Source organism: Puntigrus tetrazona, chromosome 18 (genome assembly GCF_018831695.1).
Source record: "Puntigrus tetrazona isolate hp1 chromosome 18, ASM1883169v1, whole genome shotgun sequence".
Lineage (NCBI taxonomy): Eukaryota > Metazoa > Chordata > Actinopteri > Cypriniformes > Cyprinidae > Puntigrus > Puntigrus tetrazona.
Genome location: NC_056716.1, coordinates 3,724,877 through 4,013,234, shown reverse-complemented (window position 1 = coordinate 4,013,234; position 288,358 = coordinate 3,724,877). Strand labels below are relative to the sequence as shown.

At 36.9% G+C, this 288,358-nt stretch overlaps 16 protein-coding genes and 1 long non-coding RNA gene across 23 annotated transcripts in view; 5 read left to right on the top strand and 12 right to left on the bottom strand.

The window, feature by feature from the left end:
- Positions 1-5,760, bottom strand: part of anpepa (alanyl (membrane) aminopeptidase a) — a 7,067-nt gene extending 1,307 nt beyond the window's left edge. Inside the window, exons 1-19 of the mRNA XM_043216712.1 lie at positions 5,131-5,760; positions 5,066-5,092; positions 4,379-4,518; positions 4,100-4,239; positions 3,884-4,004; positions 3,324-3,478; positions 2,900-3,007; positions 2,599-2,742; positions 2,399-2,464; positions 2,186-2,251; positions 1,973-2,106; positions 1,736-1,818; positions 1,510-1,643; positions 1,139-1,194; positions 903-1,050; positions 736-824; positions 511-615; positions 245-412; positions 16-156 (exon numbers count right to left, since the gene is read on the bottom strand). Coding sequence (XP_043072647.1) covers positions 16-156; positions 245-412; positions 511-615; positions 736-824; positions 903-1,050; positions 1,139-1,194; positions 1,510-1,643; positions 1,736-1,818; positions 1,973-2,106; positions 2,186-2,251; positions 2,399-2,464; positions 2,599-2,742; positions 2,900-3,007; positions 3,324-3,478; positions 3,884-4,004; positions 4,100-4,239; positions 4,379-4,518; positions 5,066-5,092; positions 5,131-5,699 — 2,594 coding nt within the window. The 5' untranslated portion in view covers positions 5,700-5,760. The remainder of the gene's footprint in view (positions 1-15; positions 157-244; positions 413-510; positions 616-735; positions 825-902; positions 1,051-1,138; positions 1,195-1,509; positions 1,644-1,735; positions 1,819-1,972; positions 2,107-2,185; positions 2,252-2,398; positions 2,465-2,598; positions 2,743-2,899; positions 3,008-3,323; positions 3,479-3,883; positions 4,005-4,099; positions 4,240-4,378; positions 4,519-5,065; positions 5,093-5,130) is intronic.
- Positions 5,761-7,665: 1,905 nt separating this feature from the next.
- si:dkey-12e7.1 (uncharacterized protein LOC557553 homolog) lies at positions 7,666-10,279 on the bottom strand. The gene is made up of 2 exons (XM_043216751.1): positions 9,574-10,279; positions 7,666-9,033 (listed from the first exon to the last, which is right to left on the bottom strand). Exon 2 carries the CDS (start codon positions 8,957-8,959, stop codon positions 7,835-7,837), a length of 1,125 nt encoding a protein of 374 aa, XP_043072686.1. The 5' UTR covers positions 8,960-9,033; positions 9,574-10,279; the 3' UTR covers positions 7,666-7,834.
- Positions 10,280-12,114: 1,835 nt separating this feature from the next.
- Positions 12,115-19,852, top strand: kmt5b (lysine methyltransferase 5B). Its single transcript, XM_043264837.1, is given in 10 exon segments — positions 12,115-12,487; positions 13,364-13,699; positions 13,839-13,986; positions 14,068-14,233; positions 15,894-16,003; positions 16,087-16,253; positions 16,358-16,377; positions 16,466-16,602; positions 17,064-17,263; positions 17,359-19,852. Coding segments are annotated over 9 exon segments (2,499 nt in total). The 5' UTR covers positions 12,115-12,487; positions 13,364-13,479; the 3' UTR covers positions 18,690-19,852.
- A 1,676-nt stretch (positions 19,853-21,528) lies between these two features.
- On the top strand, positions 21,529-34,726 carry chka (choline kinase alpha). Its single transcript, XM_043264255.1, has 12 exons — positions 21,529-21,943; positions 22,483-22,591; positions 24,667-24,720; positions 28,433-28,546; positions 28,824-28,957; positions 29,854-29,958; positions 30,213-30,271; positions 30,383-30,470; positions 31,824-31,932; positions 32,021-32,127; positions 32,377-32,458; positions 32,945-34,726. The coding sequence occupies exons 1-12, from the start codon at positions 21,708-21,710 to the stop codon at positions 33,002-33,004; spliced, it is 1,257 nt and encodes a 418-aa protein (XP_043120190.1). The 5' UTR covers positions 21,529-21,707; the 3' UTR covers positions 33,005-34,726.
- Positions 34,727-42,133: 7,407 nt separating this feature from the next.
- Positions 42,134-46,863, bottom strand: syt19 (synaptotagmin XIX). The gene is made up of 7 exons (XM_043264149.1): positions 46,588-46,863; positions 46,128-46,323; positions 45,439-45,497; positions 44,829-45,236; positions 44,642-44,761; positions 44,453-44,564; positions 42,134-43,414 (listed from the first exon to the last, which is right to left on the bottom strand). Exons 2-7 carry the CDS (start codon positions 46,300-46,302, stop codon positions 43,107-43,109), a joined length of 1,182 nt encoding a protein of 393 aa, XP_043120084.1. The 5' UTR covers positions 46,303-46,323; positions 46,588-46,863; the 3' UTR covers positions 42,134-43,106.
- A 302-nt stretch (positions 46,864-47,165) lies between these two features.
- On the bottom strand, positions 47,166-49,969 carry si:dkey-12e7.4 (uncharacterized protein LOC558132 homolog). Its single transcript, XM_043264719.1, has 6 exons — positions 49,694-49,969; positions 49,344-49,395; positions 48,793-48,980; positions 48,529-48,693; positions 47,802-47,912; positions 47,166-47,691 (listed from the first exon to the last, which is right to left on the bottom strand). Exons 1-6 carry the CDS (start codon positions 49,838-49,840, stop codon positions 47,578-47,580), a joined length of 777 nt encoding a protein of 258 aa, XP_043120654.1. The 5' UTR covers positions 49,841-49,969; the 3' UTR covers positions 47,166-47,577.
- Positions 49,970-50,080: 111 nt separating this feature from the next.
- Positions 50,081-56,150, bottom strand: got2a (glutamic-oxaloacetic transaminase 2a, mitochondrial). The gene is made up of 10 exons (XM_043264716.1): positions 55,976-56,150; positions 54,028-54,184; positions 53,485-53,613; positions 53,331-53,390; positions 52,983-53,144; positions 52,714-52,818; positions 52,358-52,508; positions 51,606-51,771; positions 51,373-51,523; positions 50,081-51,259 (listed from the first exon to the last, which is right to left on the bottom strand). The coding sequence occupies exons 1-10, from the start codon at positions 56,056-56,058 to the stop codon at positions 51,137-51,139; spliced, it is 1,287 nt and encodes a 428-aa protein (XP_043120651.1). The 5' UTR covers positions 56,059-56,150; the 3' UTR covers positions 50,081-51,136.
- Positions 56,151-58,774: 2,624 nt separating this feature from the next.
- Positions 58,775-67,372, bottom strand: calb2a (calbindin 2a). The gene is made up of 11 exons (XM_043264718.1): positions 67,053-67,372; positions 64,121-64,197; positions 63,211-63,300; positions 62,947-63,027; positions 62,247-62,303; positions 61,746-61,823; positions 61,261-61,316; positions 61,140-61,179; positions 61,003-61,056; positions 59,487-59,558; positions 58,775-59,396 (listed from the first exon to the last, which is right to left on the bottom strand). The coding sequence occupies exons 1-11, from the start codon at positions 67,144-67,146 to the stop codon at positions 59,280-59,282; spliced, it is 816 nt and encodes a 271-aa protein (XP_043120653.1). The 5' UTR covers positions 67,147-67,372; the 3' UTR covers positions 58,775-59,279.
- Positions 59,504-59,780, top strand: LOC122362935. The gene is made up of 2 exons (XR_006253176.1): positions 59,504-59,586; positions 59,679-59,780. It is a non-coding gene; the product is annotated as an uncharacterized LOC122362935 (long non-coding RNA).
- A 6,918-nt stretch (positions 67,373-74,290) lies between the features above and the next one.
- pnp6 (purine nucleoside phosphorylase 6) lies at positions 74,291-79,692 on the bottom strand. Of its 2 annotated transcripts, XM_043263949.1 has the most exons (6): positions 79,444-79,689; positions 77,587-77,756; positions 77,286-77,389; positions 76,268-76,443; positions 75,857-76,047; positions 74,291-75,255 (listed from the first exon to the last, which is right to left on the bottom strand). In XM_043263949.1, exons 1-6 carry the CDS (start codon positions 79,464-79,466, stop codon positions 75,059-75,061), a joined length of 861 nt encoding a protein of 286 aa, XP_043119884.1. In that variant the 5' UTR covers positions 79,467-79,689; the 3' UTR covers positions 74,291-75,058. The 2 variants fall into 2 exon arrangements, with proteins under 2 accessions (XP_043119884.1, XP_043119885.1); XM_043263950.1 differs by lacking the exon at positions 77,286-77,389 and having other exon boundaries at positions 79,444-79,692.
- Positions 79,693-81,590: 1,898 nt separating this feature from the next.
- hydin (HYDIN axonemal central pair apparatus protein) lies at positions 81,591-142,320 on the top strand. Its single transcript, XM_043264030.1, has 81 exons — positions 81,591-82,047; positions 83,678-83,803; positions 84,317-84,436; positions 84,955-85,089; positions 86,230-86,429; positions 86,554-86,678; positions 94,499-94,700; positions 94,958-95,138; positions 96,772-96,871; positions 97,178-97,296; positions 98,088-98,311; positions 99,448-99,515; positions 99,625-99,860; positions 101,573-101,673; positions 101,746-101,881; positions 101,998-102,162; positions 103,981-104,133; positions 108,314-108,552; positions 108,643-108,901; positions 109,391-109,534; positions 111,320-111,463; positions 111,695-112,008; positions 113,772-113,894; positions 114,944-115,109; positions 115,624-115,833; positions 115,931-116,071; positions 116,170-116,344; positions 117,902-118,035; positions 118,228-118,361; positions 118,437-118,573; positions 118,826-118,947; positions 119,730-119,921; positions 120,337-120,486; positions 121,216-121,455; positions 121,761-121,890; positions 122,040-122,117; positions 122,201-122,368; positions 122,443-122,807; positions 123,043-123,162; positions 123,275-123,432; positions 123,938-124,091; positions 124,357-124,773; positions 124,878-125,075; positions 125,159-125,238; positions 125,333-125,515; positions 125,604-125,723; positions 125,867-126,026; positions 126,439-126,611; positions 126,736-126,934; positions 127,103-127,205; positions 127,425-127,524; positions 127,659-127,827; positions 127,936-128,171; positions 128,338-128,440; positions 128,535-128,739; positions 129,136-129,365; positions 129,526-129,677; positions 129,760-129,955; positions 130,042-130,147; positions 130,656-130,883; positions 131,024-131,379; positions 132,006-132,166; positions 132,245-132,339; positions 132,456-132,669; positions 132,748-132,951; positions 134,093-134,219; positions 134,313-134,478; positions 134,849-134,996; positions 135,116-135,323; positions 135,421-135,642; positions 135,740-135,909; positions 135,999-136,197; positions 136,280-136,435; positions 136,825-137,105; positions 137,226-137,445; positions 137,627-137,836; positions 138,011-138,174; positions 138,630-138,780; positions 138,884-139,114; positions 140,066-140,290; positions 140,528-142,320. Exons 1-81 carry the CDS (start codon positions 81,919-81,921, stop codon positions 141,035-141,037), a joined length of 14,493 nt encoding a protein of 4,830 aa, XP_043119965.1. The 5' UTR covers positions 81,591-81,918; the 3' UTR covers positions 141,038-142,320.
- An 889-nt stretch (positions 142,321-143,209) lies between these two features.
- Positions 143,210-213,627, top strand: necab2 (N-terminal EF-hand calcium binding protein 2). Of its 2 annotated transcripts, XM_043264020.1 has the most exons (13): positions 143,211-143,565; positions 148,057-148,081; positions 173,097-173,205; positions 176,485-176,510; positions 176,638-176,735; positions 192,794-192,930; positions 193,271-193,395; positions 198,333-198,412; positions 204,013-204,069; positions 208,333-208,445; positions 210,356-210,433; positions 211,173-211,264; positions 212,120-213,627. In XM_043264020.1, the coding sequence occupies exons 1-13, from the start codon at positions 143,248-143,250 to the stop codon at positions 212,146-212,148; spliced, it is 1,287 nt and encodes a 428-aa protein (XP_043119955.1). In that variant the 5' UTR covers positions 143,211-143,247; the 3' UTR covers positions 212,149-213,627. The 2 variants fall into 2 exon arrangements, with proteins under 2 accessions (XP_043119956.1, XP_043119955.1); XM_043264021.1 differs by lacking the exon at positions 204,013-204,069 and having other exon boundaries at positions 143,210-143,565.
- A 658-nt stretch (positions 213,628-214,285) lies between these two features.
- On the bottom strand, positions 214,286-219,450 carry slc38a8a (solute carrier family 38 member 8a). The gene is given in 11 exon segments (XM_043265029.1): positions 214,286-214,718; positions 214,842-214,893; positions 215,193-215,392; positions 215,476-215,623; positions 216,919-217,033; positions 217,496-217,553; positions 217,766-217,870; positions 218,548-218,704; positions 218,818-219,016; positions 219,209-219,312; positions 219,315-219,450. Coding segments are annotated over 11 exon segments (1,323 nt in total). The 5' UTR covers positions 219,397-219,450; the 3' UTR covers positions 214,286-214,615.
- A 1,550-nt stretch (positions 219,451-221,000) lies between these two features.
- Positions 221,001-235,327, bottom strand: mbtps1 (membrane-bound transcription factor peptidase, site 1). Its single transcript, XM_043265028.1, has 23 exons — positions 235,180-235,327; positions 232,699-233,213; positions 231,011-231,268; positions 228,780-228,998; positions 228,571-228,681; positions 228,299-228,408; positions 227,910-228,026; positions 227,657-227,724; positions 227,471-227,573; positions 226,833-226,984; positions 225,707-225,868; positions 225,300-225,444; positions 224,996-225,184; positions 224,596-224,768; positions 224,324-224,439; positions 224,069-224,225; positions 223,217-223,341; positions 223,036-223,113; positions 222,773-222,913; positions 222,491-222,622; positions 222,093-222,219; positions 221,837-221,967; positions 221,001-221,702 (listed from the first exon to the last, which is right to left on the bottom strand). The coding sequence occupies exons 2-23, from the start codon at positions 232,916-232,918 to the stop codon at positions 221,491-221,493; spliced, it is 3,246 nt and encodes a 1,081-aa protein (XP_043120963.1). The 5' UTR covers positions 232,919-233,213; positions 235,180-235,327; the 3' UTR covers positions 221,001-221,490.
- A 1,416-nt stretch (positions 235,328-236,743) lies between these two features.
- Positions 236,744-243,748, bottom strand: fan1 (FANCD2 and FANCI associated nuclease 1). 4 transcript variants are annotated; one of them, XM_043216923.1, is made up of 15 exons: positions 243,609-243,747; positions 243,424-243,483; positions 242,000-243,299; positions 241,386-241,526; positions 241,087-241,285; positions 240,336-240,569; positions 239,850-239,981; positions 239,665-239,773; positions 239,427-239,546; positions 239,172-239,336; positions 238,658-238,826; positions 238,265-238,368; positions 237,953-237,961; positions 237,376-237,504; positions 236,744-237,225 (listed from the first exon to the last, which is right to left on the bottom strand). In XM_043216923.1, the coding sequence occupies exons 3-15, from the start codon at positions 243,192-243,194 to the stop codon at positions 237,088-237,090; spliced, it is 2,844 nt and encodes a 947-aa protein (XP_043072858.1). In that variant the 5' UTR covers positions 243,195-243,299; positions 243,424-243,483; positions 243,609-243,747; the 3' UTR covers positions 236,744-237,087. The 4 variants fall into 4 exon arrangements, with proteins under 4 accessions (XP_043072858.1, XP_043072856.1, XP_043072857.1 ...); XM_043216921.1 differs by having other exon boundaries at positions 236,745-237,225; positions 237,953-238,147; positions 243,609-243,746; XM_043216922.1 differs by having other exon boundaries at positions 236,745-237,225; positions 237,953-238,147; positions 242,000-243,483; positions 243,609-243,746.
- A 697-nt stretch (positions 243,749-244,445) lies between these two features.
- pskh1 (protein serine kinase H1) lies at positions 244,446-260,964 on the bottom strand. Its single transcript, XM_043265072.1, has 3 exons — positions 260,585-260,964; positions 258,383-259,521; positions 244,446-247,084 (listed from the first exon to the last, which is right to left on the bottom strand). The coding sequence occupies exons 2-3, from the start codon at positions 259,331-259,333 to the stop codon at positions 246,767-246,769; spliced, it is 1,269 nt and encodes a 422-aa protein (XP_043121007.1). The 5' UTR covers positions 259,334-259,521; positions 260,585-260,964; the 3' UTR covers positions 244,446-246,766.
- Positions 260,965-269,478: 8,514 nt separating this feature from the next.
- Positions 269,479-288,358, bottom strand: part of nrn1la (neuritin 1-like a) — a 23,869-nt gene continuing 4,989 nt past the window's right edge. Inside the window, exons 2-4 of one of the 2 annotated variants that reach the window (XR_006253139.1) lie at positions 275,697-275,847; positions 271,505-272,178; positions 269,479-269,981 (exon numbers count right to left, since the gene is read on the bottom strand). Coding sequence is in view for 1 of the 2 variants with exons in the window: in XM_043264180.1 (XP_043120115.1) it covers positions 271,899-272,178; positions 275,697-275,847 (431 nt within the window). In the remaining variant the exon portion in view is untranslated. Of the gene's footprint in view, positions 269,982-270,124; positions 272,179-275,696; positions 275,848-288,358 lie in introns of those variants that run through there. The other variant, XM_043264180.1, reaches the window with a different exon arrangement.

Genomic DNA, 288,358 nt, shown 5'->3' with positions numbered 1-288,358 from the left:
AAAATCCTGACTTACTCTTGGGTCATGTAGGACCAGTGCCCACGGACAAAATCCCAAGCGAGGGGCTGGCCGGCGACATTTTTGGCGATGTAGTTTATAGTAGGGACCATATCCATCTTTCTTATCTTTGAAGGGTCAAGAGTGTACTGAAGATATCTGTGGTATTGCAAACGTCAATAGTGAGTATTAAGTAAACGAAATGGGCCACTGAGATAGCATATAAAGCTTATATCTCTGTACCGACCTGTTCAGCAGCCAGATTTCTTTGGTGCATGATAAAGCGTATCTTAGTTTGTCTTTCTCGGCAGGGACCGTGGCTCTTTGGTATTCCTTCCAAGCAAATTCCCAATCATACTCATCACCGGTAGCTATTGCACTGCAGTAGATTGCTTTCCTCAAATTCGGATGAATGCTAAATGTAAAAAGATCATTCAAGTCGATATAATTTATGTGCATCTTGTAGAACTGTAATCGATGGTAATATCATTTAAACCTGAATGCGCAACTCACTTATTTGTGCCATTTTTATAATCTTCGAATAGACTTCTAGCCATTTTTGTGCACTTAGTAAGGCCATTGCTGCAGGCTACTGAAATAGCATTTACCTGGTTATACCTGAACGGTAATAAAAACAATGACGATTGATAGATGTCCAACAAAATACATATATATATATATATATATATATATATATATATATATATATATATAAAGTAAGACAAAAATGCTGCTTACTGCTCAGTGTGTTTTTCAGGAATGGTCCCATTTATTGTGTACTCCTCAAAGTGGTCATATAGTGGTGTGATTAGATTGCGTATGTATTTCTAGACATAAAATTGTACAGTTAATGCTGAGTATGGTTATTTTCACTGTTATGTATATATTTGAGGAACTATGCTCACCGTTATTGGACCGTAGACCTCAGAGCGATCAAACATAAGGACTAAATGATCCAGGTTTTTCAGTGTTGACTCCCATGGAATATATTCAGTATCATTTACCAGGTACTTTGTTAGACTTAGTGCAATAGTGACGTTGAGGCGGTGAGCCCTATACGGAAACGATCAGTTAATATGCAGCAACGAATCACGGCAAGTCAAAAAATTCTTTAAAACTTGGTCAACTGAAAAAATCTAACCTTGCAATATTGAAAGCGTCATCAATTAACTGCCCTCGATTGATGACTGGAATGACCTAAAAACAGATTATTAAGATTTTAACTTATTTTAGCCGTTTTGATTGCCTCATTATTAATTACAAAACCTTCACTTAAGTATGTGAACACAGACAACAAGAGCAACCCAGAGCTTTCTGACCCTGCATAGACAGCAATGCAACTACCACTTTCAAGGTCCAGAAAGGTAATAAAAACGTCAGTGTGACATAAAAATGATAACTTTGTCCAACAATTTGACTGACATGGAAGAGAAGAAATAGTTAAACGAAGCAATTACGTCACATACAATATTTGATTCAAAAGGATACTAATATTTCTTTAAAGATACTTACGTGATGATTTCCTTCAAGTTGTATAAGAAGTTTATTCCAGTTTTTTTCATCGTAGTTGACGCGGAAAAAGCCAGTGCAGTTGACGTTTGCGAGAAGCCAGTCATTGTCTTGAAGTTGAAAGTGTGGCCTCCGGACTGTACAGAGGGATGCAGGAATGAACAGGAGGGTTAATCACAGCTGATTTTTATCATTTGACATTACGCTTTAATGGTTATTTGTTACATACCTGGACCTTTTACTTTCAGTATATCATTTTTCACTGTCAAATCTCTGGCCTTAATGTATCTGATGTGAACTTGCCATGCAATACTGTAAGGGAGAAAATGAACAATTGAATTAACCAATGAAAAACAGTTTGGCTGAGGAAGCTACTTAAGAGCTTTTTTTAATTGTAACTTGAATCCAGAGCCATGTTAAATAATTCAACAATATTATAAACAGCGATTTGACTCTTGAAACTCACTTATGGCCCTGTGTTTGCTTTAATAAAAAGTGTTCTTGAGTGGTCTCCCCCGTCTGGGTAATAATGGTGATTACTGGATACCCCACTTGCTCAATCCATGTGCTCATGAAGCCTTCCACGTCTTCTTTTGTCTCCTGATTATTGTGGAAAATATTTGTCAATATCTTACCATATCGTTTCAACTTAAAAATATAATATAGGTCTTTAATTTACCTCTTGCAAGCATTTCAAAAGATCTTTGTACACAGTGTTGTTGTTCTGAAACTTGGCAAGATACATCTAAAATGCATACAATTAGTAATAAGACTGTCAGTCCGGACCATACCTTAAAATCTTAAAACATATTCCTATACATATAACCATTTATTATGCTATGTAATAAATATGAATTATTATATATATTCATTTTCCCTTATTTTGGCTTACCTGGATTCCTTTCATAAATGCTTCCTCGGTCATGAATGTGGCCAGCATTCTCAACACCGCAGCACCCTAAAAAATGTTACAGATCTTGAAAATGTCTTATAATCCTAAATTATTGTTTTGTGAATTGTAACGTTGTGCAAAATTGTAACGTTTTTGCAAATTAGGTTAAGTATCAACATCGGAAATGTACTGGTGCCAACCTTGCTGTAGGTGATGTCATCAAAAAGCTCTGTGATCTGAGAGAAAGTCTGAACATCGTAATCCTGCAAGCTGAGAGGATGGGAAGAGTTTAAGGCATCCATTTGAAAGGCCGTCTGGGTTTCTCTGAGAACAATCAGATCTCTCTGAAAACACAAATGAATCATATCATCCGAGGAGGTCGGAGGATGCAGGTTTTACTCTAATTTATTTATGGTCATTGCAGAAGCAAGCAAATGGGAAAAAAAAAAGAATTCGCCAGGGTGTGTTGTTAAAATCCTTCTTAAATACACAAAAACATACTAAGTTCCAGCCTTCAGCTTCCACCCCAATGTATGACATGTATGTCGCAAATCCTTCATTCAGCCATAGCTCATTCCACCAGCGCATAGTAACAAGGTTTCCAAACCACTGAAATCAAACACAGGACATTTAAAGATGATTATGTTAAAGATTTATGGATTCCTAATTGCTAATGGGTGATCTAAAAAAAAATGTAAAAGGTAATGTTAATGGGAATGTTTATTTAGTCAAACTTCAATTTGTTAAACGGCAAATGTACTACTAATCAACACTATGGTAAGATCCAGGCAATGTACATACATTTATTAAGGTTCCAAATACTGAACAATGAGATTAATAATGACATTCACTAGAATATCTATCTTAATGTAAACTGTAGTCAGTGATGGATAATATATTCTCATGAATAAATGACTATGTTTACCTGATGTGCTAATTCATGAGCGATCAGAGCGGCCACTCGTTCTCGGTCAAACGTCGATGCTGTATATTTATCATATAGCAGACCTGACTCCTGATATGAAATGAAACCCCAGTTTTCCACTGCTCCTACACTGACGTCTGGCAAAGCGATCTGGTCTGTAATAAAAAAAAAAATTCTGCATGTGATCTTGTGAAACTTGAGTTTGAATGCTCTCGTTTTAGATTTAAAAAGATTTACTGACACTTTGTATTGTTCCAAACCTGCAATGCTTTTTTTTTTTCATTTGTGAAGCACAAAAGAAAATATTTTGAACAATGCATGTGTCCTTAAAATAAATAAGAGAGGGCTCCAATCCAAAACTTACAGTATATGGATGCAAAAAAAACAGATTCCCTTAAAAAAAAAAAAAGTCATACCAGTTCGGAACATTATGAGAACAAATTATTAATCTTTTTGGCTATAACTTTAATAAGTGTTAAACTTCATCCACATGTATTAATGCATGCAATTAAAATCATTCACACTGAAATAGTGAGTAAGGTTCTTTTCCACTGACTCACCTATTTTTTTTAGTAGGTATTTCGATCCAAATACCTTCTCATACAGACTCAGGATATTCCCTGTTGCTTCAAGTGCGTAGTCAACATAGCCAGCATTAATAGCATCACGCCGAGCATATGTCTAGGAAACAGATATTTATCATTTAAAGTGTTAAAAATAAATACATAAATAAGCAAGCACTTAAGTGGCTCAAATTAAAAAATAAAGAAACATACATTTATTTTTGTACCAGAAGATCTCGTTTTAAATTCAAAATCAGATACAGCAAAAGCCAAAGAATAAGTTGACATGACGGGGGTCTTTTCAAATGTAGTCACAATCCATTCTTCTCCATCTATTTCTGTCTGATGTGCATCTAATATTAAACCAAAAAAATAGAAGTTATGTACCGTAAACTGCTGCTCTGATTTGTATCGTTAGACAGGAGGACAAAATATTTATATGAAATCATGTTTAGTTATTATTAGAAGAGCGAGAAGTCTCTGGATCCTAACCTCCTATTTCATTGGACAGGGCAACAGTGTCAGGTTTGTGGATAATAGTAATATGAAACACAGCCTTCAGCGCTGGCTCGTCAAAGCACGGAAACACTTTCCTGGCGTTTGTGGGTTGCAGCAGACTGGTGGCGAGGAATCTGTTCATAAAGACATTTTTATGCAAAACATAAGTAAAAAAACGAGCAACAGTAATTCAATTCAAATGTTCCTGGATTTATGTTATCTGTCATAAAAACTAGTGAAGTGAGGATTTTATCGTTTTAGAGAAGAAATGAGCAGGACAAATCTCAAGAGGAAACCGTTTGTGGAGACATTTTTACGCAGAACAGTAGTAATTAAATTCGAGTGTTCTGGATTCGTGTTATATGTCATAACACATGAGATATCCATTTGTAAAAACAACAACGAAGTGATGAAGTGAGCAAAACAAATCTCTGAAGGGTTCTTACAAGTTTCTTGGACAAGATCCATGTTGAATATACAAAGAAAAACTTAATAAAATAAAATAAAAAATTAGTTTTGAAACCAAATACATGCAAATACATGAGATTTTGTCAGTCAAGTTCCTATGAATGTTTTTAAAAGCAACATTTGAAAGACATGTAAATAATAAAATATATATACTAGTTAATAAATATGTTCTTATTAAAAGCAACTAGGTTTCCTAATATTATGAGTCTTTACCTCTCCTGATCCTCATCTTCTCCTCCTCCTTCTCCTCCTTCTCCTCCTCTTCTTTGACTTTTAACTTCTCTGTGTACCGGCTCACATAAAACCCATCCAAGCCGTCAAAAAGTTCTCCTTCGAATTTGGTGAATATATCATAGGTTTCATTTCCAGACATTTTATCCTCGAGTTGGATCTCGAGGAAGTTGCTTTCATTGTGATGAATTTTATATCCATTCACTGACAATTTCTCGTTTGAATCCGATTTTCTCACTTCCAAGGTCGTCACATTTATGTCCTGAGCGTGAAGAAATATGCTCTTGGTGATTTCAGTGCACTTCACTCTTACAGTAGAGTTTCCAGTGAAAGCGAAGGATTGGTTTGTATAGTTGTTAGTGATCGCTGCGTAAAGGTACGGTTGAATGAAGACTTTGTAGCTCTCTGGAATCAAATTATCCGGAAGCCTGAGAGTCGGTGGAAGTCCTGTTGGAATAACTGTAGGTCTAGTTGGAGGCGGTGGGCTCACCGGAGGAAATGTATCTATTTGAATCTTGTAAATCACAGCCATCATCACTAAACCACAAACAGAAGAAACTGTGAGGATCCCGATGCTCACAACCAAGGCCTTGGACATGCAAGATCCTTTGGCCATTTCTGATCCTTCTGAGAAACCTCCGAGAACGAACCGAGCTAGGTGAACCTGCTCTGCTTTTTTAGACTCTGTACCCTCTCGCAGATCTTCACAGTATATATATTGCTGAAGGTGTCAAGCACCTATACCACGCCTAGAAGAGTGCATTTTGAGATTACACATTAACTAGCATAAGATGAGCCAGAAACAAACAAATACGATGGTATTTCACATGTACTGTGTCCTCTCGCACTTTGCCCCACATCTGGAATCACTTATAAAAAAGAAGAAGAACAACAATAAAAGAGAGCTTTGATGCTGAGAAAAGACACACATCAGATGTTAAAGTACATTTTTCTTAATCACCAGTCCTAAGTAGAGCAGCCCCAAGTCCTTGAGTCCCTAATGTTCTGCCAGAGACCTTCAGACCTCGGTGATGAGACATCCAGCTGTTTGGGACCTTCTCGCTGCCCAGAATCCTTTCCAGAATTCATTCACATTCAACATTCATTCACTGTTTTCTGAGACTTTTGTACTTCTATGTTAGTATTTCTTAGATAAGCACACACTTGTAGTGTTTTCTTTCTCAGTTTTCAAACTTTTTTAAAAGAAAAAAGTACTGTTTGGTCTTGGATTAAAATGTAATCAATGTTCTGTGGTATCTCATTTTTATATAAATAGACAGACTTTTAAATTGTTCACACTTTAAATTTAGGATTTAAAAAGACTTCTGTCCTTCTGTCCTTTAAAATCCAAATGACAACTGAGAATTATCTTATTATAGCATTATATGTTAACACCGATGGGAAGGAACCAAAAGTAACATCAGACCATTTTGTAGCACGAAGATTTGAATTAAAAAATGCATTTAATTTTACATTTAATTAAATGTAAAAATGTAATAAAATACGGCACACATATTATTTTGTAAAATCATATCAATTTATTGTAGCTGTTACAATTCCAGCCTGTACACACAATTCACTTATCACTGCACCACTGTGGCAAGACAAAAACACAACAAAAAGAAAGACAAGGGTGCCATCCTGTGGATGAGCTTGAGATATTGCATTCAAATCATATTTTCATCCTTTGGGATGTTTACTAGGAAATGCAGCATCAAAGAAAAAAAACGTATGTGCATGTGAAATAAATTAGACAACTGGTCTATTGGTTTGAGGCTAAAGGCAATATTTTCATTTCATAAAATCAAAGAACTCCACGAGTCACAAACATCATTGAAGGCACACTATGTCTTTAAGGTTTAAGTTAATGCTTAGCACAAATGCTGAGCATCTGATCTCAGTCAGTCTATGCTTCATTGGTCAGTTGATACCTCATAATGTCAAGAATGTCTTAGCTGTTCAAGTTTTACTCTCATTACTAAACTTAATCATCATTTTAATTATATTAACACATTTGCCACAAATACAAATAAACATGAAGATGCAGCACAATGCATATTTTCACTCGTGAAAATGCTTAAAGAAAAAAGAACAATCCTAGGCTTGATAAAAAATAAAATCTGTATACCAGAGTTTCCAGTTCATAAAAGAAAGATTAAAATTAAATTGCCATCAGAATTGTCTCAAATATAGATTATCAGGAATGTTACAACGTTTGGTCACAGAGAGCTCAAAACACTGAAATAAAAACTAGTTCAAGACAAAAATACACACAAAATAAAGGCAAAAAAACCCTCTTTTTTGACAGTTTCTACTGAAACACACAAGGACTGAAATGTTATAAGGAATTAAAGTTGTCAATGTTATCCACGCTCTATTGCAGCAATCCGCTTTATCCTCCTCTTTGCACAATAGAACAATTTTCCTGAATTCACCTAAGCCCCTAAAAAATGCACACACTTCAGTCTGAAACATAAACCCTCGTAGCACAACACTAGTCAAGACTCCTTTTAAGCATAATTGTATAATTAAGAATCTGGACATTATTTTGAACTTAATCCAATTATTTGCTGGCATGGGGGCTGACGTATGATTAAATTACAACTTGAAATATTTTTAATTACAGCGAATCAGCAGAAGTGCATTGTCCCATTATATTTTGGTCCTTCTAATTTTCCTACATTTTCTTCAGGATGTGGCTGTGTCCCTTTAGGCTCTTATGTGCGGCCTGTAATTGTTTAAGTCTCGACTTCACCAGAGCCAGCTGTCTAAATGCTGAAGACAGTAGCATGACTGCTGGAGGATTGACGTCAGCTCTCTGTAACTTTGCTCTTTCCAGTTGGGAAGGAGTCTTTCATTGTTAAGGGCCTGAAGTTTGGGCGTCCCTTCACGTAAGACCTGATACAAGCACGGCCATCGGCTCTGTATCCGTAGTCGAGTCCGGCGGTCCAGAGTAATGCCCCGAACGATCTTTTTCGCCCGCAGCTCTCGTAGCGCTGGGAGGTTGAGGCAGGAGAAGACCAGACCTCGACTCGGCGACACATCTAGGAACTCGAGCGAAAGAGATTCAAGGGTGTACGAGATTCCTAGATTTCGCAGCGGAACGAGAACGTGAAGCGTGAGGGATTTTAGATTAGGCAGCGATTTGGTCAGCGTCTGTAAAGTGTTCGGACTGACGCCTTTGAATACCCAGAAGTACTTCAATTCTAAGATGCGGAGGTGTTGAAACTGAGTGATCAGCGCAACTGATGTTTCGGACCAGTCGAAGTGCAGGCGCATTTTGGTAACCCTGGGACAGCTGTGGACGAGTCTGGCCAGGAGAATTTGAAAGTTATTAACCTGGTCCATCTTGGTGATATTGTCTTGGTGAGAACTAGAACTGGTGTGGACGCGAAGGTCAAGAGGTTCCAGCAGGGTAAACGTCCAGTTCAAGTCCAAATGACTGAGGTCCCGACAATGCACGTTCTCTAAAAGGTGCGACAGGAGCTCTCCCCATTTATTGCACTGGTCCCCTAAATCAAAACTGGCCTTCAGAGTGAGCAAACTAGCCCCACGGGATATAAGATGGTGAGTGTAATGGTGAACCCAAGACTTCCAGCGCTCAAACTCTCTGTTGGAAACGAGCAGACCCTCCTGGCCCAGATGAAATACCCCACGCCGGGAATAGTCTGCAACTCTCCAGAGTTTCCCAGAGCGCACCAAGCAGCTCCAGCTCGCACACACAAGGGCAGAGTTGCATTTGTCCACCTCACTGAGGAATGAGAGCACATGGAGCTGACATTCCACCGGCAGGGAGTTGAAAGGGAAGTAATCTTCATCAGCTTTAACCCTTCTCCTCGTATTAACAGGAACAAGGGCTCTCTTCCGTTGAGGCATGTTGTCAGTGCTGGATTAAATCTTTAAGATCATCCTTTTGTCTTGCTCTCTCAATGAGAAACTTTTGACTGCACCTTATGGAAAAACAGAATATAATTTAATACATGCAACTCAACAATACACATCATCTACAAGTTATGCGATTTATGCCGGAAAATTGCACTCTGACCGAATCAGATGACTCGAGAACCACTGTAATGGATACAATTAGATTAGTGAAGGAAATCTTGTTTTTAAAACCGGTTTTAAAACAAAATGTGTTTGTAATGTGCAACAAGACATATCTTCTCAACAGAAACAGTATAAAACAAATGCAGTATTTAAACATGTGTGCAAGTTCTTCAGCCTGCGATTTATATTCACAAGATCCGCTCTGAACGAATACCTCTACAGCTGTAACTGATTCAATTCGAGAAAGGATTCGTTCACACCGGGTTTGTGAACCGAATTAAGCATTTCCCCCCAATATTAAATGCAAATGTAATGTGTAACAGTACAAAGCATCTTATGCATAAAACTTATTCAGTAATAATACGTCTAGGTTAATCTGTGTGCAATTAATACATTTCTAACTTAGATTAATAAACCATATGGAAACACTTATGAGAACTTACCTTTAACATACTAGCAGATTTCTGAGATGTCAAGTGACTATTACAGGCAAATACACTGTAGCACTTTTGCTCGGAGAAATTAGTGGAAGAAATAAGGCGCGTTATGTTTTTCAAAACCAAAACACACAAACTTGCTAAGACAGTGCGTTAAGTTAGTAGCGCGTCGTTAGCTTGTCACCGCGGCCTGGCATCTTTTAGCGATAGCCGTGAAACATCTTCCGTTCTAAAGTTCGCTCAGTGAAATAATTTGACTCAAACAATCGTGATGGTCTGACCGAGCCCTTAATTCAAAAGCGCGTTTTAATTAGAGCGAATTAGTCAGCACTTTACAGCAAACTAAGCGGCTAAGCTGTGCTGAGAATCCCTGTGAGAGGCTGTTGTTGTTCTCGGCGAATGACATCATCAATGTGCGTGCTACGGCCCCCGGGTGTTTACGGCTGATCCGGGAACGGCTCTGCGGACGTAGTCCTGCTGCTAGTTTGAACGGGATTTAGTTTGAAAGAACTGATTCAAGGACAGCCTCAACGTGCTGTTTGATTTCTGCTGTCAGTAGTTCCGCGTCTAGCGGTAGAGGTATTATCGCATTTCTCCATTACTGCTAATGTATTAACATGATGTCTCACGCTGATCGATGGAAAAAATAAGGAAAAATCATTTCCAAAACGTTTTTTTACGGCGTGTAACGTCATGAGACGTCTGCACAGGCGCGGGTGATGGGAATTCCGAATCAATCCGGCGAATCGGTTCCTTCGAACATTTTCGATTCAGTCAACTGGTTTAAAGCGCCGTTTCAAACGTTTTTACGTCATCCCCTTTCCCCCAGCGTGTTATGAACTTTGCAGTAAAGTCACATGTTTGGCAAAGGCCTGTTTAATACGTGTGTAATGTCCCCACGTTCATTTCGGTGTAGCTATCACAACTCAAATGTCGCAAAAAGTCCCTTTCCTGTTTCTGGCTATTCTAAATTAATTTTAGTTGTTTAAAGCCACATCTATTTCGTAAGACTCTAATACAGTCTATACAATCAAATTACCAGTTGATATTTCTGATTTAACTTTTTAACAGTGACGGCAAATTACTCAAAAATGTAATGTATTACTCATTAGTTACTCCTTTCAAAAGTAATATTTTAGGCTAGTTTCTATCAACACTACTGGTTGCATTATTCTTCTTTCACGTTCCAGATAAGTTGCATATCTTCCCCATACATTATTTTTAAAATGTTACTTACAATATATTTCTGCCTCATCATTTGACTAAAATCCAGATTGTATCGCAGTCAGACGTTATTACAAACACTCAGTGGTGATTATTAGTAATGTTTAAGTAAAGATGTTGTATTAATCTCATTAACTGTCATGTATAGCTTGAAGTTGCTATTATTCTCTGTTATTCCCATACAATTATTCTATGATGTATTTTATCTAAAGAAATCGTGAGAAATGATGAAATCACTAAAAGTTCGTAAGAAAATGTTTTATTCTCCTTAATGCCACAACTCACACACTGGTGTCCAGATAATTTTTTTTTCCTCTTGACAAAAACAAAGTAATGGCAATATTTGCATCTGTTAAATGTAAGCTTTTTATATTCCATATACCTGCTTGCACTGCAGACTTCTTGTGCCTGTGCAAATTGTGAAAATTAAGAAAATCTAGGACTTATTGAATCATTTGACTTCAAAATAGTAGTGGCTGAGGTATCAAAAGTAAGGTAACTATATGATGGTAACTAATATTACTGCAAAAAGTAATATTATAAGTTACTGCTAAAAGTAATATTATTACTGTGACTAGTTACTGCCCAACAATGCTTTTCAATTGATTTGTGATATGAATTCGTATAAAGATCAAAATAAATAATGTATATAGAGCAACAACACTTATAACAAACTCATAACAAACACAGTATCAAAATATAGAGATTATAGCCTATTTTTTTTAAATACATACTTTTCTTCTTTTTTAAACAAATATTTGAAACCTATTTTTTAAATGGAAAGATCACACTTCAATCCACTTCATCTTGTGGATTACAGGAGTTATAATTATAATAATTTAAAATAATTATACATCTTATAATAACATATTATTTATGAATCTGTTCCAAATAACTAGGCTATTTTCTTTGTAACCTTAACACCTTAAATCAATCTTCTGATGCATGTAGGGCATGCATAAGCTTTTTTTCACGCATTTTTGTGTAAACTTCTTTTGTTATTTTGTCACTACTAAAAAGTTAGTGAGTATCTGCATAAAACAGATAGTTGGTGGAAAAGAAATACTTACATATTTCGGAAAAGTTTTCGATGCAAAACTATAATGAGAGATGTTTTACCAACACGTTTATAATAGCTTATTGATTAGGGTACCATTGCTCTATATGTGCGCACGACTTCCAAAAATAATTTGTTTTTCACCGTTTCGTATACCTGCGCACGTTATTGGATTTAGAAGTTGCTAGAAGAAAAGTTGAAACAGAAAAGTGTAAATTTGTGAGATGCGATTGTGCGGTGGGATGCTGTTGCTGCTCCACGGAAACACAAGCGCACTGAGCCGCAAGTGCACATTTAAAGGGGTACAACAACAACGCTGTCTTTGTATACATCTGAGTTTGTCGAGACGTTTATAGCGCTTGATCAGCATCCAGCCACCTTTTCGTTGTGCGACGGTATCATATGGACAGTTTGGGGAATAGAAAGAAGGAGCGCGCGTCAAATTATCACCGATAATTCAAACATTTTGGGTCTATTTCTTTCTGAGGCGGCTCGGTTGTCCTGTCGTCTCTGTTGATCTGGAAACGGCCGCCATCTTGAATTTTAATGTAATATTTTCGGACAATTTTTGGCAATATGACATTTTTGGATTGCATTGGACCCTTGTGATGGACAACGGTCAACGCAGGAGAAAATAAAGTGAGTATTTAGAGTGCTGCGTGAATATGCTAACCGAGATCCCTCCTGCTCACGGCTTTTCCGGGTGTCGCCTAGCAATCTCGCAGCTAGCTGCACGTTAGGCCCAGTGTGATACTCATTTTATTATCGGTTAATGCCAGTATCTTTACTAATATCCCCCAGAAATAATATTTACTGGGTGTAATCATGTTCTTGTACGTATTACTCCGTTGCTGGAATATCCGCCGGGAGCTCTGTTTTACATATCTTTGCTCTGCCGGTTCGGCAAGTCTCATTGTTTTGTTAGCTTGATGCTAAGCTAGTTAGCGTTCATCGAATGTTTACTTTAACTGCTAATTTAGGCTGTTAGCTCCACGCCAAGCGCCCTAACTCGTTGCACTAGCACTTTAGAGTACTTATATCACCTAAAAATCGCGTTTAGTGTGAGCAAAACAATAATTTGGGTCATAGATTAAAATCGGCGTGTTAATGTGGTTTGTGTAGGGATTTAAATACACCGTTGCTTACATGGGAGCGTTTTAGCTGCCGTAGAGAAGTATGCTAACGGAAGTTATCAAGCACATTTTATGCATGAATTAGTTTTATGAAATATTGGTCGATGTGGCATTATTTGCAAGACAATCTCGATTGTGAATTCAGGGTTTGTAGTTTAATTGAAGGCAGCTTTTGTTGCTTCCGATTGCATCCAGGGAGTGGCGCTCTACACTCAAGAATATTTGAAAAGTAATAATCTTACGCTTAATTCACTGCATGCTGATCGTGAATTCAACCACTACCATGGAAGTTGAAATGTAGACCATGTTCAAATTACGAATATTGAGAAAATGAATTGTATATGTTGATAAGCAGAATATAATATTGATTCATAATTTTTAGGTGAAGTAACACTTGAAGAAAAAAAGTGCCAAGGAGCAAGTTTGATTCAGAGTTTCCTGGCAGATTAGGCGACAGATCAGGCTTCAACCCAGTGGTTTCTGCTGTCTCCTTGTTGAATGGTTTCTCAGAAGCACACAGAAGCTCAATGCGCCTTCTCCAGACCGCCAGCTGGTATGAAGTAGATGGGAGAATCCAAGAACATGGTGCTGAATGGCAGGAGACATGGCAGCAAGTTCTCCAGTAATCAGCCCGTAAGCAAATCCAGGCTGCAAAACACACAGAGAGCCCATCTTCGTCAAAGCAAGGGCTCCCCGAGTGCCAGAAGATGCAGTCGACGTAAGTTCCATGCAAAGCCATCACAGAGTGATTTGATTTTTTTAAAATTTGATTTATTTTTTCCCCCCCAACTCCTTTAACTACAAAAGCAGAATCTTAGTTCTGTTCTCAGTGGTATTCATGCTGAATCCTCTAACAGGTTGTGGTGGGGCGCCCCCGGAGGCAGAAAGGCGCCATGTCCCCTCATCGGGAATGACTGCCAAGGAGTTGTGTGAATATGATGATCTGAGCACCAGTTTGATCCTGGATCCTTACCTTGGCTTCCAGACCCACAAGATGAACACCAGGTTTGTGCTTCTCCATTGGTGAAATCAAAACCTCAGTGTCAAGAAGCTTGTCAGTCATGTTAACGTGACGCTCCTTTTTAGGTTTCGACCAATTAAAGGTCGGCAAGGGGAGCTGAGGGAAGTGATCGAGCTTTTTAAGAAGCATGACAACCTGGAAAAAGCTTTTCAGGCCTTGACTTCTGGTGACTGGACGAGACATCACTTTCTCAACAAGACCAAGTCTCAAGAAAAGCTCTTCAAAGCGCATGTAAATTATACATTTTGAAAGATCTCAATTCATGATGACCCATATATATATTTTTTTCTTTCATGACCTGGAAGGATTATGTTAGTGTGCAAACTATTTTAATTGGTAAATATAATGTGTTTAGTATTAAATAAAAATATAAAAAAGCTTGTTTATTTATTAAAAATTTACATTAACAGTACAATTTGTAAGTTTACTTCAAATATTCAGTATTTCTAGATTTTTTTTATTTAATATTTAATAAAAATAACAATTCTAAATAATATTTGTATGTACATATTTTTAAATACACAAATAATAATATAATTTTAATACTATATATTAAGGACAAAAGGGAGAAAAAATGTAATGTTAATGTCTATGATCCCATAAATAATAATCAAACGGCAACAATGCTGAGGAAAAAAACAACTAGCCTATTTTGTCTGTAAACTGTATTTTAAATAAGGTATTGTTTTAAAAAGTAGTCTCCTTTTTATAATAAATTTGTAAATATACAAATACGTTTTTTATTTATTTTTTAAATTTAGATGAAAATGTGCAGTAGGCTAATATTGAAAACTGAGAATGTGACGCATTGTGATATTGAGTTGATAATGAGAATCGGGTAACACCATAAGATTCATTAGCTAACATTGATTAACAACATTTTTTGAACATCAGCTGAGCATGTATAATGCATCTATAGCATTTATTAATTTCAATTAATGTTAATTTCAGCATTTACTAATGCTTTATTAAAATCACAAGTTGTTTTTAATATTATTTAATGCACTGTGAACTAACATGAATAAACTGTGTTTTCATTAACAAAGATAATAGTGTAATAAATGAATTGTTCATCATTTGTTCATGCTAGTTAATACATTATCTAATGTTAACATATAATACCTTATTGTGAAGTGTTACCAATAATTGTAATTGAATTAAATCATGAAATCAAGATTCATCCCTCTACTTTTAAGATTGCAGTAGCCTACCGAGACACAGATATTCCAACTATAAACAAAAAGCATAGAAACTCCAGATTTGGTTAAGATGTAAACTTGTAAAGATGTGTTTGCACAGCAGAAGAATTAATTTGGGAAACAAATGTATTTTTGGGATTGGATCATGCCTCCCAGAATTGGATTCTGATGAGATTGTGAAGTGCCTGTTGAGTTGATAGTTAAAGAAAGCATATCCAGACTCTTTATTTTATTTTATTTTATTAATGGAACTAGTCTGATGAGCAGCTTATTTCATAAACAATTTTTCTAATGAAATTTTTGTGGCTTTTACGCTTACTGAAAACTGAAATAAAACCAGAAAAAAATCTGCTAAGATGTTTTTTTGTTTTGTTTTTATTTTGACAGCCTGCATATTAAGTGTAGAATTCAACTTTTCCTCCATGCTCTTACTAGATATATATAAAATACAATATTTTTTTCTTATATATAATTTTTTGTTTGTTGAATATTTAATTGTAAACCTGCAACTAATTTTTTTAAACAGTAAATGCATTTAATTGAATTACACATTTAATGTTAATGTTTATTTGCCAAAATATTAAATGTAATATTTAATGTTTTACTGTTTGAGTAAGCACATCTGCTTATTTATGCAATATAATATTTACATTCTGTATTTTTTTTTAATTTGCCCTCTCGTGTCCTGGTAGGTGTTTGTTTACCTACGCATGTTTGCTTCAGACAGCGGCTTTGAGATCCTTCCTTGCAATCGCTACTCCTCTGAGCAAAACGGAGCCAAAATTGTAGCAACAAAGGATTGGTGAGTTAACGTCTTTATGTAATCAAATAAACCCAATTTTCTTCTAGTTTTCATCATATATTTGCTTATTGTGCACATTGCAGGAAGAGGAATGATAAAATTGAACATCTTGTGGGCTGCATTGCTGAGCTGTCTCCCAGTGAAGAGAGGATGTTGCTTCGACACGGAGAGAATGATTTCAGTGTCATGTATTCTACACGCAAAAACTGCGCACAACTCTGGCTTGGACCGGCGGCTTTTATTAACCACGGTATTTTTGTTTGAGATTTTACAGGCACACCTGATCAATAAATTATGCAATAATAGTGACATGTTTTTTTTGTAGTAAATCTAAGGTGTTAATTGTTTTTACAGATTGCAGGCCAAATTGCAAGGTAAGTATTTCTATAAAATTAAGACTAACTTAAAGATTAACCGAGAAACAGGAAATGACATTTTGCTGATGTGTGGTGTTTGTTGCAGTTTGTGTCAACAGGCCGAGACACCGCCTGTGTGAAGGTTTTGCGGGACATTGAACCAGGCGAAGAGATCTCCTGCTACTATGGAGATGGATTCTTTGGAGAAAATAATGAATTCTGTGAATGCTATACTTGTGAAAGGTATCATGTGCTGCATGACTAGTTTCTCATGCTTCCTTTAATTCAGCACTTAGGAATGAATGAATATAACAACATTTGGTATTGGAAGGTCATTTTATAAACCTTTATAAACTATACATTTTATAAACTGTTGAACTGTAGAATGCTTAAATAGTAGTTTGCATAATATTTAAGTATAAAACTAATGTTTCACTATTTATGCACATTCTCTACAAATATTTAGATTTTAAGTATTACCTTTTTATTTGGAATTCTGTAAAAAAAAAAAAATGTAACTTGAATAATAAAAGATTCATATTCATATTTATTTTCTTTAAATATTGATTTTTAAATGTAATAGTTAAAAATAAATTATATTTTAGTGCTAAAATTAAACTTAAGATTTTATGTTGTTTTTACAGATTTGTTAAAAATATGTTCATTAAATGTAATGTTTAATTTTGTGTGTGTGTTTTTGTCAGACGTGGAACTGGAGCTTTCAAGTCGAAAGCAGGGTTGCCTGTGGAGACTCCGGTGATCAACAGCAAGTACGGCCTCAGAGAGACAGACAAGCGTCTGAACAGACTGAAGAAGCTGGGGGAAAGTTGCAGGAACTCTGACAGCCAGTCTGTCAGCTCCAATGCAGAGGCAGACTCTCAGGAACCAACCACTGTACAAACATGTGAGACCTGTAATACTAGACGTTTGATATTAATAATGCTTTCACAGCTCAAGCTCATCATTTCGCTTCTCGTCCTTTCCTTTTTTTTCCCCCAGCATTACGTAAGAGGACTTCACAGTCCTGTGTCAAAAAGCACGGAGAAGCTAAAGCTATAACAAGGCAAACTCTGTCAAGCACTCCTTCTTCTACCTCATCCTCTAAACGAAGTCAAACTAATATTTCAAGTTTACCAAAGAGACTTAAGTCAAAGCCCACACAGCCTTTGCCTAAAGGAAGACGACGGTGTCGAGGCGTATGGACAAAATCTTCTAGCCGAGTGAGTGCTAGCGGGAATCTCACGGAGCCCTCCAGACGAGACACAGAAAGACGCAGCTCCGGAGGCAAAGGCAGTGTAGCGCTCCCATCAGAAAACAATCAGAGCTCTTCGAAGGGTGCTTCCCCGTGCAAGGACAGCATACTTTGCCCTTACAGAACTCGTAGGTCCACGAGGACCTCTCTCGGTGCTCAGGGGGCTGACGGCACGCAGGCATCAAGTCAGCCGTCTAGCCCGGGTGTAGTCCTCAAGACAGAGCCCGGAGAGCTCATCCCCGTGACACCAGGGCACCAAATGAACACCCCTAGTTTGGAGACCAGCTGCCCTAAGAAAGGGACGTGTCCCAGACGCAGGAGAACGATAAAACAGGAAGAGTCCGGCTCCTATGGCGAGTCCTTCCTCCAGGAGGGCGTGCCCGACCTGCGACACGCGGTTCGGGCCGCAGATGTAGCAGACTGTGGGAAGGTGGTACTCGGCCTGCCGGACCGCCACCAGCACTACAACGGCTCGGCTAAAAGCAGCAAGGCCCTGCGCCGAGGCAAGGGCAAGAAGAAGCGGCAGATCACACGATACGACGCTCAGCTGATTCTGCAGAACAACTCAGGCATCCCCAAGATAACACTACGCCGGCGTCGAGACAGCAGCAGCAGTAAGAACGAGGCCAGAGAGGCCAACTCCTCCAGCTCCTCCAAAATCAGCATCAAGTTCAGCAAAGAGCATGAGAAGGACCGGAGCAGCTCGTACGTGGCCAAGCTGAACAACGGCTTCAGCCACGGCCCCCACAGCAGCTCCACCAAGCTCAAGATCCAGCTGAAGCGGGAGGAAGACAGCGCGGGCTTGCATCGCACTTACCCAGAGGACGTCACCTTAGGCATCGTGAAGCGAGAAGCGGGGGATGCTCTGGATCACACGGCGGCCGCTCAGGTAGGTCAGAGCATGGAAATGGAATCGCTGTCCTCGGATGACGAAGAAGAGGACTACTTTGATAACGAGGATGATTTCATCCCGCTCCCACCAGCAAAACGCCTGCGTCTCATCGTGGGCAAAGATTCCATAGACATTGACATTTCCTCTAGACGACGAGAAGATCAGTCCCTCAGACTCAACGCATAAGCTGTGTAAATATCCATCGTTTCAATCATGTTCATTTTGAACATATGTAATTTAAATAGAAAATGCAAATGTACAATTAAATCATGGCAAAATATCTTTCTTTACCTTTTAGTGATGGCACTTCTTTATTGTTTCCTCACTATGACTATAAATATTGTAGAAAGTGTACAGGTTATGTCTGAATTCTATCCAAGTCTGATAACGTGCAGATGTTTGTTAGCATTCTGTCCAGCTTAGCCGTTTTATTCCATAAACCTCTTGGCTTTGTTTGCAAGACGTTAATCCACTTGGGAAACACATGCATGGTTTCACCTCAAAAGGTTGACACTTCATATTTCGACAACAGTGTTCCCATGCACAAGAATCACATGCGTCTCTCTCTCCTCTGCTTGATCTGGTTAAAGGGAATCGTTGAGCAAGCAGTGTGCAGAGGAGTTCAAATTTATACAGATCTCGCCACATCTTTTGTATCAAAATACTTTTTATCATGTGTCAGATTTTTTGGCCATGGAAGGCCGTGGTGCTCATTGTGGTGGCCTGGTGCTGGTCCATTAAGATATTGGACGATTGAATAATTATTCTGTGAACGTCAGACCCTTTTTGTGTGACCTTGGAAGTCCATAGAGAAGCGTGCCTACGGATAAAAGTCCTCAAGAGATAAGTTGTACTGAAACATCATCAATCAAGAATCTGTTTTCCTGAATCATGGTAATTGTGGTATTCAGTACATCTAATTGACTTTGTGGCTTTGTGTGCATTTTGTGCTCTGCCTAAAAATGATAAAAATGGAGAAAAAAATTGCTAAGGTATTCAAAGCTGTTGTTTGTGTTTCCATTGTTGATCCTATAAGTAGGCAGCTGCCATATTAGGCTATTTTTATTTGTACCTTTTTCTATCTTTTCTTTCATTATATACTTTACATTCTGTAGTGTCAGAGGTCTGCCATCTGTGGGCTTTTAAGAAGTTATCAGCTTCTTATCCTAACGATCACAAAACTCCTATGGTCTCAAGCTTACCAACTGACTCTTAAGAGCATCATGACAGTAACAATGTAGGATGTATACATAATCTGGGGGCATACTGTTCACTCTGTATATTCTGGGACTTGTTTTTATTTAACTGTTTTAAGTACTTGAAAACTATAAAAACTCATTTTCAAGATACTTGCTTGTCTGGTGTCATTATTAGATGTATTTGTAGTTTATCTGCAGTTGCAGGTTACCATACTCAGCTGTTACTATTTTCTAACCAAAAATTCCTGTTGGTATCTATCTTATTTTATTTTTTTTACAGCCAGTTTTTAAACATTGTGAACTCTTTATAACAAAGAAACAAAATGTGCAAAGGGTGGGGAATGTTTAGAGCTTTGGGCTTGTTTTCACATACAGTCATTTGTAAATATGGGCAGTTGCTGTATGTTCTGGGCTTATTTATAGCAGCTTTTCAGGTTTGCTGGTGTTTTGCCCCTATAGTACAATAAAGTACGACCAGCCACTGATCATATTAAATGTCCACATCTGCTAGAGCATTATTTAGGTCACTGACTGATTCTTGTAGTCTGGAACTAATCTTTAATTGATGGATCCTCTCTCCCTCAGGTCCACTAAGTTGGTTATTCCAGTGGTTTTCGTCCCATGTCCTGGGGACCCTCATCTTTATATGTTTTGTATTCATCATCTTCTTTACATAACACCTCATTCAGGCTCCAGGATCAGTGTGAAAGCCTTACAGAGACATAGGGGCCTTCATCGCAGGGTTGTGAGAAACACTACTATTTTTTTTTTATCGGGTGTGTTTTTCTTTAAATTAGATGGTTTAGTTAAACATATAACTTGTTTTTATGCTGAAAATGCAATTTTGGTGAGGTTTCGATTTTATTAGAAATATTTTTGGTCGTAAATTACTTTTCGTTTTCCTTTGACTGATTCAAACAGTTTCTGGGGGTCTTGCATAATAAAATCTCACGGCCAACCAAATACGCATCACAAAACCACAATTAAGTCGTTGTAACCATAATTAATTAGGTTTTCGCTGCCCTTTTATATACAACCAAATGGTGGGTGGGACAGTGTTGTGCACGCTCGGTATTTATGACTAATATGTTCTCGTCAGGATCATGTGACTACAGAGGAACACTGTCAGACCCAGAAGGGATCGCACCGCACGTGGTTTACTATTAGACCTGAAACGTGTGGAAAGACACGTCTAAACAGTAAGCCCCCCGCTCACCCCTCAAACCTAAAAAAAAAATCCAGAAAGCGAGTACTCTTCTGCCCTAAGGCAAGGCAAGAAGACGAAGCATCAACCTACCGCTTTGCGTAAAGAAATGATTACGCGACGATAAGAAAATATAGCAAGCAAGCAGATAGATAGTCGAACCGTTTGGGATATTTTAATGTGCACATTTTATCACACTAAAAAGCTGCAATTTTTGTCATGGTGTATAAAAAGGAGTTCCTGATTTGAGGAATGAGCTGATGCGAAATACGTATTTTAGACGACATTTCTTTTAATATTAAGAAATATGAAAAATTATTTTTTTAAACAATGAAAGAATCAACCTGTTTTACAGTGCATGCATTCATATTGCACATTGTATTTCGGTAACAATTAAGCATTTTTAAAGCAACATGATCAAAATGTAAATGACCCATATTTCACGAATACAAAGGCATGAAAGCTGCGATACTAGTCTGTATTTCTAAGGCATTGTTTACTGATGTCGTAGCTCGAGTTTGGAATGAAGGGGACGTGACTCCGTGGTCCAATCAGAGAACAGAATGGGTGTGGTCGGGTGACGTGAGGTCAAACCCACCCGACTTCAACATATTGCGCACGAATAAACGTTTCCGAAGCAGTGTGTTCTTCATTACAGCAGTGCGTACTGTTACACGGTGTCAGCTGGTCTCATTACATCTGCGTTTAAAATATCTTACAGTTATAAAGCTGCATAGGGAGTCTGCGGCATTGTCTACATATTTTGATTATTTGCGTTTATACCAGTAGCCAACAGCAAAGATGAAGACTAAATTCATAAATGGCGTGTCTTCCTCGCCTTCTATGTCTCTGGGTTTATTGGTAAATGAGAATGTCCTCGAAGTCCAGCCAGACAGTGGGAACGACTGCAAAGACATTGTTAGACCGGATGAGCCCGACCACCAGACGAAGCGTAAGGCGTATCTATGGTGTAAAGAATTCCTTCACGGAGCCTGGAAGTCCATAGATGAGGATCATTTCCAAATCTCTATTATCAGGTATTGTTGCTACGCGACTAGATATGTAAATAACCAAAACTGAACTGTTTTACTTGTGTCAGAGAGACGCCACCTCAAAAGAAACGTTTTTCGGAAACAGGCGACACGTTCGCTGGAAACGCGTAATGGTGTTTCCTTTCTTTAGATGATTTAGTGCTGTACGTTTACCTTCACTGGTCAAGCGACGATAAAGGATTGCTCAATGCTACATTCATAACCACGGCTGTGCCTCAAAATCGAGCGAGCTGCCCACACAGAACGCACATTCAGGCATTACAGGACTAATTGAGTATAAATAAAAATGCAAGGCACCGTGTCTCAGAAGCGTTTTTGAAGATAGAAAGCAAAGGTGGTGTCTCAAAATGTAGTGAGCTGCCTAATGAAACAGCATTTTGTGTAACACGGATTTGTGCAGCATTTCTAGGCATCGAATTTGGCAGCGTATTTCTTGGCATTTTCCAGACGTAAATAACCATATCTCCCGATTCGCTGCGGGAATGCAGTTGTTTTCTTTCCTAACACATATATTTTGCTTCTAGGGGAGGTCTCAGCAACAAACTGTTCCTCTGCGCTTTGCCAGAGAAGCAACCAAGCATTGGAGACGAGCCACGAAATGTGCTCCTTCGTCTGTATGGAGAAATTCTGCAGGTGTTTTGATATTACTATTATTATTTATTTATTTTTTTTTTAACTTGGCGAAATGTATGAATTGAGTGCCATATTGCATAGTAAGGTCTAATTAGACGCAAAGCAATAGGCCTAGTATGTTTTAGTGTCCTTGATTTATAATTTTAGTATTTTAAAAAATATTAGAGAATCCACACCTGTGCTTTACACATTTCAAACATTATTTAAATGTTTAAGATGTATAGGACAAGTGTTATTTTCTTGTAGTAAGCTGGGGAGGATACATACATGCCTGCAAATGCATTCGTACAGTACAAGATTGCCATTTAGTCTGAAACTAGGTATTGCGTATCTGGGATGGTTTGGATGGCAGTAATTTCTGTTTTATACTGTTTTATAAATAAGCAGTTCGTTATGCATTAAACCAACCAAAAATAACTTTGTAATTACGATTTTATAAAAGCAGAGAATGTTGTGAGATATTCATACCTAATTTCATTCGGCAGATGGCAACCCCTGGATCAGAAATCTCTTTTAAGAATGGGTATTAAATCGTTCCCCAACCAGAGATGATGTTTTTGTGTGTGTACCCTCTAAATTTAAAGAGGCAGTTTTTATTGGATGATGTACCTCCATGGCTGTACTTGCGTGTCTTCTTTGCCGTAGGCTTGCCAAAGGAGCGTGCCTTGAGCACTCTTGTTTCCAGGTGATCCCAGCATACCACTCACGGTACAGTATGCGATCCCTGAAGCAACAGCATTGCCTTCAAGTTTATGCGCATCTCAGTCTTTAAAACCTTTGAGAACTACGCTCATGATGTGCCCTGTCTAAAGTATTTTCTGCCTCTGTCTGCTTTTTTTCAACTCTTTATTACTCCGTTGAAAAATATGTAGGAGCTGGTGACATTGCTACGTTAACAGACAAGTTATGGCAGTGACGCATGAAGGATTTCGGTGGCATTCCACTTTTTTAATAGAGCGACACTTATCCGAAATTGAGTGTAAGATAGGAGTATTCCCTTAATAAACTCCTAATTTGCTATTTATTGATAGTAAGGTAGTTGTTGTAGCAGTTAAGAGATCTAGATTATGGCCATGCATTAATATGTGCATTATAAGTACTAATAAACAGCAAATACGATAATAATCTGAAGTGCTACCTTTGATAGTTTATTAATTATGTTATTGCAGTAGCAATATGATAACAGCAACATTAGTTGCAAAGGGTGCGCCTTCATCATATTTCCCTAAATATAAGTTGGATAAAAGACACCCATTATTAAGAAGTGACTAAATGCTCCCTTTAGGCTTTGGCTTTTGATTTTTGCAATGATGAGTTGCTTTTTTATCTCTGGATGATTTCCCATAAGTTATTTAGAGACACAGCAGTCACGAAGCTTATGATGTCATACCTGATGAGGTGTCAGTAGGTCCACAGTCCAATCCTCTGAAGTCAGGTGTTTAAACGTGGAAAAGCATTAGGTGAAGCCATATTACAAATTCCAGAGTGTGTGGACTTTGCTACACAGTGATTCACAAATAAATCTTCGAGTTCATTAAGGCATTTTATTTGAGTTCATTTTAAAACTGTGCACCAATAGTAACCCGCGCTGACCGTTATTTAACTAGACACTCTTTATTGCTGTCTCATGTGAGATTTACATAGTGTTTATTACCATGGACACCAAACCCTTTAGATGTTTTTTTATTCTAACGGAGAGTAGCGTTGTGTACTAAATAGTTGTGCTAGGTCTCAATGGAACATGGTTTTGATAATTGCTGTTATAAAAGATTTGACTGTTTGATCCTTTCCCCACCCATCTGTGGTCGTGAAACAAGTTCAACAGGCCGTGGATTTCTAGCTCTCAAACCTCTTTAACCCTCTCTTCTTGTTTTTTAATCACAAAGTTAATGCGTTTGTTTAATGCCACTTTCTTACTGCGCTGCCAAAGACACGGTCTCAATAGTTCATAGTAGGTTCTGGAAAATAGCTTTGTCACTTAATGTTGCTACTTTATGGGGATGTTCAAACTGATCTGTCACATAAACAACACTTTGTTCTTATGGATAGTCTTTTGCTTTTTCTCTTATTGCTAGATGTCCTGTAATAAAGGGGATTCCAGGCAATCAAACACAGAAAATCACTTTCAAGTAAGTAACATTACAAAGGTTTTTCTATTCTTTTTAAGAGTGCAGAATGTGACCTTATACACTTGTGTCTCTATAAAAGCGTTTTGTCTTTATTCTGCCGCATCTTACATGTTTTATAGCAAATATTAGACCAACAAGAGGACAAATTACTAAAAGCATTATAGCTAGTTAAACTGTTGTTACTGTATTTTTACCTCCTATCCCATCATCTTCCAAAGCCAAGGGGCATGCTATTTGGGTCATCAGATATGTTTTGTTTGGACATGTCTGAGTTGTGATTATAAACTTTTAGGTCAGAATTTTCCATGAGCTCTCGGGTTTGTTATTGTTAAATTCTCATATTTTACTAGTGTTTGGGGGAAATTTTGGTCACTTGGGACCCTCTCTTATTAATGCATCGCAAAAAAAAAATTGTTTAGTAATTTTGTCTTGTTTCTAGTAAACATATAAAATAATTCTTAAAACTGCATGTTTACATATAAACATTAAAAAGCATCATTACAGATAATAAGACATTTTCAACTGAGTTTTTCTTACCTCAACTTTTTTGATTAATGCCTAAAAAATTCCAAATGGTGTAAATAAACCAAATATAAATATTGTGTAACGATTTTTAGTTTTTTTTAAATGTGCAATTCTGCTTCTAATAATGTCTAACAATATCTAAATATTTTTTACTCAAAGTGAGACAAAACTACAACATAAATAAAAAATATATATATATTATAATTATATAAGTAATATATTAATGATTATTTATTAGTGTTCATATTCATAGCTACCAAGAGAGATCACCCAGAACTGATAAAACGCATCCCCTGACACACTTAAAATTTATTTCCCTGAGAGTCACATAGCAATGCATCCTATTAGAAGCTTATCCCAGCATTAACCTCTCTGTCTCAGTTCAGCATCAGCTGTCTGGCCTCGGCAAACTTTGCTCCTATCTGTCTTGCGTGCATAATTTTTTGTGCATTTATCTAGGTGTATTCCACGAACTAACGCACAGGGCTGTCAGTGGTGATGCTGTTGAGATGGACTTCCCCTCCTCACTGGACATTGATACCACCTGCATGTAGATACTGCCCTTGTGCTGATGTGAACTGATCTGCTTCAGTAATCCTGTGATTATGCCTTGTGTATTAACTGGCACTGGAAAAACCCAAGCTGCTGTTGCTAAGCAGTCACATGGCCATTGCTTAGTCAGATAACAGGGTAGGGAGGGAGAGCGAGAGATACTGCGTTTGAAACCTGAAAAATGCTGGCTTTGCAGACAGTATATTGAGGTAGGAAGGCATGAATTTAGGTGTGTGGTGAAAAGAATAAAAGTGACGTCTAATGGAATGATTAAAATACATTTTGTCCTATTTCGAGAAATAAGCCTTGTAGTTGTCTAAATGTTTGGTTATGTTTGAAGCTCTTTTGATTTGTTCTAGGTCAAATGTGCCCATTCCAGTTCCTAAAGATCAACATTCCTCTAGAGGTCAGGGTCAGACACGCCTTTCTGTAATTATCAGGTGTTCCTAAAGGTCTGAACTATTGTTTGTTGAGGTGTATGCGACTAGGATCTTAACTTTGCAGGAAGGTAGACCTCCAGTAACAGGCATGGGCACCCCTGGAGTCATTAGACACGACCACAGGTGTAATCAGATATAACTGCTTATAATTGTCACGTAATCCTTAAGACCATCATTGATCTGATCTGTTTGATTAGGGTTGGAACTGTGTTCTGTAGAACAGTGGCCCTTAGGGCTAAAGTCACACTAAATCGTAGTTCCTAGGAAACCTGTTTGAACCAGTTTCTGTAGACATAGTTGGTATTTTCGTAGAAGGGTGTACTCTTCATAGAATCAGAATTGTAGAATCGGATTCGTAGAATCTGTTGAATGACTCATTGGGTGGTAGACCAAACCTTCATTAATTCAGAACAAATGCTAATGAAGAGAATAAATTGTTGTCTTAGTATGTGAGAAATATTTGGAATAAACTTGCTGGCAAGCCAGTGATGATGTTTCCGAACGTTTCCTGTGTTAAGGAAGTTTAATTTCCTTCCAGGTTTTTCCGTCAGAGTCCTCCAATGAGAATGTCATAGTGTCCTGTTGAATTTTTGAGAGAACCGGATGTTTTTTTTTACACTGCAGGTTAGCTGATATTCCCTCAGCAGTTTTGTTACGCAATTGTGTGCCATTCTTGCGTAATGTCAAACATTGAGATGAAATGAGCTTAGTGCTCAGTTTTACCTGACCTTCTTTAATCGAGCTGTCGTGAGATAAAAGACTCAAGGCCAATGTTTGACTTAGATGGTAGTTTGAACTGAATTTCAATGAGTGCTGTCCCTGCCAACAGTATAGAATCAATGCCGCGATAATTTTAAGAGATTTTCCTTTGGGGTATATTTTAAGCAAGAGGCTGTGGTGGTTTAATGTCTTTATTATCCATTTCGCTTATTTAAGTTTTTGGTCATCTTGATTATAAGTAAAGATTTTCTGTTGTTTTGTGGGACACTAAATGCAGGTGCAGTGCTACCTTTAACAACACCTGGGAAACTCGTTCCTCTGGGTCAGACATTCGTAATTAGGACGTCCTGCAATTATGTTGGAAATGGAACATGAAAGTAGTCTTAGCGAAACAAAAGAAATACACCAAACCATAACTCTAAGTGCAAATAGCCCGCCTTGTTGGCAGAGGCTATTTACACTACCTCCGTCCACCAGCATCTAATTGAGTTAGTCAACATTACACAAGACAGTTGACTGTGGCACACATGATAAAATGTGTTTTGGCTAACTTTTTTCTTCCTTTGCAAATATTAAATCAAAAAAGCATTTATTTTCAATAAAAATGAAGGAACACAGTTCTCTTTCATTTAAATTATTTTGAAAAGAGGTGCCAGGATACTCACCAGGGAATAAAGAAGTTTTCAAACTTTCTGTTTGCCTTATCTGTTACCATATTGGTGTGTCAGTTTGTGGTCAAAACTTTTGCGCAACATTGTCACGAGACATCAGTGGTTCAAGTTAATGTTAAAGGAATGCTATAACATTTGAATCATTCGTGCAATTTGAAACATTTGCTCTACCAGGTTTAGATTCCTAAGGCATTAGTTCAAAGTGCAGCACTTAATGACAGATAATTGGTAAATATGTAACCTCTTGGCCATCTATTTTTAGATGATCTCCAATGGGAGGGAATGAGTAAAAGCAGAACTGTAGAATGTTTTTTAAAAAAGGATACCTTAGACAAGTACTTCCCCCACATAGGAAGAGAGCTCTTTCGGTTTTGTGTATTAACACTTGGCACAGCCTTGTCCAAAAACAGGCTTAATGTCATTGCTAGTTAAGCAGCCACAATTAATGACTGGGATGTTTGGCAAGTTCTGCCTCACTCAGCACAATTGCCTCTCTTGTTTTTTCTCATTTAACTCACTTTGCTCCAGCACTGCCATTGATTTTGCTTCTGCCCATCACCACTGTTACAAAATGACTGGCTCTCAGATGGAGTTGGTTTCAGTGCAGAATTTATTGTCCTTTAAAGCATCACAGTTTTGAATGAATTCCTTTAACTTAAGCTGAACTCCTCTTTAAAGGGATTGAAGGTCCATTTAGGTTATGCAGGTTTTCATGGCAGTGGTTTGATAGATCTATGATAGATTTTGGCAGCTGATTTAACTTGTTGAGTGTCCAACTGTATCTGTATGTTGTTGTGTTTGCAGGGAGCTGATGCCATGGTACTGGAGAGTGTGATGTTTGCTATCCTGGCCGAGAGGGAGCTTGGGCCCAAACTCTATGGCATTTTTCCACAGGGGAGACTGGAACAGTTTGTCCCTGTGAGTCTTCAAGTTTGCTGCCATGATGATCGATAGGACAGTCTAGATGTGAAATTATGCTTATGAATCCCTTTCTTGCAAATTGCAAGAACAAACTAATTACATTTGAGGCAAATTTCCCTTTGTCACTTTTTCCATTGCTCTGAATTATGTTCCATGATTTTAAATATACATAAGCCTACAAATTAAGTGCACATTTTTGCATTTTAGTTATAGGAATGTTTCTGTTTTAGTTCACAAAATAAACACACACTAAAAGTTCAATGTTTGCCTGCAGAGTCGAAAATTGTCCACAGATGAGCTGAGTGTCCCTGGTATATTTGCTGAGATTGCTGAAAAGATTGCCAGATTTCATGGAATGAGAATGCCCTTCAACAAGGAGCCAAAGTGGCTGTTTGGCACCATGGAAAAGTGCGTGATCATAAAATATCTGTCAAATTACTTAACAAACTTATCCTTTACTTAATTTGACTGTTACGGCCTTTTAAAAATTGCTTGCATACAATGTTATATAATCACCAAATTATGCATTCAACTTCTTTTGTATGTTTTTTTGGTTATTACTTATTGTATGATTCTGATCTGAGCTAATTTAACCATTTAACCATTTTTTTGACTGTTGATTGTTTACCACAATAAATGTTACAAGGTGAGGAATAAAGCATGGTAACAGTATATTTTAAGGTGTCCTTGCTACATGTTACATGTACTTACTAACAAAAAAGTAACCCTAAGCCAAACTCTAATCCTAACCTTAACCATATAGTAAGTACATATCGTTAATTAATATTACTCAGTACGCAAATGTATAATCAAGGACACCTTAAAATGAAGTGTAACCAAAAGCACAAATATTATTCTTTTTTGGGAAGCTGTTATACAATGTGGAAGTTAAGTTTTCGTCAAAATAGCTAGAACACAATATGAGGGTTAAAAAAAGCCCGTCTTGTTTAAATTCTCAGAAATAGTGGGTGGGGAACTGCATCCCTGTCAGGATGTTGACAGGATTGAGCTTTATTCTGGTAAAAGTCAGTCTACGTGCCAATATTATAAAAATAAAAATATGATTTATGTAAACCTAGTTCACTGGAAGAAAATCTGTACTACTATTTTAATGTTTTCTGGAAAACCCCATAGCCTTTAGTATCTCCACTAGGACCTAAATATAGATTACCAGCATTTATCATCTCATGAATTTTCACTCAAGCTTACTTTATTGTTACTGTGAGTATTTGTCTGCAAATATAGTGAGAGTTATTGTTGATGACCAACACTGCAATCTTCTTGTACTCTCATCTACTTCACAGGTACATGGATCAAGTGCTTCAGCTCACCTTCACCAGGGAGCACCATCTACGAAACTTCTCCCGCCTTTTGAGCTACAACTTGCCTCAAGAGATAGACGGTCTCAAGTAAGCTCTTTATTATCTGGATTATTCATCTGATTTCACTTCTGTTATAGAGGAATTATCTTCTCGTCATACGTTTCCAGCATGGTTTCATTGACATGCTTTATCAGATCCTCTGGAAACTGTTCACACTTCAAGAGATTCGAGAGTGACTGATAGCAAGATAATGTATTGACAAAAAAAAAAAAAGGTGTTTGCCGGCTGCTCATAATTGACGTATTTTGTGTGCTTACTTAAATGGCTGTTTGTGTACACAGGTGTCTACTTGAATCTACTCCCTCTCCTGTTGTTTTCTGCCACAATGACTTGCAAGAAGGTTAGACATGAGTTTAGTGCAATGATTGTCTGCATTTTATTATTGTTTCTAACAAAGGCCCATTTCAATGTTTAATCAAATATTTTAAAAGTGCCGCCATGTTTTAAACAGGAAACATCTTGCTCCTGAGCGGCCGTGAGAACACTGACAGACAGAGGCTCATGTTAATCGACTTTGAGTACAGCAGCTACAACTACAGGTCTGTAATATTCATAGTCACATCCATTTAGAAGAAGCACAGTTCTGTGAAAACAGCCTGTTTTTTGTAACAGCCAGATGTTTGATGGGAATTAAGTTTTGATCTTTTACCTCCCACATCTGTGGAGCTCCATAAAAGAACTGTATGATTCTCTTACTCGGTTGTTTCTGATTAGTTCGGAACACTTGAGGTGCCCCATTTCTCAGAAAGGACTTCTAGTCATTGAAGGCTCTGGCAACGATCCCACCTTGTTGCTAGGGTACTCACATTCTTGCACGTGCTCAAACACAGGTCTCAAAGAGGATTCTAGGGGAAATAAGCTCCAAACTGTAAAGTTCTTTTAAGAGCCTGGTTTTGTTACAAAGGGGTCATATATCGGCAAGATCACTGTTCCAGTGGTGGACGACAAGGGTCAAGGCATGCTTTGTTTGTTTTCCCATCCTGCCCTCCGCTGTAGTCTCCTAGGGCGTAAGTGACCCATGTTTAGGTCCATTGACAGTGCTTGTGCAGCAAAGCAGTAGGAAATGAAGCCGGGCTTCCCAGCCACGGAGATGTGTGCTTTGTTCAGTTTCCACAGCAGCTGTGAGGCTCTTCACAAAGAGTCTTTTTTTTTTTTTTTTTTTCAGTTAGCACAAAGTAAGAGTCATGTTTTCTGTTTTTTGTGGTATGCCTCTAAACTGGTATTTACTTGCCACATGCTGTCATTTCAATCATGGCAATTCTTGGAAGTAGTTTTAGCATTTTAATGAATATGACAATGTTAATATATTTTGGCAGAGGCATACTGCTACTAGAGAGTAGATGCCAGTAGATATACAGACACACTGCATGATTAGGCATATATAAATCCTGCAGCAAATTTAGACAGGTGGAGCTGGGGGAGGTCGAAGGTTTGTGAGGAAGTTTGATTGCACACTGCAGGAACAATTTAGAGCTTGCGCCATGTAATACACTACTAATCTAGATATACTAGAAATTTAATATACTAAAATATCATCTTCTCAAACCGAAAAAAGACTGTTAATTCTGCCCAATATTTGTAACCAGGAATTTAAAAAATGGGATCTGGGCTGAGCTGTCAATATAAAAAGTGTTGAATTTTTGATTAGCATTTGATCGTGCATTCATTAAATAAAGCAATGCTAATCGGCCCTACATATTATTTGATGCCCATCAGAACTGATTTATTTATTATTTACTGATGCCAATCAGAACAGTTTCCAAATGTGATAATATTCTCATAAATGTGGGAGACAAAACAAAAACCTCCTACACAATTACCAATCATTTCATGCATTATGCGATATTATCACACTAACGAATGTAACAAAGGTTCCGGTCTTTCTCCCACAGAGGATTTGACATTGGAAATTTCTTCTGTGAGTGGACTTATGACTACACCTATGACAAGTTTCCATTTTTCATCACCAACACCAAAAATTACCCCACCAAAGAAAAGCAGGTTTGTAACATAACTCTTTTGGGGGTTACTTTTATTTCTTTATCTTTGAACCTTACACATTACATTACATTTCATTTTGTTTCCTCAGATGCATTTCTTTCAGAGTTATCTCTTGGAATCTCATGCTGGGTTTGAAAACTTAAGTGAGGAGGACCAGCTGAAACTCAAAGAGGATATGCTGGTGGAGGTTAACAGGTGATATACTTAATTCAGGTCTATCTAGAGACACATTCTTGCCATAAATTTGTAATTTTGAAAAGAGGCCCATATAATCAAAAGGAAGTTAAAAATAATGAGACTGTCCCTCTTGGGTCTCATACTGTACTACTATAATGGATATTGTAAAAAGGCATTTGGATAAAGTCCAGCAGTGATTCACGTTTCCAGAGACTTCCCAAACGTTCTTCCATCTGTACTTTGTGAACTCAATGTCCTCTCATTTAGGTTTGCTCTGGCCTCCCATTTCTTCTGGGGATTGTGGTCCATGATCCAGGCCAAAATATCAACTATTGAGTTTGGGTACATGGTGAGTTATTGCAAGAAAGTCTTTGTGTGGGCAGTTATTTCTCATGTTGAGTTATTCCATTGTAGGCGGTGCAGCTCTTAGGTAAGACAATAATTTTATCAACTAAGATCAGATACATTAAGGTACAGCCTTCGCAATATTTGCGCTGCCTGACAACTCTTTGGACGTTACACAAATACTTGTGAGGTCAGGGTAACATGACTGTAAACCTTCTGGATGTGTGCCACAGTAATGTTTTTGACATAAAAGCATGTTTAATTTGCGTATAATGAATAAAAAACAATTATATGAAAACGAAATAATCTGCAACGAATGTCTTAAAATTATTAGAAAAAAATATGAAAAATGAACCAAAAAAACAAAAGGACAATGATGGCCCATATACTGTTCCTATATTTTGTAGAACTGATCTGCTATTATTATATATCATTTAAAAATGCTAATCATTTATTAATTTTCGAATCATTTTTTAAAAATTCTTTACAGGAATACGCCATGGCCAGATTTGACGCATACTTTGAGCTGAAAAAGAAGCTCAGGGTTTAAAAGAAATTCCCAGAGGACAGAAGGAAGATGGAACAACTGCTCATAAGTTGTCAAGCAAAGAGCAGAGCAAATTTTGAATGTGCTTAAAAGAGTATGCTCTGCGTCTGTAGTGATTCAACCGTGCTGCATGGACCAAAATCAATGCAACATACATATTCAAAAAAAGGCCCTGTGCTGCATTGAGTATCCTCGTATGCTGCTTCTCACTGTTTACAAGTTTAAGCTTCTCACATTTAACACCAGCCTGAGCTTCTGGACAGTTGGAGAGTAATAGAAGAGAATAACAAGGTCACATGGCATTAAAAAAAATATAAAGTTTGTAGGTCAGAGTTTAGTTGGAGGAGAAAATCTTTTATGCAGCTGAAAATGGTGCGGTCTTTATACTAACTTAAGCCTTGCGGTGTTTCTTATCACCTAGTCATCTGCTGTAGTATTATCTATACAACCGGTGATAGAAGATGTGTCGTGCAAGAGCAAGGTTCAAAAACTGGACCTCTTACCAGAAGAGGGTACAACAGACCAAACCATGTTGACACTGTGCTTCTGATGATTCAGTATTGTGTTTCCATGTTCTGTTTCCATTGTATGCCGCCATTTTTGGGTGTCCTTTTTACTGGATGATTTACCTCTTTTCTACTTCTATTGGATCATGTCTTGTTTGATTTCTATTTCTAGTATATCCGCATGATGTGAAGTGAAAAAGCTGTTCGACCGCACCGTCTGCGTGCTCCTTAAGAGAGAAATGATATGAAATATCTGTCTTAACGGTGGAGAACTTTATGGTTTTGACCATAGTGATGTCATTCACCTCTTGTTAGAGGTGCTTGTTTATTTTATAAGAATTTGATAAGTATGAGATTACCCGCCTGTATCTGGTTTGATACCGAATTGATAACTGTTAGCTATTAATATAAACTTTATAATAGTCTGTTCGTAAAATTACAGTCTTTTGTTTCGTATAACAGTCGGTCAGATTACAATTTTACGGTGAACGTGTTTATCCTCCTTTTCTTTTTAAAAATGCTATAAAATTGTTTTACAACTGAACAATATTTACTTTTGCTTTTTTTCTTTGTATAACCTTAAATTGTGGTAAAAGTATTGTTTGGTTTTTTTTCATATGTTTGAAATATAGGTATAGTGATACAACATTATTAAGGCAGTTTTGCTTATTTGCTAACGTAATGTGAAAGGCACTTTCTGAAGCGGTTCTGTGAAAAAGTTTTATTACTTGCAAATGTAACTTTTCTATTATTTTTCTGCAACGGAAGATGTATTTTTCTTAATAAGAAAGTGTTCTGTGTCCTTGTTCTCTTGGTCCTTTTTAACTGTAGTATACTGGTGATCAATTGATTTCTGTTTTCACATACCACACATATTTTGAAGCATAAAATACATACATGTTTCAATATAACTGGCCTCTATTAATCAACATTTTTGGAATATCAGTAAACAGAAAGGTAAAATGAAAGTTGATGTTAAAAAAATAATAATTCCTTTTTTTTATCTAGACCAGTTTTACTAACTTATCCATCTGTTAACAACAAAACAAAGCCTCTGTTGCTTAAATAAGTATCTATTAAATGTATAAATATAAAAAAACAGGAATAGAAAAAAATGTGATTTACATTTCTTCTTACAAAAGAAGTGAAACCATTCAACAGGTTGTAATGTACTAATTCATGCTATGAATATGACTGTGAATAAAGAGTTGTCAAATTATTTTGTCCTTATTTTGTGTCTTCCCTTAATGTCACAAAGGATTGTTTCATCTTAAGAATCAAATATTATGAGGTTATAAGTTAACTTATATTATTTAAAGTTAACGATCTTGTTCCAAATCTTAATTCAGTGATGATAATTACAGTGGTGTGGAAATGCGTTGGCCCCCTTCCTGATTTATTACATTTTTGGTTTGTCACACTTTAATGTTTCAGATCATCAAACAAATGTAAAAATGAATCGCAGCATGCAGTTTTTAAATAAGACCTGCCTGACAAAGTGAAGTAGAAAGCTACACATCATGTTGAGATCCAAAGAAATTCAGGAACAAATAAGAAATTAGATCTATCAGTCTGATAAAGGTTATAAAGCCATTTCTATAGCTTTGGGACTCCAGTGAACCACAGTGAGAGCCATTATCCACGAATGGCAAAAACATGGAACAGTGGTGAACCTTCCCAGGAGTGGATGTCCATCCAAAATGACCCCAAGACAACGACTCATTCAAGCGATGACTCATCTAAGAGGTCACAAAAGACCCCACAACAACATCCAAAGAACAGGCCTCACTTGCCTCAGTCAAGGCAAAAATGGCCTGCATGGCAGAGTTCCAAGATGAAAACCGCTGCTAAGCAAAAATAACATAAAAAGGTTCATCTCAGTTTTGCCAGAAAACATCTTGATGATCCCCAAGATTTTTGGGAAAATACTCTGTGGACTGACGAGATAAAAGTAGAACTTTTTAGAAGGTGTGTGTACCATTACATCTGGCGTAAAAGTAACACAGCATTTCAGAAAGAGTGGTGGTAGTGTGATGATCTGGGTATGTTTTACTGCTTGAGGACCTGGAAGACGTGCTGCGATAAATGGATCCATGAATTCTGCTGTCTACCAAAAGGACAATGTCCCGGCCATCTGTTTGTGACCTCAAACTGAAGGGTTCTGAATTTTAGTCCACTCATGTGCATAGATGAGCGGGCCAAAATTCCTCCACAGTGCTGTAACCGATTCATTGCAAGTTATTACAAACGCTTGATTGCACTTATTACTGCTAAGGGTGGCCCAACCAGTTATTATTAGCTTTAGGGGAAAATAACTTTTTCACACAGTGCCATGTGGGTTTGGATTTAGTTTTCCCTTCATAATAAATAACTTCTTTTAAAAACTGCATGTTTTGCTTACTTGCGTTATCTTTGATTAATATTTAAATTTGTCCGATGATCAGAAAAATTTAAGTGTGACAAATATGCAAAAAAAAACAGGACCTTCTTGAGCCATCAATGCGGCGATACTTGTTTTTAATTCATTATAAAGAATTCCAAAGCACCGCAGAACTGCTCGTCCCCACAGCCATGTGAGGAAAAATGGCTTGTTCCACTGGAGTTGTGTTACTGGTGTTACAGTTTAACAAAAATAATTTATTTAAAAACCAAAAAATCAGCCATTACTCCTCAGTTATCAGAAATGTTCTCATTTATTTCATTATTTCATGTGAAGCTTTTAGTCTAAACGTGGTTTGATACCTTGAAGCAGCCATGAAAACAGTCACTGTTGTTACTGTCACTGGTGTCACCCTCCTTACGGATAACACCAGTGAAGATCAGTTTATCAGGTCTTGTGTACGTCACCGGTGATTCACTGTCACATGGTGCAACCATACTTTTTTCCCTGTCGCAATGAAGCATTTCCTTTTTGTCATTAGACAAATCTGTGTCCCTGTAAACCACTAAAATCGTTACACACAGACAAGATGAACCACAGGAACGGAATTACATTTTAGTTAAGCGATTGTAAACCTCCAAACCCATAAATTAATGAGCAATGCATTTATGCAATGATGCGTTTTGTCCTTTGTGACGATGACAACTCTTTACTCGTCAAAAGTTCATTGTAATAGTACAAAGTATGAATGAATGCTAGGTATTTAAAGCATGGCTTTTACCCCATTTGAATGTATGCGTGCCAACGCACATAAGAAATGGTGACACGAAACAAAGGGCACTGTGAAGTGTTGGAAATGTTTTGTTTTCAAAGCTGCAGGGAGCACCGTGTACAGTTGGAACAAAAGGAAAGTTGAAACACCCTAAAAAACTTGCTCATCGCTCCTTTTGCTTAATTTTTGCCTCACACAAGGGTTTCCGCATCAACTCCTATGAAACTTCAAGGATGTATGATTCTCAAATCCAAAAATATAATGCAACGTCAATTTTCCTATTTCCATTCCATTTTATAACGACTGTACACTGACAAAGAGATTTCTCATGGTTGTCGTGTAATTTAGAGGAATGTGTGAGGTTGTGAGCCTGATACAGTTAAAACACACTGTATTATATCTCTAGAACCGCTTTAGACGCTGCCATTTCCCAGCGTCTAAGAATGGAAACAACAAATGTTTTCAGAGACCGATTTAGAACAATTTACAAAAAAAAGGATATTCATAATTTTTTAACACAACTTATTTCGTAGCATTTTCAGAATAGTGTTTAATGGGCAGAGTGGTTAAACGGTTAAAGGCATCAGCATATTCAGAAGCTCTGCAGTTTATTTAGAGCGAAATTATGAAAAAAAGGTCATGAACAGCAAGCTCAACTTAATTTGAGGTTGTTTATGCCTAGATGAAAGTGTACTAATGCGTACGAATCTCAGGGGAGAAGAATGGTTGAGTAAATTATGTTCTTTTTGTTTTCTTTGAACAAAATAAAGTATTCTCCTGGCTTGAGCCGCTGATTTCACATGGACTGTTTTACAGATGCCGTCTATGGAGGGTCACATGGCTCTCTGATTTCATCAAAAAATAGCTTAATTTGTGTTCTGAAAATGAGCGAAGGTCTTACAGGTTTGAAACAACATGAGGGTGAGTAATTAATGACAGAATTGTCATTCAGTTTTTCATTATTTATTTTTTGCAGATATTCAGTTAATGAACTAGGCCGGTATCACGTCGTACTTTTTGCACATGTTGTATTGTGGCAGGGGTTTACAGTCAATGAGGTGTCCTTGAGCTGCTATTTATTTATTTATTCTTCCTAATTTGATGTGTGGGAGGAGGGAAATTTTTTGGCTCTTGTCTTTATCTCTCTAACAGATGCCAAAGTGAAAGGTCTGGCTGTCGTTCAGCAGGGTAAAGATAAAGGAGAGCTCAGGATGAGAAGGCAAACACACTGAGATTTTTCCCCCCTGCTTGTTGCATTTATTTAGTTAAACTTGTGTAATTCTGCACAGTTTGAAAACGTTTGAAGTTTCCAATTCCCATTATACTTTAGAGTAATTTAAAACATTTAAATCAAAGCTAGATTACAACTAATGCATTTTTTTTTCTTTTCAGCCTATAGCAAGCAATTGTGTTTTTAAATGTTTTTAAAAAACTCTGCATCATGTTAAAACTTTAACTGTTTGTTGTTTTGCTGAACAAAACTTTCGCTGAAGACTGAAGCAGGTTGAGGATAGGCAAGTGTTACTATCTAATTTACGTGTTATTAAAATACTATTTCTTCTTTCACTTACGCATGGCAGTGTATTTTATGTTGCATGTCAAAAAATATTTTGTAAACATGTTAAATCTCTCCAGTAGTGCTAATTATATACATCTGTCACATGGCTGATTCATATGACCTCATTTCCAGACGTTTTGCGTCGGCCAATTACATTAGTGCTTGCCAGTTTAAGAAAGTACTTTCCAGTTCGTGTGCAATATACATTGATGTCAGTAGGATTGGCTGTTATTCACTGAAGGATATTTCAGATCTTTTCTAATTTTATGAGTTTACACAGTTACGTTTCCACTTCACAGCTTTTTGGGATTGTGTAGAATGTTGTGGAACAAAGAATGGAATCTGACAGGCTGAAAAACAGAATTCCTGTTCCTGCTTTGTTTGGATTTCCTGCAGTCTGAAGCCTGATGGTCTTTAAAGAATGTTTCTTGATGTCTGAATGCCTCAGATCAACTGAGATCTCTTTAATCTGCCCAGTAAAATTCTGCCACAATTGTTTATGGCTCATATTGCTTCATTTATTTAAGCCACAGAGGGAATCTCTTTAAGAATAAATCAAAATAAATAGTTAAATAAAATGCATGTACAGTCTCTGTGTTTCTCCGGTTTTAGGTCATGACATCCTCATTTAGTTGCTGTCCAAAGGTCTGTTTATATTTGAAGTAATTGATTGCGGAGCACTGCTTGCTGGAAGGGCCTTGGCTTATGCAATAAAAAAATTTAAAAAATTTGAATTACTTTTGTAAAATTACTTTTGACATAAAAGTCAAAAGTGAAAAAGGTATTAAATACTTTTGACATAAAAGCCTGTTTCATTCGTTTCAATTTGTCTTGCAACAAAATGACATTAAACACAGAACAGGAACATACAACGAGCAATATTCAGTTTATTTGTACACATTATTGTACACAATGTACAAATGCATTGGTGGTACACCCAATGGCACAATATACTGTAATGAAATACAAAAAGAAAAAAAAAATGATGTCAATGTTGTTATGTTGCAATATGTTGTATATATTTGTAGACACACCCAATGCACATAGCAACAAAATCAAATACTGTAACAACAAAAAAACAATGATAACAACAATAATTATCTTCTCAAGGGTGCAACAGCATCCATTATGCCCTGGACTGATTCATTAGTGTTGCGTAAGAAGTGTGTGATCCAACTCTACATATCATGTGTTACTGCAGTAACGCCGGAGGTCTGGAACAGCTATGCCATGAGACAACTGAAAATGTCTTTCAAATACACACATACCAGGTCATATTCTATATTTTGAACCCATATGTAGCAATAAACATAATGAATATGTATATATTTTAAAGTACCTCAGAACATGTGGGTGACATTACCTGTGCTTTGATCCTTTGACCAGTTACTCATGCTATCCACGTGTGTCTCTTTCAACCTGCAATAAATCTGTAGTTTGGATAGTAACCAGTGTCAAATTATTCAGTTTTATGAGCGCAATTAAAAGTAATTTAATTATTAATTATAATTAGTCATTACAATTTAGACTTTTACAGTAAAAACAACATACTTCGCAGCTCATTGTGACCGAAAAGACAGTCTGGGATTAAATATATTATGCTTTAGAGCCAGCATCAACTTTGTAATTTGTAAAAGAAAAGGAAAAATGAGGGAAATCCTTTAACAGTAATGCACTTACAATGAAAACCTATAGAGCAGAGTTAATCAGAGAATTTCAAATAAATATTAATATATGTGTTCATTATTTGACCTGTTGACTAAATAATCTTTCTTACGTTGAGCTACTTTTCTAGGTGAAGCAATTCTACTTATGTGGCTCCTGCTGCTGGAGCTCATCATAAATCATAAGTGCTTTATAAATAGTTACATCCTATCCGTCCTGTCAGAAACAATACATATGATATATAATAATTATATTATTTTACTATAAATATATATAAATAATAAAATAATATAATAATATATATATTAGAATAAAATAAAATTTCTTCTATTTTAGTATCTTATAATGTAATTTATTCATCTGATTGAAAATCTAAGATATCAGAAGCCATTATTCCAGTCTTTATTGTGACATAATCCTTTAGAAATTGTAATATGCTGAATCTGAGCTGAAGAAACATTTCTTATAATTATCAATGTTAAAAAAAGCTGTTGTACTTAACATATTTGTGGAAACCAGGATTATTTTTCAGGATTCTTGAATAAATATGAAGTTTAAAATGGCATTTATTTTAAGGAATCTTGCTGACCCTACACATTTGAATGGATAAGGCTTAACCTAAAAGTGAAATAATAAATGCTAATAATTTATTTAAATTCAAACACTCTGCTCTGATAATGATACAGACAACGGATAATAAAGCCTATTTCTGTTTGGACTATTCTAAAATAGACTATTTTGCAATATAGTGAAGACTGACTAGGAACTATAATTGTAGAATGAATGGTATGCACAACACAATACTAAACAAAATAACATCAAGCCTTTAAAGGGATGTGTTCAGGCTGGTAAAAGATACCTAGTACAAACACTAACACAAACAGAAATCAAGTTTTTCAACAACAAAAATCGTATTGACCTTAAACTTCTCACCAGTTAACCTAAAAGTTAAATAATAATTAATTTTTGGTTAATGATGGACTTTGCTAACCTCTTATAATGATAGAAACCGAAGTAAAACGTGACTTTTGCTGAAGGAAAAATGTCCTTGACATTTATAACCCCTGCTGGGTTCTTAAAAGAAAAGTAATATTGTGGTTTTACACAAAAGTGAGAAAAGAAGAATGCATTCCTCCCTTCCAAGGCCCCAGATTTCTCATGCGCACCCTTTTCCCCCCAAATCCCATCGTGACTTTCATTAACAGACTGTGGGAGGAACAGTTTTCCAAACAGTCTTGAAGAGAGAGATGTAATGCCTGGGAATGGCCTTGAGCAGCGGAGGTACCGTAACATCTGTTCAGCCCCGCTCATTATGAGTCAAAGTCCTGATGTTCACCTAAATTCACTATCTGTTGTCTTTAAAAAGTCTGGACCAGTGGCTCAGAAGTAACTATCTGGAGGCAGGCCAAAGCTAAGTAATGTGCCACTGAGACGCTCATCTGTTTAAATGGTAGTGTGGGTCTGTTCTCCTTCCAAACGCTGTTATCCTAGCATCACGCTAATGATGTAGCCTCCTCAAGTGCTGAGTCTGGCTTTGCAATTTTAGCAGTGAGCCAGTGCTTCAGTGGTCTGGAACTGATGGGTGATGTGTGCAACTTTTGCAGCACAAATCCATCTGTGAGACATCCTTCATTACAGACACATTCAGTGTAGAGATAAATGAGGGGAAGGAAATGTTATCCCATTGCTTCTTCTCTTCAACCCAAAATGGGGGCAGGTTACTGACAGTTAAATGTTTGAATATGCATTGCAGGCTTGCTGAGTCACATTTTGATTCGCTAAACTTCTGTCTGTATTTCAGTTCGTCAAAGCTCCGTTAGAATTGTGGCGGGGCATGTGAGGATATTATTGGATTAGCCTATATATGAACTCTATTTATGTATTCTAAAACAACAACATGACTTCATTTGAGCTATTTAAATGTTCGTTAAGAAGTCTGACGTGCTGAAAAAAAGCTTAATTGGTCTCGTAGTGTTAGGGAGCCATCTTGTGGATGCAGTTGGGTACGAAAACAACGGCGATATACAGCTGATTTAAATTAGCTTGGTAAACAAGTCAATGGGGATTCATACATGACGAGGATTTCCAAATACAAAATTTCCAAATGACATTTTGACCACAGTGAACAATAGTAAAGTTCGTACTTGTAGTCTTTTAAACAAAAACAGCAGTGTCAGTGAAAGGCACGCTCGAGATGAAGAGACATGCTGTGGTGGGAAAATGAGGAAGAAAATCGAGGTAAATATCACCTTTGAATTAAATATTTTATTGTACATCATTACCAAACATCTCTAATTTAAGTAAATAATGTAAATACAGCTCGTTTGCTTTTAGAATATAGTAAAAGGCACAGTCATTAAACACAGTTTGAGATTGTTTGAGATGACACAGTGGCATAAAGTTTCCTTTGCTGATGTTTGTACACAATGACAAACTTTATAAATTAATCACTGTTGTATACAGGTTGTAAATAAATACTAGTAGTCTAAGAGTGTGAAAGTTTTAAGCCTACTGGGCCAGAAGTGTCCATACCATAGTTAAAGAAACACACACACACACACACACACACACACACACACACACACACACACACACACACACACACACAAACAAACAAACGAATAAACCTATATTGCCTTTCCCCGCTGAAAAAAAAAAACAAACTCAAAAACAGCCTAAACTGGTCGCCCAGCCTGGTTAGGTTGGTTAAGATGGTTTTAGCAGGTTGTTCCAGCTGGTTTACCAGCCTGACCAGCTAAAGAATTGGCCAAAACCCTTTCTAAAAGCAGCCTGATGATCAGCTATCTCTGTTGAAAAAACCCCCAGCATATTCTAGTTAGGTATGTTTTGAAGCTGGGATGCTGGTTTGAGCTTGTTTAAGATGGTCCTTTGCTGGTTTATGCAGGTCCTGTGCTGGTGCTAAGGATGGTCTGACTGGCTTAAAACCCAACAAAGGACCAGCAAAAACCAGCATCCCAGCTTTAAAATATACCTAACCACATTTGCTGTTTTTCAGCATAGATGACAAGCTAAGACCAGCCTGGTTGACCAGCTAAAATCAGTCAATCAGTTTAACCTAGTTTTAGCCTTTTTTCCAGCAGGGTTGTACATGTTTTTAAACCCAGTGAGCAACCAAATGTAACATTTTATTTTCTTCTAACCTTGAACAGACACAAAAGTCGAAAGCATCTAGAAATGGAAGCGTCAATAAACTTAAGATGTATTCAGATGAAGATTAAATGCCACTTAGCGATTGGCTGTCGTAGTGATTGCATCATCAGTTTCCAGTGCTCATTTTCGAAGGTTTTGACTTTTTTGATGTGGATGTTACCAATCAAACGTTTGGAAGACTTCTTTGTAGGCTGAATTTCGTAAACGGACACTATAATGATGCACTCTCTAATCTGTTGATCTGGCAACACAAAGGTCAGGACCTCATTAAACACAGTCACCTCCCAACGCTTCTTCTGTTTTGTCCTCTGATGTCGAAGTTTGCAGTGGTTGCAGGTAACACTGGTTTTGGCATAGAGAGCTGCGAGCACAATCAAACAGTTTAAAGATAATTTAAAAGTTATTTTTACAAGATTCATGAAGGTTAATAAGTTAATGTTAAATGTAAATTAACACATTTTTTATTGTTAGTTCATAATTTATAAATTAGTACATTAAATTCTCAATTCTTACAAGGCTATCAGTAAGGGAAGATTCATCAATGTGCCAGTAGGTGGCCTAATTGAAATGGTGACTGAATTTTTCTCTCACAATTCAGAATATTTTTTCTCAGAATTGTGAAATAAGTCCAGTTCTGAGGAGGGGGAAAAAGACTATGTTTTTAGAATTGTTTATATCAGAAGAGTTTATATCTCACAACAGACTTCTTAACTAGCAATTGTAAGTTTATGACACGCAATTTTGAGAAAAAAGATCAAAAAATCAAAATCCTATTTTTGATTATACACCTTTTTGATGGGCTTTAAGCATTATTACACAAATTGTACCACTTCTCTCAGATAAACTCCATATCATTGTTGCAGTAGCAGTTTTATGTTAACTAAAACTATTATAATGTTTTCAGTAGATTAAATTTAAGTAAATTATGTATACTGAACTAAAGAAAACAAACTAAATGATGCCTAATAAAACTAATAAAAAAATCACACACACACACATATATATATATATATATATGCACATATATACACATGTTTCCATCACTCCAGAGTCAAATGGTGGCATGCTTTACACCAGTCAACACTGGCATTGCACTTAGTGATGTGAGGCTGCTCCCAGCTTCTGCTGCAGTTTTTGTGCTGATTTTAACTTCCACTTTCCATAATGACCCATTCTGTGTTTGCAAACGCAGACTGAACGTTTAGATGCTTGATTTTATACACCTGTGGCATCGGGACTGATTATAACACTTGAATTCAACAACTAAGGTGTGTCCCAAATGCTTTGTCCATATATAAACAAGCGTTCTAAAATAAAAATGTATCGGGTTGCAGCAGAGTTAACAGTGCAGTTTATTTCGATTTTATTCATGTATAAGTATATAGTCATTGTTCCTCACCTCTCTCAGTCTTATTGGGATGACATACTGTGCGGATCTTCAACACTCCCACCTCCAGCCTCTGAGATGTAGGCATGTATTTCAGAGAGAGCAGTGCCTCACCAACCATATCCTACGCAGAAAATGTACCAAATTTTTTTTACACCTAATAATAATAATTTTTATTTGTTAAACAGGGATAAAACTTGCTTTCTTGGGTATTTTCAGATCCTCTCTTAACTCCAGGGGATATGAGAGCTTCAGACTGTTCAGGGGAGCACGGGCCTCTCCTAGAATTCCATGTCTTGAGTATTTATCGAAATCCCGAACCTACAAGATACAGTCAAAAGTGAATTGATGCGTAATGATAAAATAAGAAGCTAGGCCTGTTACGTACCTCAAATCTAACAGTGACTCTTGGTACTTCCTCCTCAGCCAGAGTGCAAGAAAACTGATCTCCAAACACAGGACTGCAGCTCTTCTTCACTAGACGTGTCTGCCATTCTTCCAGAACACACTGCTTTGAACTCTGCTCCTCATCCTCTCTCTCTGCCCACAGCAACCGCACCCAAACAAACGGGTCCACGCTGTGACTGAAGTCTCGCACGGCTAGACCCTGGGCATCCAGTACCGTCACCACCAGTTTGGACTGCAGCTGATCGTAGAACAGTGAAAAGCGCAGAGATCCCTGGATGTTCTCCTCTTCCACATCTGCCATGTTAGCTAGATCTAAACTACTCCCCAGGTTCGTGCAAGAGGTGCCAGGGGACAGTCGGTGGCTGAGTTCCTCATAATGAACCTCCATCTGATGGAAAGAGTGTGTTAAATTTTCTTTTTGGATATTTTAGAAATGCACACTTGTGGTTGCCGAACAAGGGAAACATCCGTGAAACATGTTTTTCATCTATTTTGTTTGATCTAGGTCAGAGCAAGCAAAAACAAAGCAAGCAAACACAGTACAAAAGCAGGTTATGAAGATTGTGATGGTTTATGCAAATGAATCTTACCTTAGCGTCACTTGTTTGTGTAGCATACTGAAAACCTCCGCTCCGAGCCGACAGGCCATCTATTAACAAAATATTTACTGGAATCGAATAGATGTTGATATATATTCTGCATAAACCTTATTAGTCTTTTTGCTATCATTTTTCCCTTAATACACAAAGGTTTTGGGTTAGTAATATTTTTAATGTTTTTGAAAGAAGTCTCTTATGCTAACCAAGGTTGCATTTTATGTGCTCAGAAATACAATTAAAACAATAATATTCCAGTCTTTAGTGTCACATGATCCTTCATAATATGCTCATTCTAAAAAGCTGATCTGTTTTATAAATATTTTTGTGGAAACCACAATACTTTTTTATTTATGTGATGAACAGAAAGTTCAAAAGAACGATGGAACATATTTGATATAATTTTTTTTGTAACATTATAAATGTCTTTACTGTCCCATCTGATCAGCTATTCAATAAAAAGTATTAATTTTAACTATTCAGCAACAACAAAAATATCTTACTGACCCCAAACTTTTAAACGGTACTGTAGATAAATAATAAATAATATCATATCTCTTATACAATACTGTGCATCTAAGCCAAAAGAACTAGATGCTTATCTAAAACTATACCTGTTCAGATGTACTAATAATATTAGGTCAAATATAAAAATCTATCAACTCATTTGCATGAGAATTTACCAGGTCTTTGTGAAACAGGGAGCCGTGTGCAGTAGCGGTAAATCTGCCATATCAAAAGGGATAGGGCTATGAGGAAAAGGACAAAAGATATTCCCAAAATACTATATTCCAATTCCTCTGAGAACGACAGTTGAATTTCTCTGAAGGACAGACCCAAAACGGCAAAGAAAATCATGTCTTTCTGCCATGCAAAGACCTGGAAATGAAGGACATAGTTATTTTGTTGGTGTTATTGATATTGCTTGATATTCATATTTAACCAGACAAAAAATGATTTATATAATACTTCATATACTGTGAGTAATATAGTATTGTACATAGACATATAAAAATACTTTTTTACATAGTCTATTTTGAGATACTGTTAAGGAAAAGATAAGTGTGGATTCTTGCAGGTTTCTGTCTACTAAATACATATATTAAAAAGCACTAATAAAAGAACCAAAGGCAGAAATCCTACCTTTTTAAGCTTTAAGTTCCCTCTATTAATTCCATTTTGAGAGATAAACTACGACCGGAGCGGATCCATATTGAGACGTAGTTGACAGCGATCACCTGACAGATGATCAGCAAACACAAGGGCAAACCTGTTTGATCACTTGTTCTTTCAGGTCTTATTAAACAAGCTTCATCTGTGTCATCTAACGTCTTGAATGTACAGCTGAAACATAAGATGGATGCGATGCGTTTCATGTAGAACTGCTCTCTTTCTTTACTACTTTACTTTTACACTGTGCAAATTCAATGGCCAGTTTATCACTGCCTGTATCCAAATAGTGACAGCCACGCAAGATTAGATAACTGCTTATGGAAAAGAGTGTCCGTTTTGTAAATGGGAGAACCTCCATTTGCCTCTTAGAACAAAATAATATGTATATGGAAAAATAAAATGCATAACTGTTCAATGAGATATAGCTAAACAAGAAGATATGGACTAAGCTGAACTGTTTATTTATTAAGTTTATGTGCATGTTTTCAGTTTTGTCTTGAAATTGAAATAACATACTATTCTGCCACCAGATAAGAATAATCAGAATGTAACAGAATACAGTTTTATTCATACATATACATACAGTTTTGATTTAACAATATTAGCAAACTCATTTAATGTCAGTACAGTACACCCACAACATTTTAATGCAATACAAAGCTGTTAATAAATAATAAATATGCTAAAAGGTAGTTTCCGATATTTTTAGAAAATCTTTTCTGATACCCTGATGTACTTTATGAAGATAACTGAAATTCTGAATGTTATTCACAATTTGCTGGTTTGGTGCAGTTAAACAAGAATAAATGATGAAAAGATTGTTCATTATTTACCAGACAATATGTTACCATTAATTCAATGCTTTTAATGCCAATAATGTAAATATACATACAGTACATACATGTAAAGCAGAACAAAAATAAAGCCTCTATTTCTTGCATCTGAAAAACACCTGCAGCATCACCAGGGTAGTTGTTCACCAGTATAGTGAAGAAATGACCCATGATCCTTTTCAGTTAAACCACCAATCACAGACAACACACTGGAAATGCTTTCTTCAGAGCTCAATGGTGCCTGTATACAAAATAATCAACAAGCCACAATAGTCCATCACATCACATATTCTGCAACAATTTGCTAAGCGGATGGTTGTAATAAAGAGTGGCTAGAAGAAACACACTCACTTCAGGTCCACCCATATCAGTGCGTACCCAGCCTGGATGCAGAGCCATACACAGGATCCCATCTGCCTCCAAGTCCACTGCCAAGCATCTGGTGACCATGTTCAGTGCACTCTGGTACAAAGCAAATGCAACGCAGTATCTCAAATGTTATTTGCAGACATGCTATTATATTCTTCAATGCAGAAAACTATGAAAGGCCCAGAAAGGTAGTTGGACATTGTTAAAATAGTCCATATGACAACAGTGTTTCATCCATTAAGCTATGGGAATACGTTTTTTCCACAATAAGAAAACAGAAATTACTTTACTGAACAATTTCTTTTATTCTGGTCAGTATCCACCACCACTCACAAGAACCACAACACAATCCAAAAATATTCTCGTCGCTTAATAATATGAAAGTTAAACTACTGATGATAAATGAACTATTTCATCGGCGCCCTAACTACGTTTCTGGACCTTGAATATGATAGTTGCATTGCTGTTTCTCAGATTTCATTACAAATATTTTAATTTGTGTTCTAAAGATCACTGAAGGTTTTGTGGGTTTAGAGCGACATGGGAGTGAGTAATTAATGACAGAATTTAGTTTTTGGGTAAACGATCCCTATAAATGTTCATGAATATCCAAATCGACTTTGTGTTAACGCTTACATTACTTTGTCCCTTCCCTGCGAATTTAAACTTTTGTTTTGACATTGAGTTCCAGGAAGACAATGTCACGAACCTTTGATGTTCTGTATGGATACCATTTGAAAGTGCCGGCACGATCACCCCAGTACAGCTCAATCGAACCCAGTAGAGATGTCATATTGATGACTGCTGCTCTGTGGATGCCCATTCCCATCCCTGTGCCCTTTGTAGCCGCTCGCTTCAGCAGTGGGAGCATGGCCTGCATGACAAATTCAGTAAGTCACAACATTTTCAGACATCTGTGCTGAGACCAGATATATGCGCACTTTGTGTCTAGATCGAATTTGAGAAAGGAAACCTTGGTGATCATCAACGGGGCAACAGAGTTGGTGTGAAAGTTTTCCAACATCTTGTCGGCAGTCACCGTCTCAAGGTTGGCAACTACATTAATTCCAGCATTGTTGATGAGACAGTTAAGACCCTCCTCGTGAACGAGCTGTTCCACCTCAGTTGCGGCTCTCTCTATACTCTCCTGACATGTAACATCTAGCGACAGAGATCCGCAATTAGAGTCAGATAAATTAACTCTTCATTTCAAATCCTGCTGCTTCTAGTGGTTCATATCTGGTGTGTCACAAGCCAAAAATGTGTTATTTTTTTCTGCAGAGGGGATAAAACTGCGCCATTATGCACTAAATCATTAAAAAAATGCAAAAATCTCACATTTCCCAGTTTACATTAGGTTTAAGGCAGACACATTTGTCAATTCCATGGTAGTTAATGGCAATATTACTCTACTTTATCCCTTAAATGTGTATGCTGTGTTAGCTCGCCACCTAATGTCCAATAAAAAAATTAGGTCATGGAACAAAACCACTGATCTAGACTAGACGGTGCTTTAGTACTTACCCAGTTTAATAACGTACACGTTTTCATGTTCTTCTGCCAACGTTTGCAAATCCTACATAACAAACAGGCCTTTAAAACTATTGTAAATTTGTATCATTTTTACACGTGTGGCCTTTCGGTCCGCGCAATAATTAAATACATGGAATTGATTTACATCACATTCTTTTATCAATGCATCAATAAAAACTAAAGTAAATAATATGTGGCTTAAAAGTTAATGTCATTCTCAATTCGTAATTCTCAACTACGCATGTGCACGTTTACAGATGACTGTAAATGATCCGGGGCTGGAATCTAAAGTTTACAAGCCTAACGCAAATACTACTGTTTGCTCACAGTATTACCAATACCTTTGCTCCTTCTGGATTGCGAGCAGTAGCGATAATCTTCCCGGGAGAGAAGCCTCCCGTTACCAGACTCTCAACTATCTGCAGCCCGAGGCCTCGACTGGCTCCGGTGACCATCAAGTTTGAACAGTTTTTAAACGCATGAGTCATTTTGTCTCTTTAATCGAGAACGCGAGTTTAATTTCCTATCCTGAAAGCCACGACAAGTTGACAGCTTAGGACAGCGCCGTCACGTGATCCGGGAATCAGGTGTCTCCATTGCGTCACGCCAGGCGACAATTCCCCTGTAGCTCTGCTGCACAACTTCTAGTAGCTTCATTACAAAAATACAATCACGTGACACACAAAATGATGCGTGCACACGCTTTCGCTGAAAGAAAACACTCGAGCAACCGTTGAGCTCACCTTTATTCTTTTTGTTCATTGTTTAAAGTCACACAGTATCACGTGACACTTTGACGTCTGTTCCGGAGAACTTTGGGAGAAATTTCATAAATTGGAGCACAATAATTAGTTATACAAATTATACATATATCTGAGCAGTTTTTTAAAAAACTGAATAATCCAAACATGGCATCTTCAACATTATCAACATCCACACTAAACTAGTAAAGCTTTTCTTAAAGCATCAATAAACCACTGAAATATCAGTTATACTTTCAGCTTTCATTCCAAAATGAATCTTAATTCGAATTTGCCCACGAGTGCAGTGACGATTTCTTTTTTCTTTAATGCTTAATGTTTAACATATGAGTTTAATGGGCAGGACAACACACAAAGTCATTCACACAATGCCTAATTTATGAAATTATTTGTGTGCAACACTTGAAAACGCTAGACAAAAGTGCAAGATAAAAGTATATTAAATCCCACCAGAACACGTGTTGTGCAGGCATTATGGTCAATCTATCATTACTAGTAATGAGCTTGTGCCGCAGTATAGAATAAAGTGCCTTAAAGCCATAAACGTGTGTTACGGCTCAAGAAGACCTTTGAGGCCGAATCATCAGTTTGATAAGTATAATTGTTTATGCTCCTCTAGGTGATATGACCATAGTAAACTTGTTACAGCCCTTCAAAGATTTTGCAATTAATGTCTAAGAATGAAATCTGGTTTACTTCTTCCAATGACTTCTCTAACTTAAAGCATGAGTGTCCTTAACTGTTCTATCAGAAAATTTTGTATCATGTAAAAGACAAAACCAAAACCCATTCTTATCAGAAATCATAAAATTTTTTTTAAAGCTTGTTTGAAAGAAAGAATCCTGCCTTAATTCATTGAGGGGCTAACATTTAGAGTCATGAATTAACATTAATAATACCAAATCAAGTGAACTGGAAGTCTACATTAGTCTGGTCCTAAAAGACATGCAGCAGAAGAGTTAAATCACCTAAATTGCTTTTATTGCTCTTATTCTGCTGCAACTACAGTGTCTAGCGCCAGCTTCACTTGGTAACGGCGTGGATGGCGTGTGCTAGATATCCCACGTTTGCAGACGTCACACCAGCCACAGAGATCCGGCCGTCTTTTGTCATGTATATAGAGAATTCGTTAATCAGACGCTCCACCTGACAAAGCAATAAAAAAAGATAAGCAAAGAAAAGCCAGTTTAGAAATTGCTGATAGTGAAAAAGCTGAGGGCTTATCAGAGATTCCCAGAATGCACTTCCACTAGACTTGCCTGCTCCGGTTTGAGTCCCGTAAAGCAGAACATTCCGATCTGGTCAGTGACATGCTGCCAGTTGTGAGTGGAGCCCTCCTTCTTCAGGTTCGACACAAGCATCTCCCTCATCTTAATGATGCGGTCGGCCATGCCTTTCACCTCTACGAGCCTAACAGAAAAACAAAGCGACAGTCTGTAGAGCTCAGTTCTCACTGGCTGAGTTTGTGATGGGACTTCATCTCAGGACGCACCATTCTTTGTAGAGTTCAGGCGTGCTGAGAATGGTGGAGGCGATACGAGCTCCATTCATTGGGGGGTTGGAGTAGATGGGCCGTATGAGAATTTTCAGCTGGGATTCTACACGCTTAGCCTCTTCAGCATCCTTACAGACCACTGTGAAGCCCCCTACGCGCTCACCTGAAGACATCAAGGTACTTTTGCCATTCAATGGTTCAGGGTCAAAAAGATATATATTTTAAAAGAACTGAATACTTCATTCAGCAAGGATGAAGTAAGTTTATCTAAAGTTACAATGTAAAGACATGAATGAATTACGGTTCAAATAAACACTGTTCTTCTGAACCTTCTAATAATCAAAAGAATACTTGAACAAAAAGCAACTTTCTGCTAAAATAAGCAGCACAATTTTTTTTTAATAAAATGTTTCTTAAGCACCAAATCGGCATGTTCTAGTGGTTTTTAAAAGGACCATGTGACATTAAAGGCTGGAGTCACTGCTGAAAATTTTGCTTTGCTACATTTATTTGCTTAATTAGATAATATTTACAATATTACTGCTTTTACTGTATTTTTTAGCTAATAAATGCAGCCTTAAGAGTATAAGCATAAGAGACGTCTTTTAAAAGTATTTTTACTTACCCTAAAACTCTTAAAATGATCATATATTAGTGTTGCTTTAAGTAAACATATCTAGTATGTACGCGTTTAATTTGTATATAAATGTGAATTAAGAATCAGTTTGAATAATTTATTTGATGCTCACCATACAGGCCCATGTTCTTAGCAAAAGACTGGGACAGAAGAACGTTGTGCCCCTGCTCAATGAAATAACGCACAGCCCAAGCGTCACGATCAATGTCACCACTGGCAAATCCCTGGTAGGCCATGTCAAAGAACACCAGGAGATTTCTTTTCTGTTGAAATGAGAGCGAAGAAACTTATCACTGAAATAGCCATTTATTTGAGACTGAGGACAGTCATTCTTTTATCAGTCCAACAAAGATAAGACAAGGACAAGACAATACATAAGGCTTTCTGACTATATCTCTACTGTGTGGGTTTTCTGAGACCTATTGCCAGCTGGATGTTGGACTTTAATTTAATACCAGGACTAGTTACCTTGATCAGAGCGGCCATCTCCTTCCACTGCTCGGGCTTTGGGTCTACTCCGGTGGGATTATGAGCACAAGCGTGCAGAACAATCACACTCTTCTCAGGGATTTTCTGAAAGGGAATATTATGAAATAAATCTCATTTTCCCCCAAACTACATTAATATTTAACCATGCAAGGAAAAGTGGGATGAAAAAAAAAAAATCAGAGAGCTAAAATGCAAATGTACAATGTTTATCTGCAATAAAGTACGAGATATAAAAACATTTTTCTTACTGAAATATCATCCAAGGCTCCTTTAAAGTCAAAGCCACAGGTTTTGGGGTCATAGTAGGAGTAGGCCTTTAGCTGCATGCCTGCATCTCTGAAGATGGGGGTGTGGTTTCCCCAGGAGGGTTTAGGCAGGTAAACGTCCCGAGACGCATTGTGGAATCGTGACTAGCCGAGAAAATGGTGGTGAGATACATTTCTTAAGTTTTAACCAGCTTACTATCAAGAATAGCAGCTTCTTTAGTAGCTTTGGTTCTAACACAGTATTTCAAATTGTTATAAAAAAAAAAACCCTCGGAACAATCACGCCTAACAGCACCAAAAGCTCAAAAAAATTAAATGAATATAACATACCACAAAGTTAGCACCAACGCCTAGAGATCCAGTTCCTGAGATAGTCTGGACGGTGATGCTCTGTCAGCAAAGAGAACTGGCAATTAACTATCACATCTATTAATTTAATAAGCAAAAGACTTCCTTTCAAAATGTTTTGCTTTAAACTACTTACTCTTCCGCTCTTTAACACATCATTATCAGGTCCAAGAGCCAGCTGAGCGCAGGCCTTTGAAAATTCTGCCAACCCTCCAATAGGAAGGTACTCTTTATCCAACTTCTTAGCAGCAATCTGGGCCTCAGCCTGACAATACCAAAATCTGTCATTTGTTTTGTGCAGGGATTAGAATATTAAAACTTTATTTGGCTGTTTAGAAATAGATAGGATTATGGACAATTGCTGTTTTAAATGTAGGCCAACTACAAAACAAAAACAAGTACTATAAAAGGTAAAATAGCATAAACAGGGTGAAATCTAACAAGACAATATCATAAAGTACACTAATTGATACATTATTGTTCACTAAAAGAAAAAAAAATGTCTTCATTTGTTTAACTCTACACTCTATTTTTCTATGGAAATCAATGGCTACAATCAACATTTTGGTTACCAACAATCTTCAAACTATTACCTTTTATGTTTAACAGCTGAAAAAAATTTATTGTGGGTAAATGCAACAGAATCCCTAGAAAGTGTGTAAGATATGTAAGATGGCACCTTTCGAACACAGTTCAGAACAAACGGCTTGCCCTGATCGTCTCTATAAGCCCCTACTCCGAGGTTCATCTTCTTGGTGTTGGTGTCACGCTTGAAAGCCTCTGTGACGCCCAAGATGGGATCAGGGGGTCCCATCTGCACCTCAGTCCACCATGAGCTAGGAAAAAAAAAAAAAAAAAAAAGATACTTATACTTGCATACTGTCAAAGGAAACTGATATTTAGGTTGAATCCTACTTTATGATATAAAAAACTCTAATTGATATTTAAAAGTTACATTTTATGTTCAGTCTTGCATATGCTTTTGGAAGTAACTGAGGTCGAACACTCGTTTAGCTGTGAACTCCAAAGAATGTGGAGCAGTGCCGAAGACCGAAGTTGAAACATCTCTAATATTTAAAAATAGACCACCTTGTCTTTACACCGTCTGACTCTAAAACCAATTTGGTACACATTAGGAGAAATATCTACCCATTCTGTGAACATCTTACTAAAATCTCTCCAAGTTACATAAGTTTATTACAAGGCGATAAGTATATTACAATTATCACTACAGTTCTTTAAACTGAAAGTAAAGTCATTAAAAGCTTACACTGCATTGCTAAACTCCTCTAGCACCATTAATCAGACTTACAGTCATGTCTGAACTCAAACCTGGAGTTTTAAAAATCCCTTTACTGTTAAGCACGTCGCATGTCTGTGTTTGTTCTGATGGATGCTTGGCACACAGTTTCAGAAGTGGCCATGTCCTAAATAAAGAATCTCTTAGCCTGTACAGACAAACAGTAGGTCAACTCTGTAATTAACGGTGTAAAATGGGAGTATAATTCCAATGTAAACCCCACCCACATAAAGTAGTGGAAATACTCCAATGAAAAGAGGTGAACAGCACCCCACCCTCTGCATCCGAACCAATCATGTGTCACGCTCACACACTTCCCCATTTCAACCCTGCTCTAAATGTCAATCACCATGTATCAATCAGCAACCAGAAGTACAATAAAAACCATACTATATGCACAGTTGCTCTCTCTTTTTTTTTTTTGCATTTGAGAGACACTGCTACTTTTTTAATCCTCAACAACAGGCAAAACAAATAAGCAGCAATAACGTAACGTTTAAGGAGCGTATGGGGTTTTAAGTAGACATGCATATTTTTGATTGAGAACTTTATTGATTGGCCGCTTTTGAAAAAGAAGATTTTTTTTTTTCTTGCTCAAGTCATAAATAATTTTCAAATTAAGAACACTCAAAGCTGACCAAAAAAATACACTTAAAAAAATCTAAACTGTTAAAGAAAATATAAAAACTAGTAAAAAAATAAAAAAAAGCATGAGGAATAAATTATTTATGAATTAATGTTTTTGCATAAAAAAATACAAAAAACAAAAAGTTAAGAAAACATTTAAAAAGTACATAAATATTAGCAGACAAATTAAATTAATGAATTTACAACGTGCCCCTGGCAACAGTAACATAGTTTAATACTTAAGTAACTACCAACAACAGTAAAGGGGAAAAAATAAAATGGGCATAAAAATATATGAGCAACCGTGAATAAAACGATAGCCAGGTGGGCCTCGTTAAACCTGATATCACTAATGTCATTAATAACATTTAACATAAAAAAATATCTTGTCACTCTGCTGATCTCCTGAAATCCGCTCGCTTATCAAAGCCCTGATATCTGATAACTTCTGACATTGACCGTCGACATATGCTATTGAACTGTCTGATAAAATATAACACTTTTTAAAAGCTAAAGCCGTTGATTCATTATGAACTATCAATTATAAGCACAAGGTTAATGTGTGCTGCGTTACAGCAGAGTGTCATACTGTAACTTTCAGTGTTTCTGCGCTGCTCTAGTGCTCAGTCCGCTAACTCGCTAGCTCAAGCTAACTTGGCAACACAGTGTTTACCACAAGAAAAATGAAGCCTCGGGTTACCTTGCACGGAGCTGTAGGACTGCTAAAACAGGGGCCTGAGCCCCGACACTAGTCAAAATCTTGGTGGATTTCAGCAGGGCCATTGCTGGAAGAGCAGATGACTTGGTGGAAGACAAACGCACACTGGCTGGCGACTTGAACTTGTCTGCTGCTTGTGTTGTTTATAGCGCCTCCAAGGACATTGCGTTGCATAGCGGCTGGAGACGAGAGGTAGTACAGCAAATGAGACGGGGATTGGAGTAAATGGGATTCAGATAGCAACTAGGAGCAACTGGTTTGATGAGATTAATACTAGATATAAAAAGCTGGTTTTAGTCTTTCAGCACGGCTACACCTGGTTTAGCAGGTTGACTTCTTTAAACTTGGTCAGGCTGGAAGACCAGCTGACCAACCAGCTAAAACCAACCAAACACCAGCTTAGCCAGGCTGGGAGATCAGCTTGACTGGCTTAAACCAACTAATAACACCAGCAAGGTAAAACCGGCCGTTTCAATTTGTCACTCTACAGTTGAAGTATTGACCTGCCCTAAATGCTGTTTAATGGTATCCTCCTGTTTTAAAAGTAACAATGTATTAAATGTCGCACGTAACATTGATATGTTTTATCTTAAAAGGCCTAATTATTGTCTGTGTAGCACTACAGAAAACGTGCATAGCGTTTCCTTAGTCTAAACACTCTTTATTCTCCACAAACTTAAAACAGCGATTGAACTGGTGATCTGGCCGAGATCCAACACTGAAGCGACGTGCACGTTCACGAGCTCGTGTAATTATAATAAGTGGCCGCTTGGAGTCAATGTTGCGCCACATATCGCAGAAATGTCGTCATATTTGAACCCTTGCCATTTAAAGAAGTGTTAATATAAAGCTCGCCTCTTACAAGCTTGTCTTGGGATGCAGTAACGTCTATATACTGCAGCTTTAATATCATAGATCCTCTTCCTTACTGTTGTTGCACCTCGCAGTTTAATTTTTATATGCAGTAAATACTGCCATAATACAATAGTGAAATTTCAAATTAGCTTTACACTTACTGCCAAAAAATTAATTAATCGGTGTGCCTCAACTCTTACGTATTTAACAGAAGTGACCATTTAACATCCACTCTCTCGAGTCTTCTTAGCCACCACCACCACCCTCATTTTCTATTTTATGCTTTCAATTTTCTGTGAGACTTATGAGGCTCGCAATGAGCCTCAAGGACATTAAAGGCCTGTATAATTATATTATCGTGCACTGAGTGGCAGAGAGCATTGTTGGTAACATCCTCGCTCGCCTCGCAGGAGATCCAGGGAAGATTACATCTTTAAATCTCAAATCTTTGTCTTAGAAGTTCGGTGTTTGTAGTTGCAGTAAGCTTCATCTTCACCTTCAAAGCTTCATCGGCTTTGAGGCATAGCTTAGAAAGTGGATTCTAAGTCCGTGTATGGCGTGCTCCGACTTGTTTTGGTGCTGTTAATGTGATTTGTTTACGTTAATGAAAATGACTTTGGTACAAAACAAACGATGGTGAAACAGTTTTCACTCAAAAATAGCTAGTAAAGACAATGAATCGGCACAAATAATTAATCATGAAATGTGATAAAGAATAGTATTTTCCTGTAAAAAAAAAATGCTCCAGTAATACTGGTTTTATTTACAAGTGTCTGTTAAAAATATACATTTCGATCGAAAGGGATATATTTGTTTAAACAAAACTGATGGGGAAAGTTGCAGTAGCTTTAGGAACCACAATTCTATTGCAAATATTAATTCAATCTAATGCTGTTTTGAACTGTTGAAGCACCGTTAGATGTTTTATTATACCCCGATCAGCTTCATTAGGTCTTAAAAAATTCTTAGACGCAAAAGGTAATCCAAATTATAATTAAGCATAACGTATAATTATAATTCAATTTGCATCCATTACCTTTAGGAAACATCATGTCCTTTTTGAAGAACAGCCTCATTCTCGTTTTGTGTATCGTGTAGAAATGCTATGGAGGAGAATTGAGCCATCCGCTCTCAGTTCCTCATTAAATTCACAGTAGCTATATTTAAACATCATCAATAAAAGAACAGAATTCTCTTCATTTATTAATTCATTGCTCTGGCAATTACAATATAGACATTATACCAGCCTGAATGCTTTCTTGCAATTGCATTCAATAGTTACAAAAGGAAAGGGCAAAGCTTTTAATATTTTTTAAAAGTAAAATCTTTTAATGTTTTAAAAGTAAAAACACACTGGTACTTGAGTGCACGCTAGAAAATTACATTATTATTATTCTTTGCATGCAAAGTATGCAGTAATGTTTTTATTAGAACTAATATCTAGAATTAATTCATTAGAACACATGAATTAGAATTTGTCAGATTAGATGTTTTTTAAAAAAACGGTGAACGTGTTTTGTTCACTGCGTGCATCGGAGCAATGGTAACAGTGTAGAGAATTCCCATTTATAAAACCAAAACTGCATTTGTATGAATAATTCATTTTCTGATGATTAATTGATAGGAATTTCTACAAACTCTTGCTATGTAAGAGGAAAGTCTAGCAGATGAATTATTTAACGTGGTTTAAATGCATCTGGACACAATTAGAAAAGATTTTTACTCGAAATGTGATGTCTCCGTCGAACATGTCACAGAGGATCTGACTGCTTGGGTAAGACGTTACATACAATAGAGGTCATTTTTTAAAAATGAAGGATGTTCTGTTCCATCAACGAAATATTCCCGCTGTCGTATTTTTAAAATTTAAACGATCAAACGAAAAACTGCGTCCCTAGAATTACCAAAACGGATGAAACGGGAAAATTATATCACATAACTTTTATTAATGCTCTTAGTTACATCCTTAAACAGTATCAGCCAAAAAACACCACAAACCCAAACATAATTGGGCAGGAATGAAATGAAATGAGGTCAAAAACAAACCGAAGAGGAAACCAAACGTAAAGGGAAGAAACCAGAAGTATTTGAAGCCAAGCACTCCAAATGAATATATCACACATCTAACCGTATTATACCGTAAGTCTGCTACTCTTTCAGAAAGACTCTTCTTTAAATATATAGTTTAAAAATTGAGCAGAGGGCATCATAGTAGCTGCGGTTTGTAGGCAAAGGAAAGCAGTGGCGATCGGGGTGTGGGAAAGGGAAGGAAAGAAGGGGAGAAGAGAGACTTTGTGCTTTTCTGTGCACACTCATCCAGAACTCATTTGGAGAGGGGGATGGGAGGGGAACGGGGTGCCCGGCACATGCACACGGTTACAGTATTCAGGCAGCTGGAACAGAGCTGAGATGGAGGTCAGGAAGCCTCGGTTCACAGCATGGGCTCCCGGCAAAGGACAATCTCCAGCTCGGTGCGGTACAGTTTTCCCCCGTCTGACAGCGCCATGATGCTTTGCTTATAACCATTCAGGCTCTTAGAGTCCACCTCCTGAGGTTAAACACAATCACAATTTGAGGGATTGCTTCACTTATCTGTCATTGTCCGATGCTAGAATTATTCGGAGCCTTCTTTTCTCACCTTATTGTTTTTCTCATAGAGGTCCTTCAGGAGAGCATCCAGCTCCTGCTCGTCGATATAGCCGTTTCCATCCTTGAAGGCGGAAAACAACACCCATTGAGTAATTCTGTCTATTGCATTTTTGCATCATTGCAAGGTTCTGAATGTTTTTCTATGTGACTAATAAGGAGGATGCTGATTTCTCTTTTCTAGGCTTTAAAATCCACCGGAGGCATATTATACACAATGAAACAACTGTTGCAACCAAATCATTCAGTCCAATTTATGAATGAATCATTCAGTAAATCATTTCTAGAAGTGGGTCAACTCATTTATTCATCTCAAACACTCAAGATCTTGTTAAAAAACTACTTTTGTGTTCCTGTGAAGAAAAGACGAGAACCAGCTATTAGTTAAGTAAAACTAAAAAAACATATTCTTCATTACAATAAAAAAAACCTTAATTGAAATAAATAATTAAAAGTAATAAATAAATGTAATAAAATTAAATTACATTTAAAAATTATTAAATTAATGTTAGAAATTAATATAAAATGTATATATACTAAAACAACAACAAAAAATTTACAAAACTATATACATTAAAAAATAACAGAAACTCAATTCATGAAACAGAAACTAAATTCATAAATCCTAAAAAATTAAATAAAAGCTTAAACAAGAACTATAATAGCATGATGTATAGTATCTGTATAAACAGATACCACATTGACTTGTATCGACAAGTGTTAAATGTTTACTGAATGTTAAGTGACTGAAACCCTGTCAGAAATGTTTTTTTTTTCATTCAGGCCTGTCTGTTTAAATTCTTACATTATGACTATAAGCCGTAATAATGCTCAATTGACTTGCCAAATATTACACTCTCTATTTTTCAGAACAGCAGTAAGGCATTATGACTTTTAAACACAAAACAAAATGACAACAAACTAATCACAGCTCTGACAGAATCTTCTGTTAACTTAGCTGTACTCATGTGGACTACCTTTCATAACTGAATGCTGCAAGCCTCTAGTTCAGTTGAGTGGGTGCTGTTTCCTAATGGTCTCAATTTGCTCATAGACACCGCATTTAATTTGAGACCGTTTGATTATATAGAACAAGTTTTAGGTAATATTGCCTTCCTAAAGGGCATACGCCTGGTCTGTGCAAGGAAACTGGAGAAGGACTAATTATGAACTTGTGGTAGCTCCGCATTAAATAGCAATTTTCATCTTGCAGCTATTTTCACTGGGATTTCTATAATTACTGGAGGTTGGCACTTAAACTGTTGTAAATGTGCTTCTGATTTTGCATTTTAAATCATTTTCCAAATGATGATGCCACCACGCTGGAAGATGTGGGCAGAAAAACAGATGCAGGTGCTTCTGCTAATTTACCTGCGCAGGTGAACAGGGACTCTGTTTTGCATTCAGAAGGCGCTCACAAAGAAGATCAGATTTCCAGCAACATTGCAGCAGTGCATACAAATCTACACCATACCTTAAAGCCCTGTTCTTGCTGGATTATACATTACCTTATCGTAGTATGCAAAGATGGCATTGAACTGCTCAGCAGTCAGCCTGACGCCCTGTTGGGCAAAAAAAAACGTTTCAGTGTCAAAAATATTTGACCCCAAGGAGCTCACGAAGGGCTAAAAACATGCGGTCTCACCTGAAACTTCAACAAGAAATTCTCCTGAACCGGCAGAAGCCTTAAAACAAAACAAAAAAGATGGTTGTGGTTGACACGTCTTACGAATTTATTTTTTAAACATTGTCAGTACATTTCTGACCTTGCCATTTCGGACAGACCCAGTTTCCCATCGCCATTCAGATCAAACATCTTAAGCTAGAAAAGGAGACAACGGCTCAAGTTTAAATGTTGACACATTAAGAAATCCTGCATCAGATTAGTGTTTCCTATTGCTGCAGATCATATCTTCGCTTATTTTGCTCTTCACGATAGGTAGAGGATAACCAAGACTGTTCAGCTGGCTTGTCTTGGAATAATTCAAGATTGTCTCTGGCCTTAAGGAGCGGACATATGTTAGCACAGCTGGAGCGTAGACACAAGCCGTGGGGTCAGTACGAGCACGGTGGCAAACGACTCGAGGACTTTAAGGTGAAAAAAAGCTTTAAAGTTGTATATGCGTGTTAAAAATTAAATCACAGTTATTATGTAAAAGCTTTTTGTCGTTAAAAATAAATTACATTAATAAAGATAAGGCACTGGGAGGTATAAAACACTGAATAATGCAACACAAAGACAACGACTTACTATTGTTTGTGTGTACTCCTGCAATTTTTGGTCATCATAGTGTCTGTTTGCCTTTTTAAGCAGGTCAGAGAGGAAGCCCTGTAGGAATATAAGGTTTAAATAAATTAAACAATTAATTTTAAATACTTGATTCAAAGTGTTTTAAATATAAAAACCCAAATACATGTACATGTTTATTTGTTCCGTCTAATTTCCAATTTCTATCGTTATCTTACGAACCCTCTGCTGTTTTGGTTTGCGAACCCCCCTTAGGCATTTAAGAAGAACATTATTTGTTAATGGCATCTGCTTTACTTTCTTTGAGGTCATCGTCTCCTCAGTGAGCATTGCTTCATTTGATTTGTTTACGAATGTAGTGATTTGAATACTCTCTTCGGATGCCGGCCACCGAATCCAGAGAGATTTGCATAGTTTCCATCTGCCTCATCACATTAGTGGCTTTCGAAACTCTTTTCAGCATTGTTTCGAAGGCCACCGCGAGGAAAGTAATAGAACTTTTACCTTAAGTTCATTAGCCTCAATGAAGCCGCTGCGGTCTGTGTCATATTTCCGCCAGGCCTACAGATACAGACAAACATATAAAGATATTGTAACCGTATCACCGGTACAGCGTGCGACTATACGTGCAGTACATCTCAGGTTGGACAAATGAGAAGAATAGAAATGCGGAGGTGAAGAAATAATTGGCAAATTATTCTTACATTAATTACGCTGGCTTTTTCATTATACCCTCTGTATTTTCTATTCAAAGCAGCTGTGCATTGTGAGAACAAGGAGCAAGAAATGCCATTTAATGAATGTTTTAATCTAGCAGCTGGCCTTGTTTCCATCACAGCCTCTTATCAAAGATAGATGCCTCCCTCTACAGGTCTACAGAGAATTACAGCAGCACATCTATAATACATGAGTCTGAAAATAGAAGTTTGTACTTACTCATTCTAGGCCTTTAAAAGGCTTGCCTACCACACTGGATGATTAAAAAGCTTCCCTTTCTCTTTAACTTGACATAATGCATCATTGAGGAAGTCGATTTCTGATGATTAGACTTTCCGAAAAGTTGTATTTGGCTTAAGTTTAGATTGTGATGAACGAGTGAAGGGAAAGATATTTGTATGGCGCCCCAGGAGGCGTTTTGCGTTATAAACGCATATCTGAATGACCGCGGGTATATATAAAATGAACAAGTCGCATCGTCACTTACAGCCATGAATTCGGTGCTGGATCCCACAAACTGTCTGAAGCAGAGGAGGAAGTTCTCTTCTGTGGGCAAGATCTGAGCCAGCTGATGGAAAGTAAATATATATATATATATATGACCAAATTTGTTAAGACCACAGCTTTTTCTATTGATAAGTTACAGCTTTGATCAAAGTGATGAGTGAGTTTAGAGATTTCCTTTTCTGGGATTAAGAGATAATTGGGGTCCATCAGTGTCAGTGACGTGTTAAGTGACGTGTTCACCTACCTCAGACATCTCAATTCTCCCGTCTTTGTTCTTGTCGAATTTCTGCATGAACTCTGTCATCTTCTCTTTAAAGGCTGCGTTTGATGGGTCCTGTGTGAAGAAAACATGACAAGATGAATCTTCTTCTCGTTCCTTGCTTATTGGAAAAATCTTTATTCAGTTTGTGCTTCTCAGGTTAGGAAAAAGCTATCACTTTATAAGCGATGTACACTGTGCATTGCCTTGTGCCATATTCATTGCCACTTGTGTGGCAGATAATAGCATTACTAACTTTATGAGACCATTTGTGAGGCTCCCTCCGTTTTATTGCCGAACATACAGGGATGAAGATAAAATCTCCTTTTCTATCTTTCCTGCAAGCCATCTGCCTAGTCATCTGGGGTCTTTATATATTTAATTTGCACATGGTTCACTCTAAGAAAGATAGGACTCAAAGTATTGTTTTAAAATGAAGAAATGTTCCATATTGACGTTTTTCTCACATTTTTTGAATTATGCATTGTGTTGTGTATTAAAAAATAACGGACTATTTCTGGACGGTACCTTTTCCATTTTGAACTATTTTTTAAATGTAGGGTTAGGGATATTAGATCAAGTTCTTCCAATTAGGTAGTCCCGCCCCCAAATCACACCATTGGTTGAACCAGTGTTAGTGAATACACAGCAGCTTTAATTTCCATCAATGCAAAAAGTGATAGTTCACCCAAAAATGGGAATTCTGCCATCGTTTACTCACCTCATCCAAACCTGTGTGACTTTAGAAGATATTCTGAAAAATGTTTCCATATATCTTTCGGTTTGAGCGCAATGAAGTCTACTGAATGCTTAGAGTATTCTGCAGTATAGTTTGAAAAATACAGTTTTTCCTAATGAAAGTATTTCTGTTAAATACGCTTGTCTGTGTACTCACCACACCAGCCCCTCTCCGCGCAATCTCCAGCTGACTGAAGAAGTTTTCAAGCTCTTTACCTTCAATGTAGCCATTTCCTGCAATAAAAGCAAGCACGGTTCAGTACTTACTGAGATGTCTTAATCCAGAACGATGTTTGTCATTATATGACTAGATAACTACCGTCTCTCAATTGAAATGCTAAGTAATGAGATTGACTAGATGTCTGCTTTGAAGCTGGTTAACTCTAGATTGGTTTGTTGGCTTGCAACCAAATCCATGTAACACAGTTCTTAATTAAAAACTTTTGATGGCTAGTCTCCCAGTTAAGCTTTGAAGGCTCTCGCTTTTCCATTTTTCCTCTAATTGGAGGCCTTACAGTATGAGCCTTTTAAAGCCATTTATTTGAAAAGACGAAAAAGAAATTCTTCTTGATGCTACTGCTGAAATTTTAAATCTCCTCCACAAATAAATGTAATATTACCATCTGGGGGTAATTTCCCATGCCAGGAAATGGGCCCTTCATGCAAAGGAAATTTGAGTATGTGTGTTTGAAATGGGATTTTGTGTGTATGGCCTAATACGTCACAACAATGATTATAACTTATGTGAAGTGAGAACTACAATGAGTTCATATTGCTCTATTATCTGTGTTACTCCCAAGGGCGTCATGTTTGAAAAGTCTTAGTCTTAACTACTGCGATTGTTGATTAATTTGCCTGTGGATTAGAGTGGCATTTGTAGACATCTGGACACACGACTCATGGTTAATCTCTCTTTCTGTAATTCATTATTCAAAAATGATGTGAAATAACATCACTGCATGGCTGAGAAAATACTGTATCTAAGAATACTGGCAATATTATAAATCTGGTTGCAATCCATTTGACTATTGGGTTGAGAGAATGAACACTACATACATTGATTTTTGCCAGAGATCTATACAGAACAATTAATCTACTAATTTGTTGAGTGCTATACATAATAATTATGGTTTACACAGGCATTAATCCTGCTGAGTATGTTGGAAATGACTATGTTGCCATCTGGTGTTGATATGATTGCTCTGACATTTTGAGAGATAATATGAACATTGATTCTTTCTCAAATTAATTACATTTTCCATACGCTTTGAACTCCTGGTCTTTGAAAATGTCATTTGCAAAGATTGTTGATTCCAATGTACTTATAGGCAATATGGCCAATACATCAGTTAAACTACACATTGACCATTTTTTTTTACCATTTTGAATTCTATGCCTGTTGGCTCTGCCTATGCTGCTATAATCATTCTTCTAGCACACCTACATTGTTTGCAGGATGGTCAGCCATCTTGGAAATAGAACCGATATGTTGGAGAAGCCATTTTGGACTGACACAACAACATGTATCACTTACTGAAGTTGCAGTAACCGGTACTCTATGAATGTATAAATCCAAACTCATCATAACAAAAATTACCATTTTTATCAACCCACATGAAACCCACATAAATCACCTTTAATTGAAATTTATTAGAGATGCTCCTCAGATATCTTCTAGAAGATATTCTGTAGTGACATGGGCTGAGACCTCAAACATAACTTCAATTTCTCAATTTCTTAAAACCATTTTTGAGGAAGTTATTAATTGGTTACTTAACATAGGCAATCATAATTCTTTTTTTTAAATTATAACCTTTTTAGGGATAGGCTATTTGTCAATAAACGAAAGTGTTTCGTGAGATACGGCTAATTGTGACAGAAGTAGCCTACTCGATAAACTCAGAAATGATTGTTTGTTTCATAAATGTACCGTCGTGTCAATTTTTTTTAAAGGAATGGATACTTTAAGAACCGACCCAACCGTTTTTTTTGTTTCCTTTGTGGTTGGTGGGTTTTATTTTCCCCTTTGCTGTAAGTTTATAGCTGAGATATTTTAGGTGTTTTTAAGTGTGCTATTTATCGAAGTGCTTTTTTTATGCATTGCACTAATATGCATTCGGCGAGATACGAACAGGACAGAAACCGGAACCAAGTTGCTAATAACGATAACATCTACCCCACGGATACGATTATGTTCCTAATACATAAATAATTAGCCAATTGAGATATTTTCAGCTTCAGATATTGCAGGATATGTAAGACAACTGCTAACTCTCCAGGAATAATATCCGTCGATCTTCCTGTGAGTGATCTTCAGTAGATGTTCTGGGTGATGAGGACCTTGACACATACCCGTCTGACAGACCCCCAGGATGCGTAAAGACGCAGGGGAATAAACGGCGTATAGGTGAAAGTAGACTTTCTCGAACCCAATCATTCAGCCCATGATGCACAAAGATGTCGACGCGGGCAGTTCACAAAATATTTTGAAATAGCCTCGGTCATGAACATTTATTTTTTCTACGAGAGAGTACTTGAGTAAAAGTAATCTCACCAACGGGACACTATGGAGCCCCATCTGGAGTTAGCTACTGGACACGCGATACGGTTACTCACTAATAACTGTATCAGTCAAAGCATTTTGAGCCGTATCGCACGCCAATTGTTTATAATATGATAGCGATGGTGAGCAATGTCTGCTCTTGATTTGTGCCAAGAAGGGTAGGCTACTAAAATTCTGAATGAATAAATGACGTGATTCATAACCTCATATAAAGGGAAATACACACACAAATCTATATTTCTGTATTTTATCATATCAGGTTACAATATTATATCTGCAATCTAATGCATCGGTAGGGGTTGATATATCATAAATGCTAGATTGTTGTTTAAAACTTTTTGATCTATTTTTTATTTCGCGCGTAAAATCTGTCAGATTCTTAATTCTTTAGCCCCACGCGTGTTTCTTTGGAAATCGTCAGGGTCAAACTTTTTTTCTGATATTTTAACGATAACATTTAATTTAGGACTTAATTGTTCTCGCACAGAATCATAATCCGTGGAATAAACGGCGCATCTGTACTCACCGTCTGCATCAAAATGTTTCCAGATATCCAGAAACTGGGATGCGGTCAGCTCTGCCAAGTGAAGGTAGGGAGGCTGCTGTCCTTTGTTTGCCATGTTTTCGCGTATCTGTCCTACTGTCCACAAGAAAATCCCGGGCGAACTTTTACTCAGTCAGAGTCAAATTCGCACTGTAAGTCCTCCAGTGCTTTGCAGGGGGTTTTAAATGCGCTGAGTGCTTGCAATCCTTTGGCGCTCATGCGGGTGGCGCAGTAGTTCCAGCATCACCGTTTCATGGCTCAGCACTCGCGCACTTGCTGGGAAAGCTGCTGGAGGAGATGCTCAGCTCCACAGATGCTTCCACAGAAACGTATAGATGGACCGGACTCACTGAATGTGAGCAGTTCAACGTCCTGCTCCGCTATATCAACGATATTGTGTCCGATACACATCTAAATTATGAAATGACTACAGAGGAGCCAGGAACGTCCCACTTTTAAAATGTAATTTTCATGTGTGTAAATAAAAAATGTTTCAGTGCAGCTTTTATTTTTATCCGTCCAGTGCATTTCTGCACAACTGTCACTGGGACAGTATACTTTAAAGTGTGTGGTTTTTTTAAATAGAATATAGATTATTTTAAATTATTACTGACATGTGTCCTCCTAATCTTTACTCAACCCCCCATACTTCATCTCTTGTCTTATATGACATTTGAACACATTTATTATACAAAACATTCCACCAATTGGAGGGTAGCGGCCAAAATAGAGCTTTAGCTCCGCCCATTCTCATGAAGAACTGCATATGACATAATCATATGTGTGTGAATATTTTTTAATAAAATATGTGGTTTCTATAGAAACAAACAACAACTTTAAATAAACAGTTTAAAAAATATATAAATGTGGTTAATGTAATTCGCAATGCTTCATGCTTCATATATATATATATAATTTTTTCTTTTTTTTTGCTTTAAATAAATGGTTGTAATGTTGTGATTCTTTCATTTCATTGGCTTGTTTACATTAACTTTATATTCATTGAGTGCTTTTGCAGCTTCATTGTAGTTTTCCATTGTGTTCTGTATTGTCTCCTTTCTTTATTATGTCTCTTTTTAATACTATTCATGTCTCATGGCATTTTTTACGTTTTCCTTTACTAGCAGAAATCCCGTTTTGTGGGTCACCGATCTGCATATATGAGAGAAGCAGGATGACAGAGACTTCCTCTTCCTCTTCATGTTGCGACTCCTACACTTCAGCTCCCTGCTGACTCATGAGAGAAACCCCTCTACGAGCTAACGTGAAGTCAGAGAAAATGCACACCATCATATTCCGGTCAGTACAGTGATAAAACCTGTAAAACGTTCTAATGCTGTTTCATCAAATTATAATCATATGCTGCTTGAAAGTATAATATGAACTAGTACAGAGCAGTTGTAGGCTATATAGCAATGGAAGTCCAGTTACATCATTTCTGCACCATTGAACATTCAAATATGTCAGAAGAACTAATATTTTTCTTCATCAACATATTCAAATCTTTCACACTGTTTGTGAATATAGTTTTTTTCAGTCCTCTTAGAGGTGCTTGCAATCAGAGAGAGTGATAAAAGACATCTGTCCCCGTGGAGCCCGCAGCATCAAGGGCTAATTATCCCACCGCAGTCATGCATGCATACTGCTGCCTGCTCCATAGGAACCGGGAACGGAGCATTGGGAAAAGTAATGCTCACTTACCGCAGGGATCCCAAGATCTCAGCAATAATTACTGCGCCCTTGCTGCCAAATATGTGTAAGCACCTAGCCCAAGCGACACGCCAAACGCTTTAATGCCAATTACAATTGTTTGACGGAAATGGCTCAACTAGGGCTAGATTAATTAAAAATCCACACGCTTAATCATATTTCACGCGTCCCGTAGAGAGCAAGTGGCTACCGAGGACTGTCTTTCGCGGTCAGGGCATCTGAACACTAATCTTGATTATTTGAATAAACAGACGCTTAAGTTAATTCCGTATTGAGTCAGGTCAAAGGTGATGACTGATATGTCTGACTGAGAGCTTCCTGACCTTGCCCAACAAAACTAGTAGACTTAGTAAGAGCTTTACAGAGCAAGTCTGGATCAACAAACAACTGGTGTTTGCAATTGCATTTATTGACTATAGAATATGCTCTTTAGATGGGTTTAGCTGTTTGCAAAGAAATCCAGTTAAGTAGATTGTAATTGATTTTAAATTGCAAAAGTATACAGAATTTTAATTTAAATGCAGGAAAGTATAATATAGTATAGTAATTTAAATAAATGTAACTGTATGTTTGACCTTTGAATATCAAAGACTTCTCAAAAGTTTATATATATGTATAGCCCTTGTGATATAGATAGACAGATAGATATACATACAATGTGTTCTGAAATAATTCTCATAAAGCATTTTATTAAAGATAAATGCATTTAAAAAGCCATTATACTGTACCTACATGATAAAAATGGCATGCTTTTGATCTTATTAATTATGACATGACATGGATAATTTGCAAAATTATGACTTCTAGCAGTCAGCTCATTTTACTACTACCTTCACAAAAAGCAAAAGAGCATTCACTCACTTTCAAGGTTGCTGTGCTTCAGACATACTATCGTTTCTCTCCTTCGAATGCTTAGTTGTTTATGTGGAGTGAAATATGAGAGCCTACTTCCACTAAGGGCAATGTCTCATGCTGGATTGTCATTCTGTGTGGTTCATTTGAGAAAGAGAGAGACAAATGTGACTTCTGTTGTGTACTGCACAACTTTACATGTCTAACCTTGAACTCCCAATTTCCTACTTATTAATAGCAATGTAGTTGTTCAGTTGATTTAGTGGGTAAGATTGGGGATGCAGAATATGGGCTTTATAAGAACTAACAAACATCCACTATAAGCAACTGACTGTGAGAGAATTGGTCTCGGTGTTAAAGTGTTACCATATAAATAAATAAATAATTGAAAGTTTTTTATTGAAATGGTAGACAATATTTTCATTTGTGGGTATACTATCCCTTAAAAAGTTGGTAACACTTTATTTTAAGGTTTATTTACTTACTATTATAGCTAATAACAATGAACTGAATGGAGTGTAAAATGCAAAATTATATGCAAGTAACCCTAATCCTAGCCCTACTTAGTTAATTATTATTACACAGTAACATGGACACCTTAAAATAAAGTGTAACCCAAGAGTTCTATGGAAGACCTATCAGCCATAATAGTGTTCGCAATCAAAATCCAAATCATAAGAAGAAAAACCTTCTACTAACATTTCTGACAACAAAAAAAGTAGACAGACCCGTTTCAATACTGCTCGCAAACTTTTTCTGAGTTTGAGGGGTTTGTAGCGATCGGAGAGGTTATTAATCTATACCTGTGCGTTCTGTCTAGACAGCGCTGCCACGAGGCAGAGTGTTTCGGTGTGATCCTGAGGAATAAACATTTCCATTTGTCATTGACGAGAGGAAGCACGTAAATCACAAGCTTCCATCAGAGAAGCCTGATCCAGCAACATCTACGTTCCCGCTGAATATTTGCAACAGTGATTTTTGTACAGGTTGCATTTATTACGTGTTCCAGGTGGCATTTTGCAGTACACGGGTACAAAATCCAAGGTCAAGGGCCTAACATCTGCAAGAGTCAGATTAAAATACTTACCTGTAGTGCTTTTATTGCTGAGAAATGAAACTGAAAATTAAAACGTAGGCTGATAGAGAGCACCGGATTTTATGACGCCAGTCGTGTACACTAGTCAGAAGCCGTTGTCCTCTTATCAGACAACCTTTCATAGAGGTTATAGAAGGACTGGGGGATCTAATATGATCTACAGGGCAAAAACGTCAATCAATATGCTGTGAAAGTGACAGTGAACTAATATGATCATCGAGAAATAGTCAGTCAATACCATCTGCTTGCCTTGTCACACAGTTCTTGGCTGTACTCCAGTGATCTGCCTGCTGACGGGTGCTTTTAGGAGTGTGGAAAGTCTTTATTCAGCAGAGATGTCTCAGTTTGTTTCCTCTGTATCTCCACCTTTAATTTGCCATTGATCAAATCCCACCAAAAAACAGTGGGGCCCAAATGTCCGAGACCATTAAAAAAAATGCTTCTATTTACGTGGGGTATATTTAAGTCTACTTTATATTTAATAGCTAATGCATGCACGTTATATTTGAATGAATTAATGATTATAAAGTGATGAATACTTTATAAATGAAAATGAAAATGTCAATTGTAAATGAAAATGTAGATTTAAAAGTAAAATGAACATCACAAGTTTGTGTAAAAAAAACCTGATAAGTACAGAATATTTATTTAACTTTTTTCATGAAGTTCTATTTATGTTTTGGATTTAAATGTGTTTTTAAATCTTAGAATTTGAATGTGAAGTAAATCTATTTGAACATTAAAATAAATAAGTTATATTATATTTCATTAAATAAGTACATTTTAAATAATTTTTACTATATACATTACCATTTAAGAGTTTAGTATTATTAAGACGTTTTAATATTTTTGCAGTCTTTTAAGGTCCTTGCACACTGAGTCTGAGTTTTCTCAGATGCAGTTTTTCAGTTTTTTTTTTTCATATTCATCATCCTTTCCTATCAAAATGCTCGCTTTGGATTCAAAACTGCAGAAAATCAGACCTTATCCGAACATTTTTATGATGGACAAAAGTTTTGGAGGCCGTGTGTAACTGTGGTTGACACAGCGTGAGGTTCTATTTATTTTTTAACATGCAAAAAAATTCATAATCAGTGTGCAATTGTTTGATAAAAAAAAACAATATTGTATAATAATAATTTTTTATCAAAATAATATTTTTGGATATAGAATTTTGTAGACATCATGATACATAGTGATACATGAAAATGATGTCTAACTTTCAAGTTAAAGTATTTGAAAATACTAACTTAAAATATATTCTTAAAATTACGTTATTTCAGTTTGCATTTGTTTTATGTTATTTTATTTCAAGCAACACTTTTATTATGGTTTTAGTTTTAGTTCAATATAATAATTTTGTCTTTCACCATTTTGCCTTCCACTGTATATTAATGAGACAGATGATTATTATTTTAGCAAGAGAGATGTCATGAATGTAAGGAAGGCCCTGACCTTTGAACAACGCTCAGAATGAAATCCCTACTGTCTCTCACACTCAACTGCGGCCTTTTTATGGATAAATGAGATCTCTCTGTCCAATAAGGTCCCTCTTCCTCAGCGGCTTCCCTGTTCAAAGAATGGGTATAGATGGTTAATGCCAGCACGTCCCCTGGGTTTTCTCTCACTCTTCCTGTGTCCCTTGCTGCAAACATGATTTAAGAGAGATGGTGAGATATAAAGTGTAGTTCTCCATCAAGCACACGATCACAGCAGGCTGATTGAAGTGAAATGAAAAAGAAAAATCATGGGAGCGATTGTAGCGTGGAGGGATGCGTTGGGAGGACAGAGAGTGAAATATCAAGCTTCTGATTTAAGGTCTGTTATGCCCAAGATATTAGAGATTTGTTCGGAAGGATACAGGATGTGAACATACAGATATACAGCTATAGTTTGGGACATGGTTTTGGGAATTAAAATACATAGGTATTGTTTTGAACAGATTGGAAGAAATCCACCACTGAACCATAATATTAATGATTGTTTTTCCTCGAAACTTATATAAACTTTATAAATATATTATATTATATTATATTATATTATATTATATTATATTATATTATATTATATTATATTATATTATTAATAATAAAATGTCACAATGATTAAAATATAAATATACAATATTAATTGCATTTTTATTTTTCTTATTTTTAACAATATTTTACAGTATAAGTACTGTGATTCACATTAATTACATTCAAATATGTATCTATGCATATGTATTGCCTCGTAAAATTTTCACAATACCATTCACACTTTTGGTATTAGTAATCCTTTTTAATAGGCAGCATGTGTTTAATAAAAACAGTAATATCGTATTAGAATAGTGCTTACTTAGTATTTAAAACAGCTGTTGCATACTATTACTATACAAATACTATTTGTAGAAATAGTTATACATTATTTTTCATGTTTCTTTGTCGAATAACATTAATTCAGAACAGGTTTTTGTAACATTATATGTCTTAATTGTCACTTTTGATCTACTTAATATATAGGCTTATAAAATGATGCGTATTAAATCTTACCGACCTGAAGCTCTTAACCTACTAAGATATTTCTTTCATAAAAATTTCTAACACTACGCAGTGTAGTGCTGTCTGAAGCACTCGAAGACCCGAAATGAAGAATGCTGAGCTGAAAGTTGCATTTCAGAGGAAAACAGCTACAGAGAAAAATGAGATAATATGTCAAAGAGAGAGAGAGAGAGAGAGAGAGAGAGAGAGAGAGAGAGAGAGAGAGATGTGTAAGATCAAAACAGTTCATTAAATTTTCTGACTTCCTCTGTTCCTCTAGAAAAGCACTGAGCAGAAGGAGAGTCACTGCTGTGCACATCATGGGCATCAAGCCCTGAATATTTCAGCAAATGGCCCGTCGCTAATTGCATATGAGTTACCTCTTCGCTAATGGCTCACAGGGACTGTGATGTTTCAGGGCAGAGTCAGCACAACTGGCTTTCCATAAATATTTTGTGAAAGTCTGAATAACAGACTGATCTGAAGCTCTGTTATCACCGGCAAGGGCAGAGGCATCGTCTAACAGATTAACCTGCTTCCTCCAAAAATCTGATGTGTGCAGTGTTTTCTAGCACAGACGTCTCACACCCCACCCATATGAATTACAAAATGAAATCAATGTTCATGGACAGGTCGCGCTGCTTTTCACTGAAAAATATACAGTCGAAATGATTTTCACTTGGAAATTGCTATAAATTTCACAAATATTTAAAAAGGAACAGCAGGTAAAACATGAACTTTAAAGTAGAAAACTGATATATTGCATTATGTTTTACTTTAAGGTTTCTGCCTGGTGACAGACTGGCTGCAAGCTCGATGTTGTTAATGTTTTATTTAATCACTACTTCAGAAGTGGGTTGGCGTGCTTTATTAATAATGTAGCGACATGAGGGGGTTAAGTGGGATGCCTATTCATTCACTTATATGTGTTTTGCAGGGTGTAATGTATACAAACTACCTCTGATCTTGCTTGTGTATATATATATATATATATATATATATATATGCATTACAGGAAATTATTCATATCAGTCGCTGTGAGGTCTTCGCATGGTAAAATCTTTTATTTAGTCTTTTATTTATATTTAGTATGTCATGGCAATATACATTTCTTCTCCGATTCTCACAGTTTTGACATATTGTGAATAAAATCTCAGACTTGGAAAACGGAAGGACAGAACAAAAACGATTACACCACCACACGGCGACATATCAGTTTATTTTTTATATTTTAATATTTGAGTGAAAATAAAGTTAAAATGCATTTACATGTATATTTATATTTTTTCCTTTGTATAAATTTGTATTATTGTCATAAGCAGAAAACATTTTTAAACATCTGTAGCATTTCTAGACGAGAAAAACAAACTAAAATATGTAAATTATGTCATTTATGACTTGATTATTTAGCACCTAATTGCACTGTAACTCCTCGTACAGCTGAGAAAATCCCATTATTGTATTGAAGTGTAAGTTTGTCCCTTTTCATGCAAGTTTGTTCTTTAACTCAAGAAAACAACAGGAATACTAATACTTATGTAATGGTTCTAATTTCAGCACATGCATTTCAGAAAGGATTTGAATGTGTGATTTTCAAGTACTCCAGTGTTTGCTGCAGTATGGATAATATCAAAAGTAATAAAACTAAGCTAAATTTCTAAATTTTGAATCTTGAGGCACTGGAAAGTTCATAAAGTTACTTGAATAAGATAAATGAGAAGCATTAAGGAGCATACACTGTATGCTATTCTATATTATTAGCTGTCTAGGTGCAAATCTATGCAAGAGATTTTTGTACTAAATGTGGTACGCTACATTTTTGCAACAAAACTGCTGACTAGCTTCTGCAGGACTTCGGTTCGCATTCGGGTGGTTTCCAGCACCTCCTCATGATTAGCCTTTTCTGTGCTGTTGTAGTCGGTCACTACTTTGTTGGTAATAAGAGAGAGTCCAAACACACGCATCCTGCAGTGACGAGCGACCACCACCTCCGGAACGGTACTCATACCTAATCACAGAGAAACTGCATTTATTTGATGAACAACACCAGCAAAAACAGTAATATTGTGAAATATTAGTACAGTTTTTAATTGAAATCGTTTATTCCTGTTATGGCAAACCCCAATTTTCAGCAGCCCCGTTATTCTAATCTTCAGTGTCACGTGATCCTTCAGAAATACTTTTAATATGCTGATTTGGTGCTCAAGAAACATTTCTCATTCCAGTTCGTTAACACTTTATTTTACAGTTGCACCTATAAGTTGCTGATATATTAGTGCTAATTAAGCACGTATTAATGCCTCATTCTACTTGGTCTTATTCTAAACACATACCTTACTAACAATTAATAAAAAGCAAATTTAAAAAAATACGAAAGGTCGTAGCTAACAAGTGTTACCTGTTCTAAAATGCTACCTAAAGTTCATAAGAACAGCATTTATTGAAATAGAAATCTTAAGTAGCATTAAGAAATGCCGCTTTTTAACCAGTTCGATGCATCCTTGCGGGATAAATTACAAATAAAAATCAAATAATGTTTTGCATATGCATTTATACAAGCTATAATACATGCCTCACTCACTCGCGACATTTTTAACGTTTTTACATACCCACAGCATCCGCCCCAAGCATCTGTAGAACCCTGCATTCTGCAATTGTCTCATAGGACGGTCCCGCCAGCATGCAGTAAACGCCCTCCTGGAGGAAAGAGTCGCAGCCTAGTTCTTGGGCCGTCTCCCTGGCTATCCGTGCAAAGTCTCTATCATAAGCGTCAGACATGCAGGGAAAGCGCACTCCAAATCTACAGGGACAGAACACAAATGTCAGCGAACATCGGACTGGTTGCAGAAATCATTAGAGAAATGCTTGCGAGATTATGTACCAGAGCGAATAGCACAATGAACACTGAACTACTAAATACAAAGTCAAACATTAAAGAGCTTTTCTTCAAATTCTGGTGTCGTTAATTGTAACTTATATGACTTGGTTTTAATAACATCTTATACTGTATAGCAACTGACTTTTCGTCGTTGCGTCCACACAGGGGATGTTGTCCTGCAAAGCCGGGCATATTGATGTGGTCTTTGATCAACATGATATCTCCCACTTTAAATTTCGGATTGAGTCCTCCAGCGGCATTGGTCACAATGAGAGTCTCAATCCCGAGAAGGAAAAACACTCTTACTGGATATGTGACCTAAAACAGAACAGTAGCAAAACATACAGAGCTGGTTTGACAAACTGTTCTCATCTTTATGAAACAGGAAATTAAAGATTGAATACGATCTTATCAAAACCATATAGCACCATATAACAATCATATCTCCAATTGAGAATTGTTCTTTTTTTTAAGATTTGAAAAGTCTTAAACACATTTTCTGTGATTAAATACATTTTAATTGAAAATAGTTTTTCCCTCATGTGCGCTGAATTAAGAAATCGAGAAACAAATATATGACTGCTTTTTTTTTTTACAGCGCAGGCAAGAATATGGACAGTGATTTCAATGGCTCGTAAAAACCATGCCATAAATCATAATGACATGTTTCGCTTGCAAGCACTGTCTGTGTGTTTCTGAACATTATTTAACTTGATCACAAACAACAAATGTTGGACTGTTGTAAAAGTTTATAGGAGAAGACAGGGTGATTTGCCAAAGGTTAACTGTGAGCACCTCTGTTATGCTTAAAATTGCTGATTGCTCTGCTTATACGAACACTGAGAAGTCAATGGTTAAATACAGAATAACCTCTCTGTTAGTGTTCTGGTATATGATTGCAAAAAGGAACGGAAACACTGAGATGATTCTTGATTTGATTTGTTATTGTAAAGTGTTATTTTAAGATATTTTAATCATCAACCCAGATTTTCTATTCAATCCCTTATGCTTTTACATGTTCTGGTTTTGTTCTTTGCACATCTTTTTTTGTTCTTTGCACACCTTTTTTTATCTACAGGTGGGAGATTGACTCGTACAATAGCATGCCTTATCCATTAAGAATTAAATATTCCCTTTGAGATTTTAAGCACGATACTTACTGTGGCAGTGTTATAGCCCTCATAGAAGTGGAAGCGACCTTGCATGCAAACACAATGCTTTCCATTCAGCTCTCCAAACACCAGCTGACCTTTATGTCCTTGCACTAAAGTGGCATGAGGTAGTTTATTAAATGTTTGTTAATGCAAACAATAGCTGAATAATGGCATTGAAATGATAAAGGGCGCTTTTTTTTTACATTGTGTAATCAGTGGATAAATGAAATTAATTTCTTTTAATGGGCTGTAAATGACTGAGACAAAAAAAACAACAAAAAAAAACAAAAACAAAGACATCTTTTACCAGTGCTGTGAGGAAAGCGAGGGATTTTGTTGTAAGGAAACACTTTCTTGTTGTCCAGCAGGTCAGCCAATCCGCCAAGTCCTGAACCACAGATAATCGCCACTTTGGGACTGATATCTGTGTTAGCAAGCAGCCAGTCTGCAGTTTCTCTGTATTCCTCATAGCTGTAGCTGGATAGAAAAATAGATTTGCTTAATATTTTTCTTAGTGGAGGTTGTGTTGGTCATGCATCAAAAAACACCCATGTCATAATAAAGCGGCAAACTACTGGATAATGTCTGACCAATTTTCTACTTGGTTATGAAAAAATAAGGTGTCAGAATTATCTGTATTACACACACACACATGCTAATGCCGAATATACCTGTTAAGTACAGTGATCAATCATATATATATATATATATATATATATATATATATATATATATATATATATATATATATATACACAAACATATGTATACACACACACATATATATATATATATATATATATATATATATATATATATATATATATATATATATATATATATATATACACACACTGTAGTAAATGATTTCCAGTATCTGTCTGAGTGTATGCGCTACTGTATAACTGCTGGTCATGTTACCATACAAGACTAATGGACGACCAATGGACTATAGATCCATTTCTGAGCTGTAACTATATAAAATAACTATATTATTGGTCTGTGCTCAAGGCTGGATTTTGCTTGGGTTAGGGTTGGGTTTTTAAAGTTTTTCAGCTCAGCGAAAAGTCATGTTAAAAACAACTGTACAATGTACAGCCTACTTTTCATTCCCGTCAAAAACTAAATATGACTAAGGTCCATCGCAATCGTTTTCTAGGTAGTATAAAATGCACTTATAGTCTTTAGGCGGTTAGTCATTATGACATTATGATGTCTGCTTGTCCAAAAGTGTCTGTCATTATTTAACTAACATGCTCTCACTTAAAACTGAAACCAATGTGATAGCAGACCCATTCTTCCTGAATTGCTCACATACTTGCACTGCACATTTATAATCAGAAAGCCTTTCATAACTGAGAAAATATCCGGTAGGAAGAGCTCAGTGGCCGAGCTGCAGGCATGCGCTGTCCGTGGTGCTGCAGGGCGTTGCGGGATCAGCACTTTCCATTCAAAGCGCTTCAAACACTACGTGACTCCATAACGCTCAATGAGAATGCACAATAGGCCTCTTATTTTACAATCACAGCGCTGCCCCCTCTTTTTTTTTTTTTTTTTTGAAAAGGTCTGCCAACAGCCCAATGTCCTCATTTGGGACGGTTCTCATAGCTGTGTTTTTTTAACAGCTTTTATAGTGAAGCCTGTCACTTTAAGAGCTGCGTAATATTCTGGGCGCATCCACAAAGCTGAATAGCGCGCGTCTGTTACGTAACCGTAATTACGAGTAGATGATTTTACAGCGATTTTATAGATAATATGTAATTAAAATGCTGAGTTTTATTCGAGCTTTTAATCGGCAACGAATGATATTTTTTTTTACGGTGGAACTGGAAGGCACATACTTGTGGAAATTTATAATGAAGAATAAACCATCGCCATCCAAGCACTATAAGGGAACTAAGAATACTCTTGAGGATAGAGACTGCGTTGTTAATCCTACAGATTTTGTTCTCGCTCTTAAGTCTGGTTGATCTATGAAATAAAGCCCTGTCTGATGACGAGGCATGTAAATAAAAAGCGACAGTTGTCATGGCGATTACGAGCGAGCGTTTTTCACAGTAAGATATCGTTCAGACAGTCGGATATGATGTAGGATATTGATTTGGCAGGTCTGCTATATTGTAAAGCTGCGACTCGGGCGCATTATTTTCGTTTTTCACCTTACCTGCATTCGCTGGATGCCGACATGTCCGCAGCGGCTGCTCGGTCGGAATACTGTTGGCAGGAGGAATAAAACAAAGCCGCCTAAGCGAAGGGGTCAAACGCTCGCAGGTCTCGTGGGAAGGGTGGCGTGACGGAGGAGGAGTCCGTCTTAAAACTGGTTTCTTAAACAGCGCTCGTTGTTCTAATCCAATTTTCTGTCAGAATGGGCCGCTCACTGACCCGCGGTTAAAGAGCCTTGAGAACTGTCATCCTGCCAGGACCGACAGAGACGTGCATTAACTTGCATCACAGCAGGGGAAAATAACGTGTTTCTGTGGAGTTTAACCGAAGTGTCCAGGGTAACGGTTAAAGTGTCATTTATCACTTGCAGAGGTTATGGATTTTCTCATTTATTAATTTTTTTATAATACCAACATGACACAATTTCGTCTACCCTAACTAAACATTCAGCGGTTTTACCACCTTAACTCTTAAAACTAAACTCAATAATAAATGAAGTTTTTCGGTAGATCTTTGAAGTCGCTTCAAGAGTTCAACAGTTGACCCTCCTCTTATAGACCTACCAAACTAATTCTCTGCTGTAATGGGTTTTTGAGTTGGTTATGGTTCTTTGGGGATTAGAAAAAGCTCTTGATGTTTTATTATACATTCTTCAGATCAGTGCGCTGGTTTCTTTTTAAAGCGGGGCTGTGAGCACCATGGATATTAAGGGGCATCGATTGGTCAGGTTAGTGATTGACCAGTTTGGGTTTTTAAGTGGTCGATCGCTAAAGAATTAAATTCTTCATGTCATCAGAATGCAAAATATTTTTATTTGCTTGTGAGATTGTATGTGGACTATTGGTAAAAGCCAATAGTCTAAATGAAAGTGTAAAATAATGTACATTTAAAAAATTGGAAAGGTAATACACTTTCCCATGTGAAAATTGCATAATGTGCACTTGCTGTGCTTACAGATAATATAGTAATGAAATAAAAGGCCTCTAAGGGTACTTACAGAAAATAGGCTTTCATGCCTTTTTTTTTTACATAACTAATTACACTTTTAAAAATGCAGTTTGTGATAATCATAGTCAAAGTTTTACTGCAGATTGCATTTTAAGTTATGTTTTAATAATCTTACAATTATATATTACAAATATGTAATTACCAATATATTTCAACAAATGACATTTTATTATTTTAAAACAAAAACGTGAAATTTAAGCCGATCATTAATGCTTTCTGGTAAATTCTGTTGTACATCATATCAAGTTACAATTATTAATTATGAAGTTACATGAACATGAACAATTAGGTATGTCAAAAGTACAGTTTTAAATTGACCTAATTGCATTTATCATAAATGTAATTTTTTTTTTCATTGTAAATTAATCACATCAACCTGCAATCTGGTTATTTGGAGTAGATAATAAATAACTAATGATTAACAGTAAAACACAAAACATTATATAATACTAAAAATAAATAATAATAAATATATTTATCTGTTTTTGCTAATAAACTCTTCATATGCTGTTGGTGCAGAATCTGCAAACTGCATTTGCATGCATGCTCAGTACAGTTACTTTTGGAACAACCGGTTATGTGAGAAAATGAAAAAGAGAAAAGGAAATAACCTCAATAAAGTCACAATGAATGTGAAATGGCTCAGTAAAAACATCAGTTTTCACTATAAATATTTCTTCATGTAAAATTCTAAATATCACCTATTTTGCTATTACACACATAAATACATATGACAATAACATGTAAATTTTTTTCCCAAATAATATTACATATTTGGCTCAATAATGAATTTATTATTTTGTTACACTAAATAGCAAAAATAAATAAATAAACTATATTTCATAAATCTACTCCTGAGAACCATAATGTGAATATAAAGTCAAATAAACTGTTTATCAAATGTGTTTATTCTGCCATTGTTTCCTGACATAAGATTACAGTGTCTCATATTTACTTTATCAAGGAAAAGGTACAGTTTGTTTGTGGTTTTTAAGTTGCTATGTTACAGATGTCCTCACCTACAGACGTTTCAGCGAATCAAAGGGCGTCTTTGTACACATGAACCAATCAGTGAGCTGTTTACTGAGAACGTTCAGTACCGCGGGGCCATGGCGACCGCTGTCATGGTAACCACCAAGCTCAAAGTTGAGAAATGTGCGCTTGAGGAAGAGACATAACAAGAAAAGGGCTGGAATTTAAATTGCTTTATTAATTTTATCGTTTTGACACTTGGTTTATAATGTAGGCGTGTGAATATTTCATAAACATCAATTTTGTGTTTTGGATAAACACAACATTACCAATGAAGTGTCCTCGCGTGCGAATGGCGTCTAGCCACCTGCTTCTCGGTTAATTTTTTTTTTTTCGCTTGTCATCGTCAGTCCAGCGGAAAAAGACAGACTGCAATTTCTGTAATTAGCACCAGATTTCATTTTTACACAAAAAACGTGAGTCAGTTTGTTTCAAAATGCCAGCCTCGAATGTCCAAGCTTCTCACTCAAACCTCCGAAGCTCACGCGAGAAGATGCCAGCGGGATTCAAAGTGGTGGCACCCCGACATCCTAAACTGGTAAAACGAGAGGCAAATTCTGCAAAGGTGAGCATTTTAATGTAGCCTCCAAACTATCTTTTTCAAAGCAGCAGGTTATCTTTATCATTAACTCAACTTCCTGCCTCCAAAAGAAGCGCTAACTGCTTTTCTGTCTGACCATGAGGAATAAGTGCATTTATATGTTCCTTTTTGATTGGCAGGTGGTTTGCTTATTCCAGTTTCATTTACTGTAACATCTCTCTTTTATTTTTTCCCTTAGACCGTATCTGTGTATGTGTCAAGAACAGGGCCTTGCTGAAACTGAACCCCCCCATTTTTAAATGACAAATTAAATAACACACAACAATAGTCTCAAAAACATTACATTTACTTCCTATTAATAACAATCTTAATAATAATACAGTAGATATAAAGAGCTTCTTTAAAACTTAATTACAACAGCTATCTTCTATGAGCCACATAAAGTATGTAAACACACAAAAAAATATTAACACACAAAAAATATTTTTGAATAATGTTTTTGACTATTCACTATTCTGTTTGGTTTTTATAAACTAATTTTATAAACTAGCAAAAAGTAGATTGTGTGGAGAACCAGAAATGTTGGTCTTTTGAAGGTCTCTTATTCAAACTTTACGCTACAGTCTCCTCCTAATCCTATCTGCATTTTAAAATATTTAAGATTTCACAGTGATCAGATTCTGTAATGTTTTATTTTTCTTTTTTAGTTACTACAACATTACTTTAGTGAAAATTATTTATTTAAACAACAGGATATGTTTACTGTTGCAAGACTGTTCAGCTGCGGTTCTGGGTTGCCGGGTTTTCGCAGCAAAACTCGCCAATTGATATTCAAAACTAGCCCAAACATTTTTCGAGGGGTCCCCCATTAAAAGTCGAGTTACAGGGGGGTGGGTAAAATAGATGTTGCTTTGGTAAATTTGCTTTCCAAAGGCCAAATATTACATAACATCTCTCAACTCGCGGACATGAAAAACATCCCACGGAGTTGGCAACACCTTCTTCTGTGGCACTTCAGTTTATTGTTTTGAGATAAAGGGGGTGGAGTTTACTGACAGTTTGAGCGTATTCAACAAGATTTTAGCATTCGTTGGCTAAATGTTTGAAGACCGATACAAAGGGTGATTAATAGCATTGATTTATTGCAGGACAAAAACCCCACCACCACCACCACCACCTCAAGGGCACTTGTAACTGTGTAAGGGGAAAAAGGGCATGTGCTCTGCACAGGTTGAGCCCTACCTGTGCACGTGCCTTCCTGATGTCTTCCGTCATGTCACTATTACGCACTCTAGTTCAGGGGTCTCCAACCTTTCTCCTGGAGAGCTACCAACCTGCGGACTTCAGTTTCAACCGTGCTGCAACACCTCCGCATGTAATTATCCAGTAATCCCAAACACCTTGATTAACTGTGTTGACTTGGGTTGGAGCTGAAATCTGCAGAACAGTAGCTCTCCAGAAGCAGGGTTTGAGACCCCTGCTTAAAGTTAAAAGACATGCAAAATTTATCAGCTCGCTTGAGTTTAATTTATTTATATAGTGCTTTTCACAATATGCATTGTTCCAAGAATAATATATGCGATACAGATTTTAGCAGGAAAATATTTTATATAGTGGATAAATGCACATAACAGTCTTGTATATGTCTTCGCAGTTGATTCCATCCGTATATGCTCGAGAAATGTGCTGGACCACAGAAGAACGATTATCAAACACTTACGAGATGCATCCGCCCCGTATTCTGGAGCTCTTAGATATGAGTGAGACCACACATCACAAGGTAAAATATCAGCATTTTACAATGCTCAGCACAAGAACTTAATTATTTAGCTTGTTCTTCTACATCACTGGTTCCAAGCATCTTAGCAACAACATTTTCAAAGTTAATTAAGGTCATCACCACAGTTTCTCTCTGGAGAGATGCTAATGCCTTGTAATAGGCATAGTATAGTAACTGTAACTGTTTACAGTACATTTATACTGCAGAGTTCTGTTAAACATTACTATACTGACCAAATAAAATGTGAGTCAGGCTTGATGTAATGGATGTAATTATATGTGAAAATCTTTTCAATGATGAATGCTGTATGTTCTGCCTCAACACAACCATGGGTGTGCTGCATTTGAGTTTTCTCACACAATTCACAGATGTTTTATGTTTTTTTTCCTTAATAAAGTGGACATTTAAATGCAAAAGTCATTTGTTGAGCTATTTTCCATATTTTACATTTCGACATTTGATTAGACATTATCTAAAAGTTTGTCTTTGGCTTTAACTTTTTTTTATATACAGTTTTCCTCTTTAGATTTGGACCAGCCTGTGTTTCAGCCATATCCGTCTGAGATTGTGTTTCAAAACTACTTACCATTTAAGACATACAAGGTGCCCTTAGAGCTGCGGAACAGTGACAAGGTAACTTTTATCCTTCCGAGGAAATTATACAGTCAGTTTATTGCACAAATGTATTTAAAAAAACAAAGAATATTTAATACATTTACTACATATGCTTTATTATGAACTCCCAGGTGATAGGATAGATATGAATTGAAAATAGATTTATTTGCCTGATTGTTAGCACAAGCGAATTGCATCCCACGCAAATCAAGTCCTGGACATTTTCCAATTACCAGGATTTATGAAAACCTTTATATACATAAAACCATTCACCTGTTCACCAAATAGAGATGCAATTGGTTTAAGTTTAATTGTATCTGCAAATCTTCTTTTTTCACCTCTGTCTGTATTTTGATATAATCTGACATAGAGGATAAAATATAGAAATTTTTTACATATAATATATTGGTTGCTTGTAGTCTGTGCTATTCTGATTCACACCATTCAACACTATTCCTATAAGACAGACCTTATTTAGTTCGTTTTCATGTATAGCGTACAGTGGCTTGACAAACATATGTTTATAACCATTGCAGGTCCCTCGACTGGTAAAGGTGATTGAAGATGACTCATTTTATTTCAAAGTGGTCAGTCCAATAGATGCTAGTAAGAAAGTGGCCCCAGGCATGGCATCTACATTCACCGTTCTGTTCACTCCACAAGAGAACAAGGTAAAGTTTCTACTTTCAATATGGAACAACTGCAGTTGACAGCTACTATGTCATTGGTTATACGTTATATTATTATTGTCAGTGTGCTTCTGAGCCAACTGCATGCATTTCAATTAATTTTCAGAAAATGTTATGCAAAATATAAAAAACTTCTACACAATTATGTCTGTAATTCTGTCTCTGCAATGCAATGTTGCAAAAAACCTCAAACTCAAGTCTCATTTTAATGGTTACCATATCTATAAAAAATCTAAGAGACTACCTTGGTAACCAGAGGACACAAGAGATTTAGTGTTTCCACCACAGCCACTCATTTGCCCATTAGATACTCTTTGAGAGTCTGTGAAGTGGCCCTGCTGAACTATTTTGGTTTGGCAAAACATTAATGGTGATTTCTTCATGCATTAATTTAAATATTGTCAGTTCAGCTAGACCTATGGTGTCCAGTCTGAGACAGTATTATTTTCTCTCTTGCTTGTATTCTCTGTCAGGTTTTCCATCTGTTTTAGGATTATGGATTAATTCCTCAATACAGTAATTCCCAAGTTGTGGGGTTTAATTAAATTAGGATTGATTAGGTGATTAAGCATACCATATGTACAGGGCATACAGTGCCATATTATTTTTGATGAAGTCCAAGAGCTTTCTGACCCTGCATAGACAGCAACAAAACTGACAAGTTCAAGGTCCAGAAAGGTAGTAAGGACTATGTTAAAATAACCCATGTGAAAGCATTGATTCAACTATAATATTGTGAAGCTCTGAAAATACTTTCTGTGACACGGAAGAGAAGAAACTGTGAAATAAAGTCATTATTTTTGTTTTCTTCATACACAAAAAGTATTCTTGTAGCTTTATGGTCATATAATTATGGTCGAACCACTGATGTCCCATGGACTATTTTAATGATGTCTTTACTGCCTTTCATGTCTTTAGTAGATTTTTGTCGGTTTCATTGCTGTCTATGCAGGGTCAGGAAGCTCTCGGACATTTAAAAAATATGTTAGTTTGTGTTCCAAAGATGAACAAAGGTCCATAACAACATGAGGGAAAGTACCTAATTTTTGGGTGAACTATACCTTTAAGGCCTTATTATTCCTCTGTATATCACTACTGAGATTCTGATGCTTGTAATTGTAGGATTACATCCACAAACTCATATGTGTAACTGAACGTGAGAAGTTTGAAGTTCCTATTCGTGCTATTGGGCCCCGTGCCATCTTGGACTTCCCAGATAGTCTGCATTTTCAAGTTTGTCCGGTCAAGTGCTTGTCCCAGAGAACTCTGCTCGTGCGGAACATAGGAACTTGTGAGGCTAAATTCCAGCTCAGCACGTGCAGGTAAGAGAGGCATGTCAGTGCAGATTTTGGAAACTTTGATTTACAGATAATTTCACGTTTTGATCTGTGACTGACACTTTCTTTTTATGATTGCATTCATAAATGGTGTATATGTTCCCCACAGCCCATTTTCTGTAGAGCCATCTATAGGAACTCTCGATGCTGGTCAAAGCATGCAAGTTACTGTTGAGTTCTTGCCTAAAACCACAGGGGATCACAGCCAGGTTTTGTTGCTGCACTACCATTCAGGTATTTACTGCTAATTACCATCTTTCTACGAATTCCTCCTCTGCCACACTGCTGTATGTCACTGTACTGATTGCCACATTCACCTGCCAGCAAGTGTAAATGATCTTATTAATAACCTTCTCTGTTATTGTCAATTCATCTATATATATTTTAATTATAATATAACATTCTCTTCACTTTTCACTACCCACACATATCACCCAAACATCACACTGACACATCACATAATCCAAATTGCATTGTGCTGTTTGAGGCATAATATCTGTACATGACTTCCCTCAAGGTTTTGTGTAATTGAATTTGTTATTCTTTAGGTGTTTTTAAAGTATTTCATATAGGAGTTAGAATGCTACATTTTGCTCTGTCAAAGGGTAGTCCTTTAGGAGAAGGGTTCTATTAATAAATCCTGTTAATAGATTAATAGATTGTGACACTGAAGACTGGAGCATTTGCTGCTGAAAATATCTGTTGAGTTTTGCCATAACAGAAATAAATTACAGTTTTGAAATATATTACAATAAAATAAAGAATTTTGTGTAAAAAACAATACAGTAGCTTGAAATTATATGAGTTGCATGTTTATAAACACCCATATCATTTTTATTTCACATGTATGCTAGTCAGCTAGATAATTTTAAAGGAACAGTTCACCCAAAAATAAAAATTACACCATAAACTACTCACCCCCAAGCCATCCTAGTTGTATATAACTTTCTTCATTCAGAACACTGAACACTGAGAAAATTTATCCTGGCTCTTCCATGCTTGGTATTTTGAAGCTTCATAAATTGGATATATCAGCAAGAACTGTGGATTTTAGAGGGGTTATCACAAATCCTCAGAAGCAGATCGATAGGTTTTTGTAATAAAAATATTTCTAGTTATACATAAGTAACGTATAACATAAACTGACATCCGGGTTAACTGATTTCGGCTCCTTGGCAGACCTATGACTTGACATATGATGCAACTTATGTTTGAGTCAGCCAAGAAGCTGGAACTCAGCGCTCAGTCAGTCAGTCAGTAGGTCAGTCAGTTATTTACATAATAATTTTAAGACGATAAATATTTTTGTTACAAAAGCCCATTGATCTGATTTAAACTACATAGGTTAATTAGGTTAGTTTTAAGTCACAGTACTAGCTTTAAAATAATGGCCACTGACCAACAACATTACCAAGCTTGGAAGAGCCAGTACAAATTTTTTGCAAATAAGTAAGTAGTTTATGCTGTTATTTTAATTTTTGGGTGAACTACTCCTTTAACTTTGTTAATGATAATTAAATCATAATTAAACATTTTCATATAGAAAACTATGTTGTGAATGTTAAAAAAGTTTAAAATGCATAAAAATATGAATGCTGGATGTGATAATTAAGTAGAAATGGTTCTATGGGGCAGTTGTCTGCTTCGCCATCTGCCCTGAAACTCTTTCACACTGGTCCTGGGCCAACATGCCATCCTTATTGTTGCACCTTGTTTTATTTTTGAACAGGCAAATTTGTGAAATGACTTAAATTTCACTTGACTGCTGTGCTTTGAACTCTCAATCTCCCAGAGACTCTTTTTAAAAATGTTTTTGAAAATTATATTTCACATAACACAATAGTTGATTTTTTGATAGAATAATTTAAGTACATCTTAATCTTAATGCTGAATCACTGTTTTATCTGAATCATTTGTAGGCGGATAGGCATTATTCATAGGCAAGATGGTGCAAAGAAATGTTTAAATGAAGATCATGTACATGTGTAAGAGGGTACGTTTAAACTGACTTGCCAGTGTGTGCATGAATTATTGTCTGTGTCAATGTGCCTGTGTATTGCGACATATAATTGAGCATGTGGTTTTTGGTACGTGTGTGTGTGTGGTTTTTGCAGGTGCACTGCCTGTCTCACTGAATAAACACACAGGTCTGCTGAAGGCCATTGGCATTAACATTTTAATATGCGCTCTGCTCTAAAAATACTACTTTGCGCCCATCAGGGGAGTATCATTTTTAATTTAGCGCCTTTTCCTGTCTCCTCCTCATTTATGTTTAACACAAAGCTGCTTTGGAGCATGTCTTCATTGGTTTCGTTCTGGGGTTGGCAGAAACATCTCCCTGCAGTCCCAGTTGCCTCTCTGAGAAGCACACAGACCTGTCTTAAGTCTCTAAAGGTGCTGTCTGTGCACTGTATAGGGAAAACACTAACCCTGCACTATTCTCCACTGAATGTGGGATGCTTATGTGGAAAAGTTTGCCCTAAAAATGAACATTTCCTAAAAATGTATTCACCCCCTCAGGTTGTAAGACTTTAAGAAATTTAGAATTGCATCACTTGCTCATCAATGGGTCCTCTGGAGTGAACGGGTGCCGTCATCTATCTATCTATGTCTTTTTAACAACAGGCATTCAATAAATGACTAGTAGTATTAGTCAGTATATTAATATTGTGACCCTGGACCACAAAACCAGTCATAAGGGTAAATGTTTTCATTAATGTATAGTTTGTTATGATAGAACAATATCTGGCAGAGATGCAAAAAAATGTTATATCTGGAAGCTGAGGGTTTATCCAAATTAAGTTCTTATATTAGTAATCAAAAATTAAGTTATATTAAGTTAAATATATTTACAGTAGAATGTTTTTTATGGAACATGATCTTTACTTTAAATCCTAATTCTTAAAATCCAATTTTTTTGGCATAAAAGCAAGATTGATCATTTATACTCATAAAATGTATTTTATATTGTATATCTCTACAAATATACCACAGCGACTTAAGACTGGTTCTCCAGGGTCACATATGATGTAGTTTGTTACTTCATTCAATTATTATAGATGAGCTAATATAAATGCAGTGAGAGATTAAAAATCTAAAATCTAAAATTGAGATAAACTGCATAAACAACAAAACAAAATACAAAAAATCTAAAGGTTAATGTCAGTGTTACTTACAACCAGACGGGTTTTATATAAACAGCTATGGTGCAATCAATTTTGACTGTCCATGAATAATGGACAGCAAAGCTAAAGAGCTGCTGAAGCCCATATAGTCCCACTGAAACCATAATGTGTTTAATTACCAATAGCTGGAAGTGAGTAGAGACACCATCTTTTCTAAGCAACACAGGCAAGGATGAGTTGCTTAATCTGTCCTACATTTTCAAATGCCTCCCAGCTGTTTTGCTTCGTATCATCTGCCTTATCCAGGCTGCAGAGTTTGCCCATTGACTCTAAAATATGCATAAAGAGCCAAAAAGCCCCGGGTAACAGCTGCAGCAGTCGGGCAGAGGGGATCCTACATGCTAGTACGTACTCAGTGTGACTCTTTCTTATACAGTGAACGCTATTTCCTTTTAAGGGACGCTTGGGATTCTTCAAAGGATATCCCTCCCATCAGACATTTCTGGCTGTAAATAGGAAATGCATGCATGGAACTTCAGTATGAGAAGAAGTTTGTTTCGTACGTGGTACACCATGTATCTCATTTCTTATATTTCTGTTACAAATTGCAGTGCAACACATTACCCGTGGCTTGTTTGCTATTAACGGCATTCATATAGAAACAAAATCTCATTACCGTGGCATTCAGAGACAACAGATGCAGAGGGAGCTGTAAGCATCAAGGTCTGTTTAAATGGCAACACTGAGGTGAGGAGAGCTAATGAAAAAAACAGCATTATATTCGCGAATGAAAACATGGTGCACCAAAGCAAAACAAACACATCAGCTTCGTTGCACGGGTCACGGGTCGCCTTTTCCATTCTGTCTACAGTATATCAATCTCTCTCCTTTCCTCCCTTGTTCAATAGTCTGTCGTCTGCTCAGATAGCATAACACAATGCATACAAAACATGTCACGAAATATATAAGATAATTACTACTGTACGCTGAACGAATCACTAAAATGCATTGTGCTATTGTAACAGTGCATGTTAACAGCTTCTTCAGAGAGGTTAAAGAATCAGATGCTGTTGTCAGGATAATTATTTTTCATTTATTTATGCATATTTTGTTCTAGATTAATAGATGTTAATTGCACAGGTTATGCATGTTGTTACTCAAGATGTCCAAAAGGAATTAGCTGTTTCCTATTGTATGTTTTGGTCATCTCAGATTTGCTTTTCCTTCATCTGAAGGGCCAAATGTGTATCCTATAGTCTACTTGATGATATAAGTATATTGCTTTCCTCCTCAAGAAGGAGAATTCCCTTATCTCCACAGGCTTTTTAGAGTGCACTTAAGAGTGAGCTGATGAAGACATCACACATACACACACACACTGCAGCACTATGAAAGCTTTTCTCATTTCCCATTCTTCTCCCCTCCCCTCTCTTCTGCACTGCTCCCACAATCCTTCAGCCCGCTGGCAGATGCAGTGTCCCATCAAAGACACAATTTCCTTCCTTTTTTTTTTCCTTCTTAAGGCTTCATGCATAGAGACAGAGGTTAAATGTCTCTGGCTCATTTGTGAAAAGTGATATCTATGGCGAATTAATCAGTGGGGAGAGGATGAAAGGGTGATACTGGGATGAAGCTGAGAAAAGAAAGAAACCACAGGACACAACCTATACCTTCTACCCGTATCATCTTCACAATCTTATTGATAATTATGGTGGTTTCATTTCTTCTCCCAGCGTTTTTTTTTCTCTTTCTTTCTGCCTGTCTGTTTTCTCACCATCTCTGTCTGCCTTTTTTATTTCATAAAGCTTTTTTTCGCTCATACAGCTTCTTTTCTCTCGTTCCAAACTTAAGCATGAATGCAAATATGTCTGCTCCTGGTACTTCATATGTGCAGCTGCAGTATAAAATGTGCATGAAGTAACAGCAGTACGTCTACTAGGGCACATGCTTGCATAAGTGAAGCAGCCGCTATATAGAGAAAATGCTCCAGGCATAAAGGAATAGTTCACCAAACAATTTAAATTCTGTCAGCATTTACTCTTGAGTAGTTCTAAATCTGTATGAATTTCTTTGTTCTGTCAAACACAAAGGAAGATATTTGAAGAAAGTTTGTTACCAGGCTGTTTTGGTTCACCATTGACTTCCATAGTATTTTTGTTCCTACCATGGAAGTCAAAATATCTTCCTTTGTGTAAATGATGACAGAATTTTATTTTTGGTTTCTTCTTTCTCAGGTTCCCATCAGTTTTTACTAAACAGCACAGGAAAACAATTGGTCAAAGAACAGTATTACATATTGTTTACGTTTTGTAGGAAGCTGTTGTTATTTTCTGTGGTTAACCTTAAGAACATCACTTTTTGCTGTTTGTATTTTACCAGTGTTAATAAATTATTTATGTTTTTAAAGATTAAATGAGAATGTGCTGATGGCAAATGTAATCTAAATGTAAAAATACACAATCAGCTAAACCACCTTGTCGTATTTGGCACTGAGACATTAAAAGCTTCTTCAAGTCTTGCAAATTGAGGCTTCCATAAATTGGATTTGTTGGTTCTGCACATCTATTAAATACTTTGTCAGATTGAGATCTGGGGCATTTAGAGGCCATGGCAACACTTTGAACTTCCATTGTATGGTCCACTGCATGTTCATGTGCCCATTGTAGGTGCTTTTGGCAGTGGACAGGGGCCATCGTGGACACTCTGACCAGTCTGTGGCTAAGCATTGTTGTTCAGTCATTAGTGTTTTTAACAGAAAGATGTGGGTTAAATACTTGCAAATGTAATCTGAATGTAAAAATGGGAGAAATACAAATAGGTGTTGCTTTTAAATAGTTTCAGCATACAATACTGATAAAACACCCAATACTGGTAAAACAAATATTGTCCAATAACCAATGTGATATTGATAAATCTTTAAATCGCTTTACTTTTGCATACATTATTGTCTTTCTGACTTTCATAGCAGCTTTATTAGGCAGTGTGCTGGATCAGTGATCACTGAAGACAGTCAGTGTATTTTGAAGACCTTAATGTGCGAAAAAGACAAACTGGTTAGGGGTTAATTATGTGTAGCACACCTGATACCATGAAAGTCTCGAAGGGATGTGGTGAAGGAGTGTTAGTAATGTCTTAACCATCTGAAATGCCTCTGGTGACCTATCTGTTTGTGTCCAAGAGCTATGGCCCCTGCAGAATAAAGTCTTCAGAGATAGATCCATGCTGAGAAAAATAAGAGTATTCTCTCTAGAATGTGTGCAAGAGTTGCAAATGGTATACATATACGCACACACAAAAACATATGTGAACACATATGCTTGCACATGGATGCATGTAAGTTAAAAGTGCATGCACTTGTGATGTTTGGGCATTGAAGCGTGCTAAGACATCCAATAAATGTATCAGCTGAAATTTGCTTCTTCACAATATCCATCACTTTGGCTTTGTTTACTTGAGGAATTGTCTAATATATTTGTAACCCTCCTCCCCAGCTTTGTGTTTGTCAGTCAGCACAATCATATTACATGTTCCAAATGCTATATATATATCCAGAGCAGAAGACTTATTGTACAAGATTAATGTTTACCTGGTATTTATCATTTCATAGTGAAAATGATTGCTGTTTATATTTTATTTGAATGTTTTGTGTGGGTGCATGAGTAAGTGCACTGACATCATGCACAAGGCAGGGTTGTGAAAGTCCACTAAGCATGAAGCTCCTGCTTTGAATGTAGCCAAACTAGTAAAACAAATAAAAATGCAGGTAAATGTATGTAAGTCAGCTGCACTTTTGATTTGAGCTCTTGTTTTGAATTTGACTTGTGTTTGCTGCTGATTGGTTTTTGGTGAAGTCATGTGATTGCTTTTCACTGGGGAGCTCTTATCCAGATGGACCTTCAGGTTTACCGTCATTGCAGCACAACAGCAGCACCATGGTAACAAAAAACACACTCTTCTATTTGTTTACATATAGCTCCACCACTATGGTGACTGAAACAATCACAGCTTCAGTTGTTTAATTGGCTAATTGTAAAACTTTACACTTACTGGAGAGTTAATGAGGAAATTTCTACTATTGACTCTTACATACCTTCTCCAATGGTTATTCTCAGAAAACAGTTCCATTGGTTCCCCATTTGTGTCCCCATGTTTTACTACTTATTCTATATAATAAAACTGAATACTGAACTAAGATGCATTATTTTGTACATTTATCTCTGTTTAGTCTATAATGCAAAGAAGGTTATTTTATAAATTATACATTTTAACCAAAATGTTATGCTTTCAATGTCTATACAGACATGCAAATACATCATTTGACCTTCATTGGCCTTATTAAAATATTATTTTTGTTTTAAATAATGTGGTGTAATGAAATATTTGCTAGTAAAAATTTTTTGTTGTATTTATGTTTTCAATGTTAGAACAGTCAACCCTATAACATTTTATTGGCCAGATTCATGTTCGTTGCAGTGGATTTTATTGCCTATGCATTTGTAGGAGTTTCCCTTTCAGAAGCTAAATTTATAGGTTGAGAGTATTTAAATAAATTGTGTAACGTGATTTACTAGCATTTGCTGTAGTCAATTTAAAAGTGTTTGCATCATTATTTAACACCCCAATAAAGCACATCTTAACACATTTTTTGCACTTGACATGGCTGCAATAGTTGCTCATATGCGGTGCTCTTGATAGATTGCATATGGTGCCTTTATGGGATTGTGGTCTCATGCCAGTTTGCCCTGTTTTGTACATATGTAACAGGGTTGGCACAAAATATGTTTTAAAAGATGCAAATGACCATCAATGCACAAGAGCTATATATTCTTTGGTTGATGTTTTGTCTATTGTTCTTGTGTTAACAGTATACTGTCTTCATATACAAACCTTTTACTTTGATATATCTGTAAACCTTATGACTCTTTGTAGGAGAAGACATCCAAATCAGCCTCTATGGAGAGTCTGCAGATATAAATGTAGGATTGGACAAGAACAATGTGATGGTGGAGAAAACCTACATGTCCTTGGCTAGCTATGAGAAAGTAACAATAATCAACAAGAGTGATTCTATTGTACATTATCAGTGGAAAACATTTGCCACTGAGGATGAAGAGGAACAAGATAAATTAAGGTTTGACTAGTTGACCTCTCTCAGCTTTAAGTCCAAGTACACTTTTGAAAATATGAAATCTTTGGAAATTTGTGGTGCATTTTTTTAAACTGAGAGAAAAGTGAAAATAAATAATTTTCTATGGTAATGAATCATGACAGAATTATTATTATTTTTTTAAATTAACTATTCTTTTAATATTATAAATGTGTAGGCATGTGTCTTTGCCTCTGTCAACTTTTCTCTTTCTCACTGTTGTTTCCTTTCCCGTTTTTTAGACTTTCTTCAGAGCTGCATCAAGAAGAGGATGATGAAATGGAGCAGTTTCTGACGGAAAACACTGATCCTTCTTTGCGAGCTCGTCTTTCAGTGCTTTCCCATACCCTCCAGGAGGGACTCATGCAAACTCAGCAGCAGCTTTTGTCACTGAATGACCAGGACATCATCATGAGGCCCCTGGTGTGTTGCTCACAACTAGACACATGACACACATTAGTATTATAGATTACAGTTTCCCCAATGCAATATTACATAACCAGCAATTAAATTTGAAACTTAGGATGTCCTCGTACCGTATAACCATATGCCTAAACATATGGTGGAAACCAAACTTAGACATCACTTCACTCAGCCAAGCAATTTAAAAGATACTGAGCTTGTTTTTAATTAGCCAGAAGGGTTTGTTATGTGGGTGAGAGTTAAATATGATGCATTTAACTAAATGGTAGTTCTGATTCTGAATGAGTTTTTGAGTTTTACTAATAACACTTTTAACATATTGCATCTGATTTCTTTTCTTTGTACTGCATTCCTCATTGGTTATGCATCTAGTTATTGGTCATCTCCTTGATTTTGTGTCTTTGTGTTGCGCGTCTGCAGTGGCTGCATAATGACGCCAGCTGATTATGTCAGATCTGCTTCAAGAAAGTCCAACTCAGCACTTTTTTTTCCAAATGGCCAATCACATAACCTTCAAAAGACGTATCCAGCAAAAGTGTTCTGTGTTAATTCTTCACCTCATTGTGACTTTTAGCCTCTTAAAGGCATATACAGACATACTGTTGATCCTGTTTCCTCTGTGCTCCACAATATGCTTTATTCTTATGTGCATTTTATTATACAAAAAAGCTATAAGGGTGGATACAATAGAATTAGTAATTAATTGAATTAATTAATTAATTAATTAATTAATTTATTTATTTATTATTATTAATTCCTCCTCTGCTCTTTTTTAAAAATTTGTAATCCACTCTCACCTTGTCTGCTCATGCAAATGCAGTTTTTTTAAACCAGCACTATGCAGACTTAGGCAAGAAAAGAGACAATGCAAAACAAAACAGATCGGTATCCCCTCCGCTTGGATGTGAGCATCTGTTTACATGAAGTAGAGCTTGATCGCACCTGCTCCGTCAACTCCCTGTCAAGCACTGCCTGGTGACACAACATGCTGTTTGTTCACTAGTGATTTAGCAAAGACTTTTATCCAATGTAATTGGACTACCAACCCCACTGGAGCACCTTAATTGTAAGTGACTTGCTCAAGAGTGCAGTGGTGATAGGAGACCTCAATATCTCCCAAGTTTATTAATGCATCACCTGCTGGAATCATATCTGTGAAGTTTGTGTTCACAAGTCTGGCTGTTAAGTTTTCACCACTATGTATGTGTTTGATGTTTCAGGGAGTAATGGGGAGGTTTTTGGTTACTTTTTCACATCATTTCTCCCATAATGATACACTACAGTAAAACTAAAATTATTAAACCTTTTTTTTTTATAAAAGTGAAATTAACTAAAATATTATTTTAAAATGTAATACAATATGAATCAGTTATTTTAATTTGTAAAAAAATATTTTTTACAATATTACTCATTGCTGATTTTTTGATTGGATTAATGCAGCCCTGTTGAGCATAAGAGATTTCTTTTGAAGGCATAAAAATATATTTTAAAATTATTTTTAAACGTTGCAACACAAAGACAGTAACACAACCTTACATTGCAGTGACATATTTTTTAATTAATCATAATCAATTTGTTGTGACTGAGGCACAATTATGTGTTCTCTCTGCTGATTTGATTGATTTGTTTACAGAAGGGAGAAATCTGGCCCAACAGCACTGCAGAGGTGAACATCATCTTCAAACCACAGGAAGCCAGGATCTACCAGCAGACTATTTACTGTGAAATCACTGGTACTTACAGTAGCATCATGATAACAGATGCCATGTTAGAATAAATAGCTTTTTTCTGTCACAACTATGCTTGTATTGTTTTCTAACAATGCATTTGTATATTTGCATGTGGCGCTTAAGCCCATCTGCAGGTTTGCATTTATTTGCTTGTTTGACTAAGGTCTAACAATATTCAGGTTGCTTGGATTAGTATTGACCTAGAAAGTCAGACTGTTGATATTGTAGCCAGTGAAATTTCACAGCCTGTTTCATTATGCTAACCTGTTCTTTTTTGTTTTCTCATTTGAATGCTCTGTACTTACACAGGTCGTGAATCTCGGTTGCCACTCTGCATACAGGGAGAGGGTGTAGGCCCAAAACTGCAGTTCAGCTTTGGCTTTCTAGACATGGGAAACATTGTCATTGGCTCAAAACAAAGCTATAAGGTAGAAGAAAACCATGTTGCTAAAAATAAAAAAATTGGATTAAATTACGTTGCATCCCATTAAATCCTGTATTTAATAATTTTATTAAAAAATTGAGCAGCTGCATGACACTAAAGGTGCAAAATGGGTCCATTCCTACATTAAATTTAACTAATTAAATGTTTTATATTGGAGTAAGTGCTACAGCTGAATACAGTTTGTTAGTGTTATTGTCCCCTTTTTAACCTTCAGCACAGTCTAAAAGGCAAAACCACTTAGCGTTACCTCTTCCAAATCATTACACGGACTGAAGCATGCAGCCGTGGTGGGAAAAAAAATATTGATGTAACAGAAGAACCCTTCAAAAAATTGATTTGCTGTGAAGCCATAGCAAGCAGGATCTCACATCAAATTTAATCAGGATGTTGCTGACAATCTGCCAAGTGTAGCATGGACTCAACGGCAGTTTTAATTGAATTATAAAAGCTCCTTATTATTACTGATTCTTGAAATAGACCAGTGTTTGGCTCAGTTCGAATGCACTCAATTATGTAAACATTGTGGCTTTCCAATTTCTTTTGTTATTTGAGCTTCTGCATGATCCCAATAATATAATTGTCCTGAAAGTTTTGGATGGTTTGTTTGAATCTGATTTGTCTCTGTGGGCCTCATTTTGAGGTAGTATCCAAGTGTATGATTAAACAACATAAACTGATCCCACTGGTGAAAGAATGAAACAATTGGAAGTCTGTGCAGGCAAATACAGAGCTCTTTCTTTTGTGTTGTCTCTATCTGTTTTCTCTTCATTTTAGCTGCTTCTGACTAACAAGGGACTGATAAAAGGTGCATATAAACTAGTGAAGCCCTGTACAGTGTTGGGTCTTTGCTTTTCCTTCAATCCTTCTGAAGGCGTGATCCCACCTGGAGCCTGCCAAACTCTGGAGGTCCACTTCTCTTCTGACAAACTGGGTGTCTTCTCTGAGGAGTTACACTTCAGTGTGGTGGGAAACCCTGAGCCTGTTATTGTCACTTTCAGGTAAACCTTGTGAATTAATCCTTTAATTTTAGGCATTTTAATCATTATCTTATCAGAAGAGACACTTGTTTTTCTTCATGCTAGCTACTGTTTATCACTTTTCTGTCGTGAATTAATTATTATCTAAACATTTGAGAAAGTCAAATGTCTTGCTTGGTATCTGTTAAATGAACCTCTTTTGTCTGAAATTGTTAATTTTCCACAACACTAGAACATTTCCTACCAGTCCCCATTGCTTTCCATCGTTATGTACTAATGGCAGTTTTAAAACATTAACCCGACCGTGACATATGATAGATTGCCTGTCGCTTTCATACACAATCCACCCTAGTAGGCAACATACTAATAAAAAATCACAGTGAAACCTTTTTGTGTTACATCTATATGATATGATAGTGTGTAGTGTGAATGTAATCTGATTTTTTTCGTCATTGTCTTTGTCATGTGACAGTTGGGTTGCTTCATTACCATACAAATACTCGTGAAATAGTTAAGTGTCCATTAGATGGACATTTCAGAATTTAGCCTTAAGTTCTCAGTCCTCCGTATACTGTTTTATGAATAATATGTTTCCAGACATACTACTATTTTTACATACTTTTTGTGCTGGAAGGTCAAAAGCAGCCCAAGTACTGCTCAAGCTTTGAAAGAATTGTTTTTGTTTAGTTTTTTTTGCAAAAAATATATCCTCTGCCTGATGCAAGACTGACCCATATTTTACATCTCTTCCTTTAATGACCTGCCTCTTATGACCATTAGCAAAAACCACCAATGTTTCTCCTTCACTCTTCGTTGTTTTAATCATTAGCTTATGGCTGATTAAATGAATCTGTACAGGCTGAAGCTTAATTAAATGAACGAAGCAGAGCTGCTAAAATCTTTCAAACAAACTAGCACAAGCCATTTCCCTCTTGATTAAGATGGATTACCACTGGAAGTGCTGAATGTAGACACTGCAAAACTACCACTCCGCCTTGTCATTAAAAAAAACAATGGCACTCATTCCTCGTTCCACTGGACTTCACCTCAGCAGCCTATTAGTTTTGTAAAATTACTTGTAGTGCTGCATTTTCAGTGGTCTTCATTGTTGGCAAGTAGGTTTTTAGAAAGTTTCTGCATCCCTTCATCTCTTGCAGGGGGTGTTTAATTGGGCCTACATTCCACTTCAGCGTCCCAGAGCTCAACTTTGGGGAGGTGTCCTTTGGTAAATGAACTTGCACTCTCCACTTCATCAGTCAGGATCAATGTTAGCGATTAATGCTTGTTTTGCATATTAGTTGTATAATCAAGAAGTCTTCTCTCACTAACTCAAGGATTTCCACAAACGCTGACATGTCGCCTCAGCAACACTTCAGTGGTGCCCATGAGCTTTGGACTTCGTATCCCCGGAGATGGTATGGGACAGGCAAGCATCACCAGCACCGACCAGGTCGCTCAGCTGAATAGAAGTGAATGGAAAGCGGGAGACAAAACCGAAAGGAGACAGAAAGAATTTATCTTATCACCCAGCTCAGGCACAGTTCGTGCTATGGCTGAGATTGACATCCAGGTATGTTTGGTCTTTCTGATGCTAAGCCAAGCTGTCAACATATTATCTCACTGAATACCTCAAAGCGATTTGAATCAATTTTCCTATGCAAAAGCTGAAGTGACCCCATCGAGACGATCCCTATGACCTGTCCGTGCCACAAACATCAACATTCTCTCAAGAGACTGAAACTTTGGTCTTTTAAACTAAGTGCAGTTTTTAACGTCCATTCAAAGAAGACCTTTAATCCCTATTAAACCACAGACAGCTTGGACTTTTGAAAAAGGGCCTCTGTATTCCATTAATAGAAAAATGGGAGGTGGAATATATTGGAAAAAGTGATAAATGAGAATAGTAGCTTGTTCATCTCTCTCTCTCTAGGGCTGTGATTATCTTGCCCATACTCCTTTCACTGGTTGCCAGGTACCTTGCGTACCTGTCATGTGGTGGTCTTTTCCCATCAATGGGAGCTGTCAGCACTTTGGAGGGCTAATCTGTTGGATGTGTCCGCCTGTCTTTGTGCTTCCAGTGGATGTGGGTGTCTCCTGTCAGTGTGCAAATGTGCCTCTCCCACTCTGTGACACGAGTGTGGCTCACCCTGCTCTAATGAGGCCTCAGCACAAGAATACATATTAGGGGCTTGTGGTTAGTCATATTAGTGGAATGGGAGGATATTCCCAGATGCATCATGCAGCTGGCCCGCAGCCTCCCAGACTTGTTAGCATAATAAAAGAATAGCTCCTGGAGAGCACTTTGCCGGTCTTCTCGGTTACATTTCTCAGTGACAGTTGTCTGTGATCCCAGATGTGTGGTTTCAGAGCACTTAAAGCACTGCAGGGAGAGGAATATTGCTATCTGAACTGTTTAGAATAACACACTGATTTGCGAAGCACTACATTTAGACAAGCAGCTGTTAAATCTGTCCACCTTAAATTGTGATTTAAACAATTATAGTTACGTTTTTTTGTTTTATGATAGGATGACTGAGATATAAAATCTAAAGAAGAATATTAACTAGGCCCCACCTTTTAAAGGTTTGGGGTCAGTAAGACTAAATGAAGATAGAAAAGAAATGAATGCTTTTATTCAGAATCAATGCTTTAAATTGGTCAAAAGTGGCAGTAAATGCTTTTGTTACAAATTCAAATACATTTCTAATCATCAAAGAATCCTAACAATACTATAATTTCCACAAAGATATTAAGCAGCGCTAATACAGAGTTCTGGCATTAAACTCTAGATGGTGCAGTCTGATAGGTCTAACTCAATCTGACCTAATGATGTCATTATCATATGGCACAGTTGATAGTTTTTTTCCTTTATCGATAGCAGTTTGTCGCATGCTTAAGAAACCCTCCACCTTCCCCAGCTCCACCTGTATAAATCTGCTATGAGGTGATTAATTTATGCCATATGGGGGTTATTTGATGTATGTTATATTTGCAGCAGCAGTATTTCTTACATGCTCATTGTAGCATGTTGTGGCAGTATTGACAGTAGCTATTCCCAGTATTTGCGACTGCCCCCTTTGTGCTATGTGCCCTCGATATGGACTTCCGCGGACCCTGCACAGGGTCAAGCTCAACAACGAACTTTGACCCAACAGTCAAAATGGTATCATTACATGAAAGTGTGGACTCAGTGGAAGACCACAAGGTTTTAGGGTGTCATTTGGGACAGGGCCTAAGAGACCAGTTTTAAAAAAAACGTACTAATCTTTGATTGTTTTGCAGTTAACCTTTTGCTCCAACACGGTGCAAGACTACGATATGGCTTTAGTGCTGGATGTTCAAAGTGTTGGAGAGGACGTTTTGGCTCTGCCAATCAAAGCTAGGTATTATATGCTATTTTCTAGAGAAATAAAGTGGTTTCCATTTACAAAAATTATATCTGAGTGTCCCTGTAGATGTGTTGTGCCAGATGTGGCCATCAAGAACCCAGTTCTTCAGTTCCAGAACTGTTTCCTGGGTCTACCCTACGAGCAGTCAGTTGAGCTCATCAATGATACTGATCTTCCTGCTTGCTATGGACTTCTGCCTCAGGTAATTTCTATAAAAGTCCATTTATGTAGCAGGCCTTTAAAAAGTTCTTTAATAGAAAGTACAGATTTTGTTTTTTGATGTTCATGCAAATGACAAATTTCTGTTCCTCTGTGCAGCCATATGAGGAGAACCCCGCTCTTCTTTATTCAAGTCCTCATCCACGAGGGGTCATCCAGCCATACAGCAAAGAACAGATTCCATTAGTTCTTCAGGCCAAGACAGTGGGCAGCCTGCAGGAAACAGCTCAAATTGCTATACTAGGTCGCCAAGACCCACCTTTGGTGAGTGTATGCGCACATTATATTAGTGTTTACTTTACTGTTCAAATGAAAAGTTTGTGGTCAATAATTTTTTTTTATTTTTATGCTCACTAAGGCTGCATTTATTTAAAAACACTGCAAAACAAAAATATTGAGAATATTATTACAAATCAACCGGCTGTTCTCTAATTCAGCATATTTTTAAATGTAATATATTTCAAAGTTTAATTCTAAATTTATGTATAGAAATGTCTAATTTTTATCATTAAATGTCTGTTGTGACAACACTATTAGAAGTAGTCACGATACACATTGGGCGTTTATTTTGTCTTTTTGACATTTTAGTAATATAATAATGTTAAGAAAAAAACATTTTTTGGAAGAGTGGAAGGCTCTTTAAGAGCAGAAGCCTTGCCACATTTTCACATGAGACACGGTTCTTCTCCTCAGCTATTACATGAGATGCTGCTTTAAACAGCCTCCCTCTGTCTGTTCCAGTGCTGTCATCAATCATCAGCCGCTGTTTACATTAAAATGATTAAAATGGATCATTTCATGCGTACACAGCCTTTTCTCTTTGTCAGACTTTATGTTCACTGTTAATAGATCTGGTGTCATAGCAGTTTCCTACGCAGTGTTTGGTGTATGATGTTTTTTTATCATCTGTATCAATGGAACATCACAAGTGGATTTTATGAAATTTTTGGCAAAAGAATTTCAGTGCTCTGCTAGATATACAGTTCGTAAGTTTACATATCCCTTGCAGAATGTGCAAAATGTTAATAATTTAAATAAAAGGTATCATGAAAATTGCATGTAATTTTTTATTTAGTATTGTCCTGAATAAGCTATTTTACATAACAGGTGTTTCCACAAGACAAAGTAATAACAGAATTTATAAAAATGAATCCATTTAAAAGTTTGCATACCATCTTAATAAGATGTCAGGTAATCCTCCACAACTGTTTTTATATTTTTTTATATTTTATGTGACAGTTGCTCATGAGTCCCTTGCTTGTCCTGAGCAGCTCCTGCACAGATTTAGTTTTTTCAGCATCTTCTGCATATTTGAACCCTTTCTAACAGTGGCTGTATGATTTTGAAATCCATCTTTTAACACTTTTTAAGGACAATTGACGGACTCCTCCATAACTTTTACAAAAAGTGAAAATATGTACCAATGCTCAACAAGGCAACACAATGCATTAAGAAATGATGAGATGGGATAATCAGGGTAAACTGTACTTATTTGTCTTTTGGGAAATATGTATTTCTGTGACTTCTGAAGTACAGTACTAAATTAAAAATGTTTTATCAAAATGAGAAGAATTTACACATCATCATCCTATTCAAATGTTGACATTCCCCGGCTCTTAATGCACCGTGTTGCCTTCTTGAATGCCTCAGTTGTCCTCAAAAACATACAGTCCCTTTTGGAAAAGTTTAAATATGCAAAAGATGCTGGAAATTTAAAGAATGTGCAGGAGCTGGAGGATTTTTCTGAAGAACGGCAAGCAGTTGAACTGCTCAGAACAAAAAATGTATCATATATTTATCACAAAATATAAAGACAGTGGATCATGCAGAAAATGACACAAAGTATTAGGATTTAAGGCTATGTAAACTTTTGAATGGGGTGAAGTTCAGTTATTATTTTGTCTTGTGGTATATAGGTAAACGTATTACGTGAAATAACTTTTTCAGGACAGTACTAAATAAAAAACAACATGCGATTTTCATAATCGCTCTTATTTAGTTTCAATTATTAACATTTTGCACATTCAGCAAAAGGAATTTAAACATCTGAACACAACTCTATGTATTTCTTTTTTTCTATAGGAGCTCTTGCTCTCCTGTGCTGGCCAGGGACCTTCTGTCTCTGTCACGACTGCCAAGCTGAACTTTGGCTGCGTTCCCGTGCTGACTGATGTCACAAGGACTTTGCAGCTGTCAAACGACTCCCCAATCCCAGCCAGATTCTTTGCTCAAATGGTGGGTTCTATTGCGAACAGAAGAGACGAATTGCTTCAGTACTGTTTCTCTAGAGGCCGATGTCCATTCTGCTTTTTTGTTACTATAAGTCCAGTATCATGATCTTCTCTCTATGTATAGTAAATGATTTTAGATTAGATAGAACTTCTATCACGACATGCCTTTTATAGATCCTAATTTCTCTTTATCACCATTTTTCCTTTTATTAAATAAGCTTCTTTGATTCTCAGCACTGATAAATTTAGCATTAGGCTTTGTTTAATTAATCCCTGGAAGGATTGCATGCAAACACGTTCACAAAGAGACTTGGAAACATATATAGAAAAACCCATTCAGATATTCAGGGCATCCTAGATTATGGGCCGATACTCATTGGGAAACTGATCCTGTCTTCTACTCCAAGGCTGAAGACTTTCATAAGCCCATAGTTTTTACTAAACATTTTCCAGCTTTAGTCGATCCTGAATTTCATTACAGACGCTCAATAGCATGGCTGAGTGCCAGGCAGATGCTGACAAGAGTGCCGTGTGAATTGAAAATACTCAAAACGCAGTCTTTCGCTGTTATGCGTCCATCTGTTCATGTAGCTTCTGATAAACTATTATTGTGAGTTTTTCGGAAAGATATGCCTCTCCTGAGACTGGCTTTTGGTTCCATTGTAAAGCTCTACAGCACGATGAAGTTTAAAGCAATCAATGGTGTTAAACCGTCTAATGCAGGTCTGATCTTATTATTGAAATTTCAGCTGGCGTGTTCTTCACTTGATTCCTCTCTCAAGGGGAAATCGCCCCAACCTCGATCTAGCTCCCTATCGACCGACTCGTCTATCTCTCTTCCCCTCTTCTAACTCTCTCCCACTTGCTTTGCCACTTCTCTTTCAAATGAAGACTTACGGAGTGATCTATGTCTCCCTGCTGACCTCCTTTAGTCCGGCGCAGTTCAAATGATAGGGCCCTCTCTCTTCCCTCTACCTGCTCAAAGGCGTTTCCTCCTTGCTGAATACTGAATTTGCAGTTTCCCTCTTCCAAGGGCAGCCTACTGCTGGTCATGACTGTGTTTTCATTGGCTTGTCCTGAGACTAATCAGCAGAGAGCAGCTTTTTTGTGTGTAAATTTAAACAAATGCTATGAAATGAGGTACACTATATTAGTGTATAAGCTTAAACATAATCAGAAATATTTTGCAATACATCCACGTACAGAAATATGACTACATTATATTGTGGGTTAAGAGTTTGGCTAGTTAGCATTGCCACATTACCTTCTGGTTCCAAAATATGTACTGTATTAATTAATTAAATAATTTTAATGTTAAATATATTCTGCTTTTAAAAATAGACATTTAGCTTGGACATGCTGAATAAATGCTAAAATATATTAAAATTAGTGCTGTCAAAATCCCTGCATTGCAGGTGATTAGTTTTTTCAGCAGCGGAGCATAGGGTGGGCCACTCCACTCATAACTGCTATTTCTGTCTGTTTTTTTTTTTTCTTGTCAAGAAGTGCATTTATTCTGTCGCAGAAAGTACATTCACATCAAACCGGAGACGTTTCAGTTTCAGAAACTACCGTGTTTGCAGTGCCAGCTCTCTCTGTATCCTGTATCATTTCATATCAAATCGCGAAAGAAACTACATGCACGTAATGTTGTGAACAACCTAATAATGTTTATCAAGAATACAAGAAAAGAGAGGAAATCAATAACTTTTATATAGCTGTAAGTATTTACCCGCAGGTAGCCTAGCTAAATATAAAATTTATTATAATGGGCTTATGTGAAGATTGTTCAAGTTCACTTGAATTAGAAGTTATTTCTGAAGCCTGATAAATGATAGATCTTAAAAATGTAATGTTTAATGGCTTTATTCAATAGTTAAATATCAGAGGAAATTAATTTATAGGGAAATCGGTATTACTTCGTATCAGAGATACTGGCCCTAATTAATTTCGGAAAAATGTGCGATGAATTAGTTATTGTTTTTAAATCGATTGACAGCACTAATGTTGTAAGTATGTTTTATATATATGTTTTATTAAATAAATGTTGCTTGAATATATTCAATATAAATTCAGTATATTCATGTTTATGCAATACTGTGCTTATTTTCGAAATGAATATATACAGTATGTACAGAAACTGTTTTTATGAAAGCTGTTTTATGTAAATAACTAGAATAATAACAAAATACAGTAAACTGTAAAAGTATTTGCACTACAAACAAATTAGTATGTTTTTATTATCATAAATGGAAATAATATGTAAGCAAATACCTGTTTGCAGTATCAAGCAGCATAACGGACTGTTTTTTAAAGCTAAAATATCTGGACGCAGATGCCCCTAGTAGTCTTGCACATTCAGGATACAAATGGCTGTGCCTGCTCTTACATTAAAAAAGGTTGATACTTTTAAATATATTTCAAAAGGCTTCTCATATAAAGTGCTGCTAAAACCCTTTACTATCTCTGATGGTCAGTATATTTCTCCAGAATTATTCATGGGGCTCTGCACAGTTGAGTGAATGTGAGATATGAGTAAGGCTTCTCCTGATCGGTCTCTAACACTCTGTCTGCCTCACAAACACACTTTGCCACACACAAATATATAGGTCCTGCATGCTTCAGAATCCATATCAGTTTGAGGAGTCAGATAAAAAAAGTTAGCTGCCAATTCATCTACATGAGATGTTTACACGTTTCTAGAAGGCTTGATTCTGATTGGAAAGTTACATTCTGTGGTCAAAATGTTCATTTCTGCTAAATGAACTATCGTCATTTCATCTCGGCTCAATGTTTCATGTGTTTTTATTTATGTGACGGCATAATGTAGTCAGATACGTATTAATTTATTAGATTGTGCTCTCTGAAACAGGAAATACTTTACCTTCAATTTCCTCTCTACTGGCTGCTCACTTCTGCTTTTTTCCTATGAGGACTGTAAAAGGAGAGAGTAATGGGAATGATGATAAATGTGCCAAAAGCCATACTCAGCCATCAGGATGAGCCACTCTCTTAAGATAAATAAAACGCTATTAATCAGAATCCCTTAACACACCAACTTCCAGGTTCTCTTTGCTCAGTCAGAAAATCCCAATTAAAAGTTAATGTGCAGGACATCAATCATTTGGCCGCATTATGAAAATTGATTTGAATCCTCCGCCAACAGTTATGAAAAGCAGTGGTACAAATTAAGCAGCTGGTGAGGTGCACTTTTGCATGCAAAGACAAGCTTGCACTTTTTTCTCATTGATGTGGTTCTTGTTATGAGAAAATGAAAGGAAATAATGAAACTAGGGAGAAAAAGTAGGCCAGAGAGGAGACGCTTCACATCTGGGATTTGAATAAGGAAAAAACTATGCATATCTTCCATGTCAATATCCCAGTACAGAGCAGATGTCAGGCACTTGGTTGAGCTGAAGCACAAACAGGCGTCCATCCATTAGCCATTCAGTACTCATTATAAAACTGATACATGATCATAATTCCTTTATACTATCGCCAGTTTTTCCTGCTCCCTTCAGATAAAGAGAATCCTGTGGGCAGGACCTATAGATGTCCATATGTGCGCATTATCTCTACATGGTTGCTCATTTAAATCTCTGTTCAATTACAAGACTGAGATAAGATTTTGCTGAGCGGTTTGCATTTGACTGGCATTTACTTGTGTTTGAGCCAACCGGGAGAGAATGATCATTAATATTTCTCATTCCCCACTAGAAAACTCGTCCACTGTGGGATCAGTTCCCCTGAACATTACATAAAACACAGAGGAATCAGTCCACACACATAAGGGAGTTTACCAGTGTTTTGTGTTTTTTTTTGTGTGCCTTGTGTTGGACTACAAATTATATGAAGTAATAGATGCTTTAGTGTCTCATTGCTGTTTATTAATTCGAAATTATTCCTATAGCTAGGTGTTTTTTATTTTAATAGTAAGATTTTACAGTTGAACTTTTTACTTTTAATATTTTGCTGTATTTTTCTTTCATTTGGCAAGGAAGCATCATTTATTTTTTTATTATTTTCACTGTATTTTTGCAACCATGATCAGTTAGTGTATGTGTTTATTCACTATTCCTGCTGAATTAATAGAATGTTTCAATCCTCAATAATTTTTTGCTCTCATATGTTCAAAACTTGAACGTGAATTTGTGATTTTGAGCCATGCATATGTATCTTGATAGGTGAAGAACAGGTCTCACTGGTGTGTGGATCCCACTGAAGGGGAAATTCCTCCAGAGCAGAGTTTGGAATTGAAGTTGATAGTCCACCTAAATGACACCTTGCCCTTCCAGGATGAGCTTTTACTAGAAATCCAGGATGGACAGATCTTTAACATTCCTGTGTGGGCCAAAGGAAAGGGCACCACCATAGTCACTGATCGGCCATTTGCTCCAAACCTGGATTTGGGAACTCACTTCAGGTAAAACAACTAATAACATGCATATCTCTTTGAGTTTAACCATAAATAATCCTCTGTTACCAAAATGTAATAGTTGTTCTGATCTTCCAGTTCCGGCCCATGTCAGTACACTTTCAGAATAACTAACCGAGGACGTCGCACTCACCAACTGTTATGGACCACAGAGGGGTTTCCACAGTTTCCTAATAGAGATCTTCTGTCACCTAATAAGTCTAGAAACAAGAAAATCAAGAGTCTACAAACTTCAGTTCAAGAAGGCCCAGTCTTCAGCTTATCCCCTGCACGTTTATCACTTGCTCCTGGCCATTCAGCTGATATGCTGCTTGAGGGCTCCTCTGACGTTCCCAAGGTATCTGTATCTAGGACTTCATTCTTCGCAACAGTTTAAACAAGTTGGCCAACAGGAGTTCCGACACAATTGGCTGAAGTTTGAATACTACAGTGATGAAGGTCCTAAAAGCCACACTTAATCCTCTTTTAGTGGAGATGCACAGAGCTGTGCATTGACTTTCTCTCTAGAGCCTTACAGAGTTGCATGCCTCCTTGAGTCCTTATTGATTTAATGGTAAATTAGAGATGAGAAGGTGAGAAGTGAATATAGGCCTGCTCTGCTGCATCCCACGCCGGGATGCTGCATTGCATAGCCATCAGTCGGTCGGCTGTCAGTGTGCCGGCACTCAGGCATCATAGAGAAGGCCTCTGTTTTAGTGCATTTCTGACAAGGCTGAGCAAGCTTTTTAAAAATGATTATTTAAAAGACTATTCACATCCATTCATAAATATATCATATATATATATACGATGTGTTTTTAAATGTGTGTGGTCATTAAATTTTTAGGTGGTTACAGAGAAACTGGTATGCTTTGCTGTTGTCGGCCGTCAGTATGTAAGAGAATGCATCATGACTGCAGACGTCACATGCCAGTTTGTCTCACCAGCAGTTGACATCTCCTCCCAACAAATCAACTTCTATGTGGAAAAGGTTCGCAAAAACCTCTCTCTACTCTCAAGTGTTAATTTAGTTATATATATTTTAAATGTAGATTTTTTTCTGTTGTTTTTATTTTTTTACTTTCCTCCATAATGTTCTAGTTTATTTTTCAGTTTATTTTATAGTATATATAGTTTTTTAAAGTTAATCTGCTAACTAGTTTCATACTGTAAATGTCTTTATTTAATTGCATTTTCCTGTTTATTGCAGGTGAGTTTTTAACTTTTGTATTGAATTATTTGTGTCTATTTTTATTTTATTTTTATATAATTTAATTAATTTTATATATCAAAGGGATAGTTCACCCAAAATGTATTATTCACACTCTTGTTTTTCCAATGCCTGTATGACTTCCGTTCTTTTTTAGAAAGAAGATATTCTAAGAAATGTCAGTGGCCACCAAAAACATTCTTCAAAATACAGAAGAAAGAAAGTCATACAAATTTGGAATGACAAAAGAGTTGATAAACGATGACAGATTTTTCATTTTTGGGCGAAGTGTCCCTTTAATTACTCATTTTGTCAATACGGTATTGCGTGTGTATGTTAAATGTCAGGTCCATTATCTGTGCCGCAGCTCAGTGGTTGTACATGTAACCTTTTATCAAATGTCCTTTCACTTTTTAAGAAGTACAAGATGCTGGAATCCTTACTGCTGGAAATATAGTTTGCAGTGTGCGGTTAGATAGAGGCAATTAACTGCTCCCTTGTACAGGAATTAAGCCTAATTTATGAATGGTATAGAAGAGATATCTATCGTCTGTTCATTTAGTCAATCAATTTCGATTAATTTGTAAGTCTACATAAAGGCAATATTGATGCATAGGCTAATGTCATGGTCCATTGGAATTGAAAATAGATGACTGCCCCTAATATTGACAGTAAAGACCGTGCACTTGTTATGTGGACTCATTCAAATGAGCCGTCCAAATTTACTTCTCATTGGCAAAATGATTGTAAGTGAGCTGAGGTGGCAAATTCATTTTAACCCCAGCCCACAGCTCAGCACTGGCATCTCAGGTCTTCTTCTGTTTTTTAAAAAAGCTGTAGAATAAGCACAGTGAGCTCAGGGGGAACCATCATTATAATGAAAATGATTTTCTGTCTGCCTTATTTCATTTTTATTATCTCTCTTTCAACACACACACACACACATTTTCACACACAACACCATCCCCCTTGTCAGATTCCTGTTCTCTCCATTTTTTGCTGCAGCCATACATATTTTCATACACTCCTTATATCTTCTGACAGCTGCTTTCAGGAGCCTTGCAAGTCTGCATCTTAGAACTAAAAATGCAAATTTATTTCAGTGGCATTCTTTTTATCTGATTCTGTCCCATTCGTCCGTGTTTTGACAGCCCGTGCTGCTAGATTTACTGAATGCTCCCTTAGTAGAGCTTGGAGGAATAAAGCAATTAAAGAGAGCGAGAAGGGAATGGAAAGAGAGAGAGAGATGAGAGAAGTAAGGGAAGAGGGAAACCAAGAGAGTACGGGAGAGTGAAATTTGCCTTTTAAGTATAGACAGTAAAATTGCACAAATAACTAATATTTGAGCTTGAAAATGATATTGTGTCTAAAAGCATTGATAATAGCTGCTCTTAATATTATGTCCTCCATACCTACCGCTGTAGTTTCAGAAATACTGAACCAAAACTAATTATACAGTACTTTATAAGGTCACAGTATATTTTGTGTACACACACAAGCTAATCCTGTAGTATATTGTGGTTTTTTTTAATATATATATAATGTACAAGTTTGTCTTACTCACAGGCTCCAGATGTGTCTCTGGTTCCATTGTATCAGAGGCTAGTTCTGAAAAGCGTGTCCTTCTTGAACCTCTCCATGGAACTGACCCTGCGTGAGCCTTTTGGATTATGTGATTATGACGGGGATGAACTGTATACAACCTCAAAGGTAAACAGTATGAGTTTTTATACCAGTAATGGCAATGTAATTAATGGGAGCTATTACGTTTTTTTTTCCAAAAAGCAAAGTATAAATCTTAAAATGCAATTTATTTTAAGTTTATTCTATTGTTGCACATCTTTGAATTCGAGTGTGCAGGTATGATTTCAGTGCTTTCCATTACCTTGACCTGTGCATTTGAATTTTTGGTCTTTGAGTCTAGTTCTTTTCTTTCTTTAGACTGTGGTGCTGGCTGTCGGAGCTCAGAAGGAGCTATGGGTGCGTTTCAACCCCCTGAATCGACAGGACAGAGTCACCCGCGTGGTTGAGGATGTGCTGGAGTTTTGCTACCACGGCCACCCTCAGCAGGACAGGGTAGTGCTGAGGGGTGAGGTCCACTTCCCTAATCTCAAGTTCTCAAGCACCACATTGGATTTTGGCTGCATTCTCAACAACACAAAATCCCGCCGCAAGCTCACCATGACCAACTGCAGCCCACTTTGCATTTCCTACCGTTGGGCCTTCCTTGTAGATCGACAGCGTTGCCATATTGGGTAGGGTTTGAAGTTCAAATTATAAACCTTAAAGAGATAGTTCAACCAGAAATTAAAGTATGTGACAATATACAAACCTTCCTCACTTATTTTCTTCTAAGGAACATAAAACAAGATATTTTGAAGATTTTTTTTCAGTACCATCATACTTTCATTGTATGGACATGAAATCTAATTTGTAGTCCTTTAAGCATAAACTAAAATGGTTAGAAGCACGGTTGCACCTCTCTGCAGAGTACATTTGGCTGTGCTGTGCTTTAATTCCAAGCTAGTGCATTTGTAATGTAGCCTGTCGCATGAAAGGGGACAGACCATATAGACTTGCGCTGATATTTAGCAATTCAAAGGCTGCATAAGTGACTTCTAGAAAGAAATGTTCAAGAAGTATTGGTTTTCTGTTGACAAACGACAACACCACAAAATAAATAAATAAATTGTGGGGAATTAAACGACTCCCAAAAAAAGCCCCAAAAGATTAGCAAATCAATGCTTTAATTCAGCAGTCAGCTGTTAAAGACAGACAGATGTCCAGCCAAGCCGTCCAAGCCCTGTGAGGAAATGCAGTAACTTACTATAACTGAATAAACGGGTGATGATGTATGATAGCTCTTGCTTTGCTGATGGAAGTGAGTAGTGGTGAAGCATCTGATTAAATAATGGATCATCAGCATTTACAGTCTCTGTGGTGTTCAAATGCAGCACCTTACAATAACAGTCAAACATTTGATCTCTGTGTCCTCAAATAGAGCATTCAGTGCCATGTAGTGGAGCAATTAATTAGAAACTGAGTAAATGTTTAGATTACAACCAGTGTTCACTTTAAATAACATTTTTATATTTAGCAATAAAAATTTAACTAATTTAATACATATATTTTACTGCATTTATGTAATCAGATTTTTTTTTTGACAATGATTACATTTAGTTACTTTTTCATGTCATTTAAAATCATTTTAGCTCATTTTACTCTAAAATTGTATCTAATTTTAGTCAGTTAATTAATTCATCTTACTGGTGTTCACTTCCTCTTCAGATTCATCTCACACTGTTCAAGCGGGACAATACTTGACACTTCGTATTCCGACTGCATTATTTGAAATAATTATTTCAAATAATGCAGTCGGAAACAACGTCGAGACATTGTTAGCGAATTGTTTAAATCTTGCTGTTTAAATTTTTTCCCATTGTATCTTTGTTATATTTGACAGGGTATTTTAATTAAATTATTGCAGTCATGTGCATTTTTCATCTTATCTCACTGACAAATACATCCAGCACCCTCTGAGCTTTACACACACATGCTTATGGTTTCCTGTTCAAAAGATAAAAATTGCTTGCACAAAGCTGTATTTAAAATCCCGGCTGTCGATAACTTTGGGTTGAGTTTTTATAGTTTTAAATTGTTGTTTAGTGGCTGCCATGTCCTGCGTCGGATTAATCGATAAGCCTCCGTGGGGCTACAGTGCAAGGCAGTGAAGATTAATCACTTTCTGCACTGCTGTTCGCTTCCCACCTCCTGCATGATCCAATAAGACTATGACCTTTCCTATCAATATCACAGAGGTTTCAGCATGCATTGTCCAGCCTGCTAATTAAAAGCCTATCAGTAATTAAAACCAAGAGCGAAGCGGTATTATTGCACCACTTCGTTGATCCATTTGGGCTCCTGACACATAGCGGATTTCTTGCTGATGGACAGTTTTTTTTTTCATGGTGTCTGTGGCTGATATGAGACTGATTACTTTTTTCTTCTTTTCTGGTAGGTTTTTTGATGAGCCGAGTCGAGGGACTGACGGAGACGCTGGGGGGAAAAGAAAGGAGAGCGGGGAGGCGCAATGGGAGCTGTTAGAGCAGAAAGAAGCTGACGGCAAGACGGACACAAACAGGTCTGAGAACAGCTTCTGTGTGAGACTGGAGGCTGACAACTCCCTGAAGCCTCTCTGATAATAAGCAGGAATTATGAGGATACATACAAAGTGGGATGTTTACCCGAATCTCATCATGTTAGCAGACCTTTGAGTATTACCTCACCTCCTCGCTGGTTCTCCAAGTTGATAATGAGAGTACGGAGCGTAGCCTCCTACAGAAGCATTAGATTACTCAAGAGCACCCGTCACGTATGCACTCATATCAAGGAGGGCAGGTAAAGAGACGTTATCTCTGCGTTTGTTGAGCGTAGCGAGTGTGTCTGGCAGCACATGTCTCTTGGGGAGACTTTAAGAACACCTGCACCAGACTTTCCTAGCATTTCAAGCACTCACTACACTGTCGTTTATTCAGCACTCTCAGTCTGGTTCACAGAGATGTTGGTTTGAGCTACTTGTTCACACACATTTTCGAACAAACAGCATTCAAGCACAAAAGCTGTACATTTTCAGATGGATTTTAGAAGAATACAATTTTTAATAGATATGGCTGGTGTTTTCAATTTTCAGGGGTCCTGTGGAGCTTATTCATTATCTGTACTAAGTAATCACCTCCTGGCTTGTAGAGGAAAAAAAGAAAGAAAAGAAAGATAGATTTTTTGATTAACACTGCCCCCTGCTGACTCCATTTATAATAACACCAATTGTTACAACCTGCCCACCTTCAATACAACTTTCCGTCTGAATAGTTTTTACAAGATATTTGATTTGCTTTTTTTGCCAAAAGCGAAATATTATGACACTGATTCCATCAAAGCTTATTCTGAGTGAGCGTGGCTCTTATTATATTCTTTTCCTTTTCTTTAAAGCCAGAGACTTCCCATGTGAACCTTTCTGCTGATAAATTACATCCATTCAATTATTTAATGCTTTCTGTAATTAATGGCCATCTTGACAGACCCAATTTGGTTTCCGTCTGACCCTTTAGGCGGAACGAAAATATGAAGTAAGAGAGATGGAGATTATTGTCGAAAACCTCTAACAATGTATCATTGTTTATGTTTTTGCAGGGAGGCTGACATAATCATACCTCATTTGGAAGAGGATGAATTGCATCACGAAAACTCCAACGGACAGGAGCAGAATAGGAACTACTCAACACAAAGGCCATTTAGCTCAGAGCTGGGAAGCAAATCTCTCATAGCCAGTGGGCATCCGAGTGTGGGTGTGAAAGAGGTTGGTATAACCTTGCGTCTGTCCCATTATGTTGACACAGGCTGTTTCCGAAAGCTTAGGCATGTCTTTGCAGGCAGTGTTTGCTCACAAGACATCTCCTCCAAAACTGATTTAGGACAGACTTCTGAGGCAGCATAATAGTTTAACACAAAATAGAGACAAAATATGTGAATGTTTTATAACTACAAATACAAATTTCTAGCTAGTAACATCAAAAATGGAAAAAGTAAGTAAAAAACATACATCTACACATAAAGTGATCACTAACATGCCCAGAATATAATGGGATATCACAGGATATGACTATGCTGCCTTCAAAAATTGGTCAGAAGAAGGTACCTCAGTAGAGAGGATGTGGCATAGTGACTGGATTCAGATATGCCTTGTTGCCTTCTTTGAGACTTTGAGACTTTCTAGCTTTCGCATGGAGCAATACTCTCTTAACTTATGATGTGTTGTACAGTTTTGATTGCCTCTCTTTTATGCAATATTGTTATACTCATCTATTTTTTAGGTGTTTGATATCTCCTCACTGTATGGGGAACTACAGCCTGGTGACAGCAAGCTGGTGACCTTCTCATTTCTTGGCCACGCTGACATCAGCACACACGTGTTGGCACTATGTGAGGTAGAAGGTGGGCCAACCTATGAGATCACACTCAAGGGTCAGGCTTCCTTTGTTTCTTATACCCTGGACACAAATGACATTGACTTTGGTTTACAGGTAACCGCACTCTTTCACCATAATAGCAGTAAGATCATTTTAGCAGTGATATGTATAAATTCAGAATTCTGTTCTGTTTTGTTTTCTGTAATCACAGTTGTTTGACCATGTGGCGGAAGCAGAGATCACTCTGAAAAACACAGGAAAAGTTGGCTTTGATTTCTCTACTCTAACTGGAGAACAAGAACTTTTTGCGGAACAACCGTTGCCTGGCCAGCCTCTCATCATCCCTAGCAAGGTGAGATGTTCTTCATGCTTTAATACACTGATGACTTTTCCACCATTCCACGTATCAGATTTGTGGCATGAAGTGTCATGGTTGTGTTTCTTTTGAAGGGTCACCTGGAGCCGTATTCAGAAATGAGGCTCAGTGTATATTACCTCCCAGGGATACCAGAAGTCTTTCACAAGACCTTTCAGTTGCAAGTGGCCTTTTATGAGGCTGAAAACATTAGTGTAAGAGGAGAGGGTGTTTTCCCTCGATTATGTCTGGACCTGCCCAGAGACCTGAGTAAGTTACTGTCCACAGTTTCCACAAGCAGAACAAATTATTTTAACATGTTTTAATGATGAGAAGTTATTATTGAACAGTAAATCTGCATATTAGAATGATTTCTGAAGTATCACATGACTCTGAAGACTGAAGTAATGGTTTCTAAAAAATCAACAGGAAATAATGACATTTTAAAAATATCAAAATAGAAAATAGTGATTTATTATATTCAACAGGAATAATATGTCACAATATTACTGTCTCACTGAAAACTTTGTACCAATTCCAAACTTTTGGTAGTGTATGTAGAGATCTAAAGAATCAAGAATTAAACTTTGTGCTATAAACATAATTATACTTAAAATTGCATAGCTTGTTGAGGACAGGTGTGCTCATGGGGAATGTTCACATTTTTGCGCTGCACTGCTTTTTAATTACTTTCTGGTGTAAAAATTTTCTAGACAGGCATCTTTGCACCTTGTCTCACAGCTTTTTTAGTGTCTTGCACCTGAGCATCTCTGTACTGTATTAAAATCTGTTTTTAAGAAGTTTAAATTTGACATGCGGCACAGCTAATCATTTTCTATTTCCAAAGCATTTGGACTAACCAGAAGAAACTAGGCATGACAAATATTATAAGCCAGTGTTTACAGTAGCAACTGAATATAATTATTAAAAAGTAACTCTCAATGATTTCTAAAACATTCTGATATCTGTTTGGATTTATGATTTTCACTGGGTTGATCAAATTCAATATCAAAAGGAATTTTAAGTAAGAGTTTAGTCTTACAAAAAAGTATAGCCATTAAGTGATTGGACATGTCAGACACCATATACATCTTCATATGATCTAATTAATCAAACCTTATAAAGGAATTAGCCATTCTGAGGCCAACAGCTCTTCACAAATTGTTGAACGCATTGAGAATTTCAGACAGGATGTTTTAAATTCCTGAATATGATCCAAGTTTCACTCTCATCAAATACACTTGAAAGGAGTCCAGTCCTTCGTCCTCGCTCACCTAACCTTTAATCAAACACAGTTGCACCGTGCCAGATTGCAGACAGACGTAATAGTCTTGACCTTGAACTAGCTCACACTCTGTGCTAGAACTGTTCAAATCCATTTTCCTTTCTGATCTGCAGCCAGCCTAAAAGAGTGCTATTTATCTCAGAAACAAGCAGTTTCGCTCTCGAACTGTTCGAACTGAGGTCTTGTCATTATAGAGCAAATAGTGCAACTATTACTAAGGAGAGGAATACTGTGTTGCTCTCTGATTACCTATTGATCGGATTCTTTGCTTTACTAACACAGGCAGTCTATAGTAAAGAGTGAAGAAATTGCAGGCTTTGTTGCTCAAGAGATATTTTTACATTATAAGGTCAATACTTGGACTACAAGGTCTATAAAAAGAGTCAGTAATAGCAAGCAGTGAGTAGACTCAGATTAAATAAAAAAATCACGATTTGAGCTAAACTGCATGGCTACTGAACTCAAATCTTGAATGAAATCTTATCTGAATAAGGCTTATCAGAAGAGGATTTGATAGTAGGTGTTTTCTGTTTCCTGGCTAGATGAGGAGATATATGGTTCTTTGCTAAAGGAGGCAAAAGACTTGGTGGAAAATGAAAGATCAAGGGAGGGGGTGTTGAGCAGGCTTGTCACAGAAAAGGAGGAGATGCCACCTGAAGACGACTACATTCCTACTGTGAGTCTGTGATAATTGCATGTTATGTCTTCCTCTTCCTAGCTTGATTTAATCCAGACTCCAATGAGAATAGCCATTAGTGCACACACACACACACACACACACACACACACATATATATATATATATATATATATATATATATATTTTTTTTTTTTTTTTTGTGTACTATAATATATATGTATGCTGTAGAATGATGCCCTGCTGCAGATGGAGTTAGAACGACTCCTTGTAAAGGAAAATGCCATGGCTGTACAGAAACAACACCAGCTCACAGATCAAAGAGGATCTGGGTCCACTAACAACTGGCTCAAGAAGCTGTGCAAGTAAGTCCATTCATGTAGAAACCCCCTCATTTTTACAAGTAATCAAAGCGCGTCTCTGATGGACCTTCTCTTTAGGTTAAGCTTGCCTGAGTACACACTAGACTTTGGCTATGTCATCAACGGCAGCATCGTGACACACATTGTCAAAATAACCAACACTTGTCCAGTTGCTGTATCCTTCAGAGCTGACAGGAGCTCACTGTCAGACACAGGTTGGTCCTTTCCACAGAATGGTCAGTGGATTTAAAACAGCCAGAGATTATTGTTCTAGACAGCATTGATTTCAGCAGCAAATCTTGTTAAAATAGGTGCCAATCTCTGTGATGTGTTTAGATTGTTTACAAAGCTTGTGGTTTGATGTTAAGTTGACCTTCTTTTCTTAGTGTTTTTATTCCTGTATGAATAATAATGAAATTTCATTCCGCTTTATTCACTTCATTAATATTCATTTTTATTCTGCTCAGGGTTTTGTACAGAATTGGACAGGGTGCAGAATTTGCCCTTCTGCGAGACAGAGACGTTTGAGGTGAAGTTTGATGCCCGTGGGGCCAGTCTGGGAATGATCAATGCAGTTATGCCCATACAGGTTTGGTGAAAACGACATTAAATATCTGAGACAAGCAAATAAAAGCTGGATGAAGATGAAATATTGACTTTTTGTGCCTTTTCAGACGGCAAACATCCATCATCATAAACATTCACACATTCACAAATCTCATAAAGACTTAAAGGGATAGTGCACCTAAAAAATTCAAGTTCTGTCATTAATTACTTCTCCTTATGTTGTTCCAAACCCATAAGAACTGCATTCATCTTCAAAACACAAATTAAAACATTTTAAATGCATTCTGTGAGCTCTCTGACCCTCAATAGACAACAAGGATGCTTACATGATCAAGGCTCAGAAATGTAACAAGGAGATTAAAATTAAAATAATCGTAAAGTAAAGATTTGGAATGCATCTAAAATATCCCAGTTTGTGCTTCAAAGATGAACAGAGGTCTTACGGGTTTGGAATGACATGAGGGTGAGTAATTAATAACATTTTTTTTTGGGTGAACTATCCCTTTAATAAGATGCTGCCCAATTTCTAGGTATTTTAACAGAATGTAAGCAAACTGTGACATCTTAAAATTCATCTTAAATTCAATTCCTAATGTTGATTATATAATTTTGAACAAAAAAATTCTAAATCATAACATTTTGTCAATGAACTATTACAGAATTAATAATACTTAGTATGCACTTTTTATACATTATATATATCGTTTGGAAGGCACCCACTGCTATTTGTACTCTTCATTATAGCTTATTGCAACTTGATTTATGAATGTGTCATTAAGTCATTCACTCCTGTGTGATTGGCAGGTGACTAAGGGGCCCCAAGTGCAGGTGCGTTTATGTGCGGAGGTCACAATGCCATCTCTCACAGTGTCAACAGACACACTGCAGTTCGACACCATCCAGTGCGGCCTGTGTCAGGTGATCACAGTCCAGCTGCACAATGATGGGCCAGTGCCCTGTGAGTGGAGCATCAGACAGGAGGAACGACCAAAGAAGGTACAAGCCTTGTACAGAACATACAAACTTATTATTTTAGTTTTTGGAATAACTGATGAACTGATGAATCATTCGCTGTAAGATTATGATCATGTATTAAGAAAGTAAATGGAGTTCATTTTGACTTCATGTTGACTTTGAGACTCATTTCCATCATTAATTAGCTTATTTAGTTTAGTAATGAATTATATATCTGCTTGATATTAATGGGTGTTAGTTGCAGTGTAGAGATTAATTCGTCTTTGTGGCATGTTTGTTGTTGCTAATCAGTTTTAGATCAGACTGTGGTACGAGGTTTACTTCAGCGCTCTTACCATATGTTGTGGTTTTTCCTCTGATAACATATCTAGTTTTGTTGTGATTGAATTGAATGGGATTCATCCCAGATGTTGTTTCTCTTTGGCTGTGTGATCAGATTGACAAGCACATCCCACTGTACCTCAGACGACAGGCTCAGCTGAAACAGCGTCCTCCTCCAGTTGTCTTTGAGTTATTGCCCTCAGATGGCACACTCTATCCTGGTGACAGAACCAATGTGCAGGTTAAATTCAGCCCAGCAGAGGGGGTAAAGAAACACACACTATCTGCGGTTACACAATTACTAGTTTTACATAACACTACAAATCAAATCTTTTTTCAAATAATTTATTCAGCAAGAATTGATTAATGTTAGTGAAGACATTTAGAATGTTACCAAACAAATATTTTTCTTTAGAAATTTTCTTTTTACAAAAAATCCTGAAAAAGGTATTATATTAAGCAGCTCAACTGTTTTTTATATCGATAATAATCAGAAATGTTTATTCAGCATCAAATCAGCATATTGGCTAATGGCTATTGGCTGCTATCACAGGAATAAATTGCATACAGTACAAATGTACAAATTAGCACAGTTACTTAACAAATATATCAGTATTTTAGTATTTATTAGTATTATTTTTGATTAAATAAATTAATACTTGGTGAGAAAACCATTTCCGAACTTTTGAATGGTAGTGTAATAATTATGAATATAATTCTTTATGATGTCTAAGTTCAAGATTAAATCTAGCAATATTTTAGTCAACATACACTTCAGATTTTCTTTACATAAATTACACAAATCAGTTGACCATGTCGAATTTTATTCATTAAAGTAGGATGAAGACAGTCTGCAGTTGTATTAAGAGTCAAAGTAAAATGATTAAGTTATGAATAATTCCACTAGATCGCTTTGCCTGCAGTCGATCTGCAGCCAGCTGTATCTCTTTATTCAATGTCCTGGTTGTTTTTACATCTGACATTTGTTCTTCAGAAGGCGTACATTCAGAGACTAGTGATAACAGTGTCTCAGAGCACTCAGAAAATCCTGCTGCTGGCCCAAGGTCATGGAGAAGAGCCTCGACTGGAGTTTTCCTCTTCAGAATTAGATTTTGGGTCCATCTTGCCCTACTTGGAAGGGCAGGTGTCTAAGGTGGTTGTCCGCAACCCTTGCCCCTTCCCTATAGAGTTTTACTCTCTAGACTTCGACAAGCAATACCTAGAAGAGGAAGAGGTGAGCTTAATAGATTAAAAAAAAGATAGATTTCTTTCATTTAGATATCTTTCCTTTCCATTTTATTTTTTCTTAGATGTGATGATTCTCTTAGATAATGAGATCACATAAATAGACCAAATTATCTGAGCTTTATCTTTAGCATTTTCCTCATTTAATATGTACTGAATATATTTTCAGTTCTCCCAGTGAATTATATCTCTCAGTAATGAACTTCAGATATATGTTTATTTCAGTGTTGTGATGGACACTGTCATTCCTATTGTAAATTCATCATCTTGCAATATATCTTTGTGTTGTCTCAGATCTTGCGAATGTTAAAAGGATATGATGCCCAAAATGTTTTACTTCTACCTCCCCGTGCTCCTGGCGAGACTCTGCCGCCAGAACTGTTGGACTTCTACCAAGAGCAGAGCTCAGAGGAAACCAAGCAGGGTACCGTATACAGCAACAGAGATGGTTTTAATTATGATTAATGCAGAATTGTACTGTAAGAATAAAACACACCTGACTTGGTACAGAACACAGGTTTTGCTTTTTGGCAGAATTTTAAGTGAATCTTAAAGTTCTAACCTATTTTTAAGATTCCAATGAGGGTCTTGAAGATGAAGACAAGGGGGAGACAACTGCACCATCTGAGGGTGAAACACTCAGTGGTAAAGGTATGGTCCGGCTTTGGGCAACAGTAATTTAAATGTATTCTTTATGAAATTGGTATTACAGTTCAGTCTATGACTTCTCACAGGCCAGACTAAAGACAACATCAGCACTGGCTCTGCAGTAGGGGATCTGGAATACGACCCTGTGGCTAGGGTTGTTGCACGTCACATGGGCATTGATCTTTCACCAGAAGGCAAAGCTGCCCTTAATCGCCGGGGCATTGCCATTGTTGTTCATGGTGCCCCTTTGTCAGGTACTATTTTATCAATCTGCTATTTGTCCTGTTGGAAAGTTCGATTTGATGCAAATGTAAGCATCTATGTGCAGGTAAAACAAGGACAGCAGTTACTCTGGCTAAGCACTATGGGGCAGCGTGTCTCAGTGTGGATGAGGTGGTGCAGGAGGCTGTGGCATCGGGGAACAGCTCTGCAGCCCTGAGGGCAAGGGAACAATGTGCCAAGGTTGCTGTAGTGCATTCCCAGAAGGAAGTGGATGAGGCAGCGGCAGATATGGTGACCACTGCTGGTCAGGGTGCTGGTGTTCTAAGTGTTGAGGCAGTTGCCAAGCACACGGCTGAAGGCAGCCTGACCACTGATCCTAAAGTCCCCCCTTCATCTGCTTCGACCCGAAATAAAACAAACATCACAGGGCATTCACAGAAGAATAACAGCTCTGGTCACACTGCTTCGCTGGTAACATAAATCTCTTTCCAGTATATGTATGTATGTATAAAAGAAAAATGCTAATGGTAAAAATTAAAAAAAATGTGTTTCCTACATCAGTATAGAAAATACAGTAAGATACTGTAGTAAAACAAAACATATGGTATAACATATGGATCTGTACTGTATTGTACTATGTCTTGTTTGTAAGTATCATGTATGAATGGATATATATATAAATATTTATAATGTGTGTGTGTTGCAGACAGATGGTCAGGTACACAGGCGTCTGAGTGTGAGTGCCAGTCAAAATGAAGAGTTGGGGCTGATTAACTGCCTACTGCCTGATGATGTGTTGGTAGAGATTCTGTCAGAGAGGCTGCAAGTGTGTACATTTTTTGTATACCCTATACATAACCTATATATGTGATAATTTATGTCATTCACAGAATATGCAGACATACAGTAATTTTGTTTTGCTTGCCCCTATGCCGTAGCTTAGCGACTGTCACCGTGGTGTTGTGATTGATGGATTGGAGACACTGTACTGCCACTCACCAAGTAAAACGCTGCAGATCATCCTGAAAGCTTTCGACCACCGTCGCCATATTTATTTGATCAACCTGTTTAACAGCTACAGTGCCTTTAAGCTAAGGTGCTCTAAACTGTTCTGATCCAAATTCAAAATTCTGAATTTTAAACACTGAAAAAATATTTATTTATTATAATATCACATTCTTATGATCCAGATACATTAACTTAAGACCATTTAAAAAAGGTAATCAGGTATTTTTATTGAGACTTGAATTTATCTAATGTTTAAGTTTAGATTTTAGATTTATGTTAGATATATCTTTAAAACAAGAAAAAAGTAACTTACCAACAGGATAAGACAAATATATTTATTTCAGGATGTATTCTCTTAAAACAAGTGATAATATCTTCATTTTATTTTGTTCTAAGGTTGTTTGAAAATTGTATTAAATTAAAAAAAGATTTATTGCAGTGTATCCTGTAACTGAGTATGCAGGTTTTCGTAGATTTTAGTCATGATATAAAAAAAAATATTCAGCATGTTCTTCACACTCAATTTTACTTAAAGAAAAAAAAAAAACGCAGGTAAGATGAGTTAGTGAAATAGAATTTGTGGATTACTTTAGAGAACAGGACAAGTTTGACCAAGAACAAGAAGAGAGAATTCAACAGGAGCTTCAGAATTTAAGAGAAGAGGAGATGACGCCTAGTGAGGACTTGGATACAAAACCAAAACATGAAGACCCCCTGCCACTTTCTGAGGACCTACAGCAAGAAATAGTAGGTTTGAAAGTGCAATTCACAGAAGACTTACAATCATAAGACTATTCTTATGATATTTTCTTATTTAAAATTTTAATATTTACAATTTAGTAACTTAATTACATTAAGTATTTGACTTCAATCAATCAAGTGTATAATTTATTTACCACAAACATCACCAACTGTAATTATTAAAAAAAAAAAAAGATTGTCTGGATGGTTAGCATTGTCCAGTTATGTTTGAAATCTGTTTTGGAGACTAGATTTTGTTTTCCTTCTCTAGCAGTCCACTGAGAGTGACAGACAGCTTCTGGCCCGATTCCAGCTGTACGAACAGAGTCAGCCAGAACTCCAACACATTGTCCAATTTTGGGACCGAACACTGAGTCTCTTGTTGCAGCCCATGACCTCTGAAGCCCAGGAGACTGTAGACATAACAAACTGTCCTCCTCCCTCTGCCAAGAAGAGCAAGAAAGAGCGAGAGAAGGAGAAAGCTGAGAAGGAAAAGCTGAAAGTGGAGGCTGCAGATATGAAGTCACCAGCTCCCAGTCAGACCCAAGTGTTAACTGACGGTGCAGAAGGCTCAGAAAAGATAGTGGTTCCACAGCCTATCCCTTACATCTGGCTGTCTATAAAAGAAAAGGAACAACTAAGCGCATTCGATATCATCAGTAGCATGAAACTACCCTGCTATGAGGAGGTATAGCACTGTGGTTTTTCTTTAGAACTTTGGAACAGTTTTTCGTCACTCAGAGTTTGCATCCTTAGAATTTCATGAAATTTTCTTAAATGTTTTTCTCCCAGGTTTTGGACGAGTTAGGGTTAGGACCTAAAGGTCCACCCATTCCACCTCCTATAATATTCTCCTTAGTCCCATACCCTAAGATGAGATCAGTGCCTAACACACAGCTCTCCAACAGCTGTTTTACTTTTTTGATGCCCATGTCTTGTGAGGATCTGCCAGAGAAGAAAGAAGCAGATCTGAGACCAGAAATTGTTAAGGTACTAAAGTCTTAAAGAAATAGAATTTAGTTTAAATGTGGAAGAGAACATATTAAAAAGCTGCCTACTTTGTCTTCCTACAGGAGGGCATGGCAATTACTAACACATCCAATTCTGGCCAGGGTGTACCTTCTGAGGAGCCAAACCCAGAATACAACCAGAGGTAAGGAGGTCCTTCACACACTTAAACCTTGTGTACAATTACAAATAAACAGAACCATTTCACTGAATCCTTAAAATCTGCTGTTCTTTTAAAGACTCACTAGTTTCCGCTGGATTGTACCATCAAATGGAGCCATCACGCTAAGGATCAGGTTTTACTCTTCTGTTCTTGGAAATTTTGATCAGACTTTCAGCTTTGAGGTGATGGGGAGTAAGCGATTTTATCAGCTACACTGCAAAGGAATTTGTGCTTACCCAACTGTAAGCAGAGACCCCAAGTGAGTAATATTTCGGTAGGGAAATATACAGTAGGCATCATTGTCCTTGGACAATGTACTACATAGCGTCTGTGTGTTTATTTAATAGGATTGTGTTTGCACACTGCAAAAAGAGCTTGCGGCCTGAGAGTGGACATCAAAAGACTTACATTATCCAGTCAGATTTGTATGAGTTTGGGCCTCTGCTGTGTGGAAAGACCAGGGACAGGTGCTGGCATGTTGTTTTCTGTGCTAAATGTGCTATTTTGTCATAATTTAGTGTCTTAACAGTACTTTTCTATTGGTTATTCTATAATAAATTTGTTTGTACAATAGGTCTTCAATCATATTAATGATGTTATCCTGACCTAGGTATAAAGAAGTGAAATATCCTGAGAACATGGATAAGTTTGTAATTCACAATACTTCTAAAATGGAGGCAGAGATTCATTTTTGCTTTCAACATGACACCAAGGCAACCACTTTCCTTCTTGACCCTCCAAATATGACACTGGAACCCAATGGGCGAAAAGTATGCAAATTTTTATTTTTTAATTTTTTTTTCAGAATGTAATTTCAGGATTGATTGAGCTGGAAGCCATTTTTATATGTAAGATGTGATTTGAAGCACATTTTTTGGTTTAAAAATCTTTAATCAGCTGTATTGACTCCAGACTATCTCGTCATTTCTTAAATATGTTAACCACCTTTGTGGTTCACTATGATGTACCCTATGAAGACCAGCTGGTTGCATTTTTTTTTTTTTTTTTTTTGGAGCTTTAATTTTAGCATCTGTGTAGACAAATTCCTTTTTTGTACACATTGAAACCTTTCTAGCCCCCTTTGCACCATCTTCAGCCTCAGTCTCATTAAACTCAGTTTAACATCAAAAAAGGCATTTACTCAAACTCTCGTGTCATTAATGTTTGATTTACTCCTGGCAGCAACTGATAGTGTGGGCATACCCAAATACCCCCAAACATATTGAGGACAGCTTGGTGTGCTGCATCAAGGGGAACCCAGAGCCTGTTGTCTTCCACCTTTCCTGTATAGGAGTCAGGCCTGAACTCGAGCTGGACCGCAAGCTGCTTCAGTTTGACAAAACTCCACCATACAGGTCTACTACATTTACTTTAACATATACTGATTAAACATACACTGTGTTGTTAATAGCTATAATTCATCAGATATATTACTGGTGAAAAAACCTTTTTCATACATTTTTCGTATTTTGTCTGCAGAAAAGAAACCCAGAGTTTATGCCTGCGCAATAACACACTTATGCCAGCTGCTTGGAGGCTGAGGGGCCTCGAGATTCTTGGGGATGAATTCAGTGTGTCTCAGAACAAAGGGATTATAATGCCTCATTCTGACTTTAGGCTGCACATGTATTTTATAGCGAAGAACCCTGTCAAACTGAAGAAAGCCATTTGTTTAGAGGTACCGCAGAATGAAAAACAAACTTTTTGTAATTAAATAATTAGCAGTGCTTACAAATGTGAAGATTTTTAATGCAGATGAAGAGTAAATGTAATCATAATTTGTTTGTATGTACTGGTATGCATTAGTTTGCCTGCATGAGTCTGATTAGACATGCATCTTTACCAGGTGTCAGATGTGGAGAACATTCTTGGCATCGTTCAACATTCAGAGAACATTCAGATTATTGCTGAGGCCTATGATATTGCAGTGGACATAACCATTCCAGAAGGTACTTACCTCAAAACGGCACATTGGCTCAACATACCATTAAATAATTGTCCATCTAAAATAATTTGTTGAATAGACAGTTCAACCTAAAATTAAAATTATGTTATCATTTATTCACCCTCATTTTGTTCTAAACCTGTATTGCTTTCTTTCTTCTGTGTAACATAGTGACTAATACAAATTCCCTTTATTTATTTGATGCTACTTGCATTTGTGTTAGATTCCGATGGTTCAGTTGACTTTGGAACAATCAAAGTGTCAGAAGAGGTCAAGCGGTCTATTAAGTTGGAAAACAAAGGCAAATATGACATTGCCTTTAAGTAAGTTACTATATAGATATTTACAGTATGTAGATATCATAGATCTCATCTATCTTCTATTTTAATGAAAAGAAAAACATCAAAGATGTCTAACATTTCTTCACACTCCTTTTGTTAATCGTTTTCACTTACAGGTTTACTGTAGTTGCTACAGAGCCGGGGATGCCAGATCTGAACTCTGTGTTTTCCATCACTCCTCAAAAAGGCTCATTACGCCCCAACAATAAGCCCAGTACTATCCAGATTATTTATCACCACAACCAGGAGTTGTCCATCAGAGATAGCCCAATCCTTTGCTGTCAGGTCTTTTAATTTTCCCACTTAATAGATTCTTTATCATACAGTGTTTTTTATTTTAGTTCTGCTGTCATTAGAGATGAAAAATAATGAGTTGTGTTGTATTTTCCCCAGGTTATTGAGCCCAGTTTGGATGGTGGTGAGACCATTAACACTATACCAATCAAAGTGTCGGTCCAGGCTCTTTTCTCCAAATACAATGTCAACCCCTCTAATGATATCAACTTTGGCCCACTGGTGTATGGCTCTCGCAAGAAACAGACTCTCATTGTGGAGAACAGAGGCAGCTTTGAGATGCGTTTCACCATTAGGATGTGTAAAAACGCCCCAGTTCCTGCACAGAGGAGAGGGTATGGCTATTGTAAAAATATAATTATATATTGTAAAAACAATATATAAATAAATAAATAAATTATGAAAAGAATAATAAAACACAATGTTATGACAATTTTGATTAACTTTTTTCCACTTCAAATGTTGACCACTATATATAAAATGAAATGACTTTTTTTCAAGCTTGGGAAGTAAGAAGCCATCAAAAGACAATTATACAACAAAACCACCCAGTGCTAGTGAAATACGACACACTGTGCAGAACGAGCCTGGCATATCAACACAGGTAGGCAAAGTATTTATTTATTTACAGTTCTTGATAGAGTGTACAGTATCTAACATGTAGTATATTATAAATAATTTGGATATGTTTTTTACAGATACATTTGACATGTGGTATTTTTTCATTGTCTCCGTGCTTTGGGGTTCTGGCACCTGGAGCCCAACAAGTGATTACTGTGGATTGCAAGGCAGAGCATGTAGGTAGTTGGGAGGAATGTCTAGCTATAGACATCACTGACCGAGACCCCTCTGACAACCCTGACGGGATTCCATACAAGCTAATAGCAGACGTTTGTATTCCAGGTTTGTGAATATGAATAATTCTATATAATGTTCTATATAAAGTATCTTCTCTTATGAAATTCTTTGTTCATTCTTTGATGGTTCATAGAGTATTCTGGTAACTGCTTAATGTCATAAAGTCCTTTTCATTGAAGAGAGGCACCAGTTTTATGTAACTTTAATTTATACAATATATCCTCATTGTAAGGATTGTTGTAATGGTATTGATATGCTACAATAATTTTTTATATTCTTATTTTATGTTAGCCATTCATTATTTTTATAACATTGATCTCTATTTTTGTAACTCTGCCTCTGGGCTCATGATGTGTTTAATGAATTACTTGCTTAAAAATATGTTTTACTAGTATGAATTATAGTGTCAAATTGATCACTCTATCACTGTATTGTTTACAGGAATAGCAAGTACAGACATTACTTCTATCTTCGAGGAGCACCGTATCTGTAAGAACAGTAGCATGCTACAGTGTGAGCAATACCGGGACAGTATGGGCATCTATGTACAGGATGAGAACAAGTTTGTTTTCAACAATGTACTGGTGGGTCAGTCAGCGAAAGCCCATTTCCGGCTAACTAATCCAGGAAAAGTGTCCTGTGAACTCACCTTGGTGATCAAAACAGTCAAGGTGTGTTTGAGAGAAGTGGTTCTACACCTATCCATATGTTTCTGATGAATATGCAATAATTTTATAGCGATTTTATATTTTTTTAAATATTGTAATTGCTAGTTGTTGCTTAACTGTCTCTTTGCTTAACATTTCTGTTAACTTGTTTTTGTAATTTAAGACTCCAACACACAGTGCAGACGTTTTTGAGGTGACCCCTACAAAGTTGTGTATCCCCAGCCACTCACATGCTTTTGCCACCATCACCTTTTCTCCTTTGACTATGCACACATATCATGCAATGTTTGAGGCACTTCTGAAAGGGACCACAAGGTAACGGCTTCTTGTATAGCTTTGAACGGTTTAAGTGTTTGTTAGTTTGTTGAGGCTTTACTTGTTCTGTTTTGTAACACAGTCAAGCTTCTGCCACCAAACCCAAAGCTCTGGTGTTTGATCTAATGGGTGAAGGCAATTTGCCCAGCATCACAGTTCTGAGACCTATTCAGAGGACTAATCGAGGTCAGCCAGTGCTGCAGTTTAAGCGCTTATTAGTGGGACGAAGCCAAACTCTTCCATTAATGATCAAGAACAATGGCAATGTGCCTGCACAAGTAAGATCAAATAATTGTCAGCTAAATTTATATTTCTTCGACTTTAATTTTTATTGTAATAATACATTTTTTCCTTGTTTGTGCAGGTTAGCATTGTACTACAGTGTCACCTGGAAGTTTTCACTTTAAAAGCTGCTCCTGGCACTGGTTGCAGACTGGCCTCATCGCAGATAGAAAGCAATCCAAGAGAAGGCAAGCCATAATTGCAAACGATAGTCTGCATAGACATTTATTTCTGCAAAATGCTGTTATCGTCTGCTATTTAAATGAGCTTTGAAACCAAAAACACAAACAGCAGCAGATTTCGAACCTTATTCGGTTTTTATTCGGGTGTCATTGTTTATAATCAATTAGAGCTGGTTTTAGCACAAAATGCAATGATCAGTTTCCTGGTATCAAGTGGGCATGTTTGACCGAAGAATGCAGCTACTCACCAATCAGAATCATATATTCTATAATAAACTTTATGCATATTTTAAAATTTAATAAAGTAATTTCAAGCTTTGTGATTATTACTTTTTACAGAGTGCTATAGCGTAGGAGAAGGAACAAAGTGTTATTTCTTTTATGAAACATTTAGCTTGAGGCAGGCGGCCATAAGCAGTAAATTGAAATGAAGAGAAAAGTAGTGTGAGATATGCAACAGAAACATATTAAAATCTAATTTGTGAGACATAACAGTTTTTTGTTTTGTTTTTAGAGACACAACTAGTACACTTGGCCTCTCTGATCCTCATGGCTGGACAACAGGCAGAATTCCAGGTTGGGTTTCATCCAAAGGTGGCTCAGAAGTTTGAGGCCTGCTTGAAGTTAATGGTAAAAGATAACCAGTATGATCAGACAGTGATGCAGCTTGTGGGTGAAGGTTACCATGACATCATCATCCTGGACAACATTGGCAGCAAAGTTCAGCAGGACAGCATTGAAAGTAAGTAATATATTTCTACTTGATGCTTAATGTGATTTTTGCTCCATTCTAATTATTTATTCTAATTATTTAGATATTTTTTATTTTGATACCCATTGTTGCTACTTATGGCAAATTTCCATTCTGAATGCTTCTCTCAGGTCTGTCTGACCTTATGGATTTTGGAGACTGTCACGTGGGTCGCACTTACCAAGAAACTTTCACCATGACAAACCCAAGCAGCTCTAAGGTGCTGCGCTTTGAATGGCTTCCCAGTGGCCCACAGCTGAGCTTTTCTCCACAAGTTGGTCACCTGCATGCAGATTGCTCCAAAGTTGTAACAGTGAACTTCTGCTCGGAGGAGCCCATTGTACTAAGCTCACAAACAATAAAATGTAAACTCAGCAGTATTACCTTTCAGCAGCCTGTAGACCAGGTCCCAGACTGGGATGACTGTCATAGAACTGTTAAATGGATGGATGTAGACAAGTCTTCACAACAACCAACCAAACGGAAGGTGAGTTTCATACATTCAGTAATAGAGATGACAATAACACTAACTAGAATAATGCAAATTCTGTGGTGCATCTTTTATAAAATATAGATTATACATTTGATCTGTTTACTGCGTGTACTTCATTAACTTTTTTTATAATATAAATATAAATATAAAGTCACATTGTGAGATGAAAAGTCACAGGAACATAAGCCATAATTGTTTAATATGAAGAAAAATAAACTGACAATTGTTATATGAATTATGAAGTCACAACTGAGATATATACTTTTACACTTTTACTAACGATTTTTCTGGTCGACTAGTAGTTGTTCATTTGAAGCGTTAGTCAACTAATCACATCATAATCATAAATATTAGCCTTTAACTGCCTACATAGCCTAATAAGTGCACAGGCACATATAAGCTTGCCCCAGCACACCAGCAGAAATAATAATTATGAATGTGTCAGGAAAAAACAGGATGCATTAAAATATAGTCTCAGTTACTAGAAAAGTTCAAATTAACCTGTTTTTTAGATTGAGGTGGAAACAGATTAAGATATTAAAGGTGTCAAATTAAAGCTTTAATCTTGTTTGTCTTATGTTATTATAAGATTATTCTTATAATCTTGTCGCTGTGATTAGGTAGTAGCGACAGACCCGGAGCCTCCTCACTCTGTGGTGGAGAACTCCTCAAGAGAGATGGAGCTGATTGTTAGTGCCACATGTGATCATGCCAAATACCAATGTGATACTGGACCCATCCGTTTCAAAGACACAATGCTGTACCAGACCAGAGTCGTTCAGTAAGTTTAAAAGCACATAGAAATTGATTTTGCACATTGAAATTTTGGATTTTCATACACGATGTTATGTTTTTTTAGCCTCCAGATGGAGAATAAAGGCAATGTAAAGCTGGAATATTCCTGGCAGGTTCTGATGGAAACATATGGAAAGACTGCATGCTTTGAACATGGAGGTAAACCTTCAGTCTTAAAATGTTTGTGGTATGATGTATTACAGAAGTATGTTTTTATACTGATTTTCATTAGATGCAAAACTGGATTAATGTAATCAATATATCTAATGGATCAGGTAGGACTTCCCGCTCAGCTCAAGGGAGTAGGACACCAGAAAGACCAATGAGCTCTCTGCAGAGTGTGTCCTCTCTACTGCTAGGAGACCCAGAGCTTCCTCCCTTCAGCGTTGAGCCTGACGTAGGGCTTATCAGCCCAGGAGCGAGTCAAACTTTCCACATCCGGTTCTCCCCTCTGGAAGTGGCTGAGTTTAAGGCTAGTTTGATCTGCAGGTCAGATTCGGAGGAGTGAATTTATTTGCTGGTTAAGACTGTTGGCTCAATTCTAAACTTTTTACTTGTGACTTGTAGCATCGCTAATCTGAAGGATCAGAAAAATCCAGTGATCACTGTAAGTGGTCGCAGTTTGCTGCCTTACTGTCATTTCCACCTAAAGGATTCAGACTACCTCACTGGAAACAGACGGAACCCTGAGCCCCACAGTCCTCTTACTGTGGACCCCAGTACCAGGGTTATAGAGTTCACATCAGTGGGTATTGGCACATCTGTACGCAGGTAAAACATTTCATTGGATAGTTTACACATACTTATAAATATATTATGGATATACTGTAGTGTGCATGGATTTGATCATACAGTACTTACAATAATACTGTAATATTGTAAAATGCTATTCAAAATAACCTTTTTGTGTTTTATTATATTTTGAAATGTCATTCATTCCTGTAGTGACAAAGATGAAATTTCAGCAGTCAGTCTACAGTCACATTATATTAACAGTGTATTTTCTGTGTGTTTTGCACTGCATTCCAAATTTTTATTCAAGTTGAAGTTCTGGTCATATTTTTTTCTCAAAAACATTTTACAAATCTCAAACCACATCAATCTTAATAATTACTATTTATTTTGTATTTAATCATATATAAGTGATATATAGTTGTCCAGAAAGGCTGAAAGTCAACAAGAAAGAGATGAACTGAAAGTTCAAAAATGATTAAAAGCCCATGAGAAGAATGCAATATTAATGCAATAACAGAATTAGCAAAGTTAAGGGATGACCATTGGGCAATGAAATGCTCATTGCATCAGCAGAGTCAGAAAAAACAGGTGGAGAAGAAAAGATATTTTATTTGCAAAAGAATTAAGAATTAATGTCAAATGTTAGAAACCATGAGGAACCATTTAGTCTACAGCAGCATTATTTCCCAGAACTGCAACCTTCCTGGAGTTTCCATAAGTATGACATTTCAGATTCTCTGAGACTTTGTTTGGGTACAAAATCCTAAAAAAATGACCCTCACTTAATATGAATAACATGCTAAAGTGTTGTGAAATTCATCAAGACGATTTTTCATATGCTTTATGGATAGATAAGTTGTGAGTGACTTTTAAAGGAACAGCATCACATTGTTTTGAACTACTATTTCAAGAATTTATGTTCCAGAATCTCCTATCCTGAAATGTCTGTCTTGCAAAAATTGACTAATACGAACTCTTAAAACTTACTGTCAGATTCAGGAAAATAAATTCTTCAAACAGTAGTTAAAAACGACATTATTCTGTTCTTTCAAGAGTCTTATCTGTAATTTGGAACACAAAATGTATATAAACAGGATACTGACAGACTTGTTCCAGAAAAAATGGGTTTTATTATTGCATAGCACAAATAATGATTTTTTTTTTTATTTTCTCTCAGGGAATTTGGTGTTATTAATCCCACAAACAAACCATACTCTTTCATCTGGAGATGTGAGGACTTGGGCAAATCTTCTTTCAGCTGCCTTACAGCAAACAAGTTCATTCAGCCGGGCAAAGAAGTGAAGGTGTTTTGTTTGAGATTTTAACATTAAGCTGCAAATATTCTGCTTTTTAGTCATGAAACGATATTACATATTAGTCTCAATTTCAATTTTCAGGTATCATTTGAGTACCAGGTTCTCAACTTAGATTTAGTGGAATCCTTCTGGACCTTCTTAATCCCTGAGCACAACTTGTCTTTGCCCTTTCTGCTGGTGGGCACTGCTAATGAACCTGTTGTCTATATTGATCGAGCCCACCTCAATCTGGGCAGCTTGCTATTAGGTGAGGTTTAAAAAAAAATGCTCAATTCTGCAATGTTATTGGAACAGTTCACCCAAAAATAAACTTCTGTCATCATTTACTCACCCTCATGCTGTTCCAAACCATGTACTGGTTTCATTCTTTTGTGAAGCACAACAGTAGTAATTTTAATGAGCGTCTGTTGTTTTTGTCCATACAATGTACAACATAGAATCCTATTGACTTTCAATGTATTGACAATGTATTGGCACTGAGAATTATAACAGATTTGACTGAAACCTGAAGAACTAGTTTAGATTAAAAAAAATTTACAATTATAATTTTATTATGTTGTGATTGGTAACCTATGCCAGCCTTTTCAGCAGGACTGTCCATGTGCTGTTGTGTGCAGGTTTTGAAGCTCATCAGACTGTGTTTGTGGTGAACAGAGAAGATCAACCATTCCATTTTATGGTCCAAGAGTCTTCGTGCCACTCTGAGGGTTACCAGGACAGCTTGACACTAGAGCCTATGGAGGGAACTGTTCCACCTAAAAATAAGTAAAAATGTTATTTCACTCATATTAAGTCTAAAACACAATTATATCCTCTTTGAGTATATCATTGTCTTTTATTTGAACACTGATCTTGTCACACTTCTTAACAACTGCTTCTGACAGGATCCCGTTGATTATACGGATCACTCCCACCCGGGAGGGAGATGTGGCTTTTAATCTAGTAGTGACAGTTCGGAGGAAGCTCCAGCCACTGACCATGAACGTGAAGGGAGAGTGTTACAGCATGAATGCTCATGTGCGATATGAGAGCCCAGAGGGATCCATCACAGAGCTCTCATCAAACCAGATTCATCCTGTGGACTTCAAACAGGTTAAATTTATGTCAAGCTTTGCCAATATGTCTAGAGTTCCAAAGTTTCAGCACAAAACATTTAGATCAAGCTTTCTTTTATCTGTTCCATAAATAGGTGGAGCTAAACAATAAATCCACATGTACATTTGTGGTCTCTAATCCTGGGAAATTCAGTTTAGATGTTGAATATGACCTGTCCGGGCCGGCAGCGCTGCAGCCCCATCTGCAGGTTGAACCTAAATTGGACACAGTGGCTGTAGGTGGACAGAGTTCCTGCATCCTGACCTTTTTCCCTCAGCGGAAATGTGTGCTCAAAGATCTGACTTTTTCTATCAAGGTAGACTCTGTCTATTACTTATGTCCTTGTTAAACAAAATATTATTTACATTTACATTTTTATTTTTCTGCATTCAATTGCATTCCACTGTTTTTAGGTAAAGAATGGGCCGATATTCTGTTGTGCTCTAAAGGGCTCAGCTGTGGCTCCAGATCTGGAATTTTCTTTCCTAAAGCACAACTTTGGAAAGCATTTTATATATTGTGTTGGTATGGTACCGGTTACACACACACTGGTGATTAGAAACAGAAGCAGCAGAGGAATCAGGTATAAAAAAAAATGATTACATTTGCATTTTGAAGTGCGCAAAGCAAAGTTTCATGGTTTGTTTTTGTAATACGATGGTATTCATTCAGTCTAGACTGCTTGTTCTCCAACACACCTGTTTTGGAGGTTAGCTTCACCCCTCAAGTCCTTTCTCCTGGTGGCTCAGTGGAGGTTGTCTTCTCATTCTACCCACGTAAACAAATTCGTTATAATGAGAAGGTGGTTTTTGAGATGAACAAGTGTGCCAAACAAGTGCTGGAGATCCTGGGACAGGGCGTTGATATGAAGGTGACAAAATTAAGAGTTGTGAATAATGTTATATATTTACAACCTGATGTAATAGATATTCATCCCCCTGTTCTTGTCTTAGATTCATCTGGAGGACTCAGCTCATAAGGTGGTCAATTTTGGAGCTCTACAGACTGGCCAGCAAAGTCGGAAATTGATCCCTCTGGTGAACAACAGCCATGCTTCCCTGACTTTTAGTCTTCGCAGACACTCTGATAACCTTCTTCAGGACTCTATGGTACACTTATACAAGTAATTTTTAAAATTAACAAAGAAGTCTCTTCTGCTCACCAAGGCTGTATTTATTTGATGAAAAATAAAATAAAAACAGTAATGTTTTAATATATTTTTACAATTTTAAAAGGCTGGGAAAATGCTGAATTTACAGCACTGTTACTCCAGTCTCCAGCCTTCATAAAATCCTTCAGAAATCATACTTATGTGCTGATTTGGTGTTCAAGATATATTTATATCAGTGCTACATTTTTTTCATGATTCTTTGGGCAATACAAAGTTCAAAAGAATAGCGTTTGTTTGAAATTGAAATTTGGACCTGAATGTACTTGAACTACATATATTCCACTGCATTGCGTCCCTTGCATAAAAAAAATCATTGTACTTTTACAGATCTTATCAGTGCGTCCGGAGGGGGAGGTGACACTAAAAGAGGGGGGTGGCCGCTGTGTGGTGGAGCTTCTCTTTTCTCCTGAACAGCGCATGCCTCCTTTCATGGAGGAGCTGCAGCTGGAGTGTTTAGGTGCTGTTCGCCCCCTGCTGGTCATGAAGGGATGTTGTCAGGGAGTGGAGGTCAGACTGGACACAGACTACCTGCAGTTTGGAGCTGTGGTCCAGCGCTGCCAAGCCACTCGCCGCATTATAATGCAGAACACAGGAGACATTGGTGCAAGGTACACATTCGCAAAACCTTAAAAATTGTCACTAGTCGCATCTAAAATGTGTGGCTGGTTCAGTAAATGAACGAATCTGAGTAACAATACCATTACATGGTTTTCCCTTGTTCTCCTAAGATTTAAATGGGATGTAAAGAGTTTTGCTCCAGATTTCATAATTTTCCCTGCCGAGGGCTACATCACTCCAGGAATGGAAGTATCCCTTGAAGTGACCTTTGCCCCTACTGAGCTGAATCAAGATCTGCGCTATGATGATCTCTGCTGTACTATAGAGGGGGGCAAACCATTAAAGCTCACCCTCACCGGCTCCTGCATTGTCCCTCCGATTGCAACAGAGGTAAGATGTTGCAGAGACAGAAGAAAACACAAGTCTGAATGTTGCAGCGTGGCAGAATTTCCTTTAGTGGTTACTGAAACCTTGCATGTTTGATAATATTAGCTGTGCCAAATTTAAAAAGCAAGGCTAATTTATTGTATCACTGTCGTTTTCTTCCTTGCCTTCTCTTTCGTGTGAGCAGGTGGTGAATTTCATGTGTCAGGTGCGCAGTCAGTGTACTCAGTCTCTAGCTCTTCCCAACCGCATTAACCAGCGCTGGACACTGAAATGTGTCATAGAGGGAGAGCACTGGAGCGGGCCGCCCACTCTCCTCATCGAGCCCCTGCAGCAGAACACCTATGAGATCACATACAAGCCAGTGGTTATGACTGCGGACGGGGAAAGGCATGAGGTATGACACTCTCTCCACAGGAGGAAGACTATTTCCAGTAATTATTTTTGAAACAATTGCTCAGTCAAAATAAAACAAGTGTGTAAACAGCCAATTTATGAAAAACAATTAAAGAAAAAACAAGCTATGAGCTATTTTCCACTGTTAACGACACGTCCCTTTGATGTGGTGCAGGGCTCCGTTTTCTTCTCTTTCCCTGATGGTAGTGGAATACTGTACGTATTGCATGGCACATCTGAGCCACCGAAGGCTGAAGGCACAATAACCGAAGAGGTCAAATGCAAAAGCCACCACACACAGACAGTTTCTGTCCACAACTGGCTGCCCAGACCTCAAAGGTACCTACAAGAAAAATATACACATGTAATAATCACAATACGATATTGCACAGTAATGAAGTAGGCCATTTGTCTGATGAGCAGTTTGTTTAAAAATTAAGGTCAATTAAGATGTATTGCATAGACTTCAAAATCAACAGATAATGATGCTACAGTTCACTAAAAGAAATTATATTTTTGACGCATTATGCAAAATGTACTTTTATCCTGTTTAATACTTTTTTTTTGTCATAATCTTGAGTCATTTCTCATTAACATATGGTTATTGCGCATGCATAAACATTGTTAATCATCAAAATGCCCATAAAAAAGCCACACAATACAGTGCCTCTTGGGATATGTTTTGTAACAGTCGTAAAATCTTTCATTGACATAAAGCCTCAGTTGCAAATTATATTCTGATTTTTAGTATAATTTATGTTTTATCATTCTGTGTTTTATATCCTGCTGTGTAGGTTCCATGCTGTGATGGAGCTCATCAAACCAGATCGTTCAGATGGCATTGTTTCCCTGAAGGGCCTGGAATACATTGACGTGCCCGCTCTGGAAGCAAAGAATTATGCACTCTCCTTCTTTACTTATAAAGAGGGCCAGTACAATACTAAAGCAAGTGCCATCATGTACCCATAAAATGTGTTCATACGGACTACTTTGCTTATGAAACTAATTTATGGCCCATATAACATCATCATATTTCTTCTTTACACAGCTGACTTTCAAAAACGAGACAACAGGCGAGTACCTCTTCTATAATCTCAGCTTCAAAGCAACGGCTCCAGGAGTGATCAGCACTATAGAAATGGTGACCCGGGTGAGGCAGATGACGTCAGGGTCCGTGGAGGTGGAGAACCCACTTCTTGCGGATGTGTCGTTCTCTGCAGAGTGCCAGAATGCAGATATCTGTCTTCCTCCACAGTTCCTAGTGCCTGCTCAGTCTAAGGTACATGAACTTTCAAAAACACCAGAGCTGTTGATATATATTAGTTTGGGATCCCATAAAGGCATGGAGTGGAGTGTAAAGTTCTCAGGGGGATATATTGACAGGAAATAACTCATGTGCAAAATGGGTTAAAACATGCTATATTTTGGGGATTAAATAATGGTGCACATACCAGTAAAGTGACTACAGTACGGCTAACTTTGGTAATTCACGTTGCATGATATGTTTAAATACTTCCATAAGTTTTGTGTATGAAAGAAAAACAAATGCATGAGCAATAAGATAATCCACAGAATAACTTTCTTTATGCCTTTACATTTTCATTGTTTGCCTTGTACCTTATTTTTTTAAGATAATGATATTTTTTTATAATAATAGTAATTATTTTTTATGCTGAAAAAGGGTTTGCTCTGATACAAACTGTTAATAAATTCATCTAGTAGTTGGTTATGGTTTACACAAAAGCTCGAAGCTCAAGATTTTTTCTTCTTGTCTTGTGTTTTTCTCATGTGCTTCATAGTATTTTAAGGGTTAATCCAACCCAAAAATAACTTCAGTCATTATTTACTTACACTCATGTTCTTCTGAACGTTTTTCTGTAGCTGAACACAAAAGAAGGTATTTTGAAAATGTTGATAACCAAACAGTTTTGATTCAAATTTATTTTTTGTCCATACAATGGAAGTGAATGGAAACTGCTTAGTTACAAACATTCTTCAGATGTACCTTTTTTTGTGCTCAGCAGAAGAAATAAAGTCATACAGATTTGGAATGACATGAGGTTGAGTAAATGTAATGGTGGACTATCCCTTTAAAATATAATATCCATTTAAAATTGTTTAAAAATCAAAAGGAAATAGATTGTCTATCAATGCCAATGAAGAAAAAAATACGGTTTTCTGTGTTGACCCTGGTATTTAATTACTCTTTTTTTTTTTTTTTAATGCTTAGGTTACACTGACATTTGAATATCAGCCTTTGTGTGAGGGAGAGTCCACAGCCCGCCTGGTTTTGTACGCTGCTGAACTCGGACACTTCTTTTATGAGCTTCAACTGAAGGCCCTGTCTGCACCCTTCGAGAAACCGCTGTATTTCAGAGCACCTCTTGGCAGCAAACACAGTGTCATGGCTAAGTTCACCAACTTTTCTCGTGTCAAGACCGAATACATCTGCAAGGTAGAAGCCCTAATTTCCTATTATTATTATCTAGCCGAGTTCGTCTTTGGTATAAAAGACATGAACATCTAAATTGTTTTTGTCTAAAACAGCATTGAACCCTATCAATTTCACTGTATTTTTCTGCTTTTTATTCTTTAAACAAAGTAAGAAAGTAATGGCTTGGAATGACATTAGCAGCTTAAATTCTAATGTCTTTTGTATAAACATTCTATTCAAATCTTGTTACTAATTCAGACGGACAACCCAAACTTCACTGTGGAAAAGAATGTTAAAGCAGCAGCGGGGAACCAAACTGGCACGGATATCAGCGTGACTGTCCATTTTGAACCTTGCCAGGTTGGAGACATCCAGAGCCTGCTCACCATCTATTCGGAGCTTGGAGGGGAGTACGTCTTCCCTCTTTATGGCACCTGCACCCCGCCTAAAGCTCAGGGTCCCCTTACCATCAGCTCAGGATCCAGTGTTTCCATTTCTTTTAAAAATGTCTTTCAACAGGCCACCACTTTCTCCTTCCAGGTAGACAACCCTGCCTTCACTGTCAAGGGTGCGGAGACTATTTTACCTCAGAAAACACAGCACATACAAGTTATATTTGACGGCCCACCTACAGGCTCCAGAGGCCCATGTCACGGAAAGCTGACTATTTCTTGCCCACGTATGGAGGGCAGTGGACAGGGCATCTACTGGGTTTACTACTTGAAAGGTTGCTGTCCAGAGCTTCCTTCAGAGAAAAGAACATCGTGAACAATGAACCATGCTGTTCTTTGGAAAAAATAATTCACGGTAGTGGTTGAAAACAGCTAAAATATTTCATTGAAATTTTTTGAAATACAATAATATTCTTGGGCAGTGAAGTACTTAATAAAAAAAAAATCATTTTCGCTTTCAAGAAATATGCTATTTTTCACAAAATACAAATTTATTGCACCTGAGTTTCAAGTTAACTGCTGTTGCTGCTGGGTGCTCTTTTTTAGTCCACCAGGAGGTGCACTTGTTGCTCCTACATCACCTTTAACTTGTCCCATCTACTTAGGCATGATGAGAGGTACATATATTCCCTCTAGGTTTATGACTCAGATGCAGATATTTGATTGTGTGTGTGTGTATATGTGTTGCCAGCAGTGTCTGTTTCATACTCATTTGCAGTACGAATGTGTGTGAAATCTCTTGTATTTATCTCTCATCTTCCCTGCCAAGCCTTCCTGCTTTTTTTTTTTTTTTTTTTCATTTTCCAGCCATATTCAGATCTCAAATAGACAAAGTGGGTGGATGAATGAATTCAGAGAGACAGTTTGGTATTAGATGTTACTCTTGTTGGTATTCTTAACTGAATTTACTGAAAACAAAATGTGTTAATTGAATTAAAACTCATACATTTTTATTCTACCTACTTTATATACAGTTTAGTAAAAAATAAATATATATATATATATGTGTGTGTGTGTGTGTTAGCTTATAGAGTGACAGTCTGTCTGTTTATCCAAGCTCAGATGCACAGGAATAGCCGTTCAGTAGTTTCATTTTACCCCCTGCTCCTTCCATGATATACCACTGAGTTTGTTTACGTGCTGAAAAGAGAGGCCTGTCACTGCTACGCACAAACTGGCTGCAAGGGGAGTTGATCTGAGCATGTCCAAAGACAAGGGATTACTGCTTGTTGTAATTATCTGAGCACCCTCTGTGGTGAAGAAGGAGTAACAGGTTGCTGAGAGTTGCCCTACATTAAAGAGATGCAACCAATGACTTTTTTTCTGTTTGCCTAAATGCCTCACTATAGGAACGCAAACTGTAGGGGGGTTGTACTTGGTGCCAATTAAATAAAGGCCCTTTTAGTTGGGATGACTTAATCACCCCTCGTAAAGGGCAGGACCGGGGAGCCTTTCAGCAGTCTTTCAACTCACAAAGGTCATTTCAGACCGTTATAGAGACAGTAAGGTAATGAGGGATTTTCTAAGCGAATGAGTACCCTCCCCAAAAATTGTCAAGCTGCTGTTTTTTTCTGACGTGATACAAATTCTGGATGTTGATCAAACAGCAGACAATAGAGTGTTAGATGCTTCTTTAACATGAGTAAGAAATATAAAAAAATAAAAATTACATTTTTAGTTTTAAAAGTAGTGTTATTTTTTTTTGTTTTGCCAAATAGAAGCAAGCAGAAATTGTTGTTTCTTTGTGGTCTCTCAAAAGAAAGAGTCTACTCTGAAATGTAGAAACGAGTCGTTTCTGGCGTCAAAATTAAAAATTGTTGTCTATTATGTCTTATTATGTCTATGCATAATAATTAACCTATAGTAACATTTATTAGCAGCTGATTCATCTATATAGACCTATAGATATTTTTGTGGGATACTTGAATAAATGGATACCATTGGCTATTATTGTCCAGTTACAGTTAAGGACTGTGCAGATTATACGAAAATTTGAAGTTTTATAGAAAAAAAAAATTCTATATTAAAAAAACGTAATATAGTTCAATCTGGTAACCACAAATTAACCACAGTTTTGCTGCATTATCCCACCAAAGTAGGCTATTTGTACAATACGGTTATGTAATCTTCCAAAAAACATGGATAAGATTTTACTATAATAAAACAATGGTTCATTTTCGAAAGGGATGTTCACTAATGGTAGATCTGAATAACTACTACTGAGAGTTACTGTAGAAAACCAAAAATAGACCTAAACAACATTAGAATAGTTTATTCAAAAGTTACTGTCTGGGATCAATGGGCATTAACATCGATTCCTACTTTATTATACTCTCTCTCTCTAAAGTGCAAAAACTGCTTTTCTAGTTCATTTTTCCGCATCCGAGCTAAATGGATGCTACTTATTGAACTGCTTCAATTAGGTGTGACAGGAGGGGAGAGTTTTTGGGATCTGCCGCCGCTGATGTCATGGAGGAGGAGGGATCGCCCCCATAGCGCGCAGCATGAACGCTCCGCGGCAAAAGGATGTGTGAACAAGCAGCGCGCTACTGCAGGGACGGCGTCCACAAACTGCTCAACAAAGAACAAGCCAAACTCCGGGCACAGGACAGCAAAGACCAGCCCAAACCCGGGGCTCAGGACAGCGAGACAGCGACGGCTGCACAGTCCGGAAACAGCGGCACTCAGCCCGGTGGAATAGACGGGCTCGTCCGCTGGATAGTCACCAAGATGAGCGACAATAAAAGCATCTCTACTCGGGAATATGTGAAAGAGGAGGCGGCCGTGGCTCAGGAGCAGTTCTTCGCGCCGGAGCCCCGAAAGGGCATCTCTGTCATTTTGGATGTAGGTGTTTGATATTTTATCAATGCATGTATAAAGAAATATGAAATGCATTCACTCGTTTGCAAACTTTATTTAATTGTCTTAATTCATTACTTAATTTGACAAATCGCAGAAGAGTGCTGAGTTACAGCACAATTAGACAAAGAATATCACATGGACAACTTGCCAACCTCTGATACTCGATGAATTACAGCAATTATGTATTTTGACATCGACCTACTTAACTTTTTATCCGGTCCAACCATTTTGCATAATTTTACACTTAACCGTCATCCCCGCGCAATATAGGGATGCAGGCAATATAGTCTACATTATTACACGGTTCTCTGGAGTTAATTCTGAACGGCTGATCGCGAGCAATCAATTTTTGTATAATAACCGAAACTGTAGAATATATTTCGCCGTTGCCGTTGGCAACAAACCGGCGTTTCTCTCGCGCATCATTCCGCGCGCCGGCTCCATTCTTGGCGCCACCGTGCGACCCGAAAGGCTCGCTACTTTTGTCGCGTGTAATAAAATTGCCCTGTATTAATTTTAGCGTAGGCCTACATTGTGAGCATAACATCTTTTATGGATAACTAGAAGCTCAGAGATTCCCCAATTCAAAAAAAAAAAAAAAAAAAAAAATCTAGACTTGAGAGAGAGCTAAAACTGTATCATAAAAACATAATTTTAGTATAGTATATTATTGCTGTGTTATAACGTACCTACATTTTTTTTCTTAGCGGAAGCTTTAAGATGATCTACAACTAACAATGCAGCCTAAACTCAAATCAATATTTAATGCGCAAGTATTGATAATAAGTGGGATAATGCACAGCCAGATGGAGATTATTGCAAAATAACCCTGTTTAGGTTGTGACAATACGCTTACCGCCGTAATAAAACGCATACGTTCACAGTCATATCGAAACACTGTTGAGCTTTTATGTTATGTGCATTGAAAATCTAAACATACTCTAGATTCTCAGGTATGAAACGGCAATGAAACATCCGAGCTGAACCTTTCAGCATCTTAAGATTATACAACAGTTCTTTTGCTCTGATTTTAGGGCTGTATCTCCGAGATGCGTACTTCAATCTAAATAATTTATTGTGCTTTTCCTGTGAGCCCGGCAGTTATGCTTTGTGGTTGGCTGCTGTGGTGAGGTCTCAGCAGTATTGATTTAGTAGGTCAAAGTATTGCCTCAGTATTGTTCATTGGTGCTGGATAATTACGTGTATCTGATCATACCTCTTGAGATTTCCGCGTTGCTTTTAGGGGGAGAAGTTAAAACATTTAAGAGAGTGATAAGTAGTTCAGTCCTAGACCCAGATACAGTCTCAGGTAACCAGACTATAAAGTAGAAAGGGACAAAAACTAATTAAAAACCTCAGAAAAAGACCAGAGGCACCCTAGTATAAATACAACAGCGAATGTGGAGAAAATGAATAAGGGAGGGGTTAAGCAGATAATGAGGTGCTGTAGATAATTTGTGTTTTATGGATAGTGAGCATGTGTACATGATTTCTCCCCGAGACTTCGGTGTGGAGCGCAGGTGCTTGTAGTGGAATTGATTTCCCCCAATGCTTTGTGAGAGAATTCCATTACTTAACTCAATCTATTTCTACCAGATGACACGTCTGCTGCCACGTCTGTTCCAGGTTCAGCCATCAGCCCCGACCCAGCTTTAACACAGCATTGGTAAAACAACCGAGCCACAAAGCGCCGTCCTGCATTGTAAAGACCCCGGTTTTTCAGTTCAGAAAGCTTTCGATTCTCCGGCTAGGCTGGTTATGGATTCAGGGTGTGTTGAATTCTCTCAGCACGGCTTCCCCAAACCTGACAGTGAAAAGTGGAGCACTAACAAGCTGTCGTGAAGAAGGCTAAGTGTGTTTCGCAGTTCACAATATTTCGTTCTTACATCATCACGTCTCTGGTCCCAGACCTCATCTGGCTTAAGGGAGTAATTAAGTGAATTTAATGTTTTTTGAACGGTTCTTTTCCACTGGGGTTGAACGCTGTGCACTAAATTACAGTAGCGCTCTAGTTCACACTTTAATAGCGAGGGTGCTGCACGTGTGAGCATAGATAGATGATCAAATGGTCGCCGCGCTTGACATTTACTAAAGACTTTATTGCACTATTGACTTGAACTTCAGGATACAAATATATTTGCCATTTATTCAGTGAACTGGATTTGAGCCGAAGCATTGAGAATCAATCCGATTGACTTAGCAAGTCTAAATGTGAGTCCACATATTAATTCCTATTAAACAATCCATCCGTTGAGTCACATTCTCTCCATTCTTTATAAATCTTCATCTCCCTTTGCCTAATACCTCATTCTCTCTTTCTTTGCTCCATCTTCTTTTGTCAACACAAAGGCTGTGTTATTAAAACAGAGCCTTATTTTTCCCGCGTTGTCTGGATTTGTTCCAGTTGCAATATTTGATTGGATTGTTGTTCTAGATAGATAATAATTTGGTTCAATTGCTGTAGATGTTCTTCTTTTTGTAGCTGGTTTCTCCGCAATGTTTTTTCCGATGCATTTTTTTTGTATTCATAGACATATTAAACTTTAATATGAATATGTATTATAACTGTAGCAATTATTTAATTTCCCTATCATTTCCCTATCTCTTTTTTCAACTTTGTAGTTCACATTAGCGCTTTAGATCTTTTGGTGGCTGTCCCCTTTTCCTGTCATACAGAGATATATCTTCTGAGGTGCAAACAAACTGGGTCACCTACATTAAGTGACTTCATATTGTCAGACCATACAAATGGTGTTTAACACCCTCATACCTTTTGTGTATCTGCTTTATTCTCCAATACTTCAAGAAGACAGTCACAACGAAAAAAGAGTGATGAACTCTTTGGTGGTTTTGTTTTTTACCAAATGTTATTCAACGTGATCAACTTCTCTTTTTACTTTTAGACCATTTTAGACCATTTAGACCAGTGTAATAAAAAAAATAATAATATAAAAATCGTGATTAATAACTGAAAACAGGTTTTCACATTTTGTCAAATATTGCTATAGCTATATAATATTCCAGTACTATTAATATGAGCCCCATTGACCAAGCAGAACATTTTTACTGTATTTTTGATCAAGCCTCAATTAACATAAAAGACTTTTTCAAAAACATAAACAATGCCATTTCATATTCTGGGCAGCCAATTGTCGATCCCGCTTTATTACCCTTGTCGCAGGTAAACCCCAAACCCTAACCCTAACAATAATGACCCACCAGTTGAGAACCGCTACTGCTGATTAATGCTGCAGACGCTTTTGCTTTAAGATATAAAATGGCCAGGAAGATTAAATACCAATAGTGCTTCTCAAGCGCTTTGTAAAATACATTACGGTATTGATTGAACAAGGCTAATGTCACTGTTCCCACATTCACTCTCCTCTTTAAATGGTTGAGAAATATGCGCCTAGCTGAAACGAATGAAAAACCCCATTGTTGTTTGGCTGCAGATGTTTCAGCGGTTGTCCCGAGGTCCGTTTATCCCTCCTGCGTGGCTTTTGCGTTTGTTCTGTGATGGTGAAGTATCCTGACAGGTGGAATGCTGTTAGCTGTCAGGATTGAATGAAGCAGCTGGCTCATCCAATTGGGAAGTGATTTAGACGGTCAACAGAAGGTGATCACTCCATTGAAGCAGATCAAATTGTGCGCTGTCAATACAGGTTTCAATTATCGGATGTTCGGCACATGCTTCCCCTTCGAGACACAGACATCCATGTCCAGTAATAAACATGCACCTCTGTTCTTGTTTGCGCAGCGTGGACATTCAGAAGCGATCATGACAATTCACGCTTCGCTGTATTTATTTATTTAGAAAATGAGAAAGGCTGAATGGATCGACTGCTGTAAAATTAGCCTGTAGCGAGTAACGCTTCCCAGCACATTCTATTGACTGTGATTTTCCTCTTTACCAGAGAGTCTTAAGTGGTCCATTTCACATCTGACTGGACCGTGTGATCAGGTTGCTCTTGCAGACTTAAGCACCTCACTCAATCTCTCACAAGTTCAACCAATATACAAACTTGCTTAGTCTTGATTAAAAAAGGAACTTAAAGGTTGTAATGTCATTTGCACTGGTGGTGTTCTGAATGCAGTGTAAGGATTAATCACTGCAACATGATGTTAAGGGCAGAGATTTCATGCAATTGCAATGCAATCAGCCTATCTATAGAACCGGCGTCTCCTTTAATAGCTTTTCTGAGTAGGCTGACTGACACTGAACTCTACAGAGAAGCACTTTTTAATTACTTCTATGCATCTTTTCTAGCATGCACTTTGGTTTTCTGCAACCAGTGTCTAAAGATAATTGTTGTTTGTACGTTTAAGATAAGACAGGTGTTTAAAGTCAGTTCAGTACCGTACTGAAATCAACAAATTTAACTTTAGACCATCCTAAAGACTTATTATTTGCAATTCTAATGATGAATGAATACTAATTTTATATTGTATTTCTGTATGTGTGTATCATTTCAGATCTTCCGGAGAGCTGATAAGGATGGTGAGTGTAATTTAATTTATACCATGTCATGCTAAATCTTTAATGAGAATGTGTTTGTTAGACTTTGTTCTTAACATAAAATCATGTTCGTGTTTTGAAATGGGTGTTTTAGTCATCTCGTCTACACTAGAGCTCAAAGGTTTGAGGCTGATAAGATCTTTTTGATGCTTTTGAAAGACGTTTCTTATGCCAGCCAGCCAAGGCTGTATTTATTTAATAAAAATACAGTAATATTGTGAAACATTTTTGCAATTTAAAATAACTGTTTTCTGTTTTAATATATTTTAAAATGTAATTTATTTGCGTGATTCAAAGCTGCATTTATGTCACATGATCAAATTGGTGCGTAAATGCATTCAAGCCACCTCTGAGCAGCATTAAACAGCGTGTGAAGATGCCAAAATGCCACTTTAGAAGCACTTCTGTGCCACCTGTGAAGTGTAATATGATGCTCAAGAAATATTTCTTATCATAATGTTGAATAAAGTACAAAATTTAACCTTTTGCAACAATATAAACGCCTGTGCTTATAAACGTCTGTCAAATTGATCAAATTAGTGTCTTTGCTGAATAAGAGTAATATTTTCTATCAAAATATTTTTTTTTGACTCAACTGTATGCCATTTCAAAAAATAAACACAGCTATTATAGCTTTACATAACACTTAAGATCATCTGTCTTCATGTGGTTCTGACAGCTGAAAAGACAGAACATGAAGACAAATTCCAGGAAAGACAATAGAAATGTGCTTCTTTGCATATAATCTTTTAAATAATTCCCATTTACGGGGCTTATTAAATTTTTTTTTCTCAGATGCCGGACCAGTATGATTACTGCATGGTATTAAATTAGCGAAATATCATCCGCTAAGCAAATCAATGCATAATGCACCACATTTGCATTAGCGGTATGATCTAAAATATTTTTTTCTACATTGTAATGCAAATTCAATTGCATCAAAAATCGAAAATGTATTTGCTAATTGACTTTAGATTAGTCTCATTATGCAAATTAGCCTCTTTACCCATATTCATACCCTGTGTCAGAGGAACAATTATGATTATGAAGAAATCACATATCATCTGTCACATATTTTGCAGCGCTCAAATGTATGTGAAGATGCACGTTTCTCTACAGTGCATTTCATCCAAATGTATTGTAATGTAATTTTTGATATGATTTCCGGTTAGCCGTGAGCTCCTGTCCATGGTCATCGGCACAGACCTGGTCTCATCTAGAATAAATGTTTAAATTGAGATGAAATATCCACATATAAAACGTTTTCTTTCTTTATTTTAGCTTTGTGCTGAAGCTAGTTCTTGTACCTGGGTTTATAAGTGAGTCGATACAAATAGCAGAGAGAGAAAACCTGCAACAAACCTTGTTAAAATGAATAGCGGCTATTTGATGTGTGGTGGTAGCGCAATTTGTGTTATTTTTAAACTACTCCCAGGGGAGCAGCTTGGTGACGGTTTTAATGAGAGAGAGAGAAAGTGAGAGGGTGGGGGAGAAAGAAAAAACAGGAGTCGGGACCACAGGAGATGGGTGCCATGTTTTGAAACTCTTTGGTTTTCAATCACAAAACTGTCTAACAAGAAACAGAGCACAGCAGGCTAATTTGCCTCCAGCGTTTAGAGCTAAACTCCTAAAAGTGAAGCATTATCATCCTCTTTCTTTTCGAACCAGGCTGCATGCATAAAAGAGACACATAAAGAGTTCTTTCCAAAAAGAATATTTTGTCATCAAACTTAAAAAAAAAAAAAAAAAAAAAAAAAAACACACACACACACACACATATATATATATAAATGTTCTAATTTCTGACTGTTTAATGTGACCACAACTGTTAAAATTTTTTTTTTTTTGCATTTATTTGATTAAAAAAATATGATTACAATTTATAATATTTACTATTTATTATAATATTTATTTATAATATACAGTATTTACCATCATATCTTCAAGAAATCATTTTAACATGCAGTTTCTTTAATTGCAATTTAAAAATACTTTTATTTTTGTAGAAAACGTATGAAGATTTAGAAAAAAGAGAAGAACAAAATTGACAGTAAAGATATTTCTAATTTTACAAATGATTTTTATGTTAAATAAACTGATTTCAACATTGATAACAGTTAGAACTATAATTCATATTTAATTAATTACCAGTAATAATAATTGAGCACTAATTCTGCATATTTCTTTGCAAATCTGCATCATGTGATGCTGAAGACTGGATTAACTGCTGCAAAAAAATCGGATTTTAAAAAATTACATTTGAATTACATTAGAATATACAGAGGTATTGCAATATTATCAAAATATAAAAAACTAAAAACTAAATAATTTTTTCACTAAAATGAATAAAAGCACTTCAAATGACTGATAAACATTTCAAACAGTGTAAATAATGACAATTTAAATGGACTTCCTTTAAAGTCGTGGCTTATGGATCAATTTATCTTTCAGAGTAAACCATTATATTGAGCACAAACAAAACACCGAGTGTCATGCCACCCTGCCGCATGTCTCTTACTGCAGAAGTGATTGGTTACATCATGCGTGTGGAGCAGGCAGAGAGAATCATTAGTGTCTGTTGTATAGAGGAAATGACATGCTCTTTTGGCCTAAGAGCTTTTATGCAAGCATGGTCTGGCAGGCTCAGCCTCCTCTTTTTGATTACCTGGTCTGTGACCATAAATCTGCTATGGCTGTTGACATGAGAGCAGACTGGTAGAGACCTGCATGACCCATCGCCATTCTGCATCTGCAGTTCGCCCTCCTAAATATATCGCTCAGTTAAGGGGGAGAAAGAGCGGTGCGGGTACATGTAATGGAAATTTAATTGCTTCTTTCAGCTGTTTTAAATTCTGTGCTGTTTCTCTGTGCAGCATTTTTTACATCAAAAAGATCTCGCGGGGGCAGAGGAGAGCAAAAGGGCTGCAGAAAAATAGGCAGTCACTGGCTACTAAAATGAAACATTTAGGGGCCAAATGGCTTTTTTTTGTTGACAAATTACAGAACCGCTCCGTGCAGTAATGAATGGAAAGTTTATATATAGTACCTTGGAAAAATGTAGTATAGAAACGCAAATGGCTTGTAAATTTCACAGTCAATACAACCTTACAAGCAGGCCTAAGTATGCTAAACAAATACATTTTGAAAATATTATATATATATATAATATTTGAGATATGTTTCTGTCAGCTGAACCCCTTTATATAAAATAAAGAAACCCCAGCGATTTTTTAATTTTAATAATTTATTGGCCAGAGTTTCTGGTGTTGGTTAATCGTGACATGTAGGTAAACAAATTCATACTTTTCATGTGTAATTTCAGTTTTCTTACATTTTTATGATTTGTAATTTTTAAGATATAAGACGCATACTGCAGCTTAGCTTTAGACTCTGTTCCCATTCATTCAGAAGACATCAAACGTGTTTTTTGAGTCAATTTTAGAACAAACGTTGATTTCATTTGTCACGTATCTTCAAGCAGCAAAGCAGATGTTCGAGTTTGTTGCCTTGAAAACAACTTGAAAGTCCAATAGTGAATGATCCTCAGTTGTTCAGTGTTCGAGACCCAGCATTTCTGTAACCATTTACAAAGTCAGAAATGATATGATGCCTAGCGTTTTACAACCTATTTAGATTTTAAAAGTTGTCCAGTGTATTCCAGCTTTGTTTCAGACTGACTACTGAGAGAGTGGTCTTAAGGTTGCAAAAACTGATTCATTAAAAAGAATTTGTTTCATAAGAGCCATTTGTTTCAAATCAGACATTCCTCCAGTGTTTGATAAGGAAGCAGAAAGAAGGAGAGAGAGTTTGTGTACAGTAACCAATTATCACGCTTAGATTTCACTGAAACCGCTAATTCGGGGGGTTGAATGTATAAATACGAGCTCCTCGCCTCTCTGCTCTAGATTTGTGGCTTTTCACTGGCAGTAAATGAGTGTTTATGTGTGTGTTCACTGAAAATAAACATGCTGACAGCAGCCTCCCGCAAAGCATGCAAGTATCGCTGCGTCCCATCTCTAGATCTTATTAATCGTTAAAGTTTTGTCATTAAAGGCCGTGATGGGTAAATAACGTTTCAGGTTAGTTTTCAGTCATGAATATTCCTGGTATTAATCTTGTAGTTGTTCCACTATGTTTACTGGAAAGTGTTGTTTACGGCTAAGTATTAAAATCTTGAAGGATTTGCTGATGATAATGGGGTTTGGTTTTACTTTAGTTTAATGCTTAGTGCAGTCCTCCATAACCTCATTAATATTGGAGCTTTTGGACACCACATGTCTGTATACTCCAGGGGCCGAGTCTGAAGCTATCGCCACAAAGAACAGCAACACATGTTGTCTCCTCTTTGGATCAATAGATGCATATTGCATGGTGCTCTTTGATATTTCATCATGCTTTACTTGTTTGTGTGGATGAGGATCTTTGTATCTGTATGTGGAAACAAGAAGAATGCATGAGCCATTTAGTCAAATTAAACTTTAGTTAATTCGGTATTAAATTCATTTGGTCAGTGCTTTGTATTAAATTCAAATTAGCTTATGTGCTGTTTGACCCAGGGTTATTATTGCTAACTCTAGAACTAAAACTGCAAAATTAAACTAAATCTAAAAACTGAAATTACATAAATGTATTTCTGTTTGTCCGCAGTTAAGGAGAAGTGTCTTATTTTAATTTATTTCAAGCTCAAGCGCTAACTTTACTAACTGGAAATTAATATGTAAAACTAAGGTGGTAATATTTACAAAAGCACATAACAAAATTACTAACAATTTAACTGAACTTGAAATGAAAAGTTCAATGGCTTTTACTGTTTTTTATACCGCTGGACACACAGCAAGATGCACATATTGTCCAGTGAAGCGTGAATGTACTGTGTGAGGGCTCTTCACACAGTGAGCAGGGCCATGTATTATTTAGCCGTCTTTGCGATGGCATTTTCGACATGCTGCTAAAACAAGAAATGTGCACCTACAATATGCTGATTCAGACTTTGGCAGAGTGGCACATATAAAGTCACAGGTCTGAAAAAGAAAAGCGCATGTATGTGGCTGTATCATACTATAGATTGTGAGGAATTTCATGCCTATGTAAAGCCATCTAAAATCATCTTCTCTTAATGCATCATCTCCATTAACGCCAACACATATGCGCATAAACACATGTAGGTTTGTTACCATGGCAAATAGCTGTCAAGCTGTGGTATGTGCTGTACTGTGAATACCTGTCTTACAACCAGAACCTGCTTGGACTTAATTACTGCTCTTGATGCTCCAGCGAGCTGTGTGACGCCATGTCCTAGACAATTATTGTCACTCACGTTAAAATAAGGAGAATAGGTCTTTATAGTTGTAAACTTTATATGTGCAAATCTGTGGTGTGTTACATGCATAAATCTATAAACATGCCATTGGTTGTGATCAGTAAGAGTTTTTTAATGTGTTAGAAAGAAATCTTCTATTCTTACCAAAAAGTCTTTAAGTAATACTGAAACTTAAAACCACTGTATTCTTTTTAAAAAAAAAAACATTTATTTGAAAATAGAAATCTGCTGTAATATTATACATATTATGTCTTTACTGTAATTTGTAATCAATTTATTGTGTAGTTAATGAAAAAATATAAAATAAAATTGTTTTAAAATTATATAATATAAATAACACGTTTATATATATATACTAGATATAGGGTTTTAAAAATAATTGGTTCCCCCAGGACTAGAAATATTGATATAGAAATGATATACTCCCCTTTTCTTTGAAAGCAAGAAGCAAATTGTGTTTATGGCTTGAAATAAAAACTATTGGGCTTAAAAAATAAAAGCGATGAGCCTCCTATGCTAACAGCTGTGCTCATTTTTAAACTGGTTCTGGGCTTATCACCCAATCTGTAACAGATAAGTAGGAAAATGTCATGTGCCAAAGTCTATATAGCATAATTATCCTGGTCTACGACGCAGGCAGGTGTAAGCATAGCTAATGCTCTTCACAGTGGGCACCGTCCCAGCGCAACTCATTTATGAATGCATTTACAGAACACTAGGAGAACGCCGGCTCTCACATCTTCCTCAGGATGAACCCTGCTTTGATGGAAGCTGGCCTGAGATCTGAGACCCCTCCTATTCCCACTCTGCTAATTAAAGCCTGACTGGGGCTTCTGGACAGATCTCTGCTTTAAAAAATGGCCCTCTGAACTGCAAAACACGGGCTGATGCCAGCTAACCGCTGCCTTAAAAATGGATCTGGAAGATAAATGAATATCCCGAGCCCATATGCTTCTCTGGGCACACTGTGTCAGTCCTCACAGCGGTCAAAAACGGCTCCTGAGAGGCAGCAGATAGAAATGGTTTAATTAAAGCACAGAGTATACAAAGCATCTCAGTCAGTGTGAGTTATGAAGGTAGTGCTTTGTTATCTTTGTTTTAGATGGATTTTTGGGGGTCTGTTTTTGTAGTGCATCAAACACTGGCTCTCCCACACTTAAACACGAACAAAATGGTTTTTTTTCTAAAGTTTTGCACGTCTCAACAGCACTGCAGAAGATTTTCCATAATGCATAGATATATATTTTTAGAGAAGCTTTAAAGTCTCCAGAATACACTGAGAGAACTTTCTTTGCTGAGATCATTCAGTAGCAAAGTGCAACATTAAGTGAAGTCAGCAGGGAAGCTTTCTTAAAGTATTTGAAAATGTGTTTGGTTCCCGCAGGTCTGTTCAAATCACACTGTTCCATCCCAGGAGACTCTGCCTAATTAAAAATACTCAAGGCCTCCAGCTAAGAGATTTGGGTTTGTTCCCATTCTTCCATTGTTTTGTCTTCCACCTCCACCCCATGCTCACTTTTTTCCCCGACCCACTCCTGTCCTTGATGCTAATGCCATATTTAAGTTAGATTAATAAGTCTGGCTAAAATTTGGACTTTTTTAACCCCCGTGTTGTGTTCCACTCATAATGACCTAGAGAAGATTGAACTTTTTTCTAAAATGCTAATAAATTCACTACATTGCACTGAAACATGCTCACACGGGATGTAACAAGTTCCCCAAATAAATCACTTTTCTGGGACTTTTGCCTGACCTTGTTACACCTGTGATATTCCCAGTTAATAACCATATAAATTTCTTATTAAGCTGTATTATTGGATCCAATCTTTTTGTTGTTTTATGTTCTTCCGTTTGACTGAGGTTTTGTTTTTCATTTTGAGAAGTATAGTTCTTAGCCTTCACTGATCTGAGCTGTACACCTCAATTTTTGAACAGAATTATCACAGAAATTCACTTAAAACTGGTGGATAGTTCAGATCAATGAGGGCTATCGTCAATCAGTTCCAAAAAGAAATATAAAACCTGTGCTAACTGAAAGAAAACAACTTTGTTAAAAATATTGAATCCAAGATTTGGTAAAAATGTAGCCTAGTGTGAGAATTACACCAAATGAAGTAAATGATTTTCAGCATTGCGCAATGTTTAAAAAGGTATCTGATTAGTTTCCATGTTTCCACACATGTAAATAGGATGAAAAGAAAATATTGAATGCGTGCTAGTCTTAAAGTAGATAAACACATACAGTGCCCAGTTGAGGAAGTAGTTGCGGTACTTCGCTCTGTGTGCACTGAGGGTATTTCCCACATTTCTCTGTCTACCCGACCGCGCACTGCCACATCAAAGGAAACACTCTCTTTAATGTGCAAGAAAGCGCCGCAGCCACAGGACTGCACTGCAGATAGGGAAGCAGCATGCCAGAATTGTTTTTAGGGAATCCTAGTGCTTTCAGAGGATGTCCCAAGGCATTATAGGAGAAGGTCGATTGGATTCAAGGCAGTGGAGATTGGTTGATTTTTGATGTTAGTGAAGACTCGTGGGAGTTCACCTGGCTGACCTGGCGGCCCACGCTTTGTGCTAAACTTGGCTGCCTGACAGAGAAAGAGTTGATGTGGCATGTCAGTGTTTTTCTTCAAGATGTCTTATGATTTTGTTTTGCTGAGCATTAAGGGAATCTACCCTTTTGTTTTTACTAAACTAATAACAACACATATTAAGGCAAGGCTGTTACGCTGTAATAACTTCATCCTGCTTCTTAATACAGTATACCTTTATGCAATCATACAGTAGTTTTAAACGACAGTAATTTTAACAAGGAATGATTTCATTTGTACTCTAAAGTCAAATCTTCCATAGAAATGCACAGTGTGCTTTAGAAATATTTTAGGGGCAAAATATGTACCAAATTATAGTATTTTGCATTATAGCATTATAATAACCATGTTAAGTAATTGCACTAATTTGGATGTAAAAACTGGGTTTTATGGAGGGACAAAAGCACACCAAGGGAATTTTCAGGTGAACAAATAAACTCTCAAAAGTCAAGGTGATGACTGATGTTATGAATATTCTGTAAAGACAATGATCAGCAGCTTTCAGCCTGTCCCTATGATGCAAACATGAAACATCAGACATACAGCAGTAGTTCTTACATGTTTTAAGCTTTTGTGTTTTTATGTAAACATGGACCCATTTGACTGTTGCGTTGTCTCTTGCAGCATCTCATGCATGAAGCTTTCTACAAGCTTGGTGTTCTATATTTTTATATGCTGTCAAACTGTTGATATTGTACATTTCAGTGTCCATACAATGTGTGCTAGAATCACAAAGAAGCCTTTTCAAGTGATTTCTCAATTGAGAGTGTGGGCTAACCACCGGGTTCCACTTCGCTGTAGCTTGTCACAACCAAATAAAAATTACAATACATAAGCAGTGTGCTCACTGTGTTATTAGTGGTCACACAATACACACACTCTAGCATTTCCTCGTACCTTACTGTAAGCTTGCTGTGCTGTGTACTAAAAGAAATGCGCTTGAGCACAATGTTAACTGTCACTCTTAGCAGTTGTTTCACAGGGGAGATGCCAGTTGTAACACAGTAGTGCGGCCTGCCAGGAGACCACGGACAGAATGCTGACAGCATTATCAGTTTGCTCACACAGCACCAGGAGTGAGATGGAGGTCCAGTGGGACTCATTTATACAGAGAAGGTTCTCTATATGACTCGTGTGCTATCGTATGCAATGGGAAATTGAAATACGCACAAGGGGTGCATGATTTAATTGTTTATATGCCTCAGCTTAAGAGATGTATGGTATTTGCGGTGCATGGGCATTATGGGAGACCTTTGTTCTGGTGCCAGCCAGTGGACTGTGTAGTTGTGAAATGTGCCAGAATGATTGGCGTGCATGACGGGTGCAGGAGAAGGAGATTGAGTTGGGGTAAAACCTTCCTAGGTAAAAAAAACTGATTTTGAAATGAGTTTTTTCAAAGGCCTCGTCTAGCCGTCATTCAAAGATTCTTTTGATGAATGTTGCTTTTCTATGTAAAAAGTACTTATTGCAGTTATTTTTGAATTCTGTTTTATTTTAAATTTAGTTTCAAACTGCAATTCTACTTGATACTTGCTACATCAGACGTAATTTAGTTTAGATTAAATAGTAATTTAAAAAGCATTCTAATTCTGAATAGATTCAGCCCTGTAATCAGTTTTATTCCCAGTTCTTCAGTGTAATTTCTATTTATTATTTATGGAAAACAGCAAAAATATCTGTTGTCAGCCACTAAATAAGAAGTCATAATGCACTCTCAGAAAAAAAAGGTACAAAAAAAGCTTTCCATGGGGCGGTACCTTTTCAAAGGTACACTTTTGTACCTATTTTCAAATATGTACACTTTAAGTACAAACATGTACATTTTGTAAAGTTAAAGCTTTTGTACCTTTATTTCTGAGAGTGTGGGAGCTATTTGCTCGTGTCAACAGTAATATTGGAATACAGAAAGAAAGTGTCAAATAAAATATACAAATATACAAACCTCAAAGTGAGCGTTTCCACCTTCAAACTCTTTTAAATATTTGCTTTCTTTTACATTTTTTGAAGATAATGTTGACTGTTCAAGAGTCCCATTGCAGGAATTAGCAACCATGTTTTTTTAGTTATTCTCCTTTTATCTCATCTTTGTTTCTCTCCTTGTTTAATGTTCTTCTCAAAGACCAGCATAACTGCTCAACAGAATTTGTTAGACTTTAGAAAAGGGTGTACTTATACCTCCACTATATGTCTTAATTAGTTTAAACGGTATGACTTTCTTGGTTCTTGGTTTTCTACCGACTGCGTTGCTTGACAGCATTTTAGCTGGTGAACAGTCAAACTAGTATAAACCAGCCTAAATTAGCAGCATCAATCTTTTTTTGACAAAGAGCGGTCAAATCTTATGCTATTACTATATAATTACTATACTACTACTACAAATTGTAGTTAAATTGTAGTACTACTTAACAGTAGCAACACTGTTTTGCTGGAGTTGCTGTTTTCTTTCCATTCTTTTACTCTTTGTCTCACACCCTTCCTCTTGTTTGTAAGGTTTTGGTTGTCAGGTTTGCTCCAGTGCTTCTATGTCAGAACCATGCACGATGCGCTAGTGCTTGTGTTCATAGTGCAATGAGGTGTACCACTGCAATCTCTTGAGGGATGCAGTTTTGAGGGACTATCTTCCCCAGCCTTCCCTAAAGTAAACCCACTTCACCCACAAAATTCTGTTAATTCAGCTTGTGAAAAAAAAAGACAAAAAAATGACATTTACATTTTTTATGCTTTCGAAACATATATTGTCTGAAATCACTCAGAGCTTCACAGCAGCAACACATAGCCTGCATACCTATTAGAGATAATTCCTTATTCCCTCACAACAAGCCTTGAGATGCTATTTTCAAATAAACCAGAAAGTGCTATCTGGTCTGCACAAGTCCCCTGTGTAAAGTGTAAAATGTGCGACTGAATCATCGACCTGACCTTTCCGTTAAAACCTCTCTCCACATGGACGGCACCTCTGACTTTCATAATAATGAACCAAACACACAATTCACAAAACCGAGCACACCGCTATTAGAATCAGGGGTGACCTCTCTGCTCCTGTTTATGGAAAACTGTAAAGACTTTTAGATGAGTTGAATGAAGCAAGCAGACTCTCTTCATGAAGAAAATCTTCTCTGTTAATCAGTATTAATCACAAGTGTACCTTTTTTCTTTATTCCGACTCTCGGCCTCAAGCACCTGCTGATGACCTACCATCATGATTATGATTGCATACACAGCCTTTGAACAGATGTCTGATTCAGATGAGAATACAAACATATGCTTGTTTTTGGACAACTGTTTTGTGTAATACTGCACAATAATTTAATAAAGGTGCTTAAAAGGTTCTTCACAGCAATGCCGTTCAGTCAAATTTACTTTAAAAAAAACATAATTTTCTTAATTTTAAATAATTTGAAGAACCTTCTTTCACCACAAAGAACCTTTTTTAAACAGACAGGTTTTTCAGATGTTAAAGGTTCTTTATGGAACCATGTAGACATGAACCATGAGTGTATATATATATATATATATATATATATATATATATATATATATATATATATATATATATATATATATATATATATATATATATGTGTTATGTGTGTGTGTGTTTGTTGTCAAGTGCAGTATTTTTTCAGTAACTTTGTGATTCTCAACTGCTCACTGTAGATCGATGAGTCTGTGACTCATTTGTGAGTCATTTTGACTGATACCTTAAAAGAACCAGATAAAGAGTCATTCTTGAATCAGACAACAGTGGTTTAGTTGCACGCATCCACTTTATACAATGCTATAAGACATGTTTTCTATTTACCTTTTTTTAAATTCTTTTTCATGTCACATTCAGTTGAGAAGGCAAGTTTAAAATTCATCTTAAGCATTGCTCATTTATTTTCATTGCATTATTGATTCAGGAGCTGCACAATAACACAGTGTGTCGTGAGTATTTTGCTATAGTGTCTTTTGCATTTTTGGCATTACCGCAAAATTGCAACAGCATATATATAATATGCAATATATCCTAACATCCGCTACATAATTAAGTAGCTAAAAAAAAACGGCATCTTATCGATTCATGAATAAATTTATATGGTTTGAGTTGGCATGAAGCAAACATGGCATAAATAATGATAATATCACAACGGTTGTTCTTGTGATAGCTGCCATCATGAAGGGTATTCTGCATGCATATGTGAATTTCTGGCCTTTCCCTGCTCTAACTAATGACAGACAGTTAAGTTGTTAATAATACTGCAGACTCCAAATGTGCAGCTATAGGCTTGTGATATTTAATGCCCATTGCTAAATGGCATTTAAATGTCAGTTAATTAGCACCTTTATACCTGTTAACAAGGTGTGTTGTATGTATAGTCTTTTTGTAAGTGGACCAGCTTACGATCTGAACAAGGGTTTTTTCTTTCTTCTGTGGAACATAAAAGAAGATATTTAAATCTTTTAACTATAGTAAAAGTCGTAGTGAAAACTGAGAGATTTTTCAAAATCTCCGCTTTTGTGTTCTACAGAAGACAGAAATACGCTTTGGAATGACATGAGGGTGAATACATGATGAGAGAATTTCATTTTCGGATGAACTGTCCCTTTTATATTTGGGATCTATTATTGTAATCAAACAGAGCAATCAGTTCACTACAGGAAGCTCTTCAAGAGTCTCAGTGGTGATAAAACCTCAACTCATGCATTGCATCAGGATAGTGACAGCAGGATTTAGTGCTGTGATGGCAGCGTTCCTCCATAAATCAGCCTATAAGTCAATAACTGCAATTGAAAAGAAGTTTTTTCGAGAGCAGGGCCGTAACGTTGTGTTGATCTCTCCCTGAGCGCTCCAATTGTAGCTTCTAGTTTTGCCATTCTTGACTACAAATAGGGTGAATTCAGTTTATCCACTTTTGACAGTCAGGGCATCAAAGCCACTATCTAGGAATGTTCTCAAGCGCATTTAGCAGACAACAGCAGGGGTAGTGTGTAATGTATAATGTTTTTCCCCACCAACCCTCCGTGTAGCCAGTTACCCATGGTTACAGCAAACTGCGATCCCTATATCCCATTAGGCCTCTAGCTCCTGATGTTGCCATGGTGCCATCATCATCTCCCTAAGCTTGTTTCCTCAGATGCCCGAAGGCTTTAATCAAATGGAAACCCAATATGGGGTCACATCCGTGTCTTCATCTCTTTCACGCATCCTCTTGGCTGACCCAGAAGTGTTCAATTATGTTAAATGTCTGTATAATAAAAGACAAATACTTCTTCTTAGGCTCCCACCCAAACCCAGATGATTTTTGTCTTGCGTCCCTTGAAGCATTAAAGACTGAAAATTAATTGAGAATTTCCAATCCTCAGTGGAAATAAGGCAGACTTGCTTGATTGCTACAGCTGAATGTGGGGGTGTGAATCTTCTCTTTTCTTCTCTTCTCTTCTCTTCTCTTCTCTTCTCTTCTCTTCTCTTCTCTTCTCTTCTCTTCTCTTAAAATGCATAGTATTTATATTGAATGTCATCATTATACTGTGAGGTTTTTGTGTGTTTGCAGAATAAGGCAGTATTAAAAAATATAATAACAATACATTTTTAATTCAATGTGGATATCATTAACAGTGAGCTGTAGTTATTGTATAGTATAATCTAACTGCATTGAGTAATATGCAATAAAATTAGACACGTCAAAGAAACCCAACTCCGTGCAGTAAACAAGTGAGCAACGGCGAACATTAGCATACTAAATGTCACTTTTCTTTTTACCATATGTGAAATATGACGTTGACGGGAGGCGCAAAGAGTCACTGCGCTGGCATTTGCAGAGTAATTGCTTTAGAGTTGAGCAACATTCCACTTCACAGTTTTCAAAAATGACAACTCTCATCATTCATCATCACCCAAACAATTTGGGTTCACTTTCTTTTATGGAACAACAGAAATAAGATATGTTGAAAAATGTGGTAAAAAAAGGTGAACTATTCTATTTATAGGGCCCTATGAAATCTGTTGATTTTTTTCCCAAATTCCTTTTGTAATTTTTAAATTGTATTTCCAATTAAATTTTCTTTATTCTTTTTTACGAATTAAATTAAATTAATCAAAATCATGTCTAATTAACTGAAATTAGGGAAACACAATAAACTTTGCCTGATATGTAATGTACATTTTCTCAGTAATTCTGGTTCTGTAATCAGCGGTAATGATGGTATTTATCTCTGATTACATAACAGGCTTTACTGATAAAATATGAATAATATTAGTTGATGCTTATGGTGAATCCCTTATTGAAATTATAGAATTTTTATTACATTAAATTTAACAGCAATTTATTAAACGTTTAACTAGGAAAATATTTTAAGCCCCAATTAAACATCTTTTATTATTTCACAAATTACATTTTATTTTTAACAAATTAGGATTTCGATTAATTTTATGAACTGAATTTTAATGGTTTGATAAAATTTTAATGATCAAAAGCATCTTTAATTTAATTTATAAAAAAGTATTAATAGTTGTGCATTACATTATTTTCTTTCTGTTACAGTTTCTGCAAGTTAAACTAAACTTTTATTTTGACGTGTTGTTGTATAGACCTTTTGGTTTCTGTTTGTATATGTTATGACAGTGTATATTTTTTTTCTCCAAAGGAAAGGTAAAATGCTCATAAAGTGACTCAGCGCAGATCTAAAGACTATAACTGCTTCCCAAATGACACACTAAATACTATGCACACTATGTACGTGTGCACTATGCACTCAACCATATAGTGAATTAATTTTATGAGGTTATTTAATCATTAGTAATTGGAGTCTGATACCAGAAGTAAAGTATTTAAAGCGCACTTTTTCTTTGTGAAATTTTCAGTTTGAACAGACTAATCACATTATTTATTATGCAAACTTTCATAATAGCATAAGTATGCAATTTGGGATGCACCTCCCATTTATGTATTCATGTCCTCATATATTGAGGTGGCAAAGGTTGAAAACACAGAGTGCCTTGTGCACAAATCATGCACAAATCCCGCAGATCAAGCAGGATTCACATTTAAAGTCTTTTTGCAGCTTATAATTCACAGACACTACTCCATATCGCACTTTGATTCAAGTGTACTGAACTTTATACTCATTACTTAAATTCAGCGTTACTTGCCATTCTTTGTCATTATTTCTGAAATTTATTAGCAGTTTCTCAGCTAATTTTTTTTTAAAGAAAATCCTAGACTAGATGTTTTTTCATTGCATGCTGTGAGCTGGAAATCACTTTTCAGTAATGCTAATTCCAGCCTAAATTATTCATGTAGTCTCAGTGCAAATGGATTAAGTAAACTTCTGTTTTACAAATTTAAATGGATTGAGTGCAATTAAATTAAGTTGTGACAGAATGCTGAATAGTTGTGCATTAGCTCATTTTAATTAAGTAAATTGAGCAAATAGCACAACTAATTTTTGAGTGCAGGGATGAAGTTCTTTTCCTAAAACCTTCTCACATTTTATCAATGTAAGAATGTGAGCTAGTTGATGGGAACAGTTGCGATTATTTAGCTAAAACATATTCTGGTATTTAACTTTTCATAAGTTCATCTCGGATAGCGTCCCAGTATCAGTATACTGCCTCTTTTTAGAAAGACTCTTCTTCTAATAGGCAATAATTTAATAGGCAATTTCTTCTCTTAACAATTTCTTCTTCTCTTACAGTATGTAAAAGATCTCTTACAGAAGGTACTCAGATAGAGGTTTCATCCTTCAACCGTCTTTCTCCAAGGAAGCTTTTAGAGCAAACCCCCTCCAGGATGCCTAAAAAAGACATGTTACGCATTCCCAATGAAATATACACAATGCTAAGGATAAAACACCTACTGACTTTATACCCAGTTCTATACTGATGCTGAATGCTGGAGAGTGAATTTCAGCCTTTCTACTTTTAAAATCCAGATGGCTTTCCTCCAGATTGAACCTCTGAGTATACCAAGTGGACATTTGCCAGTGCCACATATTGGTGCAATGCAGATGTCTTTCTAAAAAATGTAAAATTATAAACTAAACCTGTAATGCACATTTTTACAAAAAGAATCATTTTAACAAACCAAACATTATACTTTTTTCCAATGTGTATTAGCAACCTGATCCATTTCAACTAATGCTTTTTAATATGAAAACCCCTGTTATAGTTGGTACATTTTGGGGGATTTTGCTCTAAGCCAGTTTCATTTTTTTAATGGTCCCTTAGCACTTCTTGCGATCACAGACATGAATCTTCTCAGCTAATAATTAGCCAACTGCAGCATTGAGCTGCATATTCATCATACTGCAGTCTGCATTACATTAGAGATGGGATTCATGGACTTTATTGACCACAAAACAGGCTGAACTTACATTAGTCGCTTGGCAGACTCTTCATCCTTGACTGATGGCACTGCTTTGAATGGTGCAGTACTAATAGAACCCCACCCATTTCCCACCGGCCCACAGATACACTCACTCATACTCACAGACATACTCAAACAAGCTCCACTTTCAAACATGCATCTAACACTCTTCTGAATTGGCCCTTTTGTCTGAGAGGCAGAAAATGATGCTTTCTATAATTATAACAGGCTCTCCAGTTCCAGTTTGAAGAGTAGTGTCATTTGTAAAGCAAAAGCGAGACAGGAAAGCTTATTAAAACAAATCAAATGACTAAACTAAATTGTATTTTTATCTCACTATCCTTAGCCCTCTACGCTAGGTAACTTGTAGTTCTTTTTTTTACTTGAAGCATGAAGTCTTTGTAGTGGCCATCGGATTGAAAGTCCAAACAGCTGATAAAAACATCCAATAATCCAAAAGTAATCAATAAAAACAGATTAAACAAATCCATTTTAGCACTGTTCACAAATAAAAAACATTTGTGGATCTTCTCTTGAGAGGACACTGGAGGAAGCAATATAATGTATTGTAGTATTTTGGACAGCAACGATAGTTAAAAGTTTCAACGTTTTAATGATGGTTTGAAGTTATGGATAAATGATTCCTTTAACACAGAGCCAGCTTTAGTTTTGGGTGATATGGCAATATAAAACTTTAAATTATCCTCTGCGTTTAGATGTACCTTTATTGCAATACATGATTGCCACAGTGTTAGGAACACATCTGAGTTTGCTAATGTAATTAAGAGATAAAAATATTAGTTGTTTTTGTTCTCAAATATCTAATATATATGTAATGTTTTTACGTCTAAGCAACAATGTTTGCAAATACTAGGTATGACTTTAATTTCATTAAGGGATTTCTTAGTATAGAGACAAATAGAATTACTACTGTACATTGTAATATACTTTTACATTGTAATCTTTACTGTGATTGAAATTGATTCAAATCATGGTAAAGATTCTAGTCATATTTTTCATATACTCTCAGAAATAAAGGTACAAAAAGCTTTCACTGGGGCGGTACATTTTCAAAAGTGACATGTTTGTACCTAAAGGATTCATTTTGGTGCCATAATGGTGCATATTAGTACTTAAAGTGTTCTTATCTGAGCACTGAGACAAAAGAATACCTTTTAAAAAAGATACTGCCCCAGTGACAGCTTTTGTATCTTTATTTCTGAGAGTGTAGAGTAGTTTTATTGAAAAAGACTAATCAGAAGGTGTTTTGTTTTTACATGCCTTTTAGCTGAGGGTTTATCTGAAATAGTTGATACTACAGTAATAGTCATAATGGGAAATAAATTACACAGCTGTCAGTTCAAAGTCTGAAAACAGAAGAAATTAGGGGGAACTGTGTTGAGACTTTGTGATCAGAATTTATCCCAGACCATCCAAGAGACATCATTTCCAGACAGACTGGTGTACTTTTACTTCTGGAAATTGCATAGAAGCCAGTCAATCAGATCGGTTCTGACTATTTTCCGATAGTGCTTGCCAGTTTTATCTGAAATATGCATCATACAGTGAACAAACTGTGGGTGGTCTCTGTGGACAAAGCTCTAGAGACTGAGACTCATTTCTCAACAGCAAAAAAAAAAGATTACTTTCTCCATGGCTGTTTCTCTTGAGAAGGTCATTGGTTTGGTGCAGAGCTACAGTACTTCAGAGAGCGTTGCTTTCGAGATGTGCAGATTTGTAGCCCTCGCTTCTCTGTGCTAATGCACTTTTCTGGTGGCTGGGTCACACTAATAGGATTTCCATGTGAAATGCCCACTCAGGCAGCTGAGGTTAATGACTCATTTGAATGAATTGTGATTGAATCAGATTTGTTAGATGAAGCATTAATTGATTCTGTCAGTGGTGCCGGGTATTAGGATTCACTCTTATTCAATCAGATTCTGGATCAGTTCTCGTACAGCCATCCCTTATCTTCTCTACAGAGACAGATTGTGGTTGGCTATTACATGCGCTGTAGGAGCTGATGCCTTCGTAATGAAGAGTTTAAACTTTGCTTGTTAATTGTTTTCATGCCATTTGTATCAATGATAATTTATGAGATATTGTTTTGAGTAATCGTGTAACGTCTTTACGTTTCGCTTTACCATAAGTGCACTACGAAGTGGACTTTATAGGGTATTCCATCATCTTAAGTGAGATTCCAATGTTCAGTTTGAAGGGCCATTGTGAACGGCATAGAGATTTCACAAGAGGCAAAGAAGGGAAACGTGCACATCACTAAAGCACTTGATTCTGTGAAAAAAAAAGTTGAGGTTCCAATATTTGAATTAGTCCCAGGTGTGGTTTGTACAAGGTTGTTAGCTGGTATAAAATTTGTGAGACAGTTACAGAGGAAATCTGGTTAAATAAGCTAAAATATACCGTCTTCTTAACAAACTGTTTATTTTCATATCAAAACATTTAGCAGTCAAGTGAGCACTTTTACATATTAGTTTGCTTTAATTAAATAATATCTTAAACAATAAATTCAGTTTTGGTACAGTTTTATGTGGCATGCCTGTAAAAGTGGCAGAACTCTTCTTCCTCAATACTGTTTTTAGCACAAAATAAACATGAATGAACATCTGAAGGTATGTTAAAAGAAAGAGTAACTTACCGGAATCTGTATCCTGCCTCATGTACTCGCTCAATAATTGTTTGAACAACAGAAATAATATAAGCTTATAAACAATATTTATGGTAACATAACATTTACCTCCAAAAAACATAGCCTATTCAGTGACCATGAACTCATTAATGTTAGTCAGCTAGAGGAATGAACTTTAGGGAGGAGCATTTTGATGTTTATATATGCACCATATAACACAATTTTTACTGTTATTACTGTTTATTTATTGTTTTCTTCAATGTTTAGTTTTTATAACAGCCACCATTTAAATGTTTATATTTCAAAAAATGAATTGGAGTAGAAATATAATTATAAAAATGTAACTTTATTATTACAAAAAAACTCATTTCAGTGTAATTTCAGCATTTGCATACAAATTAGTTAATTTTAACCCTTATAAAAATGTAGTATCAACTGACTGAAGCTTGTTAATTGGAATCAAACTGAATTGTGAAATTTGTCAAAACCCAGCTCTACAAATTTTATCACACATTTATCAGTCAGTTTAGCAAATACGAAAATGTACATTAATGAAATGAATGACAATATTTATATAAATACACTTTATACCAAATCAAAAATACAGTATGTTTATGGTAAAGTTCATTATTTCATCATTCCTAAAACAATCCTAATATCAACTGCCGAAGTTTCATATGTGTATGCTAATGATAATGTTTCAGTCAGTTCCAAATGAACAAAGTGAAGTTCTTAGGGAATAGTGAGCACTGAACACTACAGGGACCCTGTCAGCTTCTATTTGCACTGCAAATTGTGTTATTGTAATGCCAGATTTCACGTTCTGCTCATTTGGGTTTGCTCAGTGAGATTGTTTTCTTCTTTGTTTTAGTGCAGTAAGAAGCCGTCCGAGAGCTTGAGTGTGCCGTGCAGTCTCAGTAACACCTATTTGTAATTTGGCTCGTGCACAGTTACACTGTTAGCAAAACACGTCTGTGCTGGGGACATATGGAAGTGGGAGGACAAGTTGGGTAAATGTTTAGCATGTGTTGATGGGTCCTCTCATGCTGCCATCACACTGCTGGGACATATGGCCGAATCAAATCCCAACGGACTATAAAGGTACCGGTGTCCACCTCAGACGGGCAGACAGACAGGCAATCTGAAGGCAGACCGATTAAATGATGCTTTGACAGACATCCTTACAGTGCAACAGGCTTTTTTCCATGCTGATCGATGTTACCGAGCAAGAGAAGCTGACAGGCCTGTGAAAGGCTCTTTCACTGTTCATCCGTCATTGCTCTCAGAGTGGTGTCTTTGGGACGGGCCGGAGGGGGTATGCGACTTTCATATTAGTTTAGCTCTTGAGTTTATTACTGTTTTGGCAATGAAGATGGGGGCTGGGCAACGTAGGTTAATACAGTCTTTTGCATCAGCATCCCAGCAATCTCCAGCATCATTACTTTAGGGTCACAATATATGTGATGTTTCTGATGCAGAAAGGACATGATTTTTTTAGATGGAGGTTATTTATAATCATAGGCAGAGTCGCAATGACAAAGTGAGCTTTTGGCAATGAAAATGAATAAATATACTTTATACTTTTGTTCTTGGTCAGGGATATTTTTTCAGCCATCTGACCCTCCAAAGACAGCAACACAACTGAAATGATTCCAGATCCAGAAACGTAGTAAAAACATCAGTAAAACAGTCCATGTGACGTCAGTGGCTCAACTTGTTTTGCGATGCTAGGAGAAAACTTTTTTTGCACAAAAAACCCCAAAAATGCCATAATTTACTCAACCATTCATTCTCAACCACCATTTTAGAGAGTATCACAACGTATATACTCTACGCTCTGTTATTTTTGTTTTATCATTTCGGTTGTCTTTGGAGGGTCAGATGACTCTCTGATTTCATCAAAAATATCTTAATTTGTGTTCTGAAGATGGGTTTGGAATGACATGAGGGTGTGACAGAATTGACAGAATTTTAATTTTGGGTGAACTAACCCTTTAATCTGTATAGAAAATCTCAAAATAGCAACCGATTTAATGCTCTAGATAATAGGGTTGAGATATCTAAATTAACTTGTAGCATTTAAATTATTGGTTTGTAGTGTTTTATTTTCTGTTTATGTTGAAAAAAAAATCATATATTATTTTGATTTTAGCCATTTGTTAGTAATAACATGAAAACAATTATTGATATTTATTGTATTTACTGTTATTGCGTTATTAAGTACATTTAATTGTCATTCGTTTTAACATGATTACAGAAGTCAACCACATCTCATTGGTGTGGAACATAGGAGAGGACAGGCAGGAGAAGGAGATATACAGAATGAAAGAGAAAAAAATGAGAGCGAGCGTATGTACGATTAAGACATCTCAGATCCCAAAGGTCTGCTCCTGTTCTTTTGGTTACCATGGCAACATGTACCCCAGTTCTCCCCCGAAATGCGGTGTGAGTTGTGAGAGATGGGAAGAGACGTGTTTGTAAGGAGGTGCAAAGATGTGCTGGGGCCAGTGGTTGTGAAAAGTGCTAATTGCCTCTCTTTCATAGGAAGTAGCAAGGTCTGTGACAGTGTCCAGTCCCTGCGGTCTCTTGCCTTCCTACACACATTAACTAAACTTCACCTCTTGGTCTATTTCCACCTCCCTAAACCCATCTGATCAGTCTCTTACCCTGCTCCTAAGACAGACCAAACATGCCTGTTTGTTTTTCTCACCACCAAATCAAACTTTGGATTCTTTAGTCCTGCTGAAAGACCTTTTATGTTATCTAGAAAGATTTCTGTCTATTAAGGGACATTATACTCGCAGCATTTCTTCCCAGTCTACATTCTTACTGCGACTGGAGTGGTTTATGGCCATCTCTGGAAAATATAATGGTGACTTAAAAAAACATTATATAGGGTTATTGCATGAAGTACAATCCATTACTTTCCACTGCAGTCAGAGGCGCAGTGACATGGTTGACAGCTGTTAACGCGTAATCACCTTTTTAGATCAACTAACTGTAATTCGGTGTAAGATTTACATCAAAACTGAAATCATAAATCTAGCAAAAGTCAAAATTTTAATATTTCGCTCATTGACATGCTTCACTCAGCAGCAAATATGCTTACTAATTTTAGGTGATGAAAATGAATAATATATATATATATATATATATATATATATATATATATATATATATATATATATATATATATATATATATATATATATATCAGTAATTAAATGCCTTATTTAATTAATTATGGTACAAATGTTTTAATTATGTTCTGTGAAACTTCATATTCATTGGAGTATCCTGAAATAATATATCACGGTTTCCACTAAATATTAAGCAGCACAACTTAATAATAGAAAGAGTTTCTTAGGCACCAAATCAGAATTTTAAAATTATTTCATTATTTAAACTGGAGTAATAGCTGGCGAAAATATTTTTTTATTATTTTAAAATAGATGAACAAACATATATAAACCTTATATTTTAAATATATAAGTTTTTGTATTTTAATAATACAATATATTTTATATATAATAATACATATATTTTAAATATATAAAAGTTTGTATTTTAATAATATATAATGTTTCACAACATTACTCTTTTTTCATTAAATATCCTTGGTGAGTAAAAGAAAATTTCAAAAACATTCAAAATTTGGTCCGACTTTACATTAGGTGGCTTTAAATACTATGTGCTTGCATTTAAATTAATCATTTGGTAAAATGTGCTTATTGTGTACATACATATTTTTACATTGTACTTATATTTAATAAAAACATCTACATGTAATTACATCTGTATTTAATTTCTGTAAATACATTTGTAATTGCAGCGTCATCCCTAGATCCTTTACACTTTAACCCACCCATAAACCTAACTATCCCCAAAATGTTTTCCAAAAAAAAATATGAACACAAAAACACATTGTACTTACATTTTTATATCAGTACATTGTAGTTAAGGCCATTTCATATAAAGTATAAATATATTAGATACATATTTATATACGATCATATATAAATATATGTTAAAAGAAAAGCTGTTGTCATCGTGACACTCTTACTGTGTCAAATGAGACTTCACACTTTTAAATCCCACTGAAAGGACATTCACATTATCTGGAAGATAAACCATTTCTGTCCATCAAGCAGCATTATCGTAGCCCACCTGCAGTTTAGGTGAGTACAGCAATTTCCAGGTAATTGCACAGCAGTACAGTTCGCTCTTAAATAGCTCCGCAAGAAGATAAAAATCATTCTTTCCAACCAGAATCATGCAAACAAAGATCATCACCATAACATGCTGGTTGTATAAGATTAATTTGTCAACTTAACCCAGTGCAGAGAGGTTTATTGACTCATTAAGATATACTGCAGAGGTGATGTTACAGTTACACGTCAGCTGTCACTAGAGCACAGTGCTAAACGTGGAAATTGGGCAAGTAAATGCCTGTTTCCTGAGCAAGCACTCCTTCCTGAGGAAAAGAGAAAAGTGGGTCACTGCCTAATTAAGGGCTGGGTTCCCCGTGCTCCTCAGCCTTGCACAGAAACGGGGAAAGACAGAAACACGCTCTTCATATATAAGCTATGTTTCAGATCTGCTTTTGATTTTGCTTCCCTTCCTACCTTCACTTTCTAACCGTGACAGAGAAAGGATGAAACATTACGGAGGTAGAGAAAGAAAAACACAAATGCACAGATATGGTAGGGTGTTTTTCTGTAAAGAGCAGAATGGATAAAGGTCATGTATAAATACATGGCCGTGTGTTGGAGGTGTACAACTGCATTGGCAAACAATAAGTGGTTCTCATTTCCAGTAAAAGCTTTTGGATTTAGAAACTACAATCCAATAGTTGCTTTGGAGCCACTGATTGGCTGCACTTACTTTCATATTGTATTTCGGCTTTACTTTGTCCAATAAGCGCAGGTCTAACTTCAAGGACAAATCCAGGGTGATGAATATTTCATTTCTCCCAGCATTGACTGCAGCTGAGACTCCTATTTGTAACAACCCCCTTTTCTCACTAACCTTTTCCTGACCGTTCCCTATAGAGAAAGCCAACACAGTACATTATCAGAGAAGCCTCCTGTCTCTCATCGCTAGCGATGCTTTAAAAAAGGATGTTTCTTTTGTTTGATTGATACTTTTATTTAGCAGACGTTAAGTTAATCAAAAATAATAGAAATAAAAATATATGATATTACAAATGATTTATAATTCCAATAAATGTTGCTCTTTTGAAATTCCGCAAAAAAATGTATCGCAGCTGTTGGCACTGTTAATATCAGCAAATCAGCATATTAAAATGATTTCTGAAGGATGACGCTGAAAACTGGAGCAGTGCTGAAAATTCTGCTTTGCCATGCAGGAATAAATGCTTTCATAAAAGATATTTTAAAAGGTCAATTTCACAACATTCTTGTTTTACTGTATTTCGATCTACTGTAAGTAAAGGCAGCCTTGGTGAGCATTAGAAACTTCTTTAAAAAAAAATGTAAAAATCTTACTGCCCTGAATGTGTTGGAAATTGAATAACTAACTAACTAATAACTTCCTGCAATAAATTCAGATCTGTCAATTGTGCATTAAGAATCATGCACTAGAGTTATTGAAAGATCTTGAATAAGTAATCTTGCAAATAGTGACAAATTACTGTACAGAATAGATTGTGCAGAATACCTATAGATGGAAATGGTTTGGGCATGTATTATGTTATTACTAAAAGTTCCCTCATCAAGAATAATCTGGATTCATCGACATTAGAATGCATGTGTGAATGCACCTTCTGTGCATATCTGTATGAATGCTTCATTCAAATGTAATTATTAGGCACTTTTTAAACATTTTGCACTCTTTCTAAAAAAAAATAAAGCAATTATTTGGGAATACGACCCAACTCACGTATGTGTATTTTAATTTTAGACTACTCTGATTTAACTAATTTTAGATGATTTTGAATACATTTGTGATGCTGTGAGTGATCCTGTTAAGATGTAGTTAGAGAAATACCCGTGGCGCTGATACACACGCTACTGTCTGGGGTGTTAAAAATGAATGAGGCGTGCAGCTAAAATCTCTGTTTCCCCCGCAGATGATGGAAAGCTCTCCCTTGATGAGTTCCAGGCTTTCTTCTCTGATGGGACTCTGAATGAAGAGGAGCTGGAAAAACTGTTTCACACCATTGACTCTGATAACACCAGGTGATTCTACAGACACATAGCGCCGAATACACATCTAGCGAATCACAGTACAGGACAACAGAGAGCCAATAAAAACCAATATGACAGGATCCCAGAAACCAGGAAACAATATGACATTGCATGGGTAAATCTTCAGGGAATGAAAAGAAAATGGATTGGAATTTTGTTAATTTGTTTATTTTTGTGTTTGTACACCTTGGTCAAGTTGTTGAATGTTTCGTTAAAAACATTAAAGCTATATTTAGGATTATCTCAATAGTTCATGCCCTTATTATTAGGTGTTATCCGTTTCTCTACATGAGTACCTAGTCAGTGGTGAAGCATGGATGAGATGATTTAGCCTAGAGTACAAGCTTCACCTCATGTAAGCTGCTTTGCAAAGCACTGTAATTGTTTCATCAGATTCAGCCCTGTGGACTTTCAGAAAAAAAATCTAACTTCTCACACTCTCTCTAGTTTATTTAATTAGTCTGCTTTTTGTCTTTTTTTGTCTGGCTCAAGCTAATTTCATAGCTAGCTTTTTATATATTTAATATATAATATTAATATAAGTAATATATAAATGTTTAAAGTTTTTGTACAGAAATGGAAATTATGCTAAATATAATAAAAATAAAATATATATTGAAATGAAATAAATATAATAACAAATAACAATAAATATAATATTTGGTTTAAGTAAATATAATATTTTAATATTTTAAAAATATGTATATTACAATATTTAGGATATAAAAAATATATATATTTTTAGAAATATATAGAAGTTCACATTTTTAAAATAAAAGTCTGGTTCCGTGTAACATAAATCACTATTTTAGAGTATTTGTAGCATAATTTTTGAAGATAAAAGCATATAACCAAGATCTTCAGATCTTGGTTCCAAATTTAACCCCTGATTATAGGTAATGGTTTCTCAAGAACCAGGCAGGAAAATTTCATTTTGACGGACATAATGAAGGATAATGGACAGCAAGAAAAGAGGAATAGCCAAAGACAGTGTCTGATGAGAGATGATGAAGAGATGAGGTGAACAGTAACATCATAGTTTACCATAGCATCATTAGTTTATCTGTTTGCTTCTGGGCACATACCATTACATTACTCGCTTTCTCTTTCAGTCTGTGTTAAAGTTCTGTGTTTAGAAAGTGTCATCATGACTACATCTGTCACATGCTGCCACATCTCTCTCTCTTTCTGTCCTGTGTCTCGCGCACCCTATTTCTCAGGGTTTGTGTGTATAGGTGTGTGTGAGCTGGTCTCTGGAGGCTGAGCAGCTCCAGTGTGTGTGTGTGTTGTCTTTAATCACATTTCAGAATGAATTATGTAAAAAAGCAGGAGAAGTCTGCAGCTGCTAGGATGCGGTCGCTGCTCTTCTGGTCCAACACAGCCTTCTCTCTAAATAATGAACCACCAGAGCCCATAAGGACTGGTGCAAAGAAAAGGATGGAGACAAGAAGGCTAGATGATGAGATGGGGGAGGGCTGGAAAAGACACTGGGGTGGGGGTGCGGAGAGACACTGAGATGGTGAAGCTCGAATGAGAGCTTTATGCATGTCACCTTTTCGTTCTTTTTTCAACATTTACAGTTATGTTGTAAATTTGAAATGAAACACGAGCCTCTCATCTTTTGTCTTCCGTTTATCTGAATATCATGCTGACTTTCACACGCACTTTTACAGCATTTATAACAGGTGCAGCTATGATGGAAATCTGATTTTTGTTGTTCTTACCATTTGAGACCGTGACAATGACAGGAGAGTTGATTATTCATGTGGACTCATGATTAACAATAGTGGAAAATAAATATACTTAAATGTATTTACGTTTAATACATATAATTCATTCTAAGTATACTACAAACACATTTTCATATTTATGTACATATTAATACACAGCAATTGCACTTTTAGTATGTTAAACTGGTAACAATTTAAATATTTTGCATTTAAAGACATTAAAAAGTGACATTAAAATACATTTTAGACTTATATAATATTAGGAAAAGTGCGTGTGCACAAGTAGCACACCAAAGTTTAATTATCATTTTTGTATCTGTTTCAAATAATTTTTAGATCAGAGTTATCCGTCAGTAAATTTATGAATAGATTTTTATTATACTTAGTATGAAATGAATGTGTTTTAAATATATGTTTTTCTACTAGGGTAGCCATGGCGATTATAAAATCTCATTGGTCATTTATGCTTTTCACAACTGTATATTAAATCACTGTTCATTTTGTTTGTAAATAATTTCCCTTCTATAATTCGTCACATTTTTAAGTGATGTATGACACTGAATAAAAACAAAATTAATTTGATTTTATTTGATTATGAAAATTGTGTTAGATATCAGAATGAAGCCAGATTGATTACTAGCTTATCTAGCACAGTGCTAATGGGTATGAATGGGATAGGCCCCTAACAGAGAAAGAGACTCATGACATTCACTCTTCCAGTCTCTTCTGTCCTCTGCTGAGGTGGACATACTCTTTATTTGACAGGCCAGGCATCAAGAGCTCAGTAGCTGTGAAAGGAGAGAGGATTGTTAGCCGTGTTCACTCTCAGTGCCTACCCTACACCTGTAAATGTCATACTTCATATCTTTTTTTGTGCTTCCCTTTGCCAATGGCACTTCCATTTTACCAAGCGAGGGAAAGTATAAAGAAGTAAAAGATGGAAGGTCCAAGAGCGAAAATAAAAGAGAGACGACAGGAAGCAGCCCAGAAAGGGTAACAGCCAGGCAGGAGAAAAAAAACGATCATTTCTCTTTTTCCTCCTCTTTGTTTTTGCCTAGTAAAATGGCCAGTATGAGTACTCTTTGTAACATTATGTCATAATAGTCTTTTTTATTGGAATCTATGGCCTATATTTGGATAATTAATCTATTAGTCTATTAAAAACTTTTAAATGTTAAAGAATTCATCTCATGTAATTATATCTCTTTTTTGTTTTTGTAATAACGTAATATTTGCAACTTAAAAGATATGATTATATATATCTAAATAAGTCTGGCTTCAGTATAAACGACAAAACTTCATATATTGTAACTCTTAAAATCTCTTAAAAACCGCTCTATAACAATATATGCATCCCTCTATTCATTAGTTCCAGTATAACTAGATACAGTAGTTTAGTCAGATTCTGTATTCCTTCTGTTGTAAGACACAGATGTAATGTTTGGTTTGTTCTGGCTTTTCCCTTGTTTCTTATCTCTTTCTTCTCCTGCTTCTTCTATTCTGTTTTTCTGTACGCTTCCCTTTTCCTGCGATGTGTTAGTAATGTTGACACCAAGGAACTATGCGGTGAGTATCAGTGTGTTTGTGGTCAGTTTTGTTTGCCGATTTAATTTTTCCATGTTTTTAATCTTCCATATGGTTCGTGAGTTTGAAAATGCATAATTCTGTTCTGCCTCGTTTCTCTGTTCGTCAGACTACTTTGCCAACCACATGGGAGAATATGAAGGTGTTCTGGCCTCCTTAGAGACACTCAACCTGGCCATTCTCAAAGCCATGGACTTCACCAAAAAGGTTAGTGCGCCAAAAATAATTGAAAGTGTTTCCGCTTCAGTGGCTTTCGACATTTGCCAATGCAAGTTTCAATATCATGCACCCAGATTTTTCAAGACATGCGTATTTTTATTAAAACATTGGCGGTATTGCTTGGCATCTGCTCCTGAATCATAGCTTTAATCATATGTATCTTTGGGGGTCTAAAAAAGAAAGCCATCTCGTATAAGCATAGTACAGTAAATCCTTTCTCAGATAAGGGGCAGATATTGAAAGAAGAGTGTGAGCAAGTTATTGCAGTCTCTCCTACTCGTCTAAATATAACCTTCCATTTCAAAGCTTGGCTTGCATATTCTGTTTGTGGTTTTCTTCTCATTAGCAAGCTGGTGCTCAGTTAGACAGCACTGCAGATTACTGAGCTGTGGCCATCACAAATATGAGCCTCTCTCTTTCTTTCCGTTTCTAACCGAGTGTGTAATCTGATTTATAGAAGGCGTAAAAACCCAGTTGCTCTCTGTTCTCAGCTCTTCTTGTATCAGTCTTCGGGTGTATTCTTCCCTTCTCCTTGTATTTCACACTCCCCATCACCACGCTGTAGAAAGTAATTGATGTTACTGAGGTCCTTGTTAATACTGCAGGTTAGAGTTCTTAAATACCTGGCTGAGTAATAGTTGTAAAATATCTGGCCCGATACGAACTGAGTTTACCCTTTAAAAATTTATAGGCCATTTGGGGTACAGTTATTAGTGTTTGTTTTATCTGTGCGCATATAGGCTGCATAGCGATGGCTTCTGGGATCCAAAACACTTGTGTTTTAATGCAGCTGGCTGATTGCAAACAAACCTATATTGATTTTAGAAAGCAAATTATTACAACCTTACATTTGCATTTTCTGGTGCTTTCTTACCAAAGCTGCTCACAATAGCAAGTGTGAGTGCATCATTTTTCCTTTAATCTTTTTTCTCTGTAACATTTTTGCCGCCACACCTGAGATTCTGTTGTACAGAATTACTCTTGCAAACACAGCAATGTTCTGCTTGTGTTTTTGCATCTTCCGAGAGAAGATTCCTACCTGAGCATAATTTACTATTCAGATAAGTTGTTAGGTTGCATAGACCTGTGTTGTACAGAGAGAGGATTTTAAAGATCCTCAGGGGGTAGCAAAGGGCGATTTTTGATTGTGGACGATTAAAATGTCTTTTTCTGAGTGCCTACACTAAAAAGCCTGTTAACCGGCTCCTGGTTACTGGACCAATTTTGGTCATACCTGACTGCGCTAATATTGTCTAGTTATTTCTAGTTGAATTAAGCAGTTTAGAATATATTAGATAATATTAGATGGCGGGAGGTCTTAAAATGCTGCTTGTCATTAAAGGGATAGTTCTGTCATTATTTACTCACTCTCAAAAGTTATTTTGAAGAATGTAGGTAACCAAACAGTTGCTGGTGCCCATTGACTTTGATCGGAGGGAAAGAAGTACTATGGAAGTCACTGGGGACCAGCAAATGTTTGCTTACCCACATTCTTCAAAATAACTTTTATGTTTAGCAGAAGAAAGAAACTCATTCAGGTTTGAGAGTGAGTAAATGACATTATTTTTTACCCTTTAATGTTAATAAAACAACAAAACAAAGGGAAACATCGCTCACTGCCCTTGACTAAAGAACTTTAACGCAGTTGCTTTAATACTATAAAATAATTTTGTAATTTATACAGTCAAGAGTATATAGTGTTTTATTTTTATATTTGTTTATTTAATTTATGGATTACTGCTGCTAAATATATCCACCGTGCCTGAAAAATGTTACCTTCACCCTCTTTGGCCTAAATATCTGCTATTCTCTTTTATTTGATATTGTTGTTTTGTAAGGCTTATATATATTTATATATATTTGTCAGTATTCTATATTTTCTATATTTTTGTTTATATATCTTTTAGTTAAAAATTGTTTAGTTAAAAAGTATTGTAAAAAATATTTTAGTTAAATGATTTATATTTTTACATTTTAGAGACATATTGTAATTAATAATCACGTTTTTCTGGCACAGTTAAAATGTATCTATGATTATCTTGGGGTTTGAAAACCCTGGTTGTATAGAATGTAAAATGAGAGAGACAGAATGTTTAATATGCAAGGCTGTTGTCTTTTTATTCAATAAAAAAAACATAGCAAGAAGCACAAGTTGTATTTCATGAACTAATAAACATTAGTTAGGTGAGAGTAGAAACAGACAAATAAAGCAACAACAACAAAGCACCTCTTGTTTCACTGGATGTGTAGATATGTGTTGTGTGTATGTGAGTGGATGAGATGGAAAGAGAGACAGACACTGTCATCTACGCAGCAGTGTAATGTGATATATACCAGATGCTCTGCAAAGTGTTGGTGTAACAGCAACTGTCATCTAATATACAGGGTTGCAGCAAAACCACAGACTGCTTCTCCAGCAATGAAAATGGCATTGTTGTAGAACATATTAGGGCTGAGAAACACTGTTATCCATTGATGATGTACAATTATTAGCTACTCAAATTAAGTAATATCATACACAGTTTTATACTGAGTACTTGGATATAAAATGTGGCCAGTATGTTTACAAATGCATAAATAAATATATATATAATAAATATATAGTCATAAATAAAAAACAAATATATAATCTGCATTAATCAGCTTTGTGTGTCAAGTAAAGCATGGTCTAGAAGAGAGTATGTAAGTGGATTGGAGCTCTCTTCCCTATTACTAGACATGAACCTTTGACATTACACTGAGTAACATAAGATACAGCTTTTGTTTATTCACTGTCTTCTCCATTACTGTCAAACCTCTGGAGATTCAAACTACTCCACTAGCTGAGTAGCAGAGCCATGAGATTGATGTCTGTCTGAGGGGGCATAATCAAATAGCCCCAAATCAAAGCAATGTTTGCCACAAGCATTGATATTGATAAGTGTTAGTGTCCCCTTACGCCTCTTCATTACTCTAAATCTAGTCCTCTGTTCTCTGGAGAAGGTTAAAGGCTGCTGCTAATTATTAATGTAAATGTGTTATTTTCATACAGCCTATGAAATATTTATGTTCTTGCACAACAGGCATCAATTTGCACTCTAGCTTATGTGCATTTTTAGTAGCGTGTGATGTAAATGGAGAAGTAACAATGGTGGAAATAAAATGAACTAATTTCTCAGATGCCTAAAGCAGATTTAGATTTTTGAAGTGCTGTGTATAGACTAGATAATTCTTTTTATGGTCTCTAATAGGATCTTGTGCTTTAACTATGCCATGGTGAATTTTTTCCTGCTGTAGCTATTGGGCTAATATCTTTTATGATTATAGACAGCAATATCCACTCTCTGCTCAAAGCAGTCATGCTCTATTTTGCATTTCCTGCTCTGAGTTTGTTCGTGTTGCCTTTACATCAACACACAAACAGTTTCACACAAACATTTCCATTATCAATATTATATAATTTTAACAGTAAAAACAATCTATATAAAGGATAGTTTTAAATTTAAAGTACAAAATATATAGTAATATTTTATAGATTTATATATTTAGAAATAATATTTAGTAATCATTTTATAATAGCCTGTTCCCCACTTTTATTGTGAAACCAATTATAGGTCTGTTCGCTGTAATAGCTTTATTTTCTAGTCACAGCCAAAAATAAGCGACATATATGCTCTTCCATGACATTCACCTACTCTGTAACTGTATTCTATTCAGTGCACGTTTTGTGCAGTTTGTCTTTAGGGAACGCTTGAAGAAAGAAAGATTCCTTCTCTCTGTTTCTTCTCTCTTCCACACTTCTCATTAAGTCTCTCAACCACAATTGCTGACATCCCAGTGAACAAATGAGCTCAATAGAAGAGCGTTGATGTCAGAAAAGAGGACAGCTCTCTTTTTCTGTCTCAACCTGTCAGAGCAAGAGAGCAAAGGAAGTAGATCAGAGCCACCGACTGAGACGAAAACACTGTCAGCGGACTCATGTTATCTGTACGAGCAACTGCTTTGTCGTTCACACATCATCTTGGCGTTACCGGCTTGCCGCTTGTCCTCTGGGTATTTTCGAGTGAACGGAACAAGTCTAAAACAGTATATTGTCAGTTTATTTCCGGAGAACATACAAAAGATACATGTTGGAAATATCAGCTATACTCCAGATCACTGACTGCACATATAGGCTGGCAGATGGACTACATTATACAGCCTCCTGGTGTGCGCTTTCTCTTTCTCTCGCAAAACATGCATGATTTATTGTTGTAAATACGAAGAATGACGGCAATTAAAACGTCAGAAATCCTTCACGGCCTCACACTTAAAGGGAATTCTGCAACTGAAAAGAAAGTCAAAAATCCTATCATGGAAACAAATAAAGGCAATTGTTTTTTCAGAAAAGTGCACAAGAGTCATCATCCCCCCGCCATAGTGTGCTGAAGCTTAATACTTCAAGAACATGTTTTTAATTGGCCATTTAGCAACTGAAGGTGGCTAAAGCAGGATGCCATTGGAGGGAGGATGATAGGAAGAAAAGAAAAGCAAGAATTCATTAAACACATTTCATCTTTCCTTAGCCTGTCCTGCACACACAGTTTTAATGAGCTCTTCTCATTAGCTGCTGCTTAGTTCAAGAGCTTGGACTTTGCCCAGACATTCACATTCAGTGCTTCTTGTTAAGTCTTCAAATAGTGAACGCTTACTCTTCAGGGTTTTTTTTTCTGTTTGGGGCTAAGATTTGGGTTTAGCAGTGTTAACAATGACACAGAAGTTGACACAGATTAAACATTTTATATCATCTCTTCTCAAATCGTTCTGTTCGGTTTCCGTTCAGTTGCTCATTTCCTTTTAGCTCATTTCTGCCTGCTTCAAGTAACGTGCCATATGTGTGTTTTTTCATGCGCTAAAATGAGCACACTTGTCAGTGGATGAAACACAGTTGTTGTAGGAGTTTCTGTTGTTTAAAATGTAAATGCAGAAGTTCATTAGGATGCCAAGCTGGGAGCTGTCGCGTTTTGAACAGGTTGGCTGTGCAGTGCACTCTGAAGCCTTTGTTTGATGCCAGAGTTGATATTAATGAGCCTGTCACATGGCAAACAGTAATTATGCTTACAGGAAGGGATTTTGGCAGGTAGATGGGGACTGGGGTATGTTTTATACCAGTTTTCCAGTTGTTTTTTTTCTTGGCAGGATTGTGGATTGTGGTGGACAGTGTTAGGTTTTTGGTCCCCGAGGTTTCCTCTCAGTTTTAAATCACCGTAAGCCCCTGAGATTGGATAGATGACTGGATAGATGTAGGCTATATGGAGCACATCAGCTGTCTTCATTATTCATTTTATTCATATAGACGTACCATAAGCTTGTGAAGTGACGATATTACTTTCTGTATCCATAAATCTGTGAGATATAAACTGCCATTTTTAACTTTAAGAACTTTTAACATTTTTAACTTTTGCCATATAAACTTGGTGAATACATAGAGTTTCTCATAGACCCCTGCTGTGAAAATCTGAGGTCCCAAATAGAGGTGAAGGACATTTCCTGAAACTAATGTTTTCTTAGCCGCAGATGCTGCAGAACTTCTCTCCCCTTTCATTTCATGCTGACCTGAGGTGAAGGGGTTTGGCCATTGTTATATTGTAGACATATATTACACACCTCCTGTGTTCAGTCACTCTCACTTGCACATTTGTTTCTGGTTGCACAATGTCACCCCGGTTACCTAGTTTCCCTGGTAACCACTTATGGCATTTGAGGGCTATTTTGAAGAACATCATATGGCGTGCTTAAAGAGCTTGGCATATTGCGACTTCGGGTTTTCTTTGAAATGTCAATATTAAAATTATTGATTTTTTGATTCAGTTGTTTCACAAAACAATTGACTCCTGAAAAATTCCTGAAAGAAATTTCCAGTTGTGTGATGTCCTCATTTAGTGACTACAGCATGCTTAAGACACATTAAGCATACTACAAATATATCTGTAGCCTAATTCAATTTTTGTAACGTATGTGCCATTGTGATAATTTTGTGTTTTTCTCATTACTTGTGTAAACTTGAGGTAAAAGACCATACAAGAAATTATTACTTATAATATAACTTATAACTATTACTTTGACCTTGTGATCCACTGTAGAACTGTTTGACACACATAAGACTAATATTTAAAGAAAGAAGTACTTCTACAGAAGCATTTCTATGATTAAATATGCTGGCCTATTCCATATAAGAAATTGTTTTAGATTAAAAACAACTTCATGTGCAAAGTATAACTTCTGTTAAAGTTAAAGTCTTCTGCTGAATAGGTTTTTAATAACTGCTATGTACTTGCTATGGCCTATTGCACTCATATTATTGGGAAGTTACTCCCTTACCTGCATCATTTTTTATCCTGTTTCATTTTTAATTATGCCTTAATTGCTTTATATTGGCCTTAATGGTCATTATATAAAGTGGTTCAACATATTACAGCCATGTTACACTCTGCAATATATAATAAGATAGACCTGTTAAAGGATGTTGCATTATTTGTCTACCAGATAATACTTGAAAACTAAGATGAATATTGTGGCTTAAAAAAGCTAATAAAATGCTTAATTAAATATTAAGTTGTAATCATACAAAGCCATATCAGGTCGAACTTATACGGATATATACGTTTTTTCTGAAGCATGTGTACAAAAATAAATTCTCATTCATGTCTTATTGTGCTTAAACTGTCAAACACACACAAGCTGTCATTCAGAATGTTTTCATTATATATTATCATTTTCATTATATGTCGTTTACAGAAATTTCATAATTAAATGGGATGCATATGTGCATACTTTTGGCGTTATAGTCTAAACTCATGTTTTATAATAAGAATATGAGAGTGCAAAACTGTCAAAGGTAGAGAGCATCATGGACCTTAGAGCACCGTGGATTCGGTATCATATATATGCAGTATACAGAGGCGTTTACTCATATTTCTAGAAACTACTATGGTGCATTAACACTATGCTTGGAGATAATTTAATTCGGAGCTCGTTGGAATGTTGCTGCTGATGATTCAGTTAGCGTGCAGGGTTTCAGTCTCATACACTTGCTGTGTACATATGTCATATACAGTATAGGCTGTTTACTGGCCTGTTAGAGGATTTAAATACCTAGCATTGGGGACAGGATAAAAAAAACCCCATGCACAAACAATGAGCAGGTTCATTCTTTCCTCCCTTGCTTTTCTCCACAGTGTGAATGAATATTTATGAGACGGCGAGTCTGGAATTCAGATTCTGCATGTTGCCATAATGTTATCCTTGAGCAGGCTGTGTGCTAATGAGCCTGGCTCAATGTCCCAAGCTGCCTTATGTTATGGAATTGCTTTTCAAATACTCCTTTCCTTTCTGGCTTGGCATAACTTGAAGTAAGTTGCTGTGCAACATGAGAACGGCTTCTAGATCCATTTGTCGCAGTCATTTTAAATTAACATCCTATGGTTTCATCTGCATCTGAATGAATGACAGATTTTTGCAGCAGCAACATGGACGTAATAGAAAGACAATGAGAGGAAATCAGTGGGATACACCAATGATTCTGAATGTCACTGCTGAATTGAATTGTTGTAGATCAGTTGACAGGAAACTTTTCATATTCTAATCATTGTTTTACTGAAGTATTGCAGGGGATACAGTGCTTGGTTTATTGATTTTCCAATACAGAAAATTCAGCAAAATACAGAATTACATATTGTTGAACCTCAGGTGAACTGGTCACATAACACAGTTAACACAGTTTTATATTAGTGTATATATATATATATATATATATATATATATATATATATATATATATATATATATATATATTGTCATTATAATTAATCACATCTAAATCACATTAATCGCATCTAAAATAAAGTATTTTTTACAGATTAGATGTGCGCATATAGTGTATATTTATGCATGTATATATTATTCACATATACTGTATGTGTACATTTTCTATGCACTATATACCGTATGAGTGTGTATTTATATAAACATAATAAATATACACATACACACATATATTATGTGTAAAAAAAAATTTGGATGCAGTTCATCATAATTAGTTATTTGACAGCACTAATGACAACATGTTTAATCACACTGAAAGGTGATAATAATTAAAAATCTTACTTGAGCTCCATATCAGCTTATTTAAATGATTTCTGAAGAAGCATATGGCACGGAAGACTGTCTTAATAAATAAATAATAAATAAACTTTTTAGTTCTAAAATATATTAAAATAGAAAAGTTATTTTAAATTGTAATGATATTTCACAATATTAATATTTTTACTGTACTTTTGATTACAAAAATGCCATCAACTCCAAATTAATGATCTTGTACAATGCTAGTGATGACTGTTCAAATTTATTTTGTTTCCATTCATGCAATAAGCATTAACTTCAATGAACATTAAATGAATGACTTTTGTGGATAGCATTTAGATTTAAACCCTGACAGTTGTGCCTCTATTTACAAAGTCATGCAGAACGGCACAGGAGAATACCCCAATGTTATAATAATTTAGTCAATGCAACTAGCAAATGAAAAATCAGACACTTGGTTTCCGGGTTAGTGTACCATTAATTTAGTTTTTCAGTTCCATCCTAGAATTTTCATTTAGGTGCACCACTGATTTAAACATTAAACAGATTGCTGCAGCCCTTCCAATATATTCCACTATTTCCATCTCGAACCTTTTCCTGTATCGGTGATGTGAAGTGGTAATTTCACAGACATGTGAAGCTCCAGGCACTTTAAGAACTGCCGTCTGTCATTCATTACTGTCCTGAGTCTCATCTCTTCACTGCTAGTGTGTGAATGGCAGCCTGTGCCCATGCGCTCTAGCACAGCGGTGGCTCCCGCGCCTGCCCTACCGGAGCGAAGTGCTGCCACAGCGCTTGTCCTCACTTGTTCATTAAACTTCTGAGGCACTTTCTATAAATCTTTTTGCTGCTGCATTTCATGATGAAGTGCAGTCCACAGCCCTAGTTGTTTGTCTCTGACTGCATTTTATAGCTGGAGAATCGTGAACTCTATTGCCCGATTCTTACACAGCTTTTCATTAAGTGTCATCGCTGGTGAAATTCACTGCCTGTGTAAAGAACGATGTCCGTGAGTGGCCCTTCCTCCTCCTGTTTATTGTACTGCGGAGTAAAATTAATAATTTGGACAAAAACTAAATGCCTGTCAAAGACTTTCTCTCTTCCATTAAACGCAAATGAAGAAATAAGGCCAGTTGCATAAACTGCTTAGGCTAGTCTTAAAAAAAAAGTTAAAACTGGTCAACTTTTTTTAAGTCCGTTATTTGAATCCAAAAAGTAAGCTTGATTACCTCTTGACTAGCTACTAGTTGGTAGTAGACAGTCTTAGCATAGTGGCTGTGTTTACATTTGAAACACCCCCATTATGGGTTATGAAAGGTTCACATTTTGGTTTTGGGAGTCCCAAACAACAGGTTTTGTTCAACAACTCTCAAACGATTTGTACGATTTATTTTTCCAAACCGATTTCATTTAAAGCAGTGTTTGTGTGCCTTCATATTTGAAACTTTCCAGGATGTTTTAATTCACTGTGTGGATGTTTTCAGCTGTGTTACACACTATATGAAAGGTAATTTTAAAAAATCTAAAATAGGGGCCCTTTAAGATAATATTGGAGCTTTTAAGTTTAAAATTTTTTGCAAAACACTCTAAAAGTGGAACAGCTTTCAACTGTTTCTGCTTATAAATATTTAATCTGTGCATATTTCTCTCCTCATTCATAACCTTTCATTAGAGAAACTTTATTATGGACAGAGGTTTTAATGATGGATTTGTTTATTACAAACATACTATTTATCACTTGGCAGTAATTGATCAATTAGAGTCGTGTGAGTCACTGATGTTTTATCAGCTGTTTAAATGCTCATTCTAACGGCACTCATTCACTCCACACAATGCACAGGATCCATTGCTGAGTAAGTGATTTAATGATAAATTTCTATCTATTGAAGAAACATAGAGAAACTGGCATCTCCAAAATGACTCTTGTTCTGTTCTGCGGCAGACAGTAAATCATGCAAGTTTGCAGCAACATGAGTAAATTATAGGGTGAACCATTCTTTTACTGACAGTAACCTGTGTCATTTTATCTATGAATTGTGTGGATCAGAAAGAAGAGATGGCTGAATAAGACACTGATGATGGTTTGTGTTTGAGCGCGGTATTACTTGCCTCATCACCATTATGTCTTATAGAGGTGGGCACAATTGAAACACAGCTGGAGCGCTAGATTTCCCAACCGCTGTCTCAATCAGCGCGGTTACGAAATGCTCCCACCCTGACAGAGATCAGTGGACCTGTGTTTCCTCAACGTCAAAAGCAAAGGCTGTCACTGTTACACCGAGTCCTGTCTTTGTGATGATAATTCCTCAGCATCAAGCCGCCTGATTAAAATTGCCTGGAAAACTCTGCAAGAGGCGATTATAATTAGAAGCCCTGTGCATGTTTGCTGGTGGTGGCTGCAGCTTGAGAATAACATTGTTCTCAGATGCCACCCACTGCCTGTGGGGTGTGAATAAAGATTTGCACTTTCAAGTTCACTGGTTGTTGTTGTTCTTGTGCATTCTCTAAGGTAAACTAGAATTAACTTATTTATACAAGTTCCTCTATAAGCCTGCCATGAAGCCTATCCTCTAGAGATGCCCTCAGGAATCTAAATGTCAAACCCATAAAGGTCAAACCCACAGAGGATTTGACTGACAGGTAGTTAGTGTTCTGATCTAATAAGGTTTGTGAATAAAGATCTACGATATGGTGCTTTCTCTTAAGTGAATTCTTACACTTGGGGGATATGGATATTTGGCAATGAAGATTGTTGTTGTTTGGCTGTACATATTGTTCTTTTTTATTACTAAATGATTTTGCTGTTTGCAATTAAATCTACTGAATTTATGTTTCTGCAAACACAGATGTATTAATCTTGATCCGTAATTCAACTAAGCAAGTTGGAAATGATTATTGCATAGATTTTGGAAAGGATCAACAGAGAGACTTTGTAACTTTGTAACTTACATTTAAAAGGTGAGAATGATGGGTTTTTTTCTTACAGGTTTACTAGGAACAACAATCTTAAAATGCACTTCCAACCCTCCAGCTGGATTGTACTGCAGAGGGGTCAGAGACATATAAAATAGCTGATTGCGTGACTATACGTCTGTTAAAAGGATACATTCGCTGCCTTTAACAGCTGCAGTGTCACACTTTATCTATTCTTAAAGGATAAAATCCTAACTGTGAGTCTGTCAAAGGACTCTGGGTTAAACTGTTCTCTCTGGGGAGATGAAAGTGAAAATGTGGTAGCTGGAACATATGGAAGCCTCCCAAAAGGCTTGGGTTCCTGATGCTGTGATGCCTAGAGTAGATAAACCTTCAGCGTCACACTGAAGGATGCTTGAGACACCTGCATCGAACAGCAGAAATCAAAGTGTAAGTCTTTATATTGTGGTGTTGAACAACCCATTTCCAACATACTCTCAGACAATAATGGAGGCACAGCTCGATCATCCTTCTCCTACAATAGGAAGTCTGTGTTCTCATCTCTTCATTTTCTACCAGACTGGGATTTAATCCTGGTTTTGTAAAGTCTCAGCAACTGTGATTTGGGCCTGTGAATGGATGTGTCCCTGGCTGAATAACTGCATTATGCCATGACTTCTGTTTTCAGGCTTGGCTAATGCGATTGTGATTGAATCTCTTCTCTCAATTCTCGGAAGCTTTGTCTAACTAGGTTGAGCCGCAGGTTTAGACTGTAGGTGGGAGAAAACCTTTGCCTGCATCTGTTGTGCTCCATAATTTTGGGATGGTTGTTTACCCTTTCTGCAGAACTGTTTAACCCTCTTTAATTTGGTACTTGGAGAACAAGAAGCAACAAAGACTGTAGATCAAGATTTTGTCTCAAATTACATTGAACATATTTTATGTAACATTTATTTTAAATAGCCTACTTTTAGAATGCGTTTAAAATTGTTTTATTATGCATGGAAGGGCAAAATAACGTGAGTAACTCCTCAGTGTGTCAAATATTTTTTTTAGTTTAGTAGCTATGAATCTTTGTAAAGTTAAAAGTTTATATATATATATATATATATATATATATATATATATATATATATATATATATATATATATATATATATATATATATATATACAGTAATTTAATATATTGTATAATGTAATGGATATGGATATGAACAAATGCTTGTATGTTTTATAATTATCTGGCACAGTATCTGTGTATCTTTATCAGCCAGCATTGTCCACAGATACAGGGGTGTGACTTTCACTTTTTGTAAATATGTTAGTATAACTGTAAGCTTTAATCTATTTTAAGACAAAAACACACTAGACATTCTCTGTTCAGACATGAGCCAATTAATCGTATCCTAGCAACAGCAGTCAATATGTTTCTTAGCAACAACATTTTGTGATATGCAAAATTGTGTTTAAAGAGGCTGGGACAAATCAGTCAAATTACTGGTCCCACTATAATATGCCATTTTATTCTGGTTCCTTTGCCGATGGCTGTTTAAGATGATCAGCACCGGTTATTACGCTTGATATGAGGGTTTCTTTGAACTTTGAAATATTGTGCAAGTAGCAGTACTATCCACTTGTCTGCATTTACCATGCGTAATATATTTAATACTTGCTCCATAAAGGACAAAAAACGTTAGTTGTCAGCGCTTTCATTTTATGTTTTTATTTTTTTTGACATATATTCTCTCCAATAATGCTCTACTGGACTATTTACGTTTTGGCTTGAGCACAGGTGTCTCGGGATGCTTTTGTCCAGTATGTCACTCATTGTTATTCAGTAATTCACCTTATCAGTCACACTTTCAGAAGTGCCTAGAGCATATTTTACAGAAGGGTAACAGACCAATTGTACATTTGTGGTTGGGTATATGAGTCGCTGGAACCATAATAGACAAGAATGAATATTTCATGACACCGAGGTTTAAAACCCATATCCTAATGTACTCATGCAGTCTGGGCACCAAATCATTAGATTTGCTCCAAGCATGGTGTTTTCCTGACAATTTAAACACATTTATACCTCATTAAAGGTCTGTCATGGCTATATAGAGTTTTGAGTGTGTATAGATGTCTTGAGGTTAGTTGTTTTGCTGCTTGATTTATTTTTAGAGTCATCAATGCTGTTATTTGGATAAAGCATTTTGCAGGATTGAAAAGTTATTTGTTTTGCCAGTTATGTTGAGAAGTCCTGTTTATTTTGGCATGGACAGTAAGCCCTGCCTCCATGCTTGCTGGAGTGTGTTGGCACTAAAACGCAGTGCAGAGCCGCTGACCTGGCATACTGTTAGCATAAATCATTCGGAGTCTTCCCAGCCGCCATCGACACCACCTGGAGGCTCCTTGTTCAGGCAGGTGGGCATGACAAAAAAATCTTTATTTGTCACCACAGTTTTTATCCAACTTTTTATGCAATGTTACAAAAAATTTGGAAACAGGGTTACAGGGTATGAGCATAATTAGTTAATTAAAATGGAAACTAAAATAAAACATTGAAAAAGAATTATCTGAAAAAAAAGGTTAAAAACATTAATTTTAATTTAATTTAGTTTAACTTGATGTAAAATAAACTAAAACATCCTATAACCATATAGATACTATATAAACATATAGGCAATATAATCTTTAATATTAAAATGTCAAAAACACAAAAGACTTTTAAAATGAAAAATATACAATAAAGCATTCAAAATGTTATTATTATGTTATTTTTGATAAGCAATATTGCTCATATTAAATAAAAATTTAAAAAAATAATAATGATTTTAAATAGTGCAGTTGAACAATTGCTAACATTGAAGTGTACAATATAAAAAATCTATAGTGATTTATGGATTACATAAAAATTACATTTAACAGTGTTAATAATCAATTAGCAAATAAATGATCAGTTATAGAGTTGGTGCAGATATATATCGTGCATCCCTAACCTGACAATTCTGTCATCATTTACTCGCCCTCATTTGCCATTTTCACAGCGATCTCAATAAGCCTTTACATGAACCACAAATGACTCAGAAACAGCAATAAAATTTGATCACCACACTGGGATCAAGAAAGAATCAACATATAAAGCAATTTTGATGTTATTATATAATTTTAAGTCTTCACATGCCTGTGAATTTCGTGCTGTGCATTGTTTCTCTTTTTTAATGACCCCGAATCATTTACGCTCTTAGGCATCACATTTTTAAAGGGGCAGAACCCAACACTGCCACTTTCTTTCTTTTGCAGAACACAAAGCTTCATATTTACTAAACAGGGAAAATTAGCATTAGAGCTCAATTCCAAAGTGTCGATGGGAGGAAAAATTCTGATTTACTAACAATACACACATGAGAGGCCACCAGATCATTTCCATATTGACCAGCACAATCTACAAAGAGCTGCACAAATTAACACCTGTTTTAAGATATGCTTTTTGGCAGTTAAATGATGCCGCAAATAAATGTAATTTGTCAAACGCAAATGTAAGTAAATTGCATTGCATGATTCATTTTAATGCTCTCATCTCTTCAATTTTGAGTCTGAAAGGAAAACTCCTACAAATGCATATTTAATAAGGTCAGCTAGGTGCAAATATAACTGTGTCCAGGCCTTTTCAGCCCTAATTCTTCACTGCGTGTCTTTAGTATTTCCTGCCAGTACTATTTTAATGCCAAAATATGCTTTGCACTGGGTCAAAATATGATATTTTAAGAACTTCATTTTTGCTTGTTTTATAATAGTCGTGGTCCAAAACAACAATTTTTCCTCTGTGGAACACAAAAGAAGTCAAGTTGTACAGATTTGGAACATCATGAGTTTGAGTAAATTATAAAATGCAATTTCTGGGTTAACTATCCCTTTCAGCCATATCAAACCTGCAGGCTTTTCATTTCCAGCTCTTAAATTTAACTACTAGGCTACACAACTCCTCACTTCACCTCTCTCCTTCACTCACTTACTTTGTTTTCTTGGACTGACGGAGTACTGCAGAGTGTCAGCGCTCCCAGTTTCCTTTATTACTCCTTCTGTTATGGTCTTTTATACACAGTCATCCTAAGTCTGCATGGCAATGCGGCATAATTTACGAGATACCTTACAGAGGTCAGCACTGCAGTCCAATTTTACTCCTTGCCAATGCTGCCTTTCCATTTGGATATTCAATTGCGATCAGTAGTGAAGGCCAGAGTTGGTTAAAATGCTGACCATGGCGATCTTTCTGCAAATCAGTGCATAATATCAGTGCCAATGGACAATGACTGAGCAAGCGAAAGACTAGCTGTTTACTCGTTTTTTACAATGCCCAGGATTAGAGTCTTGGCCGCTACAGGAGAGTTGCTTTATTTTTTTTTTTTGCCATCCTGACAATGTCTAGATAGAACAGCAATCAAGAATTTAAGAGGAAATTGCAAAAAAAGATTTGTGGTTGAGAGATTGGAAACCTCTAATCTGAGACTCCACAGTGGCTGCTGGGAGCATTTGACAGAATCTATGTGTTTATGTACAATAATAATGCTTAAAGTTCAGCACTAAAGCGGCTTCAGGGCCATAGTCTTTAACACCTTCACAGTGTATTTCTTTCAATACAACACCCTTGTGTGACATTATGCCTCTATGGTGTAAAACAGACCTTGAGTGTTTGGGGAAGTGGTTAAAATGTCACCAGATCAATGAGTGTTGGCTCCTCTAATGTCCAATACCATTACAAGCTTTCAGAACTTAACTCGCCCTGAGCTTTTGCCTACATGAACCGCATCTTGTTTTTCTTGTTTCTTTGAGCTCATTCCAGACATGTTCATCCCCAGGGTCCCTCTGGAGATTTGCACTTCTGGATGTTTTACTTAAAGCTGGGGCAAAGTTCACTTGAGTTTCTCAAACAGAACTTCATCAAATATACATGCTTAAGATCCTCAGAAAACTGCTGATGTGCTCGCATCTGTCTTCTCTGCTTCAATCCCCTCTCTTTTTTCTCTCTCTCGCTCACTGCAGGTATATGAACGTGGAACCAATGTTGAGCAGTTTGTGACCCGCTTCCTGTTGAAGGAATCAGCCAATCAGATCCAGTCTCTGCTGAACTCTGTAGAGAGTGCTGTGGATGCCATCGACGAACAGCATTCATCAGTGGGGTGAGAAATAGAGCTTGTCCCATTCATCAACATACATGTCCACTAGGACATAAATGTATCCATAAGTTATGTAGACTTTCAATTTAGCAAAGGCTTTATGATTACATTACAGTAATTGTAGGACACAAATGACTTGTGGACAATAATAAAAAGAGAGCAGGTTTGACATCTCACCCAAGTATGGAATTAAAAATTGATGAAAATTTGGCTGCCGTCATACATTTATAAATTGTTTATGAAAAAAAACTACTTCTAATGGAATTAAACACTGTTTAGTTGATTTCAGCTAAAAATGTTATCATCTATATTCCTTGTCCTTGTTCTCCCTGTTATGACCTAGATCCTACCCCAGTAAGACCAGCCCACGTGTCCCAGATAGGCGCTATGAGGCCCCGGTGCCAGATTATCCTCCCAACAACAGAGTCAGTTCAAAGGACAGTGTGAGGAACATCAACACAGGTGCAGGTGAGGTGATCAACCTAGTAAAAAAACATTATTATTCCATAATGTATTTAAAATACATTCATTTCATTCCAAGTCAAATCCATTCTAATCCATTAACATGTTTACTGACATATCACTTAAAACTTGCTGATATCAAATTATAATTAAAACTTTATTTGGACTGTTTCTTTATTGCACAATGCAATATCTTCACTCAAAACTGAAAAGCATCCTAGATGTATATGACTTTCTTCTTTCAGACAAATCCAATTAATAGCTATATTAAAATGGTCCTGGCACTTCTAACGTCTATTGCAGTGGGCAGGTGGTTCCCTTTAACAGTCTGAAACATGTCAAATGAAATGCATGCTAACCTAATAAAATGTCCCTCACACTGCTCCAGGGAGTGAATTAAGGCCTCCTGTAGTGAATCCATGCATTTTTGTAAAAGTTATGTTTTATTACATTTGCATGCGCTTTATTTAACATGTTTTAGACTGTTAAAGAGAACTACCCTCCCACTGAAATGGTAGAGCTTAGAAGTGCCAGGACCATTTTTAATATAACTCCAACTGGATTCATCTAAAAGAAGAAAGTCACATACACCTAGGATGCTTCAAAGGTGAGTAAAACACAGCCTAATTTTCATTTTTGTGTGAACTAACCCTTCAATATTATGCTTAAATATTTAATATTTATTAAATTAATAAGGATAGTTTGATCTCTGTAAAATACGTCTTTAAATGCAAGATATTTAAAGTGTACCTGAAGTATACTTACAATAGTTCCACTCATACGCTGTTCTTTTTCAAGAAATCTCTCATTTGTTTTGTCATTTACATTACATTACAAGATCTGTTCCAAACCCTAGTGAACTGTATTGCTGTCTGCTACCTACACAGACAGCTGCCTTCTACAGTGCAGTAAGCATAAAAATAAACATATTTTTAATGTTTTTAAGAACTTTATTATAAAGTGTAAAAGTTTGTGGTCGATAAGTAAACCACAAACTTTTTTACATTTTTAAATAGAATGTTTCTTATGGTCAAAAAGGCTGCATTTATGTATTCATCTCAAATCTAATATACAGATTCAGTGCTAAATTAAAGTGTTCAAAAGAACTGCATTTATTTGAAATAAAAATCTTTAGTAACTTTATAAATCTCTTTACTGCACTTTTGATATTCTTGCTGTATAGCAGTATTAAAGGAGGAGTTCACCTAAAACTGAAAATTCTGTCATTTACTCACCCTATATATTTTATAGAACAATATTTTGAAAAAACATCAGGAAAATCAGGGTGTTTTGGGTCACCATTGACTTCCATAGTATTTTTTTTCCCTACTATGGAAGACAATGGGGACCGAAAACAGCCTGGTTACCAACAAAATATCTTCAAAATATCTTCCTTTGTGTTCAGCAGAACAAAGAATTCATACATACTTGAGGATGAGTGAATGATTATAGTTCAAATCTATTACCATATTTGTTAACATTAACATATTAACTCAAGACTTGCTGATATAAAACATTTAATTTAACTTTATTGGGAATACTACTTGTGTACAATGTACATTGTTTTAATATTAAGCCTAAAATGTGTTTTAATTTTTGTATTGATGAGAATGGTATAATTTTTAATTTGTCTTTAAATGCAAGATATTTCATACTTCTTTCATACTACAAGATACATCTTAAGTATACTTGCAATAGTTCCATTTTAGCTTCAAATATACTTAAGTACATCTTTTGGTGGACTTGGAGACATCTCTCAGAGAATTATCCATCAAGACTAGATTGTTGTTCCTCAGCCAGAATCTGCGAGAGAAAAAGACTTACTTTAGTAATATTACCTCCATTAGAACAATTGGCACATAGATTAGAGGCACCACACTTTCAATACCATTTTCCTTGCAGTGTTTTAGTGGATGTTTACTTCGGGACTTATTTAATGGTCTATTTGGCGCATTGCTTTATTGCTTCTATTCATCATGTGCTTTGTTTTTGCAAACATTGCATAAATCAGTTTGGTAAGGATCTCTTTTGTGGCGCACACTTGGTGGCCAATTGCATTATCATGCGAAACATCCGAATTTACCGTTCTGTGTGCCGTCTAATAGCCAAAGGCGAAGTTAAAGTCTGTCAAAGATGTGGTGTCGCAGGCTTTCCCTTGGGCTTTCTGTATCAACAAATTCCACATTTCCATTACTGATGAGATTTGGGGCCGGAGCTCCAGTTATGAAAGTGAAACCACTCTAAAGAGACACTAAAACAACACAACGCTATTTGTGTGCCAAGTCAGCACATACCACATGCTCTCGACAGTCTCATATGCATGATGCAACTCAAGAAATGTGTGAGTTTTTAATGAGGAGAGGGTGAAAAAAAAGGTCTTCCTCAAAGCGTTCCAGAGTTTTATTTTGAGAAAGGAGTTCGAGCATGCCTGGAGATACGAGAGCAAATTAATTCTACTGTTTTTCTTTTTTTCTGTGTCACAGAGAAAGCCAATATAATTCTTTTTGAAATGCCCGTCTAACTTTCCTCTTCCGCTCAGTGCTAATAGAATAGTCATGCAGTCAATTTCTCCAAATCAGCTAAGCAATTCAGACATTTCTGTTGCTATGGATTTATCATTCAAACAGATCCAGGGCTTATTTAGAGTATGATCGTAGTGTGTCTGCATTTCAGATGCCATTTGACATTTTCGGACAAAAAGCGATAAAGTAAAGCTTTTTTTGAAATGCAAACTCCTTTTTGACAGTAATTAATATAGATCTCAATTGTGCACTCATTCACTTTTATTGTAAAGTCGGCCTGTCCAATATGTCGATAAGTGACACCGCAGCTCTGAATCGAAGAGGTCTGTTTTATGGGTGACGTTCAAACACTGGCACTAGTTTTAAATTTCCCCTAGACACTGATAAAGCTGACTCGGCTCACAATAAAAGCGCCATTCTAGCTGTCAGCTCCGGCAGGGAGAGCTGTGATTGGAGCGTGCTGTCCAAACTGTAGTTTATGAGCACCGGGATGAGAATATTGATCAATACTTCTGCGAGACTTGCTTTGCACATGGCACTTTTTCTCCCATCAGTCAATCACAGGCTTTTCTCAAATTGCTTTCCTTCTCTCACTCTGCTCTCTGCTCATGTCTCACAAACACACACACACACACACACATACAGGTTCAGTGCTATAGGCTTGATTCTTGCTATTCGATGATTATATACGGTGCTTCTTTCTGATACTAGTTTCCAATATTGGATATTTAATGGTCCTTCCACATTTCCCCTGTTTTAGATATGCAATGCCTGAATTCACTTGCAGGTTGATGTATTTGGATGTATTTTGTATTATTTTTCATTCATTTAGACAAAATGTTTTATTTGCAAGCTGCAATAACATTATCAAGAGATAAAATAATTATCGATAATAAAAAAACTTAGCAATAATTGTCACTAATTGATGATATCATGCTGTTGCCATACTACCTCTGCTGATTACATTAAGAATGAAACACATTTCTCTATTGCAAGTTTTCTAAAATGTTCTTTTTAAATATGCAAATGATACATTATCTAATTAAACTTGCATTCATTTGCATACTTTTACAGAGCAGAAATCTGAACACTGGATTGAGTCTGAAAAATAGCCACTGTCAACAGCTAGAAAAAAATGTCCTTTTCAGTTTTTTGGAATAAAAAGCTGTATAAAATAAGGCAAATTATATATGAATGAATCCCTCTGTTAAGAAAAACTTTAGAATATGCATATGCTTATATAAGTGTGGATTTCCGACTCCACTGCAAAAGAAAAACATCATTTTGAGAAAAAGGCCTTTAAAGACATACATTGCAATTGGAATGGATAAAGTGTGATAAAAACAATACCTAAAAGTGTATTTTGAATATTTTCTTTTTCACTATTTTGAAACAGCACTATGAAAAACCAGATAGCCTAAAATACCCTGTTTCATAATGTTTCAAGACTTTTTTCGTTTTTTCCATAGAAACCATACTGGCATGTCATTCATTTGACAGCGCTAAATCTGAAAGGAGCAGGTGGTCAGGGAAAGGTTTGGGTTTAGCCCAGCTTGGTCCTGACTGGAGTCTGAACTGATGTTCTTTCCAAGTCAGTATGTCGTGGCTAAAGTGCCCAGGCTAATTAACATGACAGTCTCATAAGCAGGAAGAGCATGTGGCAAAACTCCCAGATTATCTTCATCCATTCCAGACTTCTACTGTATGAGTGAAGAAATGTCTGGTGCTCTTCCGTTGCTCATAATTCATATTACGAAGAATAATGAAGACATGCCATTTGAAACTTGTTATTCTGTATGGTTCAGTGTTGATGTACTGATTTAGTGACCACATCGCTATGCCTTTAAAAGGTTTCAGACCCTGTTCACTAGGTCCCACTATTGCTATGGTAACAGTTAATGTGTTCCAAAGTGTCTCCCCTCCCCGTTATGCTGGTCTCATCAACACAAGGGAGGTGTTAGAGTCTAATTGGTTTGGCACCTCAAGTGGGGCTGATTTCAAAGGCAGGAAAACCTTTTCCCTCATTAATAGGATCTGTCATTGCATAAAAGAAAGAAAGGAAGGGTGGAAATCATGTTAATCACTACTCATTTTTGCTTTTCTGTGAAAAACAATACTGTACTTTTCACTCACAGTGATTGTAACGACAGTACTTTTCAGTACTTTTTTTATACAGTACATTCCGTCTGCCCTAACGAACACCGTTTGATGTGTAAAAACTCAAAACAGTTTGCAAAGAAGTGTAAAAGTCCATTATAATCTTTGTAATAACTTGAGCTCAGTAATGATGCCTGAATGTTTGATTCGCTCTGTCGCATTGCTATGACAGCCAATCTCGGATGAGGTTTCAGGTGCCTGGAAGAGTAAAACATTGTTGAAACTATCTGCAAATTATGCATTGTGCCTCTCTGTCTCTGTCAGGAGCTGTGGAGGTGAGAAAAGAAGGACTTGAGGCACAGATCAACCGACTGGCTGAGCTGATTGGACGTCTGGAGAATAAGGTAAGAGGTTCGTCTTCTAATACTGAGAGGTCAAGTGCTTCCTCCTGGGAACAGTCTTATAATAGCAAGAGGTCTAAATCCACATACCCTGTGCAAATGCAGTGTATTAAGACGTTGAAAATAAAGACATGGTTGATAATAAATAGAAAGATATAGCTTAGTTTCTGGTTTTATGACAAATGATAACATAATAGTACGTAGAAGTGTTTTTGTTTCAAATAAAAATTAAATATCACATAAGTAACACAAAAAGTATGTTTTAGAGGGTTTTATGCCATTATACTGGTCTGTAAATTGGCCTTGCTTGTTACTGCTTTATTGTAGCTATTATTCTTTTAAAACCTGATAGAATTTGATGCAACTTGATTTTATTAAATAATATGTCATTATAAACAAATATTATAGCAGTTGTTGTTTGATGGCCATGTGACCCTAGACAACAACACCAGTCATAAGGGTCATTGTGTCATCTGAAAGCTGAATTAATTTGCTTTCCATTGATGTATGGTTTGTTAGGATAGGACAATATTTGACAGAGATACAACTCTGATTAAAAAAGTAAATATTGAGAAATTTGAAAGTTGTCCAAATGAAGTGTTTAGCAATGCATATCACTAATCAAAAATTAGGTTTTGATATTTTTACAGTAAAAAATTTACAAAGCATTCACTTACATCTCAATGATTTTTTACATTGCACCCATACAATGTATTGTTGGCTATTGCTACAAATATACAAATTCTACTTATGACTGGTGTCACGCCATTTAAAAATAGGAAATTGCTACTTTTATTTAGCAATGATTCACTGATCAAAAGTGGCAGAAAAGGTATTTACAGTTTCACAGGAGATTTGTTTCAAATAAATGCTGTGCTTTTTAACTTTCTATTCATCAAGAAATCCTTAAAAAAGCATATCATGATTATCAGAAAAAAAATTAAGCAGCAGAATTGTGTACAGCAATAGTTATATGACATTGAAGACTGGAGGAATTGTCGCTGAAAATTCAGCTTTGCTCTCACAGGAACAAAATTATATTTTAAAATATATTAGAAAACAGTTATATTAAACTAAAAGATTGTGTTTTTATAAAAAAAATGCAGCCTTGGTGAGTATAAGAGACTTCTTTTTAGGAAATAGGACTTGAATATAGGAAGATGGGCATAGATTTTTGTTGGAATAAAAACACAGAGAGGGAACTTTGTTTCCTCATTTTATAAGTCCAATGGATGATTAGCAAATAAAGGCTTTGACACAACAAAGAACTAGCATTGACAAAAGCTGACTGTGATGTCGCCTCATGCTGTGTGCGTCTGGGCTAAAGTTGCACTTGAACATACCATGACGATCATAGACACCTACATTTTGTGGCTGTGTGAGAGGAAATGACTGTGTCAGCAAATGGCAATAGTCTATGTTCATCATTTAAAAAGAGAAAAAGAAAACTAGCGCTGTAGATATATATGCCATGTTGTTAATGAAAATCTGTGTGTATTGGAATGGCTCAACAATGACTCAGTGTTCGCTGAATGTCAGCTTTGTATGTCACGGCCTTAATACTCTGTTGTGCAGCTTTTCTGTACCTTCTGTACCTAAAATACACCTCTGTCATGTCTGTTACTGCTGCACTTACAGTACATCCACTTATGCACACACATGCACACTCTGATAATTACACACATTCATATGTAAAGCCCTGAGAGGAGATTCAGATTGCATTTAGCAAAGCCCATAATCTTTTCCTCCTATAGTTATTACTTTTGTTGCTCAGGAGTGCAGTGAAGAAGGGCAGGAATGATACGGTGAAACAAAGAAAGCAATTAAACAGACCTGTCAACCACAGTACTGCACTACTAGTTGATGACTGTTTTTACCATTATATCTTTTTCACTCAACATCCATGTAACTTTTCTTTTTTGGTTAACCATTATTTCACCATCTCTCTCTATTTCTCTTGGCCGTTTTATTATGTGTGTCTGATAGACATTGAGCACAGTGGACTAATAGAGTCCCCAGTTAATACTGGAGATTTTGGCAGGCAGGTTCTTATTGCTGGAGTTAAGAATAGCCAAACCAACCCAGCTGGTTTATTCCTCTCTCTTCTGACTCATTCTGGTGAATCCTGGTGAGACGGGATGAATTGGAGGATATCTGGGATATCACAGTTTCTACAAAATTAAGCAGCACGACTGTTGTTAAAATTTATAATAATAAGAAGAAATGTTTATTGAGCATCAATCAGCATATTAGAATAGAAGATTGTAGTTATGATGGTGAAAATTCAGCTTTGTCATCACAGTTGTAAATACAATTTAAAAAATATAGAAAAATGTGTTACTGTTTTTACTGTATTTTTGTTTAGGTAAGCATAAGAGACTTCTTTTAAAAACATAAAACAATCTTACCAGCTCCAAACCTCTGAATGATATAGAACAAATTAGTTTTTCCATATTTGCTGTTTAAAAATTGTTGATCTTTTATCTGATGGACTTTCACGCTTTACACAATAGTATATCAATCTGATTTATAATATAGTTTGAATAGAAATAATTGAGTATGTTTTTTGATGTAATGCTACGCCTACTTTGACCTAATGATAATAAAAAAGTATTTATATAAATATAAAACTATAATGAGGTGAACAACGCAATATTTTGAAATGTTTTTTTCTAACCACCCCTGCAAGCCATGCAACCTTTTGCAATTGCAATCGTCATAGTTTGGATTGCCTTTAAAGAAAGTCAGTGACAGTTTTTTACAGTTATCTTGTCAAACTCTACGTTCTGCACAGTCCACCGTGAGATCTGCCATTGTTGATCAATGCAACCAGAACCGCAGCACAGCTGGGTCTGAGCAGGATTTAACACACGCTCGTCTAAACATCCATCCTCAGAGCCTTCATTTTAATTGAAATGTCAAACATAGCACTGTACGTCTGTCCTGTCCCTTTGCTCGTTCTCACTGTCGCTTTAGAAGACAGAGCAGTTTGCCTTTGGTGACCCGCTTTGGCTTACAGCTGGATCAGTCATCAGAACGCTCTTGTTGTCTGCATAATGCGCCCCCACAGCTTTAGGAAACGCATCATTTCCTTTTCCATCCAGTTGTGGCACCCTGATAGCCTCCAATCACTGTGGAGACTAACGCTCAAGCCATTCCTGCAGTATTCATACTCAACAGTGCGGCGGTTGTCATTCTTGCTATTATTTTTGATGGATAACCCGCCATCACTTTTCTCAGTGAGAGAGACAGCTGCACAAATTTGTGGCATCATTACCGACCATTATGTACTCTGTCATTCCGGGATGGGAAAGAATATTCCACACTTTCCCTGTTCACTTATGGATGGACTGACAGAGGAGACCAGCGCCTCTCTTTTTATGAAGCACATAATGATTCATACATTGTGATGGTGTTAGCTTTTCAGAGTCACGGCTGCTGTAAATTCCTCATGAATTCATAAAGTCCTTATTTTTGGAATATAGTGTGAATATTTGAAATATATACAGTTCTTGTTCCCAGCATTTTTTTATTATCTGCATACATCATTACATCCCAGTGACAGTGCTGCTAGCCTGTACAGTACATGGAGGAAGCGAAATAATACTTGCAGGCTTGCTTTCACTCCTCAGATTCTTCATAGTAGAAAGCATGCCTTCAACTTTAGCTACCGTTATATGTTAATATGAAGTAATCGCGACAGCAAAAGGAGATCTGACGCTTATAGCAGAGGCAGCTCTTGAGTGGGGTCATTGAATCATTGAATCATGAATTGCACTGCTATTTCCCCTCTAAAACTGAGCCTACAACAAATTTGTACTGCAGGGTTATAAACCCTTATTTACAATATTATGTCAAGAGTGCTAAAAGAGACATCTTTTCTTTTTACAGGTATGGATGAACATTATGAAATTGCATTGTCACCAGCATTTTATTTTTTTATTAAAGCACATTAACAAAAAACATTGATGCTTATTCTTCGTCATCATTATAATTAAAAACTATGCAGTTAATAAGTTGTCAGCCTAAAACAGTACTCGTTGTGGGGCGTTTGGTCCGGAGAGCTGTGTGACTCATGTATCCATTTAATTTAACTTTACTCTAAAAACATGAACTTAGGCTACCTGAAAATACTTTTATCTTTAACGCGTTCGTTTATATCCAACATTTAGTGTTATACTGTTGGTCTTTAAATTAAATCTACTTTTGATAAATATTTTTATATTAACATGTAGTTTTTTAATATGTTTGAAAGTATATTATTTTGATTATTGATGATAGCAGGTTCTCTCTCTCTCTCTCTCTCTCTCTCTCTCTCTCTCTCTCGAATGGTTTTAAAAATCACCAAATAGTTATGAAATTGCCTGTGACAAGTACAGAGAGTCTCTTTCTCTTGCCCCCACCCATACACAATAATATTGTGTATCGGCGATCTTACAGACTGGCAATATGACAATATGAAAAATGACTGTATCACCCAACCCTACATTCCATTTATAAATTATATAAAATTTTGTTTATGTTTTTTTTTCATAGTCATGATAGCTACAATAACAAACATTTTGAAAAAAGTATCCATTTATCCAGAATTTTGCAGGTCTGTTTTGCACACAGACAGCTCTTAATCAATTCCAGTTTTTCAATTTTTTTCCAAATCCAGTTGATTCTGTAAAAAAAACATTAACATAAAAGTTTGACCACATTGAAACCGGGAACCGATCAAAATCAAAATCGATAAGCGGAATCAGAATTGAAATTGTAATCGATCAAATTCAAACGATACCTCACCCTATGTGTGACATGTGGTGGTACTCATGGCATAAGGACTGTTTTAACAATGTCCTTGTTAAATTCCTGGACCATGAATGTTTAATCAAAAATATGTTAATTTGTGTTCCAAAGATGAAGCTGGTCTTATGGGTCTGAAATTATACGAGAGTATTATGACAAAATTTTCATGTTAAATCCTCTATATTTAATAAACATCATGGCATATTTTATCACGTTCTACATGTAAAACCACCTGCCCCAAAGTCAGTATTCCTCTGTACATATTAATTTCTTCAAAATAGAAATATGCATATATAAATTCAAATAAAACTGGAGGACTGAAAAAAGAGGTTAATATACAGTACAACAGCCGTGTTTTGTAAACAATTTCAAATATTTATGAAAACATTTGAAAAAAGCCCTGATGAGTTCTGTATATACTTATTTGTACGTGATATGTCAATCATACAAATTGCAAATAAATTTGAGATTTCTACTAGTACCACCCAAAAAACTAAATGGTTACTGCATTTATTAGTCATGTGACTCTTTAATCTTTCATTATTGACCCACCTTGGTTGATTATACATGTTTACAATTTAAACATATTAATTAAAAAATGACTACCTGATAGATCATCTTTTTTAGCAAAATTGTTTTAGGTTCTTCCTTCCTTCCTTTTTCTTATTGTAAAGTCAGGCAGATGTGTTTAAGTGATTCATCTCTCATGAGCTCACCTGATTGAGTGTTCGCAGACAGACAGCAGCAGTGAAGGGCAGCTGAGGGGGACAGTCAATTCACTAGTGGCTTTTCTGTTCTGGTTTTTGTTGCAGACAGTTTGGTTTGACCTACATCAGCGACTAACAGACACTGATGGCACAACTAGCGCAGTAAGTACTAAAGCACGTCTTATACACCAAAGAGCATGATAAAAAATGCATAAAATCCTCAAAGAAAATGCATGACCAATACCACCTTTTCCCTTCATGTTAAAACACAAAAGCAGCATTATTGCGAAAAAGCTGTGAATAAACCCCTGTCAAATCAAGCTTGACTCTCTCCAGAGCGCCACATTCTGCTCCACACACCTGCAGCAGATCTGCCACCTGTTCCTCAGGATTTAACCACATTTCTTTCTCAATATGAAAGCACCAGCTCTCAGTATCACACTACACCTCGCCTGGCCACAAATCTGTCTCGTTCTGTGGACCAGCGATACACACCGCAGCGCATGATGGAAATGCACACAAATATCATAAGGCTTTGTTCGGGTTAAAGTGTGGGAGTGCTGGGATTTAATCTCTTGTAGAACTTTGTGATTTAAAAGTTTTAGATCTAATAAAGAAAAGATTGCCCTGTTTAAAAATAGAAAAAGTGCACCTGAGTTCAGTGTGTAACAGAGATCTTCGCTCAAATTGACTCCCATCTTATTGACATTGGAGGGATCAGGAGTAATTGAATCATTCCTTTTTATCCATTAATCCTTGTCAATTTCAGGACAAAATGGGGGTTGAGCAGGTTCCACCTGACAGCTTCGGCGTGTGCCTCTGTGTTTGTTGGTTAACACAAGCTTTATTTTGGGACCCGTAAGATATTTCTGGAATTAGTTCATCACACCTACAATAAGATCAGGGTTTCCTGCAGTGTTATCTGCTGTGAATATTACCCAGAGCAGAAAAGAGCCATTTAAAAACAATGACCGTGGCATTTCCAAGCTATTTCTTTGTTTACAAGTGATTACGGGTCTATTTGCGTGTAGTAAATTGCATGCATTTTGACATTTAGATGACAAGAGAACATTTTAAAGAAATTAGCCTAATTTTAATAACAAGAAACATTTTGGTATGAACTGTAATGCTGAGTGCATAAAAGAAAACAAGCAGGCAAAGGTAGATCTTATTTACAGTAATAGCGTATTTCTTCACGCCCTCATATATTTGAATATGTATGAATGCATATATTAGCATACGATTATCGCTACATAGGTTTTTGCTTTTCCTGTTGTAAATATTTAATAATAATGATCTACATGCAGGCTGTACACTTCACACATATATAAACGAAAGACGTCATATCTCTGATATGTTGCCACCTCCAAATATAAGGAAACAATGGCTTTTTGAAGTCTGTAAAAGAGGCTGAAAGAGGGGAGAGGTTTTATTTTCTCTTGAAGACATTTTATAGAGAGTGGACTAATGACTGATCAGTCCAACAGCTCAATGCATCTGTTAGCTCAGCAGTTTATACTTTACAGGCTGTGTTCACTGACTCTTACACCACCCGCAGTGCCTGTCTTGATTGGCCAGAAGGAATATAAATCAGCTGTCTGCTGAAAAAACCACAGAAGATAGACAGAAAGAGAAAGGGAGCGCTATCTGAAGGAGTTATACAACTACATATCTGAAAGCCATCTTTGCTCATTTAGAGGGAATTATCATGGGATGGACGCAGAGATGGAAGAGAGTGAGAGGCTCCGATTTATGCCTCTCAGTCTTTTTAACAAAGCAGCTCATTTTCAGAGATGCTAAAGTTCAAAAGGGGAGAAATTAAAACACGATTTAGTCAGTGTTACCAGTGAAAGGAAAAGTGGGGGTAGAAAGATGCCAATCAGAAAGAAATGGGACGGTATTCCCTAGTTTCCATGGTAACGGTGAAATTTCTCAAACCCTTTGAGGTTTCTACCATTTTTTATGGACTCGTATAGTACCTGAGATATTCTCCTCGCTTACATGGTAGGAAATTGTGCACATAAAATACTCTCTCCTCTCTTAGTGTGTGTGTGTGTGTGTGTGTGTGTGTGTTTCACAGTCTGATGCATAATGCAGAAGTGGAGCAGTTCAACTCCACATGGGGGTCTTTAGGGTTCATTAGTTTAGGTTCCCTTCTGAGCTAAAGAGAAGCACACACACACACACACGTACATATATATCACACACAAAGCACGTTCACCACATCAGGGATGGTTAATTCCACATGAGCACAAATGAGAGACATTGCAATACACCCAAGAAATATTGCTAAAGGAAATTATAACAGGCTACAATCAGAGCGAGAGATTTAAGGATTCTAATAATACAATATCCCACTGAGCCCAAAGCCTCTTAACAGTTACACTATGGGTCACATTTGCTTCATCTACAGAGCTTTGTTTTATCACTTTATTCCACTGCACTGAGTCTGAATGAAGCACCCTTGCTGTTCAAACAAACACTGAAGACTAATGAAAGACATTAGTGCAATCGGTCGCATTGCAGCTCGTTCAGATCAGCCACATGTCGAAATGCAAAGTAAATTGGATTCCAAATCCTTGTGCGCTCTTCTAATTATTCGTACGTACCCATCAGATCAGGCCTCCAGTGGAGAAGAATGGGAAAACACAACGATACTTATTGAGTTTTGTGTAGGTTGGGTAATGTAGTGTTTCTGATTGCATTCTGGCTAGTGTTGGGTGGCATAGTGCTCTTGATTAAGTTCAGGGTTTATTACCTGGCTTCTGCTCTTTTATTGCCCTCGCCTTCAGGGAATGGGACGGCTGTCAAATCAAAGAGCCTAATGGTTTTCGCTTGGGTTTTGTCTTTCCCACCTGCTGGGGGACAGCACATGCTCTATTAAAGACGTGACACCTTAGTTATAGCATTCACTACATTAAAACTACACCCCGGTTTCTACAAAAACATACCCTTTCTTCAATATTTAATGGCTGTAAAGTTTTGATTTGTGTTTAGGTGAGGTTATTTGGCTGTAATATGACATGAAAGTTATAGGCACACCTAGACAGAAACTAAATACTTTTTCTTTAGGAAAAATCTAAATAATTCTGCAAAGTTCAACAGATGTAGTAGCCCTGCTTATAGGATAAGATACACAACTGTTCAGAAGTTTGGGGATGCTCAGCAAGGCTGCATTTATTTGATAAAAACACAGTAATATTGTGAAATATTATTAACATTTAAAATAACTATTTTAAGCAGTAATTACTCCAGTTTTCAGTGTCACATGATTCTACAGAAATCTTTATAATATGCCATTTTTTTCAGTGTTTATGTTTCTGGTTATTTTTGCATAAACCATGATACTTTTTTCGGGATTCTTTGATTAATAGTTTAAAAGCACAGCCTTTATTTTAAATATAAAATTGTATAAAATAATGTAAAAAATGACTATTTGTTGAATAAAAGTATTCCTTTCTTTCCTTCTGACCCCAGACATTTGAACTGTGGTGTATTACATTATTTTAAGTTAAAATGACTTTCGTATAGGTATCTTAAACATTTATAATTTTCATTTCAACATATAAAGCCAAATGTTAATCAATGTGTCAGGCTCCTCGGGGTGCTCTGCATTGTGGAACTAGTCTGCCAAGCAATTATTACATTTAAACCTATAATTTCTTAGCCTGTTGCAGGGTAATATCAGTTATTTAATAAAATCTCTCAGACTTAATAAAATTGGTTCAAGATGACAGCACCAGTTTAGAAAGAAGTGGGAGGCCTGAGTGACATGTTACATGAGAGGTGCAATTATATGAAATAGACAAGTCAGAAGCGATTCAGTTTCATTTCCGTTAAGTTCTGTATACTTCTAGAAACTGTTTGTTGCAAAGGCCAGTTTTAAAGCCAGTACTGTACTTTATTTGGTAGCCAACCACACTCCCACAATTCTACATAATTTAGATTACACTGGGAATTAATTAGTTACTTAGGCGACAGTCCAAAAGAGTAGCTGTATTGATTTTACAGGCTGATATGTATTATATTTATTTTCATTCTCCTAAAGGAATAGCCATATGTAGATCTTGCATAACCTTCGGCTGCAATATAGATAATGACTCTCTTATTAAATGAGGGTCAAAGCTTTTACGTCAGTTTTAACTTGCTTTTATTAAAGAGGGTTAGACTTATTCATAACATGATTTCTTGAACACTTGCGCTGTGATTTGAGTCACTAAATATGTCTTATTTATTTTTTTATTTTGCCTAAAGAGAATAGTAAGTGAATGTTACATCAAGACAAATGTTAATAATATTCAGTGTCCATAAACTTTGCATGCATTTTAATCACAAGACATTGCCATTATCCCCACAGACTCAGTTTTCATTATGTATTCAGACTACTGGAAACTAATCTGCCTTTGTCTCTTTCCCTTTCTTCAGTCTCTCTACTTGATCCGTCAGGAGATGAAAGTTTCCCAGAAGCAGCTGGGAGACTTCTGTGAGGCCCTGAAACAATACCTGAAGAATGTGTCTGCGCAGAGAGACTGTTTCCAGTAAGTTCATGTGTTTGTCTTAAGCTTGACCTTCCAGTGAGTACTTTTCTCATTCCCTCTTTATGTCTCAGTGCATCAAATTAAATTTAACCATAGAGGTATGTAAGTCCAAAACTATTTGGTGCTTTGGTGCTATTTGGTGAGGTCGAGTTTTTTTCATTCTGCAGAGAAAATGGTATATATTCCACTGTATATAAGTCAAAGCTAATTTTAGGCGCAAGCACAACACAACCACACTTGATAGAAACTGCTTTACGGTAAAAATGTATTCAGAAAAGAAAAACAAATATTTCATAGATTGACAGGTATGTCAAAATGTCTGTTGCAGGACACCGCTAAGCATTAGAGAATAAACCTGCTGTGATTCTCTTAGAAATGTGTGTGTCTCAACATTGTGTATTTATCCCTGATATGTTGAAATACGACACTGTAGCGTTTTGCCTCCTGTAGATAAAGATGGCAGGCAAGCAGAGGGGAGTGTTGTTATTCTAGTTCATGAATAAATGATAGAACTGGCTAAACAATTGCTGTTTTTCTCTGCAGTATTAATACACAGTGTCTACAAGATCAAAAAGTAGTTCTGAACTGTTTTAAAATGAGTAGGTTATCCAGTTGTCATCCATTCAAAAGGGCCCTTAAGATATATTTCATTTGATTTTTAAGAAATTAATACTTTCATTTTTCACTAAATATGCAATAAACTGATCAAGGGCTTAAATTTAAAAAAAAGTTTGTTTCCATAGAAGGGAAAAAAAAAAACATTTAACAATAATTTAAAGAAATGTTAATCGAGCACAAAATTTGTTTGCCACCATAGACCTTTTTCTAAAAATATTAAAACTAGTCTTGCTGACCTCAAACGTTTAAGCAGTAGTTACTTCATTTTGAAATTTTTGGTCAGGCTGAGTGCATTTTATGAGCCCCATAGGATGAAAAATTAATGTAAGAGCAGTGAGTAAAATAGGTCCTTTGTAGTGTTTCTCAAGGAAGCTCCCTGAGTCTGTTCTCTGAGAGAGGGCTTTGTGTGGCAGCATTTTGTACTGCCGTCATCATTCACATCAGACTAGTGAATAATTGATCAGTGAGAACATCTGCAAGCTTCTGCAAAGACCCAATTGCTGCTGAACTGTCATCTCTGTAGCCTCCCTTTTATCTGCCTCTTTCTTTCAACTTCCCTCTTCTCTATTACTCTATTATCATGTTCTGTTTGTGAAATATTTAGACTTTCCTTTTTTATGAGGATGCTTGAGTGATTGAAATTCTGTTTCATTTTTTACAGCCTCTCATTTCATTCAAACAAACTCTTATAACTCAATAACACCAAGCCACTGACTGGCTTGCAATACAATAATAATGCACCTGTACAGTTAAAGTCAAAACTTAACACACATTCTATGAAAGATTTATGCAAATAGCTCATATTTAGTCTGCATTCTGGTATGTAACTCCTCAAAATCATTCTTGTCCTATATTTGTTCTTATTGAATATCTTGTTTCTATCCTAAATATATGGAACTACAGATGCAAAATGGGTAGCATAACACAATTAATATTGACTTTAAGCAACTACAGCTGCTGGAGAAATGACCTGGCAGATTCTCTAACATGTAGGCGACCAAAGATTGAGTAAAGCTTTGAATCATTTCCCCATCCAGAAAACACTAAAAAAGCTACTAGCTGCAGTTTTGCTGCCTCTAATGAAAGTTGGAGAAGCATGTGGGGATTGTCTGAACTGGCTGATGTTTAGACTTCTGTTGATTTATTGAGCTAATGCTAATCATTGCTACAGCAGCAGCCCTTAAGGCAATAAAAAAGCAGAGCAGAAATTGTGAGGAGACACTGCCATCAAGTGGAGGGTCATATAGTACATGGAATTATTGACTTTTGTCCTTCTGTTCATCTCTGTCCAGTGTGACGGCTGTAAGGCTGCCTGACGGCCTTTCCTTTGTGGTGTATGAGTTCTGGGATGGAGAGGAGGAATGGAAGAGGTAAAGTAAAACACCTTTTTTCCTGCGTTGTGACTAGAACGTAGTCTTGAAAAAATCTAGTTTGCTAGTTGTCTTCTTCACATCTGTTTAATTATTACCTGTCCATTCAGCAAGATTTTAAGAGATTTTGGTTCAGAGGATTTGCTGATTAGTTCTGTAGTTGTCTTCTTTTTTCCATTTAATTTAAGTTTCACTTTCTTGCTGTTCATCTGGTGAGATTATGCATCACTTCCGGCCGTAGCCACAACCTTGATTTAGGGTTCATTTCTCTAAATTCTGCTCATCATGATTGCTATTAGCACCTGAATTATATTGAGATGAAATATGAAAAGAAACTTTTACTTTGACGCTCTGTACATTTTCATTCAAATGCAAAATGCGTTATATGTATAGTTTCAATTGGCACTTATTGGTACCTGGTTCAAATCACATTGGCCTTTATTTTTTATCTTTTGGTTGCAACTACACTTTTTTAACTCGTGGGTTTTTAGTCATTAGTAGCAAGTAACATGAAGGTGATTAAACAATGACAATTAAGCTCACAAAGATTTAAGGTGCAGTCACATCTACAGTTTTTTTAATACAATAACTGAGCTTTATTATATACTTGTTAAACTAATTTATTTTTTTATTATTATTATGTTCAAAATCCACTTTTAAAAACAATATGATAAATTAACAATATATTATTGCATCCGATGGCTAATTTGTTTTCTAACCTTCTCTGCTTCTCTCCCAGGCACCTTCAGACTGCAGCGTGCAAGGCTTTCCAGCATGTGAAAGTGGATACTCTGTGCCAGCCCGAGGCTGTGTCCACTGTCGCTGTGCCTGGTGCGTTCCACTGCTGCCAGCCGAAAGGGCTGCTTTGGGCATTGGTGCCAAACCAGCCTTTGATGCTACTTTTCTGTGTCTTGTGTAGTCTGCGGGGTGATGTCCTTACATTTCACAGCCATTATGTATTCCTACCTGCCCTACAGGATTATTCTCATTTTCAAACATGCCCATCCTCTGACAGTCTCTGCATCAATACCTTTTGAAGTTCAAACTCTCTCAAGTTAATTTCAGCTGTAAGTCAGGAGACAGCTTGTGCAAAATGTACTACGTAAATATCCTGCAGAGTCGTAAACAGGAGGGGTCTATAACGCAATCTCTCGTTCTCTTTATTCACTCCAAATATATGCTGTATGTGTGTTATATAATACACAGTACACACAGCGTATTTTTGATGCAATAATCCTGATTTATTGTTTGACAGTGCTAAAAATATATATATATATATATATATATATATATATATATATGTGTGTGTGTGTGTGTGTGTGTGTGTATATACATGTGTGTGTGTGTTTGTGTGTGTTAATAATTACTTTTACGTATTTCATTCATTCAGCATTGCCTATTGCAATGCAAGCAATACGTCACTTTTTTTTTTTTTACTTACTTTAATCTCCATCACATATTCCAATACTCCACAGCATAATAAAATCACTTCATCTCATTCACTCTTTGGATGTGAAGTGATATCAACAGCCTTGTGGTGCCTTTTTACCACAACAGAAACTATTTGTCTAATGTCGGCTGACATATTTGTCTAAGCTTAAAAGCACAAAGTTGAGGCATTAAACATCTGTTGTTAACTCTTGTTTCTCTTTAATAATGACACTGACTCTGTCTCTCTCTTTGTAGCCGCCTGGTGCAGCTTGAACAGAGACTGAGAAGCGAGCCGGTCTGCGGGTGGAACGTTCCCGCCTTATGCCTGAATACCTTCTCTTCTTCTTCTCTTCCTCCCTCTCTATCCATCTGTCACAGACCCTGCTATCTTAACTACCCCCCTTTCTCTCTGCGCTCTCCCCACTCTGTCTCCTCCTCTTTTGTAATTACTTGTTTACACAGTATCCATTTGATATTGAGCCAAATGTAGTGTCGGCTACAGACGCCAGGCACAGTACAGTTTCCCTCTTCACCCTCCACTGCAACATACAGAAACAACATTAAAAACCCCCAGAGCGTTTGGGAACCTCACCTGGTTGATTCACGTTCACATTTGAAATATCAACTTACGTAAACGGCCTCTTCTAACTAATTGAGGCTGATTAATATTTCATCCCAATTCAAACAGGCATCCGCTGCTTTGCAAACAGTTCCCTGCGGTACAACTTCTGAGAAGACAAAAACTGTGCAGCAAAGTATTTCTACAGCCGTCCATGGACAATAGCATTTCCGTAAAGGTCATTTGATACTAGTTACAGGTTGGTGTTATACGTGCTTTGAACTGTATCTTCATGACACATTTGTGTAACACACTGAACCATGTAGAGAGACTGGTACTTTTGTCAAAACATGATGCATTCTGCCAGTCAAAGGGCCTTCATTTAAAACACACCAAATAAACATCTGGTCCAAAAGCACAATGTACCTGAAGTATAGCTGAAATGCTTATGTAAATGAGATTCGCTGATAGACACGAGAGAATATCCTGAGTAATTATATAGAATATTTTATGTTGATCATTTTTGAAAGATAATATATGGATCTAGAAAAGCGCATAGTTAGAGCGTGGCATTAAATTATTATTCCATCAGTTTTATTGCTTCTCTATAATTGAACATTCGGCATCAAATCACGTCATTTCTCAGGACAAGCAAAAAGGGTTTTCAAAGTAGGTCAGACTTCGACGTCTCGCATTTGTTGATCAGTAACTCGAAGGCTGTGTGAATTTCTGGTTGGCTCAATGTGTAAACAACTCAAAACCGACATGGCCCAAACTGCAGCGTTCCTTTCCGTTCGCTTTCCCACCAATCCTGCCTTCTGTTTGGTTTGTTTACCCCTCACAGTGAGTGCATGTTACAAATGAATGTCCAGTAAATTATTTGCCGTAGAATTTAGCTATGCTACTTTAAATGGATTTTGTGCATTTCTTATTTTCTTTTATATTACTCCGGGAACGGACAACAAAACAAAACTCTATATATACAAAATGAATAAACCTTACTATACGAGCAGTCACTTTTAATGGCATTGTTTGATGAAATACTACTTCTTATACCCATGTATGTTTCCGTATACTGGCTTTCTCTCTTATAAGTGAGTGTAGAGATTTATTGCAGGGATGCAAAGTATTATATTCGTCTGAAATTTGTTAAAAATCTAGATTATGTAGAGTGCTGCTATTCAATAAAGTACTGAAAAAGGTGTGTTGTTGCATTTTTTTTTTTTTTTGTCATTGGGTGGCAAATTGAGATGAATGAATGTGAATGAATGAATGAATGAAGTGAACGTGACATGGTAGAAATATTCAGAGACAATTTATATAAAAATGTTTTTATTCATTTACAAATTCATTTCGTACAAAAGTGTTTCCAATGAAATCTAAAGAATAGTCTAAATATAAACAGTTTCAACTCTTTTTCTAATTTCATATACTATATTCTTTAAAGGCAAATTTTTTTATTTCTCATCCACTCATGTCTTTCCAAACCCTTAAGACCTTCATTCATCTTCAAGACAACAATTAAGATATTTTTGATATAATCCGAGAGCTTTCTGACCCTGCATAGACAGCAATGCAACTACCACGTTCAAGACCCAGAAAGGTGGTTAAGACATTGTTAAAATAATCCATGTGACATTAGTAGTTCAACTTTAATTTTATGAAGCTACAAGGATACATGCTGAAGACTGACATGATGGAGAAGAATTTGTTGTATAAAGTTGTTCTTTTTGTATTCTCATAGATCGATAAAATACATTTTGAATGACTGACATCACATGGACTATTTTAACAATGTCCTCACCACCTTTCTGGGGCTTGAACGTGTCAGTTGTGTAACTGTCTGTTGAGGGTCAGGACGCTCTCTGATTTCATTAAAGTATCTTAATTTGTGTTCTGAAGATGAATAAAGGTATTGCTGTTTTGGAACAACATCAGGCTGAACAATTAATGACAGCACTTTAATTTTTGGGGGTAAACCATCCCTTTAATTATAATTGAGGGTCATTAAGGGCCATTAAAATGGTCAAACAATGCGTGGCAAAATATAAATAGTTCGGACATATAGTTTCATGACATGTTTGTCTGAGGTATTTCACACAAAGCCGGTTGTACAAGTGTACAACAATCTCCATTTTCCATACATGCAGCGTCTAAAATTATGCCAAACCATAGAATTAAGTATCATGGTGTTAAATTTCACTTAGGAGTTGCATGATCGCAATAGAAGTGCTCTGGCCAAAAATATAGGTACCACAGAAAAGTGTAATCATTCCCCATGTGATCAGAAGATATCTTGAGGAAAAATGCACAAAAATGAAAGGTTATTGTACATAATAATGTAATAAAACAAGCATGAATTCCATTAAACATACAAGATACAAAAGAACTACAATATTAATAGTCCACTTCACTCACCTTATTGTAAGACAAATTGACTCTGACTGCACCACAAATATTAGGCAAAGTCCTTCAGTAAAAATAATACAAAATACATACATCATGCTTCAAAGAAAGGCAATAAAAGCACATTACATTTCACTGCACAGTGTTGTGAGTATCAAGCTGAAACCATTATTCTTATTTAGACCTGTCAAATAATTAGAATTTTTTTTTTCATAAATCAGAATGCAAATTTAAAACCTTTACTAATGTCAGTATTAATTTTTCAGTTAATAAATGATGACGTATGTCCATGAACCGAGTATTAATTTCAACACACATCATGTGGCCTTGTAAAATACATTAACAGAAGACAGGAACAATTACCTGGAAATATAAAGATGAAGAAAGCACTAACTCCTCCAACAACACCGATCACTTTGCTGATGTCTGGAACAAACACTGCGATGAGAAGAGTGACTGTGACCCAGGTTGTGGTCAAGGCAACACGGGTCCGGCTCTCGTAAGACCCCGTCACTGCTGTGTGCTTGCGTCGTCGCCGCAGCAGCGGGTCCTGAATCACAGATCTACACACCTGTCACTTCATCTCTACAGTGTACGTGCAAGAAACTATTCTCCTAATAGCCATAAGACAAAGTTTGCTGCATACCTTCCAAGCAAGACAATAATGGGGTAGATGGTGATGATTGAGATTCCAAACAGCAGCCTGGCAATAATCATGATCACATCACCTCCACTGTACGACATCAGAATATCAGGAGTTATGTTCTTCCCAAAGGTCAGGTACCCAAAGACTCCTACAACACAGTCCTTGTTAACAGCTCAGCTCATCAATGCTCATTAGTAAACAGATAGTTCATACTTTATTTTGACAGATATTCTATCGACTAAAGTAACTTTTTAATTTGCAGCTACTTATCAACTAACTCTCTTTAGAGTATTAGTAGACTGTAAGTGTAGGTTTAGTGTTAGTAGACAAAGTACTTTGTTTCAGACACACTTGATAGGCTTACTAAACCAAAAGTACTTGTTTAATCTTTTTCACATTTGAAAAAACATTTAAAACCTGAAACATTTTTAATTTTATATGTCGCTTTTAAGCAGACAGTCTAATAATATTGCTAGCTGACATGTAGTTAATGAAATGTCTAAAGAGAACTATCAAAATAAAGTCTTGCCAACAAATATATGTCTACTCAACTATTACACTCTCCATAATAAAAAAGTGATCTAGTGTAAGCTAAGAGGACTGATGTCAGTATATATAAAACTCAAAAGTTTCAATGAAACCCTAAACCTTTAAATCTGGCGCAGCAACCAGTTCAGTAGATCATAAGAAATTAGAATTGTCAGAAATATAGTATGATATATAGCTAGCAAAATCGCTTAACATTATGAGATTCAAGACCACTTACAGGGTCAGAGACTTTTTTTCCTCTCTCTATTAGATTCACTTAAGCGCTCAGTTACTTTAAAGAGGATTCAGATGTGTGTGTATAAAAACTTTAGTGCAGAGGATTGCAGCTGGTAATTTGTTTATGTGTTTGAAAGTCTCTAATGCTCACATGCATTATTTGATAAAAAATATAGTAAAAACTGCAATATTGAGAAACAATAATTAAAGGCTGCAATCCGTAACTTTTTATGTTCAAAATGTACAAAATCTATATAATATGCTAGTACATCATGAATCCATTTCACAAACCATTCACTACGCTACACCTTTAATAAGTGTTTATATTCTGACTATTTAGACTGGTTCAGGTAGGTACTGCTGCGGAGTAGCTCAGTACCACTCAATACCTGCAAGATTCACCATAGTCATAAACAGAAGTTTCTCCGGCTGTTCTTGTGCAGATCTTTTTATTAACCGCTAGAACACAAACTCTTTCACTCAAAAAAAACTGTATGAATATATATTCACACAAATATATGTGTGTGTTTGTGTGTGTGTGTGTGTGTGTGTGTGTGTGCAAATTAAAATAGCTGTTAAAAATGCTTTGTAATTTTCTGTATTCACAACATAATTTTTACAATGTACATGACACACGATTCCTTATGAAGTTTCTGTAAGTACATTGTAATTACTGACCAGTGAGGGAGTAGATGATGAGGCAGATGAACATGGACACCACAGAGATAAAGACCCAGTGAGACAACTTCCTGTTCTCCATACTACTGTAGACAGCAACGCAGGCCTCGTGGCACTAAAACAGACACCATATCAGCACAAGCAGAGCTGTGTTCAAACATCTGATCTCCAGCACACTTTGCCTACACCAAAAAAAAGCTTTTCCTGTAATAACTAACTTTCCGCACTAGCCCATTTCTCACTGATTCCCCTGCTGCACGGCTCTTTTCATATCTCCATTTCCCTCTTCTCTCCATTCCCTCCTTGTAATCAATCAGCCTCAGGCAGCGGACACAGAGTAATTCAGCGCTCCTCTGCTTTACCCATGGACTTTTATTACATTTTTGACACCCCCCCCCTTTAACAAATAAAACCCACCTCAAAGATGCACTATTTTTCACGCTTTGCATCTGACCTGACCTTAAATATTAAAGCGTGAGCAAAAGCAAATAGGCTTCCCTTCATTTGTGGAGCGGAGTGATGATACTCAAGTGAAAGAATTTTTCTTACATTTCCAAATAAACGCATGAAAACTCACCTGAAAGCCAAAGCAAATAGTCGGGAGGACGCTGAACATCGAAGCCCATGAGCTTATACTGCATAATAATAGAAATAATGATATTTAAGCAGGTGGATTCACAAATAAAAGTTCTGTAACCTTCCTTTTTCAGTTAAATGAGACAATTACATTATTTCAACTGCATTCTTTCAGCACGACAATAGGTTTTGCTTAGGCACAGAAAAAGAAAAGATGAAAGCTTTAAACAATTTGCAACTAAATTTGAAATCTCTGTCACTCCACACTCACCCACTGCTGTAAAGAGGCGACAGATTGATCTCATGGACGGGCCTCATGTGGAATTTCACAATGATGGCTACAGTGAGATACGTGGCAGCAAAAGTGCCTAGAACGCTGAGCAAAAATAAATATCAAAGACTATTGATGAGAAAATAAATGCTGCTGACATTAAACAAATTATCTTGATGATGTGTTGGGAAGAAAGCTTTGCTTATTAGTCAGAGGAGAGTCATTTTAAAGCTATTCAAAATGCTGTGCACTGCCGTGGCAATTGACCATAAAAGTCCTAATGAAAAACAGAAGCAGTAACAGCGCTTCATAAAATTCATGAAAGCACAATCACAAGTCTTTTTTCTCGCTTCCTCTGCAGCTCTTTCCACTTAAAGGGACTTAGCACAGTTTTGAAAAATCAAATCCAAAAAAACATTTTGAAATAAATAATAATTTGTGAACTAATAGTTTGTGTAAAAATCATTCACTCACAAATGGGACATCATCGTGACTTGTGAGTAATTATCATTGCCTAGCTGATGTTACATCTTGAGCAGAACATAACTTTGCCATCTTAACTGAACCAGGGTTATTTATATAGTATTTATATATTATTACAGTAATTAGCAATATTTAAAATCAGCTTTTATTTTTATATTTTCATTCATTTATACATTTTAATTCATTTTAGCAAAATTGCTAAAGGTTTCAGTTTTAGTTAACAATAAAAACACTGTTCTGATCATCATAGTGAAGACAATAAACAAAACAAACCACAAAACTGGAATACAGTTCCTCACCTGGTATACTTCTGTATGCTGATTTCCTTTGGGACAGAGAGAGGGAAAATGAAGAAGAGGCAGAGAAGAAACAGGGCAAATCTCTGGTCGGTGTACCAGTTGTACGGCATCTCTGATTCTGGCAATCCTGTGATTAACTCATATATAGAGACACACACTGGGAAAATGAATGGAGATGGATCAATGTAATGGATGATGACTACTTAGAAAAAGACACAATATGAGCAGTTGGTAATAAAAATCTCCCATTAACGACTTAACATTCCTTACATTTCTGAAGCTGGTCGGCCACGATGACGAGAAAAGCAACAGATATGAAGAAGAGGTTGAAGACATAGCATATTTCACAGAGGTTGCCTATGGCAGGACCGCACACATCTCTGACCACAGCCTGATAGGTGTTTTGTCCACTGACTGAAGAAGAATAACCCAGGATGACAAGTCCGCTGATCAGGAACACAAGAGAAATCTATGTAAGACAGAAATATATCATAGATCATATAATAACATTAACGTTATGCACACTGAATCGCTCTCCCAAATGATTATTGAACTCAATGAAAAGATCATTCGTTTAGTGCGCACAAGATCGATATGGTAGAACAAACCAGGTTAACTAAGCCGTAAAATCCTAAAACAATCAGTGTTTCATTGTACTTGCCATTTCTACGATGACAGCAGAGTGAATTCCTCCAGCTTTCTCAAACGCCCAGGGAAAGATGAGAAGCCCTGCACCCAGTGCGGACTTCAGCATGATGAAAACGGCCCTAAGGAGCCCAACTTTGGCCCGTTTGTGTCCAGAGAGGGCTTTATTAAAAAGCTGATGCTTTCTTTCACCAGCTCCTCCATGTTCGTCCCGGTTTGGATCTCTCTCTGAGCGAGCTCGAACTTTAGATCAGGTGAATGAGGGGTGGGAGTGTGGCGATTCAGGCCAATCAAACAAACGCTCTTCCACGATTTGGAGAAACAAACACAATTTGATTCGTCGGTAATTTAATGTTTCGAGAAGAACGGCACTTTAAAATAGCTCGACGCCAACACTGATCAATTAATATTTCACTGATAATGCGGTTCACAATCCTGACTGTAGGCTTTATGTAGGTAGGTTAACTAGCAACGATTTACAATAAAAATAATAAATAGTAAACAAGGCCCGCTTGCAAGCCAGACCAGTTTAACTTCACTCACAAATTCCCACTAATTAAATGTTTTGAAATATCTAACATTTTGTTTTGCCGTCTTAAGTAACATCAAATAGAAGACATCAAAAGGCTAATTATGACACAAAGTATTGTGGAAAGATGAAAAATGTGTTCCAGGGTTGGGGGTTTGGCACCGGTGCTACAGGCTCACTGTCACTCTTCCGGAGCCCATGTCTTGGCAGAGAAAATCACAAGCAAGGCTGGGAACTTTCTAGATATGAGGGACAAGAGGAACATGTGACCTCCGTTATGGCGAGATTTGAGAAATCCACTTAAGCACAGATAACTGGTCAGGGTTAGTTCCCATGTTCTTCATGTCATTAACCTCGATCACGTTTCGTCACCTGAAAGGGACTGGTGACATTTTCACAGGCTATTCTTCCCATTAAAAATGGATCAGGGCTGAGATTTAGAGAGACTTCCAAGCCTCTATCACTTCTAATGGAATTAGTCGATTTCACTGGCCTGAAGCAGAAGCTCAGGGAAGTACAGGACTTGCTTAGCAGACAGTGTTGATCCGATTTAGAATGAGGAGGAAGAGGCGCGTTTCTCCTGCCCATCTACACCAGCATTCAATTATTGGGAGGCTATGTAGGATAGTCTGAAGAATGCATTTTATCTCAGGAGATTCGATTTGTTGTATTCTTCACCTTTCAGCAGTGACAATAATTGCCAATATTCAATATTAAAAGATAGCCTATTATATAGAACAAATATATATTATTTATACACATACACTGTAACTGCAAATGACAGCATTAATCCATTTTTCTACAACACTGATAAGAAATGATTCCTGAGCACTAAATCAGCGTATTAGAACTAGTTTGGAATAACAATGTTAAAAATTCTGAATCACAGAAATGAACATTATATATTTGAAATAAAGAATGCACATTTAATTATAGCTAAATTAAAGATGTTAATACCTACAACACACCCTCAAAATAAATGTCATGAAGCAATATTTTTCTTCTGAGCATAAAAACACTCTAGTGTGCCACTAAAACTAGTGGGCCACAGTCAAACAATGACAGCTTCATCCATCCTATGCACATGCATTTTATGCAAACAAAGTACAAACAGGTTCATCCATCATTGAAAGTGGCAAAAGTAAACAGTACTGTTCAATGTACTTATGGTTGTTTATCAGAATCATCCCTTGGATAAAAAAAACGGCTCTTTTTTCCTCAATTGTAATGGTTACATAAAAACTGTCATCTAAGATTTATTACAAAAGACAGAGGCAGGTTTTCTTGCTTTATATCGGATAAGATATATTTAAAACATTGATAATTTCACACCAACCACAGTGAAAACATGATGGCTATTTACAAAGGATGTAAGCAAACAACCGTTTTATAAAAACACAGTCTGACTGAATACAAAAATTAGGACATGTGGAAACAAGTCCAATATGTTGATCAAGGAAACTGAATGGCTGGTTTCTGTTGTCTAATTTGACATACAAAGCAAGGGTCAATAGTCAATTTCTCATCAATAAATTAAAAAGGAAACATTCCTCCATTTGGTCACTAAATTGAAAGGCAAGTGTTGAATAAAGACAAGAGAGGAAACACTGATGTCCAAACAAGGCCCTCAATCTGGGCGCAGGTGGCTGGTTCATCTCAAGAAGGTACAGACACAGCCCTTCAAATTCATTATCAATGGGTTACGGCATCACACGCACTGCAGGGAAAACTGCTCCCTGTTACTTTGTCCAGATGCGGTATGTGACGGATCATACGGTGGGGTTTTTGCCTGAGTGAGGGGTTTGTTGCTGCTGTTGTTGAAGGTAAAGCGGCCGTTTCACTCTGGGTTTTCTGCGCTTGGGTTTGCTCTTGGCCTTTGTCAATTGGACCACAAAGAAGGAAAGAACAACCATGGCACCAAGAAAGGCAAACATTGGGATGGTTTGGCCCACCTCTTGATTATAACGGCCGGGCATTATTCCTAAGGAAACATAAACATGGATGACTGCAATGCATTGGCTCCATTTAAAAAAAAAAAAAAAGCACCATAGCGCTTTTGGTGGTTGACAACCAGTTGATTATTTGCTAAACATGCAGCTAAATTTCCTTCCTTACCTCCAGGGATGTCCCAGGCTCCACTTTCTCCAGGAGACAGGGGTCGAACCTGAGGCCGATATGGTCTCACATTCGGCAAAACAACCTTGTCCATGTCCACTGACAGTAGCTTCTGGTGCTTCCACAGATTGCTGGAAAGAAAAATGTCCACAAACATTGTCAGATGTCGATATTAAAAGACAACACATCCAAATTTAGATTTGTTTCCACTGACAGTGCAGTAGTTCAGAATAGCAGCAGTCTCATGTGTACTGACCTAGGAGCAGTCTCATTAAGTGGCTGGGGTTTAGCCCAAGACAGATGAGGGCATGCAGGTAGAGGACGAGGCTTAGGGTCACCCAGATGAGCCTCCAGCACTTTGGAGTAACGGTAGAGGTGATTACCTACCAAAATAATAATCATCATAAGAATAAATCAAAATCTGAAAACTTTTAAATTTAAACTAAATGCATGAAACAGAAATTCAAATATTAAATGAATTAAAAAAAAAAAAAGAATGGAACTGAAAAATAATTCCAATTAAAAACATTGTGAAAAAAAAAAAAAAAATTACATTATAAAAAAAAATTCAAAGTATGTATACGTCTGAACTGAAAATGCATTTGAATTAAGCTCACTATAAATACAGCAAAGGAAAAAAAATATATATATTACCTTCCAATCTCTGTGGTAATGGCTTGTCTGTGCCTGTAGGGGGCACCACCCTGTTTTTAGAGTGGGTGAGGCTGGGTGGGGTCATGCTATACGAAGTGTACTGCAGCAGAGCATCCAGAAGCCAAAAACAGTCTAAAATGGAGAAGACAACCCAAAACACACCGAATTAACATCCAAAATGTATATTTACTGGTGCTAGTCTTTAAATCTTTCTATATATCTTTCTGACTTTCTCTCAGAGTTTTCTCAAATTATGAGCTTATATACACAAATGGCCATTACCTTTCTGTCTATGACTGTCATCAATGCAGTTGGAGTCCCCGTAGAGTGCTATACGGCCACCCCCCTCAGAGGGTGTTTGGTACAGTCCAAGCACAGGCACATTTTCCACCACCGCTGTCTCTTGTTTCAAGACCTCCAGACCTAGAAATTTGAGGATGTCAGATAACAATAACAGGAGGATTAAGAAAACAAGGGAGCTTTTAGCTGGTCTCCATGGATAGAGCAGTGAAGTGAGGTGTGCGATCACAGTAAATGTCACGTACCTTGATCTTTTAAGGTCTGAGCGATGACAATCCCATCCTCAGGAAATCGAGCAATGCTGCACCCCGAGGCATAATACACTTAAAGCAAAAAGACATGGTACATTATTGAAATATATTTTTCTCTATTAAAATAGTCTGCAAAAGATCATGTATTTATCAGAAATCCAATTTATAATCTTACTGTCATGATCTGCCATTGTGAAGTCTCCCTCATACAGACCGTCACTGAAGGCCATTCCCCACACTGAGATCAGGTCATTCAAGGCTGGCACGTTAGCGCCCCCTGTGTCCGGCATCCACCATTGCCTGCAAATGTGTAACGCACCTTTCACAATTTGGTTTTATTTAATTAAAAATAAACACACACACACACAACATGTTTGTCCTGAATTGGATATTTTACTAAGAGCCCCATTTAAAAGTGGTATTTGTCAGTGCCAATAATAGAACCCACACAATTTCAATCCCCCAATATGACATTAGTTTTGAATTAGAGCACTTAAATGCCCTAATGGGAAGCACACTTTAAATTAGGACAGAAAAAGCAGATGGTAATTGGAAAATTAGACAAACATTACTGAAATAAAAATGTCAGGTGAAATCACAGTTAATAAAGTAATTAGCGAGGCAGTCTTGACACAAATTGTCTACTGAAACTCTAACTTCCTGTGCAAATGGGGTTTTTTTGCCTTATACCGGGGTGTCTAAACAGTCTGAGCAACTGAAAGCAACTGAAATCTGACATTTTTATCCAAACCTAAAAAATTTGCAAAAGATTTAAGTAAAATGAATAAAGTAAAATATTAAATGAAACATTTCCTATGACCTAGAAATGCATGATTATTACATGTAATATGGTTTTATAACCGTTTTCTTTAAACATTCAAAAGAAAAAGCATTCTTATTAATGGCCCTATACTACTAAACGGAACATTTACCCAGACATACACAGAGTTCATTGGACTGATAAATCATCTATTAAAAGACAGAGACAGTGACAAAAGATTACGTTCTACCGTGATGTTCTCAGTACCTAGTGTTCTCATCATAGAACTTCACTTTTCTCATGACTGATGTGTTATACCAGTCACTGAAGATGATGAGAGACAGGCCATTATCTATGTCTCTCCTCAACTTGGTGATTTCCTCTGGAAAATACTCTTCCTCACTGTCTACCATCAGCAGGGTCCCTATAAACACGCAGAGACAGATGACAGTTGATTTCCATCACTGCTTACACCACAAAACTAATTCATCTTTAAGACAGAATGCCCCAAAAAAAACCTACCGTACTGACTGGCATCAAAACATGTGATTGGTGCACCCAAGACTTCGACAAAGTAGCCCATGCTGCGAAGGTGCTGATACATGTCTCTGAAGTTAGTGTGAATATGATCACCATTCCTTCAAAACAAGAGAGAAACATCATCGTATAGACACCTAGAGAAAATTTTTCAGAAACCAGCTATGAAATGCTGCCCTCTACAGACTGTTTTTACATTGCTATGCATTCTCTAACAACTGATTGAATAGGGATTGTTTTGGGTGGTCGAGGCGCACCAGTCAAGCGGATCGTTCTTCATGCGCAGGTTGTCTCGAGGGAAGTAGCCAGGCGGGTAACGTAGGTTGTGGTACTGATCCCACAGAATCCTCTTACTACGTGGAGGAGTGGGGACAATCTTTACCTTTACTGGTAACTTCACTGTAGATGTCATCTCACCACCTATTGCTGACTGGATGCAAGCACACGAAAAACAAACCACAGCATGTCACAATCTCAAAATACACTACAGCCAAACTGAAAGCCGATTTCTACGTAGTCTGAGAGCCTTCTGAGAAACTCTTAGAATTGTAATAAACCAATAAAGTAGTGGTCATTAACCAATAAAATTAATTTATGATTTAAGCCCTTTAAAATGATCCCCTTACTGGAGATATCAGGCGCAGTACTGTTACTCACATCATTCTCTGCTGGTGAGGCCACCGTAACCATGACATGACCCTGAGCAATGCCTTCCCATGATGCAGCTTTCTTGGCCACAGATATGGAAACAGCCAGGTATCCGGCCCAGGGCCAGAGTACTGGTGAGTAAGACACCGCCACATCCACATAATCCCCGTTCTGAGGAAGGTAGGGTTGCCAGATGGGCTGCAGATTTAAAACAAGATTGAGCTTCTTCGCATGGACCATGGAAAATGCTATACATTTAACCTTATTATATACATTACATTGTATTTTCAACTGAGTATTTCTTATAGCCTACCTTGTCCACAATCCTTCCAGTCACACCCATGCCATTAAGAATTGTCACGTTGACAATTGTGGGCATGCCACCATAGTAAATAGGCTGAGAACAGTAGGGCCACATGTATGGGCACTCAGTCAGATCTATGTAGCTCGGACTCAGGCTAAACAAAACAATCACACCATGAGAAATGCATTAGAGGAAGATGACCTCACTTGTAGCCAGTGCAAGATAATGAACCAGGTCAAATCTACTCTATAATCAGGCTGGAACATAATTAAATGTTAATGAGCATGCAATACAGATGCTGGCTACATTTTAAATGGATAAATTCAGCATACATGAATAAGATAATGTGAGCATATGTGAGCAGAATGCTAGTCAAAGAGCAGAACACTACATTTGTGCGTATGCAAGAGACATGCCTGGCTTGTGGTTTGTAGCTGTTAAGGATCTGGTAGGCTCTGAGTAAATCGAGTTTGCCATGGCCCTGCTCAAACATGTTGACGCCTGGCAGCCTGCGCGCTGAAGCGATCAGGGCCTGCTTCATACTGGCCGGGTTCACCAACTCTCTGTTCAACACAGTGCTGGAAAGACGAAAGACAAATAAACACGGTTCAGTTAAATGGATGGGGGCTGATAGGGTATCATTTCAGTGCAACCGCAGGACCGGAAAACAGACTTGAAAGAAACACTGGCGCATGGTGACTCAGATGCCATAAAGCAAAGAGGCAGATGGGGTCAAGCACCTATGAGAGACTAATACAAATGAGAGCAATATATATGAAAGACAAAGGAAGCGAACTGAAGGAGGTGAAATGAAAACCATATAAATTGGAAATGCTGAAAAATCAGGTTAGCTTATCACAGTCTGAGAGTACATCAAATATACAACAAAAGCTAAGACAGTAAAAAAAAAAATAACTATGCCATTCAATTTCCTGTGGAAAAATAAGGTTGATTCTGTCATCTCATTTGTTTATTGTTTTTCTTTTGTTGCAATAGCAATTTAATTTATTTTTCTCTCACAAGAACAAAAGGGGGGAAAAATATGAATAAAATGAATAAAATTATAGGTTTTGGGGACCAATTCATTTAGTTCTACTTCATATCAGTTGTGTGTGATTGATATATTCATAGCAACAAATATGGATATAAAAATGTCCACATCTTACATTATTAAAATTAGTCGTTCTATTTAACAAGGAAATTAATGAAGACATTTACACGGTTACAAATAACTTTTATTTCCAATAAATGCTGTTATTTTGGACTTTCTATTCAAAGAATCAAAAACAAATTTCTTACTCTTCACAAAAATATTAAGATAATAAGAAATGTTTCAAACACTTAGTGAGCATATTGGCTCCAGATATATATATATATATATATATATATATATATATATATATATATATATATATATATATATATATATATATATATATATATAAATAAATTGGATAATAATCAGAACAAGTTTACGAATGTTAACGCAAAGCACTTTGGGAAATTTGTCATTTTCATACTATTTTTGTTCATCTGACTCACCTAGCCAGTAATGTGACAGCCCCGGCCACTACAGGTGATGCAACACTGGTGCCAGAAAGAGAACGACAGCCCTCCTTCAATCCTGAGCCGCGCACACCAGAGCCGTACGTCACAATGTCAGGCTTCACTCTGCCATAGCCACCTGGCAGCTCCTGATCCACAGACAGCACAGAAAGCAAAACAATGATTAAACTGAGCTGACAAGACAGACTGACAGATATTGTGATGAGCTACACGTTACATTTGATGTCTCGGTGGAGATAGAGTCAAAATTCAGCAGTCATACATGGCCAACAATACCACCCAGTTCTTTAACTGGAGAATGCATTTCTTTAATGTTATACCTCAAGGACTTTCATTTAGATGCGCCTTTATTGTAAATCTACGAAGCTGTAATTCTTTGAACCACTTCAAAAGGTGCAACAGAGTTTTTACTGAATCTTTTGAACTGCATGTGCATATGTTCGATTTATTTCCATTCCTAAAGAGTGGGGGCAAGGATTTGTGTAGCAGGTGGTGTCTTTCTGTCCTTTTTTTTTATGTCAATCAAAATGCACAGACATGTTCTAACTGGCCTCTTTAGGCAGCTGCACAGGAAACATGCAGTAATGTGATGTCACCAAAAACACAGAACGCACCCAAGTTGTCATTCCTCGGGATGAGAACCTGGCAATGTTGTCCTCAAAATCAATCCCTCCAACACCAATAACATCCATCTGATCTGCTGGATTGTTCAGAGTTCTGGAAGACAAAGAAAAAAAAATCTAATCAATAGAATTATCAACAGATATGTTGGGAATATTGGCCACAAACTATTTTCTTACCCATAGAGTGGGCCATCATTGCCAATAGCAGATACCATAATCACCTTGTTGGCTGTAAGCTCCCAAACCTTGTTAAACACAAAAGAGTTGAGCACTACATTTCAGAGAACATAAACTTTTAATGTAATGGCTAAAACACATGGCACCTTTATTAAAAATGGTTGCCTTGTTGCTTGAGATATTTCTCATTTGTAGTTTGCTTTGGACAATAGCACCCGCTGAATGAATAAATTAGAGCTTAATTTGTCCATACCTTGTCAACAAATGGATGGTCCATAAAGTCTGGTCCCCCTATACTGAGATTTAAGACGTCTATCTTTTTCAGGATAGCATAGTTAAAGGCATCTAAGAACCAGGATGTGTAGGACACCTAAGAAAAGACGAAAAAGTACAACATAAAAAAATATGTAATATACAAAAAGGACAAGGACAGTTACAATGCTCATTATAAGGCTTTTATTTTCTTATATTTACTTGCTTTAATACAATAATAAATCATAGCATTGTGGAGTAGTATTACAAATTAAAAACAGTTTTACAATGTGATCGAATTGTACAAATGTATAAATGTATAATAAAAGTATAAATGGATTTTTTAAAAGGTGTTTGTATAGGATTAAGAATTTGAGTGTTGTGTGCTACCTGGTTATTAGTAAAAACCCTGAAGATATGAAGCTCAGAATCAGGAGCGAATCCCTGGCACTCCCTCATGCTGGCAATAACCCCAGCAACAAAGGTACCATGGCCCAACCCTGAAGAAAGAATGCAAGACAGACACAGATAAAAGAATGATTAATGCTTGTCATCTGGGCTGTTTCAGTCAACTTCACTCAGAACGCAATAATCACTGATTAAGTATAATATATATATATATATGTTTAAACCCCGTTTCATGGCATTGTTTTATGTCTCACCATCATCCAGTGTTTTCTCATTGGTCCAGTTGGTTCTTTCTTTAACATTCTTAAAGTGAGGGTGCTTCTCACTGAGCCCAGTGTCAAATACTGCTACCTTTACCCCAGAGCCTGCAATTTAACACAAACAGGAACACAAGCTTCAACGCAAACCTGATCTCCAACAACAGTAGAACATCGATTACAATAGCCCATTCTTTAACACATACCAGTGTGTCCCATCTGCCAGAGCACATCTGCTTGCAGTATCTGGGCGACATGTCTGGGGATGGCCCGTAGGAGACGGCGACTGGAGTGTCTTCCTGTAGCATGCCAGAATCCAGAGCTTAGAGAAAGACTGGTTCTTCTGAGGGGCCTTGATGACTGCCACGACTGCCACTTCTGCACCCAGCGTGTGTCATTGCATGGGGGCGCCCCATCAGTGCCCGCTAAAAGAGCAAAGGAATGAGAATTATATATTTAATCCAATTTGCTCATTTTATTTGTGCCACTGATATACTGTGTTATAAGCCGTATAAAAGAACCTCTACTGGCTGAGAAGAACCACTTCTGCCATACCCTATATTACACCATAATGTCACCCAGGCCTTAGGAGGAGAATTATTAAAAACAAATGCTCACTTCAAATAATGTCCAATATTTTTCTTAAACTATAATGTGATTTATCTGTCTTTCAGGGCCCGTTCCCCCATTTAATCTGCATTTTTACTCGCTTCATAAGGGCACATATCTATTTCTCATAACTCAAGAGCACTCTGTTCTCTGTACCATTGACTCAAACTTAAAAAAAAAAAATGGCTCTAAATCTATCACCAACCTAACACACACACACACACACACACACACACACACACACACACACAAGTAATCTACACACAAGATCTATCTTCATTAGCATTTTTATTGGCTCTCTGAATAACTTCTGGCCAAACCAGAGATGGGTAGCCTGTGCTTTCAGGAATATTTACACTTCCCCCCCAAAAGGAGTAGTGTAGTGATACTTTTACAAAGAGTTGTGGTGTAAAAAAACCCTCTTGTAAAGTGCAGGTGTAGCACTTGGAGAGGAATCGTAGCAGTTTAAGCAGGCCAACCACTTCAACCAGCTCTGACATGTCAGTCTTCCTCTCTGGCTGATTACTGCTCATTAATTCCCCCTAAAGCTATACAGACTAGACTAGCGCATATACTGTAATTATATTACATTTCAATCCCCCACTCGTGCTCTTCTAGAGCTGACCCAACATCATTTAAATGATAATTACTTGCATATATGCTCTCAAACTGTGACCAGGGGTTATTCTTGGAGGCACTTTGGTTTCAGTAATAAGAACAAAAATACATCATTAACTGCTATTAGCTGAGTTTCTTTCTTCAAGCTGTGCTATGTATAGACTGAAAGTGAGGTTGAAGAGTGAGACACACTCGCGTGTGTGGGTACAGACTGGTGGAGCCAGACTGATAAGCAGATCCTTGAGAATTATTCCAGAGAGGTGCTGTCTGCAAAAATACATTTAGCTATATTGTGAAAATGTGCAATTGATGGGAGAAACTGAACATCACATAATAATGAATCTGAAACTCCTCAATGAGTACAACCAGTGATATCTAATTAAAATATTAGTGTTTTGCACATTTATGAAGAACGGATTCCTAACATCTGACAAAGCAGTCTATGCACAGAAGCTATAACATGGAACCATTCTACTTCTGCAACGACAGTCTGGTGCTTCTGACTCACAACCTTGAAATAAGTTAGTTAATTTTTTTATTAAAATAACCTGCTACTTGCTATTCAAACATGAGTTTTGAGCAGTGAAGGGTAAGGGTTGTCATTGTTGTTTCTCTGATCACAAATGCAGACATAGGGATATGAATTATGAAAGTAATTATAAAAAAAATTATCTTTTTAATGATTCAAAAGGACCAACTGGTAAATTAAACTGAACAAACATCAGAAAAGCATTATACAGCAGCCGTGTAGCTTGTTTAGGATGCTGATAAAGGAAGACATGATTACAGAGGAAGTCCTTCTGTTATTATACAAGAGTGGTGCTGATAAAGACCCATCACTCTCCTTGAGTCTCAGAGTCTCCGCACTTGACAGCAGAGGTGCGATTTCTTTTTTTATTGTAATGGTCTGGAACTCACTGTGCAAAGATAGAACATTTTCACCTCAAACACAACACTTGGAAAACCATTTCCTGCCCCCCATGCAGTAAATATACACCTCTTATTTGGTTCACCCCCTACTGACGACTTTCCTTCCTGCAGTCAGCCCAAAGAGAGAAAACTGCAAGTAACCCATTTCACAGAACTGCAGGCTTTGATTCATAAATATAATTCTATGTACTAAGTTTTAGTACATTACAGTAAGGCATATGACAGTATTATGCTCATGATCTATGTGTCTTCATTGTTATAAGAGTAAAGTAGTGCTTACAGTCAGTCAGTTTGAGGCTGCGGAGGACCATGCGTTGGGGAGTCACTCGTTTGATGTAGGGGTGGTCCTGCAGGGTGAGCAGGCTGCTGCGGGCATCCTGCCGGATCTCCACCACTTCAAAGTCACTGGGGTAATCGCTGGCAGGATTGTCCCGCCGTACAATGCGCCAGTTCACCCCATCCACATCTCGCAGGGCACTGCTGATGAAATCACTGCGTGCTTTGGCTGTGAAGTATCCATTAAATGCAACAATGTATTCTAGAAAAGACAAAGAGAGAGAACAAAAAGACATAGTAAAATCTCACAGAAAAACTGAACTTGTATTTACTGAGGAATGCAACTTCAGCAAGGCTTTCACTTGGGCATTGGGCCCAAACAGAGACAAACCGAGACGTCAAGTCATCATTCAAATGAATTCAATCTTGCATCAACAACCACAATAGAGACATTAACAGAAATAACGTCTATGGAGTAGAACTGTAGGACAGGGTGGGTATGGAGGAACACCCAGTTTTTTTTTTTTCTTTGCTCAACAAACCTGAACGGAGAGACTATCAGTATACCTTGAACATGGCCATCCTTGACGCAACTTACAAAACCAACAAGTTCAGTGGCATTAGAGACAGCAGAAAGAAACAAAAGGAAATAATAATAATAATAATAATAATAATAATAATAATAATAAAAGTTGGCATACATTTGAACAACTCATCCACATTTAAATTTTTTAATGACTGTAATTCAAAAATTAAAATCTCACTTTCTTCTATAACTATTGACATTTAAAGTTGCATATCCACTCATTTAAACATTTATCTATTATTTGTAAGAAGCTAATTTAAATAGACAAGATACCAACATGAATGGGAAGCATGCAATCATCCCTGATCCCGTGAGGCAAAAGAAAATAATACCCAAACTCAACTGAACTGGTTTTGTGCAGTACGTTTACAGCTACAGAACATAAAACTATAAAATAAAAAAAATTATTAAAACAATTAAAACTTGAACTATTGCTACATAAAATCTCTTTGCCACAATTCATAGCTGAGAGGGAAGTGGCAATGAATTAAACATTAGAAGATGGCACAAAGGGTGCATTCATAGAGCAGCAATCAGGCCACTATAAATAACGTGTTACGTTCTGGTCTTGTATACCCACATCCACACCACACCCAACTAGTGAAATGTGCGCCCTGTGAAAACAACGCTGGACTCAGATTAAGTCTTAGGAATGTATTGCCAACAGCCTGGGCCAGCAGCCAGCAAACACACACACACACACACACAGAGCAGAGGGCACAATCCAGCCAATGAATGGACAGAGAGCTGCATCACAGTGGCGTACATTACACCAGCGCTGTTTGACCTGAAACACTCACGTTTCATCCTGCCCTAAATTACAAAATGAAGGGCAACAGCTGCTTTAAATCCTCAATAAACTCCATAAACGGGTTGATAGCTGATTTCAGTGCAATAAAATGTCATTATCAACACTAAAAAGTAAATTACGCCACTAAATGACATACTAAAACACAATGTCTGAACATGTTGTAGTCAACGAGGAATTTAGTGTTATCTAGACAGTCAAAACACTTAAACTGTAAACCACTGGCTAATTATAAGCCAAATGAATTCTACTAAAACACAAGACAACATTATTCATTTACAAGAATGCCATTACTTACCATGCTTGACCACTTTGGTAGAAAAGTCCAGTTTTAGTGTGAGATGTGAGCAGTTTGGGCTTAAGTGCTGGGCTTCAGCATTTAGAGAAGGAAAGGGTGTTGAGAACGGCCCGCTATCTTTCTCTGTACCCACCAGGGGCAGTTGACCCCTTAAAAAGGCCACAAGCAAGCACAGCCGTACAATCATTGTACCTGCGGTCCGTTTCTGGTCATTGCCCATTTAAAGATACATGTGTCCTCAAAGCTAACAAACATGAATGGGTATTTGCAGTTTTGAAATAGTTTAAGTCCAGAATGCAGAGAAGCCTGAATAACACATGGCTTGAGTTTTCATTTCTTTCTGCGTTTTCTCTCCATTGTGTGTTTGTGGTTCAGTGGAGGTGATCAGTGTGGCAGTCGGAGGAGGAGGAGGAGGAGGGGGGCCATCTTCACAAAAAAGTAGTCTACTGTGGATCAGGAGGGGTGTTCATCGGGTGCTGGGCTTCCTCTCAGTAACCAAGGGGTTTTTATGTTTTCTGCAGACAGAGAAGACCATAATTCTGTTTAGCTAGTTGAGGAAAAACATACTTTTACTGGATGTATTCAATTTATCAACAGTAACAGTAAAGACATTTATACATTTTTCTTTACTTTCTAATTATAAATCTCTCACAGTTTCATAAAACTAAGCAGAATAAACATCTTCAACTTTGATAATAAGAAATGAGCAGCAAATCAACATATTAGATTGATTTCTGGAAAACCACGTAACACTGATGACTGAAGTAAATGACAGCTATAAGTTCAGCTTTGCCACAGAAATAAAATTACATTCTAAAACAATATACAAAGAGAAAAGAGTTGCTTAAATTGTAACTGTGAGGTCGATCAACGCAACGCTGATAAACATAAAAGACATGAAAAAAGGCCTTACTGACCCCAAACTTTTGATCAAAAGTCTAGGCATACAACAGACCAAGGACTATTTATTAGGCTGAAAATTTTATTTTTGAGCAGATGTTTAGATCTAGAATCTCAAACTATGCTGGGGAACATGATCATCAGGTCTTACGCCTACAATCCACCACAAAGTGTCGGCCTTATAATGTAAGAGGCATTTTCTTCAAAACATGGTCCCCCACCCACAGGCACACATCCAGAGGCTTAATTCCATACTAACTCCAGGCTGTGAATGCCTAGGGGTGGGTTTAACTAAGATGGGCTGAGATGTTATGCAACTCAGCTTTACATACGTAGGACATCCGTAAGCCCCCAATATGCACACCATATGGTTCCTTACTACAGACAAGACCATCCTCCTCCCTAGTCACAGACACACACAGAACGGGTGCAAGGCTGTAAAATGATTGTAAAGATATAAGCACTGACTTGTGTCAACAAGACAAGAAATAAAAAGGTTTTTAAAGTTGTCGTGAACCAGAAGTTGTGATATTCTTTTCTTGTACGTCAGAGTGAATTTCTTTTAAAACAAAATGTAAAAACTAACTTCACTTTGTCTACTGTAAACTGATTGAATTGTTGTTGATTGCTTGTTGAGGTAATTTATCTCCATTTTAGAGCGTAACAGCCATATCTCTATGACAACTTAAATGGTTCATATGATAAAAATTTGGTTGCTACATCTATTTAATACACTTTAAACGCAACCAAAAATACAGAGAATGAGATCTTCACAAAACCTTTGTTTACTTCGAGTCTGTTTGTGGAGAAACAATCTAGGATGTAGGATCTGAAGTAATTGTTCACCCAAAAACAAATACCCAATTTGACTTATTTTCTTTTGAAGTTTTACAGGGCGTGAAAAAAAAAACTAAAGCCACTATAATTTTTTTAACAAGCAAAAGAACAGCATTTACTTAATCCAGACAGTGGGCTAACAGTGCAAAAGTATTAGAAAAAAGGCCTGCTAAAGCCATTATTTTCTTAAGAAAAATGCATTGGTTATTTAACAAACTACAGAAGCCATAGCAGTGATAATATTCTTCTGGTAATGTTCTTATATATATATACACATGCATATACATATATAAAAACAGCAATTGAAATAGCTTTTGGAACAAAGCCTTTACATCGACACTGACAGCATTGTGTATTAGATGCAATGCTAAAGTTGGATGTGATCTTTGAGGTCAGTGTTTAGATGGACTGATTCGGTGCGGTACAGATCAATGCACTTTGTCTGATGGACAGATCTGAAATTATTTTATGTCTCACATTTAACAATACATTGCACACAAGCTAATGACAATAACACTAGCAGTCTTGCTAGCTAAACCATCAATCACACAAACGCGGCGCAAAGCAGCATGCCAGAATGTCACGTTATTTGCTATTCCCTTGATCTAAAAAAAGCTTCAATGTTGATGTTTTTTCGCTAGAACAGACAAACATGTGGTCTCGCCACCTTCCTGCTATAAGCTAACAGCTAGCTGAGCAAAGCATGACCATAACAGTTCCCCAAGCACCCCATATTATACTTACAATGTGCGGAATGTACAATTATGGTGGAGAAAACTATTAATTCCCGGAATATGTCGTCTAAAATATTTAATATTTCGGCTTTAGTACATATTAGAACTGTACACAAGCTAATGGCGAAAGCTGTAAACTGTAACGTGAGAAACTGGTGTTAAACACAACAAGCAGTAACCAATTATCATGCGCTGCGTCACGTTTCGACGCGGGAGGGATAAGCGTTCAGCCAATGGAAAACGTTTAAACCTTTAAGCTTCCATTCGATTGGTTATTGCGATAATATAATAACGTGCTTTAGAAGCAAGCGTGTTGTTAAAGATGCACGCATCGCTTTCCCCTCACACAAAATGTTTTAACGAGTGGACCAGTAAATATCATTCATGTGTGAGCTGAAGAATTCAGTCATATTTCATCGCATCATGGGTGTCAACGGGAAGATTACAAGCGGAATACAGTTAGGAAAAGGGTTTACCAGTTCTAGATAATGGATAATTTAGTATGGTTTTAGTATGATTTTACTGGTCTAATTTGGTGTTCACTAGGTCTATTTGGTAATCAAGTCTGGCTTTGCTGGCGGTGAAATAATAGTATATATATATATATATATATATATATATATATATATATATATATATATATATATATATATATATATATATATATATATGAAGTTGTAGCTGTCAAGTCTCTCAGTTCAAAATCCTATTCATAATCATCCATTTATGATAAGTGTCCACACAATCATCAGAGGTAGCAGCTGAAACAATGTAAATACTTTTATAGATACAGTTTTAATGTTTCCAGATTATTACTGCACTTCCTTTGAAATAAAAATAAGAATGCAATAAACACTAAACACTAAACACTGACATAAATATTGGTTTGTAACAAGCAGACAAAAGACATTTCTTGAGTGACCGGCTAAAGACCCATGCACTCCAGACAATAACTATAATATTTCAACAAAGAATATCATTGCAGTTACTTTCAGAATGTTTTTTTTTTTCATCTAATGACCCAGTTTGGACATTAACTATTGCTACTGGTATCTATAGTTATCAAACTTAAGAGTTAATCGGCATTAAGGAAGAGATAAAGTGTTGTAACAACTGAGATTCTTTTATCTGCACAGAACACATGACCATAGTCCCCCGTCCCTCCGTGGATCCTTCGTCCTCATTGGCTGCTCTGAGGAACACTGATTTGCCCATACCACCCTCATGAGGAAAGAGCTGGCCTCGAATCGTCACCTGTTTGCAAATACCTGGTGTATATCTTGGTAACTGTCCTTGTCAACTTATCTAATTCATGTACTTTACAGTAGCATGATGTGCAAACTGCAGAATGTTTAAAGGTTAAACTGGAAAGCATGATTTATTAGCTTTGTTCCGGCTGTCAAACATGAAAGATATGCGTGACATGCAATTTCAGTCATGGAATGTGGTCATGCAGTATTTCTAAGAGTACACAATAATAGAAACTGTAGACAATAGATGGAATACCTTTTTGCAAGCAGCAAGATTATCTGCTTATGTTATAAATATTTAAGCATTTATTATTAATATTATTTAAACAGACAAAACACCTTTACCTTTTGATATTTTTATTTAACTTCTTTAAATGATTTCCTCCAGAAATGTAAAAAGTCTTATTTTTAAAAACAAGTAATATATTGTCACTTTACAATAAGCACACAAATATAAAACAGTTATTGCCATGAGGTAATTTAACAGTGTTTTGATTCAGATCAAGAGAATAAATCCTTTACAGTGCGTATTAATACTCTTTTCTTACAACACCAGGTTAGTGCCAAGCAGAGGTTTTAATACCATCATTAACTCCGTCCTGTGTTTTTCCAAACACTTTGCCCGTTTGTTGAGCCATCCATGCACGAGTCTCAGTGTGACAGCAGCCTCACTCCCGTTGAGCCCCTCGCGCTCCGATGGCAGTGACATGACAAACTTCTACATCGGCCCCAAGCTTATGCAGCTCATCCAGCCATATCTGTTGCTTCTGGGACAGACGGTCATTAGGACCCTTCACTTCCACCAGCTAGAAGAACACAAATTAAAACAAGCCCCTTCTTTATAGATCCAGTATTTCTATTGTTTCTTAAATTACAATTTTATTAAAACACTAAAATAAGTCACACAGTCAAAAGTTAAATGCGTTCCTAGCCAGCAAGCAGCATCTCTGACTCACCTTGTACTTCTTGTTGGATGTGCTCCAGACTACTAGATCTGGAAGCCCTCCTCTGCAATGCCTGTAGTCCTTTGCCATTCTGAGGACCACACCACTCAGGAAGTGGCCTCCCAAACAAGCCACTAGACTCTAAAATCGGATGCAGAAAACAACAATTACACCATGGTTGTGAACATAATCTGGGATACATGGTAAAGTCAATTATATATTTCTAATAACAACATATGAAACAAAACTATGAAAATGTTAAATTCTAAAATATGCCATTTAATGAATGTGCATTTTAACTACTGGTGTTAAAGACACTCTGAGGAGAAGACGGACCACTAGTAGAAAAATGAAAGAACTAAGAAGAAAAAAAACAGTTTTAAATAGGCTGTTTTTCCACTCTAAACGGATGCACAGATGCACATTAGCTAGACAGTTTTAAAATATTTTAGCTGATTTACAATAATATAGTTGTCTGAATTGTGCTATTTTGAAGTGTGTCACTGTAAAGTAATATTTGCAAATGGGTAAAGCAATTACCAAGATGGACACCATGTGAATGGACTTGCCATATATCGTCTCTGATTACCTGTGCCTGCTGAAGAGAGGAGAAACGCTCCCAGTTTATCAGAGCACACACTCTCCCCTCCTGTGCCTTCCACACATCAGCGAGCAGCTCCTGCAGCGTCTCGGCAGACGCCTTGTGCAACATCTCAGCACGAGCCTTGATGGCTTCCCGCCGGTTACCATAGAAACAATCAGTGTGCAAATCCAGAGGACAAGTCTGGAAAAGGGCAGGCAGTCATTGATCACTGACGTGTAGAAGCGGCGTGCCCTGACAATAAAGCATAACCCTAAACAGTGTGAAGCGCACAGCATTTATTTCTTAATTATTGTGTACCTGGTAGGGGTTTCGGAAGACATCAGGAACCCCGTCGATAAAGACGAGGTCCCACATGAGGAGTCCAAAAAGAGTGGAAAATGTAGAGCCTTCCCCATGAATACCTTTCAGAAACATAAATATTAGCATAAAAAGGCACAGTAGAATTGACGCGTTTGTGTACGATTCATCCTCTATTTAAGTTTTTTTGAAGTAATAAATCAGTTTTGGAAACAATTGTAAGTTTTCACTGAAAATCTGTACATGATATAAGTAGCAATGTTTAAAAATTGTTTGTTTGATTCAGATCTTTTCGAAATGTATTCATTGCCAGTTTGATTCACTGAGCGAACGATTCCTCAATTTTCTCCAAAACAATTGTTTTATATAACGGTGCACAATCTGATGCCAGACCTTGATCAAAACCAAGTGTTCTGTAGTGTTCCATAGCCAGTTCCTCAACAGAACACATGACCATAGTCCCCCGTCCCTCTGTGGATCCTTCGTCCTCATTGGCTGCTCTGAGGAACACTGATTTGCCCATACCACCCTCATGAGGAAAGAGCTGGCCTCGAATCGTCACCTGTTTGTAAACACTCCTGTTAAAGTCTTGTTAACTGTTTTGTTACTGTTAACTAAAAGCATTAATAAAACAATTTAATAAAAAACGTGAAAAACTGAATAAGACATTAAATGATAAAAAGACAAAAAAGCTATGAAAAAGCACAATTCTTAATACTAACATTAAAATGTAAATAAATACAAATAGCAAAAAAAGACTAAATATTACAATAGTATTTATATAATATAATGCTGTACATCTTTCCAAAAACTTTCCACATTTTCCAATACATTAACTCGACCACAAAATAATATGCATAGAATAACACTGTACTACAATGGCCCCTGTGTCGGACTGAGCCCTCACATGAGTGACATCCTGTACGTGCACTGCGGGCAGATCTCGGAGCAGCAGACGGTATTTCTTCAAGCTGGCAGATTCCTTCATTCGGGAAGCTCGCTGATGAAGTGACAATTTGTGGCCTGTTCGAACCAGAGGGTCGTTCAGTCCATCCCGGATAGCACAAATGGCCTTGATAAAAAAGGTGTCAAAACCAATCAATGCTGTGGAAGAATGCTCGTGTATCCCACACAAAAGTAGCATCTAATCAAAAAGAGGTACCTGCTCGTGTTTTTTAAGGTGTTGTTGGAGATTGAGAGCAAGTCTGTCCCACCAGCGCCCCCTACTGTCCACACAATACACTGACTGGGACAGTAGAGTCCTGAGCTCCTCCACAGCATCCTACATCGAAGATAAATAATTGATCAAACTCATGTACAATCGATACATACAGGACAAAGCGTTTACAATAGCATCATTAACTTCATTAAGTTTTTCCAGGGTTTGTATATTCACCCACCTCGTAGCGCCGAAGTCTTTGTGAAATCTCAACTCCTCGAGACAGTATCCGAGTGTAGGTCCAGCCCACAGTGAAACAGCGCAGAAAAACCGGCAGTTGCTCCTGACGACTGCACACATACTGAAACTCAATCCATCTAACAACAGCAAACCAATTAAACGAAAGACGCATTTTATTTTTTGAACCTTAGGTCACTGGTTTCTTTCATCTCCTGCCAGGTGGCCTTTGCTGTAGCATAGAGGGCATGGGCATCCTCCCAGCTGCCTGTCTGCATCGCAGCAATCACTTCCTGCAGCGTGCGCATTGCTGTTTCATACCTGTACAGAAGAATATTTACAGAGTCTAATTTTGGAATAATAAGAGAGACAATAATGTAAGATCTCATTATTATATTAGAAATGATCTTTAAATTAATATTTAAAATATTTACATACTTTCTACAGTTTGACCTACTTTTAGTTTTCACAGAAATGTTTTGCATTTTTTAATCATTGTATATAATTCACGTAAATGTCATGAAAATAATAACACTCTCAAACAACCTTAATAGTCGTAAAAACACACATATAGGATTTTTTTTCTGCGTTTGAAGTGAAATTATGTTTTTGTTTATCTATACACCTTTTGTCACTTGATAATGTTTGATCATGAAAAAAATACATAAAACTGACCTGATGAGGTCATCCCGGTCCTCAAACAGTCTGGTCGAGCGATTTACTGTGTACTCTGGGAAAGCTAGCCGACCAGAGTTGACAAGCAGAATGGTGTATAGCTGGCCCTGACCTCCAGCGGCCATCTCCTCCTCCTCTAAAGTGTCTGTGAGGGAGAACAGGAGCAGGACACGGGAGAACACAGCACGCGGCCCGCGGCACAGACGCACACAGGAACCTGCTGCCTGCTTGGCCCTGAAAACACACACACACACAGGTTTAAACACACATTACTCACAACAGAAAATAAAATAAAAAGTAATAAAAAAAAGTAATACTGTCAAATATTCTCAAAGTTTTTAAATATAAATATATTTTACTCCAATCTTCCGGGTCACATGATCTTTAGTCTGATTTGGTGTTCAAGAAATGTTTCTTATTATTATAAATATTAAAAACAGTTGCTGCTTACTATTTTTTTGAAAACTGTGATCACTTTTCAGCATTATTTGATGAACAACACAGATGAAAAGTTGATTTGAAATAGAAACATTTAGAATCACAAATCTTTAATATCACTTTTGATCAATTTGCATCTTTGCTGGACAAAAGAACATTGACCTCTAACATTTCAACTGTATTCTGTACGTCAGTGTCACCTCTTGACATTTTACACCTACGACATTAACAGCTCCTGTTCATCTTGAACAAATGCAAATCTCTGCCCAACATCCCTCTCCTGGGTTATGTCTGTCTATTTTACACATCTCACCTCTTGAGAATGACAGCAGCCGTGTTGTTTTGACTGACGAAGAGGGATCGTTGTTTTCCCAGCTGGAGTAGCCCCTCCACCAACTGCTGTTTCTGAGTCCCATTCCCTCCACGGCCAAGGTGAAATGTTTTGGCCAGGTTTCTAAGCTCCGGTGCAGGCAGCAGATCCAAAACTTCTCGAATATCACGAAGCTCAGATTCTGTCACAGGGAAGAAGCCATGAACTGTAAATAAATATGTTGCCTGGTACTTAACTACAGCTTATGGTTTTTAAAATGTTGACAAAATCAGGTCACTAACCCGTTTGTAAGAAGCCACATGTGACCAGCTCTTGAATGACAGGTCTGAGGTCTGAGCCGATCTCTGTGTACTCCAGCTTACTGACCTGAAGCCATTTCAGCTTCCTTTGAAATAGACGGACACAAAGCTTCTGACCAGGTACTAAAGGAAAGAGAGAGATTGGTCTACATTAGTACAAACATACGCTGCCATTTAAAAGAAGGGCAAAGCTGAATTTTAAGCAGCTATTACAAACACAAAACATGGCCTTCAGAAATTATTTTAATATACTGTTTTTATGCTTAAGGAGCGTGATTATTATAAATAAAAACAGTTGTGCTGCCTAAAAAATTAATATTTTCGCCTCAAAAATCATTTACTCATCCTCATGTAGTTCCAAACCTGTATAAGTTCCTTTGACCTCCATTGACTTCACTAGTATTTCTTTCTCTGCTATGGAATGGTAACCAACAACTGTTCTTCAAAATATCTTCTTTTGTGTTCAACATAATTAAGAACCTTATAAAGGTTTGGAATGGTATGGGGGTGAGTAAATGATGACAAAATTTCCACTTTGGGGGGAAACTATAGCATTATGCATAACTATAACATTGGCTTAACAGTAGTTTCTCTACCTGAGAGCTGCTGAAAAGTGTGAATGGTTGAGAAGTCTTCCTCATTGAAAAGCATCCTATCATCCTCATTCTCCAACACCGCCTCAAGGACAGTCCGAAAGTTCTGCAGGTAATACGGCAGCCTGGTGTGCTGATGCTCCGATCCCTCGCTGACTTTCTCTATGCCAAACGCTTTGGGCTCATTGGCTGGTGCAGCATCAGGCTTCCTCTCAATGTCCTTTTTTGTGCTCTTGCTTTTGATTTGACTGTCTGGTAATGAAACGGCATCAGACGAGGCCTCATTCTGATCGGACTTGAAATTTGTTTCATGTCCGTTTCCGGTTTTACTTTGGAAATATCTACTTTTCTTACGTGCGATGGAGGTTTCTGTAGTGTGTGTGTCATTTTTAGGCAATTCGCCCGATTTCCTCTTTAATACCCTGGATGAGGAAGAAGATTTCAATGACTGAACGTCAGAGCTGCTGCTCGATTCTGCAAGAACCGCTATAGTTTTCTCTATGTTTTTCACTTGAGGTTTGTTTGAAGCAGCTTGTTCTGTAGGGAATGTGTTATTTGTATCCACATCACCAGCTTTAGGTTTAAAAGTTGAACTCTTCATGAAATTTTCCTTCTGTGAACTGCTCAGTTCTGCATCAAGAGCCTCTTCTTTTCCAGAGACATGAGTGTGATCCATCTCTGATTCATCTGAAAGTCTAAGTGCTCTTCTAGACAGTTTAGAGGACAAACTTCCGAGACCGACTGTTTTAACTGGCTTAGCCTGTAAATTTGTTTCAGATGAATCTTCATCACACAGCCTCATCACACAGTTCTTTTTAAAATATGGACTTGCATTCTCTCCTGGGTTTTCCTCTTCCCCATCATTTCCAGATGCACCATTAGAGGATATTTTGGGTATTTCCCCCTCCTTGTCGTCACTGATAGCCAGTGCATCGTCATTAACCTCTCCAAGAAAATTCTGACACTGAGAGTCTATATGTTCATTAATTTTGTAACGAGGCACAAGTTTGCCACACAGAGGGCATGCCAATTTACACGGTGGTGTATTCCTGAAAAATGAAGTTATGGAAGCAACCCCACTTCCACTGCTTGTTCCCTCTTTGATTGCACTGACCTTTTGGCTCTTTTTCTTTGTCACCGAGAGTCTCCTGACTCGGCCTCTGTTAGATGAGCTGCCTTTGCCCATCTGAGACTCCATAACTGTTTATATATTTTGTTCCATAAATCAGCTAACGTTACACAACCTGGAATGGAGTGTCATGCTGAAGCAGGTGGGAAGCAGGCTGCATATTTGTTTCTTAACCTGAAGTACATAAAATACTCAGTGGGAGAGGAAATTCAACAGACATTGGCCTAATTAAGTAAAATAAATCTGGCTTGATTATATCTTTGGCTAATATTTACAACTGATTTAATATATCCCTTACTTCAGTCTCTGCAAGACCGACAATAGAGTCCCTCTGCAATAGACTGCATTAATCACGCCACTAAAAAAAATAAAATAAAAAATGGTATAATATGAAACAAAACAATACTGTCAAATAAATATTAGACCATACATAATATATACGTTTATATCATTATACATAAAGCTTCTGATAACTGTACATACCTTTCTGGCGCCGAGATTAAACGTGAAGCTAGTCTCAGGAATACATGGCGCCATGATATTTCTTTCTTTTCAAAATAAAAGTCAGCTATATTTCAGTTATATTTGAACACTTTTCGTTGTATTTTCTCCGGTATAACGTTGCACATCAAGTTACGTTTAAAAAAGACGTGGCTTTCAAATGACTGACTGTAAACTAATTAAATATCGAACATAATTTAAGTTACATTTATTCATTCTTTCAATAATTAATTTGTTGTCTTTCTTTCTGTCAGGTAATGTTGCGATACTTCACCAGAAATAAAATAAATGAAGCTATTTCAGGAAACGTATCTTTTTTCGATACAATGGAAATTGGTTCGCAAAGTCTTTTGAATTATTTCTTGTCTTCTACAGAAAAAGGTCATAGGCTACAATTATTATACGACTATCTCTTTAACCCCAGATCTTATTTTAGGCTACTACAAATTGACGTCATGGCTGAACGTCACGACTATTAAAATCCACTAATGAATCACTATTTTGTGTCTTGTTTTACAGAAAACCAAACCCAGCAGTTGAGCCATTCAGTGTGAAAACATCTTCATAAAAATAACAGTGATCAACATAACTGTGTCCTAACCGTAAAGGAAAATGTATCATAATTGGAAATCATATAGCTAGTTTATGTTAAAGAAGTGCAGCGCTCTTAATTTATTTTGTTGAGAGATTTTCTTAAGAGTTACAAATATGTACAAGTATATTCATTAAAGTTAGACCATGTTTGGGCCTTTGTTTTTATATGGTTTAATTAAATGCGTCAATTTAAATAATAATAATGATTTTACTATTTAGAAAGAATTCTATAATTGTTCTTTATTAAAATCGACAAGGAATAAAACACTTACTTTGAGACAGTGTTGGATTGAATTCAACAAATGGACAACAGTTGCAGTTTTATTTCAGCTGCAGCTAGAAACACATATCCCTTACATGAATGTTGGTGATACTCTAAATACGCCCCTTTTAAAAGCATTTTCTTTACTAATCTCAATTTGACGTGCTAGAAGATCAGATAAATTTTAACAAGCACATATAAAATAGCTTTTTTCTTGAGAAGGAAAAATATTTGGGGTATAAAGGCATATAAAAACAGTGGTATTCCCAAAGTCTTCTCTGATTGTTAATTAAATATTTTAGTGGATACTAAAATGAACATGTATGACAGCCTTAACACTCACATATGAACCCTCAAAAATCGTTCAATTTAACCAATAAATGTAATTAAAAAAAAAGTATTATTCTAAGTTACACAAGCTTAAAATTAAGAGAACGTGGAAGAAACTGACAAACAAAAATATTTCTGTACCCTAATACTGTTACCAATGTGGTGCTGAATTTTTTTTTTTTGTAGTTGTAAAATAAATTCAAGGCACTTGCTGTGAAACGGGACGCAACTCAAATACACAAAATCCTTTTTCTCCCTAATTTTTTATATAAGATTGAAAAAAACAAAACAAAGAACAGATTTAAGAACATATTTTGAGAAGTCCTCATATCATCACAGTCTTAACAGTAATTATTTTCAAGAGGAATCATATTTCAGATCTCACCAAATGTTCCTTGTTAATACAGGCACACAGGAATTTCTTTGGCACATCTCTACTCGTTTCTGACAGAGGGGGGTGAGGGTGAGGAGGCTGCCAAAAGGCCTTCATGGTGGTTCAGTGCCTTGCTCAAGGCACAACAGCTGGTGACAGACAAAGTAACAGATTCTGATTCAGGACTTCCCGATACTGGCCGCCCATACTGAGAGAGCAATCAATATCAGTTAGTATGATTAATTACTGCGACACACGTACAGACAGATCCAAAAAATCAAGACTCACGGCAGGTTTGTTCACCGACCAAATCTTAAAGCCAAATCTTGGACTAGTTTTCGGTGTATTTTTCCAACAGGTTTTAACGACTGATTTTAACATTAGGGCCCATATTAGTAGGGTAGCAGAAATAGGAATAGAAAACAGTTGTTTCCCATTCAGCCTATAGTGTAACATACGGTTCATGGTCATTTTCCAAATCATCAAAGTGATCATCCTTATAATCATCCGCTAATCGTCACACCCTTAGAGCTCTTTAGTTTTTTTGGACCAATTTAAAGGGTTTGTTCACCCAAAAATGAGAATTCTGACATTCTTATATCACCCTCAAATAAAAGCCTGTTTCTGCCACAGAATGAAAAATGAAGGTAACTGAAACATTTTAATATAAAGATATAAAATCACATTTCTGACAAAGTAGTCTGAATTTGCAATTTTGATTTGATTTTATCTTGTCTCACAATTCGTAAATATAAAAATGCCAAATTGTTAGATAAAAGACTTGCGATTACCTTTTTTATTCTTCATGCAATTTCTAAACCTGTTTGACTTCTGCATATTGTGAAAAAAAGTGTTTTTTTTCTGGCCGTTCAATTAAAGTCAGAGGTCTGCTGCTGTTTTCCGCTGACTTGGACTCATTTTGAAGAACAGTTTTTTGTTCGTACGATATCTTTTCATGAGTAAACAGAATTTTCATATTTGTGTGAAGTACCCCTTTAAGGCTCATAAATAACCAGGCACAATATTAAAAGATTACAACGTGTGTATCATTACAAATGTGATATAATACGTGGTTACTTCCAAAGCAATTACCAACTACTTCATTCTTACGTTTCCATCATGTTCAAAGTGATATGAAGGCACGATAAACTATCACAACGTCATGTGATTTGTTGCTAATAATGAATAAACAGCACATTTCCCCCATCAGAAGAGCAATCTTCAGGCTGGGTACCGTAACAGATAATTCACAGCAAAAATCAGGAAGGTGTATTCTTAGTCCTTCCAGCAACTTTTGTACAATTCTGTTCAACAGATACAATCAGGTAAAAGGCTGAATGAGATCATTTCCAAAGACAACATACACATGAAAATACATCAACAATAAATAAATAAAACACTCACATAAAAAGATATGAACGCAAGAGGAACAGCAGAAAAAATAGAAAACGAACGAAAAGTTTAGAAGGAGGTTTTCTGCTAATTGGCTCTGTGGTGATGGAGCAGGAAGTTGACATCTAAACTGAGGCACAATGTTGTTCTGCTCTTTCTGATGTTTTTCGTCAGGTCTTGCTGTCGCTCTCAGCCGTTACACTGCTGCTGGTAACGGCGGTTGAGCTCTCGCAGCTCCTTCTCGCGAACGCGGCGTGCCTTGCTGGACTTGGTGGAGCGGCTGGAGCGAGTGGACTGTGCCGATTTGGTGCTGTGGCAGCGTGATGACGCTCTCTTCAGGAGGTTCTGGGAAATGGAGCGCTGCAGGTTCTTCATGGAGGAGGAAGCAGCCATGCTGACGATCCAAGGGTGTTTAAGCGCCTGGCCCGCAGTCAGACGCTCGGTGGGATCCACCGTGAGAACACGGTCAATGAAGTCCTTAGCAAGGTTGGAAACACTTGGCCATGGCTGTCAGAAAAAAAGAGAGAACAGAAAAACGCTTTCAATTATTCAGACATTCTAAAAGGTTTCTGAGTTTTGCGGAGGGAAAATAAGATGTTCAATTAAATTAATTCAAAAGTTCAAGTTGCAGCACTTCTGTATACCGTACATGAAAACATGTAACGACCCAGCTAATAAAATATATATTTAAACCATTATTCAAATGTTTGAACCAATCTGGTGCTCAAGAAATATTTACATTATCAATTAACATAAGTTTCTGATTTCTGATTCAAAAATTTTGATTAACAATTCTTTGATTGAAGAAACACTGCTCTTCTGAACTTTCTATTCATCAAACAATCCTGAAAAAATAGAATTACAGTTCGAATATTATAGGTTACACATTTAAACAACAACAATGTAATAATATAATATGACACTTAGTGATTCCTGTATTTTAAGATGTATATTTTGGATACCCGTCACATTACAGCGACACAAAAAAGAAAATGCTGTCATTAATTATGTCTAAACCACCGATGTCACATGGATTATTTTAACAATGTCCTTATTACGTTTCAGGGCCTGGGAATGTTTTTGGTTAAATTATTGTCTTCGCAAGGGCATAAAGCTCTTGGATTTCACCAAAAATGTCTTTTTTGTGTTCACAAGATGGACAAAGGTGACTGTGATGGCCTATGTGGTGGCCACACACATCAGTGACCAGTAATTGTTACATGCACACACATCCACAAACAATTTATATATTTAATTTCATTTGAGTTAAAAAGATTATTATTTGAGCTTATTTAGCATTAAATATCTTGATTAAAATAAGACCCACACACATTTGGATTCAATGGTTTTATTTAAACACTTTACTTGCAGCTAGTTGGGTGCACACAATCTAGTTGCTGTATTGTTTGTTAATTTTTGTTTTCCTTTGAGTTTAAGTTACCGTGTTGTGGAGGATGGTGGAGATTCTTTGTTTCTGCGCTGGCTGACTGCTTTAAAGACGGCGGGCCGCCATGTTGACAACTTTAAAGGCCACGGGCCTGTTCCACTCCTCAGATGGCTGGGAGGGAGATCCAAGATAATTTCATTTGAATTAATTAATTTTTAGATGTTTATGTCCTCCGTCCTGTATTGGGCCTGGCTTTATTGAAGATTTATGATAAGGCTTTAAGCTCGGAAATTTGTCTAGTTTATGGTGGGGTTTGTAGAGTGTTTCTTTGTTTTGTGTCTCCTATGTCGTTAAATGTGGACTAGTCCTTTTGTATAAATGTGGTTGTGTTGGTTAGTTTGGGAGGTCGGTTTGTTTTACACGGTTGATTTATTTGAGCTTGTTTTGTTTTGTTTTTTGTTTTGTTTGTATTGTTTAGGCCTAATAATCTAATTATTTGTTTGTTTGATTTTCCTTTGTAAGATTTTGTTTCATTAAAGAAAATATATATTTTTGAACATATGGTTTGGTGCCCTTACTGCTAAATTGCTCGGGTCCTCACAAGTGGTGTCAGAAGTGGGATTCTGGCAGTAAGGGCACAATTTTTTTTTTTTTTTTTTTTTTTTTCTCCTGAGCCATGCATCGGGGAGGGCGGAAAGGAGCCCAAAAGGCCTTGCCAGTAGGCCCGTCTGAAGAGGAGGTACAAGAGCTGGGGGATGAGGAAACCCAGGAAGGAAGTGATGTGGTTATGGGGCCTGAAGGTAGTGAACCAACTTTGGCGGAGTTGGTGGGCCTGTTTCGAGCTCATATGGCAAAGATGGATGCCCAGGAAGTGCAAAGGAATGCAGAGTTTACACAGCAGGAACGTCGTTTTAGAGCCCTCCAACACCAGTTTGGGCTGTTGCAGTTGGAGGTACAGGCCCGCACTACCCCTGTTCCTAATTCGTTGGTGACATCACCTACTGGTCTGGTTCACCCAGATGATGGTGCAGGCCCAAGCCGGCCATTGTCTCAGTCTAGTGCTCATCGAGGAGAGAGGGCTGATGTTCGGGATACAGGTCAGTTCACTTTTAAAGAGCCTAAGCTAGAAAAGTTAACGGACTGTGATGACATTGAACATTTTTTAACTACTTTTGAGAGGATTGCAGCAGTTTGCGGTGGCCCCAAGAGGAGTGGGTCTTCCATCTGATTCCCCTGTTAACGGGTAAGGCCGGGCTGCATACGTTCACATGGATGTTAATGACTCCTTAATTATGATGAACTTAAAATTGCTATATTGAGAAAATATGATATCAACCGAGAAACTTACAGACAACAGTTTCGTTCACTTGACGTTGAACCGAGTGAGAGCCCTAAAGAACTGTATGTGAGGTTAAAAGAACTCTATGGGAAATGGATGCAGCCAAAAAGTAAGTCCGTTGAAGAAGTTGGAGAGGTGATTATTATGGAACAATATCTAAGAATGCTTTCTCCTGAGCTCCAGGTTTGGGTGCGAGAACATGATCCACAGACCGCTTCACAGGCTGCTACACTGGCTGATGTGTTTGTGGCAGCACGTAGAGGAGTCAGCCCTGGTGTTGGAAGTCAAGCCGGGATGATAGGAAATCAACTTTTCCCGGCCGGTGATTCGGAATATCCCCAATGCTGGTAAGCCTCCAGGAGGAGGGCCTACTTTTGTCACTGCTCCTAGGAGTTCTAGAAAAGTGCCAATATGCTACTTGTGTGGTCAGGAGGGACACACTAAACCCATGTGCCCTAATAATGCAGTTAAAGTTACTCACCTGTGTTACGTGCCCAGGCACCGTGTATGCTCCCCAGCAGAACGGAAAGGCTCCCCTCAATGACCACCGTGGAGGTGAATGGAAGGGAAGTGGCTGCCCTGGTGGATACAGGAAGTGATCAGACTCTAGTCCATCTGAAGTGCATTTCCCCAGCTCTCCTCCGCTACAATGAGAGGAAGGCTATTCGCTGTGTACATGGTGACGAGAAGCAGCTACCCACGGCGGAGGTTTATCTGAAGGTGAAGGGACAGACTTACCTTTTGGAGGTGGGGGTAGCTGACAACTTGCCCTTCCCTGTAGTGTTAGGGCATGATCTACCAGTACTGTGGGACCTGTTGCAGCCAGCATCTACCTGTAACATGGTGGTTACTCGATCACAAGCAAACACGAGGGAAGAGAGGGAGGAGCTGCTGGGTGCTTTACCATTCTTTGATGAGGATATGGAAATCTGTGGCTCTGTCAAACCTAGGAAGTCCCGACGGCTGAAGAGGTTGGAGAAAATTAAACATAATGCTTCTATATTACCTGTTGAAACCTTGTCCAACTTTTCTCCAGATTTCAAGCTGCCTGCCAATATTGCTCAGCTACAGCAAGAGGACTCGGTCTTGGCCCTTATTTTGAGCAGAGTGAAGCAGGGGAGGGAGAGTCTGTGGATGTCAGTGTCCAGGAAAGATACTGTATGAATCAAGGATTATTATACCGTCAGCTGGGGCAAATGACACAACTGGTGGTACCACAGTGTGTCCGGGAAGTGATTCTTACTCTGGGTCATTCGATTCCCTGGGCTGGCCACCTGGGAAAACAAAACTCTCGCCCGGATCAGGAAGCACTTTTATTGGCCTGGTTTAAACTCTGACGTAACCCAGTACTGTAATACCTGCCCAGATTGTCAAAAGGTCTCCTCTCGTCGCCCGGACGAGCCCCTCTCCAGCCCCTTCCTCTCATAGGCACCCCATTTGAAAGACTGGGAATGGATGTTGTTGGCCCTGTCGAGAAAAGCCGGTCAGGTAACCGCTTTATGCTTGTGGTAACAGATTACGCGACCAGATATCCTGAAGTGTTTCCTTTAAAGTCTATCAAGGCAAAGTATGTAGCAACGTGTCTCATACAGCTGTTTTCCAGAGTTGGGTTCCCAAGGAAATTCTAACGGACCAGGGAACCAATTTCATGTCAACCCTTCTAAAACAAGTCTACCAGTTGCTTGGCATTAAGAGCTTGAGAACCACTTCCTTCCATCCGCAGACCGATGGGCTCACTGAAAGATTTAACCAAACCTTGAAGCAAATGCTACGCAAGTTTGTGTGCAACTCTGGCTCAGATTGGGATCAATGGCTGCCGTATCTTTTGTTTGCCTACAGGAAGTGCCACAGTCCTCCACTGGTTACTCTCCATTTGAGTTGCTGTATGGGCATGATGTAAGAGGCCCCCTTTCTTTACTGCGAGAGAAGTGTGGGAGGGAAACTCCCAGAGAGGTGAACCAACAAATGTGGTGTCTTATGTTCTGCAAATGAGGGAACGTTTGCAAAGGATGTCTGCACTGGCGCAATCTCATTTGGCAGAGGCTCAAACACGCCAAAAGATGTGGTATGATAAGTCCTCCCGTGAGCGACAGTTTGAACCCGGTCAGAAGGTACTGGTGATGCTACCAAGTCAGGAAAGTAAGCTGTTAGCAAAATGGCAAGGTCCTTATGAAGTCAGAAGGAAACTGGGTCCCACTACCTATGAGGTGGCCCTGACTGACCAAGGTCACTCTACACGAGTCCTGCATGTAAACCTGTTGAAGCGATGGTTCTCTCGTCCTGATAAGTCCACTCAAAGCTTGATGATTAAGCAAGTAAAGGAAGAGGAGGACTCTGATCAGTATTTGCCCCAATCGGCTTCTGGAGATGTGGATCTGAGTCACCTGTCCCACAGCAACGGCAGGAGGTGAGAGACCTTTGTGTACCAGAAGTATTTTCAGAATATCCAGGGTTTACTACTTTAATTGAACATAATATTGTATTGAAACCCAATGCGGTGGTACGAAGAATGAGTTACAGGGTTCCAGAACGTCTTCAACAGGCGCTGAAAGAGGAAGTGGATCTGATGCTGAGGCTGGGAATCATAGAGCCATCTACAAGTGAGTGGTGTCACCCAGTGGTCCTTGTTCCCAAAAAGGATGGGACCATAAGATTCTGCATAGACTTTCGTTACCTAAACTCTGTGACCAAATTTGACGCTTACTCCCACTCCGCGGATCAGTGATCTTACTGACCGACTGGGCACTTCAAAATTTCTAACCACTATTGATCTTTCCAAGGGGTATTGGCAGATCCCTTTGACTCCACAATCTTGAGAACTGACTGCTTTTAAAACTCCTACGGCCTATTCCATTTTAAGGTCCTGGCATTTGGGCTGCATGGGGCACCAGCTAGCTTCCAAAGACTTATGGATCAGGTACTGAGAGGCTTATCATTTACAGCTGCTTATCTCGATGATATTGTGATTTACAGTGACTCCTGGGAGCAACATCTGGGGCATATCCGTGAAGTGTTGCAACGTCTTCAGGAGGCAGGGCTGACCGTTAATCCCGAAAGTGTACCTTTGCTAAGGCTGAAACCGAGTACCTGGGGTTTGTCGTTGGGAAGGGGGTGATTAGACCCCAAGTGGAGAAGGTATGGGCGATTGAACAGTGTCCACAGCCACAAACTCGCAAGGAGTTGAGATCTTTTCTAGGCATGGCTGGCTTTTATCACCGATTCATTCCCAACTTTTCCAGCAGGGCAGCAGTACTGACCGACATGGTGGGCTCAAGGAGTCCCAATCAGCTCAGGTGGACAGCCGAAACAAATGCAGCTTTTCAGGATATCAGAATGGCCTTGAGTAAAGACGCTGTGTTACATAACCCTGATTTCCATCAACCTTTTGTTTTGCAAACAGATGCTTCTGATCGAGGCCTTGGAGCTGTGTTGTTGCAGGGTTGCCCGATGCTCGACGCCCCATTGCTTTCCTTAGTCGTAAACTCTTCCCTAGGGAAGTCCGCTATTCTATAGTAGAAAAGGAATGTTTGGCCGTGAAGTGGGCTTTGGACTCTTTGAAGTACTATCTTTTGGGTAGAGAGTTTGTACTGAGACGGATCATAAAGCTCTACAGTGGCTCCAGAGGATGAAAGACACTAATAGCCGTATCACTCGCTGGTACCTTGCCATGCAACCCTTCAGATTCTCCATTGGACATGTCCCTGGCAAAGAAAATTTGACTGCAGACTATCTTTCCCGGTGTGCCAGTGACATCCCCGCAGGGAGGGAGTATGTGATGGCCTATGTGGTGGCCACACACATCAGTGACCAGTAATTGTTACATGCACACACATCCACAAACAATTTATATATTTAATTTCATTTGAGTTAAAAAGATTATTATTTGAGCTTATTTAGCATTAAATATCTTGATTAAAATAAGACCCACACACATTTGGATTCAATGGTTTTATTTAAACACTTTACTTGCAGCTAGTTGGGTGCACACAATCTAGTTGCTGTATTGTTTGTTAATTTTTGTTTTCCTTTGAGTTTAAGTTACCGTGTTGTGGAGGATGGTGGAGATTCTTTGTTTCTGCGCTGGCTGACTGCTTTAAAGACGCGGGCCGCCATGTTGACAACTTTAAAGGCCACGGGCCTGTTCCACTCCTCAGATGGCTGGGAGGAGATCCAAGATAATTTCATTTGAATTAATTAATTTTTAGATGTTTATGTCCTCCGTCCTGTATTGGGCCTGGCTTTATTGAAGATTTATGATAAGGCTTTAAGCTCGGAAATTTGTCTAGTTTATGGTGGGGGTTTGTAGAGTGTTTCTTTGTTTTGTGTCTCCTATGTCGTTAAATGTGGACTAGTCCTTTTGTATAAATGTGGTTGTGTTGGTTAGTTTGGGAGGTCGGTTTGTTTTACACGGTTGATTTATTTGAGCTTGTTTTTGTTTTGTTTTTTGTTTTGTTTGTATTGTTTAGGCCTAATAATCTAATTATTTGTTTGTTTGATTTTCCTTTGTAAGATTTTGTTTCATTAAAGAAAATATATATTTTTGAACATATGGTTTGGTGCCCTTACTGCTAAATTGCTCGGTCCCTCACAGTGACAGAATTTAAATTTTTGGTTGAACTAACCCTTTAACGCCCAACTCAGACCTTTACTAAAGTATTGATGTGTAACAAGCTTTTTATCTATGTTGCCTGGAAATATTGAGACGTCAATAAGAAAGAACAAAAAACAAAGACCGGTCAGCAATAGCTATATTGCGGACAATGCGGAGCATAATTCCAGTTCAGCAAAAGAGAAAGCGAGCACACTCCCTGCACTGCATCACCTATGCCAGGACTGGCTAGATCAAAACATGAAGGTTTCTTCAATGCGAAATGTACAAACTAGATTCCTTAAGATAATTTTTCACTCTTCCGGCACTTCAGACTTCGTGTCCTGGTATGTTATGACAACTGGCCAAACACTAGCAGCTCTATAAACGAGAGAGAAAACAAAACATGGTTTGGTTTTTGTTGGTTAGCATGACTTCTCCAGGGCTTTTCCCTGTGAAGCCCACATTGGCTTGTCTGTGACTCACAGCAGCAGAGAGGCCCTGACGCACACACTCTGCCAGGAACTCTGCGGCCTTACATCACACGCTCATGCAGGGGGTTACTGCGGGATAAGACATGATGACAGGACCGCGCTGGGTATTGTCCAGCTAACACAAACACACACGCACACACTCCGCAAAACACAAGCGCACGCAATCGCACAAAAACATGCACACAAAACACGATAAATAGAGGCACGCAAATAAACACGCTCAGAATCCCAAGGTCAAAGACAAAACGGTTGGCAAAGGTTTAAAGTGTTTGAAGAGCACTTTGTGATGAAGGGAAAACAGAACACATTAACAGACAGACAGACGGAAGGAGGCAGGACTATCATAGCCTGTTGTGTTTTGCCTTTGAGATGGTGGCTTTGTGGGGAATATTTCTATTTAGGAATGCAGTTCTGAATGGACTGGGGAAAAGCCTCAATGACCTCAAGTCTCTGTATAGAAGTCGACAGATATTTTCATGGGGTACTGTTGTTCTTCCTATAGAAAGGACATGATTGGAGTTTTTGTAGTGCAGGATGCATCAGTATTTTTCAGTTTTTAGTTTTTGGGAGGGGGGTTTTACCAGAAAGTAAGACATTGCTAATTGTTAATTTTGTAAAAAAAAAAAAAAAGCATACAGATGGCATTAAAGCTAATAGGACCACATGGCAAAAGGTTTTTGCTCACCACACCACAGACACTAAATATATGTCATGCAGTGCCAAGGTTATGGCATTAATTCCCAGGAAATGCATGGTTAGTTGGTTGGTTGGCGTTTAACATCATGACAGTTTACATGGCAATTTTTATAGCAAGTAAAACATTTTAATACAATAAAGGAGTATTTTAAAAACCTTAAACCTTAAAACCTAATGTTTTTCAAGTTGCTTTTAACTCTCTTTTGCAGAGAGAACCAGCACAATTTAATTAAAGAGATGCTGACACTGAAATGAGGACTATAACAGGGAATGCTGATTTTGCGAGGTCTAATATATAAAATGTGACCTTTACCCACAGTAGAGTTAATCTCATACAGATTTCATGTATTATTAAAATGTTTATTCATATCAATCATTTTAAAATAGTTAAAATAGCAGAACAATAAAAATTTAAACTAATGTTTTCTTTATATGCCACTGCTGGTATTATAAGGTTAACAGTCTATGATGCAGTTTTACCATATATCAATACTTTATTCTTCTTCGCTTTCTCTTTTCAAGAAATCAATACTATTATGTTTTAAAGGAGCGCTGAAAAATCTTTAATGTTTTTCCTGGGGTCATCCACAGAAGAAGGAAACATACTATTAGTACAGATGTAACTAGGTTTATGCCACACTTGTATTTAAAAATTGAAAGTGTAAGTGTTTATATTCTGATTTAAAAGCGTTTTTTTTATAGGTAAAAGGGGTTCAGTTAATAAACATTTGGAAAGCAAGCAAAAAGACAGTATCTTATAAGAACAAATCCCTCTCCACACAAGAACGATAACTATAAAGATAGAGATATTAGTGTCAACAATGTCGTTTATTCTAAGCACAGGCTCATTTGACACTTTAAATTCCCAAGCTCGTGACAGCAGGACTGATTACAATTGGCTGTCGACATTTCTATTGCTCATCATTTTTAGAACTGTATTGTTATCTTTGTAGTTACCATTCTTGGTGTGAAAGGGGCTTAAGTATATAGAATAATAGTTTATACGAATGCAAACGTTCGTTTCTTCATAAAAGTGAAATAAATGTGATTATTTTTTATATTAAAAAAAGTGAACAAAAATAAATAAAATCCAAATGACAAGAAAAGTTTAAACATTTTTCCGTGTGGTACGGAATTGCCATCCGCCTGCCAATTCTTCCGACTTCTAAACGTACATTTTTTGTTATTGGCGCTCTCTATATAAAAACAAAAATATTAAGAAGGTCTGTACTCAATAAAACTGCGATAATATGTTTCCTAGTAAACAACCCGCCCCCTTTCCCCCCCGGCTGCCACTCAACGGACAAACAGGTAGTGCCGCCCCAAACTCAAACCATTTGTTGACTCAATGTTGCTATGTCAGGCCGCTCAAACAAACAGTGCAAGGCTGAAAGTGCCACAGACCACAGCGCTTACACTTTTCAGGGAAATCAACCTACCAGTGCTTACTTATACTTGTTTCTGCGAAAATTTAAGCAAGCTGGCATAGGAGAGAGTATTTTGCACACATTAGCATTAAACTCAGGTGGGAGAATAAAGTTTAACTTTGAAGGACATTTAAAGGCAAATGCCACAAATGAACGTAAACATAACACGCAAAGAGTATATACATATTTCATAAGAGCTTGTTTGTTTGCAAAAGCGGTCAGCTAAAAACAAATGAATCATAACGGTTAGCACAATGCAAATGAACCCAACAGCATGGCATACAAATACCGCTGGGTTTAATAAAACCAAGTAACATCAGCATATGCTTTATAGCACTTCTATACCTAATCGAAAACATCTGCATTTTCAATCTCCCAGCAACCCTTGTTTTGTACATACATGATCCACATTGCTCATAAAAATCTCACATGTACAGCTCACGCATACAACTCTATATAACTACAACTAGTGCAAGAACAGACATTATTAGGTTACAACCTGACAGTAAGGTCCTATTAGTTAAGGCATTTTATAACTTTCACAAACAATTTAATTGTTTCTTAATGTTTCTTAAAAAAAACAAAACTGTTCACTGTTAGTTCATGTTAGCTCAGATCCTTTAAAAATTATATACAGATTACAACTTTTGATTAAAACCCCCCCCCAAAAAACACTTATCGACCAAAAACACTTAGTGACCAATTCTCTCACTAAACTAGTTGTTTAATAGGATAAGATTACCTATTATTAAAATATTGGCTGTTTATTAGGGCTTATAAAGAACATAGTCTATCTCTCTAATCCTACCCAAGACCTAAACTTAAGAACTACCTTACAAATTATTAATAATCAGCAAATTAGGAATTTATTAAGGCAAGTCGTAGTTAATGGTACGTTAATGGAAAGAAACTGACCTTAAAGTCTCACCAAAATTATTACATGTTAAAATTTAAATCAATTAATGCAATATTACTGCTTTTCATTGTTAGTTCATGTCAACAAATTTATTTTACAAAATGTTAACAATAAGAACCTTATTGTAAAGCAGCGGATCTCAATTCCAGTTATGCGGACCCATCACTCTACACAGAATATTTGTACACATGTGCAATTGGTTACCATTATTCGTTTTTACATATATCATGAATAAGATTTTATCTCTGCGAATTATCCCTTTGGGTTTTGACATGTTGAGTTTGGCTTCATCTGTATCTTTAACTCTGTTTTTAAAGCTTGGTGTGAGAGACACAAGCACGTTTAACTTGAAATAATACATATTATACAATTTAATGAGAACTTTAAATCAAATCTGCGAGTCCGTGATTATTTAAAGTTGGCTATTTTTGACTAAAACATTATTAAAGATTCTGCATGTATATTCTCATGCACACATACAGACTGTGCACAATATACGCATATCATTATATCACATCACAATGAATAATAATATAAACCCTTGATTATGTTTTAAAATCGAATTCCTTTACTGAAACTACAATGCACTGGACTAAAACCTACTTTGTTCACAAGGCATAGCTCCCCTTGTCCCCAAACCCCATTTAAATTTTTGTATACTTTTTGGGTCAAAAATTAGTTTCTCAACATGCTATAATATTACCAAATAGAATAATCTTATCAACTTGTTTTATTTTGATTGACACAGGTTCTGTATTGGTTGTAAACCTCACTGATCGGGGCACGGATGTGCTCAGATCAAAGAAGCCTGCAACCAATCAGTTTCTAAACCTGAGCTAATTCGAGGAAAACAAGTTCATTTAAAAAGCGATTTAACGTTTTGTGACCAGGAACGCCAAACTGTGTAAACGATTTTGAGCACGGCACACAAGAGATGAATCGGTCGCGCTGTTCTTACCTCCCCGGAGAAGCTGTATTTCCCTTTGAGGATCTGTCGGTACAGGCGCATACGATTGTCATCCTCGAAAGGCATGGTTCCACTGAGCAGTATGTAGGAGATGACTCCCAGCGCCCACATGTCTACTGCATTAGTGTAGGGCTTTCGCACGAGTATCTCCGGAGCGATGTACTCGGGTGTTCCACAGGTAGTCTTCATCAGGCATTCGTCTCCTTTCTTCCGCGTGCTGGCCAAGCCAAAATCTGTGATCATGATCTTGGAATCAGCACCTGGATGGTAGTAAAGCAAGTTTTCAGGCTTCAGGTCCCTGTGCGTGATGCCCAACGTATGGAGGTACTTCACCCCATCGAGAACCATCTGCAGCACCCGCGTGGCATCCCTTTCGGTGAAAGAGCCACGGGCGATGATACGGTCGAACAGTTCCCCGCCGGTGGCCAACTCCATCACCATGTAGACCCGCTCAGCCGTCTCGAACACCTCCATCAGCTGGATGATGTTGGTGTGGCGCACCCGTCGCAGCACGCAAAGTTCAGATTCGCATACTTCTCTGCCCTCACGGTAGCGGGTCTCGATCATCTTGATGGCGTACGGCTGCCGCGTGCTCCGGTGTTCCACTCGTACCACCCGGCTGAAACTGCCCCGGCCTATCAAAGCTTTGATATCGTACTTGGCGGTCACTCGAGGGTCAAATTTGGCCCTGTATTTGGCTACTTTTTTCCGGTGTGGGTCAGCAGGCTCCGGCTGGCCGTTTGCCGGAGGAGGGGACTTGCTCACCTTCGCAGCAGCCTGGCTTTGACCCTGAGGGGACGGCGAGCCTGTTTTTTCCCCGCCACCATCACTTTTGATGAAGTTTTTATAGACATCGGTCTGATGCGGCTCTACCTTTTTGACTAGGTCAAGTTGGACATCAGCGGGTGGCTCTGGGAGGACTTTGCTCGTCCTGCACCCCATTACATCAAAATCCTTCCTTCCTGGTGCCAGCAGCACATCCTCAGCTCCCAGGTAACATCTAATCAGCGCACGGTGCAGGGCCACACCGGCAAACGCCACAAAGGGACAGGCTCACAGTTAGTTACCCCTCCAAACAGCAGCCCAGAATTGCCTTAAATCCGGTCCGTGTGAAATTTGCAAGAGTAAATCTGAAAGAAAAAAAAATGCACACATAATACACGTGTATTAACTCGGCGTCAAACTGTCCTAGTATGAATTTCTTTCTTTTACAGAACACGAAAGAGGATGTTTTAAAAAAAACATGGGTGACCAAACAGGTTGCTATTTTACTTCCATACAACCCCTCCTCTCTTCTGTGAAAGTCAATGGGGCCCAGAAGGCTAACTATTTGGTTACCAGCATTCCTCAAAATATCTTTGTGTTAAGCAGAAGAAAGAAATTTATGGAGGTTTGGAACAACAGAGATGACCAAATGACCAAATGTAAATTTTTGGGTGAACTCCCCCCTTTAAGTGTGCGATAATGTATATGTTGCATACAGTGTAAGATGTTTTAATTTTAGCACATATTTGAGAGTAGTAACTGTTCATGCTGAACTAGAAAAATAAACGTTTCTTTTAATGATATAACTTTTGTAAATTGTAATGTAGATCAGTTAATAAAAGACAAATACGTGCTGGTAATAAGTAGGAATAGTGTAATAAATATAACTTATTTTTGAAATTTTTTTTATTAAAAAGGCTATCTTGAATAGAATTAACTTACATAGATTAATAGCTATGGCACCACTAATCATATTAGCAGTGCCATAACATATCAATTGAAGACTTTATATTGTTAAATTATTCAACTATAGGCCAATCCTACAACTAAACTGCACTAAAATAATTCCTCTGGCCCCCCACAAAGACTTAAACTGAGACACTTGTTCACTTATTCTTCGTTCAAAACAAACTTTTAAACTCTTATTCAACTCCGTTATCCGCTGCAGGCCTTAACGGATACAGTCGTATTACAAAGTTGTTGACAAATCGTTAAAACGCTTGAAAGTGAACGATATAACGGATATACCCCCCAACATGACAAAAACTTCCCCGTCCAGCACAAATCAATTGTTTTCTCGAGGCCTGGATCAAAAAAACCCCGAGCTTAATCGCTAAGGTTCCGTTCTTTTGTAGTTTTTAACGACAACGGTATCCATTTAAAACCAAAACCGTTCGCTTTTAAAGTCCAAATAGATATGAAAGTTACCTTAAGAGGGATTTTCTTACGGGCGATAGTGGGAGTAAGAAGGCGAGATTCCCAGAGCCAGCCTCTTCACTCCAGTTTCAGCTCTTCTCTCCATTTTACCGCATTTCTAAAACTTTAATCCGGCTAGAAAGACAGCATCGTCTTAGTATTTGCTAACTTGAACATGTTGAGTGCAAGAATAATGGTTGTTAACTTGTTTGTATCGCTACAGAGACGACGCGATACGAAAAGAAAAGTATGAAATTGAGACCGCCTGCTTGGAAACGGTGTTTTCGGAGTGGGACCACCTTTTTTCCTGTGTAGACCTTTCTTTTTTTTTCTCCCCCCTTCTCCGTTTTTTTTCTTTTGGGAAAGGAGAGACCTCCTCTTGCTTCGACCCCTGCAACAAATATTGTATAGTCAGAATCATAAATATGGCCGAGAAACAAACTACGGATAATGTCGATCTGTCTCTAAGACAAACGTCTATGTATGCATATGCATCCTGTAACTTACTGTACAAACAACAATTTAATTTCAATGCAGGACAATGGCTTGGTGTCCTTATCGTTTGAACATTCAGAACAAACTTTTATCGCTTAACATTTTTGGGGGGGTTTTGCGTGTGATAAATGCGAGTTGTAATGTAAACCGGCAATGAATGCGATCTGTACTTTTGAATATTTTTCTGCATTAACCTTTTTTTTTTTTTTTTTTTTTACAAATGTACCAAAATGTTGTGAAATATCTTTCATAATGGTAAATATGTTTAGTGTTTTTTTTTTTTTTTTTTTGAGTAATTTGCTTTTAGACATCTTCTGTTTATTATTTATTTACTTCACATTTAGTAAGACGAAGTTATTTTTGCTAATATTTTTATGCCTCTGAGTTAGAATAATTACGTTTTTGTCTATAATTTGTTAAAACCAGCATATTTACAAAGTGTAGCGGTTCCTACCAAATAAAAACAGTAGGCTACCTCTTCTATTTTGTAAACATGTCATTTTAAAATGAGGTACCATTTTGGGTATTTTATTAGTTAAGGTGACATTTTTATGTGATAATTGTATACAAAATTGCAGAATTAATTAATCTTTCACATTCCAAAATATTTTTCGGTTTCAGTGCTGCTCTGATAGAGGGACTTTTATATTGTACAAAGATCATTTAGCATGCGTCGTAGCTTGCTTCACTGTGAAGCTATCTATAAGGGCTTCGAATAGTTACAGCAAGCTACGATTTTATCACAGAAGTTAAAGGGGGAAACTTATACATGGTGACCAACACTCTTACTTTGGTTAATGAAATTAAACCAGCCACCAAACAGATGAAATGCAGCGATACATTGGTTTTGGCCTTAAAGATAATGTACTAGTGTAAAGCAGGGCGCAAAACAGGGCCAGAGAAACTAATTCGTAAACAAAAGAAGGCCCTTTTAAGGAATAGATAACTGTTTAGGTAAAACTACTAATTAATACAGGCTACATGCTGAAGTTTTACGCAACAACACTGTCACACAACGCGAATCATAAATTATATGATTCTTCCACTAGATGGCGCTGTTCTTTAGTTAATGTGACTCTCCAAAAGCATTTTGTTGCTGGTGTTCACATGTGCTGTTGATAGTTATAAATGAATAGGAGACTGCAGGCACGTAAAAAGACATCAAGTACAAAACACGTGATCTCACAGGTCACTCAGTGAACATTTATACACATTTGGTGTAATAGTCATGATGTCTCAAAACGCCTTGAGTCGTATATTAACATGAAACTTACCACTGACACTATCTCATTTCTATCATATGTGTGATATGACCCGAAGCTGAACTTTTTTTTTTCTTTGTGATATTACCGCTCCAAAAAAGCAATCACTTCAGAATTGCTCCAACAGGGCCAGATGATGATATAATGCGTTGTAACTTCAAACGCTCAAGAGGAAATGCCAGTGGATTTGTGTCCCTGCAGTGGTAAAAGGCTGGATGAGAGCCATCCATTACATCCAAAAGGGCACCAACTATCCAAATAAAAGAATCAGACAAGCACAGCGAGAAAGTGTTGACATACAGTGTGATGGTAGCTGGGACAAAGGAGGAGCTATCGAGTATGAGAGAGAAAAATGATAAATGTATGTAACTTGCAGATCTGTGACTGCAGAGCTAATCATGACATTGCTTGGATTACAACAGATAAGTGGCTGTAACACAAAGAAGGCTTTGAAAAGACATCCTTCGATTCATTATAAAAGACACCTTTTTACACGGTATCACATAATCAGGAGTGCTATACTTCTGAAGGCTGTGATTTGTCAGCGTTATGCAGCAGGTAAAGAAGGAAAAACATGATATTTGAAAAACTGATGTACAGTACGTGGACAGAAGTATGTCTAAAATGACTGATTCTGGTGTAGCCACAAAGATGGCTTTTTGTATTCAGCCCTAATTTGCTTACAGTATTATTCTTACTGGGAATTTGGACATACTGCGATTTTCACATAATGTTTTTTGCTACTATAATACCAGAACATGAGTTTTGAACGAATCAGTTAAATGAACAATTCATGGATTCATTTGTCGCCATCTATTGACGTAGCCCGCAGGAAGAGTCACTAAAAAAGCTCCACCACAGTCTGCTTTTGAACAATTATGCATCAGCCCTTTTGGCCAATCAGTTTTGGGAACTGTTAACATGCTGTAAGCTATTTCCCAGAGAGCCAAAACAATGGGTAACTTACTATAAAACATCAAACCCGTATTTCTCGTGATAGCTCGGGCAACGTGGCAAAACATGATGGATAAAGGCTTCGCTGCGCTGCTACCAAGTAAACAGTGACTGATTTCTTCAAAGTTAAATTGACTTTGTCACATTATAATCTATGTTTGTTTGTTATTTTCATAACAATATGCAAAGCAAATCAACAATATCAGCATGATTGATTGCTTGGCCTTCAAGGCTGTCTCTCTGCATCCCTCTCTCACTCTTAATTCATTCTCATTCTCTCAGTTTCTCTCTCTCTCTCTCTCCTCGTCTCACACCCAACTCACTATCTGCCCAAAAAGGTCAATATCATCCGTTAAATCCAAATATGCTGACTGCTGTGCATTATTTATCAGTATGAAGATAGAAACAGCTCTATTAAAAGCAGCACTGACTCTTCCTCTCTCTCAATTATTCTCATGATAATCAGTCTTACCCTGTGGGGCTGTCAGGGCCAGAGCGTCGGGACAGGCAATATGGGGACTAAATTTGCCAGTCATCTGAGTGCAAAGTCCAGTTTGAGTTTGGCCAAGAACACAGAGCACCTCTCGGATCTTTGATAGCAGGGCAACCTCGATTCTTTAATTCCCTTTGCTCATTACGCATGGAGATTAAACCGAACAGGTCCAAATATTTGGAGGACTGCTATTGAACATCTCGACCAGACCCGCAATTTAGCTTTCGCGTTACAACCCAATTGAGATGTTAAACTCTAGCACAGAGGAGCCGCAGCAGCGATTTTGCTACATAATCTGTTGTTAGAAAGACATCAAATATTCTCGGTTCACACTCGTATTTCTCGACTTCTAAGGTGGCCCCGGTGGCTCCCCGGAAAAAAGACAGTCAAGCAGAGAGCTGGTGGAGCTTTCAGAAGAAAAGATTTTTTTTTTGATACCTCATGCCCTGGTTTTGCTTTCAGGATCTAATGGGATACAGCGAAGAAGTCAAAGTGATTCAATAACTGCAAAGTAAAATCTAATTTCGGAATTTGGCGCCGAAACCGTGTCATGTTCAGTGACCTCTGAGTTTAGAGAACGTTCTGTGTAGTCAGTGTTACGCAGTTGTGGGCAGCTGAAGGGTTTGAGGAGTGAGACTGCGGTTTGTTCCAGCAAGACAGCGTTTCATTTCAGTATTATGTCAAGGCCTTGACTGATAAATGTGAACACGACAGGATTCTTGCAGTTTTCATGATGTATGAATTCAGACATAAAAAATAATTACAAATGGAAGGAATCTGACGACTTTAATAACTGTATAATTCATATAGGGAGTTTAAAGGGAGTTTTATTTATTAATTGCAATGTCTGTCTTCATTATCCACCCTCACAACTCCACAGATCTGAGTCAGTTTTTATTACAAGTGCAGAGAATCTTATCTGAGACATTCTTCTAATACCAACCACATACTATTTCCGGGCTTATTAAAGGTGAATGGATGCCTCAAAGGACAGGCTATTAAACATGAGGAATCTGTCCTCTGCATTGACTATAACTATTCAAAAGCTAACATCCAACATTCTGGCTCTATTTTTAGAATACAATTATTTTCAGCTGAGCTTTTCATTTCTGTGGATTACTGTGGAGAGCGGGGCTAGTTGTCACATGGGGAAATGACGATGGCTTTATAGTAGTAGCTATAAGTCAAAAGTCTAGTCACATAAATTGGTTTTCCATGTTAGGACTGTTGTTGTTGAATCAAATGAAAGTCGACATTTATATAATGAATTAATTTCAGTATTAGTTTGATAAAACGTTTAATATTTTACCTTTACATCTTTGCTATTTCTTGAATTGTTTTGTGCCTTATAATTGTTTATAGCCTAAAGTTGTTTTGTTTTAATAAACATATATATATATAAAGAAATGAACATAAGCCCACTCTCATAAAATATCAAATATTGACTAGAAATAAATTCCCTGTCATATGAAGATAGTTTTGAGCGATAGTTTTATGTAAGCTGAAAAATTGTGTCTAATGACAATGTAGAAAACACATAATGGTAAAAAGTAGGTTAATTCCAGTGGGATCAAATGTGTGTACAAAACAGGTAATTATAAATCAATGTCAATGATAACTACCATGTGCAAAATGTGTAGGAATCACACTTTAATGTGTGGCTATCGTCTCAGTGTTTTCCCCCAACCAATATCCGTTTAACCCACCTCTCCTGTAGTGCCAATAGATTATTCATTACTCTTTTCCTGAGTGCAAAGCAATTGCAAGCCCACCACTGCCTCCTGTGATTTCCACAGGGACTCTTTCAGGGACCATTCTTATCTCAGCAGGGAATTAAAATATGGCAGCAGTGAAAAATGAATCACAGCTTTGTAAGAGCACAAACACACATAAACACAGACGCGCGCACACACACACAAACAGTGGGTAACCCCTGTCCTCCTGAAATGAGAGCTCTGTTGTATAATCTGTTGAAGTGTTGCTTTTTTATGAGAGCCATAAAAGCAAAAACCATACACTTGATATGATACTGATCTATGTACCGGAATGATAATAGTTCTTATTTTTTATATGATATGTAAGATACCCAGAATTTAGCACTTTTTAGACTTTTTATGTGCTATACACACAATTTTACTTAATACTACTTGTTTACTGTAATACTGTGACTGAATGAAAAAGCAATATGCGTAATGCATGTGCTCTTTTGCTACAATGCATCAATGCAATAAATAATAATTTTGGAATACTCTAGTGATTACTTAAAAATGTATAATTATTAAAATCTTGTATATTTAATCTGGCAGAAGGAAATACAACCTGAACGAAGTAGGCTTTCATGTGGTCAGGAGAATGTGCCCGTAGGGAGATGCAGAGCCATATGTGTAAGCAAGTATTGATTGAAGGATATAGTAGCACCCTGCAAGTCGATGTCTGTAAAGAGAAACCAGTCTTTACTAGCAACTCATGAAATAATCCTTTAAGATGTACAGACTGAAAATATCCACGAATGTAGGTCTGACAAGACCAACAGTGTGCAACAGTGTGCAACAACTTCCTTTATTTCTTTCTATATATTTAGATGCTTACCTACAGTGTAATTAGTAGTAATTCTACACATCTGCAAAAAAATGATCTGACAGTTTGGATTACAGTTTTATTTAAGATCATTTTAAATCAAGGTATTTTAATTTAATTCAGTTTATACAATCAGAACAATGTAAGACACATATCTAGGCCTAATGCATGGCGTAAAACGGCTGCAAAGTTACAAAAAATGTGTTCAGCTGTGTTTTTACATAATCTTTAATATGCAAGTTTTCACATATTAATATTTTCTTCTGATACTTAAAAAAAAAAAAGATCTGCCTATTTTTTTTTACTCCGGTTTCAATCTTATATCCATCAGTTCTCCTGCTTTCCATATAAATTCCCTCTTTATCTCTTTAAACTATTTCCTTTTCCATCAGTCCCCTCGCCCATGTTGTCTCACATTTCATTGTATCTACCTCAACACATCGGATTGACCCTTGATTCGTTTCTGATGAATCTATCAAAGAGAGGGAAAAGGAGAGAGAAAGAGGGATGAACAAAAATGAAGGAATGTGAGAGAGAGAAGCTTATATACATTTTCTCTCTCTAGCAATCTGCGTGAAGAGAAAGAGAATTCCAGAAAGTAAACTAGATTCAGCCCCTTGGGCAGAGTTTTAATAAGAGAGTGTGTGCTAGTTTTGCTTGGAGCTGGAATGGGCAATATCAGGATTTCCTGAGTGATAAATTACCCTTTGTCTTCCTGAATTTAATGAGTGAACATGGAGAAGGATTTTAAGGGCTATTATCTATCATGGCACATTTGTTGCTGGCTGAGGGAAAAGCTGCTGATTTAACAATATATTGAGCGAGACTGAAAGAATTCATGCTTTTACGCATCACTTTTTTCACTTTATGTGATGTGCACATCTTTGTATTCATTAGAAAGTTGGAGACCCCACAATTCAAAAGAACCATCCTGTGTATACGATTCAGCGATTCGTCCCCGATTTAATGAAGTGTTTCGAGTGAATTGAGCAAATAAATTAATGACCCAGTTAATAAACCAGACAAAGAGTGCTTGAACAAATTGGTTAAATGAATTCAGTTATGTTTAACTTCTGAATGAATCAAGTGTTTGAGTGAATCAGTTGAGTATATGATTCAATGACTCTTTGCTGAATGAATGAATTGTTTTGAGTAAATCAGTTGAATATAAAAACCTCTGAATCATTTCAAAAGAAAGCCACACGTTTCATTTCAAAAACTAGGGGTTTTGAACAAATTCATTTCATGATTCAATGACTCGCTTGCTTGTTTCAATCCTTAATGAATTATTAATTGACTTACTCCATAAAACCGGTAACCACACTTTGCAGTAGACCACTCATTTACTCACAGGACATATATCTTGTATTGGTGATTCAGGATACGCTTAATATCAAATAGTCAAACCACTCTAAAGCATCATTAGATGCTCTGAAGGTGAGTTTTTTTGTTTCTGAATTTTTAAATGAATCAATTGTGTAAATCAATCTAATGGCTCATTCATAAAGACAGCAACTTGCAATGATGCAACTTTTAGAAACAGGTACTACAAAATCTAATTCTAAATTGACAATCTCAACTATTGAAGAAAAATAAAAAAGAAACATAAAGATAAAGGATGGAATAGTAGTCAGAGTGACTAAGTAAACTTTACGCCTCTGTTCACTGCACTCTTCTTCAGAGGATTCATAAAATATCACCTGGCCCTCCCTAAAGTAGTAATGTGTCAGATCAGAACAGTTGCCAAGAGCTGTGGAGAGAGGAAGAAGAGGGGGTGAAGTGAAGGGCGGGATGTGATCAAACAGCTCATCCTCCCCCGATCAATCAGGAAGGGTCTGATTAATGCAAGCAGTGTTATAGTTTGGCATGAGTCTGAGGTGTGTGTGTGTGTGTGTGTGTGTGTGTGTGCGTGTGTGTGAGCTTTGTGTGACTGTGCAACATCTGCGCAGAGGGCAAGTGGCCCAGCAGATCTCTCGCCTAAATCAAGCACAAACTGTCAAGCGGCATGAGTTGATTAATGATCAGGACATCAACTCTGAGATGTGAATGCTCTGGTTTCCAGTGACAAGATCTTCCCGAATTACATTAGAAATAGATGAATGCATTAAAATGTGATCGCATTCTGTTTTGTAAATCAAATTATGTTTGAGGTTCTTTTTAAATTTTTAAATGTTTTATTTATTGAAAATCAAACTTAAAAGGATAGTTTACCCAAACATAGCCTAGAAACTCACATCATCATTCACTGATGTGTTTCCAAATCTGTATGCTGTTTTGTTCTATTGAGCTAGAAACCTACCATCTTAAAGGTATAGTGCACTCAAAAATTTAAATTCAGAAAAAGTACTCTCATGTCATTCAAATTTGTATGACTTGTATCTTTGTTTGTTAAAAAAAATAAAAGGTATTCTTTAGAAATATGGTAAACAACCCAGTGAACAAAAATATGGGTAACACTTAACTACTATTTTTCCCTCAATAAATTCTCAATTTGCTGCTTATTAATAGTTTGTAAGGAGGTTGTTAAATTTAAGTTTTGGGTATAGGATTATGTAAAATAAGATCAAGTCATTAATACAGTATGTGCTTAATTACAACTTAACAAATGACTAATATTCTAGTAATATGCATGTTAGTAAGCAAATAGTTAAGTGACCCTGAAATAAAGTGTTATTAAAATATGTTGTAAGAATGACACTGATGTTATTTTTAATGTGCTCCAAATGTTCAATTTGTATTTTTTTTCTCTTAAAAATGTTAAGTGTTAATGTAGCACCATTGGTAACAAAGTACTAATATTTGGTTAAATGTTAGCATTTAAAACATGTTATAAGGATGCAACTAAAATGTTTTAGAAAAAAAGTGCAAAATTTATATATAAGTCTTGCTTTTGTGCTTTATGTTTTCAGCACAAACATCATTAGCGGTAACATTTAGACAACTTTGAATAAACATTCTATTAATGCCACTGGAATAATGTTTTTTCATAACTTTGTGAAAACAGTTTTGGTTCCCTTTGATATCATTGTGTTGACAAAAAATATCTAGAAGTTAATTGGAACCAAAACTATTGGTTAGCAACATTCTCCAAAATGTTAACATAAGAACAAATGAAAACATTTTTGGAGTATACAAGTTTAATTTTTGGATTGACTATTCTTTTAAGACGGAGACATTTAAAACACCGTATCAATTTCACTAGAAATCTTTGAGCTTTTCTTATGAATCACAGTGCTACAAAATGTTGCTGTATGTTAAGTATTCTGCCACAGACAAAATATTAAAATGTATCCATGGGAAGAAGAAAAATAGTAAGCGTCCTTGCTATTAAAATTCCCATGTAAACATAACACATTATGAGCAATAAAACCATGGCTCATCCCAATAGCTGTTACTGGATTACCATATATCATCAGAGCACACAGACAACATCGATGAGTATAACTGTAAGTACTTTGCCAATAAAATCAGATACACGTTCATGAACTCAACAGAATTGATGATTTCAAGAGAAATATTTGTTTTTTGTGTTTGTTCTGAGCAGGATTCATCTGTGTTGAGATGTAACCTCCGTCTGAAGGTGTGTCTGTGTTTACAGAAGCATCTGTGACACATGAAATATTAATATCTGGAAAAGGAAGAGGAATAAAAAATGGAATCAAAAGTTAGAACAAGAGATTTACCCACATTTTGCTATAGCTGCAAAAAGCAGCTACGCTTTTATAAAACATAAAACAGGGAGAAACCCTTTTTAACTAGAAGACCAGCACCTTTTATTTATTTATTTATTTATTTATTATGTATAGAATATATTGGTATGTATAGCAAATAATTGTGCAGACAGACAGAAAACAAGAAGCGTTTAAAATTTTCTTTTAGACACACTGAACAATTTTTTGAAGAACTTTTTTTTTTTTTGTAGAGATTAGGCACAGCTTCAAATGAGCGATCAGCAATATATATATATATATATATATATATATATATATAATATCAAAATAAAAAGAAAACAATAGTTTTACATGCAATTCATAAAATGCATCTGTCAAGCAAAGTAAAACTGTCTTAAATATTATTAATAAGGAAGGTATAAATGAGCTCTATGTACTGTAGCAAGGAGTGATGTACACTTAAAATTTGTACATATTAGCCCTTACTATATTATTTCATTAGATTGTACTACATTCACTGGCTATGACAATAGTGGAACTGGATCTGGAATCAAAGAAAAGCACGAGCTAATAGCCAGTCTAACACACAAAAGCAAAATCTGAGACGTAAGTGGCAACCCTCCCCTATTGAAGTCTTTTTTTTCTGACTAAATAAATGCCTTTTGCCCTCCTTAATAAGTTCACTTCATTGGCAAACATGATTGATTGCCAATTAAGCCTAAAAATTAAACATAAATCACAATGACTGAGGAATCCGCTGAGCGGAGCAAAGCACAGCATTGAGTGAAAATAATGAAAGCTGATCCTGGGAAAAAAAGTCTTTACACGTGAAGTCACATATTCATAGGAATACACTGTGTGCTCGTATTTATGGGAATAATCATTCACAATTAGGTCTTATTGATGTCAATGCGTTCACCTCCGTTGATTTGCTTCATCTGTTATTGTGCACTAAATGATAATATACTCATTCACATAAAGCTCTTCTTTACAGCATATCGGTCATATTTACATTGCTGCATCGTCATGACATTTTGAAGTGAATCCATCTTGTGTCATTTAAAATAAACGTATTTGAAAAAATAAAAAAGCAGCTATGAGGAATGTAAAATGTAAGACTATACAATATATACACAGTACTCCAACCAACATCAAGTAAACAGCAGTTCCATACAGACTAGTACAAAAACACCTTGAAGCGTAATGCTGTGCTGTTCGTTAAACTGAATCAATGAACCCGTCATTAATAAATTGGGTTTAAACCGTCACCCAAAGGCATTCAGACTGCAGACTTCTAAAAGTCTGACAAGCCTGTTCCCAGGCAGAGCCTGTAGGTGAGCCGTGTTACTTAGATTTACTTTTATTTGGTGTAATCCTTAAACTTAATCCTCTCAGGATCCTACAAAAGAAGATTACACTACAGAGTGAAATAATAACATTTTTGAGGGCTCTTTACATTGCTTTGATACTCATAGCTCACCGATGCGATAATGTATTGCAGTAGACCTTCATTTAATTTCCTCTTAGATGAAGGGGTTTCAATTGTTTGGAAATGTCTTTTCGCCGTCTTTGATTCGTCTTCATCAGGCCTGGAGTCATTTGAAGTGCATTTTGGTCCTCTTATGAATGAAAATTGTGCTTAAAATGAAACTGCTATTTTGGATAAACAGGAAATAAATAACAAAAGCAAGCATTTGGGCCTGAAAATGTGTGTTTGTTGAAAAAAAAAGTGTCCTTTGTCAGGAAATGACATTCTTCTTATGTTGAAAAGTTGAATTTGAAGCATAAAATGATTCTTATTCTACTAAATGTAAATGTCAAATCGTTGTCTGTGTGCAGAACATTTTAACTCTGAGGTGAGTCTTGAGATGTGATTATATCCATGGAAACAGTAGTAGGACAGGCAAACAGAAGGTCAGAAAGGTCAGGCTTGTATGACTAGCGCGTCCCTTTAACGATTCCTGATTGGTCTCATCGGGGCTTTGGGAATCAGAGGCAGCTGCTGATTGGCTACGACTGGAACACATCTCATACAGGTTTCCGGAAAACTGCATCTTTTTGGACTCTTGTCTCAGAGACTCCCACACCACCGCAGCCTCCTCAGGGCAGCCAGCCATGGCCACATTTGCACAGTCATGAAAATCATCCCAGGATCTGCAACAGACACAGGCTTGAGGTTAAAAGCGCTGAATATTTAATACCTAATCTACAAGCTAATGAGAGAGAATCTGATAAAAACATCCCTCATGTAATCATAGCTTAAAAGGTAGCACTACAATGTAGATATGTTTATGTTATAAGAATGCTTAAAATCACTATGTTTCTTTTAAGTCTAAGTCTCCGTTAGCTTAACGCAATACATGTAACAAAGTCTTTTTTTTATTTTGAATAATATAAGAAAATAGAATAGAAAATAGTAGAGCAAACTAGTGTTAGAGGCCTGTCTTTCTTTTGTTAACCATATATTAAAAAGTAAAACAAACAGAATACAAAAAGATTAGACAAGATATTGTTTTTTCATATTACTTCATATATATCATATGAAGATACATGTTATACATTATATGTTCCAACAAATATTTAAAACTAGATTTGTTTTATCTTTGCAGCCAAAATAATTGATCTACACTTTGAAATGACCATAATGTGTGTTCATACATATTAAACCATATTTATCTTTAGGTAGAAAGGATTTTTAGGATTTTTTGAAGCTTATATGATGAAGAGGTAAAACACTGCAAGTGAAGTTATTGCAAAAAGCTTGATGCAAGGATACAGAATTATGAAATGAATGATACAAATAATTTTAATGTTTCTTTGACAATAGCATTCTTTAATAAATATGGAGATTGGTGGAAATGTTAAACATATTTGCAACATTTTATGCTCCCTAGATTAAATGAAATAATAATTGATTTTGTCACAATTAAAAAATATATAAATAAACACACTTTCTTTATGAAACAAAATTATAGGCTGTGCTAAGATAAATAAGAAATATTCTGTATAGATTTTCCTTTGTTCCTTCTCACATCTCATCTCATATTTCTGCTTGCACTTCCCTGGCACTGCTGCAACTGTGGCAACCAAGTACACTGAATTTTGATAAAACATCACGGCAAAAAGATTGATGGACAGTAAATCATTATCGCCTAAATAAATGTTTAAATGGTTAATAATTATTTTACTCTTCATTAAATTATCATAGTCTTTGAAATGTAGCTTTTTGTAATAGTACTATAACGTTTGCATATTTTAACACCAAAAAAGGCATTCAAAAAGTAGCAGAAATAAACGATGAAGGCAAAAAGTAAAAGTTCCCAAGAGTTCCACAAGTTTTATTTTGACCTTCATATAACAAAAAGAAAAAAATCTGTTAGTTTTGATAAAACTCAACCCCAGGGACATAAAAGTTCCAACTGAAGAAAGACCCTTTTAAGTTAAAACCTCAGCTCTTAAATAGACTGAAGCACAGCAAGACTGTTACCTATTAAACAGTGATGTATTGTGTGCACTTCATAGTGGAAGTCTGTCCTTCAACGCCACAAATGTCCTTCACTACCAGTTCTTTTCTTAAACCTTCCTCTCAGATCTCTCAGTCTTGGCCTAAGACTGATGCTTTGCAATCTGTTGGGAGAATGTTTCATTTCCAAAAGATCCCCTGACAGATGATCGGCTACACTTCCCGAGCACCTCGTGTGAGCATATAAGCGCGAGATCCTGCATACCTGTGTTTATGTATGTGTGCGCGCGAACAGTGAGCTCAGTGGTGGTTTTAATTGGTACCTGGAGGAATAACATTTAAATAGCAGTGTTAAAGTAAGCACCGTCTTCATCGCCAGCATGCGGATGCCTTGAATGCTAAATGCAGGACCGTATACGGCTATTGGTTGGATCATAATTCATTCAGTAAGTGGCGTAAACGGGCGATGTGTAACGGATTGAGCTTGACTGGAGGATATACAGGAGGCTGTTCTTTAACAACATCATGCTGCTACACAATGAATTCTTAAAGAGTTCCTGCAGCTACTGGGTGTGACATAATATAAAGTCATATCATAGATCCGTGATCTATGAAGGGGCAGATGGGAAAAGACAGACAGGGAAATAGAGAGACATCTAGTCTTTAATTAGAATATCCAGCACTTGGGAGGAACGGAAAGATGAGTGAGCCGAGGGAGAAATGGAGAAAAGAGTAGAAGGGAGCAACAGAAAATGAGATGAAAGGCAATGTAGGGAGATGGAGAATGAATGAGGTGTCATATCAGTGAACTGTGATACTCTATATCACATTCTCCCTCTGACAACACAACGAATGGCGTAAAGCAAATAACCCTGTGGTGTGAGAAAGGCGTTTAATGTGGCTGTACAGAGGAGTAAATGCGTTGAGGGGTGGGTCGTGTCTGTTATGCTGGACCTTTTGACCCCTGTAACATTTGAAAATGGTAATAGGCTGATGTTTTATTTGGAGAAATATTAGGATGAAACAAGCCTGCCAGACGTTCATAGATATGCTCTGGTAAAGCTTTAAATGGTTATTCAACACCAAAATTAAGATTTCGTCATTAATCGCTTACGCACGTGTCTTTCCAAACCGGTAAAAGCTTTGTTCGTCTTCGAAAACACAATTTAAGATGTTTTGGTTTAAAACTGAGAGGTTTTGACAACCCCGTTGACTGCCAAACAATTGCCACAGTCAAGGGGCAGAAAAGTATGAAAGGCATCATCAGAACAGACCAACTGTCATCAGTGGTTATGAAGCTATGAGCTATGCTTCGATTTGTACAAAAACAGTGTATCCCTGCATTCCAGATGATGTCCAAAATGACGCTACAGTTACGTTTCGGTGTTGAATCGATGAATAAAGTCATCATTTTGGTTTTCTTTCTGTACAATAGTATTCTTGTAGCTTCATAACATCACAGTTGAACCACTGATGGCAAATGGAGCATACAGCTGAATTCTTTCATACTTTTCTCAGCTTTGACAGCGTTGTTTACTTGCCAGTCAATGAGGCCATCACAAGGTTTTCATCGGGTTTTCATCAAAAATATCTTAAATTGTGTTCTGACAATGAACAAAGCTTTTACGGGTTCGGAGCAACATGTGGGTAAGTGATTAATGACAAAATCTTAATTTTGGGATGGAGTAACCCTTTAACTAATGTTAACATTTTAACAATGGGAAGAAGGATGGAACATGGAAATCAGAAAAATTCACCATTGAAAGATAGTTATAATTTATAATGATTTTGCCAAACAGGACGGAATCACCTGTGCTGTCATTTGAACCAAATCAATTTACATTTTGGGCTTTTTTACCACTAAAAATGATGGAATATTCATTTCTATGTTCACTCTCTGTAAGAATTTGATAAAAGAAATGGTTGATTTCCATTTTTTTCTACTATTTTATGCAGTAGAGGAGATACTACCTTACAAAAATATGGTGCTGATAAAACTTTGTAAATGTTTTTCGGCTGCATTTATTTGCTAATGAATACATATTATTGCAGTTTCAAATAGTTGCTTTGTATTTTAATATTTTTACATTTTAAAAATCAATGAAATGCAACCTTGCTGCATAAAAGCATTCATTTCATTAAAAACTATATTCATTTTTAAACGGTAGTGTATACAGTATATACGGTGATGCTCGTGTTTGTTCCTTACTTGCAAATAGAGTCGATCTCCTGCGTATCCTCGTCTTTCTGGGAGCTGACAGACAGACTGTCTCCTAGGGCAAGCAGACACTGGGCAAAGCCTTTATAGATGGAGCTGCACTTCTTTGTGGCTGCAGCAGAACATGGACTGGGGACAAGCACTAGAACAAATAAGAGACACCCAGTTAACAAAATTAATTTAAGTAGTATTTCACCATCATTTACTCACCCACATGATGTTCCAAACCTGTATTCATTTCTTCAGCTAAACACAATAGAAGAATTTTGCCTAACAGTTGACGGTAGCTACCGACTTTTTTCTCTTCCATGGAAGTGGGTACCAAGCTTTCAAGCACGTTTTTTTTTTGTTAAGGCTCAAAATTGAATTAGATTGGATCTTTAAAAAATAACTCACTGCCCAAAACATAGGCAAGGCCACCAGTGCTGGATTTACGGGGTTCTTGGTTATTTATCAATTATTTATGAAGAGTAGAGTTCTATGATTCTTTGTTAGAACAGAACAGATCTGTAACCTTGAGGATATGGGAAAAAAAATTCAATAGAAATGCTCTGAGCTTTTATGTGTTAGGAGCTCAAGACTCTTGCTTATCTATACTTTTTTAAGCTACCAGGGTTTGCTTCATAATAAAGTAATGATTCAATAATCTTTGCAAAATATAATGGAATGTTCTCTTACCATTTGCATTAAAAAAAAAAGTTTTAAAGATGTTTTCTGAACTTGATGGAACATTAACGGAATTTGTTTTCGAATTGTTTCAGTTTCCATGCATGTGCTCTATCAATCTCTACAACATATACCGATTGACAATAAAACTACAGATGGAAGTATTGCTCAACCTAAGTGAGATATGCAGGAGGATCTTAATTGGGTCAGACAGCAAATCACCAGCTCTCTCCTAATTCCCTTGAGGAAATGAATGATTAATATTTGATAGGATAGAGTTTTCTCTCTCTCATCCCCCCATCCCCGTCCCCCCGCTAGCTTTATTCCCTCACTGCTGCAAAACCTATTGATTTTCAGCTATGTTTTTGCAGTGAGGTCTGAGGATTATTGGTTTCACTCATCCCCATCAACATTTAATGAAGATCTGGAGAAGGAGAGAAAATCAAGTCATACATTAGAGGAGGAGAAGACAAAGAACTCCTTCACTATCACTGAAGCATTGCACGTAAATGGAAACGGCTGAAGGAATCAGAAAGACTGAAGTGCTTTGATGATGCCAAGGGGAAATTTAGACAACCGTCACTCAATACGAGACTCAACAGAACTATCAATACTAAAATCATAAGGGATAATGTAAAGCAAGCTGGCTACTGCAAAATGTAAAAAGAAGCTTATCTTGCTTACATGATGATTTGAGTTTTAATTATTTAATTTATGTTTTATTCCTGAAAGCTTCCACAAAAAAAGTAATAAATTAATATAAATAATTAAACAGCCCACAATCGACCTAGCGAAAAGACGAACAAAATAACAAAACATTAAAAATGATTATTTGAATGATGTTTACTATTTGTAATTCCATTTGTTAACATTAGTTGAACATGAAATAACGGTGAATATTTTATGTTGATTTCAACATTCACTACATTATCAAATTTTTTATGTTATGGATATGAGCATACATTAGAAATACGACAAACAACAAAAAATAATTATCTTACAAAAATCTATAAAAATAAAAATGAATAAATAAACAGTACATTACAAAAATCGGCCTAGCCATACATAAAAAAAACTATATTTAATTGAATGAACTTTATTGTTTATAATTCAATTTGTTAATTAATTAAAATGTATTATTTAGTTGAACGTGAACTAACAAAAAAAAATTGAATGCATTTTATATTCATTTCACCATGATGTATTGATTTTAGGTTAAAGGTTTTAATTTAATTTTTCTTATTCCTAAAAGCTTCCTAAAAATCAATTCAACTAATTAAACTAAATAAATAAAAATAGTCCATTATACAATTTGGCCTAGCAAGACAAACAAAATGAAATAAAATATTATTATTAACATAAATATTTATTTATAATTTACAATTCTGTTTATTAACATTAATTAATTAGCTTAGCAAGAAACAATTAAAAAATCTTCTAAAGGCATTTATTAATCTAAATTAATGACTACTTCAATATGTATTATGTAATTAAAATCAAAGGTTATATGTTAATAAGTATTATTATGGGCATGAGCTAACAAACTAACTGTAAACAGCTGTATTTTTATTAACTAACATTAACAAAGGTTAATAAATACTGTAACAGACGTATTGCTCTTTGTTAATTAATGCTAGTTAATTAACAAACTAACCTCAACTAAAGTGTTACGGAAACATTTGCATGCAGTACAGACCCCACCACATACAGACAACGAAACTGAGCAGCCTGGGAGGAAAATGAAATCATCTAAGAAGTGGCTACGTCCAAAAAGTCTCATCAGATCAAAACGGAGACAAGAACTTACTGTGTCCAATTACATATCTCTGAATTTGTATCTCTGGCCGAAGCTCAAGCGGGTTGAAGAGTAGTCTGTACCACTGCCTGCATTAGTAATGTTATTACTGATGTTGTGTAATCCAAGCTCTGATATATCTGAGTGCTGTCCACCCACACACAGCGTGATCTGGCCTGGCCCATTCAGCTCAGCGAGCCGTTATGACCCAGGCGGCAGACACAGGGCTTATTTGAACCACAACATTAATTTTTCATCTGTGGTGCCAGAGATCCACGGGGAGTCCATAGGGTCCTTAAATAAATAAATTATATAAAACAGGGCACTTGCATGAGAGGGGACTGCCGAGTGATTGAGAAAGAAAATAGAAGCTGGGAAGGATGAAAAAAAAAAGAAATGAAACACATTTATACCGGCTGCATCAAATACGCTAGTAATCAATAATAAACAAATATATGTAAAAATAAATTCTATTTATATACATTTAATTTTATACAACTTGTATGCCAGAATATTAATTGTATAATTATTTTTAGGTCTCTTCTAAAGCTGCGCAATTAATACAGCATACTTTCTCCAAGCTAAAAAAAGCAATAAAGGTTTATGCAATATGAATATCACTCTGGGTGTAGAAATCACAATAGATTACAGTACAGGTAGCCCATTACACAATACATAATCAAGCACTGTAACGTCATCCTTTTAAGGAACACGTTATGAAACCTTGAAACAAAAACGTCATAATAAATAATGTGAAGAGCTAAGAGCAAAACAGTTGCATAATTTCCTGTCCCTAGCGTGACTCAGACAAGAGTTAGAAAGACTATCTATCTATCTATCTATCTATCTATCTATCTATCTATCTATCTATCTTGACATCAGCTAAGTACTTTTGAGCTGAAACCTTAATTCGCTGAAATCAGATGACCTCTGGAGCACAAGATGGGCAGGTGATGATGGAGGTTTAGGCCACATGTGTGCCCGTATCTTCTATTCATGAGGTTAAATATGCAAGCTTTAGCCAGATCGGTGCTGAGCAAGCACATTTGCTGCTGAGGTTTGCTACATGTGCCTCTCGCAGACATCCCGCGGGGAGCACATCAAAATAAATGAAAACAATTTTTATTTGTCGGTTTCTGAAGATTTGCATTCACAAACACAGTAGTGCATGTAAATAAGGTTCAGCGGTGTACGCAGACATGCAGGCAGGCTGCCAAAGTATTTTTTGCCAATTTGAGTTCTAATAGTTAAACCGTTCAAGAAGGCAGAGGGAAGTAAAAAGGGGGTGTGTGAAATTTCCGGATGATCAAATCCTTGTGGATCTCTCAAACATCAAAACAATGCTTTGAAAAGCTGAGACTGTTAATGATTATATCACTGATACTTAGGTACAAATATTTCCCATATGGAAATTATAGTTCTGTACCAAATAATTTATCTTATTAAGAATGCAGTACTTTATTATTACATTTTTAGTCCGTCTTTTTTCATTTTTGTGGGAGCAAATATATACACATCACTGATAGAATGAGATGAAGGTATTTGTTGAACCCAGACACAGTCTGATATTGAGGGATCAGGACAAAGCTCTGGAAGACAGGTAACACTGATGCTTTGTGTGATGTAAGAGACTGCATCGGGCAGAACTCATTAAGACTTTACCTCAGTGACTGCTGGGAGCACAGCTCAATCAGAAGCACTATCAGTACAGCTCTAGACACTTCATTATAGACAGTATGGGGATGGTTATATAGGAGTAATGCATTTATTTGTGAGGATATGCAATAGAAGTGTATTGACTGATGCAGCTAGGTTGTTCGAAATGTTAAAGTGTCACAGATGGTTTTACAAAAAGTAAAAAAAAAAAAAAACTATTAACTATTTTTGGTTCTTCAAAGAACACTTCAGTAAACGGTTCCTAAAACAAACATTTATTTCTTAATGTAAAGACTAAGTTTAAATTAAAGAATCAATATATGTCTTAATAATGACTTAATAATTGAATTAATAATTCAAACATAAAAATGTATATAAATAAATCACTTTTTAAATGTAATTTATATTTTATATATATAAGTATAAGTAGATTAATTTAAAACTGTTTGTTTAATCCATGTTTTAAAATGTAGACTAATAAAATAATAAGTACATTAATTAATTTTTTATTGTTTTTTAAAGTAGATTTAGTTGTTCTTCTATGATACAAAATACTTTATGCAGTGAAAAGGTTCTACTGATGTTAAAGGTTCTTCATGGAAGCACAGATACCAAAAAACAACCTTTACTTTTTTAAGAGTGTTCAAATTTTACAAAATCAAAGTTTAAATAACATTACAGTTTATTGTAAATAAAAATTCACTGATCTCTGTTCTCATAATGTTGAGAGAATGAATACTTGAATTTTTGTAATATAAACATTTAAAATTTTTGTGACCTTATAAACAAGACAAGAAAATGGGTCATTTCCACATTTTGGAAACATTTCAGAACGATGTTCCCACATTGTTTTTAAAGCCAAAATTTTGCATCTGACTGAGACATTGTATAATGTGTTTATCATTTAAAAATGGATAATGGTTGTTTTGCAACCACGGTAGTAAACCAAATCATTTAGTATACAAACTTAATAGAAGCACCTAAGGTAAATCTAAAGATAAATCTTCCTGTTTGGTGCAAATTTAATTCAATGCCATCCAACAAAGTTTCAGTGGGACGCATCAGGCACACGCTGAATGCAGAACTCGGCAGAATAAAAAAAAGTTTAAACTTTGTTTAAAATGAGAAGCAGCAGGGACATTTCTGCAAAGTTGTATTGCTGCACTATGGCAACTTTTTCTATAGTAACTGTGGCCCTCTCTTGCGTAGCATCGTTAGGGGCGACGGGCTAATAAGCCTAGCAGTGACAGTATAGCGTGCGAAAGGCGAGGAGAGCCTCTATTCCCCGAGCTAACTGTGAAACAGGGCTTCCAGTGAAGTCGCCTGCAATAGCACAAACAAATTCTGATAATTAGCTCATGCCAGCAAAGTCCCCTTTCCAAGTGATTGGTTAACCTCTCTGGTTTTCCATTCACACCTTCACTCCCAGAACACTGAATGGAGGGAGACTGCGGGGGATGAGAAGAAGTATATTCACCAGCTGTTAATTTCTTTCATGAAACCTAGGGAAGGTGACTGGATGCGGTACAGAGATATGCACTGTAAATTGGGGCAGGGGCATTTTGCTATTGAATTTGAATTCAAATAAAAAAACTGAGAAGCAAAGCGAGTACAAACTTAATCTTCTTTAATAAGGATGAAAAATCAAGCTTGACTTTGGTGACATAACCCACACTATGAGGTGGTTTTCATAGCCCAGGTCATCTTACAGGTGAGGAGGACTAATTGGAACAAAATGGAGCTCAAACCGAGGTGGGAGAGAGTTTTTGCTTGTTAGTGCAGACCTTTTCTCTGTATTGCGCAGAGTTATATCCACCACAACACCAAAGCTCACTTCATTTTACACTTTGTGCGGAATAAGAGACACAAGCCCTAAAAGAAATAAAACTTAGCTAGCTGGATATTTCAAAAGCCAGTGGTGGAAAGAAGTATCTTAAAAGGAATATTTTTATTTTGCTCTAACGGATGTTTTTCTCACGCACATGCCCTCAAATGCTCAAAGAGATGTAACACGTATAAACATGCGCGATTCCCAGAAGAGTTTACAAAAATTTGCAGGCCCCATGGGACTGCGGTTTCATTTGGAGATGGGAGAGAGTCGGATGAGAGGAAAAAAACGAAGGCAGGCAACGTCTCTCCCAACGCTAATGTGCTCAACACCGGCTTTGATCATGGAGAGGCGATGCGACTAGCACAATAACACAATCACTCACACGTGCGGTCATGTGTCACTTTGAAAAAGTAAAAGCGGAAGGTTGAGGACCAAATGAGACAAGGCCCGGTTTCGATTCTAACTCTTCATTATCTCACTCGGGAACGGAAAAGATACAATGGTTCAGTGATTTCATGCGATAAAAGTGAGAGGCTCTCAGACACTCACAAAAAGGCCTGGAAAAGAGATATCATACTTCCAGTGGCATTAATTTGACAGCTGCTATCTGTCCAGAACAAGGTCACCGATAAACCTACACAGATGGAGGAACTCCTTCACCGAGACTCTTGCCTTAAATGCAGTTTAAATTAGATTCAGATTTGGACTTGTTGGAAGAGCTTAGCAGTAAAGACCCAATTAAAATCATTTACACATCAAATACAACTTTAATCTGTTAGATTAAAGCAGCAACATTAGCGCAACAATAGGGTTCAAGAAGTAGTATCCCATTTGCTTTCTCCATTCAGAAATAGATTTTTAATGTTAACTTATGAACCTTTCTACACATATGAGCTTCAAGGTTGGTAACTGATGATATATTATTCTGTACAAGCCATAAGTCAGTGAGATGTAAACGTAATTTCTTAATGAACAAAATATTGTTCAATTCGGCAGATAGGTGGCCTGTTTTCCCAGCCAGTAGTAAATCAGAAAAAGCTTTATCTTTGACTGGATTTGTTGAACAAAACGGCAGACTTATTATTAATATTCTACATTTTAATTTCATTTGTTCTCATATTGACTTTAGTTGTCCAATTAAAATCATTTACACATCAAATACAACTTTAATCTGTTAGGCCACCAAGGCAGCATTTCAATTAAAAAATCTGACTCAGAAAAAGGAGAGAAATATTTTTGTCTGCATTTGACCAAAATTATAATGTTTGTAATTATAATGTAATAGTTTTACATTTGTAATTTAAAATATTTCCTAATGACGTTCCACAAGAAAAGTAAGGTGGTTGATAACAGAATGACCAAAATCAGCTAAACAGGTTTTGATTTCCAAAGTTTGCGGTCAGTGATTAAAAACCTTATTTAATAACACAAAGGGTTGCCAAGTCCACCATTTCCAAGTGCGGTTGGGCTATTTTTGTATTGCTACTGAAAAGTATTTTATTGAAAAGTATATACAAAAGCATATGGCATCAATGCATACGATGAACTGAATGTTATGGTCCATTGGTGTGGATGCTAATATAGTTATCATTCTTGGTGTGAATGAGCAAGCTGTCAATCTCAAAATAACCACATGTGAATGCAACCTCATTATATAGCACTCAAACGGATACAGCTGCTTCTGTGTGAATTTGACCTAAATGGCAGGTTAAATGGAGGGAAAGAAAAATTTTTGATGAAAGATTAGAAACATTTTAAGATGAATCGTTCACTATAAGACCAAGAACTTGTATTATAAAAGTAAATGATGTCGGTTTTTATTTTGTCAACTTAAAGAAGGAATATAAGACTTTCAAATTTGAAAATGGCTGATATTTGGCATCAAAGCACTCAAAGTGCGCAGTTCATCATTCTTTCAGCCCCATTTACATGAACAGATCATGCATTCATATGAAAGTCTTAAAAGTGTCTTCAAGACAGAAACTTTTCTTTGATTTTCAGCTATTTTAAATGTAGTCTCTGTAAGAAGCTAACAGAAGCTGTCTTTATGTGGTGACAGAGCAAGAGAGAACAAAGAATAATAGTTTTTATGCTAAATCAAAAACCCTTTGACAGGTCGGTGTGATTTCCCTGGTCTCTATTTCACCCGAGTCTAATAACTACACTCAGAAATCCTCCAAAAGCTGTGAATAAACAAACCAGCATGTAATATTCCAACATCTAATCTTCACGGTAGAACAAGAAATAGGGTAGTGATTAAACAAGACAATATTCAAACAATCATAAGGCGCAGTCTGCGGGGGCTTCGGGGTGGGGTACAGTCTAGAAGCAAAACACAATTAGGATGCGAACCTTGAACGCATCAGTCATGTTTAACTGAACGTTTGATGCTCTCACATACATTTCAGTCAGACTGTGAAAAATTATGACTGCATTAAAGCTCTGATATTAGGCCTTAATATCCATCTCTCCTTGTACTCCCAATATGAAGGAGGAAAGATTCCCAGGAGCCTTTTTGATCATATGCAAATTTTGTTTTTAAAATATTCTTTCATCTGGCCATGTTGTGAAGTCAGCTTTCTTTACACCGAACATGAAAACCTCACTTACTTCATTAAGAGGAGTCTGGAACGCTAAAGCAAATACACAGCAAAAATTTGCACTCCTAAAATAATCATTGTGATTTCCAGCCGCAGATTATATGATGCTGATGAGAGCACATTTTTGCAGTGGTGTATAGGCAGGGGGGAAAAAAATTAAATAAACAGGCCAGGGATTAAGGATGATCCGTGAGCAGGGATAAGTGGTTCTCAATTACATTACAATAGAGCGCAACAGTAGGGTTCAGGAAGTAGGATCCCATTTATTTTCTCCATAGAGAAATTGATTTTTAATGTTAACTTATGAAGCTTTCTACACAGATCTACCATGAGCTTCGAGGTTGGTAATTGATGATATATGATTCTGCACAAGCCATAAGTCAGTGAGATATAAAGTTAATTTCTTAATAAAAAAATATGCTTAATTGGGCAGATAGGTTACCACCCGAGGACTGTTTTCCCAGCCAGCACAAAAAGTTTTATCTCGGACTGGATTTGTTGAACAAAACAGTAAACTTATAAATGTTCTTTTTTATATCTTCATTTTCTTTAGCCTGTTTTGTTGTAGTATTGGGTATCATATACTGTATATAGCACCGTTAGGAACTCACACTGTCTCCATTTTAATTTTATTTGTTCTCATATTGACTTTAGATGTCCACCTGAATTCCCATCCCAGAATGGCGCAGCAACACCTCAGCCAATAATCCTGAGGAGAGCTCATCAAGTCTTCTTATATTTGTATAAATCTAATTATTTGGAATAAATTTCTATTCTGTTTGACTATATTATCATTTGCAATGCTTCGTGAAATTAGATTTTGCCTAATACCATTTTGTAGAATACAATTTCAAACACTTTTTTTTTTCTTGAAATCAAATGTTGTGTTTGCCCTCTGAGCTTGTTGGTTTGTGTTTAGGCTTAGAAATCTTTACTGAAGAATATTTTAAATCCGCATAAATAAAATGAATAAGAAAAATACTACACCAAGGTCACTGGAAAATTAGTTATCACTCTTGTGCTCTATTCACATTATATGTTAATATAAATCTTCCATCATATACATTTGACCTATGATGCACTATTATTTTGATTGTAACATAAATGCAAAAAACCTTTTCCTCCTTGTTTTCTCAGATTGTTGAGACTAGAAGTTCAGAAACTATAGAAAAAGTGTGTTTAAAATTAGAAAATTAGCCAGTGAAAGTGGTAGCAAGGTTGAATACTAAGAGCTCCATACTATACCAGCCAGTGAGTCATAATATTTTTCAATGCCATTTACCAGGAAAAAGCCTGAACACGTTTTTATTTTTCATAGAAATCTGCAATGCTGTTCTCTGAAGTAGGCCACAAAATAATTGAAGCTCTTTTGGTGACCACTTGGCATTGGCATACAATTTGGACAATGGCAGAAAAAGCAATTATGTTATTGAACAAAATCATTGCAGGGACAGTGCAAAATCTAATCAACAGAATGCTTTATAGTAGAATGATCAAAGAAATGATGATAAACGTTTAAAAATTATTAGCACGACCATTTTGAATTGATTTTTGGTGTGAATGGTACACCTAACAAAAAGTCTAGAATGTGATGCGTTGGTTAAACAATGCTTCATTTGGTCATTAACCCCAAACAAACATGACAGGATGCCATTGCAGAGATTATTAAAGGTGCCAAACTAATAAATAAATACATATATAGTATAGCCCTCTATAAATCAATTGGCCAATAAACATGGCGAACGCTTCAGAAATATGACACTAAAATTAATATTAAAATTTATTTTTAAACAAATGATAAAAAGAGTTCTTTAACCAGTCGAACTGTCTAATATACAGCATTGCCGTAGAAATATCTGATCACTGAATGCTACAAATGACCAGAATTAATCATTTAAGTGCTGAATATGAAAAGCTATCAGATGCTTTTGTATGAAAATTGTGCCAATCATACTGTTAACTTTTAAAAAATATATGTTCGACAGCTATATTAGCAAAGATGAGTTCTGAGTCTAACATATGCCTGAATAACCATTTCAATTTTGTAAGCCTCATGACTCTCTGGTAACACAAATGAGATATTCATTGCACAGTATATGCAGAGAATGGACTAGAGAATGGAATCAGTCAAGGACGTTCTGAAGGACCTAGACAGAAGCATCTGGCTCAGAGCTTTACATTATTTACAATTGAAACTTGACAGGGGAATCCACCTAGCTACACTATTAAAGATTCATGGTATGATATAGTTTATACACAGATCTAATGCATAAGCGTAAACAGGTCTCCTGCACTTAATGAACAAGTGTGCGAGACTGTCACAGCCTCTTCTGACTTGAATGTCTGGAAAACCAAGACAAACAGGCCCACCAAAGAGTCCTGTCAAGTCTGCGTATGAAAATGTTTTCTGTTGGAGAGCAGGGAGTCAGACGCCACCTTAAATGTGTTTTAATATGCTTGCAACTTCTCTATCGCTAATAAGAAACACTCTAAGGCAATTAAATCAGCTCTTCTTACTAACTAACTGGGGTTGGAATCAGGGGAAGGCTTTCAGGGGGACTCAAACAGGTGGAGATGCTATTCTGGGCAGTGGATAGCTCTCTCCTTCCAAGCAGTGTCAGAGGAACAGAAGCAGATTTCCTGGAAGTAGATTGTGTTCTACAATAATGACAGAATTGGAGCTGTAAGGCTGTATATTCTGGCAAGAGGCCCGTGCTAAACAAAAGTAGCACTCAAACCCATGACTTCAGACTTCGCGCTGGAGAGGAGCAGAGGTGTTTCTAAATGTACACACATTGTTAGCACCAACGCTCTCTTCTCTACCTTTTCTCAGAATTTCTCCTTCCCCCAAGTGCACCGCCTGGACACTGTGGACCCTTGGCTGAGGTGAGCGTTGAGGCCATGTTGAAACCATTTTCCATCCACCAAATAAATGAGCTTACTGCTAAGATCAATAGACGCTCCTCTCATCCTCTCTGATGGAGAGTAAATGCAAGGTTCATTGCACTGGACACTAACACAGTGACCCAGTCCTGCTCTAATGAGTTTTTATCGACTGCAACATTGAAGTTCCCAGCTGTAACTTATCAGGGTTAGTGCATGCTTCCAGGCATACAGGCATACTTCCAATTGTGGCAATCTTCTCTCCAAAGGCTGCAGTATTCTTTTCCGCTCTTCTTTTCTGCAGAATTCTTGTCTTCTGTTATCTTTTCTTTTTTTTCTTGCTTTCTCATTTGTTCTCTTTTCTCATCTTGTCTTCCCTCCTTTTCCTTTGTCCTTTTCTCATCATTACTCCTTTCTGCTTGTCTTGACTCATCTCATCTCTTGTTGTCTTGTCTCCTTTTCATCTCTATTCATTTGACCTAGTCTTGTCTCATCTTGTCTTCTCATCTCTCGTCTCCTTGTCTCTTGTGTCTCATCTCCTTGTCTCTTCATTACTCATTACTCATATCCTAGTCTTTTTGTCTCATCTCTTTTTATCTCGTCTTGTCTCATCTCCTATATTGTACTCTCATGTTCTCAGTTCTCTCATATTTTCTCTTCTCTCCTCATCTCATTATTACTTTTTTCTTCTCCTCTTGACTCATCTAATTTAGTCTTATTTCGTTGCTTCTCCTCTGGTCTTATCGTTTTGTGCAATCCATACGTTTTCCCCTCATATTGATCTCATTTGACACTGTCTTGTAACTTCTCTCATCTGGTCTCTTTGTCTCATCACTTTTTATCTTATCTTGTCTTTATTACATAGCCTTGTCTCATCTCTTCTTTTTTTAATTTCTCGTCTTGTCTCTTCTCTTTCTTCAAATTGTCTCATCTACTTGTCTCATCATTACTCATATCTTCTTGTCTTGAATCACGTTGTTTAATTTTTTGTCTTCATATATGGACCCTTCTCATTTTAATTAGTCTTGTCTCATCTGTAATCCTTCCTTCTCACCTCTTAACTTCTCATCTTGTCTCTTTTCTCCTTGTCTTATCACCTTTTGCTCATCTCTTCTGTTCTCTCATCTTGTTTCCTTGCCTCTTTAGTCCTCTCATCTTGTCCTTTCTCTACTTGTCTCATCATGACTCATTTCTTGTCCTCTTGACTCATTTTCTCTTGTCT

Coding starts and splice junctions, on each gene's coding strand:
- si:dkey-12e7.4 (XM_043264719.1), bottom strand. CDS start 49,840: ATGACTCATGCGTTTAAAAACTGTTCAAACTTGATGGTCACCGGAGCC. Junction 48,981..49,343: donor CGTGTACGTTATTAAACTGG/GTAAGTACTAAA, acceptor CTCTGTCGCTAG/ATGTTACATGTCAGGAGAGT. Junction 47,692..47,801: donor CTGATATGGGTGGACCTGAA/GTGAGTGTGTTT, acceptor TTTTGTATACAG/GCACCATTGAGCTCTGAAGA.
- necab2 (XM_043264020.1), top strand. CDS start 143,248: ATGTGTGAACAAGCAGCGCGCTACTGCAGGGACGGCGTCCACAAACTG. Junction 198,413..204,012: donor TTGGACGTCTGGAGAATAAG/GTAAGAGGTTCG, acceptor TTTTTGTTGCAG/ACAGTTTGGTTTGACCTACA. Junction 204,070..208,332: donor CTGATGGCACAACTAGCGCA/GTAAGTACTAAA, acceptor CCCTTTCTTCAG/TCTCTCTACTTGATCCGTCA.
- pskh1 (XM_043265072.1), bottom strand. CDS start 259,333: ATGGGGTGCAGGACGAGCAAAGTCCTCCCAGAGCCACCCGCTGATGTC. Junction 247,085..258,382: donor AATACAGCTTCTCCGGGGAG/GTAAGAACAGCG, acceptor TTTTTCTGACAG/CCATGGCCAAGTGTTTCCAA.
- pnp6 (XM_043263949.1), bottom strand. CDS start 79,466: ATGTCGGCATCCAGCGAATGCAG. Junction 77,757..79,443: donor TCGGCATCCAGCGAATGCAG/GTAAGGTGAAAA, acceptor TTTTCTATCCAG/CTACAGCTATGAGGAATACA. Junction 76,048..76,267: donor TGTGGACGCAACGACGAAAA/GTCAGTTGCTAT, acceptor CTGTCCCTGTAG/ATTTGGAGTGCGCTTTCCCT.
- syt19 (XM_043264149.1), bottom strand. CDS start 46,302: ATGATTTTCTTTGCCGTTTTGGGTCTGTCCTTCAGAGAAATTCAACTG. Junction 45,237..45,438: donor CACAAACAAGTGACGCTAAG/GTAAGATTCATT, acceptor TCTTTCCATCAG/ATGGAGGTTCATTATGAGGA. Junction 44,565..44,641: donor ATCTGAAAATACCCAAGAAA/GCAAGTTTTATC, acceptor TTTTCTGCGTAG/GATATGGTTGGTGAGGCACT.
- calb2a (XM_043264718.1), bottom strand. CDS start 67,146: ATGGCAAACAAAGGACAGCAGCCTCCCTACCTTCACTTGGCAGAGCTG. Junction 64,198..67,052: donor GAAACATTTTGATGCAGACG/GTGAGTACAGAT, acceptor CTTTTATTGCAG/GAAATGGCTACATTGAAGGT. Junction 61,057..61,139: donor ATTTCTTGTTGAAGTTTCAG/GTGAGACCGCAT, acceptor TTTGCCCAACAG/GGCGTCAGGCTGACTGCTGA.
- got2a (XM_043264716.1), bottom strand. CDS start 56,058: ATGGCCCTGCTGAAATCCACCAAGATTTTGACTAGTGTCGGGGCTCAG. Junction 53,614..54,027: donor TTCTGAACTGTGTTCGAAAG/GTGCCATCTTAC, acceptor TGGTATTGTCAG/GCTGAGGCCCAGATTGCTGC. Junction 53,145..53,330: donor GCGTTGGTGCTAACTTTGTG/GTATGTTATATT, acceptor TTTCTCGGCTAG/TCACGATTCCACAATGCGTC.
- chka (XM_043264255.1), top strand. CDS start 21,708: ATGAAGACTAAATTCATAAATGGCGTGTCTTCCTCGCCTTCTATGTCT. Junction 21,944..22,482: donor TTCCAAATCTCTATTATCAG/GTATTGTTGCTA, acceptor TTTTGCTTCTAG/GGGAGGTCTCAGCAACAAAC. Junction 30,471..31,823: donor TACAGCAGCTACAACTACAG/GTCTGTAATATT, acceptor TTTCTCCCACAG/AGGATTTGACATTGGAAATT.
- si:dkey-12e7.1 (XM_043216751.1), bottom strand. CDS start 8,959: ATGCCTCAACGGAAGAGAGCCCTTGTTCCTGTTAATACGAGGAGAAGG.
- hydin (XM_043264030.1), top strand. CDS start 81,919: ATGCCAGCCTCGAATGTCCAAGCTTCTCACTCAAACCTCCGAAGCTCA. Junction 132,167..132,244: donor TACCAGACCAGAGTCGTTCA/GTAAGTTTAAAA, acceptor ATGTTTTTTTAG/CCTCCAGATGGAGAATAAAG. Junction 132,670..132,747: donor AAGGCTAGTTTGATCTGCAG/GTCAGATTCGGA, acceptor TGTGACTTGTAG/CATCGCTAATCTGAAGGATC.
- fan1 (XM_043216922.1), bottom strand. CDS start 243,194: ATGGAGTCTCAGATGGGCAAAGGCAGCTCATCTAACAGAGGCCGAGTC. Junction 239,774..239,849: donor AAAGAAACCAGTGACCTAAG/GTTCAAAAAATA, acceptor GTATGTGTGCAG/TCGTCAGGAGCAACTGCCGG. Junction 239,547..239,664: donor AAAGACTTCGGCGCTACGAG/GTGGGTGAATAT, acceptor TCTTCGATGTAG/GATGCTGTGGAGGAGCTCAG.
- mbtps1 (XM_043265028.1), bottom strand. CDS start 232,918: ATGGGCAATGACCAGAAACGGACCGCAGGTACAATGATTGTACGGCTG. Junction 228,999..231,010: donor CAGCCTCAAACTGACTGACT/GTAAGCACTACT, acceptor TTGCTCTTTTAG/CGGGCACTGATGGGGCGCCC. Junction 221,703..221,836: donor AGCCTGGGACATCCCTGGAG/GTAAGGAAGGAA, acceptor ATGTTTCCTTAG/GAATAATGCCCGGCCGTTAT.